We start from the raw sequence: 242,073 nt of genomic DNA on the forward strand, positions 1-242,073 counted from the left end.
GATTGTTTATTTTTGCTGTTTAGAGGTAAGCTAATTAAATGAATGAGACTAAGGGTCTGTCTCATTTGGAGAATTAAACTTAAAAGTGACAGTTTGAAAATTAGAAAATCACCCGGTCATAAGAATGGCTGGTGCTACCCAGCAATTCCAATAAGACATCGATGAAAAATGATTCGATATCTGTCAAAAGTAATCTTGCTCTGCGAGCATGGTTATTCGATAATTATTGAAATGTCACTTTTAAGTTTAATTCCAGTTTAATTCTCCAAATGAGACAGACCCTAAAGGTTCCAACTCACATATTCTTCAGCGGATAATTTGTTTAATAACAATTAAGGCTGTCATCAGTTACCAACAAAAAATGATTGAAATTGATTCATTAAACACATTTATTATTAACGGGACATTTAAACATCATCTATATTTTATGACCACAAAGCTACGATTAACTCGATTTAACCTAGTTTAGTTGATGATGATGATGATGGTCCCGCCACATACCCCTACAAAGGTTTGAGCTAGACGATTTATCTTTAAGATAATTAATTGAATGATATAATAACAATTTAATCAGATTTGCAAAAAACAAAAACGATCTGATTACCATCACAGATATGAATTACTTAACTTTTCATTACTATCCAGCAAAAAAGGTAAATTAAGAAAAACTGTTGTTTTCATCTACAGATTCTCATAAGCATCGGTAGTGATACTTCGAGTTTATACTAAAATGCAAAACTTGTGATACCTCTCGCACAGATTTCAAAAGTTCCACCAAGAATCGCGTTTCATGTTTATACAAGACCACTTAACGTTTATCACTCGTAAGCATCAATAAAATTAATAATCTAAGTCGTCAACAAAACTAAAACTTGTGTTACCGCTCCGTCGATATCAAAAGTTTCGGTATCAACCACGGGAACAAAACTCTACCAGATAGCCCATTACTAATCCGAAGAATCATTCAAACAGTTGAAAATGCGCAAGACTGTACATAAATTTTAAAAATCATCCATATCTGCTTTGCGCGCGCGAGACTCAAACTTTTGTAGACTACACAAAAAAAGGTCAAATTACAATTACGTCAATATATATAAAATCCATCATCATCATCGAGGCGAACAAAACAGTTTATCAGTGCCTCAATAAATAAAAAATACAATTGTCCAAACAAACAATCCGTAGGTCAAACTTCGTCAAGATACAAAATTTATTGAATTATAAAAGTCAACTAAGTAGCTGCTTAAAAGGCAGCTTTTACGTGTGAAACACAAAGTCTCTTAAACTGTGATAGTGTAGTTGCATCGTTTGATATGTGTAGGCATCGAATTGAAATAATTGATACCTTTAAAAACAAAGAATTTTGTGAAGCTCCATGCAAAAAGTACGGTGTTCTTATATCTTCCGCGTTTCTAGTGTTATATCTATGAATGTCACTTCCTCTTTCAATTCGATCACACAAATATCGAGGCAGCAATCCGTTAATTACTTTAAAATGAACACCATTGTCAAATACACAATTCTTTGCTTCACCGAGAGCCACTGCAAAGCATCCAACAAAAAGTTGAGGAAGTGAATCTGCTACATCTCAAAATCAAACGCATAATCTTATTCTGCAAACGCTGCAATCTCGATATTTGTGTCTGATTTGCTAAAACAAAATGGAAGGACAAAAGTCCAAGTGAGGAGAGATGATTGATTTGTACAATTGTATTTTGCTAGCAATATTTAATTCGTTTTTCAGTCGACAGAGGATTCCATACTTCTTGGCTATTTTCTTGATGACATTGTCAATGTGTTGGTCAAATTTCAATTTATCATCAATAATCATCAATAGTTCAAGCTTAACATCATTACATTTTTTCCGGTTATGTTACATGTAGGAAAGCGATTTTGATTACTTCTTTTCATTCTTATCTTATTTATGTACACAATAAAGTAAAAAAACCTTTTCGTATATTTCCTAATAAAAAATGCTTCAACAATCTTTAATTTCTACTGAATCGTTCTTATTCGTTCTACAAATCCTAAGCAACAGTGCATCGTTATCAATTTCAGTTCATGTTTGATGTCAAGCTATTATAATACTCACTTATTTCTACCTCATATCAAATAATCTCATACATTGTTTGATCTGTGTCACCTGTAGCTGGAAGCGACTCGGTATCGGCTATGGCATCAGCGATTGGGACATACCATGTCTATAGAAGGTGGAAAACATTGTCAAGCATGCAATAATGGCTACCGGTTTTACGAAAAAAGTAGATCGTACCGGCATCAATTAGGGGAGCAGATGTGTGATCTACTATAATGGGACGTGTCAAGGTTTCTCGTTTTGTAGTTCAACTATCAAGCGCTTTAAAAGGGCGTGACGGGACAATTTCTTGGACCCTGCTTGAGAAACTAAAATCCATGTTGATTTATTTCAGCTCCCAATCGATGTCATAAGATCGCTAACGCGTCCATCGGTGACATTTGGTGGCTCCAGAGAGGAAAAGAACTGTTCATCATGTGGCAAATGAACCGAACAATATAAGTATTTCCTGAATTCTCTTCTGATGTTTGGGTACCATTTCACAAAAAAAACTATCCTGCGTATCGAGGCAATCCGACGCAAATTTGTTCGTTTCGCGTTATGACATTGTAAAATTGAAATAGAATTAAGAAATATTGTTTATGTTGGAAATTGTAATTTCTGTTGATATTAAAAGAAGAGGAGGTTTCGTGTCTAAGAGCTTTTTCAGCCTAGGGCTGAAAACCTCTCAAATAAAGAAGTTTGCATGTTTTTATAAACTTATGTTTCGGAAAAAATATTACTTTTAATTGCGAGGGTGACGTTTCGAATCGTTGTTTCAACTTGCCCCGCACCAAGTATTTCTATTTGCCCCGATGAGTTGAACATGCGGAGCAATATCAAACAACCAAAATACAAAAATTAAAACGGGTCTTTCATCGATTTTTCATAATCATTTTGCTTATTCAACATTGAATGATTACCTACCGTGAAAATTTGATGAAAAAACTCTTCCAAACTTCGTTTTGAGACCTGATTCAGTGGCACGTCAAATAGTTGGTTTGGATTTTGCAGAGGGCGAAAAATAAACAATGACAGGGATTGCTTTTGAAAGCTGCAATCTTCCGGGAATAGCAGTCAGAAGGTGTGTTTAGGGGAGCAGATTGTTGGAAAAAATAATCAGAGCATTCGGTCATTTCCTAAATAAATTGAAGCTTCCGTTTCAACTTACCCCGCATTTCAACTTGCCCCGGTGTACCTTAAGTACGAATAGGTTTTTTTTTTCAATTGTTCCCGGATGACAACATTCCTTACTCTGCAACAAAGCCACTGTTTAGCCATTGCGAATTAGGATGAAAGGTCGTTCAGAAATGATGTCACAGGTTTTAAGGAGGACTGGGGTTAGTTAACATAAGTTAACGAGAGAATCTTCATCCACTCGAAGCTCAGCTACGATTCGCATTCTGATATCATCAACTCAGCGTAAACCAATCCTTCAGCACACTGGAACCACGCGGCGTAGAACTGAAACACGGCGTGGTCTGCATTCCGACAACGGCCAGGTGAACGTCCACTTATCGATTGGGAGCGCACCGGAACCTTCGTCGACAGACCGCAGATTCAGCATAATGTGACACAACCGCGTGCCTCGTTAGGGAACTTAGCGCAGGTCTGAATGATAGAAATAAAGTCAGTCTTGTGTTAACAGTAGGATCGGTTAGTTTAATATATTTTTTTAAAAACGTTTCCGCGATCCATAAATTATTAACTGGCGCAGTCGTACGGATCCGATTATGCTCACAGCAAATTAAGTGACAATGAAAAGTGTTAAAAAGTTAAATGAAAGTGCTTGAAGATTCGTAGAAATCATTCAAGGACTTTCTATAAAAAGAGGGAAAGAGAGCTTTTCAGAACTGAAAGTTGATGTGGAAATCTATTTTAAAAAAACAGTGATACTGAACAAATTGAAAATTTATTTAAAACTGGCGAAAAATAACCAGTGTAATGCAAAATATGAGCCAATCCTAGAATCGCGAAAACGTGCGATCGTTTACACCGCATCGCTTACGTTCGCAAATCGATTACAACGATGTAAAGATTACGGCTCGAATTACGAATCGATCGATGCGACTACTTTCGAGCATATGCTGGTTTTAGCAAAAGTGGTTTTAGCATATGCTGGTTTCTTTTTATTTATTACCAGACTAAGGCCGGAGTGGTCTGTGCATTACATAAAAGTCTTCTTCATTCAGCTCGGTCCAAGGTTGCACTTCACCAACCACGCAGTCTGCGGAGGGTCCGCAAACGTGTGGAGGGTGTGAACGATGGATGGTTCTCCCAACAGCTGATGCAACTCGTGGTTCATTCGCCTCCTCCACGTACCGTCCGCCATCTGCACCCCACAATAGATGGTACGCAGCACTTTCCTTTCAAAAACTCCCAGTGCGCGTTGGTCCTCCACGAGCATCGTCCAGGTCTCGTGTCCGTAGAGAACTACCGGTCTAATAAGCGTTTTGTAGATAGTCAGTTTGGTACGGCGGCGAACTCTATTCGATCGGAGCGTTTTGCGGAGTCCAAAGTAAGTACGATTTCCTGCCATGATGCGTCTCCGAATTTCTCGGCTGGTATCGTCACCAGTGGTCCCAATTAGACGAATTCTTCAACCACCTCGATTTCGTCACCACCGATAGAAACTCGTGGTGGGTGGCTTACATTTACCTCTCTTGAGCCTCTTCCTATAATGTACTTCGTCTTCGACGTGTTGATGACTAGTCCAATCCGTTTAGCTTCGCTTTTCAGTCTGATTTAGGCTTCCTAGATCCTCTCAAAGTTACGTGCCATGATATCAATGTCGTCGGCGAAACCAAATAACTTGACAGACTTCGTGAAAATCATACCACTCGTGTAAATTTTTTCGAAGGGACTCGAGAATGCCCCTGAAACTCGAACTACGCTCTCCTGGTAGTAGTTGGTCAACTCCAGGGGCTTTGTTGTTTTTCGGCCGGCCGATCTCCTTCTGGATTTCTTGAAGAGTCTGAGCCGGAAGTCGCATGTCCTGCGCGCGTGCTCCTAGGTTCATTACCATACCGCCACCGTTATCTGTCACATCGCCATTCAGGTGCTCTTCGTAGTGCTGCCGCCACCTTTGGATCACCTCACGCTCGTTTGTAAGAAGGTTCCCGTTTATGTCCTTACACATATCGGGCTGTGGCACGTGGTCCTTACGTGAACGGTTCAACTTCTCATAGAACTTTCGTGCGTTATTAGCGCGGTACAGTTCCTACGGCTGTTCGCGGTCTCGATCTTCCTGTTGGCGCTTTTTCCTACAGAAAATCAAGTTTTGTCTGTTCCGCGCCCGTTTGTATCGTGCCTCGTTTGCCCTCGTGCGGTGTTGCAGCAATCTCGCCCATGCTGCGTTCTTCTCCACAACTAACTGCTCACATTCGCCGTCATACCAGTCGTTTCTCAGATCCGGAGCCACCGTGCCTAGTGCAGCGGTTGCGGTGCCTCCAATGGCGGATCGAATATCTCTCCAGCTATCTTCAAGAGATGCTGCACCTAGTTGCTCTTCCGTTGAGAGTGCCACTTCCAGCTGCTGCGCGTAGTCTTGGGCTAGTCTACCGTCTTGTAGCCGCCCAATGTTTAGCCGCGGCGGACGAATCCAACGCGTGTTGTACACCGTCGAGAATTTTGAGCGCAGGCATACTGCAACGAGGTAGTGGTCGGATTCAATATTCGCACTTCTGTGAGTGCGTACGTTCGTGATGTCGGAGAAGAATTTACCGTCGATTAGAACGTGGTCGATTTGGTTTTGGATATTCTTGCGGGGGAAGAAAGTGCTTCGGACTACCATTCCGCGGGAGGCTGCAAAGTTTATGCATCGTTGGCCGTTGTCGTTCGATACGGTATGCAGACTATCCGGCCCGATGAGCGTTCTTGTCAGCGATGACGATATTGACGTCCCGCAGTGGGCATCCATCGTATGTCTGCTCCAGCTGTGCATAGAACGCTTCTTTCTCGTCGTCGGGTCTCCTTTCGTGTGGGCTGTGCACGTTGATGATGCTATAGTTGAAGAAACAGCCTTTTATCATCAGCTTGCACATCCTTGCGTTGATTGATTGCCACCCAATCACATGTTGGCGCATCTTGACCAGCACTATGAAGCCGGTTCCCAATTCGATGGTGGAGCAGATTTCGTAGCAGCGCTACGACGTCGAAGTTGCGGGGATGTAATTCATCGTAGATTATCCTGTCGCAACCTGCGAAGCCTAGCGACTTGCAGTTCCATGTTCCAAGCTTCCAATCGTGATCCTTTATTCGTCGCTTAGGTCGTTGCCGATTGTATCGAGTTGTATTATCTTCTATGTCGTTCGTAATGGTTGATTTTAAGGGCAGCCCATTGGGCCTGCGCAAATCTACTGTCTCGTAGGAGGGCCGTCGTGTCAGGTCTGTTTAGCGTCCCACCTGACACCAGGACTTGGCCTTGTGCGCTTTGAGCGGCACACGGTCGCTTTGGCGGAGCCTACTTGCGGATACATGCAGCTTTTTATAGAAGTTAAACAGAGCCCACTGTCAAACCCCACCACATCCTAGGCAGGCACCACAACTCGCAGATACCCTGGGGAGGGGTCGTCAAGCCCTTGGACATAGTCCCTGCTGCCCCTGCTACCCACAGATCTTACAAACCCTTAATCTACTAGAAAGGCGACAAACGAGTTATCATGAATTATCGTGGAGTCACCTCTTTGTGCGCTAGTTCAAAGCTGTTCGCAATAATTGAGCAGAGGTCACGTTTTCCCTGCTGTAAAAAATCAGTTTCAACGATTTGTGTATCTTGGACGCAAGATGGAAAATTAAGACATATGGATTTGACGACGGCACTCGTTACAGTTAAGATCGGTTCGCCGGAGTCAGAAATATTGCTATCTGCCAATTTCTGCTTGTTTCACACAGATGACATGAACATTTACAAAATAATTAAATCACCGATTTCATGGAGCTTCAACTATGATGCGTTGCTTCGCAGATTGGTGGTTACGTAATTTGTTGTGCCCATGTGTCGAAAAATGCAGCATCATTTCAAACTACCAGTCCTCAATTTCCCGAAATTCTTACGTTATCCAGAGTCTGACAAATCAGCTCAACTTTTGTGGATCAATTAGAATGCCTAGATTCTTCAACATTTACGGATGTTGTATAGAACATCAAAGTTATTAAAACCATTTTTCACGTTCAGTTCACCCTCTGGACTGCCCAAGTTCTTTTGGTTAATCGGATCTGTTACAGATTTTCTGAAAATCCTATTTCCTACAGATTCCATAGATTCTCCAACCTATACAAGTTCATCAAGGAATGCGGGACGTTTTTCGCGACACCTGGCAATGCGGGACAAGTAGGCCTAATCCGGGACTGTCCCGCATAATTTGGGACATCGGGTCAGTTTACTCTAGGACAAAAACAAATACCTTGATAGAAAACAACCAAAGACAAATACGCATTAACGACGATTTTCAGACAAAGATCAACAAGGTAATCAAACATGTAAACGACCAACAAGTAAACATCTTATTGAAAATCATTTTCGAATCAATCCAATTAGCCAGAATAGGAATTCTCCCTAAAGCAATACTCTCGACTCTCCACATCTCGATGTTCTACATCTCGATATTTTCCCCTATGTCGATGGTTCCTTTGGTCCCTTCAGTTTTCATATAGTTTTCCTTCCCATATCTCGATACCCTCCTTATCTCGATCTCTCGCTATCTCAGTGCATTCTTGTTATTTTTTGTTCGGGATTCACTCTCCTTATGTCGATGTGCTTTTGATCACAGGCTACTAGACTTTATTCTATGTATTTTAGAAATGTGACGTTTGCTGTTTATGCTACCAGCAACTCACAAAATGTTCGAACCCAAACTATCTCATAGAAATTCAAGCCTCGTTATTATCTTTATCTTCTTCTTCTATATACATAAAAATGAATTTCTGTCTGTCTGAACCTTATAGACTCCAAAACTACTGAACCGATCGGCGTGAAAAATTTGTATGCGCAGGTTTTTGGGGCCGGGGAAGGTTCTTAAGATGGTTCAAGATCCCTCCCTCCTTTTGAAAGGGGGGCTACCACACGAATGAAACAGAAATTTCTGCATAACTCGAGAACTAAGCAAAGAAGGAATTATTTTAGGCGAAACGAAGTTCGTCGGGTAGTTTTGAATATAACGGAGTGTGAAGAATTTCAAATAACTGTTGGCCCGCGGCCCACGAAAGGCACTGATCAGCACCACAACATATACTCTGAAAAATAAAATCTATACTAATCGCGCTTCTTCTGTTTGGACCCAGCTCCGTTTATGGGTAGTTTATACTCGAATAGTATAACCTCCGTATTTCTCGAATTATACAGAGATAAACGTTTTAAATAGATTACTTTTTCAAACTAGTTTAGAATAAACTTAGCTAATATGAAAATTATTACAGGTTTGATCCATTTCTGAATGTAGCTGGTGCATTTATGAATATGTCAATTGATTCAAATTGATACGACCCATTTTCTTATCATAAGCATACGAATATGACTGATTCACATATTATTAAGTTGATAGTGTGTCCATTCCTTTAGCCTTCATGCTATTTGCGCAACGACGAGATGCACAGTCTCAACATCAACATTCGGACATATGTCAGGATGTATCACAAGGCTCTTCTACTACTTTTAAGACTTTCTTAATCCACAGGAGTTCAAAAATGTTTCTCAAGTAAACATAATTGAATTCATCTTCAGTTCAAAGCACACAACCACACTAACTTGTTTTCAACCTGTTCAACCCATTTAATCTAAAATTCCCCATTAAACTAATATCGTTAGGTATTTTTCTTCTTTTGTTTTTCATACCAACGGGTGGATTCGATGAGAAGAAAGACATATCTTTAACAACTCAAATCAAGACTCAAATATTTGATTATTTGATCTGCGCGTGTACGTTAGTGCTTCATTTCTATTGAGACAAAAACATTCTGCCTTTTCACAATTTTCCATCTTTTGCCGCGAGAAGAGAATGAATAAATCTCTCACTTATCATCTCTATATACATTTACGATATGTAGTATACCGTGAGAGACTTTTTTCGCAAGCTATCATGTTAAAGAACTTATTCTGGAGGCTATACCCCATGATTAATTTCGTGTAAAAAGCTCCAAATGCAAAGAGAACTGATCCTGATTATGCATTTCAACTATGGTCCCCAACGCAAAATGATCGAGATATCATCACTTTCCGGTGGGGGCTAACTATAGGATTTTGTTTTTTTTTTGCACTTGTATAAAAGCTTGATGAAGTTGCTATCATGGCTTTTAATAATTCGAAACAGTTTTTGGCTTTCTTTTCTCGTTACTAGTTATCTAATGAAGGCGATTTCTGCAAACCCTGGCCAAAACATTTATGCAACGACTTCGGCTGCGACTCACGGCGCATGGTCGCAAAACAGCAGTATTAGGGCCGATGTCCACGTAGCGGTTTTTCAAGCTGCGTTGACGCAGCGTTATTCGGCGTTCAATCAGGCTGGGAATGCACACGAAAAGCGGTAATTTGCCGCAAAACTTCTAACGTCAAACCTATCTGTCACGCCAAATGTCATCCGCCTGCCAGCTGTTGTCAGTCTGTCATTTTTCATTCTCTTCCAATATGAATCGAGTTCTCCATTCACATAAAGACATCAAACGTGAAATATTTAGATTTTGATTTGTATGAAGCTCATCGCCCCCGAACAATATTCAATGGGTATAATGCTATTCTAAACATTTCATGAGCTTTAACATACCTATATGAAGACAGACTAGTGAAGGTAACTCAGTATTATTCCAAAATAAAAAGTTCAATTAATGCTTTTTAGTATATAGAGTAGAAAAAAATAACTCACTGTAGATTTAAAAGTCTTCCATTACTTCTAAAATGAAAAGTTTGAACTTTCGAAATTAATTGTAGATCTTTGAAATTGAAATCGTGCCGCACAATTCGATTGTTTGAATAAAAACGTTTTCAATACAGAGAGACAGAAATTTGGCCTCGCTTTGCTTAATCCCAATATGTTTTCTACAATCATAATAAATGAATATTATTACAATTTCATAATGTTGCTCATTCTTTATTTCCAACTTAAATTTATTACTTCATAGATTAATCTTGAATAATAGTGGATTCAGGCCTTCAATTGTTCTTGTCTTGAATTGAGCATCTGTTTCATTTGGGGTACGATTTTTATTAGTTCCATTTATCGGTAATCATTTGCTCACGAATAAAAAGTCATTAAACATTTTGGTCAGATACTGCAGTCACTCCTACAAATAAGGTGCTCAAAATCTTCCTCCGAAAGCATCACAAGCGATTGCTGGCGTGTTGCTACGTTTGTCGTTGTTCTTCCAAAGAAGTGCTATCTAAATGCCAAACGTCGTTATTATCATTGCAATTTTCACTTCACTGCAACACGGACCGATCGCAGTAGCGTTGCCCACAACACTAGAAGAAACGCATTAGTACTGTAGCTCGCCATCTCTTTATCTGATCTCGTTTCTTCTTGCAATTGCAATCCACATTATTTGACGATTTCCTTCCGTTGACATTCCTAAAAACATGAACATATATCAGCAATAGAAAAGCCAAGATATAGGAACCTCCGTATCAAACCTATATTTAATAATTCTTCCCATGGCGGAACTGGTATCGCCTTCCTTGGTGTATACAGTGTCCCGCGGAATGTTGGTTGAATTTTGCCTGGTCCGTTATTCATCCCAAAACTGCCACATCACCGTCTGTTCGGAAATCAATTTATTCTGATAAAGTTGGTACAATTAACGTCACATCACAACACTATCCGGCACATACTTCCGTTGACTTTGACTCTATCCACCAGCCTGGGATGGTTGCTTGTCAGTTCTTTCCAAAGGTGTTTTGACCGCGACTGGTACTAACACAGGAACGAAAGAAACACTTACCGCTCCGAACTATTACAATTGCTATTATTTAAAGAAGCTAGATTTGAAAAGTGTTGCAATTTGCAAATTAATTTGCGAAACCAAAATGAACTGATTTGCGAAGTATTTTTGTTTGTTTTGATTTCGCTCTGACACATTCTTTCACATCACAGATTTTCCCATTAGAAATCTTGTTGGAAAGAAAAAGAATAGAGAAATGTCAAAAAATACTCGCGTGCACGCAGCGTTCCTGTGGGGAATTGCGGTGACTTTGCGGTAACTCTCGCCGCAAATGAAACGCTTGTCGACGCCGCGTTAACGCAAGTGCGTGTGCATGATTCTATTTGATGTTGGGTACTTCCTACCGCAATTGCGTTGACGCTGCCTGCACGCAAGTACAAAACCGCTACGTGGACATCGGCCCTTATAAACATACTTATTTTAATTGTAAATTCAAATATAATTTCCGTTCATTCTGGGAACAAAATTATATGTGTTATATAGGTGTTGTATAGCATTTAAATATCAGATTTCGCTTCAATACCAAGACTCCAATGTATTATATAATTTTTATACCTGGAATTGCATCCGTCTCCAATTTATGAAAGAAGACATGCTTCGACTTTTCTAAGTCGATTGCTCAGTTCTGTGCTTATGTTCCATTGATTAAAGTCATTTGTTTCGAAACAACACAACCAGCACTGCAAACTTTTTGTTTAGCCGCCTTGACATTTACACACACTCGGGTATCCATGAACGGCCATTTGCTTTGCAGCAAAACAACCACCACTGACGCACGTCTGCCAAACAATATCGTTAAAGTCTCATTCGCTTTAAAGCAAAACAATCAGCTATGTTTTGTTTTTGATTTTGCAGAGAATCGCACGTCTGCAGAAAAACAACACTCGAGCATCTGCCATTTGCTTTGGAGAAAACAACCAGCACTGCGAGTTCTTGGTTAGGCCACCATGACATTTACAGCACTGCAAAACAACAACATTCGGGCATCCGTCAATGCGTCATTTGCTCGTATGCAAAACAATCAGCAGTCTTTTTATTTTTGCCGCTATGACATTCAGACAGCGATTCCAGAGAAATTGCACATCTGCAAACAACAACACTCGGGCATCCGTCAATGCGTCATTTGCTTTGGAGCAAAACAAACAGCAATGCGAGTTTCTGGTTAAACCACCATGACATTTGCAAAACTGCAAAACAACATTCAGGCATCCCCCAATAAGTCATTTGCTTCTATGCAAAACAACCAGCATTGTTTTTTTTTTTTTATTATTTTGCCGATTACATTTGCGCAGCGATTCGAGAGAATCGCACGTCTGCAGAACGACAACCTTCGGGCATCTGTCAATGCGACATTTGCTTTAAAGCAAAACAACCAGCACTGTAAATTCTTGTTTAGGCCACCATGACATTTGCATAACTGCAAAACAACATCATTTGGACATCCGTCAATGCGCCATTTGCTTTTATGCAAAACAACCAGCATTATCAAGCTTTTTGGGGTTTCCCCTGGGATATTTGCGTAGCGATTAAATAGAATCGAACGTCTGCAAAATAACGACTAACCCACTGTACTAGCAAAATGAGTTCACTGAAGCACAATACTCACCGATACACTTTTCACATAAAATGTTCCACGTAAAAAAAAACTTCCAGATAAGATAATGTTCAATCAAGGGGCGATTCTTCCACACCGAAAACAATGCCAGGAAATTTACCTTCTCCTTTTCAAAAATGGAAAATGTCTGGCAGGATCGCCATTTGTGGTGAATCTGTTTTCGACTGCGGAAGAATCGCCCCGATTTACGACCTAACCGGACGACGCACACGAAGTGAAAGGCCAGGCTGTGCCAGGCTGCTGCGATGATAACCGCGATTATGTGGCAGCGTAAGGCTAGCGTGTTGCCAGAATAGCAAACAGCAATCAAGTAACGCTTGGAGTCGCTAAATCCAAGGTACGCTCCCACAAACGCCTACAAGTTATCGAGAAGCATGAAGCCGGAAATTGCCGCGACGTTCCGGCTTCCACAGATCACCGTTTCTACGATCGTGAAAAAAAGAGCAAATGGCTGGATAGGAAAAGGAGGAACGATCCGATGACGAAAAAGCTTAAATCAGTCGCGGATTCACGGTTGGAAAAGTCGATGGAAATTTTCGTCCAGCAAGTACGTGCAAATAACCTGCCATGAGCGAGAACCATTATCCAGGAGAAAGCAAGAGAATTCGTTCAGCATTTCAATCTTCTGGGTGGCTGACCAAATTCGTAAAACGCCAAAAGCACAGATAAACAGACGTCTCACTTTGAACAAAATGCAATCACAATCATCGTCATGAAAACATTATCGCCCAATGCTAAATACCCTGTGTGTGGTCAAGCGGCAACCAGATGGCGTTAGTGAGCAAACGTCAAACACAAACAAAACCGATGGAAGCGCCATCGGTGGCCGATCGACCACCTACAAAAAAATTGAATCCACCGTTAAAAAGCTGAACGATGGAACATGTGTTGAGTGTGACGTCTGTTTCTCTGTGCCAAAAGCTTTCATTCAAGAAACTCTGTGGAGAAAGCGCCAGCGTAGACGTATCCGCGTTGTTTCAAGAACGTGAAATCATTTCCTGTATTGTATGAAAGCAATACGAAAGCCTGGATGACTTCCGTTATTTTCGAAAAGTGGTTGATTGGATGAAAAATTCGAACGAGAAGATCGTCGGGTGTTGATGTTCGTAGATAACTGTACGGCTCATCCAAAAGCTGTACAGCAGAAACTCAAATGCATCACACTAATGTTTTTTTTACGCCGAACGCTACATCAGTGCTCCAACCGTTGGATCTCGGCATCATCAAAACACTCAAGTACCATTATCGATATTCTCTTGTAAAACGACGACTGCACGAAATGGAACAAACCAAGGTAATGATCAATAATCAAAATCATTTCGTGATTATTTAAAAATAATCTAATTACCTTGGCATTCAACAATTTTAGGATTATTCAGAAATTACAGTACTGGATGCAATAAACGGACGAGCCTGGGAAATGGACCTCAAACCATCAACAATATCGAACTGCTTCCGGAAGGGTGGATTCGCTTTCAATGATGAACCAGACATATTCCCAGAATCAGGATCCCAAGATCATGCTTCTGATACAAAAATGTTTGACCTGGATTTAAAGGTATCTTTTCAAGCCTATTGCGATATTGATTCAAATGCAGTCCATGCAGTTTCATCTGCAATCTATTCATAACGCACTAGCGGCTACAGATAATGTACCTCCGGAAATTTTCCGAAAATTCTATGCGGTTGAAAGGTTCTTGAACGAACGTTGTAACGCAGAATTTATATAATAAAAACTGAAATAATAAACATGTAAATAAATAGAATATTAAAAAAAAACTTAGTATCGAATTCAATATTATCGGTTACCATCGAGAGGAATAAGCATTTGGGATCGAAGTAGGTCGCGGTATGAAGTGGACGGACATTTTTTACCGTCAATTTTTTTTTATTCGCTTCTCGCAGATAACCCAATTGAAAAATAGAAATATTTAAAGTGAAATTTCAACCTTGTAGCGGCAACAGAGAAACGGTCCAACGTCTAGTTACGCTTACACCAGCTACGATGAAGACGGAATTTCACGGGGACTCGGTGATTTCGAATGGAAGGTAACCCGGTAGCAGACGGTCTTCTTCCAAGAAAACAATTTGCAACTTTAAATAGTTTCAGTTGTGCTTTGGAGCCTAGGTAAGTAGGTTAGGAACAAAATTTTATGAAGCGCTCGGCGGTATATCAACAGGTTAGTGGAAAACCTTAAAATATAAGTACAAAGAAGCAATAACCATTTATTCCACTGTTTGTTACGGAGTGGGCCAAAGTTGTTCCATTTAGTTTTCTCGCTTAATTGTGGCTTTATTGATACATTTTCCGACCTCAACGATTGGATCTTATTTAGTGACTCGTACTTATGCTTGAGCCAAGAATGAAGCACTGAGAAGGTTCTCTTATTGTTGAGGTCGAAATATGTGTATGTTGATTTGCAATCGGGTGGAGTATTCACCGTCTGTTTAACTAAATTCTGCCCTCGAAATGATATAGTTTCTGTTGATCTTTTTGTCATTAAAAGGGTGCGTATTACCAATTATACAACAGCTGCCCTTGCGAGAAAGCTGTCCCATAACCAGCTAATAACGGTGGCATATGAGTCAATTCCCCGTATCCATCGAATCCTACTTTAGCAATATTTCACATCTTTTCTCTCTACCCAACTAAGGTACACCGGGGCAAGTTGAAACGGTTTTTTCAAAGTTGAACTTTGAAGTGCTATAAAAAAATAGCTTTTTAATAAATTTTGAATCCGTTTGCGGTGTTTGCTAGTTCGGGCCAAAGATTATATATAAAAAATAAGCAACCTCACCAAACTTTTTTATGAATATTTTGTATATTGGAATTACTTTTTTATGTGCATCGTTTCAACTTGCCCCGCGTATCGGGGCAAGTTGAAACACTGCGCTACATACAGAGATAAGCTATTTTCTCCGTAATAAAATAACAATATATGTACTCAGTGAGACTCAAGATGCACGAGGTTGTAAAGGTGACTAAATTCGCATAAGAGTCCCATGTAATTTTTTGAGGATTTTGATTTTCTTTCTAGAAACTAGCCTGAAATTGTCTCCTGTTTAAGAAAAACTGATAACATAGTAGGCTTTGTTCTAAAAATTTTAAAACCAAATCCCCAATTGTGTCGCCTCATCTTGATATTTACTTGCATAAAAGTCACATTCCAAATATTGATATTCTTTTATTCAAAAAATAAACTTAAATATGGTCCATTCAATTGTCTCATATCAATATATACCGTGGGACATCGAAATCCGTACTCTAGACTAGACTATAGACATCCAATGCAAATGAAACGTTTGTCATTGACAAGGGAACATGAAGGCTTCTACTTTTGAAGTGTTCCACATTTACACATAAAAAATACGAAAAACATGTGAATTTTTTTTTGTTCGGGATGAACCACTGCGTCCATTTCATTGAACTTTTGTAGTATACCCGTGTCATTTGTTTAGTGCATGTCTTTCTGCTCCATTTCTATTGAGAAGAAATGAAGTAGTCATTTTTTATTCATATATTTCTCAAGCTTAATGTAAGGCCTCTTTAGATTAAGGTACCGCTATTTATACCCTTCGAAAAATGGCTTATACCAACTCTCAAAGGCGCGCCCCTCAATCAGTTTCGGCTCAACAATAAGTGGGATAATACTGATTTTGACCATGCATCGGTACTGAAGTTCAAACATATTTTTGCTTCTTCTTATGAGTTCCGAATTCGTTTTTGTATAGAGATCTGATTTCATTGCGTTTGGCATTTCCGAATCTCACCTTTACACAGAGCTCTAATCAGTCAGAGGGTTCAGCAGATCCACCAAATTCGTATCCGCTTCTTTCCTAATTAATCAGCGCTCTGGAGCTTGGAGATTCATGTCGTCGGCTTCGAAAACCAGCCTAAGGTTGAGTTACGTTTTTACAATTTACTCCATTGACTCCATCCAAAAGGAGCAAAAATGGGTCATCTAAAAGCAAATTATAGTCGTTCCATACTCTTCCGACCATAACTCATAAGTATTAACAAGAATAGTAAGAACTAGAGCACAGTGTGGTAGATCTTACTCCGCGGAGCAATTTTAAACGACCGAAATACAAAAATTAAAACGGACCTCCCATCGATTTTTCATAATCATTATGTTTGTTCAACATTGAATGATTACCTACCGTGAAAATTTGAGGAAAGCACTCTCCCAAACATCATTTTGAGACCTGTTTTATTGGTACGTCAAAAATTTGGTTAAAATTTTGCAAAGGGCGAAAAATAAACATATGCAGGGATTGCGTTTTTGTAGCTGCAATCTTCCGGGAATGGCAGTCAGAAGGTGCGTTCAGGGGAGTAGTTTGTTGTAAAAAATAATCAGGGCATTGGGTAATTTCCGATCCAAATTACAGCTTCCGTTTCAACTTACCCCGCATTTCAACTTGCCCCGGTGTACCTTATGTGTATCGAAATTGAACAACAGTCGATCGCGTTTGAATCACAAACATGTGTTTCTGCCTGTCGTATTGAGGCGGGTTTGCTTCTGCTACGACAATAGAGGCTTGTTTGCAGCCGTTTGATCATTTATTCATCCACTTAGAATTCATTTGTTGGTCAAAATCATTATCATATCAGGGGGAGGGGAATTTAATTTCTTTTTGCTCTTTTTTCATTTCAGAGAGCGAGCAAAGGCGCTTAAACCTAGGCTATTAGCCAGGGCAAGGCTAATACCTTCGCCCCATCCGAGGAAAATCATCGGCAAGGATAATGGAGTGACATAAATTTCTTAGCAAAGTCACTCCCAACGTATTTCCACAAATTTTCTATCATTTGCTTATAATGATACTCCTAAACCACATACCCTACCCACCATCCAATTCCTTGACATCTATGAGGGCGTCGGTGAGTTGCTGGCCTCTCGTTAAGTAGATGTCATATCATCATTTCCTTCCCTTTCCTAGTAACGGAGAAGATGGGCGTGGCCGGCAATGATAGCTTTCATGTTTTATCATTTTGGACCCCCAATTGGATTTCCATTGAATCCCAAATGGAAATCCATAAGCAATTGGGGTAAGAAAGGTAAAGAATTTACATGACAACTATCAGTATGCAATCTACGAAATACTCCGCTACAACCCAACGCAACGCAACCATCGAGAGGAATAAGCATTTATTAATAATCGTTTGTTTCTGATTCTGATTCTTTCCTAATAATATGCATTGCCTATTGTACATGAATGAAATACACACCAAAAGTGTGGCTTTGGTAGCTTTGCCTAAACTAAACACGTCGCTTATACATTGTGATCTAATGTCGATCGATTTCGTTTATATTAAATTGAACAACGGAAAAATTGCGGGAATACTAGAAACGGCAGATCCGTGATCCGTGTGGAAAAACAATTTGTATTAGGCAAGGCAAGGCCAAGAAAAGGAAATTGTTGTCAAATCATATTTCAAAGAATTGACACTTCAAATATTTAATTAATGTTTTCAATCTAGTACTCATCATCACATCTTTATTCTATGTCTCGATCTCTCCCTATCTCGATGGTCCCTTCAATATCGAGATGTGGAGAGTCGACTGTATTATCAAATACGGAAACCAAATTCGCCATTGATAGAATAAAAGAACAGAATATTACTATTAGCCACTCAGATCAAATTTATGAATTCAATAATGTTGAAACTCATCACGAAAAATCAAAAATCATTTTAATAATACATTAAGTTTGAAACAATCCCTAAAGAAAACAAAACTATAATGACACCCTTCAATGTAGCCATTGTCAGTAAAGAACTCTCATTTGTCACAAATAAAGAATTTACCATTGTAGAACAATATCAACGAGACATCATGGACACCAAGCTCATCGATTGCCATACCCTGGTAATAAGAAATGCAATTCAACCCGCATTTCTGAGTTCAAATTACAACATAAAAACTCGAAAGGTGACAGGTACGCTTCTAGTGAAGTACCCCTATTGTTCTTTCGCCATAAACAAAACGGAGCAAAGTACGAGGACGAAAAAACCATACATAATCATGAAGTCATAGTTATCTCAACCATAGGAGTGGATTTCAAAGCAACCACAATCATAGACAAACCAGACCTGGAGAAAGTAGACTCACTGCGTATAGAAAATCAAAGGCATAAAGACCTGTTGAAACGAGATTACACATTTGGCCACATTGGGAGAAACTGTTCTAGTGAGAAAAAGTGCGGGAAATGTGGAAACAACAATCACGAAGAATGCGAAAATCGTGAAAAGTGTGTAAATTGTGGAAACGAGCATGGGGCATTCTTTAATGGATGCCCGCCTTAAAAAGAGAAAAGGAAATAATAAAACCAAAGTGGATGAAAAATCAAAAACGTTTAATTCTGGGAAGCCAGAAAAATAATAGAAGATCAAAGCTCGAACACTTACGCAGACCAAGTGAAACTACTAGACGAAGAGGAAACAAAAACCCTTGATGAAAAGCTTACACCTGACATCAAAAACCAGTTCGAGGTGAAGTTAAAGGAATATAAAGAAGGAATAAAAAGGTGACCATTGAAAACGAAAAAAAAAGATGGAATCCATGGAGGAAAACTACAAAGCACTGAAGCACAAATTCGAACATTTGGTATAACTTAACAAAGAGGGTCATTTGTTCAAGTTTTAAGTTAAGTTTTGCATTATTTGTGTAAACTCTAAAATGAGCAAGGATGAAATGATTATCTCCCACCAAAAAAAGGTTATACGTTATAAATTATTGTACGAAAACATTAATTGTGGGGAGAGAAAAAAGTAAAAGCATGTGCTGACTGTCGTCTAGTTGGCGTGGCTGCTGCTGCCGTGGTTTTGTTTTTCTGTGATTGCATGTTCGCCGAGCATGATGTGGATATTACCGGGAAGAAGCACAAGCTCCGAATAACCATGGAAGATGGAAGGGTGGAAGCGAAAGTGCACGATTTGCCGGAAAATGTGTTTCCGAATAGAAGATCGTTGAGTTCCTAAGTGCGTTCGGCAAAGTGATCTCGCTGACTGGGGATGATGCTGATCCGAAGAAACGTACTGGGACTCTGGATTCAAATCCTATCGAAGGATAGCGGTACGGTACAATACATTCTCCGAACTAAATATGAACCTAGAATCAGTACTGTTACGAACTAATGTGACCATGATCAATTAATAGAAAATAAAGTGGTTATCGACAGCCCCCTAACTCAGTGGAAACAATTCCGGATAATACAGGATTATCCAAGCGTCTTCAAAGTGAAGAATCAAGATGGGGAATATTCCCTCAGTAACCCTTATACTAGGGCTATTAAAAATAACATGAAAGGAGAAGCCTGCACTCTGATGTGTGCAAATGGCGATGACAAAGACTTCATCATCAACCCTATTCTGCTAGTGGAAGGGTGATAAAACACAGAATCGCTTAATATCACGAAATGAAAGAGGCAAACATAAGGCCGAAGTCAAATCTTCAGTCAAAATCTCTAAGCGGTCACGAGATACTTGACATTATTACAGTGGCCATTCATCTTGATAATATTCCTGATCCATTTGGCTCTATTATCAGAAATTCAAAACCGAATGGTTCAGAAGAAGCACATCAACCGGTGTTGCTCAATCAGAACCCAGAAACGTATTCTGGACCACAGCCCCATACTAGCTATTTTGGTATTAAAGAAAAAATCATTCAAGTCCCTGAATGCATATAGCAGCAACTCACAACAGCCGCAACCTAACACCTCGCAACCCAACAAGTTCTATAAACACCAACAATATTAAAACAAAAATCATAGTTTCGGCCACGGGCAGAAACTAAAAACAACGAAGTACAGGACAGGAAATTAATAAAAAACAGATTATCGACAACCATCGTGAAAACTAGAGTCAACGCTCAGTGTGTCTTAATTGTGATGTAAATTCCAAAAGGATGACGAGTATCCTAAATGGGAACCGGACTAAGTGAACCTAGTGCCAATTGAATTGTTTAAGAGTTCTAGTCGAACATATTAGTGATGCAGCAGTGTGCAAAGCCTCATAATTTTCTTCAGTGAAAATTTTCTCAGTGAAAATTGTGAAGTGCCGTAAAGGAAATAAGTTTTCCACGAAGAAAAATCGAAGTCGAGATATTGTGTAAAGGTTCTGAAAAATTTAAAGTAAAGAATCAGATTGTTTTCATATGGAGTGGCCTTAAGTGTAATGAAAAGTAAGGGAAGAATAATAAATCCTCTTTATGAGTTTCTAGATTGTTAACAAAGTGAAGATTTGATCGAATATCACAAAGTTCCCTTCCGCTACAAGTGATTGAATGCAGAAACAGATCGCAGAACACAGAATTGCGGACGTAGCAACAATCGCGAACATAGTATCGCAAATGACAGTGAAAGTAAAGTTGCTGAAAATGTTTTGGCAGCAGAGAAAATACACTCGAAGGTCACTATCGCCAGCCACCCTTGTCCGCGGCATACGTGAGCCGCACTTGGTCCGCTGTTACCATCGCCGGAGGTACTGGCCAGCCACTCTCAAGCCGCATTTGCCAGACGCCATCAACAGTTGCCATCGGTTGTTGCCTTCGTCGGCCGCAATCAACAGCCTTCATCGTCATCCACGTGTCAACGGTACCATCGGCCCCATCGGCCGCATTCACCAAGCAGTAACTGACGACCACCCTGTCAACCATCGATTTTGAATAAAAAATATAGGTAATTACAAACTATTCTCGTTCGATAAGTTTCTCAACACAGAGACAGCCCAAAATATAATAAGCAAGATTCTAACAGAATGTTTACCGTTAAGATGATTGTAGCTACAGCATTACTGTTGTGCATTCATCAAGTTGTCGTTGGTGGTGGTGAAAGAGCTTATTGATCAAGGGAAAAGCCGTAGACATGCTATTCTGAAGATTGCCCTAAACCAATATGGATTCAAAGGATCACACACCATATCAGCCATTGCAAAATTTTATCATGAATATGTGTCAAAGAATTACAATGAAAGAGTTAAGGTAATGGGAATGGCTAAACTACTAGGAGATTATGCATCGATAGTTAGTGAAGTTTACTTCCTTGAAGATGCTTTCAAATTGCATGAAGAAAAGTGTGGCTTGAGTCTAGAAGGCACGAGGAAAAAGAGAAATGTAATGCAGGCTTTAATAGGCACAGGTTCATGCATTAGGCGATTTGGAACATGGGATCCTGATGTGCAAGGTGTAAAATTTTTAGAAAAGGTATCTTTCAAAGAGACTCTGAGGAAAACTGCATTATCTAGCTTGGGATCATGTTCTGACTCACAACCTGCTTGGAATGGGGTAATTGAAAGTGGTGATTATAGGTCAGTTTTAAGCGCAAGCTTCAAGGAAGATGTTGAGGCTTGTGATAAGATGGCTATTTGCCCTGAAGGAATGGCTTTACATATTACATGGCGATCCTGCCAGGAGGAATGGAAAAGTGAATTGAACTAAGTGATTAAAACTAGTGAAATGGACGCGCGATGAAATAGTGAAATGCGCGCTTGATAAAATAGTGAAATGGACAAACCGAATTCCAAAGTAGTACAGAATTCGGGTGACCCACAAGTGAACATTTTAAATAAGTTGGAACTGCACGAAGAGTTCCACTATGAGAACAGTTATAAATTAGCTATTTTTTTAACAATAGCTTGCCTGTTGTTGGCCATAACGCTGTACAAGTTATACAAGCGTGAAAAGTGTGAAAAGAGTGAAAATGGCTAAATCCATTGCCGATTTACAACAAGTGTGAGAACTATAAGCAAGCACATAAGTGGACAAGTCAAAGTGAACAGTGATAAGCCACAATGGAATCCAAAACGACCAGAAACGTCCCATATACCTTGTGCTACAATGCATGATTTTTTGATAAATCGATCGTCAGTGTCGAGTGAAGAGGCCATGGCACATCATAAATTAATGGACCACATTTTTGCCTTGGCGGCCGGCGCTGCGATGCAGGAAAACATGGAAGAGAAAAACGTGTGTCATCTGAGGAAACTGGCGAACGACATCGAGGAGCACCTCCGGACGAAGAGAGCTGACCCTTAGGACGAGCAGGAAGGCGTTCTACGAAAGCACTATCTAAATGTGAGTAAAAAAATAGTAAAAAAATTTGTAGAATACATTAGAAAACAATTATATATACACTACCCGCCAAAAGTATGGAAGCGCAAAAATAAGTATTGCAACACCTGCTTTGAATATTGCAACACTCCGAAAAGTTTAGCATCACTCCGGAACTAACATATTCGTGAAGATTTATCGTCGGATCCTTTACATTTAGAATGGTGGAACCTTCTACAAAATTTATCACGGCGATAAGTGCATTGCGAAAGAGGACAATTTAGCTCTTTGGAGTGCCCTGGTCACCAGGTAGACCGCGGATTATCCGGATTCTGAACCACGTGTGAAGTCACCGCTTAATACATCTATTCATTCTAGCGACATGCCAAATGTTCATCATCTTTCGTAATCGCAATATGACAGAAAAATCAATGCTGATTGACGCTTGCTTGACCCTTGGCGTCCTCCCAGTGGTCCTCCGGGAATTTCGGAACATCCGGTAAAGTGGTTAAATTTTGAAATTCGTCACAGAAAGCTGCGACTTTTTCAAAGCCGATTGTGGCAGAATTATCAGAGCAAAATCAATGCAAGCATCACTCATTGACCCCAGATGGCCTCCCAGTGGTCCTCCGCAAATTCCGGAACATCCGATGAAGTGGTCAATTTTTAAAATTCGCTCCAGGAAGCTGCGACTTTTTCTAAACGGTTTGAGGGAGCATTGGCAGAGAAAAATCAATGCAGGCATCACTAATTGATCCCAAGTGGCCTCGTATTGTTCCTCCGGAAGATCCGGGACATCCGGTGAAGTGGCCAATTCTTTAATCTCGTCCTAAAAAGCTGCGACTTTTTCTAAGCCGATTGTGGTAAAATTGTAGGAAATCCTTCTAGGAATTCTTGCGGAAGACTTTCTAGGAATTCCTTCGGAAGACCTTCCAGGAATTCCTTCGGAAGTTCCTCCAGGAATTCCTTCGGAAGTTCCTCCAGGAATTCCTTCGGAAGTTCCTCCAGGAATTCCTTCGGAAGTTCCTCCAGGAATTCCTTCGGAAGTTGCTCCAGGAATTCCTTCGGAAGTTGCTCCAGGAATTCCTTCGGAAGTTCCTCCAGGAATTCCTTCGGAAGTTCCTCCAGGAATTCCTTCGGAAGTTCCTCCAGGAATTCCTTCGGAAGTTCCTCCAGGAATTCCTTCGGAAGTTGCTCCAGGAATTCCTTCGGAAGTTCCTCCAGGAATTCCTTCGGAAGTTCCTCCAGGAATTCCTTCGGAAGTTCCTCCAGGAATTCCTTCGGAAGTTCCTCCAGGAATTCCTTCGGAAGTTCCTCCAGGAATTCCTTCGGAAGTTCCTCCAGGAATTCCTTCGGAAGTTCCTCCAGGAATTCCTTCGGAAGTTCCTCCAGGAATTCCTTCGGAAGTTCCTCCAGGAATTCCTTCGGAAGTTCCTCCAGGAATTCCTTCGGAAGTTCCTCCAGAAATTCTTTCCAGGAATTTTTCCGGAAGATCCTTCACCTTCCAGGACTGCTTCCGAAAGTTTCTCCAGGAATTCCTCAAGAAGTTCCTCTAGGAATTCCTCAAGAAGTTCCTCTAGGAATTCCTCAAGAAGTTCCTCTAGGAATTCCTCCAGAAGTCCTTCCGAATTCCTTCGGAAAATTCCTCAAGAAGTTCCTGAACTACTCAAATAGTTCCTCCATGAATACCTCCGGGAGTTTTTTAGGAAGTGTACCGGAAGTTTCTCCAGGAATTCTTCCAAATGTTTCCGAAAATTCCACTAGGACCTACTCCAGAAATCCCTCAAAATAAATTACTTTGAGAACTATACAGAAATTTCCTCTGAATTCGTTTCTAAATACACATGGAATTCTTTTAAGCCCACCTATCTCCGATATTTTTCCTGAAATTTCGCATTCCGCCAGAAAACCGTTTGGAAATTTTTTAGAAGTTCTTTCAGGAATTGTTCTAGATATCCCTTTATGGATTCGTTTCGAAATTCCCCCAAAAATTTCTCAAGGTATTCTCAAGAAAAATCCAGGAATAGCTCCGGGAAATTCCCCTTCCAGAAAGATTTTACGATAGAATTTTTATGCGAATATCTGAAGGAGTTCCTAAAAGAATTCATAACGAAATTCCTGAAGGATTTTTTAACAACGTTCTTAAGAAATTCTCGAAGATATTCCTGATTTGAATCTGAAGAAATTTTTACAAAATTGTTTGAAATAATTTTGGGTGATTCCGATTTATAAACTATATCGGAAATGAGATTATATTCTGCATCATTAGAAGTGGAAAAATGTCATATGAACATGGACGAAACTGGAAAACTGAACTTGACTTTACTGTTAATGCTCTTTTGGAAAAAAGTTCGAAATTCATAATCCTACTGCCTACAATAGCCATTGGCGTTGTAAGAAATATTTGGACGTGGTAAATTTTCATACAATTCATTTTGATGGTGGCGGCGCACAGGTCTATTCCTGAGGACCACTCAGTGAAATTTTGCTTTCATATTGCTACATCTAACTTACGAGGGAGGATTACTAAGACGAATTTAAAAAAATGGACCATTTCACCGAATGTTCCAGAACTTCTAGAGGACCATCCGAGGAGAACGACTGGTTGTTATATTGAATTAGCTCTGACATTTTTACAACAAGTTGAATTACAGAAATTTACCACTTCTCCGGATATTCTAAAGCTCCCGGAGGATTACTAGGTGGCCACCAGACGTCAATGGGAGATGCTCGCATTGATTTAACTCTGGCATTACTATTACAGTCAAACCTCTATGTGTTGATGTTCTATGACTCGATATCGACTCATGGAGGCAAAATATGCCATATTGAAAAAAATATTCTGGGCTACTGTGATGGTCCCTTCAAACAGATTTTCAATGATTCTCTATTCCACGTCTCGATATTTAAACGAGTCTTCATTATCGACTCATTGAGGTTTGCCTGTACAAACGGTATAGGAAAAATCGCAGTTTTCTGTGATGCATTATAAAACCATTAAATATGACCACTTCACTGGATTATCCACTGGCCAATGAGTGGTGCTTGCATTGATTTTGCTCTTACAATGCTACCACAGACGTTTTAGAAAAACTCGCAGCTTGCTGGGACGTAATTTAAAAATTGACCACTTTACCGGATGTTCCGGATCTTCCGGAAGAACACTGGGAGACCACTTAAGGTCAATTAGTGATGCTTGCTCTGATTTTTCTCTGACAATGCTTCCACAAACCGATTAGAAAAATTCGCAGCTTTCTGGGACGAATTTAAATAATTGGCCACTTTACTGGATGTTCCGGATCTTCCGAAGGAATACTGGGAGGTCACCTGGGGTCAATTAGTGATGCTTGCATTGATTTTTTTCTCACAATGCTTCCACAAACCGTTTAGAAAAAATCGCAGCGTTTTGGGACGAATTTAAATAATTGTCCTCTTTACCGAATATTCTGGATCTTCCGGAGGAATACTGGGTGACCACCTGGGGTCAATTAGTGATGCTTGCATTGATTTTTCTCTGAAAATGCTTCCAAAAACCGTTTAGAAAAAACGCAGCTTTCTGGGACGAATTTAAATAATTGACCACTTTACCGGATGTTTCCGGATCTTCCGGAGGAATACTGGGAGACCACCTGGGGTCAATTAGTGATGCTTGCATTGATTTTTCTCTCACAACGCTTCCACAAACCGTTTAGAAAAAATCGCAGCTTTCTGGGACGAATATTAATAATTGGCCACTTTGCCGGATGTTCCGGATCCTCCGGAGGAATACTGGGAGACCACCTGGGGTCAATTAGTGATGCTTGCATTGATTTTTCTCTCACAACGCTTCCACAAACCGTTTAGAAAAAATCGCAGCTTTCTGGGACGAATATTAATAATTGGCCACTTTGCCGGATGTTCCGGATCCTCCGGAGGAATACTGGGAGACCACCTGGGGTCAATTAGTGATGCTTTCATTGATTTTTCTCTCACAATGCTTCCACAAACCGTTTAGAAAAAATCGCAGCTTTCTGGGACGAATATTAATAATTGGCCACTTTGCCGGATGTTCCGGATCCTCCGGAGGAATACTGGGAGACCACCTGGGGTCAATTAGTGATGCTTGCATTGATTTTTCTCTCACAATGCCTCCACAAACCGTTTAGAAAAATCGCAGCTTTCTGGGACGAATATTAATAATTGACCACTTTACCGGATGTTCCGGAACTCCCGGAGAATCAGTAGGAGGCTACCACTAACTGGTCAAGCAAACGTCAGTCAGCATTGATTTTCCTGTCATATTGCGATTACGAAAGATGATGAAAACCGCATCTCGCTGGAATGAATGCATTTATTAAATTGTGACTTCACACGTGTTCCAGAATCCGGAGCATCCGGATGTCCACCAGTGGCCAAGGCACCAGGGAGCTAAATTGACGTCCGGCCTAATGCACTTATCGTCGTGAACAATTTTGTTGAAGGTCCCATTATTCTAAATGGAAAAGATCCGATGGGAATATGGGAGTTCTGAAGTGATGCTAAACTTTTTTGGGGGTGTTGCAATATTCAAAGTAGGTGTTGCAATACTATTTTTTGCGCTTCCATACTTTTGGCGGGTAGTGTACGTATTTTGTGAGGAGTACCATTTTGTTGTCTTATTGTGTCGTGTGTTGTGTTATCGTGTCGTTGAAATGAGGGCCATAAAGTTAATTTTTTTTTCTGTTGATTGATTGATCCTAGCGTTCCATAAAGTGTTTTTATTAGTCAAAATATTTTTTTTTATCGCTTGAATTAATTTCCAATAATACGACTTTAGAATTTTCAATCTTTGGTAACCTGATAACTGATGGAAAGTGAGATATTATTAATTCAAGATTTAATTGCACGTTTAGTTGGAAATTATATTCGCACCAACGTACTAAAGAAACAGAAGTACTGCTATAATATTTATAATAGTGGGACACTTTTTTTACAACAACTAAAATATAAACTCCCGACGGAAGAATTCTCTTTTTACCGACGCAGACTTCAGGAAGTCTACGCGCAACTTTCTTGCCTCTTATCGGAGAAATTAGAAAAAACAGAAATGGCACCAAAAATTGATTTGAGTATTGGTCTTAAACTGATTGATAAATTCAGCGGAGATGCTGATAAACTTACACTTTTTTTTGAATCAATGGAATTGCTGAAAGATTATTCCGATGGGGTATCGGAAGCAGAAATAATTAAATTCTTGAAAACGCGATTGGTTGGTCCAGCACATGGTGCAATTAACACTGCGACGACCCTTGCTGAAGTAAAGATTAAACTTAAACAAAAATTTTCCATTAAGTTTAGCCCGCAAGCCATCGAATCCGAAATGGCTAGTGTTAAACAAAATAAAAAGTCGATTAGCGAATTTGACCAAGAAATTAGTGAGCTCAGCCGCTAAACTCGCAGCAGCACACGTATCACACGGACCTTTTGGTGACGAAGCAGCTTCTGATGCAATAGTTCAACCAATTGCAGTTAAAGCTTTTGCCAATGAGCTCAAGGATCACAGAGCTCAATTCTTCCTAAAAGCGCGAAACCCGAACGTACTTACGAGAGCAATAAGCGATGCTCTAGAAGTGAATATATCCGAAGAGGAACCTATTATGTGGATGTATGCTGGTCCATCCCAATCCAGGGCAACATTTACTCCTAGGAACCGTGGGTATTATCCACGAAATAACTCCTACTTCCGCAGCGGAAGTAGAGGACGAAATAACGGATTTAACCGTGGGCGAGGAAATTATGGTCCACGCAGAAATAACGGTTATCAACCAAATTACAGTAACAATTTCCATGCCAACAGCAGAAGAAATAACTCCAATTCCAGTAGAGGACGAGGAAATTATCGTGGGAGAAATGAAGTGAACTTAGCCAACACTTCAAATTCAAGATCAAATTTGCAAGCACAGTCTGAAAACCAACAGCTGCAAGAACAGGTAAGCAACGTTCTTGATTTATTTCGTTAATTCATATGAATCAACCATGAATAAAATTCTAAGAGCAAACTTCTTATTGACAACCTTAAAATTAAATTTTATTGTTGACACAGGTGCATCATGTAGTATATTAGAGCAACAATTTATTCCATCAAGTCTACTCAATCAAATTTGCGAAAAGGAGAAAGTAAGAATACGAGGAATTAATGGAACCTCACATTCTATAGGTTACATTAACACCTGTCTACAGTTCGGAAATACCCTTTTTCCAATTAAATTACATATTGTTCCGAGGCTTCCGCCAAATATAAAAGGCTTACTTGGTTCAGACTTTCTTAAATCATATGGCGCGAAAATTGACTTTCAAAAATATCAGTTATTGCTTCAGCATAATGATGTAATTGTGAATATACCACTATCGGATAATAATTCTATCTCTGTTAACTTACCCGCCAGAACCGAAATGATAACTTACGTAGAATGTGGAAATGAGAACGGTCAAGAAGTTATCGTACTGAATCAGGAATGTGCACCATCGGTGTACATTGCTAATTTATTAGCTAAAGTCAGAAATGGAAAAGTTCCAATCAGAATAATGAACCTTAAAAACTCGGATATAACACTAGAAAACTTGAAACCTAAAATTTTACCAGCTAAAAATTATACAATATTAAATATAAATGACATAGAACGACACAACGTAAAGCGTTGCGAGGAATTATTAGAAGAAATACCTTTGAATCATCTAAATGGAGAGGAAAAAAGTATGATAAAAAAGATTTGTGTTAAATACTCTGATGTTTTTTGCTTAAAAAATGACAAGTTATTGACGACGCACATCTATCAACCAACGATTAGCGTTAAACCAAATACACATCCTGTGTATACCAAACCATATAGACTACCTCATTGTCAGAAAAAGGAAATTGATAAACAAATTGAACAAATGAAAAAGGACGATATAATAGAAGATGCTATATCCGAATGGAATAGCCCTATTCTGGTAGTACCTAAAAAATCTAGTGGAGATAACAAAAAATGGAGGTTAGTGATCGATTTTAGGAAAATAAACCAAGTATTGCAGAATGATAAATTCCCTTTGCCAAATATTCAAGATGTAATTGACTCCTTAGCAGGAGCACAGTACTTTTCACATTTAGATCTTTCTCAAGGTTATTATCAATGTGAAATTAAGAAGGAGGATCGTCCGATAACAGCTTTTTCAACCGGCTCAGGACAATTCCAAATGAAAAGATTACCAATGGGACTAAAAATAAGTCCATCGTCTTTTTCACGTCTGATGACAGTTGCAATGTCTGGACTTGCGGACATGTGTTTAATCTATTTGGATGACATAATAGTTTTTGGGAAAACTCTTTTTGAACATAATAAAAATCTTATGGCAGTTTTTGAACGATTGAGAGCTGTCAATCTAAAGTTGAATCCAGGAAAATGTAATTTTCTACAAAAAGAATTAATTTATTTGGGTCATTTGATATCGGCAGAAGGTATCAAACCAGATCCCACAAAAATAGAAGTTATTAAAAATTGGCAGACACCAACTACGGCGGACGAAGTCAAGCGCTTCGTTGCTTTTGCAAATTATTACAGGAAACATATCAGAAATTTTTCTCAGATTTGCAGACCCCTTAATATTTTGACAAGAAAGAACGTTCCTTTCAGCTGGAACTACGATTGTCAAAGTGCTTTTGATAATTTGAAACAACATTTCATGAATCCACCTATATTGTAATACCCTGATTTCTCAAATAGTAATGTGTTTAATCTTCATACGGACGCCTCAGGATATGCAATAGGAGCAGTACTATCGAATAAAACAGGCAATCCTGTTGCATACGCCAGTAAGGCATTAAACCGAACATAATTATTCAACAATAGAGAAAGAACTTCTAGCTGTGGTATGGGCTATACAACATTTTCATTCCTATTTACATGGTAGAAAATTTGAAGTTTTTACTGACCACAAACCACTAGTTTATTTATTCAGTTTAAATAAACCTTCCAGTAGATTAATGAAATTCAGACTAACACTGGAAGAATATAATTTTGATATACTATACAAAAAGGGAAGAGATAACGCTGTTGCAGATGCGTTATCAGGATTATCGATCAAGGAATTGAAAGAATTACATGAAAGAATTGAAGAAGAAGTCCTAATAACAACAAGAGCCCAGAATACCGCATCAAAAAAAGAACCATAAAGCTTGATCCACTTAGTATTTGGCCGCACGAAATTAGACATTTCTTTGCCGAAAAAGTACATAAAAAGGTGGTTCATGTTTTATTATACAGGGAATTTAGTAAAATTTGAAGGAAAAAATATCGAAAAAATTTTTATTGGCATTTCGGATGAATTCCCGAATTTTTCTCTCAATACCACTCGTTATTTTTTGCACAGTAGAATGGTCAACTTGATCTGCCATTTTTTCACACCACTTATCCATATAAGATGATTTTCTGATTGTTTTACACCAGAGCTACCCAAACTTTTGGGTATGCGACTCACCTAGCAAAATTCTATATGTCTCGCGACCACCTAAGAAAAAATGCATTTTACCAAGTAGTATTAAGTATTAATTGAATCAGAATGTCATCTGTTTCGGCAAGTTTTACAAAAATATTCACGTTACCTTCATGTACAAATGCAAAAAATGACAAACATGATATTGTTTGTCAAAATGTTTTTATTTTACTTCATTAAGGGGAACTAGGTTTAAAATGCTTTGGGACAGCTTTTAGGCATAAATATTTTGTAAAATAGCGTGGTGATGAATATTTAAAATAAAATGCGGTTTGAACTTGAAATTATGTTCCTGAAAAAAATTATCAAAAGGTTCGGCATTCGAGCTGCAATTAATATTTGTGCGCCCTGGGGGTCGGGACCCACAGTTTGGGAAACCACCCGACTAGAAGAGCATAACAGAAACTGAACACAATTTTAACACATTGTGATCATTATAACTTATTTTGATACAATTTTGTTCTTAGTAGCCATTATCTTTCAAATGTTGTATCAGGATTTTATCATAATGTGATTTAAAAAATGCTTAACACCGAATTGCCCCACAGTAGGCATTTAAAATAGATGTAGTTAAGTCTTCCAGCTATAGATATCACAACGCTGATATTATTTGAAAAGGTTGTCTTATTTGTAATGTTGTTAGTTTCATGTTCTCAAAAACAAAAAAAAACAAAAATTTCTGATTGTTGATAACAATCTGGAGACCTATCATGAACTATAAAAATTGCAAGTGCACAGAAACAATATATTTTATATCTGATTCTGTTATATACTCAATCCAGTTGAAACTCGAAATTGGGGGCTAGCGAAGTTGGATTTTTCTCACAATCCGTACGTTAAACCTAACTTCGGAAGTGGTGCGCTGAATAGCGCTTCGCGATATGAAAACAGCGCACCACTTCCGAAGTTAGGTTTAACGTACGGATAGTGAGAAAAATCCAACTTCGCTATCCCCCAATTCCGGTTTTCAACTGGATTGAGAATAAATTTCTAACAAAATATGTTTTTTTTTTTTGATAAAATTGTAACAAAATATGATAGTTTTTTGTTTCCAGTAGTGTAATTTTTGATAGAATTTTAGATATTTTAACAACATCCTGCACCATGTTTCTAACAAATTTTGTTATAAAAATTTATTATAACATAATAACATAAGTTGATATAATTTTGTAATGACCTCCTAGTCGGGCATGTTTTCCACCATTTCTTAAGTTTCCCTCTGACAATTGTCTAACATTTTTCGTTGGGACGAAAATTTGGGCATTTTGGTGGGTTGATAGTTTTATCAATAACGTCATTATCATTCGGTTCATACCATTTCATTACATTCCTTCTGTAATTACAGCTTGTTAAGTCAGGCCAAAGCCACACCGGACATTCGTGTGATTGAATGGATGGCAAAAATCGCATCGGAAGACACTCCTCCTTGTATATTTGCCCATTTATAGTCGTTCCAGTGATGAAAACATTAATTTTCTTTCTACAACTGCAGATGCTTTGACATACCATCAATTTGTGGGCAATTTTGCCTGCACAGACATATTTGATTTTCCTTTTGCCATTACCCTTCCGTTTGGCAAGGTAAAACTTGTGTTCCGGGAATCGAAAGTCCATTTTAATATTAATGTCATCGCCTATCAAAATACATCAATTGTATTTCGTTAGAACTTGCTCGACCAGCATTCTTGCGTGATGTTTGGCAACCAGGTTCTGTGTCAGGGTCCTGTTGGGATACTTATTGACACCATACGACTTGACACCTTCGCGCCGACAGATTATTTTAGCTGTGGTGTGAGGCGCAGTGAATCTTTTCGCTAAATCACGAAGGAAATCCCAGAATTGTTCCGAACTGCTCTACAGACTTTCATTTGAAGTTTCTGGTCGTATGTTCCATTTCTACGATTGTTTTGTTCTACGCGATCCAGCAATAGTGTTTCCCGATAACGTTTGACAGTTTTTACAGTAAATTTCGGTAATTTTAGATACTTTGAAATCATTCCTGCTGACCATGTTGGATTTCCAACGTAAGTGTGCAAAATTTGTTCCCATCTCTTGCGATCCATTTTCGATAACTTTTGAACGTGAGCATCAATACTGATGAAACTTTCACCATAAATTAAACAAAACTACCGCAACGATGTGACGTATTTTACTTTTCGGTACGACCACCAGAGGCGCCACAGTAATTGAAAATAAACGGCCAAATACTAAGTGGATCAAGCTTTACACCAGTTGACACGAGCGATAAGATGCCTGGCCAGCAACTTGAAACTTGTAAAACCGTTGAAATGGTAATTGATGATGTTCATGGAATGCCGGAAGTAAAAATGAAATTATAGTTAAACCAGCGAAAACATTACTCCAGCTACGGCGGATAGTGCAGACGCTTAAGAAAATTTGTGTGGAATATAAAATCGATCGTTTTCCTACAAAATACGCAGATTTTCCGACTTGCTGCGTATTCATGAACGATTTTTGCTATGGAATTCGACAGCGCATGCAATTTTCAAAATTGGGGCCTCCTCTCTATGATATCTACTCAATAAATTTTTTGAGAGCAAACCCTTCATTACATCTATCCAATTACAAAATATTGAGAACAAATTATATTTGCTTGAATTTTTTAGACAAATTTTTATTTAGATGACTAATGAGGGATCAAGTATCCTCAAATTGAGGCAACAATTTAAAATCCAAAAATCCTGAAATTGTGGTGGTATGTTGGCATTTTTATCAATAAAGATCAATCAGCATATTAAGGGATTTGTGTTGTGAAATCATTTTGAAATGCATTTGGTCATTATTGGGAGAAGTTGTTCAAATTTTGCGTGGCCACTAAAACATTTTTAGGAGGAACAAAACACAGTAAATAATAAAGTAAATACGGTTGTCAATCAAAACAATAACTGCCACATAACGATCATTTGTCTAGAGGATTTATTATAAAAATACGGCATAACAATACAACTTTAGTTCTTGGTAAAACAGGGGAAAAGCATGTCTACCAAGAGATCAAGTTACCCCTCCTTCCCCTACTGTATAGATTGAGTTTTAAAAAATAACTTGAAATCGACAGGTCACCTCCTTGCATGACTGTATACCAATTTATAAATTGTGACGTAAAACACTTTCAATTAGCTACTGATGAAATTCCAACAAGAGCCGCGAGTTTAATGGCTGGCGAAGTTTCGCCAGCGATCATTTTTCGAAGATCCGTAATTTCATATCTGCCATGAACAAATCATTATCCGATGAATGCATAAAGCTTTATAAAAAAAATCTTGGTCAATAGTTTCAAAACAGTTGAAAATAGTGACTTTTTGCGAGAAAAAGTGACTTTAGTGACTTGAGGTCGAAAAAAGAGACTTTTTAGTGACTAGCCCGAAAAAAGTGACCAAGTCACTAAAAAGCAGTGGTGGAAATACTCGCTTCACGAGTAAGAAAAGAGTGTAATTGGGCCTACCAAAAATGCCATACTCGCGCGAACCAACTGCCTGCATTTTTCTGGCGCTTGCTTTGTTCGCGAGTACGGGCAGAGCAAAAACAAAAAACCCGGGCTGTATTTTGTTCGGGAGTAAAAATACGGTCGCGAGTTTTTGTGATTACTTCGAACACAATGGATAGATGTGACTTGACATAAACACAATAACAATAAACAATTGTGTTCTTGCTCGAACATCAGTGAGAAATAAGTTCCGAGGTTGTTTTATGACTTTTAGCAAATTAACCCGAATGACTCGCGAAGCTTCACGAACATTTTTCGGGGTTCGTTTTTTTGTTTTCTCTGCGAGTAGAAGGTAGGCAAGAAAAAGGCAAAACAAATTTTCACGAGTATTTTGCATTGCCTACTTCTTGATTTGTGAGTAAGATTAGCAAATTTCCACCACTGCTAAAAAGTGACCCGCTACCAGGCCTGCTCTGAGCGAACTGCCAAGAAGTAAAATTTTCAAAAACTGTTAAAATGGATTTTTAACATCAAATATTTGGTCTATTAAGTGTGGAAAAAAATATGTTGTAGCTCAGAAAAATGTGTTCTATCGGATGAATAAAAAAATCAACATGTTTTTCAAAATTAAAAACCGAGACGACATATATTGCTCGCATACTATAAGATAGGTGCAGTGAGATGTGTGGAGTTGAATTTAAGTGCACAGAATAACTTGCGTCTCTGCAAATTTCATTACAACTCTTTTGCGAGGCAGCGCAGATCGTACGTACACTATGTACAACGACTAACGGGTAATTGATTTGAAATTTTGAATTTGCGGGTAGGGAAGCGAAACAACACCAGTTTGGTCATAACTCCCGCGATCGTCATTGAGAACGGACGTAATTAATTACCCGCTTCTCAAACTAAGTAGTGCACCGCGAAGGCAGCGATAAATCGAATTGCACCAACGCTCAAATTACAAACCACGTATCGGCCCATACACCGCGAGTGACGAGTGAACAGTGAAAATCGCATAGCTGACAAAAGTGTGACAATGAGGACGCGCAGCGGGGGGTTGTTTCCCCCCGATCGTGCCAATCAAAATAGGTGATATTGAAGAAAATAAATGGATCAATAACCGAGCACAGCATATTTCTCGTGACAAAGTCAATCGAGACATACTGCTGTTATGAAGATATTTGACTAAACAGACGAAAAGACGGTTCGTTGACCGTAATTCTGAATGAGAAAAATGCAAGAAAATTAGTTGAAAACATGAAGGAATTGACAGATGGAACACCGATCACCGTCAGCTGGGATACCAAACGGAATACGTCTCGCGCTGTCGTTGTCTGTCGGGAGCTAGCAATCGATACTGAAGACGATAGAAAAACAAACCTAAGCACACAAGGTGTGACTGAAGTTAAACATATCAGCAGAATGAGCGACGATAAAAAACGAAATTCAACACCGGAGTCGTGATCCTCATGTTCTCCCAGCCTTCACCGCCAGAAAAATTGAAAATTGGATACCGTGTTTGCAGAACCGAAAAGTACTACCCCCGACCAACGGAATGCTACCGGTGTTACGAGTATCAGCACATTAGTAAATTTTGCGAAAAAGAAGAACACTGCCGAACCTGCGGCGAAAAGGCACACCTGGAAAGTGATGAATGCTCGAAAGAAATAAAGTGCATAAACTGCGACGATAATCATATCTCGACCAACAAGGCATAGTATTGTTAAACTTGATTTCGGCTCCGTAACGCTTCACGGCAAATGAGCCTTCCAAATAAACGTAAGATTAAAAAACCAGCAAGGCATGTCCAATTTTCAGGCAAGAGCAGCAAATAATAAAAACGGACAAAAACATTTCATACACCGCAACCCAGAAACAACTTATCAACAACAACGAAAAACCAAATTACGCAAAAGTTACAGACGATGTCCAAACCATTGTCAAAAATGCAAGAAAACAGAGGGAAAAGGAGCTGGAGGAGAAAATGAAAGTTATTTCGGAACGAATGGAAGCGCTCAACGAAAAAGAAGCAAATATTAAAAACTGGTATAACTACCTCAAAGATAAAGAAAAGAATTTAAAGATCAATGAAGATAAAATGCAAAAAGATATCGAAGAAATGAAAACGCACTGTGTCAAGCTAACAAACGAGCTGCAGAAAAAAGGATGAATTATTAGAAAAACTAACAAAAAACATTGAGCCGCAGACCCAGAAAACGATCACAACTAAAGACAAACATGGAAAAAAAATTAAATGTGACAAACCGATCGAATCATCTCCCGACAGAGAAACCAGAGAAGGCACACCAAGAAGGTAAAGCAACCGAATAAACAACAAAAACAACAACAAACAAAGAAAAACGGGTAGGGTGCTTATAAAGAAGGGAATCCCTTTCACCCCAGTACAAATACAAACAGACCTGGAAATCATCGCTATAGAGGTAAATACACCCTTCAAAATGACAATCGCATCAATATACATTCCGCCAAATATAACATTGGATACTAAAGAATTTGACAAAGTGCTATGCACTTTACCGAAGCCACTAATAATGGCCGGTGACTTAAACGCTCACCACGCGCAATGGGATTTGAAACACCAAGATTCCAGAGGTAAAGAAATTATCAAAATAATAGAAGACCATGGATTATTAACGCTAAATGATGGCCAAACAACCTTCATACACTCAGCCAAAAGAAACGATATGAACAGCACATCAGCAATCGATGTAACAATATGCAGCCCTGAACTAGCATCAAAATTAGATTGGACCATAATAAACGACCAGCATAGCAGCGATTATTTTCCCATTAAAATCGGAACTATTCAGGTCAACTGCCCTTGGAAAATGGACTCCGCAGACTGGAGAAAATTCGAAGAGATTCTCGAAGATAAAATAAACCCAAATGAAGAATACTCAATAGAAACTACCCAATAGAATAGAAACTGCTTTCATCAGCATCAATCCCAAGAACATCAGAAGTGGTACCAAAAAAATCCGTACCCTGGTGGAATGACAACACCCGGGAAGCAGTGAAACAAAGGCGAAAATCTCTTAGAAAACTAAAAAATACACCCATTGACCACCTTGATTACCAAATGATTCCAGACAATTTTCGTAAACACAGAAACGAAACAAGAAAAATTATCGATGAAGATAAACAGAAATTGGAACAAGATCAGAAGCATATCAGGAAAAAAAATCATCAGAAAATATCTGGACGATAACATCAGATAATAACAACATAACTGACCCTCAACAGATTGCGGAACACCTTGCCAAACACTTCACCAAAGAATCATCAGACAGCGCATACCCATTCACCTTCATTACTAAAAAGAATGCTGAACAACAGCAGCCAATCAATTTCCCCACAGCAAGATATTCACTGTACAACAAATCTACAAACAATCTACTTTGGAAGAGCTTATATACCATATGGACACACTGAAAGGATCCTCACCTGGTCCCGATGACATCCACAATCAAATGCTGAAAAGACTTCCACTATTTATCAAGAAGAAATTACTTGCATCATACAATAACATTTGGATCAATGGAATATTCCCCAAAACCTGGAGAGAATCTCACCTAATCCCAATCCCTAAACCAGGAAAACACACAAACGATCCAAAAAATCTTCGACCCATATACCTAACAGGCTGTGTGATGAAACTTTTCGAAAGAATGGTCAATCGCAGACTAATGAACGAACTCGAAAATAAATCAGTCCTGGGACCTAATCAATTCGTTTTCCGGAAAGGAAAGAAAACAACTGATCCCCTTACAGAGATAGAAGACATATGCACCCAAGCCATAAATGAGAAAAAAAACACGCAGAACTTCTTTTCCTGGACTTAGAAAAGGCATACGACAGAACCTGGCGCTATCTGATACTAAAAAATCTGTCAAAAGCTGGCATAGGGGGACACATGGCTACCTTTTGCCAAAAATTTCTCGAAGAAAGACGTTTCAAAGTGCTTTATCAAGGGCATTTCTCCTCTGAACAAATTCAACAAAACGGAGTACCACAAGGATCAGTAGTTGCTGTCACATTCTTGCTAGTTTCTATCAATAGCATAAACGATTGGATACCCAAAAACATCATTATCAAAATATATGCAGACGACATCACCATCGCCGAAATCACAAGATGCGCCAGATGGACCCGCTTTAGGATACAAAAAATCCTAGACCGAATTAAAGACTGGTGCACTGAAACTGGATCCACCATCTCTACTCAAAAGTCGTCAATTATGCACATTGGAAACCGGAAAAAACTTCTAAAACAGCCTCCTGCCAGACTTGATAAAGAACCAATTAAACTAACAAAAAATACAAAACTGTTAGGCAGTCCGAGTTCTGCCCCGGTCGAGTATAGACGCTTACTGGCAATTAATTAAACCAACTACCGCGATCGCGAAAGCATCATATTAACCCCGACCGAGACCGTGAAAGTGTCGAATCACCAATTACTAGTGCCGTCGACCGAAGCGTAAACAACATACATAGGGCTCTGAACTTGAATAAACCCTGCGCCGCCGGCGACACCAAGTCGCTGGATGAGTGCATCCAATTTCCCCCGACTGGGGGAAACCCCAGAGAAATGATAATGGTGATGGAAAGGATGGAAGAGGATAAAAATTTCCACGGAGTGTCCCCGATACTTGTGGAAAAAAACAATCCAAAGTTACTGTGGAAGCGGAACCAGCGCAAAGAAAACGAAGGATGGAAAAATTCTAGTGACGGTAAGGAACGAACACCAGGCAAAAAACCTGGCTAAAATTGAAAAATTGTGTGACGAAATTACCGTCAAAGTGTACGAGCACAAAACTTTAAATTCGAGCAAAGTAGTGATAGTCTGCCGAGACTTGAAGGAAGTGAGGGACGACGACTTCTGGAAAACCTATCGTCCCAAAGAGTTACGGAAGTCAAACAGTTGATGAAAATGCGCGACAATGTTAAAACTCCGATGGGAGTTTTCGTACTTACGCTTAAAGGAATAACACAGAAAGAAGTTTAAATTGGATACACTGTGCTGGAAACAAGACCATGGTATCCAAATCCGATGCGTTGCTTTAAGTGCCTAAAGTGCCACATTGGAAGAAACTGTTCAAGTGAGAAAAAGTGCGGGAAATGTGGAAATAACTATCATGAAGAATGTGAAAACCGAGAAAAGTGTATAAATTGTGGAAACGAGCACGGAGCGTTATTTAATGGATGCCCCGTCTTAAAAGAGAAAAGGAAAAAATAAAAATTAAAGTGGATAAAAACTTGTCTTTCTGGGAAGCCAGAAAAATGATAGAAGATCAAAGCTCGAATACTTACTCCGACCAAGTGAAACAACTAAACAACTAAAAGTCACTGGAACACTTCGAAGAGGAAATTGAAAAGCTTATTCCTCCAAACTCCAATCACTCGATAGAAGAACTAACGGAAGCCATCAAATCAGCAGCCTTACGATCAACACCAAAAACCTCAACCAAAGTACACTCGAAAGCGGCTCCATGGTGGAACCCAACAGTGGCAGAAGCCATCAAGCAAAGAAGGAAAGCTCTAAAAAAGCAAAAATCAAACCCAGGCGATCCCCTCTACCAAGCAATTCACGACGAATTTATAAGCGCCAGAAATAAATGCCAGAAAATCATCAAAGAAGAGAAACTAAAATCATGGGAAAAGTTTGCTTCCTCCATCAACGAAAACACTGCAATATCTAAACAGATGCAATATCTAAAACAGGACAATCAGCATCAAGAACATGGGCAATTGCCACTGAAAACAAAATCATATCAAAACCCCTGGAAATTACCAACCACTTAGCTGACCACTTCCAAAAAGAATCTTCAAATGAAGCATACTCCCACAAATTCAAAACCAAAATACAAAAAGAGGAAAGCCGGCCTCTCAATTTCAGAAGCAGCCGTAACTCAAAATTATGCCAACCATATTCAATGAGTGAGCTTCTACTCCAGCTGGACAGACTTACAGGAACCTCACCAGGCCCCGATGAAATCCACAACGCAATGCTCAAACACCTACCGTTTTACGTCAAAAAGAAGCTGCTAGAAGCCTACAATGAAATCGGAACCGGAACCTTTCCAGAACCATGGAGAAAATCAATACTAGTACCGATACCCAAACCAAGAAAATGCCCAAACACAGCTAACAACTTAAGACCAATCTGTCTATCTAGCTATGTGCTCAAACTATTTGAACGCATGGTAAATAAACGCCTGATGAACCACTTAGAAACCACCCCCAATACAGCTTTCGCAAAGAACACCAAACAATTAACGTCATCTCCCAAATCGACAGCTTTGGCAGAGACGCCATAAAAAACCAAAAACAAGCAGAAATAATATTCCTGGACCTAACGAAGGCATATGACCGCACCTGGCGCAGACTAATATTTAAAAAAACTAGCAAAAGCGAAGATCTCCGAAGATCTCCGACGAAGAGAATTTCAAGTGCGGTACGAAGATCAACTATCCGACACAAAAAATCAAGAGAATGTCGTCCCACAAGGCTCCGTTCTCGCAGTCACCTTTTTCCTACTAGCCGTCGACAGCATCAGAGACTACCTCCCAAAGGACACCTTGGTCAAAATGTACGCAGACGACATCACCATCGCTGTCATCTCTAAATCCGCTAAATGGACGCGGGCAAAAATACAAAAAACTCTAGATTGCATACAGAAATGGAGCGACGCAACTGGATTCCAAATCTCCGCACAAAAATCGGGAATCATGCACATTGAAAAAAGGAAAAAACTCCAAAACCAACCCCGCCAAAACACAAACAACCAAAAACTTTTAGGAGTGTGGCTTGATCGCAACCTCAACTACAACTACCACACAAAAACGACTAGAGACGAAGTCAAAAAACGGTTAAACATCATGAACTGCCTCAGCAAAACTAATTTCGGAGCCGACAGGAAAAACCTACTTCATATCCTACAGATGACTATTCTACCAAAATTACTATACGGAGCTCCCATAATAACTTGTGCAAACAGACAAAATATTCACCGGCTAGCACCATTGTATCACCAAGGTATACGCTTTGCCACAGGAGCCTTTCACTCCAGCCCTATAGAAAGCATACTCTCAGAAAGCGGACTCCCTCCACTACACCTCGCATCAATCAAGAAAACCATTGATTACTGCACAAGGCAACAAGCCCAGGGGAATACTTGAATCGGATTTACGAATCATAAATGATACCAAAAACCTAATGAACGAGCTTTCCATCCCGCATATGACCATTGAAAGCGAAAACCCTGAATGGGAAAAACGTGTATTCTTCAGTGCGGAAGCATTCGCCATCATCAAAGCCCTGGAACATTGCCCTGGAACGATTCCAAAAGCGTCTTAGAAACCGTCGCCAACAACAACTCTAGTCATCCCTGGATAATCAAAATCAGGAAAATGCTACAAACAAAAAAAAGCACCACAACACTACACTGTGCTGGGTCCCAGCTCACGTTAATATAACCGGCAACGAAAAAGCAGACCAACTAGCAAAAGAGGGAGCACTCTTAGGAAACCCTACCGAGATAAAAACCCCGTACGAAGATTTCAAACGATTGGTCAACTCAAAGATATTATCCAGCTGGTGCGCCAAATGGAACTGCAGCACCACCATACTAAGAAGGATAAAAAACACCCCTTTCGAGTGGGCCTCATCTTATGTCAACGATAGATATGTTAACCGTGCAATCACCAGACTAAGAATCGGGCATACCAAGCTCACACACGGCTTCCTCGCAAAAAAGGAAGATCCACCTATGTGCCCATCCTGTGGAATAAGAATCACAGTAGAACACATTCTTATTGACTGCAGAATATACGACAAAGAAAGGCAAAAGTACCTACTGGGCACATCGCTACAAGAGATACTAGGTGATGACACCAGCAGTTTGCAAAAAACTGTCAACTTTTTAAAAGAAACAAAGCTGCAAACGCTGATTTAACAACAAATCAAACCAACCACGAAACTGATGAACTCAACACCCGGCATACAAAACTTAAGTCAGCATATCCAGCATATATATACAGACATCAACCTTAATCAATCATCATCAGTGTACCTCAACCAGTCGCCAGCTCGTCAACCTTTGTCGAACTCAACATGGGAAACAACGGCTCCAAGGATACCACACAAAGCGGAGATCACGACGTAACGATCATCCAAACCCAGGAAGTACACACCAGTATACTAGCAGACCACGACACGAAGCTGACTCTCCTGATCATCATGGTCGGGATTCAACTCCTCATCACGATAGTGACGATCATCAAAAAACAACTTACAGGCCATCAAGGCAGCCAGGGCCGTTACCATCCTCCCAGTATGATCCAGGAAGGAATAGCACGTTACCACTAACCAGGACGACCTAGCCCGATGTCAACAACCACAGCTACACATTATACATTATACAAATTAAATTCAAACTCTGTAATCTTATAATGCGACCCGAATAACCAATATGGTTAAAAGGTCCTAAATAAAAATCAACAACAACAACAACCAAAGACAACTACGCCACCGATGACGGACGAAGATGACGAATGCGAAATTAATGAAGTAAATTTCGACATGTCTACCACAGACCAAGCTATGACGAGGCCAGTTTAGTCAAATTCCTTAAAGAGCAAGTAAACCCGAGTACCACGAATGGCATATTCGCACCAAAGGAGGTCGCGAAATTATGCTCAAAGATAGCTGACGAACATTTCCGAAAAAAACGTTAAATTTGAATTTTGCAATTTAAAACTACCTGACATAAAAGAAGTCATAACTACATTCATCGGAGCTGCAAAATTGTATCCGACGAAATAAGTAAATCGGTGTTCTTCCCTGGACTCTACAGACAACTAAACGAATTTACAAAGAACTGTGAGGACTGTAGACTGGCAAAATACGAACGACATCCTTTCAAAATCCCCATAACAAGACGTATAAATGACAGACCTTTAGATACAGTTTATATGGACGTCTTCGTTAAAGAAACAGAGAAATTGTTGACAATAGTAGACGCATTCTCCAAATTTGCACAACTGTACAAGAGAGACAACGAACGAACAGAAACTATTATCGAAGTCCTAACCCGATACTTTCTCACATTTGGAATCCCAAAGCAAATAATTTGCGATCCAGCAACAAGTTTCCGTAGCCCTGCCATGATTAAACTTCTCGGAATTGAAAAGTGTGTTCCTGTTAACATGTGGGAGGAGTGTCATGAGGAGACACCTCCATTTAATGTACGGATCCAACTTTCCACCATATCGATGCGGAGCGCGTTAATGCAGCAGCTGGGACCAGGTGCCTTGTTGATAGCAATAGCAGAAACTAATTCCGCAATGTTCCAGCAGAAGTGGGTGGATACTATCAAGGCTCGAATGGAATGGTTTCATTTGCCTAAATTCTCAAAGAACAAATCCGCCCTCAAAAGTACTAGGGAACTGTTCACATTATCGAGACAAAACTCGGAAACAGAGGAAGACATTTCATCCGGTTGCTCCGACGAATATTCGCACGTTCTCCTGCACACAAAAATTCCCCTTTTAAGTTCACTGTCCATCGACGATTCGAACAAACCAGAGGTAAACATGGAACAAGTTGCAGCTGAAATTGCTACCTTGGCTCAAATGATGCAAGCCTTAGCAGAAAAACAGAACCAACAGCAAGATGCGTTGAACACCTTGCTACAAGCAAACCCGAGTGGCAGTAATAGTGCCGCACATCCACAACAAAACGTGGCGAAAATTGATTTAAAATTCCAGATGCGATCAAAGCTATTTCATCGCTTTGACAGCAACCGAAAGCAGCTTTCAGCGTGGTTATCCACTGCAGGAAACACGCTTGACGTTTTTTAAACATTAGTTACGGACATTTACATGACAGCCGTCATTAATCTAAAATTGAAGGAAAAGCCAAAAACATAATCTGTCTGGCCGGTAATCCTCAGAGTTTTGAGGAAATTAAAATAATTCTGACGAACGCTCGCTTAACTTTTCAAAAGGACCTAAGTAATATTTTTATCATGAATTAATTTGAATAGCGCAATCAACAGAAAACATGAAAGCTACTGATTATTATTATTTATTCAGACTAAGGCCGAAGTGGCCTGTGCGGTATGTAAGAGTCTTCTCCATTCGGCTCGGTCCATGGCAACACGTCGCCAGCCACGCAGTCTACGGAGGGTCCGCAAGTCATCTTCCACCTGATCGATCCACCTTGCCCGCTGCGCACCTCGCCTTCTTGTGCCCGTCGGGTCGTTGTCGAGAACCATTTGCACCGGGTTATTGTCCGACATTCTGGCTACGTGCCCGGCCCACCGCAGTCGTCCTATTTTCGCGGTGTGAACGATGGATGGTTCTCCCAACAGCTGATGCAACTCGTGGTTCATTCGCCTCCTCCATGTACCGTCCGCCATCTGCACCCCACCATAGATGGTACGCAGCACTTTCCTTTCGAAAACTCCGAGTGCGCGTTGGTCCTCCACGAGCATCGTCCAGGTCTCGTGTCCGTAGAGGACTACCGGTCTAATGAGCGTTTTGTAGATGGTAAGTTTGGTACGGCGGCGAACTCTATTCGATCGAAGCGTCTTGCGGAGTCCAAAGTATGCACGATTTCCAGCCACTATACGCCTCCGAATTTCTCTGCTGGTATCATTTTCGGCAGTCACCAGTGAGCCCAAGTACACAAATTCTTCTACCACCTCGATTTCATCACCACCGATGCCAACTCGCGGTGGGTGGCTCACATTGTCTTCTCTTGAACCTCTTCCTATCATGTACTTCGTCTTCGACGTGTTGATGACTAGTCCGATCCGCTTGGCTTCCCTCTTCAGTCTGATGTAGGCTTCCTCCATCTTCTCAAAGTTACGTGCCATAATATCTATGTCGTCGGCGAAGCCAAATAGCTGGACGGACTTATTGAAAATTGTGCCACTCGTGTTAGTTCCTGCTCTTCGTATTACCCCTTCCAAAGCGATGTTGTAAAGCAGACACGAAATACCATCACCTTGCCGTAATCCTCTGCGCGTTTCGAAGGGACTCGAGAATGACCCTGAAACTCGAACTACGCACATCACCCGATCCATCGTCGCTTTGATCAACCGTGTCAGTTTATCCGGAAATCCGTTTTCGTGCATTAGCTGCCATAGCTGGTCCCGATCGATTGTATCATATGCGGCTTTGAAGTCGATGAATAGATGATGTGTGGGCACGTTGTATTCGCGGCACTTCTGCAGTACTTGGCGAATGGCGAACACCTGGTCCGTGGTGGAGCGTTCGCCCATAAAACCCGCCTGGTACTGCTCCACGAACTCCCTTGCAATTGGTGCTAGTCGACGGCATAAAATTTGGGAGAGTACCTTGTAGGCGGCGTTCAGCAATGTGATTGCGCGGTAGTTGCTACAATCCAGCTTATCGCCCTTATCGCCCTTATCGCCACTCCTGCGGCAAAACTTCCTCCTCCCAAATCTTGGTAATGACCCAGTGCAGTAATTTCGCCAGTGCCTCACCACCGTGTTTAAATAGCTCTCCTGGTAGTTGGTCAACCCCAGGGGCTTTGTTGTTCTTCAGCCGGCCAATCTCCTCCTGGATTTCCTGGAGATCCGGGGCCGGTAGAATTATGTCCTGCGCGCGCTCCCCTAGGTCCATCACCATACCGCCATCTTCGTCTGCCACATCGCCATTCAGGTGCTCTTCGTAGTGCTGCTGCCACCTTTGGATCACCTCACGCTCGTTCGTAAGAAGGTTCCCGTTTATGTCCTTGCACATATCAGGCTGTGGCACGTGGCCCTTACGTGAACGGTTCAACTTCTCATAGAACTTTCGTGTGTTATTAGTGCGGTACAGTTGCTCCGTCTCTTCACGGTCTCGATCTTCCTGCTGACGCTTTTTCCTCCGGAAAATCGAGTTTTGTCTGTTCCGCGCCTGTTTATATCGTGCCTCATTCGCCCTCGTGCGGTGTTGCAGCAATCTCGCCCATGCTGCATTCTTCTCTTCTACTAACTGCTCGCATTCGCCGTCATACCAGTCGTTTCTCTGATCCGGGGGCACCGTGCCAAGTGCAGCGGTTGCGGTGCTACCAATGGCGGATCGAATATCTATCCAGCCATCTTCAAGAGACGCTGCGCCTAGCTGCTCTTCCGTTGGGAGTGCCACTTCCAGCTGCTGCGCGTATTCTTGGGCTAGTCTACCGTCTTGTAGCCGCCCAATATTAAGCCGCGGCGTCCGACTTCGACGCGTGTTGTACACCGTCGAGAGTTTTGAGCGCAGGCAAACTGCAACGAGGTAGTGGTCGGATTCAATATTCGCACTGCGGTAAGTGCGGACGTTCGTGATGTCGGAGAAGAATTTACCGTCGATTAGAACGTGGTCGATTTGGTTTTCCGTTTCTTGGTTAGGTGAGCTCCATGTGGGCTTGTGGATATTTTTGCGGGGAAAGAAGGTGCTTCGGACTACCATTCCGCGGGAGGCTGCGAAGTTTATGCATCGTTGGCCGTTGTCATTCGATACGGTGTGCAGACTATCCGGTCCGATGACCGGTCTATACATTTCCTCCCTTCCTACCTGCGCGTTCATGTCACCGATGACGATTTTGACGTCCCGCAGTGGGCATCCATCGTATGTCTGCTCCAGCTGTGCGTAGAACGCTTCTTTCTCGTCGTCGGGTCTCCCTTCGTGTGGGCAGTGCACATTGATGATGCTATAGTTGAAGAAACGGCCTTTAATCCTCAGCTTGCACATCCTTGCGTTGATTGGCTGCCACCCAATCACGCGTTGGAAAGCTACTGATTGCGCTATTCAAATTAATTCATGAAAAAAATGTTACTTAGGTCCTTTTGAAAAGTTAAGCGAGAACCCATTAGGTGATCGTCAGGAACTCACTTACTATAAAAGCCAGTTATGGCAAAATAAAATGAAGGAATATATGACCGTGCACAAGTACTACAATCGGTGCAAGGAAATTGTTCAAAATATCAAAACGCCAGCGAAACAGAAACCAAAATATAAAGATAATTGGGACGCAATTAATGCCTTTATTGAGGAAGATGCATTGTCTACCTTTCTCGCTGGCTTGAAAAAGACTCACAGAATTCAATCTCAAAATTCAACTTGATAAATGTGAATTTCTGAGAAAGGAAACTGAGTTTCTCGGGCATGTTATAACTCCTGAAGGGGTAAAGCCAGACCCCAATAAAATTTCAAAAATTCTCGAGTGGAAACTTCCTACTACACAAAAAGAAATTAAACAGTTTTTGGGACGAAAAGATTAACGTAAATGACGCAGGCTACAAAACAGGTTTCGAGAAACTTAAACAGATTATCACCTCTGACCATTTTCTTACGTACCCAAATTTTAAACTCCCTTTTATTTTAACAAACGACGCAAGTAACTACGCATTAGGTGCAGTTTTATCACAAATACAAAATAACACAGAAGGAGCAGAACATTAAATAAGACCGAGGTGAACTACTCCACCACATATGGGCAGTAGACAAATATCGTACATATCTCCACGGCAACAAATTCACTTTGATAACTGACCATAAACCCCTTACCTTCATAAAAAATTCTACGAAAAACGTAAAAATATTGCGATGGAGACTGGAACTCGAAAATTTCGACTATGACGTTCAATACCGACAAGGAAAAACAAACGTAGTTGCTGATGCCCTCAGCAGAAAAATAGAAAAGATTCCAGAAATTGATAATAATATAAACCTCTCCATTTCAGAATTGGAAAATATCGAAAGTGTTGGCTTGAGAAATGGATTGCGAGTGATTTGACTATGCGCCCAATTTGGGAATCTCGAGCTCGTTCAGTAGCCGCTAGGTTGCGAAGGCCGACGAAGGTCCTTCGTAGGTTAGTTGGATAAAGCACCGGTCTAGCGTACTGTAGGGTCATGGGTTCGAGTCCCATCGAAGGGAAAGTGGTTACCTCCAATACATTTTCAAAATCAATATATTCCACATAATGTACATATTCACGTATGAGTTTTCACAACATTGTAAATCAAAAACCAGTTCGAGGTGAAGTTAAAGGAATATAAAGAAGAAATAAAAAGGTGACCGACCATTGAAAACGAGAAAAAGATGGAATCCATGGAGGAAAACTACAAAGCACTGAAGCACAAATTCGAACATTTGGTATCACTTAACAAAGAGGGTCATTTGTTCAAGTTTTAAGTTAAGTTTTGCATTATTTGTGTAATGTCTAAAATGAGCAAGGATGAAATGAATATTTCCCACCAAAAACGGTTGTACGTTTTAAAATTATTGTACGAAAACATTAATTGTGGGGAGAGAAAAAAGTAAAAGCATGTGCTGACTGTCGTCTAGTTGGCGTGGCTGCTGCTGCCGTGGTTTTGTTTTTCTGTGATTGCATGTTCGCCGAGCATGATGTGGATATTACCGGGAAGAAGCACAAGCTCCGAATAACCATGGAAGATGGAAGGGTGGAAGCGAAAGTGCACGATTTGCCGGAAAATGTGTTTCCGAATAGAAGATCGTTGAGTTCCTAAGTGCGTTCGGCGAAGTGATCTCGCTGACTGAGGACGATGCTGATCCGAAGAAACGTACTGGGACTCTGGATTCAAATCCTATCGAAGGATAGCGGTACGGTACAATACATTCTCCGAACTAAATATGGACCTATAATCAGTACTGTTACGAACCAATGTGACCATGATCAATTAATAGAAAATAAAGTGGTTATCGACAGCCCCCTAACTTAGTGTGGAACCAATTCCGGACAATACAGGATTATCCAAGCGTCTTCAAAGTGAAGAATCAAGATGGGGAATATTCCCTCAGTAACCCTTATACTAGGGCTATTAAAAATAAAATGAAAGGAGAAGCCTGCACTCGGGTGTGTGCAAATGGCGATGACAAAGGCTACATCACCAATCCTATTCTGCATGTGAAAGGGTGATAAAACACAGAAACGCTTAATATCACGAAATGAAAAAGGCAAAAATAAAGCCGAAGGCAAATCTTCAGTCAAAATCTCTAATCGGTCACGAGATACTTGAAGTTGTCACCGATCCAGGCCACACACTGCAGCAACAGCCGCGCCGGTGCACCAGGGCACCAACGCGCATATTTTCTGCTGACGCCAGGGGTCAGCGCACCGCCGAGTAGACTATGACCGTACTTGACGACAACGACAGCTGACGAGACATATAGCATGAAAGCATTTGTTGTAATATAGAAAATGAAATAGAATCAGTTTAAGTTTGAACTCCATCGGGAGTAGTCGCGTCTTTTTTTAAAAAGCATACTGAACGACTCCAGATGTAACTTTGACATTGCTACAGTGGCTAAATATCTTGATAATATTCCTGATCCATTTGGCTCTATCATCAGAAATTCAAAAATGAATAGTTTAAAAGAAGCACATCAATCGGTGTTGCTCAATCAGAATAAAAACGTGTTCTGGACCACAGCCCCATACTAGCTATAAACACGTTCTATAAATACCAACAATAAATATAAAAAAATCATAATATCAGCGTAAGTCGCGAGCAGAAACTAAAAACAACGAAGTAGAGGAGATAACAGATACATAAACAGTACCTCCAGATAACATAGAATATTCAGATGGTTAGGGGCCGTACACATATTACGTAAGCAATTATGGGGGGAGGGGGGGTCGGTCAATATCTTACGCTCCATATAAATAAAAAATCATTTGCATGGAAAAAGTCTTACATGGGGGGAGGGGGGGTTGAAAAACCCAGAAAAAATGCTTACATAATAAGTGTACGACCCCTTAGTAGAATTTTTAGACTGCCAAGAGGAGAATGCACAAAATCGAGATTGACTCCAAAAACAATCCTAAAGCGGCATTTCATATCGATGGAGGCGAATTTGAATTTGTTCGAAAGCTTCTCGGACTGAAAAACGCAACCTGCCACCTTCCACAGGCTTATGGATTCAGTGCTTTGCAAGCATTCGAATATTAGGTGTTACGTCTACATGGACGACATTATGATATTCTCAACATCATCTTCACGTTAGGAATTACCAGTCCATGCCACGCAGTCACTACACGGTACAATGGACGAGATATGCAGAGTCAGTAGAGTAAGTCATAAAATCAACGCAAGCATGCATGCGGCTCGATCTCTTTTCATCGGTAGCAGCTGCGGCAACCTAACGTTCAGTGCATAGGGTAGTTTGTGTTGTAATACAAAGTGTTTAAAGATTGTTTTTTTTTTATCATTTTATCAAAAGAAATCCCTCACTGGCGCAGCCGGTATGATTCGGTTGTGTGGTGTAGAAAAATCGTGCAGTGCGACGGCAGACCCAACGAGAGGAAAACAGCAACCGACACCTGTGCGAGCCGGTCCGCGGCTACTTTCACCAATGATAATCATCATCCTGTAAGTGAATACGAATTATCTTTAAAGTTTGTTTCATCAATATCCAGATCAGAAAATTCAATTACCAATAATTTCTTCCACTAACATAATATATTGTCCTAAAAAACAAAATGCCAGAAGCTCGTGCTAACGCCTCCGAAATTGAGCAGCTTCGGGCCACAGTGGCCGAATTGGACACTCCTCACGGAATCCAAGTTTTAAAGTGCTCGCGTTTTCGGGGACACACCGCTCGATACGGAGGCGGCACACAATTTTTGTTGATTTAGCTTTACTGCGAAATAATAAAAATGACAGTTGTGCGTTGTTCGATTTGTGGGGAGTGCGAATAACAAACCCAAATAATTTTTATCCTAACGATTATTAGAAAAGTGCATTAACGGAATTTTGTTTGAGGGGAGAGCGAATATTAAACTCAAATAATTTCTGTATAAATGTTCTGCAATTAAGCAATCAATTGATCATGAAGTATATTCGAATTCTATTTGAACTGCGAGTGAATATCGAGCTCAAATAATATTCAGTATCCACAAACAAAATTAGCGCAAACGCGAAAACAAAACGATCCGTGCTATTCAACGCTAATAGAAACGTAGAAATTGCCAACGAATTTACAAACGAAGAGCTTCTTGCTCATGTCCAAAGATTAACAGAAAGCCAGGAATCGCTATTCGACACCTTAGCTAGATTGCAAAATTGGGCGGAAGATCCATTTTTAGCCTACAATACACCCGATCCAATAAAAATTATAAGCCCTTTCAGCGGCAACAAAAAAGAGACACAAGCTTGGATCACAAACGTAGAAGATACGTTGAGTTTCTTCGATAAGCATAAACATACACCCACGCTAACTGACACTGCACTGAAATCCGCGATGTAGTGGGGGCGATGAACTATTCAGGCAAGAGGATGTGGTGGCTGTATAATAAAGTGGCTTCAAAAACGTTCAAAATTTATGAAATACCCGAAAGCAAAGAAAAAATCTACCGGCAATGGCTGTTTTATTCAGTCATAGGCCTTTGGGGTGAGGACACAGCAATTTTGAGGAAGGTTTTTGACGAAGAACCCGTGCTACGGTTAAATTACGGCAAGGCTTTCTCAAGACGCAGATCAGAGGGAATAACGAAAGAAATCAAATTGTACCCGGCTAAGTATGTCGGAAAGTTGGCTAGTGCTGCTCAAACTAAGTTGGGAATGGCAGATCCTTATATTTCCATGCGTCACTCATGCATGTCGCAGGAAGCCGAGTCACTCCGACGGTTGACCAAAATATTAATGTAAATATCCCGAGCAAACCGCCCGTCGCCAGGGCCCAATTGAAAACAGCAACACGGACGACGACGACGATCGCGCGGACCATCAGCGTTCCACATTCACGTTCCGCTGACACCGCGAGATATTCGACACCGGTCATCCGTCCCAGTTCCAGTTAGTGCTTTCGATTAAATTTATAACCAACCATTGGTAATGGAAATAAATCCAAAAGCATTCTTGGTCAGGCCTTCAGCTGAAACAGTCGTGTTAAAACTTTAATCCGAAGGTCCGAATTATTATTGGCGCAGTCAGTAAAATTACTGTTGGTGAAATTCTTTGAAAGCCCGTGAAGTCCTTTTATTTTAAACTACAAACTAGAAATGAACGGAGTTGAGGAACTTCAGCAACAAATTGCAGAGCTCAATCGCGACCTTCAAGAACACGATGAGAGGATTGGATAGTTGGAGCAACTCCAGGATCAAATTGATCCTAATGTGATTCCTAACCCCGCACCACAACCAGCTCCTCTAAGGAACCCGTTAGTGGTTATTAATAAGGAGTGTCAGAAGGGAAAAATTCCTGAACTTATTAAAAAAATTCCAACTTTTTCGGGCAACTTGAAACAAATTAATCACTGGATCAGTTGCGCTGACCGGGTGATAAGAATTAATCATCATTATCTATGACCTATGGCTCATCAAGTCATCTTTAATAATAACAATTTACTTGGCCCGAATCAGATAGTAGATAATTCTCAAAAATTATACGATAAAGTTAAAGTAAAAATCGAAAAAGCTAGATCAAACGAAGAAAGTCAGAGCAAAAACAAAGAGAACCCGCTTCAATTACAAAACCAGCATGAAGTATTTTTGATACCCAACATAAGAAAAAAACTAGACCCTAGGGCTAAACCGACTAACGCAAATGGTATTAATGACAAGACATTTAAGAATAACAAGGCCATCAAAAGACACAAAAACAAGATAAAAAGACAAAGATCACGCTAATAGCCAACAACAAGGTCCTGATTAACAACGCTTAAAACTCACATTTGAAATCAAATTGCGCACCACATAATCAAAAACTTCAAGGAAATTTCGCCTTAACATTTTACAATTGCAGTATTCAGGTTGACGATCACATTTTTACTTCAGAAAAGTTGATAAGCTAAACAAGAGAAATTTAAGGAGCATTTCCAAATCTTACGATAAATTGGAATATCGCACAACGACACGAGATTCCCGTTTGATTATTCAGATCCATAATCAAACCATACAGAATAGAAACCAATTGGAGCACGTCAAACGGAAGCAGTACGAGCACAAGAACTTATTGTTTCCGCTTAAAGCAGTGTGTAGTGTAGTGGTCTGACGTTAATAAAGTGTTTCGGTATATTAAAATTAGTTTTAACCCTTAAAGGCGCAAGGCGATTTTTTTAGAAATCGTCGGAAATATTTTTAACGTAAATAACTATTGAAAGCATTAACATTAAACGTATTATCGGTTTGTTGTTTTAAAACAACATTGCGCATTTAAGGGTTAAAAACGCTAAACGGTATCCAAGATCCCTAACTGGTGTCAGAAGTGGGATCCGCGAGTGAGGTGTTAAAATAGTGATTGCATCAACCGGTCCAGAAAAATCCAGCAACGGAAACAAAGGACGAACGATTGCTGTCCCGCGCACAACGCATCTTTAAATGGTCATTAATAAACTGTAAGTACAACTCAATTTCTTACACCGTTACACGCTTTTACAAACCATGCCAAACACACGCCATTCAGACGAGATTGAGCAGCTCAAGGCACTAGTGCATGAGCTTAAGAGACAGGTATTGTCTCAGCCCGATAACTCACAACAGTCAGAGATTGACACGTTGAGAGATGAGCTAGCGGGGCTTAGGGCACAGATTGTGCCGCCTACACAGGCACAGGGCGGGGACGCATTTCGGCTCCCTGACCCGTTCAAGTATTTGTCCGAATTCACGGGCAACAAGAAAGAACTTTCAGCTTGGCTGGAAGAGGTCGATGACCTGTATAATGATTATAAAGTAAAAACCTCAAACGGGGGTTATTCACTTAGCAGCCTCTACATTAGAGCCATCAAAAATAAGGTGAAAGGGGAAGCCCGCACATTACTATGCGCAAATGGCAACCCTAACACTATAGACGGGATCAAGAGGATCCTCGTCGAACATTACGGTGATGAAAAGGATTTCATCACCAACCTCTCTACCCTTTTCCACACACGGAAGGGAGACAAATCACACACCCGTTTTTATAACGATATGCGTGAAGTAAATATCAAACTTAAAGCAAATCTCCAAACAAAACCACTTTCTGGCCATGAAATTATAGAAATAATTACGGTGGCCAGATACTTGGATAATATCCAAGAGCCATTGGGTTCCATCATCAGGAACTCGAAACCCAAAAACTTAGAAGAGGCACACCAGGCGGTGCTCCTCAACCAAAATGCAGAATCGCGGGTTAGGCATAAACCGCATACACACGTTAAGCATAAACACGCATACACATCAGAGCATTAGAAGCAAGTATACCGGCTCTGATAACAATAATAACAATAGCGACTTTAGGCCGCGACCGGGTGCGACACCTAACACCAACTATAAACAAAATAATCATGACACGCCGTTTAAAAAACAACCATATGTACAGCGAGTGAGAGCTGAGGCTCATAATATTGAAGTAGAGGAAGCAGAAGAACCAGAAGTTATTAATCCAGAGGAGGAGGTCGATGACTTGGAAATTTCTGACGAAGAGATAAATTTTCAGACTGCCAAGGGCAGGCTGAACCAAACTTAAATTTCATCCCATATATTCGCGTCCCAACAACTAAAGGAATTTTGAACTTCCTTGTAGATACGGGAGCGAATAAATCTTATATAAACCCCGACCACGTCAAAAAGGCAAAATCTGTAGCAAACCCATCAGTAGTGACAAATAAAAATGGAAAATTTTATATCGATAAGATGGTTCACGCAAACCTTTTGCCCGATGCTTATCCTGAAAAACTCCCATATTTTGTTTTCAAATTTCACAAATTCTTCGATGGCCTCATTGGGTATGAGAATTTAGCCAAGATGAATGCTGTTGTTGATACAAAGCACCATAATTTGAAAATTGGAAATAAAACATTTGATTTCTCCAGATATTATCCTTCATCGGTAAACTTCAACATCCAAAAAAACTCTTTCGGACACCTTTGCACCACTAAAAACGGTACCTTCTTAGTAGAAGAGGAGATAAACTTATCCCCTCAAGTAGTTTTAAAACCAGGGTTATATGAAGCTCGTGAGAATAGAGCTCTGGTACACCTTTCATGCCGATCTAAATTAGAATCAGAGAAACTAGGCCCATTCAACAACGATGATCTTGTTGAGAGCAAGAAAAAACCTGAAAAACTTAATTTCCTCAGTGATCACCTTAACAAGGAGGAAAAATCAAGGCTAATCAGTACTTTGCAACCATTCCGAGATGTATTTTTTCATGAAAGTAACAAATTGACCTTCACACACGAAGTGAAACACAAAATATCCACCACCGATGAGAATCCTGTACACCAAAAAACATACAAATATCCTTACCATCTAAGAGAAGTCGTGTCAGAACAGATTCAGAAACTCCTAGAAACAGGAATAATTAGAGAATCTTGTTCTTCTTGGACATCTCCTATCTGGATAGTGCCCAAGAAAATGAACAATTCTGGAACACAAAAATATAGAATTGTCGTTGACTACAGGAAGCTTAATGAAAAGACTCCTGCAGACAAATATCCTTTACCCGAAGTGAGTGAAATACTCGATAGATTAGGTAAAGCTCAATATTTCACCGTTTTGGATCTCGCAAGTGGTTTCCACCAAATCGAGATCGATCCTAAGGATATCCCAAAGACCGCCTTTAATGTCGATGGAGGTAAATTCGAATTTGTTCGAATGCCGTTCGGGTTGAAAATGCGCCCGCTACCTTCCAAAGACTGATGGACTCAGTGCTGCGAAAGCACCTGAATATAAGATGTTTCGTCTATATGGACGACATCATAATTTTCTCTAGATCTCTAGAAGAACATCTTCAAGATATTCGGAAGGTTTTAGAAACACTTAGAAACTCAAACCTTCTGAGAAAGGAAGTAGAGTTCCTCGGTCACGTTGTGACCACCGAAGGTGTTAAACCTAATCCAAAAAAGGTGGAAGCAATTCATAAATGGCCTCTACCTAGAACTGCAAAACAATTAAAATCACTTCTAGGAACCGTAGGGTACTATAGAAGGTTTATTCCCCGTTTCGCACACGTTGCGAAACCCATGACTTCGAAACTCAGAGGAAAATCTAAAGAAATAGTATTAGACGATGCATATGAAAAGGCGTTTGCAGAATTAAAATCGATCATGACTTCTAATTTACTACTGGCGTATCCCGATTTCAATCAACCGTTTCTTCTGACTACGGATGCTTCCAATGTGGCCATAGGAGGAGTACTTTCTCAAATAATGGAAGGAAAGGAAAAACCTATAGCATACCTATCTAGAACCTTATCGACAGCCGAAGAAAAATACTCAGCCACATCAAAAGAGTTACTTGCCATTTATTTCTCTGCTAAAACATTTCGACCCTACTTATATGGAAGACCTTTTACTATTTATACGGACCACGAACCACTGACAAAAGAATTAAAATTGACGGATGCAACCGGACGGGTTACGAGACAAAGACTGTATCTCGAACAATTCGATTTTAAATTAGTATACAAACGTGGGAAACAGAATGTGGTAGCGGACGGTCTCTCAAGGATTCCTCGTGTTGAGTTAAATACTCATACCGTTATGAAGAACGATTGCTACGAAAACCATGCTTCATACGATCCCGAAATCAAAAATACTTTCAAGCTACAGATAATCCTTAAGGTCTCAGATGACAATAGCAAAAGTCCACATATTCACGTATGTATATTTCCAGGTTACACTCGCCATGTCTTCCACCAAGCCGAATATACGGGAGAGGACTTGCTCAGGATCCTCAAGGATTGCCTTGTCCCAGGCATTAGAAACGGAATATTCGCCCCTCTTAATGTAATCCTTTCCTGTAAACAGATCCTAAAAAACCATTTCAATCCTAACATAAAAGTCCATTTTTCAAACCTAAAACTGCCCGACCTCGTTTCCGAGAACGAACAAAACGACTTCATAAAAAGGTGCCATAATTTCAATCATAGTAGTTGGAAACTCACCTATGAAGAGGTCCAAAAGTCAGTGTTCTTTCCCGGAATGATTCAGAAAATTAAAAGATTCGTGAAAAATTGCGATGATTGCAAATTCTCTAAATATGAGCGGAAACCCTTCAAAATTGAAATTACTAGACGATTGTACGAAAAAACACTTGAAAATATCTTCATTGATGTTTATGTAAAAGAAGGTGGAAAGTTTCTAACACTTGTCGACTCTTTCTCAAAGTTCGCCCAGATTTATAAAATTTGCAATGAAACATCGTAAGAACTAATAGAAACCCTCACGGAATACTTCAAAACGTTCGGCATACCAAAATTGATCACATGTGATCAAGCAACTTCATTTAGAAGTCAAAATTACTATGCTAGTAGTAGCAACAGTAATGGCATAATCGAGAGGTTCCACAACACGCTTTTGGAAATGTATATGGCAAACAGGAGAAAGGTGGACGAACTAACACTCTATCAGGGATTATCTCTGATCACAGCCATATACAACGACAGTAAACACTCCACTACACAGCTCACTCCCCGACAGATAATTTTTGGCAACGCGACCTCTCTAAATCTTGACGACATAAATTTAACGAAACAAAGAGTAATTATGACGGCTAGAGATAATATTTCACAGGAAGTTAGGAAACACAATGCAAGACAAGTTACGGGACCCAAAGAGTACGAACATATCAGGGCTCAAGAAATCTTAGTTAAAACAAAAGCCAAGCCGTCTCCATATCACGACAGATACAGGGCGATAGACATTCAAGAACAACACAAAAAGACGATTACGGACACAACAAATATCAAAATACATAAAAAACATATCAAAAAACCATCGAAAGTGACGAGAGTTTACTCCCTCTATCTGATTTCAGACTATGTATATTGATTCAAACAACCTGGACCGACATAAGAGTACATAACCTAAACCGCAACCCAGTCGCCATCATACCCCTTGGAGAAGCCAGAATATGCAATAGTTACCTACGAACAGTTCACCCCATAAACTTAGGACCATTAGGAGATTACATTGCGGAAATCGATGACGTGACGCAGAATGCTATCAACAAAGACAAACCGCTATTATAAACTCTATTATATCAAAGGTTAGGCCAATGAACAGGAATAGACGTTGGGAAGCTCTAGGGAAAGCATGGAAGTATATTTCAGGAAGTCCTGACGCGGAAGATTTAAAAATTATAAATGTGACAACGAATTCCTTGATTGATCAAAACGACAGGCAAATTAGAATCAACATAGCAATCGAACATAGACTCAAAAACATTACTGAAAAACTCAATTCTTTGATTAAATATCAGGGAAACTTTACTGCAGGGACTTTAGATGGATTTGACTCTATAAACCTCCTTTTCAACTTAGATGAACTAATCTATCAGCTAGAAATCATAGAGGAAGCAGTCACCCTAGCCAGGAGAAATATCCCCAGCAGCCGCATCATCAGCTCTAGCGAGCTAATCACCGCCAAGAAATTTCTTTCCCACGATGGCCTTGAACAACACAGCATGGACAGCATTTTGGACATCGCCAGTGTGTACGTAATCTACAGCAAGGACATGATTATCTATACCCTCAAAATCCCAAGGATTAAAAACGTTATCTACAAAGCATGAATTTCATTGAACCAGTGGTACAGAATAATCTCAAAATTCAACTGCACGCAAACTACTATCTCGACGGACCAACACCCTATCTTTCTAAAACTCCATGTTCCAAAGCCAAGGATATGTTTATATGCTCCAGCACGCAAACAGAACCAATGACGGAGTGTATTCAACAGCTGACTACCGGAAAACCAGCATATTGCAACGTAGAACGAACGTATGGAATAAATTTCATCAAAAGAGTGGACGACGCAAACATTGTGGTTAACGCCGCAGATCTTCTCATGTCATCAAACTGCTCAGCCCAGGAACGTAAACTACAAGGATCGTTCCTTATACAATTTCAACAATGTACATTGAAGCTCGATGATGAGGAATATGCAAACCACAAATACGATGCGCAGCCCCATTCGTTTATCCCAACAACAGGGTTGAAGGTAACTCCAGTTAAATTCATAAATCGTCTTCCATTGGAACTTCTTCAGGAACAGCATTTAGAGCAGCGTCACAATATCGCGCATTTGAACCTAACAGCTGACAATATTCATTGGAAGCTGAACCTTTTTGGATGGTTATCTTTCGGAACCCTAACGACATTGACAACCATTATAATTATCATAGCGGTAATCGGTGTTCTGAGAATTCTTATATGGAAAAGAAACCACAGCATGGAAAATTCATCATCTACTCCGGATCCCATGATCATTGGACCTAGCGAAAGAGCAATACCCGAAAGATGGATGGAAATGCAGCGGCAGCCTCATCTTATTCCACAGGAGTAACCAATATTACGGAAGTCGAGGACGTGCTTCCAACTAAGAGGGGAGCCGTTATGGAATCAACGGGGTGCATCACGCCACGCGATGCACCAATCAGAAGCTAGGTGTAGGAATGTGCTAGGTAGGCAGAATTAGGCTATAAAACTCGAGTGCCAACGTGGCTCGTTCTCTTTACTTGTTCATTAAGCAGTGTGTAGTGTAGTGGTCTTACGTTAATAAAGTGTTTCGGTATATTAAAATTAGTTTTTAAAAACGCTAAACGGTATCCAAGATCCCTAACTCAGCATAATTCCATAAACATAAACATTTGATTGTTCCCATCCAAAACTAGCAATAAGATGATTTGTAAATTAGTCGTAAGTGAACCTCGAATAAAGAAGGAGCTCCGGCACAAATTTTTTTTTTGAATCTTCTGAAAAGAAAATTCTTAACTAGCGCTCGAATAGGGACCAGGAGTAGTGCAAGTAAAAAGTGAAGTTCAAGTAATCTAGAGACAAACTTAGTTGATCCACAACGTTAGAGTTGCGTGGACGCTAAGTCGAAAGAAACACCATATCACCAGGAACCAGTGATCTGTTAGAGGATATCACAACTCCTGACTTCACTCCGAATCTTATCCGGATTGCATCACGCAGCCGTACGGACCAGCGCCACCAGTAGACCAGGACGGCTAAACGCTCGCCTTGGCTGAATAGGATCACGCAACCGTACCGAGAAGGAAGAAGGCACGCTTTTGGTCCTAACCCAACGAGTCTCTGCCGTACCCGGCGGTGTTCGGTAATAGGAATTAATAGGATTCGACACCCTGAACATGCGTTCCGCAGCCATCAACATCTTCCACGATAGAGCCACGAAGAGCGGCAGGCTTTAATCCCGCAATCTTTTGGAGTCCCCAGGAGATGTCCAGACTTATATTGTAAGTAAACCAATAATAGTTTTTTTTTATCATACCGAGCCACCGTCATTAAAAATGGAACAATTTATTGACCAAATTAGACATTTAACCGCTAGAATCGATACCCTAGAGGCAACGACAGCCTCAAACCAGGAAGATTATTCAGATCCTCCACTTTACCTCGTAAGAGCCGATGGGTCTCCAATAAGCCCAGACTTGATAGACAAAGGATATCCCCGACCTAGTCAAGGGACGACCATATTTTACTGGTGATTCCAATGAACTTAGTTTCTTCATCCAAGATGCAGAAATACTAGTGCAATTATACACTTTTACCGCTAAGAATACAATTGAAGATAGAAATAAATACCATGTTATCTGTATATCCATTAGAAGGAAGATAAGAGGAGAAACAAATGATGCACTTGTTGCATCTAACGTTAACATAAAGTTGGAAAGTGATCAAAAAGACTCTAACCACCTGCTATGGTGAAAAGAGAGACTTAGAAACCTTAGACTATCAGTTAATATATAGTCATGGTATGAATCGGCTAACTCAGGTGCAACGTGGCACGCAACGTAGGCAATTGTCCATCGAACCACCGGAACGTGGCGTGCAACGTCATCAACTTCTGACCAGACCTACGGAAATGCAGATTCAGCAGTAATAATCAATAAAACCAATGCGCGAGTTAACACCCGTCTTCCGTGGGAAGACAGTAACGTGACTTTTTCATAAACATCTAACCGTGGGACCCCGTGATGCTGAGTCGACACCACGACCGTGGGACTGTCATCATTTAGCTAGGGACAAATAGGTTTCTTTATTATTAGAATCGATATAATAAATCAGTTTAGTTCTAACCATCATATAATTCGTTTCGGCTTTATTATTTTTTGAAGAGACCCTAGGTCTTCCGTTAACTGGCGCCCGAATAGGGACCCGTAGTCGCGAGTGGGAAGAGTATAAGTTCAAGTGTCGGTGAAAAATCTTCAAAAAGTGTTTGCTGCAAAAGTCTTCATAAAAAAGTAGTGATCAGTGAAAATCTTTAAGTGAGTTTATTCCAATTAGCTCCGCCAACGGTTCAAAGAGCCGTACTGTGATCTGAAAATAGTCAACGGTAGAAAGAGCCGTGCTGCAAATCAAAGTGATCAGTGAATAGTGAAAATCTTTAAGTGAGTTAATTACAAATAACTCCGCCAACGGTCCAAAGAGCCGTACTGTGAATTGATCAAATTCTGGTTCAAAGAGCCAGCATCGACACCAGCAAAGCGAAACGTGAGACACCGAGGATTCACCTCAATCGGCATTAGGGTCCTTAGTAGCTTCTGGCAAAAAGGATCACCCCGAAGTGCCTGCTCCCGTTTCCCCCACCGAAGACGAAGGTCCACGAACTGGAACCAGCAGCGATGCACCTGTTAAATTTAATGTAAGTACCCCGATTTCTTTACATTTTTAAAAAAAATTCTAAAGTGATTAAGCAATCAGTAATTTTGAAATCGAAAGTTTATAAAATAATAAAGTGACCAGTGATTTTGAATAATTTAACTTATTTTCATAAAGTTGTAAAGTTATTAAACGATCAGTAGTTTTGATTTATTTAACCTGGAGATAATTTCAAGGAAAAAATCTAGGTTCGACATTTATTTTGGCAAAATAATGGCTCTCAGTAGCACATTTCCAATGACTCCTGAAGAATTTATAAATTTCGGAAAACCCCTGATCTGGTAAGGGATATCAGACCATTTTATGGTGATGCTAAGTGTATTAGAGAGAACTATTCGAAGAAAGGTCGATGGTGAGGCGGCCAATATTCTTAATGCGAATAATGTTCTCACATCCTGGTCGGAAATAAAGGATACTTTAATCCTATATTACAAAGACCAAAGGGACATTAAGACCCTTGACTTTCAATTAACTTCTATTAGGAAGCTTAACAATGAGAGTCTAAATTCTTACTACAGTCGAGTGAATGAGTTACTTTCCTTGATAATAGCACAAATTCAAACAGATAATAAAATGAAACTAAATGCAGCTGCTCATATCACATACTTCCGGGAGAAGTCAATCGACTCCTTTATCCGTGGATTAGAAAAGCCTTTGAGTATACTACTGCACTTTACGTTAAGGAATGAAACTATAAAATTAAGACATACGTGGCGCATCACGCCACATTTATGCAGTGTAAGCACCTTTTATTAATAAATAGCATTCGCACACGAGGTACCGACCTCTTTTTTCGTCGACGTGTGCTCGTCCAAGTTGGTTAGTTAGTAATTTTTTAAAAAGAACAATCCGTATTAGAATAAGTTAAGTGGCGCAGCCGGTAGGATACGCGAAAGCGGTGTGAAAAAGTGTCAAGGACAACAGTGATTTGAAACAACATCAGCAGCGACGACGTCCAAATAATCCACGTTAGGCAGAAGTCTAGAAGATCAACTAGCAGCAGCGACGATTCCTAGGAACACCTGGTGGTGAATCAGCCGACTGTGGCCAATGATATTACGTATGCATTAACATAAGGTTCGTGCACCATTGGTAATAAACATAAACCTATGCTAATGGAAAGCTAGGCTAGGCGTAGATAAACTCATGCGGAAACACAAAACATGTATGTCAACATATTCAATAAACAAATATGTAAATTAACATAAGGCGCGTGCATCATAAAAGAGCCAACGATAACAAATGTAAATCTAGGCTAGTCGTAATATCAGACAAACCCATCAGGAAACACAAAAGATGTATTTCAACATAATTGATACCGATGCGCGTCGATGCACTTTCAAATTCCATCTTTTATTATGATACAAAGAAACGCATCACAATAAATGTGAATGCGCCGAATAGGAATTCAGGTTAATTTGTCCAAAGGGCAGCCGCTCGTTTTATAGATATCCATCTGCGTATGGAAAACACGTTTGATAGTAGAGAAAGGTATAGATCTAAGCATATATAAATAAAGCGGAGTGTTAACTCCAGAGACAGATCCAAAAAGTATCTTTTAGTCAACGGCCACGCCACAATTTGGTGGCAGCGGTTTAACCGTAAAAGTCAAAAATGTAACGACACACGCCACGCCACAATTTGGTGGCAGCTAGGTGGTTTCGATCCACAGAACCCCAGTGTTTGTTCTTTGTAAAGTTTTGTTCAAGTGCTTTGCTAATTGTGTTAGTCTTTCGGTGGCCATAAAAAAAATCCAAGCGAGTGAAAAAACCAGGGAAATCAGCAAACGAATCCCTTGTGTTCATCGTACGTGGCTGTTTAGAACACAATCAAAAGCCATAAGTAAAGTACGAGACACGGAAGACGGTCGAAATACGTAAAGTTGCAATCAAGTGGTGGAACTAAGTGAAAGGATCCACAGTAAGTTTTGCACGAGAAGATTTGTTTCAACAAAAGAAGACGATTCCGGCTTCTAAGCCGAACAGTGTTAAAATCTCCGGCAATAGCCGAACAGTGATTGTGAAGGAGCATCCAATACGGCGAAAAGAGAGCAGAGCAACTCTCTGTGAAATCGAAGCGAGTCACACAGGATAACAGCGTAGTCACCCGCAACGGAAAACAGCGCAGCCACCCGAAACGGATAACAGCGTAGTCACCCGCAACGGAAAGCAGCGCAGCCACCCGAAAACAGAAGCAAAGGCAAGCCATACTTTATCATGATTTTTATTTTTTCTTCTATATAATTATGTATATAAGAAATATTTTCTTTATTTAAAAATTTATAAAATCACAAGGATTTTTTTTTTGAATAAATTTGTTTTTGGCCTTATTTTTTTTTTAAACAAATAATAATAAAAAGAACAAACACTGACATTTTTTTTTCATGTCACTTCGAAGAATACTTGGTCTTCGAAGTAGAGACATTTTTGTTGACGAAGAAAATAATTCTTCAAATAATTCTTTGTCCAGTTCAGAATCAGATCTTCCGTCGTTACCAGATCTTGATACTGACATTGATTTGGTTGTTGAAGAAATGCCTTTTGATGCAAAGGAAGCCCGTGAAGATATACCTGAGTTGATCGGTAGAGGAAACTTCCAACAATTTATGGCAATATGTGAAGATTTTTTTGATTCACTTGGTCAAGCACCAGAAAATGATCTGGTACGCATTATAAAAAGAAAATTAAGGAATATAGAAGCCTTTACGTTGTGCAGAAATGCCACAACATTTGAAGAAATAAAAACAATTTTGTCAAATAAATTTGGTGAAAAGGCTCCTTTGAATGTCTTGATTTCAGATATGGTAAATCTTAGACAGAGAGATAACGAAGACGCCAAAACATATGGCGATAGAGCAATTTTATTACAGGAGAAACTTGAGTTTGTCTCCGATGAGCTTTTAAAACAATCAACGCTTAATAATAAAGATATATCACCCGTAAAATATATATATTCTCGAGTGATTATCACATATTTTATAAATGGTTTAAAAACTTCAGATATTAAAAATATTGTGAAATCAAATAATTTTTCGGAATTAGAAAAAGGCGGCAATATATGCAAATTCGTTAGAGACTAGCTTTAAGTCTAGTGCCATTTTAAATAAAAAGACAATTTATACCAAACTTTAATAAACCAAACAGAGATTTTAAGATTTCTGGTGGATTTTCTAACAATAGACAGCAAAATAACAATTCTTCAAAAATTAATTTCAACAATAATCCTGGACCATCAGGATATAATAGTCCGAAGAATTTTTCTACAAATAATGCTGGACAATTTGGAAACCGAAATAATCTCAATAATAAAATGCACATAAAACAAGAATTTAAAACAGAGCCCATTAATAATATTAAGGCAAGAACTTCATCAAAATGTTATTTTTGTGGTAAAATTGGGCACATCGAAGCCAATTGTCATGAGCGTCAAAGATCACAAATAAATATGCTCGAATCAAAAAACGAGAAACATTTAGTGAAAACTGGTCCAGATCCCGAAGAGCTTCAATTAATAAAGTCTCTCAGGATTTCATAATTCCTTTCCTTAAATTAAAACACACAAATAGGCTAATTATAGAAATAAAATTGGACCTCAAAATCAAGTTTTGACATTTTTATTGGACCCAGGAGCAGAGATAAGTGTTATAAAGAATAATTGTCTTCTAACACAAGAGATGCATAATGAAAAAATCGAAGTTTTAGGAATAACGCCTCAATCAGTGGAAACATTAGGAACAGCCGATATAACATTCGAATTTGAAAACCATAAAAAAGAATTTAAAATTAATGTAGTTGATGAGAACTTTCCTATTCCTTCTGATGGAATATTAGGAAGTGATTTCTTTAACAACTATCCTTGTACGATTGATTACAGAGATAAGTGTTTCATAATTTTTGATATTCTAGATCGCAATTCTGTCAATTTGTTACGAAAGAAAAATATAGTAAAAATACCTGCACGATCGGAAATTATTCAAAAGATTTTTGTTGAAACTAATGATGATTTAATTTGCTTATCTAAACAATTTGATAATAAACAAATTTATGTTGGTAATTGTCTTATCAGTCCAATTAATAACTATGCTTTTATACCCATTATTAATGCTACACATGAAGAAGTTGATGTTGATTTGAATAATCTACATTTTGAAAAATTAAATAATTTTAATATAATGACCCTCGAACGAAAACAAAATATTAGGTTACAGGATATATTGTCTAAAGTAGATCTTGATCATTTGAATGAAATTGAAAAATCAAGTATTATTGACGTTATTGAGAAGTATAGCGATATTTTTTATGTTGATGGTGATATATTATCAAGCACCGAAGCAACAACCCATACCATTAAAACCTCTAATGAAACACCAATATTTACAAGACAATACAGATTACCAATATCTCATAAGGAAATAGTAAACTCCGAGGTAAACAAAATGCTGAAAGATAATATAATTAAAGAAAGTAATTCTCCTTGGAATTCACCTTTACTAGTCGTTCCAAAGAAATCTTCAATAGATGGTCAGAAAAAATGGCGTGTTGTCGTTGATTTTAGAAAGTTGAATAATGTTACAGTGAGTGACGCATATCCACTCCCTTTAATTACAGATATTTTGGAGCAATTAGGAAAATCGAGATATTTTACAAATTTAGACTTAGCTAGTGGATTTCATCAAATTAACATGGATCCCCAAGATGCTGCTAAGACTGCATTTTCAACTCCGTATGGGCATTATGAATACGTTAAAATGCCATTTGGATTGAAAAATGCTCCTGCAACGTTTCAAAGGTTAATGAATACTGTATTGAGCGGCCTTCAAGGAATCAAATGTATTGTGTATATGGACGATGTTGTAATATATGGAGACAATTTAGAAGATCACAATAGAAAATTATGCCAAGTATTAGATTGTTTGAGAAAATTTAATCTGAAATTACAAAGAGACAAGTGTAACTTTTTAAAGAAAGAAATTTTGTATTTGGGACACAGAATTACATCAGAGGGAATATTGCCTGATGAATCAAAAATAGTAGCAATCAAAAATTTTCCTACACCGAAAAACGCAAAAGAAGTTAAAATGTTTTTAGGAATTTTGAGTTATTATAGAAAATTTATACCCAAATTGGCTAACTTGGCAGAGCCGATAAATAAGTTGTTGAGAAAAGGACAGAAATTTATTTGGAATCAAAATTGTCAACGATCTTTCGACGAGTTGAAATCGTTGTTGACAAGCTCACCGATTCTACAGTATCCTGATTTCAACAAGAAATTCGTAATTACTACTGATGCCAGCAATGTGGCAATAGGAGCTGTTTTAACCAATGAAGGTTCAACTCTGCCAATCGCTTACGCTAGTAGGATTTTGAATCCGGCAGAAAGGCATTATGCTACAGTAGAAAAAGAATTACTCGCCATAGTATGGGCAGTATAACAGTTTAAACCATATGTGTATGGCTATGAATTTATTATCTGTTCAGATCATAAGCCATTCGTTTATTAATTCAATATTAAAGAATCATCCGATAGACTGATGCGATGGCGCATTCAATTAGAAGAGTATGACTTCAAAGTCTTGTATATTCCAGGGAATGGAAATACAGTAGCAGACACTTTAAGTCGCATTGAATTAAGTAATCTAGACACTGCAGGTCAGATTACAAACAGTATAAGCGATGAAAAAAAAAAATTGCATAAAAAGAAGATATCGAATCGGATTAATATTGTAACAAGACATCAAGCACGAGTTGCAAATAATGATCTTAATGGTGAAAAGCTAAACGGAATAGCCGAGGATTATTAATGTTTTCTTTTACTTAAAGATCCTAAGGAAGCAAAAAAAATATATATATACGATAAACTTGACGAGTCAAGAAACGTGATAAACGTTTATATCGTACCGAAATATTGAAAACAGGTGTTAAATATGATTTTGATAAAAATATAATCAATTTAAAAAATATTCAGAATTATGAATATGTTTCAGATATTGATAAACATTTCATTATCAGTAAAAATAGTTATAATGATAAAATTTGTTTGTATAAGTTTTATAAAAATATGCGAAATTTTAAAGAGAATGTCAAAGCAGCAAAAAAATAAATCAATCAATTTCCATTTTACTTTATCTCCGCGAGATGAAATGGATTGGTTAAAACTGAAGGAAATTACCATTCATATATTTTCAGACACAAAATACCGACTTTGTTTTGAATTCATATAACATAACATCTAAAGAAAATATTAATATCATCCTGAAAGAGTTTCATGAGAGTCCGTTGGGTGGTCATGAAGGAGTAGAACGCACATATAAAAGAATCTTTGAAAGATATTATTGGAAAAGTATGAGGCAAGATGGATATTGAATTAGAAAAACACTCTTTTACATTCTGGAAAACATTCCTCGTACTTATATCAATTTCAATTATATCTTGGTTGATTATTAAGTTATATTAATTTCTGAAAACTAAATTTGCAAAAGGAAACAACAATATGACATCACGTCGCCAAAGGTCTCCACCACATCCATCGGCTCCTTTTCAACAATCAGAACCTTTACGGATTATCTATTCAACAAATAATGAAGAAGAAAATGAAGGTGTTTTGTTCTTAAATAATAAAAGATTACCTATAGCCAAGAAACAAATGTTAGGGCAAATTTCATTCTAAAACATAAACTATATACAAGACAAACATTTTTTTTTAATGATTTAAATATTAATTAAGAATAAAATAATAAGTTGGTAACAGTATCAAAAGGACAAGAAAAAGTTTCCATTATCCCAAAAATATAATAAAAACTTTTTTTAGGGGGATAGTAATGTGGCCAATGATATTACGTATGCATTAACATAAGGTTCGTGCACCATTGGTAATAAACATAAACCTATGCTAATGGAAAGCTAGGCTAGGCGTAGATAAACTCATGCGGAAACACAAAACATGTATGTCAACATATTCAATAAACAAATATGTAAATTAACATAAGGCGCGTGCATCATAAAAGAGCCAACGATAACAAATGTAAATCTAGGCTAGTCGTAATATCAGACAAACCCATCAGGAAACACAAAAGATGTATTTCAACATAATTGATACCGATGCGCGTCGATGCACTTTCAAATTCCATCTTTTATTATGATACAAAGAAACGCATCACAATAAATGTGAATGCGCCGAATAGGAATTCAGGTTAATTTGTCCAAAGGGCAGCCGCTCGTTTTATAGATATCCATCTGCGTATGGAAAACACGTTTGATAGTAGAGAAAGGTATAGATCTAAGCATATATAAATAAAGCGGAGTGTTAACTCCAGAGACAGATCCAAAAAGTATCTTTTAGTCAACGGCCACGCCACACGACCGATCCGAGATACGCCGCAGCGTACCTACCCTATGTTCATCATTATTTTCGGGTGAGTAAACTATCATTGCAAAAATCACAAATTTCGTGTTTGTATATCAATTTTTAGTGTTTTGAATTAAAGTGAAGTGAAATTACGTTAACTAGTTCATTCTCTCAATCAATTCAGTTTACTCCCCTCTTCATAATTATGCCCGAGACACGTCAGAGTGAGATCGAGCAGCTGAAAGCTCAGCTTGATGAGCTAAAGTTGCAATTGCAGCAACAGACACAGGGTAACCAGGTTAATCCGTTTGTGATACCTGACCCGATCAAAAACATGTCAGAATTCTCAGGCAACCGGAGAGAACTTTCCGCGTGGCTTGAAGAATTAGACGAAATTTATAATGACTACGTCATCAAAGGGCACAACGGTGCACCCGATACTTTCGATGGCCACTATATTAGGGCCACAGAGAAACAGACGTCTCACTCTACACATGTTCCATCGTTCATATTTTTAACGGTGGATTCAATTTTTTATAGGTGGCCGATCGGCCACCGATGGCGCTTCCATCGGATTTGCTTGTGTTTGACGTTTGCTCACTACCGCCACCTGGTTGCCGCTTGTCCACCTACAGTGTATATTAGCATTGGGCGATAATGTTTTCATGACGGTGATTTTGATTGCATTTTGTTCTAAGTGAGACGTCTGTTTCTCTGTGTTAGGGCTATCAAAAACAAAATAAGAGGGGAAGCCCGCACTATACTATGTGCAAACGGGAATCCTAAAGCAATCGCAGGTATCAAAGCGATACTGCTAGAAAATTATGGAGATCAGAAGGATTTCACAACCAACTTGTCTCTTTTATTTCATCTTAAAAAAGGTGACAAAACGAATATAAGATTTTTTAATGAAATTAAGGAAATAAATACAAAACTTAAATCCAACTTGCAGACGAAACCCCTTTCAGTAAATGAGCTACTAGATATAATTACTATCTCCAAGTACCTGGATAATATAGCCGAACCCTTGGCCTCAATTATCCGCCAATCAAACCCCTCAACCCTGGAAACTGCATATCAGGCAGTATGTGTTAACCAAAACGCTGAAACAAGGAACAAACCCGTTAGGTATGACAAAAGTCAGCGCTCGTTTTCAAATTTTACCAAGCCTGGCAACTCTAACAACGGTAGCAGTAGCCATCCACCGAAACCATACTACAGACCGCCCATAGAACGAACAACCGACAAGAAAACGCCAACGCATCGAAAAATGAAAGTAGAGGCAAATGTTAACGAACTTGGCGAAACCGCAAGTGAACATAGTGAAGAAGAAATTGAAGAAGTAGTGTCGAGTGATGAGTGTGACGAATTAAATTTTCAGCGAGTACGCGTGATCGGAAAGAAGACTTGAATTTCTTACCGTACCTCCGTCTTCCCACTACTAAAGGCTACCTTAATATCTTGGTGGATACGGGAGCGAACAAATCATATTTGAACCCAGAGCATGTTAATAAAGCAAAGTCCGTGAAACAACCTGCTGTTGTGAGGAACAAGAACGGTAATTTTAAAATTGATAAAATGGTACACGTTAATCTTTTCCCAGAAGCTGGCGATGAAAAATTGCCATTCCATGTATTTCGATTCCATAAGTTTTTCGATGGACTTTTAGGTTATGAAAATCTAGCTATTCTAGGAGCCAAAATTAATACCAAGAATCATGCATTGATCATCGAAAGCCACCTATTTCCATTCTCTAGATACCATGTGAACCAGATACATTTTAATGAACAAAGGGATAATTTATTTGAAATAACTACTACTGCGAACGGATCTTTCCTTATTGAAGACAAGATGAAGCTTTCTAAAAACGTTACTCTTACTCCTGGTGTGTATCTATCAAAAAACAATAAAGCAGTGGTACATCTGGAAACGAATAAAAGTAATATACGTTGCACACTTCCGCCGTTCGCGTGCGAGCATTTTTCAATGACTCAGGAGAATAAAGAGGTAAAGCTTAATTTCACCACCACTCATCTGAATGCCGAAGAGAAACGTCTACTGGGTAAAACTCTTAAAGATTACAAAGACGTATTTTTCAATGATAACGATAAGTTAACTTTCACTCATGAGGTGAAGCATAACATCAAAACTTCTGATGAAAACCCGATTCATCAGAAGACATATAAGTATCCTTATCATCTTCGTGATGAAGTTTCAACCCAAATTCAAAAAATGTTGGGGAACGGAATTATTAGGGAGTCCTCTTCTCAATGGACATCTCCAATCTGGGTAGTACCTAAAAAAATGGACAACTCAGGGAAACGCAAATCGGATCATTGTTGATTATCGTAAATTAAATGAAAAGACAGCGGCCGATCGCTACCCCATCCCCGAAATCAGTGAAATACTGGACAGACTTGGAAAAGCACAGTATTTTACCGTTTTGGACTTGGCAAGTGGTTTTCATCAAATTGAGGTGAACCCTAAGGATATACCAAAAGCAGCATTTAACGTTGACAATGGCAAATACGAGTACGTACGTATGCCATTTGGGCTGAAAAATGCCCCAGCGACATTTCAGAGGCTTATGGACTCTGTATTGAGAAAGCATATTGGTATCCGCTGTTTCGTTTACATGGATGATATTATCATCTATAGCATAGATCTTCAAACACATTTGGGCGATATCAAGAAAATCCTTCAAACATTGAGAGAAGCCAATTTGAAGATACAGTGCGATAAATCTGAGTTCCTCAGAAAAGAAGTCGAATTTTTGGGTCATCTCGTCACAACAGACGGTGTAAGACCAAATCCCCAGAAAATCGAAGCAATAAAATCCTGGCCATTACCAATGAATCGAAAAGCATTGCAATCATTTTTGGGAACCATCAGTTATTACAGGCGGTTCATACCTAATTTCTCCCACATAGCAAAACCAATGACCTCTCAGTTGAGGAATGGAAATAAAAATATAGATGTCAATGCCAAATACGAGGAAACATTTGAAAAATTAAAGGCCATTATGACAAGCGATCTTCTTCTCACTTATCCAAATTACGATAAACCTTTTATCCTCACAACAGATGCTTCAAATGTTGCCATTGGAGCAGTTCTTGCACAGCTCGATAATGGAATTGAACGGCCCATAGCTTATTTATCTAGAACTTTGTCCAGAGCAGAAGAAAATTACTCAGCAACTGCAAAAGAACTTTTGGCTATATACTTTGCAGCTAAAACATTCAGATCATATCTATACGGCAAACAATTCACGATATACACAGACCACGAACCACTTACGAAGGAACTGAAACTCACTGACGCAACTTGAAGGGTAACACGCCAGCGTTTGTACTTAGAACAGTTTGATTTTAAAATTATTTACAAAAAGGGTAAGCAGAACGTCGTCGCGGATGGCCTTTCCAGGATTCCAAAGACAGAAGTTAACAACCACGAGATGGAGAACGAGGTATACGAAAACGACAAGATATATGGAAACCACCCCAATAAACAGGTTCAAAAATCAAATTTTCTTTAGGGTTACAGATAATCAGAGGAAAAGTCCATATTTACTAATTCAAATATTTCCAGGATACACAAGGCACATTTACCACCGAGCGAGTTATGATGAGGAACGATTAATTGGATTTCTTAAGGAAAATATAAATCCAAACGCATCAAACGGCATATTTGCTCCATTGGAGGTAGCAAAGACGTGCGCAAGGATTGCCAACAAGCACTTTCGAAAGAAAATAAAAATTGAATATTGTAATCTCAAACTGCCAGACATAATAGATCCCAAAGAACAAGAAGAATTCATCAAGAAAAGTCATAACTTCAACCACAGAAATTACAAAATAGTTTATGAAGAAGCTAGTAAATCAGTATTTTTTCCCGAACTTCATAGAAAATTGCGTGATTTTTCAAAAAAAAATATGAAAGACATCCATTTAAAATTCCTATAACACGACGAATGTATAATAGGCCCTTTGATAATGTCTACATGGATGTTTTTGTTAAAGAAACGTAAAAATTCTTACAATAGTAGATGCTTTTTCTAAATTTACTCAGCTATACAAAATAGAAAACGAACAGACGGAAACCATAATAGAAACACTCACTAGATATTTTTCAACTTTCGGTGTTCCAAAACAAATAACATGTGACCAAGCGACAAGCTTTCGGAATCCCACAATGACCAAATTCCTAACGGATCTGAATATATTCTTACACTTTGCTAGTACTAGCAACAGCAATGGAATTATAGAAAGATTCCATAACACATTAATAGAAATGTACCAGGCCAATCAAGATAAAACTAGGAACCTTAATTTGTATGAAGGTCTAAAACTCATCGTAGCATTGTATAATGAAACGAAACATTCTTCAACCAAAATAGCACCCAGAGAAATTATATATGGTACGTCAAACTCATTAAACAGGTTAAAAATTGTAAACAATCAGACTAGAACCATACAGACTGCTTTGGATAACATTGAATTACATGTTAATAATAAGAACTCCAAAATTCTTTGCTTAGACGAGGAAGAGTACAGGAATTTACAAAATAAAAACATATATACAAAATGTAAAGGAAAAGCATCTCTTTCAAACCATAGATACAGAAAAGCAAACATAGTTGACCAAACCTTAAAAACCATTACAGATCAAAATCAAATCAAGACACACAAAAAATACTTAAAAAGAATTTTGTAATCTCACTTTTCAGGTTACTTCTAGCGATAGGAGGACACGCAGAAATATTCATTCATGACATCAAACAAAATCCCATTGTCATACTTCCCATGGGGAAAGCTAAAATTTGTTACAGCTACCTAAGAATCATTCATCCAATCGAAATGAATCCGATAGAAAACGTTATTAACGTCCTCTACTTAAAAGCCCAAGAAAAGATAGCTAACGATAGACTTCTTAACCCTATTATAAAAACAAAAATCGAAAAACTATCTCAATCCTTTAAAAAAATCAATATATCAGATAAAAGAGTAAAACGATGGGACAGCTTAGGCAGAGGTTGGAAGTACATCTCGGGAAGCCCGGATGCCGAAGATTTAAGGCTTATCAATGCTACCATTAACTCGATTGTTGATCAGGAAAATAACCAAATTAGAATTAACTCTGGATTAGACATCAGAATTAGAAATCTAACATACAGTATTAATTCAATCATCTCGAGCTACAACAACCTGTCATCTGAGTTCAACGAAGGATTTTCATCAATTAACTTACTATTGAACATCGACGAGCTCATCCAGCAAATAGAGACAATTGGTGATGCAATAACCCTAGCTCGACTAAATATTCCCAGTAGCCGCCTGATTAGCCTTGCAGAATTAACTGTTGCTCAACGCTTTTTGAAAGACCAAGGATTAGACGTAGCCACAGCAGAGAGTGTATTAGAAATCGCTGAAGCATATGTCATAACCACTAAAGATTCAATCAAGTACATCCTGAGAATACCTAAAGTAACAAACGAAGCCTACACTCTCTACCAAATTGAACCAGTGATATCTAACGGAACGAGAGTTCATCTAAAGGCCAGTTTCTATCTCAATGGAACCACACCGTTTTGTTCAAAATCAGTTTGCGATCAGCACGCAGAGCAATTTATCTGTCAATCTTCTGAACTTGAAACACCATCGAAATGTATGCAAAAACTCATTAGCGGTTCGTCAGCACATTGTCCAATTGAGAAAATCTATGGACGCAACATCGTTAAACGAATTAACGAGGCCACAATAATTATCCAGGATGCGAACATTACAATACAATCCAACTGCAGCATGCATAATGCAATTCACCAACATCAACGTAAATACTCCCAGCAGGACTTTTATCCCGACCACAGGATTGAAGGTAAATACCACTAACCGCATTCCTCTGGAACGATTACAGATACTCCATATGGCACATCGAGACCATATCCGTCATTTGAACCTGACTAGTGACAGTATTCATACAAAGATACATCTACTTCATTGGCTATCCTTCGGGTCTATATCGATAACATCTCTTACCCTGATCGGTATCACGCTAGGCTGCATTATCAAGATGCTGCTGACTAGAAAGGCAACAGTGATTATTCAACAAGGTCAACAGGAGACGGTAGCCGAGGCTAAGGATAACCCATCCACAGAATCGACGCAAGGAATCAGCGTAATCTACCCCACGAGGCAACCCAGGCTCATCCCACAATAGTCGAGACCAATGGAAGTCGAGGACGACTTCTTTCCTTGGAAAGGGAATCGTTAAGGAATGAAACTATAAAATTAAGACATACGTGGCGCATCACGCCACATTTATGCAGTGTAAGCACCTTTTATTAATAAATAGCATTCGCACACGAGGTACCGACCTCTTTCGTCGACGTGTGCTCGTCCAAGTTGGTTAGTTAGTAATTTTTTAAAAAGAACAATCCGTATTAGAATAAGTTAAGTCAAAAACAAGATAAGAAGACAAAGATTACGCTAATAGCCAACAATAAGGTCCTGATGAACAACGCTTAAAACTCACATTTGGAATCAAATTGCGCACCACATAATCGAAAACTTCAAGGAAATTTCGTCTTAACATTTTACAATTACAGTACATATTGAGGTTGACGATCACATTTCCACTTCAAAAGAGTTGATAAGCAAAACAAAAGAAATTCAAGGAGCATGTCCAAATCTTACGATAAATTGGAATATCGCACAACGACACGAGATTCCCGTCATCCATAATCAAACCATACAGAATAGAAACCAATTGGAGCACGTCAAACGGAAGCAGTACGAGCACAGAAACTTATTGTTTCCCCTTTTGGAGGATTGTCATTTGGATTGTTTAATTGTCATAGCAATAATCTGTATTTTTAGAAAAAAGAACGGCCATCGAAATTGGAACTCAAAAGGACATCCCGTCCCAGGAGGAATGAAAAGAAGTTCGATCTACCCCCGGAGGAACTATGCGCCGGTCATCGCATTAATGCTGAGTATTAAGGTCCAAAGTACGCCACGTGGTCACACCACCTTACACGCCGTCCAACATGCAGCCAGGTTACCAAGCCACCGTCAGTAGAAACAGAACCGTCCAAGTAGGTCGGCCAGGAAATGCAGAGTAGGCAAGTTTAGGTTTTAAATAGGAATCAATCGAATCTTCGAGGGTCAGTATTAATGAATCAGTCTTTAGGATCGATATTATTTTCGTATTAGTTATAAAAGTGAGTGCATGTAATGTAAAAGTGGTAAATAAAGCTTTTTTTTTTTTAAATCAGTGATAGACTTATAAATATATATTGAAAACTTAATAATTTTATAATAGTTAGCAACGACGTGACCCACTTCACAATTAACTGCAAGCGCGAGCCACTTATCAGCGAAATCCCACGTTCACACCAAATCATAGACGCAGCATAATTCCATAAACATAAACATTCGATTGTTCCCATCCAAAACTAGCAATAAGATGATTTGTAAATTAGTCGTAAGTGAACCTCGAATAAAGAAGGAGCTCTGGCTCAAAATATATTTTTTGAATCTTCTGAAAAGAAAATTCTTAACTAGCGCCCGAATAGGGACCAGGAGTAGTGCAAGTAAAAAGTGAAGTTCAAGTAATCTAGAGACAAACTTAGTTGATCCACAACGTTAGAGTTGCGTGGACGCTAAGTCGAAAGAAACACCATATCACCAGGAACCAGTGATCTGTTAGAGGATATCGCAACTACTGACTTCACTCCGAATCTTATCCGGATTGCATCACGCAGCCGTACGGACCAGCGCCACCAGTAGACCAGGACGGCTAAACACTCGCCTTGGCTGAAAAGGATCACGCAACCGTACCGAGAAGGAAGAAGACACGCTTTTGGTCCTAACCAAACGAGTTCGGTAATAGGAATTAACAGGATTCGACACCTGAACACGCGTTCCGCAGCCATCAACATCTTCCACGATAGAGCCACGAAGAGCGACAGGCTTTAATCCCGCAATCTTTTGGAGTCCCCAGGAGATGTCCAGACTTATATTGTAAGTAAACCAATAATAGTTTTTTTTATCATACCGAGCCACCGTCATTAAAAATGGAACAATTTATTGACCAAATTGGACATTTAACCGCTAGAATCGATACCCTACAGGCAACGACAGCCTCAAACCAGGAAGATTATACAGATCATCCACTTTACCTCGTAAGAGCCGAATGGTCTTCAATAAGCCCAGACTTGATAGATAATGGATATCCCCGACCTAGTCAAGGGACGACCATATTTTACTGGTGATCCCAATGAACTTAGTTTCTTCATCCAAGGTGCAAAAACACTAGTGCAATTATACACTTTTACCGCTAAGAATACAATTGAAGATAGAAATAAATACCATGTTATCTGTATATCCATTAGAAGGAAGATAAAAGGAGAAGCAAATGATGCACTTGTTGCATCTAACGTTAACATAAAGTTGGAAAGTGATCAAAAAGACTCTAACCACCTGCTATGGTGAAAAGAGAGACTTAGAAACCTTAGACTATCAGTTAATATATAGTCATGGTATGAACCGGCTAACTCAGGTGCAACGTGGCACGCAACGTAGGCAATTCTCCATCGAACCACCGGAACGTGGCGTGCAACGTCATCAACTTCTGACCAGACCTACGGAAATGCAGATTCAGCAGTAATAATCAATAAAACCAATGCGCGAGTTAACACCCGTCTTCCGTGGGAAGACAGTAACGTGACTTTTTCATAAACATCTAACCGTGGGACCCCGTGATGCTGAGTCGACACCACGACCGTGGGACTGTCATCATTTAGCTAGGGACGAATAGGTTTCTTTAATATTAGAATCGATATAATAAGTCAGTTTAGTTCTAACCATCATATAATTCGTTTCGGCTTTATTATTTTTTGAAGAGACCCTAGGTCTTCCGTTAACTGGCGCCCGAATAGGGACCCGTAGTCGCGAGTGGGAAGAGTATAAGTTCAAGTGTCGGTGAAAAATCTTCAAAAACTGTTTGCTGCAAAAGTCTTCATAAAAAAGTAGTGATCAGTGAAAATCTTTAAGTGAGTTTATTCCAATTAGCTCCGCCGCCAAAGAGCCGTACTGTGATCTGAAAATAGTCAACGGTAGAAAGAGCCGTGCTGCAAATCAAAGTGATCAGTGAATAGTGAAAATCTTTAAGTGAGTTAATTACAAATAACTCCGCCAACGGTCCAAAGAGCCGTACTGTGAATTGATCAAATTCTGGTTCAAAGAGCCAGCATCGACACCAGCAAAGCGAAACGTGAGACACCGAGGATTCACCTCAATCTGCAGTAGCTTCTGGCAAAAAGGATCACCCCGAAGTGCCTGCTCCCGTTTCCCCCACCGAAGACGAAGGTCCACGAACTGTAACCAGCAGCGATGCACCTGCTAAATTTAATGTAAGTACCCCGATTTCTTCAATTTAAAAAAAAAAAATCTAAAGTGATTAAGCAATCAGTAATTTTGAAATCGAAAGTTTATAAAATTATAAAGTGACCAGTGATTTTGAATAATTTAACTTATTTTCATAACGTTGTAAAGTTATTAAACGATCAGTGGTTTTGATTTATTTAACCTGGAGATAATTTCAAGGAAAAAATCTAGGTTCGACATTTATTTTGGCAAAATAATGGCTCTCAGTAGCACATCTCCAATGACTCCTGAAGAATTTATAAATTTCGGAAAAATCCCTGATCTGGTAAGGGATATCAGACCATTTTATGGTGATGCGACAAAATTAGTTGACTGGATTTCAGATGTGGAATCCATTCTTCGGGCATATAGAGATAAAGGAGCAACTGCAGCTCAGCTAAGTGTATTAGAGAGAACTATTCGAAGAAAGGTCGATGGTGAGGCGGCCAATATTCTTAATGCGAATAATGTTCTCACATCCTGGTCGGAAATAAAGGATACTTTAATCCTATATTACAAAGACCAAAGGGACATTGAGACCCTTGACTTTCAATTAACTTCTATTAGGAAGCTTAACAATGAGAGTCTAAATTCTTACTACAGTCGAGTGAATGAGTTACTTTCCTTGATAATAGCACAAATTCAAACAGATAATAAAATGAAACTAAATGCAGCTGCTCATATCACATACTTCCGGGAAAAGTCAATCGACTCCTTTATCCGTGGATTAGAAAAGCCTTTGAGTATACTACTGCACTTTACGTTAAGGAATGAAACTATAAAACTAAGACATACGTGGCGCATCACGCCACATTTATGCAGTGTAAGCACCTTTTATTAATAAACTAGCGAAAGAGACCCAGCTTTGCAAGGGTGTTGCAAATGTCACAATGAACTATTTGCAGCGCCGCACTCTAGATCAATTTCCGCGCGTTTGTTATGTTTTCCTCAACAGCTGGCCCAAAATTGTATTCAGATGATTTTTTACATTTCCCCGTTAAATTCACCAATTTTTTTTGTAGATACAAACCTTGCGTATCCCAAAACGAATCGATTAGGGAAAAAATCTTGCAAATTGGTCAGCCTGTTCGCGAGTTAAATCGTCAGGAAGGAAATCTCAACTCATTTTTATTATATAGAAGAAGATAGCATTCGCACACGAGGTACCGACCTCTTTCTTTCGTCGACGTGTGCTCGTCCAAGTTGGTTAGTTAGTAATTTTTTAAAAAGAACAATCCGTATTAGAATAAGTTAAGTGGCGCAGCCGGTAGGATACGCGAAAGCGGTGTGAAAAAGTGTCAAGGACAACAGTGATTTGAAACAACATCAGCAGCGACGACGTCCAAATAATCCACGTTAGGCAGAAGTCTAGAAGATCAACTAGCAGCAGCGACGATTCCTAGGACCACGTTACGCAGAAGCCTGGTGGTGAATCAGCCGACCGATCCGAGATACGCCGCAGCGTACCTACCCTATGTTCATCATTATTTTCGGGTGAGTAAACTATCATTGCAAAAATCACAAATTTCGTGTTTGTATATCAATTTTTAGTGTTTTGAAGTAAAGTGAAGTGAAATTACGTTAACTACTTCATTCTCTCAATCAATTCAGTTTACTCCCCTCTTCATAATCATGCCCGAGACACGTCAGAGTGAGATCGAGCAGCTGAAAGCTCAGCTTGATGAGCTAAAGTTGCTATTGCAGCGACAGACACAGGGTAACCAGGTTAATCCGTTTGTGATACCTGACCCGATCAAAAACATGTCAGAATTCTCAGGCAACCGGAGAGAACTTTCCGCGTGGCTTGAAGAATTAGACGAAATTTGTGATGACTACGTCATCAAAGGGCACAACGCTGCACCCGATACTTTCGATGGCCACTATATTAGGGCTATCAAGAACAAAATAAGAGGGAAGCCCGCACTATACTATGTGCAAACGGGAATCCTAAAACAATCGCAGGTATCAAAGCGATACTGCTAGAAAATTATGGAGATCAGAAGGATCTCACAACCAACTTGTCTCTTTTATTTCATCTTAAAAAAGGTGACAAAACGAATATAAGATTTTTCAATGAAATTAAGGAAATAAATACAAAACTTAAATCCAACTTGCAGACGAAACCCCTTTCAGTAAATGAGCTACTAGATATAATTACTATCTCCAAGTATCTGGATAATATAGCCGAACCCTTGGCCTCAATTATCCGCCAATCAAACCCCTCAACCCTGGAAACTGCATATCAGGCAGTATGTGTTAACCAAAACGCTGAAACAAGGAACAAACCCGTTAGGTATGACAAAAATCAGCGCTCGTTTTCAAATTTTACCAAGCCTGGCAACTCTAACAACGGTAGCAGTAGCCATCCACCGAAACCATATTACAGACCGCCCATAGAACGAACAACCGACAAGAAAACGCCAACGCATCGAAAAATGAAAGTAGAGGCAAACGTTAATGAACTTGGCGAAACCGCGAGTGAACATAGTGAAGAAGAAATTGAAGAAGTAGTGTCGAGTGATGAGTGTGACGAATTAAATTTTCAGCGAGTACGCGTGATCGGAAAGAAGACTTGAATTTCTTACCGTACCTCCGTCTTCCCACTACTAAAGGCTACCTTAATATCGATGGCTACCTTAATATTGGCGATGAAAAATTGCCATTCCATGTATTTCGATTCCATAAGTTTTTCGATGGACTTTTAGGTTATGAAAATCTAGCTATTCTAGGAGCCAAAATTAATACCAAGAATCATGCATTGATCATCGAAAGCCACCTATTTCCATTCTCTAGATACCATGTGAACCAGATACATTTTAATGAACAAAGGGATAATTTATTTGAAATAACTACTACTGCGAACGGATCTTTCCTTATTGAAGAAAAGATGAAGCTTTCTAAAAACGTTACTCTTACTCCTGGTGTGTATCTATCAAAAAACAATAAAGCAGTGGTACATCTGGAAACGAATAAAAGTAATATACGTTGCACACTTCCGCCGTTCGCGTGCGAGCATTTTTCAATGACTCAGGAGAATAAAGAGGTAAAGCTTAATTTCACCACCACTCATCTGAATGCCGAAGAGAAACGTCTACTGGGCAAAACTCTTAAAGATTACAAAGACGTATTTTTCAATGATAACGATAAGTTAACTTTCACTCATGAGGTGAAGCATAACATCAAAACTTCTGATGAAAACCCGATTCATCAGAAGACATATAAGTATCCTTATCATCTTCGTGATGAAGTTTCAACCCAAATTCAAAAATGTTGGGGAACGGAATTATTAGGGAGTCCTCTTCTCAATGGACATCTCCAATCTGGGTAGTACCTAAAAAAATGGACAACTCAGGGAAACGCAAATATCGGATCGTTGTTGATTATCGTAAATTAAATGAAAAGACACCGGCCGATCGCTACCCCATCCCCGAAATCAGTGAAATACTGGACAGACTTGGAAAAGCACAGTATTTTACCGTTTTGGACTTGGCAAGTGGTTTTCACCAAATTGAGGTGAACCCTAAGGATATACCAAAACAGCATTTAACGTTGACAATGGCAAATACGAGTACGTACGTATGCCATTTGGGCTGAAAAATGCCCCAGCGACATTTCAGAGGCTTATGGACTCTGTATTGAGAAAGCATATTGGTATCCGCTGTTTCGTTTACATGGATGATATTATCATCTATAGCATAGATCTTCAAACACATTTGGGCGATATCAAGAAAATCCTTCAAACATTGAGAGAAGCCAATTTGAAGATACAGTGCGATAAATCTGAGTTCCTCAGAAAAGAAGTCGAATTTTTGGGTCATCTCGTCACAACAGACGGTGTAAGACCAAATCCCCAGAAAATCGAAGCAATAAAATCCTGGCCATTACCAATGAATCGAAAAGCATTGCAATCATTTTTGGGAACCATCAGTTATTACAGGCGGTTCATACCTAATTTCTCCCACATAGCAAAACCAATGACCTCTCAGTTGAGGAATGGAAATAAAAATATAGATGTCAATGCCAAATACGAGGAAACATTTGAAAATTAAAGGTCATTATGACAAGCGATCTTCTTCTCACTTATCCAAATTACGATAAACCTTTTATCTTCACAACAGATGCTTCAAATGTTGCCATTGGAGCAGTTCTTGCACAGCTCGATAATGGAATTGAACCCATAGCTTATTTATCTAGAACTTTGTCCAGAGCAGAAGAAAATTACTCAGCAACTGCAAAAGAACTTTTGGCTATATACTTTGCAGCTAAAACATTCAGATCATATCTATACGGCAAACAATTCCCAATATATACAGACCACGAAGCGCTTACGAAGGAACTGAAACTCACTGACGCAACTGGAAGGGTGACACGCCAGCGTTTGTACTTAGAACAGTTTGACTTTAAAATTATTTACAAAAAAGGTAAGCAGAACGTCGTCGCGGATGGCCTTTCCAGGATTCCAAAGACAGAAGTTAACAACCACGAGATGGAGAACGAGGTATACGAAAACGACAAGATATATGGAAACCACCCCATAAACAGGTTCAAAAATCAAATTTTCTTTAGGGTTACAGATAATCAGAGGAAAAGTCCATATTTACTAATTCAAATATTTCCAGGATACACAAGGCACATTTACCACCGAGCGAATTATGATGAGGAACGATTAATTGGATTTCTTAAGGAACATATAAATCCAAACGCATCAAACGGCATATTTGCTCCATTGGAGGTAGCAAAGACGTGCGCAAGGATTGCCAACAAGCACTTTCGAAAGAAAAATAAAATTGAATATTGTAATCTCAAACTGCCAGACATAATAGATCCCAAAGAACAAGAAGAATTCATCAAGAAAAGTCATAACTTCAACCACAGAAATTACAAAATAGTTTATGAAGAAGCTAGTAAATCAGTATTTTTTCCCGAACTTCATAGAAAATTGCGTGATCATCCATTTAAAATTCCTATAACACGACGAATGTATAATAGGCCCTTTGATAATGTCTACATGGATGTTTTTGTTAAAGAAACGGAAAAAATTCTTACAATAGTAGATGCTTTTTCTAAATTTGCTCAGCTATACAAAATAGAAAACGAACAGACGGAAACCATAATAGAAACACTCACTAGATATTTTTCAACTTTCGGTGTTCCAAAACAAATAACATGTGACCAAGCGACAAGCTTTCGGAATCCCACAATGACCAAATTCCTAACGGATCTGAATATATTCTTACATTTTGCTAGTACTAGTAACAGCAATGAAATTATAGAAAAATTCCATAACACATTAATAGAAATGTATCAGGCCAATCAAGATAAAACTAGGAACCTTAATTTGTATGAAGGTCTAAAACTCATCGTAGCATTGTATAATGAAACGAAACATTCTTCAACCAAAATAGCACCCAGAGAAATTATATATGGTACGTCAAACTCATTAAACAGGTTAAAAATTGTAAACAATCAGACTAGAACCATACAGACTGCTTTGGATAACATTGAATTACATGTTAATAATAAGAACTCCAAAATTCTTTGCTTAGACGAGGAAGAGTACAGGAATTTACAAAATAAAAACATATATACAAAATGTAAAGGAAAAGCATCTCTTTCAAACCATAGATACAGAAAAGCAAACATAGTTGACCAAACCTTAAAAACCATTACAGATCAAAATCAAATCAAGACACACAAAAAACACTTAAAAAGAATTTTGTAATCTCACTTTTCAGGTTACTTCTAGCGATAGGAGGACACGCAGAAATATTCATTCATGACATCAAACAAAATCCCATTGTCATACTTCCCATGGGGAAAGCTAAAATTTGTTACAGCTACCTAAGAATTATTCATCCAATCGAAATGAATCCGATAGAAAACGTTATTAACGTCCTCTACTTAAAAGCCCAAGAAAAGATAGCTAACGATAGACTTCTTAACCCTATTATAAAAAAAAATCGAAAAACTATCACTAACCCTTAAAAATCAATATATCAAATAAAAGAGTAAAACGATGGGACAGCTCAGGCAGAGGTTGGAAGTACATCTCGGGTAGCCCGGATGCCGATGATATAAGGCTTATCAATGGTACCATTAACTCGATTGTTGATCAGGAAATAACCAAATTAGAATTAACTCTGGATAGGACATCAGGATTAGAGATCTCGAGCTACAACAACCTGTCATCTGAGTTCAACGAAGGATTTTCATCAATTAACTTACTATTGAACATCGACGAGCTCATCCAGCAAATAGAGACAATTGGTGATGCCATAACCCTAGCTCGACTAAATATTCCCAGTAGCCGCCTGATTAGCCTTGCAGAATTAACTGTTGCTCAACGCTTTTGAAAGACCAAGGATTAGACGTAGCCACAGCAGAGAGTGTATTAAAATCGCTAAAGCATATGTCATAACCACTAAAGATTCAATCAAGTACATCCTGAGAATACCTAAAGTAACAAACGAAGCCTACACTCTACCAAATTGAACCAGTGATATCTAACGGAACGAGAGTTCATCTAAAGGCCAGTTTCTATCTCAATGGAACCACACCGTTTTGTTCAAAATCAGTTTGCGATCAGCACGCAGAGCAATTTATCTGTCAATCTTCTGAACTTGAAACACCATCGAAATGTATGCAAAAACTCATTAGCGGTTCGTCAGCACATTGTCCAATTGAGAAAATCTATGGACGCAACATCGTTAAACGAATTAACGAGGCCACAATAATTATCCAGGATGCGAACATTACAATACAATCCAACTGCAGCATGCATAATAATAGACTGGAAGGTTCATATCTAATTCAATTTTCGAAATGCGCAATAACGTTGAACGGCGAGCAATTCACCAACATCAACGTAAATACTCTCAGCAGGACTTTTATCCCGACCACAGGATTGAAGGTAAATACCACTAACATAGTAGACCGCATTCCTCTGGAACAATTACATCGCCGGTCATCGCATTAATGCTGAGTATTAAGGTCCAAAGTACACACTTAAATCTAGAAATTTAGCTCGGTAATATTTTTTACCGATTTAACCCGGTAAACATTAGTTTTAACCGAGGAATCAGTAAATTTCCATGAATTTACTGATTTCTGCTAAAAATTATACCGATGTCTCAGCAATACAAAACCGATTACAGGATATCGGTAAAATAAATAACCGAGCTACCCTGTTCATCAAGTGACTGTTGTAATGGGCAAAAAATAAATACTGATTGCTCAGTTAAAATTATTTTCGTTGCTGAGCTTCCGGTAACAATTTTACCGAGTGCAGTTTTCGACATACATAGGTGACGCTGGACGCCATATTTGAAAATTTTCGATGGACTTCATTGTGTGGAAAAAAGTTACTCCAAGTGAAAATTCAGTTAGGAGAAGGTTCATCAACCATTGCCGGGACACAAGCATCTACCGAAGCATAGATTTTTCAAAAACATCTTCCATGGAGATCATCGGATACATGCTGACAATCAGCAGCTTTTTGAGAAAGACAATCCAGATGGATGGCAGTGTATTTTCCGATTTAGATTTCGTCTTCGCGGATGTGGACACACATGCAAACGAAAAAGCAAAAATTTGGCGTTAAATGATCAAATGGAGTAATGCTGGCAGCTGACAAAACTGTCGGAGAAGTTACTGTTCCGGTAAGTTAAAACAAACCGGCTTTCGAAAAAAATCCAATACTTGAATTTTGTTTTTTTTTTTCAGGAAATTGTCGAATTGTCATCTCCAACCTGAAATCGGGAATGGTTGTACAGGTGTTTTGATTTAGAACAAAAATGTTACAAAACTTTAATACTTTAACAATAAACCAAAAAAACAATCAAAATATCTCCACCTATTTTATTCCGATTATTTATTGCATTTTACTCGGTAATTTTCATTACTGAAGTCCGTATTCTTTTAACAAATACGTCAGTACTTTTTTACCGAGTGCTCAGTATACGTTACAGAACAGCTCAGCAAAATTTGACATTTTGTCAGCGAGAAAGCAGAACCGAGAGCTCGGTAAATACTCAAACTTTTTACTGAGCTGACTGCCGAGAGCTCAGCTGTTGAGAAATCGGTAATTTGATTACCGAGCCCGTTAAATATAATTAAGTGTGTACGCCACGCGGTTACACCAACGTACACTTCAACATGCAGCCAGGTTACCAAGCAGAATCAGAACCGTCCAACTGGGTCGGCCAGGAAATGCAGAATAGGCAAGTTTAGGTTTTAAATAGGAATCAATCGACTCTTCGAGGGTCAGTATTAATCGATCAGTCTTTAGGATCGGTATCATTTTCGTATTAGTTATAAAAGTGAGTGCATGTAATGTAAAAGTGGTAATTCAAATTCTTTGATTTTAGAATAAATCAGTGATAGACTTATAATTATATATTGAAAACTTAATAATTTTATAATAGTTAGCAACGACGTGACCCACTTCATAATTAACTGCAAGCGCGAGCCGCTTATCAGCGAAATCCCACGTTCACACCAGATTCCTGTTAATTCATGGCTTACGCCATATCATCACTTTCTCGGAACCAATATCGATTACCAGACCCGAATTATAAACAGACCACCCAAATCACAGACGCAGCATAATTCCATAAACATAAACATTTGATTGTTCCCATCCAAAACTAGCAATAAGATGATTTGTAAATTAGTCGTAAGTGAACCTCGAATAAAGAAGGAGCTCTGGCTCAAAATATATTTTTTTGAATCTTCTGAAAAGAAAATTCTTAACTAGCGCTCGAATAGAGACCAGGAGTAAGTGCAAGTAGAAAGTGAAGTTCAAGTGATCTAAAAACAAACTTAGTTGATCCACAACGTTAGAGTTGCGTGGACGCTAAGTCGAAAGAAACACCATATCACCAGGAACCAGTGATCTGTTAGAGGATATCGCAACTACTGACTTCACTCCGAATCTTATCCGGATTGCATCACGCAGCCGTACGGACCAGCGCCACCAGTAGACCAGGACGGCACACCACTCGCCCTGGCTGAAAAGGATCACGCTACCGTACCGAGAAGAAAGAAGACACGCTTTTGGTCCTAACCCAACGAGTCTCTGCCGTACCCGGCGGTGTTCGGTAATAGGAATTAATAGGATTCGGCACCTGAACACGCGTTCCGCAGCCATCAACATCTTCCACGATAGAGCCACGAAGAGCGACAGGCTTTAATCCCGCAATCTTTTGGAGTCCCCAGGAGATGTCCAGACTTATATTGTAAGTAAACCAATAATAGTTTTTTTTTATCATACCGAGCCACCGTCATTAAAAATGGAACAATTATTAAAAATGGAACAATTTATTGACCAAATTAGACATTTAACCGCTAGAATCGATACCCTCAAACCAGGAAGATTATTCAGATCCTCTTCTTTACCTCGTAGGAGCCGATGGGTCTCCAATAAGCCCAGACTTGATAGATAAAGGATATCCCCGACCTAGTCAAGGGACGACCATATTTTACTGGCGATCCTAATGAACATAATTTCTTCATCCAAGATGCAGAAATACTAGTGCAATGATACACTTTTACCGCTAAGAATACAATTGAAGATAGAAATAAATACCATGTTATCTGTATATCCATTAGAAGGAAGATAAAAGGAGAAGCAAATGATGCACTTGTTGCATCTAACGTTAACATAAAGTTGAAAAGTGATCAAAAAGATTCCAACCAGGGTAGAAATATTTCACAGTCAATGCAGTGAAAAACATGGATCTCAGTATAATCTGCAGTCGCCTTCCTCGCCGCCGTGGTGAGTGCGACTGGGTGCAGCCGAAAAATCATTTCCAACACCGACCATTCAATTTCGCATTCAGCCACTCACAAGTCGCTCTGACATGCTGCTCAGTTCGCGCCTTACCGTATGACTGTGAGTGGCCCATTTAAAAGCGTGGTGAATTTTTTCAATTTGCTGGATGAATGTGTACATTTTGCTGTGGTAAATTTGATCTTCGCGGCGCAGTGGGTGATGTGAGTTCTGTTGTTTACTTTTCTGCCTCTCCGGGAATGTGAGGTTGATTTCAAAGCAGGAAGAAAATAAAAAAATGAAATAAAAAAACATCACCTTCATCCAGTGCTGCCGAATATTTACAACCCTGATTCTAACCACCTGCTATGGTGAAAAGAGAGACTTAGAAACCTTAGACTATCAGTTAATATATAGTCATGGTATGAACCGGCTAACTCAGGTGCAACGTGGCACGCAACGTAGGCAATTCTCCATCGAACCACCGGAACGTGGCGTGCAACGTCATCAACTTCTGACCAGACCTACGGAAATGCAGATTCAGCAGTAATAATCAATAAAACCAATGCGCGAGTTAACACCCGTCTTCCGTGGGAAGACAGTAACGTGACTTTTTCATAAACATCTAACCGTGGGACCCCGTAATGCTGAGTCGACACCACGACCGTGGGACTGTCATCATTTAGCTAGGGACAAATAGGTTTCTTTATTATTAGAATCGATATAATAAATCAGTTTAGTTCTAACCATCATATAATTCGTTTGACGCAATTTCTTTGCCAACAAAGGCGCTAGCTCATCGGAAGAATCGTTAGCTTCCACCGACTCGGGCGAATATTCGCACATTGCGATCCCAGAAGACGAAATTAACGATTTAATCAGTCTTTCCAATAATCTAACGACAGAAATAACAATGGATCAGATTTCTGCACAATTGGAACACCTAACCCAGCAGCTTGCTGCACTCAATGCCAGACAAGTAGCACAAGATTCCGAAGTTCAAGAGTAAACGTCACGAGCGGTAATGACAATGGAATATTGCAACTTTTATCGCGAATTCCCGACCCTATCAAAGGAATCCCTACCTTTTTAATGGGAATAAATGGCAGTTACATGCTTGGCTGACCACCACAGAAACAACTTTAATACGGTTTCGACCACTTGTGACAGATGATGTTTTTGAAATTTATGTACAAGCTATCCTTAATAAAATTGAAGGGCGAGCTAAGGATATTCTTTGCCTTGCAGGCAACCCGTCATCATTTGACGAAATAAAAACTATTTTGATTGAAGCACTGGGTGATAGACAGGAGCTTTCAACATACAAGGCACGTTTATGGGCAAATAAACAGACGCACGATATGAGTATCAAACATTACTATAATAAAACAAAGGAAATGGTCCAAAACATCAAAACTATTTCTAAGCAAGATCCACTTTTTAACGCCCATTGGGAAGCAATTTCAAAATTCATAGAACAAGACGCAAGTTAGCAACGAAGCTACCCCAGCGGTGGTAGAAAAAGCTGACGACCTCATCGCAACGAGTTGGCGACGGGCCGCCAGAACGAGGGCATTACAGAATGCTGACGACGGCATCAGAACGGATGGTAACATCGAGCAACCTGGCAGTTTCGGCGTGCGACGACGATGACGACGGAAAGTGCAAGTGTAAGCATTTGAGGTGTAATAAGTTTCAATATTGAATAAAGCAATCAGTTCGATTTAGACTCGCGAATGATGAAGTAACCTTTTTTTAAAAAGAGAAATCCGTTCGTATAAACTTAACTGGAGGCTCCAGCGAGATCCTCATATTCGGGAATAGTATAAAGTGATAAGTGCAAAAATCTTAGTGGATTCCAGTACCGGTTTCCCTGGTTCAAAGAGCCAGGCACATATCACAAAGCGACCTGCAGGACACAGTGGACAAACTCCAAAAGGAAAACCCGATCGGCACGGCTGGACCAGAGTAGCGAAGGAGCAAAACGGAACAATCCAAAAGTGCCTGCCTGCAGATCCCCCGACTGAGGAAGGACAGCCATCATCAAGACCAACGACCCTAATGTTGGCCAAACACAGGACCAGGTTCTCTATGTAAGTAATTCTTTCGTTTATATTTTAACTAGTGATCCAAGGAGTAAGTGAACATATAATTAGACCCAAACCGTGACCCAAAAAGTTTTGAATAAGTGTTTGATTCTTTGCAACTTTGATATAAGTGTTTAGCCACATTAAAGATTAGTGTTTAGTAGGGAAAGTGTTAAATAAGATTAGTGAGTGCACTTGGAATCTGTGAAAAGTTTATATTTTGTTTTGACATGGCTCAAGCTGGCGATAACAACGGTGCGAGAGCAGAGCAAGACGCTGCTCCAATTCAGCTAACCATGCAACAATTTATCGAATTGGGGAGATTGCCCGATTTTTTGCGTGATCTTCAACCTTTCGATGGCAAACCAACTGAGCTTATCAATTGGTTAGCAGACGTTCAAAGGGTAATTGATATGTACCGGGCACATGGAGCTACAGATGCTCAAATTGAGTTAATTGGTCGTTCTGTAAGACGGAAAATCAGAGGAGAAGCTGCCGATATTCTAAATGCAAACAACATCATGCATAAGAGCACCTCCACGGGAGGCCTCATCGCTATTCTTATAATAGCGCTCCTTCCCGAGTGCTATTTTAGGATAGCGCCCCATCTTCCCACCGGTGGTTTCTGTTTTAGGTATAGCGACTTCGTAAACATATCAAGTTCTCACCGGGCGTTGCTAAAAGTAGTCATCATCTTCTTCAATGGCTCTATATTCCAACTGGAACTTGGCTAGCTGCTCAACTTAGTATTCTATTAGCATTTCCTCAGTTATTAATTGAAAGCTTTCCTGTGCCCGCCATTGTTTGAGTATGTATTTTGTGTAACAACTATGCCCAAGGAGCCCACTCGAAAACATCCTTGGCCAAATCGAGAATAGCGCTCGCCATCTCCGGAGGGCAATTCTACGCTTTTGCTCGCAAGGCTAACTGGAGACCCGTCATAGTAAATTTTATCACCATTATTCCTTCTGGATTTCCTTCATCCTGGAAATTTCCTTCGGGAATTTATACTTCCAGTCGAAGAAAGTCCTTCTGAAATTTCCACCAGTTTTCCTACAGGAATCTCTTGACAAAATCCTGCAGAAATTCTTCCAGAGTTTTTGAAGGAAAACATTTGTAGCAGCATCCGGAATAATCCGGAGAATTCTCTTGAAAAAAAACTATGTTTTCAAACGAACCACAAAAAAATTATAGGGCAATTCCAATACAAAAAAAAAACGAAAGAATCTAGAAGAAAGCCTAAAACTATTCTGGGAGAACTGCTAAAGATTCTTGAAAGAACACAAAGATTGCTGGAGAACTCCCGGAAAAATCTTCTAGGGATCCTAGCTGAATTTCCAATACAATAATTTTTAAACGAACTATCACAGCAAAAAAAACTTTCTGGAGATTTCTGGAGGAGCTACTTCTACTTGCAGGACATACAGAACAATTACAAAAGGAATTTTCGGAGGGAATCCTGGAAGACCTCCTCGAATTAACTTGCAAAATAAAAACAGGAGAATTTTCATTCGCGAAAAATCTATGAATATTTCGGGCTCTAGCTGGGGCGAAACGCTTCTCATTATAGTTGATTAATTACTGTAATTACGTCGCGAAGTTGTACTGGGGCACTAGATCCAAAAAAGATAATATTTCCCTTGCTATTTAATTTACGGCGAAATTATTCTGAAAAAGAAAAACAAATTTTCTGCAATTTTTTATCAATACCAAAGTGACGTTTCACAAAATAGCAACCCTGTATGGAAATTTAGCAACCCAGTATGGGGCGCTAAATTTGGAAACTCACGGCTAATTTTGAGTTGCGTTCTTATTTTACATTCCTGTTTAGATACCTCCGGTGTACAAGTGAGTCCCTATAAAGGGCCCGGAAATAGCGATAGGGACCCAGATGGGGACTCCCGTGGAGGTGCTCTAATTGGACCCAAATTAAGAACACCCTGCTTCTCTATTATAGAGATAAGAGAGATTTGAAAACGTTGGATTTTGAACTCACTTCAATTAAAAAAGCGAGTAACGAGAGCTTAGGCACCTATTATTCTCGCGTCAATGAACTGTTGTCGTCAATAATAGCACAGATTCAAACGGAACCTAAATTTTTTGCATGCAAATTCTCATATCGATTATTTTAGAGAAAAGCAATCGACTCTTTTATACGAGGTTTAGAAAACCTCTGTGCCACCATATAAAAACTTTCAACCCGACAACTCTGAATCATGCATATCAATTCTGCTTAGATTACTTCAATATGGATACTCGATCTGCTCCTTATAGAAATGAGCATAATGCTCAAGCTCCAAAACCTAGAGAACTCGAACCACCAAGAATCCCTCCAAGGAGACCATCACCCCATCCAACTTCTTCTAGACACCAACAACCTTTCTATCCAATGCACCAGATGCGACCGTTTTCCCATCAACCACCATTTTTCCAACAACCTCCATTTTTCCAACAACCTCCATTTGTCCGCCAACCTCAGCATCTCCAACAACCAAGATTCCAAGATAATCCCTTCCAGCAACCTAACAGACCTCTTCCCAAACCGGAACCCATGGAAGTAGATCCTAGTATCCGATCTAAGAATGTTAATTATGGCAATAGGCCTCCCATGGGAATAAAAAGACCACATCCACCCTACGATCAATAACCAAATTTTAAACGAATGGCTCATCCTTTGGAATACAGTTATCCATATGATTTCTACTACCCTGATTACTACTACCCCAGCACAGATTTTGACAACTACTATTATCAAGACGAAATTCCAGAGGAGCAATCTCAGCCAGATGTTCATCATCACGATGAGCCGAAGGCTGAGGAAAATCAAATCAATCAAGAAGAAGAAGATCTTCAACCTTCAACTTCTTCTCAGACCAATTTTTTAGAATGGAAGCCGAGTTGGTAACTCCAACTCTTCCGTACATTTATCTGAAAACCAGTATCGGAAATTTTCCATTTCTCATAGATACAGGTGCTAATATAAATATAATTGAACCAAAACTAGCTTACAAGTATAAAAGTTCCAGACCCTATGATTTCAACGCTGATAAAATTTCTAGTGCTAGTGGTAAATTTCATGCAACTTCAGCCATTGACATTGTGTTTTCTACCCCAAAATCAATCATTCTGCACAGTTTTGCTTCACAAGTTTCATCCATTTTTCAAAGGAATTATTGGAACAGGTATTTTACAAGCACTCAACGCAATAGTAGATCTTGAAAATAATGTTTTACATTTGAAAAAAGGTATTGAAAATTTAAGTATCCCACTTTCACGATATAACCCCGCAAACCCAACATCCAATAATTTATTCAGAATATCTCACTTGTCAACTAACGAAAGAGATAAGCTTCAAAAAGTTTTGAGCGCTCATTCAGCAGTTTTTCATCAACCGGATACAAAACTTACTTGCGGTACCACAGTAGAATGTTCTATCAACACTACTGATCATGTACCAATTCACCAAAAGGTGTATCCGTATCCTGCTGCTTACACCGAAGAAGTTCGGAAGCAGGTTAACAAACTTTTAGCTGACGGAATAATTAGACCTTCTCGCTCAGCTTGGAGATCACCAGTATGGATAGTGCCAAAAAGGCAGATGCATCCGGTGAAAAGAAATTTAGGATGGTCATCGATTACAGGAAACTGAACGAAAAGACCATTCCCGAGTAGCACAATTTAGACCGATTTAGTTGCAGCAACTCATATATGACTGGATTTGGTCGTACATAGGTTACAGTAATTCGTTTATGACAAGTGTGCTGCTTGGGTTTCCGACCGCTACCCTATGCCCGAAATTGGATATGTTATTGACCAATTGAAAGGCAATAAATATTTTTCCACTTTGGATTTAGCATCTGGTTTCCATCAAATACGGATGAAAGCCAGTGACATCGAAAAGACAGCGTTCTCGATCAATAATGGCAAGTATGAATTTACCAGAATGCCATTTGGGTTGAAGAACGCACCCGCAACTTTTCAAAGAGCAATCGATGACGTTCTTAGAGAACACATTGGAAAAATTTGTTACGTTTACATCGATGATGTAATCGTTTTTGGAAAGGACCTCGAGGAACATTTAAATAATTTAGACATAATATTCAGGACTTTGAATGAGGCTGGATTGAAAATTCAGTTGGATAAGTCGGAATTTTTACATCATGAGGTAGAATTTCTGGGATACATAATAAGCTCAGAGGGAATCAAACCAAATGGAAAGAAAATCGAGGCAATTAATCAATTTCCAGAACCCAAAAATCTAAAGGAACTCCGAGGGTTCCTAGGAATGATGGGATATTACCGAAGATTTGTCAAAGATTTTGCAAAAATCGCAAAACCTCTGACAAACCTTTTAAGGGGGAGAGAAGCCCCGCATCCAACAGAAAAATATCACTTAACGACAAGGAGAAACTATGTTTCCAAAAAATGAAAACTTGCTATCATCATCTGATATTCTCTTTTCCCCAGCCTTTAACAAGCCGTTTATCCTTACTACGGACGCCTCCGATTATGCAATCGGTGCCGTCCTGTCGCAGGGGAATTAGGTAAAGACAAACCTATACATTTTGCATCCAGAACCCTATCAAAATCGGAAGAAGGATGTTCAGTACCGGAAAAGAAATGCTGGCCATATATTGGGCACTTCAAACTTTCAGAAACTATCTCTACGGAGCAAAATTCAAAGTAATTACCGATCATCAATGCCTCACCTTTGCGTTATCACCTAAAAACACGAATTCTAAATTAAAAAATGGAAATCGTATCTTGAGGAACATGATTATGAGATCATGTATAAACCAGGTAAAACCAATGTAGTTGCCGACGCTCTAAGCAGAATGGTTTGTTCCATGACGGCAACTCAACACTCTGCTGAGAATAGCGATGGTTTTTACATTGAATCTACCGAGGCTCCTATTAACGGCTTTAAACATCAAGTTATTCTGAGGGAAGGCCCAACCAACACAAAGGTATCAAATCCATTTGCTAACTACACTAGAATCGAAATTACATTACCTGATATTAACGATGATTCTATTTCACAGGTACTAAACACACATTTTGATCTTTCGAAAGTAAATGGATTGTTAACAACCGAGACACTGATGGGCAAAATTCAGGAAATTTATAAGAAGCATTTTGGTTCTAAGAGGTTGTTAAAAATCCGTTTCAGCCAAAAGATCCTCCAAGATGTGCAAGAGGAAGATGAACAATGGAACATCATCCGACAGGAGCACTACAGAGCACACCGTGGTGCCGAGGAAAACAAACAACAAATTTTGAGGAAGTTTTATTTTCCAAAACTTGCTCAAAAATTGAAGGATTTCGTGATGAATTGCAAAATTTGTCACGAGAATAAATATAATCGTAACCCTATTGACTTCCCTCTTCAGGCCACACCTATTCCAAATGCCCCTTTCAAAATCGCTTCTTGAAAGTGACCACTTCCTTACCTATATCGACAAGTTTTCTAAATTTGCGCAAATTAAACACATTGAGTCAAGAGCAGCAGTCGATATAGTCTCTGCCGTAAAGGAACTCCTTTTAAAATACAATCCCCCAGAAATAGTAGTCATGGATGGTGAAAAATCTTTCATGACCGGAGATTTGGTAAACTTTTACAACACACATCATATTGAACCATATGTTACCGCTACAGGACGGAGCGAAATGAATGGTGTTGTAGAACGTTTCCACTCTACAATCTTAGAAATCTACAGAATTACAAAACATGAAAATCCCGGAAAACCTGTCAATGACCTACTCCTTTTGTCACTCAATAAGTATAACTCCTCCATCCATAGTGCAACAAAATACACCCCTCTTGAAATAATTCTTCCGTCCCCTCGAACCCCAGAAATCATAGAAAATGTTTTTAAGAACTTAACAGAAAAGCAGAAAAAGGATTTGAAATTCCATAACAAATCTAAGAAAGCTACGGAACTTGAATGTAACCAGGAAGTATACGAAAATGCAAGACAAAGAATAAAACACAAGCCACGGTTCAAGAAAAACAAAATTAAGCAAATTAACAAAAGTACTGTAACTATGGATGATGGAAGAAAAGAAAATACTAAGTCAGGATGAAATTGAAATATTGTACCAAGATTTATCCAAGCAAAATATTACACTTCACAATGTCTTGGAAGCACTAAACCTTGCAGATACAACGATCGCCACCAACAGCAAGGAGCTGACTTTACTGATAAAAACCCCATCTTGGATACGAGGATTTTCAACAAGATTCACGTCTTCCCCGTCACTGCTAGTCACCAGCAAATCCATTTGACTAGAAGAAACTATTTGTATCATGAAACTGGTAGCTACATCGTGAATTCGTTAGAGGCAACTATATACAAAGTCCACCAAATAGAAGCGGACAAATCCAAATGTGTACCAAACCTTCTCTCGGGACAGCAAGCAAGCTACAACTACACCATGAACCCACCTAAGCAGGAAGTCACATTTATAAATGACGAAAACATCATTTTGAACTCAAACAAAACATATCCTTCGCATCAAATTGTGGAATCGGTCACCGTACGTTATCTGGAACATTTTAATATCATTTCACGATTGCGAAGTAATCATCAACAACATCAGCTATTCTAATACCATACAGAATATAGCTGGAAGTCCAATACAGCTGCCATTGGACGGTCTTGCAATACAAAAGCAATTTACAATAGCAAACCTCAGTCTGGAACATCTACATAGTTTGCATCTAGAGATGAGAAAGGAAATGGAGTACATTCGATTGAACAACACCAGCATCCAGTGGCCTTCGTGGCCCATTTTTGGAGGAATCCTCTCCCTCCCCTGCATGATAATCGGTATCGCAATTCTTTTGAAAATTTTCTCCAACAGATCAGCTACCTTGAAGATACAAGCATCTAACGCCACAATCAAACAGGAACCGATAGTGGATATTCAACCCAGGATCAAACCTACGACATTGATGGATGTGATTCAGACGGAGCCTCATCTCTCAGGAAGGGACGAGTTAGCAACGAAGCTACCCCAGCGGTGGTAGAAAAAGCTGACGACCTCATCGCAACGAGTTGGCGACGGGCCGCCAGAACGAGGGCATTACAGAATGCTGACGACGGCATCAGAACGGATGGTAACATCGAGCAACCTGGCAGTTTCGGCGTGCGACGACGATGACGACGGAAAGTGCAAGTGTAAGCATTTGAGGTGTAATAAGTTTCAATATTGAATAAAGCAATCAGTTCGATTTAGACTCGCGAATGATGAAGTAACCTTTTTTAAAAAAGAGAAATCCGTTCGTATAAACTTAACTCGCGGAATAGCAGAAGTGGAAAATCAACTGAAACGAGCGTATTTCTTCCCAAAGATGCATAATAAAATTAAATCTGCCATCAACGCCTGTACGATTTGCTACACGCACAAATACGAACGCAAGCCATACATCATAAAGATTTCACCAAGACCAGCAACAAGGAAACCAATGGACAGAGTTCACGTTTTTTCAATTAACTCATATAATTTTCTATCAATGGTCGATTCTTTTTCCAAATTTGCGCAAATGATCCCTAAGGACACTAAGAACCTAATAGACGTGAGAAACGCCCTCACCGATTTTTTTGGTCACTACGGAGTACCAGCACAAATTATTACAGATCATGAAACAACAGTCCGATCCATTCAACTTAAGAATTTCTTAAGTAACCTTGGAGTTTCGCTTGCCTACGCTTCATCTTCAGAAAGCAATGGACAAGTTGAAAAAACACACTCGACCATAATAGAAATTCCCGAAATTTCCCGAAATGAACACACCAAAACTAATCTCAATTTGTATTTCTTTATATAATTCCAGCGTGCACTCGGCAACACAGTTCACACCGAACGAGGTTCTTTTTAATCAACGGAATCAGATTGACCCACAAGATATTTTTAGAGAGGCCAGAGAAATTTTTTCAAACGTAAAACAAAACATAGAAAAAGCTAGAAATATTCAAGCCAAAAGTAATTCTCATAAAGAAGACCCGCCGATAGTCGAAGAAGGCCAAAGAGTGTTCGTTAGACCCAATATTAGAAAAAAAGCTAGATCCTAACTTTTAAATGTCGCAAATTCGTCAGTGTTCGTTTGGAAGTCCGTTCAGGAATACCTTCAGATATTCGTTTGTAAATTCGTATAGAAATTCGTCCTAGAATTTTGAAAGAAATTTCTGGATGAAATCTCATAGGAACTAAAAATATTCACATTCGCTGCAAATGTATCATACACAAAACGCTGGTAAGATCCGTTGTCCTCGACGGATATGAGGATTACTGTTTATAATTATCGCCCCATTAAACCTAAGTATCGGTAATCTTTACTTTCGTAACTTAAAGGGAGGAAAAACATTATCACAGATACAAGATTATTTAATTATTTACGTAACGAAAGTAACGAAAATCAAGCTCAGTGTTCATAAATGTATTTGATATTGGCTAGTCCTGTTGATTGGACTAATTGGGAAAAGGGTGGTTCTATCACCTTCGTTAAGTAAAGCACTAGAATAGCCGATAGGTTACCCGTAAGCATCGGAATCAAATAAACGGCAGAATATCGATAACAGTCCTGTAGAGAGGTAGCTCTCTGTGTTTTGAATACAAGTGATAAATATTCACACTATATGGCGACCGTGACAGGACTCGAATTTATCACAAGAAGATGTTAATATAGTGACCAAAAAGTAAAATCGAAGAAAAAGCCCACAGTGTTTGAGAATGGGCAAAACTAACTCGAAATGGTAAATAATACCGGAAACCCGCAGGTACAAGTGCTAAATTATCAATAAGTTATCAATGAAGGGTTGCAATCCAGCAACTAACTAAAATGATATGGAAATGCTAATATCATCTTCCAAACTAGCTAAAGTTAAATATCATCCGTGAACGAAAAGTGTACGAAAAACGCCGAGTGCATATGAAAAATCAAAGCGGCAAAAGCGCTTACAGAATCACCTATTTGATTCAAATAACTAATAACTACTAATCACTACAGAAAAGTCAGAACTAGAAACAAGAGCGTTTACACAGCGAAACGTGACCTAATTAGTGCACAACAGCATGAAACAACATTACAAAACAGCATCACGGAAAAAACATCCCGGAGCAACATCACGGAGCAACAGCACGGATCATACTCAATCGCGATATCGTCGTGTTCGGACGTGTCCCCTCCGTTGTGAACAATTAGCGAAATCAATTAACCGCGCGCGGCAAAAGTGATTAATTTACAAAAATAATAAGTGCAACAAGTGATTGGTGCAGTGATTCAGGTGGGCGAGCAAGGTCCCACAAAGTGGCGGGGACCCGTTCCCCGTTCTCTCAGCCAACGGAATTAATATAAGATATGTGAGTATCAACAAGGAGCAAGGTAAACTGGAAGATCAAAACATCTTTCTAGTTACCAAATCCATTGAGCGCTATGGCAATATCGGCAAACTGAAGGAGAAGTACGCAGTAGCGCATCATCGAAAATATGACTACGCTTGCAGACGGAACCCCGATCACTGAGAAACTTGAAGCCAAATTAAACACCTCAAAGGCTGTTGTCGCGTGCCGTCAACTCGCCGGACTTGACGAAAAAGATAACATGGAAGAGCTCAAAGACCAGCATGTCACCGGAGTACAACATATTTCTATATGCTATCTGAGGAAATTGGTTAACGAAATCGAGGAGACCCTCAGGACGAAGAGAGCTGACCACTAGTGCACAGCCTCATGTGCCAACACCTTCCTAAAACAATTTTAAATATTGATGGCAGTAAGATATTTTAAAAACAAGGCGAATATATTCAATTACTCAACGCAAAGTAATTTAAGCAATCAATATAAATTTAAAATTTTGCATATAGGAATTATTGGGTTAATTTACTTTTCATCAATTAAAAAGTTATGTGAGATATCGCATACCCTTATCACGGCTTGGCGAAACCGTCGAAAACAGCTTAGTTAGATTTACTTAACTGGAGCGTGGTGGATTGACATGTTCAAACGGAATCTATGACAAAAGGTCGAAAGACAAAAGGTCGAAAGGACAAAAGGTCGAAAGACAAAAGGTCGAAAGGACAAAAGGTCGAAAAGACAAAACGTCTAAAAGGACAAAAGGTCGAAAGGACAAAAGGTCGAAAAGCACAAAAGGTCGAAAAAAACAAAAGGTCAAAAAGAACAAAAGGTCGAAAAGGACAAAGGGTCGAAAGGGACAAAAGGTCGATCAAGAACAAGTTGATAACAAACTGGGTGTATTCCGAATGAATTTATGAAATGCATTTAACTTCGAGTAGAAATAACACACTCATCACATCAATCAAAGTTGAAGAATGAGCAATTTTCAAAGAAGGAGTAATCACTATGAAACAATATTATGAATACAGTAATATCCCGATTTTATTATGAATTTTGGGGTGATAAAACAGGGTATGTGACAAAATTGGAAAAAGAATATTTTCATTTTTTTTAATTCATTCCACAAATATGAATCATTTTATGTCTTGGAAAGACCAAATACGTGACAAAATCGGGTCGAAAACGTGACAAAATCGGGACGTGATAAAATCGGGGGTAGACAAAATCGGGTCAACACTGTATCTAGATAGTTCTGTTAAAGATAAAAATAATGTTGATTTAGGAAATGAATAAAACTTGTATTGCGCAAGACAGAGTTGTCCTATACAGTTGGCAAAAGAAATTGCTCTTTTATTTTAAACTATGTTTAGCAATTAAATAAAATTCATTCAATGAGTGCAAATTTTAGATGAAAATCTAGGTTTTATGAATGTCGCTTCGATCTGTCAAAATAGTGCATTCCGCAGCCACGCAGGCGCACGCATTGAAAATGCACCGGCATGTAATATACGCCGATGTATTTGATGTGCGGCGTGCACCATTTTGACAGATCGAAGTGACATTTAGAAAACTCACATCCATCTATTAGTTGTACTCACTGAATGAATTTTATTTATTTGTTAAAAATTGTGAAAAATAAAAGAGCAGAGTTTTTGCTAACTGTGTAGGGCAACTTTTGTGCTAGATTGACTCTCTCCGTTTCAGTTCCTTGTCCATTTCGACCTTTTGATCTTATTGATCTTTAGTTTCTTCCGACCTTTTGTCCCGTTCGACGTTTTGTCCTTTCGACCTTTTGTCCCTTTCGACCTTTTGTCCTTCGACCTTTTGATCTTATTGATCTTTAGTTTCTTCCGACCTTTTGTCCCGTTCGACGTTTTGTCCTTTCGACCTTTTGTCCCTTTCGACCTTTTGTCCTTTTTGACCATTTGTCCCTTCGACCTTTTGTCTTTCGACGTTTTGTCTTTCGATCTTTTGTCCTTTCGATCTTTTGTCTTTCGACCTTTTGTCCCTAACCCGTTCAAACGTGCTTACATATTGAACAGTGCACGATATAGTGTGATCGTCATTGATGATGATGCATTGGCGCATATGTATAGGACACTAAGGAAAGAATTTGTTTGAGTGAGGAGTGGGGAATAATAATATAGCCAAAATGATAGAGACAATAAGAGTCTACATTGAATCAACATACACGTATACAGGTGTATTGATCTAAAGGGGTTTGTTGCCCAGTATGAAAAACAGAGAGAACATGATTTTGTTCTTACCAATATAAACTCGAAGGGAAATATTGATATTGGGTTCTGAGCGGTTCGGAAAAAGAATAGCCGACCCGAAGGGGTAATGATTCTTTTGGAAAAGGGGAATTTAATTCAAAGCCCAGTTGAAAGAAAGAGAAAAATATTGATTGATTGATTAATACATTAATAGCCACTTGAATGTGTGCTCGAGGTAAGAGAGTTTTAGGGAGTGGAAAAGAGAACAGATTTTTTCCAAGACAATTTCAAAGGGAGCATCCAAAAAAGAAGTTTCGTAAAGCATAGAAGCCCATTATTTAGGCTGAATTAACTAATCTATGAAAAGAACTTAAACAAATATTGTAAAAATTTGAACAAAAAAGGAAGTTGTTTCGGAATTTATGGATTTTTGAAATAAGCTGATTAAGAATTTCGTGCAAAACAATTTTAGGGAGCATCCATAAAGAATGCAAAGTCGAGTATTGAATGGAAGCTCAAAATTGAGGATATTTACGAAGCTGAAATTGAAAACACATAGTAGGAATAAATAAATGTGAGATTAGGAAAATTGTTACTTTGTTTAAGGATCCTTGGACGTTTCGTGGGGTCCGAAATCCAGTCTGATGCAATTCATGAAATCATTATGAAATTCAGAATTCAGGTTGACTCGGGGTCAGTCCCAAATATTCAGCAGCACCTTTATTGGAATTCGGCGCGATCTAGGTTTCCCTAGCCGGCCTACCGAACACTCCAATTGAATCAGGGTTGTCCCTTAGACACCTCGAAACTCGTGACTAGTGCACGAATCGAGATCTAAGTTTAAATTAATTAACTTCTTAAAAAAAAACAAGAGTGAACAGTTAAATAGTCCGTCGCGGTAAAATCGAAATCGGAGTTAGAGTCTCTAGATAAGTATCGGTAGGATCTCTGGTAAAGACATTGTCATTCGGGAAATAGTGCAAAAGTTTGTGTTAAAGAAAAATGTTTGAGTTTATATTTCAAGAGAAAAGTATAATTGTACGAAAAAGTGTTAATTGTAGTAATTGTAATAAATAATGCTAAAATTGTAGAAGAAAGCTAAAAGGTAGAAGAAATTTATAATTGTACAAACAAGTGATACATAAATAATAAAGTTTTATTCTAACCGTAATTAAGTGTTTGAGCATGAGCATGAGCATGAGCAGGATAACCGTACAATTCGTAGTTGCTACTCCGTGATTGACTAGAACTTGCGAAATTGCACAGGGAACCAATTGAATGGAGCTTGGGTTTTAGCTATCATTCTCAATGTGCAAATTTCGGAAATTCAATGCATTTTTTTACTAAGTCAATTACGGCGCCGGCCACGTCCTTACGGTCATCAAGGGAAGGAAGGATTATTAGTTCAACTCTCGTTGCTACTAGAGACCGAGTATACCTCTGCATCTCCACGATAGTCTTAGGATAGGATATTGTGTTAGTATGAAGGGATATATTATCTGGATTCACTTTGGTAAGTGATGCGATCTATGGGATAGGAATATATGAATGAGAATTAGAAGTACTAGAGTAATGAGAAAGTATTAAAGTGAATTCTAATGGGATTCATTTTTTTACAATTAGAATTTGAATGCTATTGGATTCTAATACCACGCACACGTCTACCACACCATCGCTACCCGCACATTAACCTCACACATTCTTACTTGTATGAGGCCTGCACGAGCATAGCGACCGTATATAGCATTCGTATGCGGGTACAAATGAATACCAATCTATTTTTACATTTTATTTACTGCTACTAAGTAACAGGCAGCTTTTTATAACAATTCTATATTTAGAATCATACTTGCTAGCAATGAGAATTTTATTTGCAAAGAGATTGAGTTATATGATTAACGAAATTATCTAATAGGAAATTGGAAAGGGCCAGGGATCAAACCCTTAATCTCCTGCTTATGAGGCAGAAGCAGTGACACAAGGCCACCAAGCACCCTCTAACCGTAATTAAGTGTTTGAACTAGAAAAACCGAAAAACCAGTGCCGCGCCTTCGGCATAGAACGCTTTATACATCGTGGAACTGTGATTATAAACATTTTAGGAAACATTCCTCTTCATAAAGTGTGGGGGTGGAGCGAGTTTTAAGGGATGTTCAGTTAATGCCTCTTCATATGCATTTAGTTCGTAAATGAAGAGAAAATTTTGCTTCACTAGGACGAGCAGGAAGGCGTTCCACAAAAGTATTATCAAATTGTGAGTAAGTTTGAACTCTGATCAGCGCTAGTCATTATTTTGTACCCTATGTTATCATCAAAAAAAATAGTACATTGGAAAATAATTATATATATGTATTTGTGAGGACTATCATTTTCGTTGTTTTATCGTGTCGTGTGTTGTGTTATCGTGTCGTTGAAATGATGAACATAACGTTTTTGACGTAAACTACGTCTAAGGGGAAGACTCGGATACAGGGTGTAAAATGAGAATTTCCAAATTGGAGACCGTCACAAAATCATGTAAGATTTGTAACATTAATAGGTCCTTTATCTTTCAATGGATTTTAAAGATTTATATATCAATCGATTCATAAACTCTCCGCCAATTTGCCAGTAGTATTGAAAACTATTGAAATTTTTAGTTCTTTCATGCATCATGCATCTTCTATGCAGCGCGTTCCAATCCTTGGTAATTGCCTACTTTTAGGGTATTATCAATTGTTGAACTGGGGTGTATGAATGGGGTGGCCCAGCTGCTAGACAGTGGGGTCCCTTAGAGATAGTTGTTGTTAATTTGTTTTTACATTTCGCGAGCGACGATTATATTTCTTTGGTGTGATTTTTCGCTGTCGGTAAAAATGGAACCGGAAATGGAATATCCAATACAGACAATCCAGTGACGCGGAGTCGGAAGAGGGCTTCCTTGGGTTCGATTAAAAAAATGACACAGGTGATCGTTTTCCGTTTGCGTTCCATTACCGGTCCAAGAGGTTGACCAACGGGTTCTTAGCGGCAATGGCGTAATTGGACATGCACTACATCTTCAACGTCCAAAGGAATTACGACTGTCTTATCGAGATGATGGTGACAAAGTGCTACCAGGTGAAGCAGTTTTTTCTGTGGATTTGCAAAAAGTTCTCAATTACTTATTTTCTAGGTCATACGGCTTCTACGGTTGGATTGCTTCAAGAGCATTATTTTCTCGTAAAGGCTACTGGTCTTCAATGAGAGCTTTGCGCCTGTTGACCTCTACATACGTGCATTCCCATTGTCTGCGTGCATTTGATCCGAGTCAGTTAATGGTCGCACAGGCAACGAAATCCTTAGCTGTTTTTTCAAAGTTATTATGAAGTACGCTGACCTTAAGACAAATATCTTTTGGTTCGATAATTGATGTTCGCAAAATAAGAACTGGAATTTATTCCATCACATTACCCTAGTGATAAACAGTAATGAAATTCAGGTCGAGCGCATACTGTTGGAAAACTTTGAATCGGTACATACGTTAATGGCCGCTGACTCTTTCTATGCGGCGTTTAATTCCAAAATGCGCCATGAACATGTCGTCAGTTATGAAAACTTACACTTTTTTTTAATTAATGGAACTGCTGAAAGATTATTCCGATGGAGTAAGTAATTAAATTCTTAAAAACACGATTGGTTAGCTCGGCGCATAGTGCAATTAACACTGCGACGACCCTTGATGAAGTAAAGATTAAACTTAAACAAAAATTTGCCATTAAGTTTAGCCCGCAAGCCATCGAATCCGAAATGGCTAGTGTTAAACAAAATAAAAAGTCGATTAGCGAATTTGACCAAGAAATTAGTGAGCTAGCCGCCCAACTCGAAGCAGCACACGTACCACACGGACCTTTTGGTGACGAAGCAGCTTCTGATGCAATAGTACAACCAATTGCAGTGGGATGCACACATAGCTAATTCCAAATCACCTGTCAGAATGCCAGTTGAATGAGCATTTTGACGAACGATAATCGATTGCAAATTAATGTATAATAAATCAGTTTTATTGCGAACTCCGATTGGAGTAGTTCAAGTTTTCTTAAACTGCATCAATTGTAACTGGCGCCCAAAGCTGGGACCAGAGCAGTAATTGGATGAAGCCACCTTTAACAAACCCTGGATTTGTGACTTCCTGCTGTTAGTGCGTAAATTCATAACCCCCACTAATTCAGAGGTAGAACGATGGAAGTCCCTAATAGTATCACAAAAATCGACCCAAACTAACATAAAACATTCCAAATAATAAATCAGAACACAGTGAAGTGAGTGAAAAGTGCTAAAGTGTAGTGAAAAGTGTTAGAAAATAGTGAAACTACGAATTAATTCATCTTATAGAATCCATCATTTCCATTTTCAAAAATTGAGCCTTTTTTATCAATTATTTAGTAATGGCAAATAACCAACAAAACCAAATCTTTCCTACGCGAATTGTTGCGAAAATTCAATTCTAGATCCAGTTATTTTATCTCAACGAGCTCCTGTACCGAATCGCTCGAATGCTCCTCAATCACAGTTCATTATAGACCGTACCTAATATCGGTTTCGAAGATCGCAGTAAGATTCCGAAGATTGTAAGAGCTCTTCCCGACTTTAGCGGAAATCCACGAGAATTTGAGTCAGTGGGATGTTAGATGTGGAGGATGTTTTGTAATTATTCGACAATTTGAAAAATAGTTTACAATGCCATCTATCAATCAAAACAATTAGACGGAAAATGAAGGGTGAAGCTGACAGTAGGGTTTGCGAACTTATAACCCTCATAAGTTCAGCAGTTTCCATGGATGATCAATGGAGTGGTCATGAACTTATTCTAATGCGTTTTTACAATCAAATTGCACTAGACTTTCGCGATCCTGCAAGTATTTTCGTCCACAGAGTTTAGCGCAAGCTTACAGCTACTGTGTCAACTATTTAAATCTGGACGCAAGAAACACCCCAATAAACATGCCATCTTGGCATCTGTAGCATATCATATTGCCATTATTTTAATGAACCCCGTAGGGCAAATGATCCGATAGTCGCGGGTGTTCCTATATTGTTGCGGTAGTACAGTATGTGGAAAATCTAAGAATCAATCGCAGCAACCCACTATGCCCAATAACAAATTGATATGTCAAAACACAAACCAAGTGAAAACATTTTTGATTATCTCGAGAAACTGGTAAATATCTTCAAAATACCTTACTACATTTTCGCCTTTGCGCCAATAGTTGTGGTAGTGTTTCTATTAGTTGCGAGTCCCGTAAGAAAACAATGTTACACATGAGCCAGCCTGCCGTACCGCACCATCAGCACTTTGGGTGACATCGACCCAACCATGCCACCGCCAACGTCAGCAGAACTGATCCATTGGACTTCGGCCCATAGCGATGCGCCGGATCAGCAGTTAACAATAATCAATATCACCGATCGACTAGCGATACGGTTCAATAGAAGAAGCGAGTGGTTCGTTTTAGGATAATAATCATTTAATGTATTCAGCTGACCGGAGTCGGCTGAGTGATTGTGCGTATCAACAGTGGAAAAACGAAATCGTTTCATTGAAGTGATTCCGCGTAAGCATCGACGGACTGAAAGTGTAAACTACCGAAAATACGTTAAGAATTTTCGAAGGCATAGTTGTTGCCCAAACTTTTGAAATTTACGTACAAGCAGTACTTAACAAAATAACAGGCAATGCAAAAGACGTGGTAACCCACTGAATTTCGAAGAAGCAAAAGTTATTCTTTCAATAATTCAATTCATTAATTATGATCAAAGTAGTCAGGGCAATATTTAGGTTGTCAGTCACATGTGCGGAACGGTCAAAGGCGAAAGGTTTACCTGGAGACTCCCGCTTGCTTATAACAAAATAAACTCCACAAACGTTAAGACAAACGAAAATAGTTCAAGAGTTCAAGAAAGATGCCGCTGTACAACTTCAGTACCACCGCGGTAAACAATGTGCGTGCGTTAGTGAAGTTCGAAGACAAAAAATCGTAGACGAACACGACGAACAGCATGATGTGGGTATTACGGGGAAGAAGCACAAGCTCCGTATAACCATGGAAGATGGAAGGGTGGAAGCGAAGGTGCACGATTTGTCGGAAAATGTGTTTCCGAATAGAAGATCGTTGAGTTCCTAAGTGCGTTCGGCGAAGTGATCTCGCTGACTGGGGATGATGCTGATTCAGAGAAACGTACTGGGACTCTGGATTCAAATCCTATCGAAGGATAGCGGTACGGTACAATACATTCTCCGAACTAAATATGGACCTGTTACGAACCAATGTGACCGTGATCAATTAATAGAAAGTAAAGTGGTTATCGAAACCCCTCTAACTCAGTTCTAGGCCAGTGTGCCAATTGTGAGCCAGCCAAGTAGGGGACAGAAAGGCAGTATTGTGGGCCTGTATGCCAAGTAGAAAGGCCACTATGCCAATGATGGGCCAGCCAAGTCGTGGACAGAAAGGCAGTGTGACAATTGCGGGCCTGTGTGCCATATAGAAAGGCCAGTGTGCCAATTTTGGGCCAGCCAAGTCGTGGATAGAAAGGCAGTATGCTAATTGTGGCCCTGTTTGCCAAGTAAAAAGACCAGTGTGCCAATTGTGGGCCTGTGCGCCAAGTAGAAAGGCCTATGTGTCAATTGTGGACCAGCCAAGTCGTTGACAGAAAGGCAGTGTGCCAATTGAGGGCCTGTATGCCGATTAGAAGGGCCTGTGAGCCAAGTAGGAAGGCCAAGTAAACAATGTTGAAAGGAATATAAAATAGAATGAGAATAGAGTTGGAATGAGTAATGATGATATAGAATATTTTAACGAAATAGATCGTCACGTGGATACTGTTGTATAGTGCCGAAATGAAACTGTATGCAATATAGATGGGCGTGCTGTTAGACACCATCGTATGCTACAAGAGTAGTCAGGAAGTAAAGATAACATTGAAACGGTGAAGGGAAATATAAATTATCACTTGAAGAGAACCCAAAAGGTAAGTTATCGAACCCAACGTGTAACGTGTGCATTTCACATGGCAACAAACCTCAATGCAAACACATCGTGAGAAAATATAATATTCCTAGGCCATCGAACTGCTATTGCAACAAATGCAATGCGTGCACAAAAGTAGTTCGATGACTTTCAATAGACATGATCATATTCCACATCGGCAATGGTTTACCCATTGCTGAGATAACACAACAAAGGCCATTACTCGCCTTCTCCATTTGGCTACTCTCTTATCAACTTCGTACTCTCCTAAATTCGCTCACGATATCAACCAGAGAATGACTACAAGAACCTTCCGTAGGTAAACCTGTAACTCGATAATAAATGAATAAAGACAGTTCAATTTGAACATTCAACCAGCGCATTTCGATCGCCGAAGCAAGGAAATATCACCTCCGGAGTAAGAACATAACATGGCGAACCGCAAGCAGGAGAATCAGTGAACAAAGGTAGTTAATTAAAGAAAATGATCAGACCGCATCGTGCTTTCGTGCTGTGCGGTTCTTTCTCTTTGCGGAAGGAAGTTTTAATACTACCCGAAGCTATTTTAATTTCAACGGTGCTTCTTAGCGCTATTTCTACCCACTGATCCCGTTACGATCTTTGCAAGGACCCGTGCCTTCGTTTTACGTTGGACCCGTTTGCGGAAGTAAAATTCCGACAAGCGGTGGTAATCCTGCAGGGACACCGTTCTGGGAAAAAACCTCTAAGAAGGTCACGTCTCCACGCTCAGCAATGAGTATTAATAAAAACAAGAGGAAGGGGAGTCTCTGAATTCTCCACTTCCTTCAAAGAAACAAGGTTTCAAGACCGTCCTGCCCAAGCGCGGAAAAATAGAAGGAAGCTGGAGACTTCAGATATTCCTTCTAAATCTAACGTTGACATTATTTCTTCTCCCATCGAACTGAGCAATCAGTTCGATTTGATTAATAACGAATTTGAGGAAATCGAATCTACCTCTAGCCCAGGTGATTCGATTCATGCGAAGAAACAACGGATTCCGCCAATTGTGGTATCTGTTGCCGAGTTTTCTGGCTTTCGGAATGAAATCTTGAGTAACCTTCGGGGGATCAAGGTTTCATTTCAGATTGCTAGGAAGGGTGACTGCCGCGTTTTGCCGGGATCCTTTGACGATCGCAAACGTCTTCTCCAGTATTTAACTGAGAAGCGCCATAAATTCTTCACATACGACGACAAAACTGAGCGATTGTTCAAAGTCGTCTTGAAAGGTCTGCCCAGTGATGACAAATCACTGGATGAGATTAAAATTGAAATTTCTGAATTACTTGGATTTTCACCAGTCCAAGTAATTAAGATGAAAAAGAAATCCCACTCTGGTACTTCCCAAAGGGGCATTTCTCAAGAATTTTATTTAGTTCATTTTAACAAAAGTGAACTAAATAATATGAAAAGTTTGGAAAAGGCCTGTATTATGTCCCATGTCCGTGTTACATGGGAACATTTCCGCAGGCCTGGGGGAAATTCAAAATCCCACTCAGTGCCGTAAGTGCCAAAAGTGGGGTCACGGAACCAAACATTGCCACATGGATGCTAAATGCATGATTTGTGGTGGAACCTCTCACGCCAAGGACGCTTGTCCTGTGAGAGAAGATTCCAATAAATTTAAGTGTGCAAATTGTGGGGTAATCATAAATCCAATTTCTGGGAATGCCCTTCACGCAAAAGTTTTGAATTCCCGTGCAAAATTGATGACAGGAAATTCCAATCGGATCCCAGATTTGACGGGTAGAAATTTTCAAACGCTCAAATTTCGAAACCAGTTACCGGTCGAGCAATTCATACCCACCACAATTCACAAACAAATTTTGCCGCTCGTCAACGGGTAGCAAGCACTTCAGTAAATTCCACGTATGCAAACACGTATGCAAACATCGCTGCTGGTAGACAAAATTTCTCTTCTCAAAATGAGGTTTATACCCATGTCCCAACGGGAAATAATGGTCATGTTGCCGATTCAGGTAGCATGACTGCTTCCGATTTTGATTTTTTAACTGAACAATTGCATCACATGATTGATGCAATGTTCAAAGCAAATACCATTCCTGAAGCTGTTCAGGTTGGTATAAAGTACACACAAAAAATTGTTATCGGACTCCGTTTCAATGGATCCAAATAATTGTGTGAAAGTTCTAAATTGGAATGCCCGCTCTCTAAAGGGTAAGGAAGATGAATTATTCAACTTCCTAACAGTTCATAATGTGCATATTGCCATTATAACAGAAACCTATTTAAAACCAGGACTCTCCATTAAAAGAGATCCAAATTATTTTATCTACAGAAATGATCGTCTTGACAGCGCCTGTGGTGGGGTCGCCATTGTCATCAATAGACGTATCAAACATAAATTATTTTCTTCATTCAAAACCAAAGTTTTTGAAACCTTGGGAGTTTCTGTTGAAACAAATTTTGGAAAATTTTCCTTCATTGCAGCTTACTTGCCTTTTCAATGCAATGGGCAGCAAAAGAATTTGTTGAAAGCTGATCTTCAAATTCTGACTCGCAACAAATCTAAATTCTTCGTAATTGGTGACTTCAATGCCAAACACCGTTCATGGAATAATGCTCAAAGCAATTCCAATGGTAAAATTTTATTTGAAGATTGTTCTGCGGGATATTATACTATTCAATATCCCAATGGACCAACTTGTTTTTCTTCCAGTCGAAATCCTTCTACAATTGATTTAGTTTTAACGGATTCAAGTCAGCTGTGTGGCCAATTGGTAACTCATGCTGACTTTGACTCTGATCACCTTCCTGTGACATTTGAAATCTCACAAGAAGCCATTTATAATCCAATCAGCTCTACTTTTAATTATCATAGAGCTGATTGGGATTTATAAAACGTATATCGATAGGAATTTTGATGTTGATATTCCTCTCGATACCAAAAGTGATATTGATAATGCTCTCGTATCTTTGACAAATTTAATTGTCGAAGCCAGAGGCATTGCAATTCCTAAATGTGAAATTAAATTCAACTCCATTATTATTGACGACGATCTTCAGCTACTGATCCGTCTTAAAAATGTGAGGCGAAGGCAATACCAAAGAACTCGCGATCCTACTTTAAAAGTTATTTGGCGTGATTTGCAAAATGAAATTAAATAACGTTTCGCTATTCTGAGAAATACCAACTTTGAGAATAATGTCTCGAAGTTGGATCCCAGTTCGAAACCCTTTTGGAAATTAACGAAAATTCTTAAAAAACCTCAAAAGCCAATTCCAGCGCTTAAAGAGGGAAAAAAATTTTATTAACAAATGGCGAAAAGGCTCAAAAACTTGCTCAGCAGTTCGAGAGTGCCCATAATTTTAGTCTAGGTCTCACTAGTCCAATTGAGGATCAGGTTACACGAAGCTTCGAAGACATTCTCAACCAAGATAATGTTTTTGACCCTTCGTTGGGAACTAATTTGGATGAAGTGAGATCTATTACTAGAAAATTTAAAAATATGAAAGCCCCAGGTGATGATGGTATTTTCTACATAAAAATTCCTGAGAGCTCTTTATCCTTTTTGGTTAATTTATTTAACAAATGTTTTCAATTGGCATACTTCCCAGATAAATGGAAAAACGCCCAAGTTGTTCCAATTTTGAAGCCGGACAAAAATCCAGCTGAGGCTTCTAGTTATCGCCCAATCAGTTTGCTTTCTTCAATAAGCAAACTGTTTGAAAAGATTATTTTAAATAGAATGATGGTTCATATTAATGACAATTCTATTTTTGCTGATGAGCAATTTGGTTTTCGCCATGGGCATTCAACCACTCATCAGTTATTAAGAGTTACGAACTTAATTCGGCTCAACAAATCTGAAGGATATTCGACTGGAGTTGCTCTTCTTGATATAGAGAAAGCATTTGACAGTGTTTGGCATGAAGGTTTGATTGTAAAATTGATGAATTTTAATTTTCCTCTGTACATTATTAAACTGATCCAAAATTATTTATCAGATCGCTCACTACAGGTAAACTATCAGAATTCTAAATCTGATAGATTACCTCTAAGAGCCGATGTTCCTCAAGGCAGCGTACTGGGCCCATATTGTATAACATTCTCTCTTCTGACTTACCTGATTTACCACCAGGGTGTCAAATTTTTTTGTTTGTAGATGACACAGGCCTCTCAGTCAAAGGGCGAAGCCTTCGTGTCATTTGTAGTAGATTGCAAAAAACTTGCAAAAATGGAAAATTTCCCCGAATGCTTCCAAAACTCATCTTATAATTTTTCCACATACGCCGAGAGCTTCTTATTTGAAACCTTCTAGCAGACATATTGTCACTATGAATAGGGTTCCAATCAATTGGTCTAGCGAAGCTAAATATTTAGGACTTCTGCTAGATCAAAATTAACTTTAAAAATCACATTGAAGGCCTTCAAGCCAAATGTAACAAATATATTAAGTGTCTATATCCACTTATAAACAGAAAATCAAAACTTTGTCTTAAGAACAAACTTTTGATTTACAAACAAATTTTAGACCAGCCATGTTGTATGCTGTGCCAATATGGACTAGTTGCTGCAATACCAGAAAGAAGGCACTTCAGAGGATTCAAAATAAAATTTTGAAAATGATTCTGAAGTTACCTCCGTGGTATAGTACCAATGAACTTCATAGAATTTCTAATATTGAGACATTGCAACAAATGTCCAACAAAAGAATGTTCAATTTTAGACAAAAATCGTTGCAATCTTCTATTGCAACGATAAGCTCCTTGTACCCTTAGTATAAATTAGGTTAAGTTTAGTTTAAGTAGAAAACATTGTAATTCCTACATGGTTTAATTCAACCAGAGGAAATATCGTAACTGCCAGAGGCAATTGAAATGTATTAATAATATCTAAAAGCGTAACATAGCAAATAAGGATGATAGTGTTAAGAAAACACGGAACACCTAGTCTAAGAGATAAATGCATGTATTAGATAATTAGCAAATAAAATTAGTTAAAAAAAAAAAAAAAAAAAAAAAAAAAAAAAAAAAATAAAGAAAATGAGAATTACAAAGTGTTTCATCACTGTAACCCTGGCGATAATCATAACGGAAATAATAAAAACCCTGGTGAAAAACTTCATTGAATACGTAGAAGAAATCAAAGTAATTAATGAAATCGGCACCAACATTTCAAAAGGGCGTAACTGCTTTTGTAAACAAAAACTTCTCACGTCGCTGGTGGGTTAATTTGAGTCTACCCACGCAATCCAATACCACTGATGGAAGCATCGAATCCTCTTCTTTCATTTAATGGTGCTGGATTGCGTAGGTGAACACAAATAAGCCCACCAGAGACGTGAGAAGCTCTTGTTTACAAAAGCAGTTCCGCCCTTTTGAAATGTTGGTGCCGAAATGGCGATAAATGCCATACATTAGAACATTGCTGCGTGAAAGTGTTTGAAATTTTATTTTAACAATGGGAACTACCGAAACAAAAGAAGCGAAAAACAGTGGTGATCCCCAGGTTCAGATCCTGAACCAGTTGAATTCTCATGAAGAACGTCACGCCGAACATGAAGTGAAGTTGAACATTATAATTGTAATCTTTATGCTGCAATTGTTGATAACGATATACCGGATTTACAAAAAGAACGCGCGGGTGCAGGCTCTCAAAGCAGCCAAAAGCGTAGCTGACATATCCAGAATTTGAAGTGCATCCAGTGTGAGCGGAACTAGCCATACAAGAGTGCGCGAACAGAAACACAAACGTTTATAAACACATGACTTCATGTAAAATTGTGCCGCGCAGTGTACTGGTGCAAAATATGCGAAAAGTGGCGGTGCCGGAATGACGAGAACAACATGTACATTTCATACGAACATTGGCGGTGCCAGAATGACCAGAGCAACAATGGCATACTGATGGAACCAGCTGTTTTACATCTACACATCATTAGCGATTAATATGTAAGTAATAAAAACAAAAAAAAACAAAATTTTTTTTTAGTAATATCCAGTGTAAAATTTTGTAATCTTTTAAATGTTCGAAGACTTAGAGGATAACGTACAATATTTAATTAAACTACAAACGAACTTATCAAAATCGAAAAATAATAGAATAAGGACCAATACCCTTAAGGAAAAACTGTTCTTGGCAACTCAACTATATTCAAATATAGAAGAAAGTTTACTTATTCATGAAAAGGAAATTCCAGAGAAGAAACTTCATTTCTTTATAAAAGCTTCTAGGGACGCTCTTTATGAAATTAACCAAATAATAAAACAAAAGATTAGGGAAAACGGTGAGGAAGCAGAACCCGTGAATATTGAAAAAATGGCTTAACCTAAAGTTGACTTGAAATTGGGAACTGCTTTAGTCCAAACTTATGATGGCTCGGCAGAGCACCTTACAACATTTCTTGACGCAGTGACGCTTTTCAATTCTAGTGTAGAAGAAACTTTTGCGGATGCAACTGCAGTCCAAAAGAATGCCGCGGAAACAACCGTTGTTCGGTTCGTCCGTACACGCTTGACTGGTAAAGCCCGTCAGGTAGTAACAGATAATCAGACACTCGCAGAAATTTTAGACGCAGTAAAAACCCACTGCGCATCGAGAGTTACTGCTGAAAATTTAATTGCCAAAATGTCCACAATTAAACAAAATGATGATGTATCTAATTTTTGTGACCAAATTGAAAAAATTACTACTCAATTAAAATCAGTCTATATGACTGACAAAATACCAGAAATTACGGCACACAAGATGGCAACGAAATGTGGAGTAGATGCCCTTGTCAATGGAACGAAGAGTAATGAAGTAAAAATTATTCTCAGGGCAGGAACATTTTCACATGTTAACGACGCAATTCAAAAATTGCAAGAAAATCAGAATTCAAATCAACCTACAAGAGAATTTAGCCAAAATAATGCTCAAATAATGTTGGCTTTTAGAAATGGAAATAGGGGACGCGGGAATTTTCAACAGAACCGGAATTCGCGTGGTAGATTTCAGCCTCAGCGTTATGGTAATTCCCAACAAAGCCGTGGTAATTATCAAAGTTTTCGTGGAATTTTCGTCAAAACAGGGGATATTACAAATACCCACACCAAAGGGAAATTTCTCCCAACGAGGACAATTCAATCACAATCATTGCATGTTCGTAGCGCAGGGTACCCATACAAACCAGGCAAATCAGCAACATCTACCAACTTACCAACAATTGCATCAACCACATCTTCCACAAGCACCATTAATTCCACAACAACCACACCCTTTAGGAGTTGCGTTCGGGCAGCATACTCAATAAACGTATCTGCCACGAATTTTGTATGTGTTAGAATAGATGCATCAGATTCACCATGCATGTTAATGGTTGACAGTGGATCTGATATATCAATCATTAAAGCACATAAAATCAAATCAACCCAAATTTATTTCCCCGAAAATAAATGCAGTATCACCGGAATTGGAGCTGGGACAGAATCTTCTTTAGGTGATACTAATTCCAATATCATATTAAACGAACAAATTCTTCCACAGAAATTTCATATTGTGAAAGATAATTTCCCAATCCCCACAGATGGAATTCTCGGAAGAGATTTCCTAACAAACTGGCGTTGTTCCATTGATTACGACACATGGTTGTTATCAATAAAAAATGCTACAGATATTATGACCATACCAATAACAAATCAATTTAAAGGTAATTTTGTAATTCCACCTCGTTGTGATTAAAAATATATATTAAAAATAAAAATATATTAAAAATATATGTGCATTTCACAACAAACCTCAATGCAAACACATCGTGAGAAAATATAATATTCCTAGGCCATCGAACTGCTATTGCAACAAATGCAATGCGTGCACAAAGTAGTTCGATGACTTTCAATAGACATGATCATATTCCACATCGGCAATGGTTCACCCATTGCTGAGATAGCAAAGCAAAGGCCATTACTCGCCTTCTCCATTTGGCTATTCTCTTATCAACTTCGTACTCTCCCTAAATTCGCTCACGATATCAACCAGAGAATGACTCCAAGAACCTTCCGTAGGTAAACCTGTAACTCGATAATAAATAAATAAAGACAGTTCAATTTGAACATTCAACCAGCGCATTTCGATCGCCGAAGCAAGGGAATATCACCTCCGGAGTAAGAACATAACAAGCTGACTCATATCGAAAAGCAACAACAACAAATAGCCACAGCCATCAACCTGTTCTACCCGGCAACCAAACGCACCACCAATGTCAACGGTGCAAGACAAACTCCAGAACACAAGCGGTGCAAAAGTAAAAACGTGCCGCAATATAGGACTTTAGGTAGTTATTAGGTGTAGTCAGCGAATTCCTTGCTATGTACAAACCTTTGGAAATACCCCTGAATAAAACAAAATTCTTTTCTTAATCGTGAATCCGTAAAGTTCTGTTTTCCGAACTCCTTGTAATAGCTTTCAAATTGTGTGTTTCAGCCGAAAGTGAAACAAAGTTAAATTGTGACATTTAGGACATCATCGACGGATTATCAACAGGTTGAGAATACGCCCGACGGAGGCTGCCAAGCGTATAAGGATCAACGCAGGATTCAACTTGAAGGACAGAATCAGCCGAGGGGACATCGGAAAATTAAACGTAAATCAATTTTATTTTACTTAAATGAAAGAGCATGATTCTGATGTCTAAGTTGGCCAAAAATTAAGATCAAGAAAACCAAGTAGAGGAACACCAGCATCGACAGGAGCAGCAAAGAATACAGATACAGATAGAAAAATTACTAAACATCCCGGCTTGACCTATAGTACTATTTCGCAGCAAGCAACAATCGTTGACATAACACTCAGGATTGCCTGCATGGATTTATTCCGTGCAGCGAACGTTAGATTGTGCTAAAGCGAGCGTTCCAGCAGACGACAGAGATGCCGCAGTGAAAACTTGGTCCTCAGTAATCAGGGATAAGATTACAGACAGAGCAAGTAAAATTTTGATTAATAACCAAACGAAATGTGGTTGGGATCACAGTAAAGCCCAATTTATAGATCGGTTCGGTTCAACAGAGTTATCATGTGTTGTTCCTGCTACACATCAGCTAGTCAAAACATCTATCAAAACATCTAGCCGATGCCCACATTCCTTTGATCGGTATCGCACCATTCCACACAGTTCTTATTTCAATTTAAAACATAAACAAGATTGACAATTATGAATAGAGAAAGTAATAATAAAATGCAAGCAGTTCAAGTATAGCACTCGTACCAAGTAGTCGTTTTAATTCTAGTTTTAGTTTTTAAAAACTCTTTTGCGAAAGCAAAAAGTTTTCTGATCCAACACTATATTTGGTGGATCAAAATAATCAGCCATTAGATCCAGAAGCAATAGAGGACATACCCGATCTGGTCAAAGCACTTCCAACCTTTAACGGCGAGTCAAGTGAATTACACGTTTGGCTCGACGATGCCGAAAAATTAGTCAATTTATATCGACCTAATCCAAATGGTTCCACCAACCAATTCAATAAGTTCCACATAGTGTGTAGAGTATTAAGAAGAAAATAAGAGAAGAGGCGAAAAACGCCTTGGTCTCCTCAAATGTTAATTTAAATTGGCTAATGTAAGAAAATAATTGATGAGCGTTCAACAAAGAGGCAAAGATCTTGGAAAGTATTACAATGAAGTGAGAGCGATTCTGTCCCATATAGCTAATCATGATAAAAGTGATAATCGTTATAATCACCCCGAAGGTTCAAAATCCATAATTGAAATGTATAATGAAAAAGCGATGGATGCATTTATAAGAGGTTTGGACGGAGATATCGGTAAATTCCCAAAAAATTACAGAGCGGACACAAGCTTATAATTACTGTAACGCATTTATTAATACGGAATTTAGAAAAAGTTACACAAAATTAAAAACCGACACTGCTATCTTTTCTCAACATCCACAGTATCAGAGTCAACGACGTTGCTAATCAGGGCTCGCTGTATTCCATACCGGCAGTTGACGAAGTCAGCAGAAATCATCAGCACTGTGCCGACGATGGATAGGTCGATCGATCGGACTTGGGACCCATCGCATAAGGTGCTAAGACAGCTGGATTCAACAGGCGTTCATCGGTTAGGTGTTACTTAGCTAGGGACAAATAAATAAGTCTTCCTGTGCCAGTGTAGTGAAAATCTTAAAAACTGATCAACATCAGTACTCCCGGTTCAAAGAGCCGCACCACACCAGCGAAAGCAGTTTCATCACGACGTCGAGAAGCGGATCGAAGTGGTAATCGTGGTCAGTCCTCGTCAAGCAAATTGTGAAAATGCTTAATGTGGAAAGTGAGGTGATCAAGAACAAAAAGTGCGTCAACATGGGCTGGTTTTCCGCGGATGAAATCATTGCCCCAACGACTAATGTGACCGAAATCAAAAATCATCACACGGCGCAAACGGTTGCGTTGTGCATTCTGGCGGGAGTAGCTGTAGGCTACCTGCTAGTAAAAGTGCTTGGGAAGCTGCACCGTCAACACACGGAACAAGTGGCGTCCCGCGCGGCAAGGATGGCGACGTTGCCAGCATAAAAACGTTCAGTCAAATGACACAAATTGCTGAAGAGTGTAAAAGAGGATTTGAACAGTGTAAAAGTGATGGACAGTAAATTAACGAATATAATAAGAGTAGGGTAATTCGCCAAATGTTGAACGGCTAATTTCTTCGCCTATAGTTGAACGCACGTGCATTTCTTATGGGAGTTCAACAATAGGCGACAAAATTAGCCGTTCAACATTTGGCGGTTTCCCCTAGGTGAACCACTATCGTTAAACAGCTGAAAGATGTCCGACCGGAGGAATGTACACCAAGAGACAGTCAGACAATGTTGCAGTTTTTTTAACGAGAAATGGCCCACTGGGACCGTCTGATCCAGAAAAGAGTAGCGTTTAGCATGGAAGAGTTCCTTGCGAAAAAAGCTATCATATCAGCAGTATATCAGGTGGCGGCGACGGCAGTTATGAAAACGGAAAGCAGAATGATAATGAACGATGTCAACTTTACGTTCCGGGAGTTGGAAATCACCTTGGAAAGGTACAGCGAGAGGCTGCTGGACCACTAAAACAAAAGGGAAGTACCGTTAAGCTGTTAATTATATAGAACACATACAAATGCGTGTAATTTTGTTTTAGGTAGCAAAAACAAAAACAATTGTAAGTAGAAGTTAAGCAAATATGTTTCAATTAGAAAAAGCAAAACATCAAAAATGTTGAATAAGGCAAATTGAATTGATGGACAGATTTTTCGAAATTGATGATTCCATCCAACAGATTTATTTGAATGTGAAAAAAATCCGAAATTATTACAAAGAGAATTAAAATCAACGAGTTACTCAAATTAAAAGAAGAGTTTGATTCCGGTACAAGAGATTCTTTAATTCTCAGATACAAGACACTACGTAACAAAGTTCACGATACTATAACTTTGTTACAAGGTAACTCTGTTGAATTGAATGAAACTCTTTTCGAGAATCTGTTCAAAACAGAAGAAGAATTAGTAGAAGAACAAGAAGAACAAGAAATCGAAGAACAAGAAAATTCAGAAGACAGAATAATGGCACCTAAAATAAGTTAACAACGATACAGACCATCATACACCGGAGACGACCACACGAGGCGCGGAGTCAGCAGTAGGATCGCGTTTAATCCCAGAGTCGCCAACGGGTAGGAATGACACCTTGGCAAAGTTGTTAGGGTTTGGCGCAGGGACTGACAGGCCTTTGTAATACCCCAGTAAACTAATAAAGCCCAGTTCTGTTTTGACCGTTGTAGAGTTAAGTTGTGTTTTTTTTTAAACCCTTTGATGTACCGAAATACATAATTGGCGCAGCCGAAGGCCGGTAGGATCAGTTCGTTAAGTCAAGTGTTAGCTCGTGTCGGAACCACCACTAACGGAATATTAGTGGCTCGCGTGAAGTGTTAAATCGTTTCATCGGAGAAGACATCCTGAGGGAACATCAGGAAGAGCAGCTGGACCCGAATCTGATCGCACGATAACGGTGAGTCTGTTTTTAATTATTAATTTATCTTAAAGAAAATCGTGAAACGCATTTTCTAGTAATCAGAATTTTTTAAAGTGATTGTGAGTGTTTTATGTTGTACAAAAAGTGAGAATCAAGATTTGTGTTTTTATTAGTGAAATCAATTGAAATTAATTTCCAAATTCATTATGCCAACAACCAAATCTATGTCTGTTACCGAACTGCAAGCGCAGAAAATCGTAGAGCAACAGATTGCTGCCCTTCGGGCGGCATCGGCAACACCCTCGACGTCAACAGATTTGATCAGACTGATACTTGAATTCAAGGAATCTGCCGAGATGGATTCAATCAGTAGAGGAAACATTAAATGAAAAAAAGTTCGTGTCACGAATCGAAATTTCTGCCTATCTGGTTAGGCATTGTTTGTGACAAAATAACTGAGAAGGCAAATGATGCTCTCTCAGAAAGCCCCCTAGAGTGGAACGCTATCAAAGCCACTCTGGTTGAATACTTTGGGGATAAATCAGACTTACCCATTCTAGTGCTCAAGTTAACGAACCTCAGGCAAGGTTCACAATCAATGTTCGAATGTTACTCCGCAAGTAAATCCCTCTTAGCAGAGATAAATGCAAAAATTCTCATAAATAACAATGCTCCGAATGAAGCAAAGGCAATAATGGGGACCTACGAGGGTCTAATGATTAATGCCTTTGTAGACGGATTGCACGATGTGACATCCGATCTGACTAGATCTACTCGTCCGCAAACATTAATTGCAGCGTATCACGTAGCCTCTGAGCAAGAAGCCGCGATGAAAAGAAGGCGAGAAAGAAACACCAAACAATCTTTGGATGTTTCCAAAACAAAACCATCTGTGAATACGGGCCCAAATAGGCAAATTCCATTCGTACCAACACAACAATATAGACCATTTTATCCTCCAAATCAGCAGAGACAATTTGCTCCACAATTCAATCGATTTGCTCAACCAGGATTTAACCATAATCCATCAAATCGATTGGCCTTGCCCGGTCCATCGAATCAGAGGAACCAACTTGCGATTAAACAAGAACCAAGGTCACAAACAGGTTTCAGATTTATGCAGAAGCCAAATACACACGAACAATATTATGACTGTCACCAAACCTATCAGGATAAACCGTTCGAATATGGTTATGAGGATAACCAAGAGTGCGAACAATATTACCCAGAGCCCGTCGAGTGCTCACCACAAGCTACACCAAAAGTTACCCCGCCGGAAGAAGATGAAAGCAATCATGAAGTAAATTTTTCAATGGAATCCGCGTCAAACCACCAAACGTAGATAATAACTTCTTGCCGTATTTAGAATTCGAAACGGGCAAACGAAAAATTCGCCTCCTTGTAGATACCGGTGCGAATAAAAATTATTTATCACCAGATTTGGTTGATAAAATCCATCGTAAACGTGTTTCGAATCATCGAGTAAAGAATATCACTGGCGTCTTTGACATGGAAGAGTATATCGAATGGAACGCATTCGAAATACTACTTAAGGGACAGGATCTCCCTAAACAGATCTTCTTCATTTTTAAATTCCACCAATTTTTTGACGGACTGATAGGATACGAAACACTTCGCAACCTCAATGCCGTCATAAATACCGCTAATAATTCGCTTCACATCAATAATTATGAAATGAAGATGATGAAAAGGTATCCGAGCATGACAGAATGTCATTTCCAAGAATCAATTTTATACAAACCAATCAGAACCCCTCTGAAAAGTGGAGATTTTTATATTGAAAAAGACATTGAAATCTCCCCCAATATAAAAATACCTGCAGGAATCTATCATGCAGAGGATAACCGGGCTATGAGATAACCGGCGAATCAGGTTACTGTCTCAATTGATCTGGACAGTCTACCTCTAGATATATGCAGTTTCGAAGAGATTTCACCTCCTCAAACCAAAACCAAGCTCGACCCCAATTTTATCAAACAATTGAGACTTGATCATCTTAATTATGAAGAAAGAATGGGAGTAATAAAGGTACTCGCACAACACGAAAGTACTTTTTATCAAGAGGGATCCGATCTATCATTTACTAATGTAATCAAACATCAGATAAAGACTAGCGATGAACTTCCTTGTTACACTAAAAGCTATAGGTATCCATTCTGTCATAAAGATGAAGTACAGAAACAGATGACTAAAATGCTGGAGCTTCCCCATGGGTATCACCCATTTGGATTGTCCCAAAAAAGGCAGATGCCTCAGGACAAAGAAAATGGCGTCTGGTCGTCGACTATAGAAAATTAAATTTAAAAACCATTGATGATCGGTACCCGATACCGAACATTACGGAAATATTGGACAAGCTTGGACGCTGCCAGTATTTTACAACGCTGGACCTTGCTTCTGGTTTCCACCAGATCGAAGTTCACCCTGATGACATTCAGAAAACAGCATTTTCTGTAGATCATGGACTCCAGCCACCTTTCAAAGGGTGATGGATCATGTTTTGCGCGACCTTATTGGAAAATGCTGCCTTGTATATATGGATGATATTATAATTTTTTCATCCTCACTACAGGAACATTTAGTTAACCTTTCTAAAGTTCTTCAAGCTTTAGAGAAGGTAAACCTTAAAGTCCAACTCGATAAGAGCGAGTTCTTGAAGAAAGAAGTTGCTTTTCTTGGACATATCGTAACGGACAAGGGTGTTAAACCTAATCCAGATAAAATTGCTATCATAAAAAAATGGCCAGTGCCAATGCAAAAATCTGCTTACCTGCAGTGAAGTATTGCAATATCCAGATATGAGTCGCCCATTCATTTTAACAACTTTGCCAAGGTGGCATTCCTACCCGTTGGCGGATGAAACGCGATCCTACTGCTGACTCCGCGCCTCGTGTGGTCGTCTCCGGTGTATGATGGTCTGTATCGTTGTTAGCTAATATATTTGGCGATTGCGTTGAAATTGGTAGGGTATCTGTTCCCATATTAATAACAGCCCGTATATTAATCTCAACCGTCGATAAACCAAATAAAAAATCAATTTAATTACAATTTCTCACATCGTATGTACACAATAATGGATGGAATACATTCTTGAATGTTTGGAATATTATTCAAGATTTTGTTTATGTAATGTTCTAATGCACAAGAATTAAATTATTAAAAGATAAAATTATAAAGAACTTTTATTTTCACTTTCCTACCTCTGAACTGTTGGTTTCATGCACTGCTCGATTCCTACTAGCAGATTCATCTGTTTTCACGCCGTTGTTTTCCACTCAATTTCAAGCTAACACAAGTGAATCCTTTCAAAATTCACTTTACAACACATAAAGCACATCACATTTTCACTATACATATAATTATATTTGAAAAACCAACGCGATTTCCTATAGTTTGATATAGGTTTATTTCGAACAACGTCTAAATTATCCTTGCCCGTATTCCAAACTGTTTACATGCCTTGCAGTACTCACAAGGGTTGCCGACCTAGATTTTTATTTCGAAAATGCTTGAATAAACTTTTACTGTGAAATTCAACTCTTATGTTTGTAAAATAAGGTATATCGAAAAGATAATCTACGACAAACATAAAAATAAATTGATAAGTTGAAAAACTAGAACAAAAACTGCAATTTTGTAATTATATTTCAACTCAAATACAAAACATTGAAGAATTCGGCATCACTGCAATCATATCGTTACGTATACACACAAGTAATAGTGTGCGTATTTTATGTTGGAAACAGTATTATTGATATAGGTACAAGCATAGGATTAACTGTTTTTGTAAGTTATTGATATAGGTACATGGCGGTGATGATGTTTTTTAGCTTAATACTTCTAGAATGTGATAATAAATTCGTTTTTGAAGATGCCAAATTGTTCTCAATTAATAATTACGTGAGGTGAGCATAATTATTCTCATGTTTCTTATTTATTGGGTGAGAAATGGATGCATTTCATATGCGCATTGCCTTATTGTTATTGATATAGGAACAGATACCCTAGATAAATTTAACGGCGACGCTGAGAAGCTAGCCAGTTTTTTTTGAGACACTAGATTTGCTTAAGGATTACTCTGAGGGAGTACCTGAAGCGGATGTATTAAAATTTTTAACAACAAGACTAACGGGACCCGCACATGGTGTGATAAACGCTGCGGTGTCCCTAGCAGAAGCCAAAATTCTACTAAAAACAAAATTTGCAGTAAAATTCAGTCCACAAGCTATCGAATCTGAGATGGCTTGTGCACGTCAGAATAAAAAACCAATTACAGAGTATGGACGGGAAATAAGTGAGTTAAGCCCCAAACGCAATACAACGGAACGGCGACGGAAACGGAAAATTTGACAGAAAATATATGGGCCAACTGTCAAATTTTCCGTTTCCGTCGCCGTTCCGTTGTATTGCGTTTGAGGCTTTAGCAAAGCTAGCTGCTGCTCACGTTTCCAAGGGAACGTTCGTAGATGAAGCATCTTCTGATGCTATCGTCCAGCCAATAGTGGTAAAAACTTTAAGGATCCAAAGACACATTTTTTTTAAGCAAGGAATCCGAGCACACTTACCAAAGCGATAAGTGATGCTCTTGAAGTCCATACCCAGGAAGAGGAAACAGCAATGTGGATGTTTGCTGGTCCTTCAGGATACAGACCAAGAAACTTCTTCAGGGGAAGCGGTTTCCAGCAGAGAGGTCAATATGGATCACGGAGAGGAAATAACAGGTCGAGAGGAGGCCGAGGTAGAGGATTCTACGACAATCGGCAACAACCTAATTACATCAATGACGACAACAATCATCAACAACAACGAGGAGGACATAGCAGAGGAAGGCAAGGTCACGCGAATGTGGCTATATCAGCCCCACAACAACGACAAGAACCACCAGAGGAAGATGTTGCAAATGTTATCGATCTTTTTCGTGAATAATTCAGGAGAGCGATAAATTTTCACCTTGGACATGCAAAATACCATTCATTTGCTCCTTGTTCCATTATATCGTCACATCTTGTTCCTAAAGGAACACAGATTGAACCAAATGATCAAAATTAGAGGAATAAATGGTTTAACTTCTACAACAGGTAGCATAAATGTTTGTCTATGCTATGGAGAAGCAATTTTCAAACTGAAAGCATATGTGGTGAAAGGATTACCACCTACCGTACCTGATAGAAAATAGAAATACATTTCAATTCACAAGACATGTCATTCATATGCATTCCGGCTAGAACCGAAATCACATCATTTGTAGAAGTTGATGTTCAGGAACCACATGTTCTTTTAAGCGAACAAATAAAATCTTATGTTTTCATTGCTAATTCAATTGTACACCCCCGTAACGGGAAAATTCCTGTAAAAATTATGAATGTTTCCAGGAAAACAGTGTTTTCGAACGAACTCAAACCAAAAATGGAAAAATTGGATGAATATAATATGATCTACTTAAACGATGTTGAACCAAGTTTAAGTAAACTGAAAAATTATTGAAGGAATTAAACATTAACCATTTATCCGGGAAGGAAAGAGTACACCCAACCGGCGGATGATAGATTTTTTAACAATTCTGTATAAGAATCTACCATAACCTGTATAAAAACTGGGCATATGCGAAAATGTTAGATTCTTATAGAAGTATTGTATAAGAATCTAACAATTTTGTTAGCTTTTCTAACAATATTTGTTTGATAGCTTACATTTTTCGCATAAGAATCTAACAATTTCGCATATGCCCAGTTCTTATACAGGTTTTGTTAGATTCTTATACATAATTGTTAGAAAATCTAACAACCGCCGGTTGGGTGTAACTATTAGAAAAATTTGTTTAAAATTAAATGACATTTTTTGTCTGGCAGAGGACAAATTAACTGTTACTAAAATATTAACACCATCAATTGCTATCAAAGACAATACAAAACCCATTTACACAAAACCATATAGATTGCCCCATTCGCAGAAGGAAGAGATAGCAAAACAAATTAAAAGCATGACTGAGAGTGGGATAATAGAGGAGACTCGCTCCGAATGGAATAGTCCAGTGCTCCCAGTTCCCAAAAAATCTTGCAATGATAAGAAAAAATGGAGAATGGTTATTGATTATCGTATTATCGCAATACCTTGAACGGCTGATGAAGTCAAACGTTTTGTAGCTTTTGCAAATTATTATAGAAAACACATACAAGATTTTTCGAAGATATGTATTCCTTTAAACAAATTAACAAGGAAAGGATTAATTTTTGACTGGACACCAGAATGCCAGCAAGTCCATCCACGACTGGCAAACTCTTGTTCTATAGCAAAAACGGTACTATTTTACGGTAAAAGATATATAGCAAGTGCCAAGTGCCTTTTTCAAACCAAAAATAAATCACAATTCCCGATTGTTATTGCATGATTTCCATCCATTCTTTCATGGAATCATAGGAACCGGTGTGCTAAGAGCACTTGACGCAAACATTGACGTGGAAAGTAACACGTTAGTTACCGCCAATCCAAAACACGTGAGTTATTGCAAAACCAAAACACGTCGACCCGACACACGATCAAGTCAACGATATCACCGGGCCACACGGAGACCAAATATCAACAATCGATAATTATCATTATCGAATCACAACAAGGAGCAAGAAGTAAGACGTTTTACAATCTATAGATACCAGAAACCATCAGAATGTGAACAGTTTGTGATATGCATAGGACTTAGACAAGTAAGGTGAATAACGATTATTTTTTAAAAATAGGTTTTAAGTAGTAATTCGTTCAACTGGCGCCCGAATAGGGACCAGCGCAAGTGTTTAGTTTTTGTCGCGAGTGACACAACGACGCGAGAAAACTAAAATTCGACCCAACCGCAACATTGCAGCCGTGAAGAAAAGAGCGCCTTAGTAAACCAGAGGAGATAACAGGAAAAGCAACTCCGAAGGACAAACAGGACTCCGCCACGTCACTAGGAAGATTGAAAGCTCGCACCTGGTTTCCCCTAAAGAATCCAACCGGTACAGGACATGGATCAGAAGAAAAGACAAATTATTCACCGAAACAGGATTAAGTATTTGCGCTCTCGGCGAAACAGCATAGAGAGCTATGTTTAAGATTTTTTTTGTAAGTACCTAAGTTATCGAACACCCATCGAACCACGATAATCCTTCCACCGAGCTACTACGCAATAAGCTGCAAATTATACAACAACAACAACAACAAATAGCCCTTGCACTGGGCACCGTCAATGCATTGCCGTCAGCCGCCGATACCAACAGCAACATCAACAACAACACATGTGCACCTTAACCGACGTTAACCCGACACCATCGTTTCCCATATCAGCAGTCCAGAAGTAGGATGCCCAATCAGCAGGAATCACGACGTTGACGACAGCTAGGGCAATAAATTATTAATCAGCAGAAATAGGGTACTCGTAAGTTCCAATGTACAATAAATTTCATTCTGTTCGTAATCGTTGGTCCGTGAAGTTCTGTTTTCGAACTCCTTTAATAGTTTAATTTTTTAAAAAGCCTTTTGGCTAGATAGATAATATAACTGGCGCAGTCGTACGGATAAGCGCTTCGATTTTTGCTCCGCGTGTGTTGTGTGTTCCAGCCGAAAGTGAAACAAAGTGAAATTGTGGCATCTAGGACACCATCGACGGATTATCGACGGATCGAGGATACACCCACGGAGACTACCAAGCGTTTAGGAACTACACAGGATTCAACTGGACAGAATCAGCCGAGGAACATCGGCAAATTAAACGTAAGTCAATTTTATTTTATATAAGTGAAAGTGTATGTTACTGAGGTCTAAGATGGCCAAAATCAAAACTTAGAACATCAGGTAGAGGAACTCCAGCATCGACTGGAGCAACAAAGAATTCAAATAGAAAGGTTATTAAACATTCCGGCTGGACCTAGTACCAGTCCGCAGCAAGCTACAACCTTTGACATAACACGCATCCCTGATATCATAAAGTTGATACCGGGATATGACGGTGATGCTAAAGGATTGCCTGCTTGGATTAATTCCGTGCAGCAAAAGTTAGATTGTGCTAAAGCGCGCGTCCCCGCAGACGACAGAGATGCCGCAGTAAATATTTGGTCCTCAGTAATCAGGGATAAGATTACAGGAAAAGCAAGTGAAATTTTGATAAATAATCAAACAAAATGTGATTGGGATCACATTAAATCCCAACTTATTGATCGGTTTGGTGATAAACGTGATCTTGCAACCATAATTAGGAAGATCCCGTATGTGAAACAAGGAAGCTCAAGTGTTGAACAAGTTTATGAGCAATGTTCTGAGATCCTTTCGGACCTCAATGCTAAAATTAATTTGGATCCGAACCTTCAACCATGCGCGAAAGCAATTGTGGCTTCCTACGAAGCAATGATTATGAACGCGTACATAGACGGGTTACATGAACCCATTTCCTCTTTGACTCGAACTAGCCGACCTAACAGTTTGTTGTCAGCATACAAACATGCGCTGGAGCAATCCAACGCAGCCGAAAGAAAGCGAGAAATCTTAAACATTTAGCTAAAGTCAATGAGCCTAGAATTCAAAACCCTTCACTAAAACAGTCCTATTACCCTAACAACCATCGACCATTCAATAATCCAAATCCTTACCAAAACAGACCATCCGGTCCTCCTAATAATAATTTCAAACCAGCACCTCCTATCAATAACAACTTCTCACGCCCACCTTTCCAAGATAATCGTTTTAATCCCAATAGCAACCGAAATCCCCAACAAGGCTCACCACTTGCCATCAAACAAGAAGCATCCTCTGGTTCGAATGTGAGAAGATTCCACCAAATTAATGTTCATAATGAATACGCGGAACCTTCCGATGTCGTCGAGGAAAATGTTGTAGAGGAAGGCGATAACGGAGAAGAAAACCTAAATTTTCATCAGGAGATGGAACAACAGGAAATGGATTGAGTTTTCTGCCATATTTAGAAGTAAAGTTAGGCTCATATGCTCCACTCAGATTTTTAATTGACACAGGAGCAAACCAAAACTATATTTCCCCACAAGTCGTTCCCGCAGAATTGATACAGTTTGGTGCAAAGCACTTAGTCAAGAACATTAATGGTTCTTGCAAGATTAATCAATTCACTATTTTAAACCCCTTCATGCAATACAACGTTGACGTCCCTTGTCAAAAATTTAACTTATTTAAATTCCATACATTTTTTGACGGTTTGATTGGTTATCAAACACTCCACAAACTTGGATGTATCATCGATACAAATTCCAATAGTCTCATTATAAATGGCAAAACGATTCCCCTAATGATAAAATACCCCGACACCGTGGAATTAAATTTTCATGATTCCATCCATACCATTAAGGAAATCGAGTCATTTGCTCTGGAGACTTTTACTTGGAAAATGATATGCAAATTTCTTCCAATGTGTACATCCCTTCAGGACTTTACAACGTTCGCAATAATAAAGCTAGTCTTCTTTTCGTTAGTACTCAACAGGCTCCTATCATTGAGACTATTAATTACGAACAACTTATCATGGACATTAACAATTTTGAGGAAGTAAAGTTCCCTTCGAACCCCCACAATACTGTTTATACACGAGACATTGTAAGTGAGGTTCGTTCTGATCATCTCAATACTGAAGAACGATCTAAACTTTTCCAATTACTCCGAAGCTACCCCGCAGCTTTCTACAGGGACGGAGATGATCTTTCCTTTACTAATGTTGTTAAACATCGTATTAATACCAGCGATGAATTGCCAATTTACACTAAAAGCTACAGATACCCGTTTGTTCATAAAGAGGAAGTCCAAACACAAATTTCCAAATTGCTAGCCCAAGGTATAATCAGACCCAGTACCTCCCCGTGGGCGTCGCCCATATGGATTGTACCTAAAAAATTAGATGCCTCAGGCAAGCGAAAGTGGCGCCTCGTAGTTGATTACCGAAAACTGAACAGCAAAACTGTAGACGATAAATACCCTCTACCTAATATCACCGAGATATTAGACAAGCTGGGTAAATGCCAGTATTTCAGTACGTTGGATTTGGCCTCCGGCTTCCATCAAATCGAGGTGGATTCGAGAGACGTACAGAAAACAGCTTTCCAAGTAGATCATGGCCTATACGAATATTTACGTATGCCATTCGGTCTCAAAAACGCGCCGGCTACCTTCCAACGCGTTATGGACCATGTGCTCCGAAAGTTCATAGGCAAATGTTGTCTCATCTATATGGACGATATCATTGTCTATTCTACTTCCCTACAGGAACACTTAGAAAACTTGGGAAAAATATTACGAGCATTAGAAGAAGTGAACCTAAAATTACAGTTAGACAAATGTGAATTCCTAAAAAAGGAAGTTGCCTTCTTAGGTCACATTGTTACTGCCGAGGGTGTAAAACCAAACCCCGACAAGATAATAGCCATTCGAAACTGGCCCCTTCCGAAAACTCAGAAGGAACTCAAAGGATTCCTTGGAATTCTAGGGTACTATCGTAGATTTATTCTAGACTTTGCTAAAATCACTAAGCCACTAACAGCTCAGTTACGCAAAGGCGAAGTAGTGGAACATACACCATTATTCATAAAAACATTTGAAAAATGTAAGGACTTGCTTACACAAAGTGATGTCCTGCAGTATCCTGACATGGATAAACCATTTATTTTAACCACAGACGCGAGTAATTTTGCTCTTGGTGCAGTCTTATCACAAGGCCAGGTGGGAAAAGATAAACCTGTTGCCTTTGCCTCTAGAACGCTAACCAAAACGGAGGAAAATTACTCAGCCATTGAGAAAGAGCTTTTAGCCATAGTATGGGCCACACAGTACTTCCGACTCTATCTGTTTGGAAGAAAATTCACCCTTTACACTGATCATCAGCCCCTTACCTACGCCTTAAACTTAAAAACGCCAAACACCAGATTGGTAAAATGGAGGCTGAAACTTCTAGAATACGACTTCGAGATAAAGCATCGCCCAGGGAAACAGAACGTAGTAGCTGATGCCTTATCCAGGATACCTAACGAAACGTCCCATGAAATCAATGTCAACGAAGAGGAACAATCAACGGATGATAGTTCTGTTCACTCCGCTGATACTGACGACTTGGACTTTGTTAAATGTACTGAGAAACCCATAAACGTGTTTCACAACCAAATAATTTTGAAAGTTGGCGCGGAAGACTCCGAAGTTTATGAGGTAATCTTTCCACCAATGTACAGAAGTTCTATCACAAAAATTAACTTTGGTATGGCAACATTATTCCGAATATTTCGAGATTACATGCGTCCCAGTAAACTCAATTGTATCCTCTGTCCAGAAAACGTCATACCATCGATACAAACGGTATATAAAACCACTTCAGTCGTTGTAAAACCTTCAAAGTACTAATATCCCAAAAAATATTGATCGACCTCACCACTGATCTCGATCAAAATCAAGTAATAGAGGAAACCCATGAGACTGCTCACAGAGGAATCCTTGAAAACAAAGAACAAATTTTTAGAAGGTGGTATTTTCCAAATATGAAAAGGAAAATCCATACATACGTCATCTTATGCCCTACCTGTAATAAGATGAAGTACGAAAGGAAACCTTACAAAATCAAACATGGAGAAACCCCGATCCCTCACAAACCTTTAGATATCATCCATGTTTATATATTTATCTCTCAACCTTACATGTTTCTGTCTGTTGTTGACAAATTAAGCAGATTCGGTGTCCTTTTACCGATCAAATCAAGATCTATCCCAGACATAAGGAAAGGTATTTTGAAATATTTTTCCTTATTCGGTACTCCTAAGTTGATGGTGTCAGACATTGAACCTTCATTAAAGTCTATTGAAGTGAGAGGATTACTGGACAATTTGAACGTACAACAATACTTTACCCCTGCAATCGTAGCGAAACAAATGGGATTGTCGAGCGATATCATTCGACAATTGCAGAAATATTTCGTTGCAATAAACATAAGTTCCCAAACATCTCACCAAAAGAAATGTTCCTCATTTCAAACACACTTTACAATAACACCATTCACTCGGCAACCGGAATGAAACCAGGAGAGGTATTTTATGGCATTAAAGATGGCCAAGAACGACCCCTAGACCTGCCCCTATTACTCGAAGCCCGTGATAAAATTTATGATGAAGTAATGTTGAAGATTTCAGAGACGCAGAAAAAACAAAATTTACAAAGGAACTCTTCACGTGAAAACGCACCAATATTAGAACCTGGTCAAGTAGTGTTTAACGAAAGACAAGGAGTCAAATCTAAAAGATTGGAGAAATTTAACTCTACAATAGTAGATCAGGATAACCAAATGACTTATCGCGACCGGTTAAATCGGAAACTCCATAAAACAAGGTTGAAAAGAATCAGGAAATGATGAAATGTATTAATTCTTAGCTGATCAATCCATATTACGATATTAATCTTTTCTTTCTCCACCCTAGGAATGGACAGCTTGCGAAAAGCATGAAAACCCTATGAACCCCTGGAGGATTATACATTAACATTCCAATACATGAATTCAAATACCATACTCATGATTTCAAAATTTTAGGACACTCTTGCACGAAGTACAGCGCTCACACAGAAGCCTAAAGGAATATGATACCCCTGCAACAAAGCATTCCAACTCCTGCAAGCCACGCTTGGAGAGTAAGTAAAATATTCCCTGCCTACGAATCATTCCTTCCGTTATCCTAGATCCTCACCTAAATCCTATATGTCTGTCCCGAACTAGCTCTCGATGACAGAGCAATACCTCTTTATTATTGTGAATCCCCACTGAATCGATGTTATCTAACGTAAATATTATACAGATACCATTACGAACTACGTAACTCTACCTATTACAATTGATTCTCAGATGAATCTTCCCTTGTCGTATAAAAAATACATAAAATACGTAGTATTTGCAATTAAAATGATAGGAAACGTCAGACAAAACCTAATACTTATTATAGATATGGTAGTCAAAGAATTCGGAAACTAAAACAGATAATCAACAGAATACGTAGCGAATCGATTTAGATCAGACTAGTACACTAGCAATAAACCCTAAACTATGAAATTCCTCTTTTAGGCACCCTTCCTGATACTCATCACCCTTCCTTTATTGATTGAACCATCTAAACTTTCCCTGAGAAACCTCAACGAAGAACCCATTTTATTTTTAAGATATGGAGATGGTAAAATTCAAACCGGAAACTTAAAAATTGTACACCCCATCAACCTAACAATAATACAGGAATCTATTGATTACTTGACTTCATCCTTTTATACAAGAGTAGATAGCAAAAACCCTTTAGGAGGCATAGTCAAACACAAGATAAAAGCATTGAACAACAACTTTCTTCAAATAAAACCATCAGAACATCATAGAGCAAAAGATGGGATTCGTTGGGAAGTGGTTGGAAATGGCTGGCCAGATCACCAGATGCACAAGATCTTCATATCATCAATTCTACAATGAATGAATTAATAACCCAGAATAATCAGCAAGTTTTTTTTTTTTTTTTTTTTTGTGGTGGTTACAATGGCAGCTGTCCCTTGCTATTAATCTACACTGTACCCCGCCCATATTGGCTTGTATGAGCCTCCTGTTTTTCATCATCACACAGACGTTCCTAAGCGATGTTGCTCATGTGGTCACTGTTATGGGCCGTGTTGATGAAAACAAGGATTTGTACAACAGCCCACCCCCATCATTATAAGCACTTAGTATTGTCGAACTACCATAACTAATATCAACAGCACTCTTTTCTTCTTCTTTACCTTTACAAAACTATATAAGTTTTTCTGCCACTACGAATCATTTCACTCAGTATAAGCAATGAAATCACGCATCATATATACTATCATTACGTTAATGTTAACATAGTCATCATGATCACCGAAAATTATTGCGGTCACTATCACCGTATCGTTCTTTCTTCACATTCACAACTTCTCCACTATTTTAACTCCCTTAAACAGGAAACCAGCCTCAGAAACGAGTCACCGAAAAATCACCAAACGGTCAAAACCAAATTACTAAATCGTCGGCACCATCTTTGTTCATAATTCCGTTCAACCTTTGCAAATTCATGTCACGACTTATACTATGTTCACACTAGGGCCTTGTAACATGTTATTCGGCTATCTTGATGAGCTTTCTTTTGTCGATAATTTGAATAACATGTTATTCAGGCCGTAGTGCAAACATAGTATTAATAAGTATATAAGTCACTGCTTACGATTTTGTTGAACATATATTGCAGTCGTGTGTTTAATGATGAGTCGATTCACTTAATTCACTTCACCCATGACTGCCAACACCGCTACATCAATTTTTACATCAACTATATTTTCCACTTCTCAGTAACCATCCTAAACAACATTACAGCATAATTTTCCACCTATTTCCTAAATCAGTTTTAGGTTATTATTTTGATATAATAAACACACAAACTCACAGAAACATATATACGTTTTTCACAAATGTGCATATATATAAACAAAGTACGGTTATCATTTACAAAGTAAACACATATGATATATACATTTACGCAATGGAATAAAAATATGATAAATTTATAAGTTATTTGATTTACACTTACCATGTATGTACTCTTTCTATCTACTTACCACTTATTAGCTTTAATAAGTGTTTACCATATTTCAGATTCTTCCGATTCCTGACGATATTAGTAGGATCATGCTGCATTTGGTGTTGGCTCGAAGTCTCCTTAATTTCGAAGCTCCATCATAATTTATTATAGTTGAGATCAGGTTAGATAGTGAGGAAAATAATGAAAAGAATGGATATTAGTAAATGTCATTTTATTATTTATGAGGTTCTTTTAAATGGGATTCTCAAATTAGTGTAGTGTTATATTTAATATCAGTCGGATTTAATTAAGTAGCTTGTTTTTTCTAATTTCAGTTAGAGATTTATATAATAAGTGATTAATTTGGTTACAGCATAGCTGGGCCTTTCGACGATAATATCGATTTATTGAATAATTTTTCCTCAATGTGGTCCACGTTGTCTTGTAACTGATCTAGCAGGAAATAATGAGCACTCCAATTTATAACTTATTTTTAACATAAACGTTGACTACGATAAAATTACGAGAAGTCTCTTCTAAAGTAACTCTCTAGTACAGGATGCTAGACTTGGAACAGCTAAATAGTATCTTCAAAACTATGTCGCATAGGACATTAAGCTACGGAGCCAATGTTGAATACATTCAAATGAATTATAGATTGTTGTGAAAGGAGGTGTCTGTATCGATTATCTATTTTGACATTATTCAGTTACAACACAATAGGAGGCTAAGCACAATTGACTGACTATTAAAAGGCTCTTTATTCAATAAATTCAGTCGAATTATACCACACCTCCCTTAGCTTCTATCCGCGACATGTAGCACGCACCCTGTCGGTCATTGAGGAATCCGAATAGGAGTATACGAACTTACAATTCAATTCCCATAATCTACACCACTTTCTTCATGTGTATTCAAATAGATTCCAACCCCAGTTCGTAGACTCCTACCAGCACAGATTACAATTCTCCTAGAATATATCAATATTTGTGGAGAATTATAATCCAAAGCCCAGGGAACCCAGAATAATCAGCAAGTTAATATAAATAACCGCATCAATGCAAGAATTTCGGAGCTGACCAGCAGCATTAACAAAATTATCAACAGCATGAAAGCGAACGAGCTAGCAAATGAGATCTCGGCTATCATTACAATAATAAATATTGATATCATCAACAAACTCCTAGAAGACATACAAGACGCCATCATCCTATCAAAAACAGCTACAATCGCCAACAGAGTACTTTCTATTCAAGAGATTTCGTTCATAAAATCGCTTCTACAAAATCAAGGAGTGAACATAGATGTTCCAGATGAGGCCCTACAACATGTCACCCCTAAGTTCGCCGCAACCCAACACACCCTCCTATACATCCTTCACGTGCCACAGTTAGATAACGTAACATCTTCTGTGATTCGAATTCACCCAATAGTACACAAAAACCAAATTATTTATGATTATCCGGAATATGTCATGAAATGTGAAAATTCTCTATATACCACAAGTGAACCCTTTGAATTCGTTCAAAAGGCGAAATACCTAAAGGAAATGCGCGATACTTGTATCTATCCCCTAGTATTTGGGAAACAATCGATATGCAATTCCACGTTTTATAATAGGACATCTCAATAACTTGTAACGGAGAATACACTTTTGGTCCAGAATGCAAAAAACCACACTCTTAGTAGTAACTGTGGACCAGACGATCGTACATTAGAAGGAAATTTTCTAATATCATTTGGAAACTGCTCTATCACGTTCAACAACCATTCATTTCGGAACAACGAAATCATCCAGGAGGCTACTGTAATCTATGAAGCATTACACAACATAAAAACTAGCTGGAATTACCATCAACATTTGGATATATTCACACTCAGCAACGAAACTCTCGAGACCCGAGACAAGCTACAACACGTTTATTTGGAGCAATATAGCTTGAAATTAAAATTTTGGACTTTAACCGGAGGACTTTCCAGCATCTACATAATCATCTCAATCATAATTTTCATTATAGCCAAGACCAGATGTCGAGTTCAACTCAAAGGACCGAGACGATCCTCACTTGGGGAGGAGAAGTTATCGAACACCCATCGAACCACGATAATCCTTCCACCGAGCTACTACGCAATAAGCTGCAAATTATACAACAACAACAACAACAAATAGCCCTTGCACTGGGCACCGTCAATGCATTGCCGTCAGCCGCCGATACCAACAGCAACATCAACAACAACACATGTGCAACTTAACCGACGTTAACCCGACACCATCGTTTCCCATATCAGCAGTCCAGAAGTAGGATGCCCAATCAGCAGGAATCACGACGTTGACGACAGCTAGGGCAATAAATTATTAATCAGCAGAAATAGGGTACTCGTAAGTTCCAATGTACAATAAATTTCATTCTGTTCGTAATCGTTGGTCCGTGAAGTTCTGTTTTTCGAACTCCTTTAATAGTTTAATTTTTTAAAAAGCCTTTTGGCTAGATAGATAATATAACTCCTATACTAATAAAAAAAATTAATTTCAGCGTAGGAAAGAAAAGTGAAAAAGTGTTTTATTTATATCAATTACTTTCTTTTTAATAACAAAACAGCTCAAAACAGTAAAAATGGCTGAAGAACAACTATCCGCAATCCTAGCCAGACTTTCGGTTATCGAAACTGCGTTGGCAACACCGAGTACCCCTGATTATTCGGATCCTCCACTATATTTGGTGGATCAAAATAATCAACCCGACGATCCGAAGGCGATAGAAGACATTTCCGATTTAGTAAAAGCACTGCCTGCATTGGCCGGAGAACCACGGAGAACTTCACACTTGGATCGATGATGCAGAAATTCGATAAATTCAATAAATTTCACATAGTCTGTAGAACTATTAGAAGAAAAATAAGAAGAGAGGCCTTGGTTGCCTCTAATGTAAATTTGAATTGGCTCATCATAAAGAGCACTCTTTTAACCTATTACGGAGAGAAGCGTGACTTAAATACTTTAGATTGCCAGCTGAAGAGTATTCAGCAAAAAGGCAAAAGTTTGGGAAAATATGATAAAGAAATTAGGTCAATACTTTCGCACATAGCAAATCACATTAAAAATGACAAGGCGCTATAATCACCCTGAAGCATCCAAAGCAATTATCGAGATGTATAATGAAAAAGCCCTCGATGCTTTCATTATAGGATTGGATAACGATGTAGGAAAATTTCTGAAAAACTACAGAGCGGAATCCTTAGCCAGCTTATGGATATTGCATGTGTTTTGTTAATACTGAGTATCGCAAAAACTATTACAAACAAAACACAGACAGCCCTGCTTTCACACAACAATCTCCAAAGATTACACCTCAAGTTCCACCGTGAATGCATCCACAAGTACTACATAAGATACCTCCACCACATGTCTATATGAAGCAGCTTATGAGTACCTTTCCAACAATTCCCTCAACAGGTAGCACCTTATACTATACCTAGAGTCCCGCCACCATTACACAAGACACAATCATATCCACAAACCAAACCACAGCAACCATTTAAAATAAATCCGTTTCAGCAAAAACCGGAACCTATGGACGTGGACCAGTCCATAAGAACCAACAAGGTAAACTATGTTAATCGTCCTCGCAATTTTAACATTGAAGCAGAAGATATAGATACGCAACAATATTTTGAAAATTTGCCTCACGCGACTTACGAAGGATATCCTGAAGGAGACCTTCATTTGAAAGGTATGTCGAAAATTTGGACTATCGAAACTCTGAAGAATCCGAAGAACCTATCGAAGAATCAGCGTTATGAAATCCTGCTAGGGGTGTTAGTCAGTAGGGGCGGAAGAATTGAACAAATGTGCATCCAAATATAAAACGCTAGCGGACCTGAATGATTGGATCAAGCCTCTAGCACAAACATTGCGGCTACTGAATCCAACAAACAACAACCCTGAGAGGAAAACCAGAGTGAATTTCCACGATAACGAGGCAAAATTTAAATGCTTTGTGTGTGCAGAGAAGCACAAATATTTTGAATTTGAAAAGTTTAAAAAAATTACCATCGAGGCTCGTAGACAATTAGCAAGCCAGAAACAAATGTGTTTCAGTTGCTTTGGGATAACTCACCAAGTGAAAAACTGTACTCGAGAAAAGAAATGCGGAATTGATGGATGTGCTCAAAGACACAACCGATGGCTCCATGTAAAACCAAAAAAATCTACTGAGGACAAAAACGACGAGCAAAAGGAAAAGAAATCAAAACCCTCAAAAGAAGAAGAACCCACACCGGAATGTTCTCATCAAGGGAGAACCAACTACCACCAGATATCAAAAAATAACATGTAGGTTATCACAATGAAGAATGGAGATATCGAAATAAAGACATTTGCATTTTTGGATGCAGGTTCGTCATCAACTCTAATGGAAGAGGAAATTGCCAACAAATTAGGCTTAAAAGGGAGAGAACTGTCACTAACGCTTACATGTACACATAATTTAAGTAAGGAAACTCCTAGCCGACTTTTACAAGTGTCCATTACTGGACCTTCCAACAAGAAATTTTCTTTGAAAGGCGTCAGAACAATCGAAAATTTGCAGCTTCCTATACAAAGCTTGGAAAAGAAAGAAAAAAAGGTCATTTTAAAGATTTACCGATCAATAGTTACGAGTCAGTTAGAACAACCTTAATGATCGGACTGGAACACTCGCATCCTTTACTCCCATTGGAACGGCGAAAAGGAATCCATGGCAATAAAAATAAAATTAGGATGGATCGTGTTTGGAAATCTAGTCGAAGAAGTCACCCAGGACTATGTTATGGTAATACAAGAAGACCAAGAGATGCGAAACATGATGAAAAATCATTTCGATACAGAAAACTTTGGAGTCAAAGTAGTTGATTATCTTCCCAAATCAAGGGATACGGAAAGAGCAGAACAAATTATTGAAAGGATACTCAAGTTCACTGGGAAAAAATACGAAATCGGTTTGTTGTGGAAAACCGATAAATTAAACTTTGCAGGCAGCTATGCGAATGCAAAAAGACGTCTAATAACTGGAGAAAAAAGGCTTAACAAAAACCCCAAGCCATTAACAATATCCGAAGTTACGTAGACAAAGAAAGTTGACACCAATGGAACCACATTTCATCGTAGTGAACCAAAGTAAAAATAAACCCCGGTTGGTATTTGATGCCAAGGCTGAAGTGAAAAACGTTTCGCTTAACTCAACTTTGTTACCGGGCCCGGACGCAACTACTACAACTACTGTTCGGAATTTTATTACGATTCGGAGAAGGGAATATTGCTGTGTGTGGAGACATCAAAGAGATGTTCCACCAGGTAGCCATAAGACCGGCAGACCAGAATGCCTTGCGATTCCTATGGCGAAATTGCAATGAAAACAAAGATCCTGAATCTACCTCTATGCAAGTTATGATATTTGGATCAATTTGCTCACCAGCATGCGCACAAGCAGTAAAAAATTAGATTGCGCCACATAAATCCAACAGCAGCAGTCGTTATTGTAAAACAGCACTACGTGGATGATTATCTCGATAGTTTCCATACAATAGACCAAGCAAAAGAAATTGTAAACGATGTTATAAGGATACATGACAAAGACGGATTTGTTCTAACAAATTTTATATCTAACAAAGAAGCAGTATTACAAGCTCTAGCAGAGAATCGTATTCAAGAAGTAAAGCTTAAGGATATACGCGATAAGGATTCACAGACAGAAAAAGTTTTGGGCGTATATTGGGAACACACAAACGGATAATCTAAGCTACAAGTTGCAGAATGATAACAAAATTATGAACAGCAGCCCCACAAAAAGAGAAAGATTATCATTCATTATAAGTATATATGACCCTCTTGGACTGATATGTAATAAAACAATCTCAGGGAAGATTATACTACAGGACTTACACAAAGAATCTATGGACTGGGACGATGTAATGCCTCATAAGATACCACAAAAATGGCAAAGTTGGTTGCATACTGTGAAAACTATAAACCTTTTAAAAATACCAAGAAGTCTTCAAATTAAAAACGGTTCCTCACTTGAACTTCATACCTTTGTAGATGCAAGTGAGAATGCGTTTTCAGCTATTGCATTCTGAACCACCTTTGAGTTCGGACGCGCTTTTTTAGCGCTCGTGTATATAATTTTATTATTTTGACTTTTTTCATAAATATTATTAACTGAGCGCGCGCGACCTCCGCGTTCGTTTTTTTTTCTCTCGTAAGGAAGTGCCCGCGTGTGACAATGAAGTGTGTAATGGTGAACTGTGCACAAAACGATAATCGTTTTCTTTGGCGATGTCTCGGCAGTTGCAGACGTACATTTCACGCAGCATGTGTAGGAGTACAGCGCAATCACGAGGAAATATGGCGGACTTTCATGTTCCCACTATGTCAAGACTGTCAGGAAAAGTTCCCCTTTGAACAAAACCTGCAACATTTAGCAGAATCCTTCTGTAATATTGAAGAAGACATTGCTTTCTAACTACGAAAGCTTAGCTGCCACTCACGACGAAACGCTTGAACGCGAGTTAACGACGTTGCCAACCGGGGCTCGACACATTCCAACACTCCAACCGACGGAGTCAGCAGAATTCATCCACCGATCAATGGGTCGATCGATAGGACTTGGTACCCATCGCACGAGGTGCTGAGGCAGCAGAAGCAGCGAGCGTTCATCGGTTAGGTGTTTCTTAGCTAGGTTTAATAAAGTTAGTCTTTTGATAGTGGTCAAATGGTGTAGAACCTTTTTTTAAAAACAACTCCCGGCAACTAAATCTTTAACTCGCGTAGAAAAAATGTTTGGTGCTATTAGGCAAAACATTTCAAACGTCGCCAACAGCAGCAAAAACAGTGTTACGGAAATAAAAAACAAATTATCAGCCCTACTTGACACACCTTCAGCACTCACCTGTACGACTGTGGAAAAGCCGCCAATTCGGCAGCAGCTGCAGTTGTAAAAGCAATAACTAATACAGCAACAACAACAACAACGGAAGCAGAACACTCAACAGACTTGCTGCCGGACCTTATGAATGCAGTCAAGTAACTCTATCCAAGTCAGCTGTGACTGCGACAATAACTGAAACTACATCAGCAGTAGCAAAACGAAGCAGAACTGGAGACTTCCCTCACTTAATTTCTTTGAGTGAGCAACTTTTAGAGGAGGTCAGGTCAGTTTCTGCTGCTATTTTCAATATTGACTGCAGTACTGATAAAATCTCAACGCTCGCAAAAAAGACTTTAACGGATGAACTAGCAGAGGAATCCCAAGACAAAAACTCCACCGAAATTAATTTAGTTGCTGGGGCTCACAATCCACAATCTCCACTCAACATCAACGTCAAACAGCCCCAACCAAACCCATCTCCTACCAGGCAGAAAATTTCGCGTGATGCCATTGCAGAGCTTTTCGCTGAGCGACGCGCAAAAATGGCGCAAGTCAAGGGAAGTTGTGTTAGACATCTCAATGAAGCTGGTTGGAAATGCTTTCTGCCAGGTAAAAAATGTAGCTGAAGCCCAGACTGGAAAAAACTGGAAGAATACCGGCAGCATGAAATTTCCAGAAACACCCTCACCAATAGTCCGTTGACTGAAAAGGCGACTAACAGTAAAAGACATCATAAACAAAAAGTTCCACCAATAACAAGCAAAAACAACTTCCTACAGCAGCAAAAACAACAACAATAACAACAAATCTATAGACAAACAGCTGCTCGTAATGGCAAAGCATCATCTTGATCTCCTACTAACCAATATTCAAGAAGATTTCTGTGTGACTAAATCATTGAATCCCTTATGGAAAAATGAAACATTCCACACGGCAATCGAATACTCTGTGTTCGTTCATGAATATAAAAAACCCAGCGACTGTGACTTTGAAGAAGTCCTTGAATACAATAAAGCATAGTAGCTAAGTAGATTTAACTGGAAGCAAATTTTAGAGAATGAAGGTAATATTGAATCTTCCGTTGAAGTCTTTTATAACATTATTTTTGATATTATTATTGACGAGGTTCCAAAAAGAAGAAAACGACGGAGCGGAAATTCAAAATATCCAATTTAGTACGATAGGCAAATAAAAAATTTAAAGAATCGCAAACAAAAATTACATAAAACTTACAAGCTAGACAAGACGAATGAAAATTTGGAAAAATATTTAGACATCTGAGATCAATTAAAATTAGCAATTGATGTGGCATTTGAAGAACACAACACAAAAACAGAAAACGAAATAAAGTCATGTCCAAAGAACTTCTTCAATTGCGTAAAATCAAAATTAAAATCAGACAATTTTCCGTCAATCATGTATTTAGACGAACGCGTCGGTAATTGCTCGGAAGATATCTGTAATCTTTTTGGAGATTTCTTCCAAGAAATATACACCACCTTTTCGGAACAAGATCGCGCTCTAAATTCGTTTGCGTCTATCCCAGAATTCGCTAGGGATATCGGTGTTAATCAGATCATGGTGAACGATATTCTAAACGCTTTAAAAAAACTTGGATGCATCTAAAGGCCCTGGTCCTGACGGTATTCCACCGATATTTATGAAGAGTCTGACTAAAGAGCTGACTGCACCTTTGTTTTGACTCTTCAGATTGTCATTGGAATCCGGAAATTTTCCCAGGGTATGGAAAAGCTCCTATCTTGTGCCTATCATCAAATCAGGCAAAAAATCTGACATTCATAATTACCGTGGAATAGCCATTATCTCTTGCATTCCCAAACTTTTTGAATCCATTATTAATGAAAAATTATTTTCGCAACATTAAAATAGAATTACGAATAAGCAGCATGGATTTTTCAAAGGTCGCTCTACCGCTACAAATTTAATAGATTTCATTGATTATTCCCTTAATGCGATGGATAAAAATAACTACGTGGAAGCTCTACATTGATTTTAGCAAGGCGTTTGATCGAATTGACATTCCAATTTTACTCTTCAAATTGCAAAGAATTGGAATTGAGCCAGGACGCCCTTAGATGGCTTGAATCTTATCTCACAGATCGGCAACAAATAATAAAATTTAACGGAAAGAAATCCAATCCCATTCAAGTCATTTCAGGAGTTCCACAAGGCTCTCATCTTGGCCCTCTTTTATTTATATTATATGTAAATGACATTACCTTTATTCTCAAAAATATAAAGATTTTAATTTATGCCGATGACATAAAGCTATTTATGGGAATAAAAAATGAAGACGACATGATCATATTCCAGAACGAAATACACATGTTCTATACATGGTGCAGAAAAAGCCTATTGCAACTGAATGTTAAGAAATGCAACATAATATCATTCAGCAGAAAAAGAATAACACCAAATACACAAATTGTACTAGGGAACAATACTGTAGAAAGACACGAAAGAGTTAGGGATTTGGGAGTGATTTTAGATTCGAAACTAACTCTTGTTGATCACTATAACACAATCATCCACAAAGCTAATAATATGCTAGGCTTTATCAAGCGTTTTTGCTTCAACTTCCAGGATCCCTACACAATTGCATATGTACGATCTATACTGGAATATTGTAGCATTGTATGGTCGCCTTATACAACCACACATGGAGAAATAATAGAGTCAGTACAAAAACAATTTCTATTATACACTCTTCGTAAATTAGGTTGGACGTCATTTCCTCTTCCATCTTATGAAGCACGTTGCATGCTTATAAATATTGCAACGTCTCTCCGTTCTCTCTGCCATTATTGGTCATGATCTGACCGCTAATGTTGATCTCAATTTGCTGGCAGGATTGCTCTTCTTCCTCGTGGTCCTCCTTTCCTCTTCCATCTTATGAAGAACGTTGCATGCTTATAAATATTGTAGATCCAGTTGAAAACCGAACTGAGCTCTCGCGGCAATCGCATTTTCTCCCATTTCCAAGTGTCGCAAAAGCATCGCGGGTGGTGCGCAGGATGGCGCACGGCTATGGCATAGATGCTGATCATGACCAATAATGGCAGAGAGAACGGAGAGACGTTGCAATCCTCCGTTGCATCACTCGATCAGCTAGCGCGATTCGACCGTGGATGTAAGATTGACAAGTCAGGGAGATGGTTTCGCCTCCCTGACACTCGACCAAAAATCGAAGCTGAACCCTTATTTAAGAAAGGGATTCTGAATTCGGTTGTGGACAGAAGTTTTGTATCTCCAAAGGTACAATTCCTTTCAAGCGCTTATTGGTGTAATATCTACAGTAGAAGAAACCTCAAGTTTTGGAGGAATCCCGATTACACGACCCGCTTTCTCTCAGAAGAAGAAAAAGGAACCGCGTACTGATAATGAGAAAACTAAGTCGAAGGAAAAGAAACAGAAAGAAATTTCTGAAAAACCATCGAAGCCCAAAGGAGCTCTGGACCACACGAAGAAAACTTATCCCAACAGGTGCAGTGTGGTGGATACCTCCATTGAATAGTTGCGATAAACGCAACATAATCATAATATAAATAAACGGATCAGCATAAACACGAATGAGCAAAAATGGTCACGTTTGCACCACCGAGTGTGAGCCACCATAGAATAAGCGGATAGAAATAAAATCATTATTAAGTCTTTAACTTAACTGGAGTGGTTGTGTCGCACTCCGAGTGATTATCACATCACAGCCAATAGTTCAACGCACACGGAGTGCAATCATCGCATGGTGATCCTCCCAAAGGTGCAGATGCCTGGAACGCACGGATCACTCCAACAGTGATAATTAATTACAACGAGTGCAGAGTGAAGTGATGCTACCGGAAATTCTTTTACCACCTAAGAGAAGCGGATGCAGTACATAGTTTTAAAACAATTCGTGCACAGTTAAAAACAAGAATGACAAATGAGTAGCGCAGACGACATCCTTTTTACGGTGTGCTATCTCCACCTTAAAGACTTAAAAGTGAAACTAGAAAACCGCGAATCATACAAAATCTGTAATCAGGGAGCGGATGCGTATAGGAAAATTGCTAAACAGATTTTCGGACTGGCAGCTGGTGTGGCATGTTCATAACACATGACATCATACCCTTCAATTATTTCTCATACTTTCGATTGATGCACAACGAACGCTCAAAGTCGTTCGTTGACATGAATGATGTCTCAGCAATTCTAGTCTGAGACCTCAAATTGCAATGCACACATTTAGTGTACCGATTACTAAGTTGCGATGTCATCAATGGCCTTCTCTTATTACACTGGCTTCGACTGTCTCCCGTAGGTAACCCTGTATTCAAAAATCGTTAATAAAGGCATATTAGTTTCAACCGTTCATGAGGTAACGCGTAATTATTGTTGATGACCGCACGGGGTCCTTTGGACTACCACATGGCGACACGTGAATAAGTGGCCGAATCCGGCAGTTAATAAAAACTTTAATAGTGAAAACAGTGAAAAAACATTTCAAGAAATTGATCAGAGTGTGTTGAAAATGAACTTGAGTGTGGAACTTCTATTCTTGCGCTACCCGATGGATCTGTTAAAAAACTTTTAACCATGTGCTATAAAGACCTCCGAAGTGAAAAATGTGCTTAAATGTTCGTAATATGAGCCAAAACGGTGGATTGCTACTAAGAGAAGTCACCGAAAAAAAGCCGCCCGCGTAGCGGCAGTGAGGAGAGAGATGCCGCTGGAAACAACAAGCCTAATATTGAAGGAGGCCAACGATCTGGGCAAACTCTTGAAAAAAAAAAACAACAAAGGAAGTTAAACGAAATACTTCAAAGAATGAATAAAAACACACTCAAAAAGATTTTTTTTTAGAAATGTGAAGTGACATCTGCTATGTACATACCACTATATATGTAAGAACAATAAGAAATAATAATAAGCTAAGTCCAAGTTTGTTTTTTTGATCGAGAATTCTCCAATGAACGATGATGTGATACACTCCGTAAAGGAATAGCTAAATTGGTTGTAAATTTATCAAACTTTAGAAAGTGCCCAAAAAGGGTATATTTGAAAAGTACATTGCTTAAAAAGGCAGAGTACTGTAAAATTTGTTTTACTGAAGGAGAAGACATTTTGAAAAATTCGGCACACAAATTGTCTGCTGAGGTATTGTCTCGCTATTGAGAAAAATTAAACAAAACTTAATAAGAATTATTTTTGCTTATTTCAGATAATTTTTTTTTTATTTCTTTATTAAAGAGGCTTGCAGCCCAAGGCTGGCTCACCTCTGTCTAGATAAATTGAATGAATTAGAAATGGCATCAAAGTTAGATTTGACACTAGCTTTGAGAATCGTAAAATGTTTTGATATAGATCTACAAGCAACTTGCAGCAATATATTGAAAGTGTTGAATTGCTAAAGGATAATGCTGCCGATGTGCCGGAAGCAGATATAATAAAATTTATGAAGGTGACATTGTCGGGAGTCGCACAAACTCAATCGACAATACACAAACTATGAATGACGCATTTATATGCCTTAAGAATAAATTTGCTATAAAGTTAACACCAAGAGCCGCAGAAAATGAGATGGCATCGAAAAAACAACAAGCAAAACAATTACAGACTTTGAATTTGGCCATTTTGGCTGCGAAAAAGGTACATTCGCGACGGAAGCCGACGGAAACGTTTGTTGCCGGACTTCAAAATCCGACAACGCAATGTTTGCTAAGAGCTATAAATCCGACGACTAGCAATTTTTGATGTTCTGGAATGTAGTGCAAACGAATCAAAGCCACAAAATGAGACAACTTTGTGGTGTAAATTTCAAAACTGTTCTAGAGTCAACCATAACGGATGGAGATATACTTATTACAGAGGAAATTCATCTGGTTTCCGCAGCGGCCGAGGATATTTTCGGAATAGAGGGAACTATTATCGTGCGGAAATAACAGCAGACGAAACTATCACGGAAGACATAATGAAAACGATCAAAATAATGAAAATAACAATTATCGAGAAAATCCTACTAGCGGTAATAGGAATTTCAATAACGAAGCACGTGGCTCTCGACGTCAAACCAATCGTAGAGCCAATGATGCAGATATAACCGAGGAAAATAATAACCAAAATGAAGAAGTTACCGTTGCTTAGTTTTTTCGTGAGTAAATCGTATGGGAAATTACTTCGAGCAAATTTTGAGTGCTATCATAGACACATAAATTTTGTTATAGATAGTGGCGCTAGTTGTTCGCTCATACTAACAACCTAGTTCCCAAAAACGTCTCTATAAACACTGAAAAACCAATTACAATAACGGGAATTAACGGAAAGTCTCAGTCCATAGGAACAATTAGAACACACACAAGTGCACCAAGTGTACCTGTATGGAGCAGCCCCCTGAAACGGCTGTCATCTGCATACAATGTGATTGAAGCCGAAAACTTTTTGCTAGCTGTCAAGCGGTGGCTATAAGCACGGAACACAGTGCCGCATGCGACAATATCGCTCGAGGGCAGATTTAGTTCGAATAAAAATAAATACACAGTATTTTTTTAGGCTCGATTTTAAGCTGTTGTTAAAAGAAAAAGCGCACTAAGATATGTTTCAAAACATTTTTGCAATTATCTCTATAGCTGATTCGTTCATTTCAGATACACATGTTTCGATATAACGCAAAAGTTATCAGCACTGTCTTTGTCACAATTACAAATACCAATAACAAATTTGTCAAGTCTGCCTGATAATTTGACAATATTTGGCATTGTGATAAAGAGTGGACCTTTAATTCCTAATGCATATTTCTGTTTGAAAACCAATTTTTTGCAAGAAAAAAAATAAGACTGCAAACCAATTAACTGATTGATCAGCAGTGATTCATTTTTCCTTCACATTTTAGAACACTATTCTCGTTGGAATCTGAAGCAAAATAATGTTTGAATTCTGTTTAAATAAATAAAATAATTATCTTGCTGCTCAGAAATGCCGCGTTATTGTAAAGTGCATTGATCCGAATTCCGTAGTAAAAATAACGTTTTCAATCGCCAAAACATAACAGAAATATTTGAATCTCGTGATTCAATCTGCAGAAAATAGAACAAAGCTGTGCAACAGTTTTGAGCTTTTGAATCTGAACTTAAACTAATCTAGGGCAGCTGCTGGGAGATGCATGTCTTAGATTCATATTAAAATTAAATGCCCAATTTGAATCACTTAGGTTTCCTAGGATTCTTAAAATTTACTCATAATCGGCAAAAATCCAAATGTTACACATTTGCGACATGGGCAGTATAGTTAGGTTTCTCGTCAGCCAAAAAACCTTTTCCGGTGCATGATCATTGGCAGCTCGATAGTTATTATTTTTAATCTCCTGACTTTTACGCTAAATCCATTATGCTTCCAAAAACTATTATTTTGTCAACACACAAATGGTCCAGAGTAAAGCAAAATTTTATCCAGAATGCGATATCTACTTCCAGTTGGATCAGATCAAATGTGAAAGAAAAAGGTTCCAATAATGTTCCATAAAACACCTGTCAATGACACGTACAATGGCTAAGTAGCCATTAGTTTGGATCTATGCACTTAGTTTGGATCTATGCACTTAGTTTGGATGCCCTCATTATAGTGAGCTCAACTTTGTAACCAATGAGTTTATGCGTCAAGATCCAGGGCTGACAATAGTCATCCAAGATCAAATAGATTAATTGATTTCGTCAACTGAAAAGTAGGTGGGCTGTCTCATATCTCATAGTGGCAGTTCAATAATTATCGAATAACCCTGCTTGCAGAGCAAGATTACTTTTGATAGATTTATGTTTTAATGGTTTTGGGGGGCGCATCAGCCTTTTTTAACACTGGGTATTTATTAAATCTTCGAACTGGCACTTTCAAGTTTAATTCGGTAAAAGAGACGGACCTTAATGTGTGTTTACGTGGATGCTCGAACAAAATTTCGTTGAAATAGTGTGTGAAGATTTAAATCGCGCCTCAACGCAGGTTGCCCTGACATAAAAGCTCAATCTCACTAGCGTCGGCTAGCACCCCTGTAAAAATCCCATAATGCTCGGTGAAACAATTTATAAATTCGTCGGATCCAAGATCGGTTGATGTTACCGACGAGAACCGATTTAGTCTGGGGGAAAGTCGGGAAGATTTTTTATGGGGTTCTTTTTCTTCATGCAACCTTTATTCGTCAACAATGATAAATTGAGAAGGATTAGGATTATGATGATCGCTGCGATGTCAAACGACACAAGACAATCGTCAAATAGATTGAACCTCACCAGAACATGTTAAATTGTGGCGGCTATCGAAAAATAATTTATAGGCTTTTTTTGCTGATAATTTCGGCTGATTTCGATGATTATTATATTGTGGTGGCTATTACCGCACGTAAAATGCTGGATAAATGACGAAAACAGAATAATATAATTTGAGTTATTGAAATTTAAGTTTTCACGATCGAAATTATTTTGCGATCATTAAATACTTGCGCGAAATGTAATAGGTGCAATATGAACGGAGCTTTAAACTTGAAGAACAGCACTAGCGCCACACCAACAAACGGTGGCTTCAAGAACTAGTGCTTATTTCACGGGGTTGGTATGGAGGGTATGGAGCAAGCATAAACCTTCATAATTTGACATTGAAGCTAATGCATGAACATTCAGGTGTTATTATTCCATTTAATAATAACCCTTGTAGTATGCTGACGATACCAGCACGTACAGAAGTTTTAACATACATTTGTAGAATTCTCTAATATTAAACTGCCCGCTTTAGTCTCGTTTCAGGACCAACAGGAGTTCATTAAAAAATGTCACAATTTCAACCACCGAGGATACAAGCTGACCTACGGCGAAATACAAAAATCAGTTTATTTCCCAGGCATGCTTGGAAAAGTTAAAGCCTTCATAAGCAATTGTGAAGATGGTAAATTTTCCAAGTACAAGAGGAAACCATTTAAAATTCCCATATCCCGAAGAATTTACGAGAAACCATTCGAAAATGTGTATATAGACGTTTATGTCAAGGACACCGAAAAATTTCTCACACTCGTAGATTCTTTTTCAAAATTCGCTCAGATCTATAAAATAATTCACGAAACCGCTGATAAGCTGATAGAAACTTTGGCAGAATATTTTAAAACATTTGGACTTCTTTAAATGATCACTTCCGATCAGGCAAAAAGCTTTCATAACGCAAAATTAAGAACTTTAAGAAAAATCACAATATTTCACTTCATTTTGCCAGCTGCAGTAATAGCGATGGAATCGTGGAACGTTTCCATAACACATTGTTAGAAATGTACTTGGCAAATAGAAGAAAAGTAGAACACTTAACTCTGTATGAGGGACTTGCCCTCATCACAGCAATTTACAACGAGTCAAAACACTCGACGACGAATTTAACTCCACGACAAATAATATTTAAAATTCGACATCTCTAAATTTAAACCTAGCAAAACAGCAGACTATACAAACCGCTAGAGATCACATTAAAATTTCAGAAGACAATCATAATGCAAAGTTGCCCACTATGGATTACGATAATTTCAAAAAATTGACTAGACTAATATTAGTTAAAGGCAAAGCTAAACCTTCACCTGGAGGCCATCGCTATAGACTAATTGAGATAAAAATACAGACGGACAAGACCGTAACCGACGAAAAGACATAAAACTCACAAGAAACATACAAAGACTTAAGTCCATTTATTCAAAATTATTTACAGACTTTGTCTATGGACAACAACAGTACGGACGGACCACCTGATACACGACCTAAACAAGAATCCTTTGGCAATCATATCTCTTGGACCAGCTCGTATCAGTAAAGACTACATCAGATTAGTTCAACAATTCACCCTTACTTAATAAGCAGAACCGTTCAGGATTTAAATGACCAAGCTCAGGATAGAATGGGTAATCAAAGTCTAATGAGTTCTTTAGTTAAAACCCAAATTGTAAAATTGAACTAGAAGATGGAAATCGTTAGGGTATTTTTGGAAATACATCTCTGGGAGTCCTGATGCAGAGGACTTGAGAATTATAAACAAAACTTCGAACTCACTTATAGATCAGAATGATAAACAGATAAATATTAATCATATTTTTGAAAATAGAATCAATAATATTTCAAATTACATATTAACAATGATGCATAGTATGGATTCATTAACTTCAAGGACTTTAACTGGTTTCGATATAGTAAATTTCTTGTTTAATATTGACGAACTCATTAAACAGCTAGAATACATAGAAGAAGCTATAGATTTGGCCAGGCGCAATATACCGAGCAGCCGAATCATCAGTTTGGCGGAGCACCAGGGTCTGGAAACAATTCTTGTTCTGGATATCGCTAGCGCTTATATTATCTACAACAAATACACTATCGTATACATCCTTAAAGTACCCCGAGTCAAGAATGCGGAGTATACTACCTACGTTGAATCAGTAATTTTAAACAATACCAGGATTTTCCTGTCCTCTCACTATTATTTGAACGGTCCAACATTATACAGTACCAAATCCCCATGTCCTAAATACAGGGACATTCATATATGCCCCACGTCACAATTGGAGCCCGCGACTGAGTGCATCCAACAAATCATGAAAGGTGAAACAGCACAATGCCCTATGGAGAAAGTTTACAAAGGCAACAACATCAGAAAAGTGGATGACGGTAGCATTTTCATCAATAACGCGGATATTCAATTAGCATCCAACTGCTCAAATCAACAACGGGAATTGAAAGGATCATTCCTTATACAATTTTCGAGTTGTATGCTAAAACTAAACGGGGAAGAGTATAGCAACAGTAACACAGAAATTCCAGTAAAACCGTTTATACCAACAATAGGAGTAAAGGTAAATTCAACCGTCATCATAAACCGCATTCCTTTAGAGTACTTGCAGGAACTTCATCTGGAACAGCGCAAACACATCAAACATCTCAACCTGACAACGGAAAACCTCCACTGGAACATACATTTATTCGGATGGCTATCCTTCGGCGGAATATCGACAGTTTCTGTACTTCTAATAGCCATTTTTGCAGTTTATATAATCAAATCACTCATCCCACAAAGGACAACGTTGGTTATCTCTGAAGACGCGAATCCAAAAGACGAGATGAAAAGGAGCAAGTTTCCGGACATACCATTCATACCACAGGAATGAATCAAAACCATGGATCAATACGATGAGGACAGCTTTTCTTCAAAGGGAGGAGCCGTTAAGAACCTCTGCCGGTAACTCACGCCACGTTGCGCGAGTTAACGGCGTTGCCAGCCGGACTGGGTCAAATTCCATCCCCGGCGCAACCGACGTCAGCAGCATGGGTCAACCGGCAACAGAACAGGCGATGCACCATCAGCAGTTCGATCGAGTGTAGCAACGAGTGCGTTTCTTTTTTAAAAAGAAATCCCTGTCCCGGAATTGCGAACTCGCGCTGGCAGCGGTAGCCGTGGGCTACCTAGTAATAAAAGGTGTGGTAAAAATTCAACGCCAACACACAGAGCGCGTTACCGAACGAGCCGCCCGGCGCGTGGCCGCTCAAGTTTAGTTAATTTTAGGAATAAAGTGCAGTGCATGAACATGTCGGGACTACATAATGGGGATGTCGAGATCGTCTACAAGGCTATCGAAATTTTTCAATAGAGAGTCCCTATTCTGGTCAAGGCTAGAATCGAAAGGTACTGTGTTGCCTTTAATTAAAGTGGAAGCGAAATACATTTTGCTTAACCAAACCTTCAATCTGGCCGCTGGAGCAGCCATCAGATTGGACTCAAAGGGGATCCTAGAGGATCTTAAATGGAACTACATTGAGGTACAACAACTCATCTTCGCCCATCGGACCCGCGCTGCAAGCGAGAGCGCTAGGAACAACCCGGCAGAAGCGGAACGACGGGAGGAAGTAAACGATCAACTGGAAGAGCCAGAGCAGATCGTCAACTAAGGGAAGTACCCATAAAATATACAATTATAAGATCAAATTTCTGATAGGAATTTTTACTTTTAGGTATCGCATTACGGAGGAAGAAAACTTGTTGATAGCCGAGTGTGCACGACGGACTAAATTAGACATATTTGACATATTTTATTTTATCTTTTGGTTCAGATTTTATTCACATATTTGAACAGTTTTTAATCTTTTGCTTTACCATCAAGCCACTAGACAACGAAGTCAATTTTTAATTTGAAGCTAATTGATGGATAATGTTAGACAAAGAATTGATTGGTTTCCTAGTAGTAAACCTAAGAAATTTGCAGAAAAGTCCTAATATGCAGTACCTTTACGATACGTTGATCAAGAAGAGAACGTATTGTGAAGCTACTTTCCATCAGGTCATTGAAAAATTAAACGAATTCGAGCGTAAGCTTGAATGCTCAGAAATAGAGAATTATAGAACTAAATTGTATTTGATCCATAACGAGTTATACCTATTAATCAAAACAAAAATAGAAAAATTACCCATGGCGCCAAAATTAGACCTTGCTTTGGCACTAAAATTAGTAAATCCTTTCGATGGATGTGTCACACAATTGACAAGTTACATCGAAAGTATCGAGCTACTCAGGGACTATGCAGAGGACGTTCCTGAGGCAGCCATTTTAAAATTTTTGAAGACAACATTAACTGGGGCAGCGCATGGTGCTATTGACAATGCAGCTACCCTAGCACAAGCATTTCAGGCTCTAAGGCAAAAATTTGCCATAAGAGTCACTCCGCGTGCGGTGGAGAATGAAATGACCGCCAAAAAAACAGCAGAAAAAATCTATTTCGGATTATGGAGTTGAAATAGAAATTCTTTCCGCTAAATTGGCCGCCGCCCATGTATCTACAGGTACATTCGCGAGCGAAGCTGCTGCTGCGAATATTGTTGAACCAATCGCAGTACAAGCTTTTACAAATGGACTACGCGACCCAGCTACGAAATTTTTCCTGAAAGCGCGCAATCCAACAACTCTGAATAAAGCTATATCGGATGCTTTGGAGTGCCAAGCCACCCCAGGCTCATCAAGTGTAGAAGGCACTATGGTGTTCGTTCCGCAATCCTACATACTACAACCCGAGGGGTCGTGGTAGAGGATTCAGGTCGAACCGATTCGACTACCATCGTGGAAGAAACAACCGAGGAAGAGGTTACTATCACAATCAATATCAACAACCGCCACTTCAGCAACCTCACTGGACAAGAGGTCACCGAGGAAGCTGAGGAGGGCGAGGTAACCCCAACCAGAACCAAAGGGAAAACAGACACTCAGCTAACGTGGAAGAACAGGCTCCCGCAGCATCTCGGCAGCCTAACGAACAAAATATTCAAGAGGAAGCAAACTTCATTGATCTTTTTCGCTAATTTTGATGCGGAAAGAGCTCTTAGAGCTAATTTTTTATTGTTTAACAGAAATCCGGAATAATTTTTATTTTATCGAAAATTAAACAATGTTATCGAAAACGATAAATTTCCACTACCAAATATTGAAGAAATAATTGACTCATTATCTGGAGCCAAATACTTCTCTCATTTAGATTTATCGCAAGGATACTATCAATGTGAGCTTAGAACAGAAGATAGACCCGTTACAGCCTTTTCGACTCCATCTGGACAATTTCAGATGACACGATTACCGATGGGTCTGAAGATAAGTCCATCGTCTTTTTCGAGACTAATGACCATCGCAATGGCCGGTCTCAATGGGGAAAAATGCTTAGTCTATCTAGATGACCTTATCATATTTGGTAAATCTCTAGAAGAACACAACAGAAATCTCTCAATAATCTTTGAAAGGTTAAGAGAGGTAAATTTAAAACTAAATCCTATGAAATGCAACTTTTTACAGGAACAATTAATTTATTTAGGACATTATATATCTGCAGAAGGAATACGTCCAGACCCTGCAAAAATTGAAACAATAAAAAATGGTTTAAACCTATACTGCCGTCATACGCATATTTGTCCCATGTTTGCTGGGATTTCCTATATACATGGGACAATTATGCGTAGAACGGCAGTATACCAATGTAGATGAAGTCAAAAGATTCGTAGCTTTCGCGAATTATTACAGGAAGCATATACAAAACTTTGCTTCACTCTGTAGTTCTTTGAATAATTTAACGAGAAAAAATACAACTTTCATTTGGAATGATGATTGCGAAACTTCATTTAATACACTTAGAGACAAATTTATGAATCCCCCCGTCTTGGATTTTCCAGACTTTTAAAAAAATAATACGTTCAATTTGCATACAGATGTATCTGGATATGCAATTGGAGCCGTACTTTCAAATGCAAGTGGCAAGCCTGTTGCATATTCCAGTAAAACGCTAAATCAAGCAGAGAAAAAATATTCATCAATGAATTATTGACAGTGCCTGATTTTCTACCCACCGCTGCTATAGTATATGCGCAAAATAGCCAGCATAAGTTAACCGCCAGAAATTTGTATGGCGAAAGACATCTAACGCGGGTTTTCTCAAAATTAGGAACTGTTCATGAAAAACTATTTGCTACCGGAAGGATGGTGTCCGCTACTACGCCTTACAAATATTTTTTCGATTAAGGTGCTTAATTTTGAGAAATCGAGCCTTTGATGCCTTTCGCCATACTGAATTCAGAAAGTTAACTCCTAGTGTGCCGCTGTAAGCACGCTCAAAGCAGGCGATTCATTGAGAAAGAATTACTAGCTATGATATGGGGAAACCGCCGTTTTTGAAACTATGTATACATGAACGAAAATTCATGTACACCGACCATAGGCCACTAGTACAGTGGCGCAGCCATGGGTGTGGTTTTGAACATAACGCCCCCCCAGAGACAACATTTTTAGAATTTTTTTTTTCTAACCCTCTCAATGAATTATTGGCAGTGACTGATTTTCTATCCGCCGCTTCCACATCCAGGCGCTATCGTATATGCGCCAATAGCCAGCAAGAGTTAACCGCCAGAAACATCTAACGCGGGTTTTCTCAAAATTAGGATCTTTTCATGAAAAACTATTTGGTACCGGTTATGTAGGAAGGTGTCCGCTACTACGCCTACCAAATATTTTTTCGATGAAGGTGCTTATTTTCGAGATATTAAACATTAGATGCCTTTCGCCATACTGATTTCCAAAAGTTAACTCCTAGTGTGCCGCTGTAAGCACGATCAAAGCAGGCGATTCATTAAAAAAATGTTCTTATGTAATAAAAAATGTTCAAATGTAATAAAGAGAGATTCTGCAGTCTTGCAAAATGTCGTGACCATCACCAGATGATCAGATATGAAAACAAAAACCACCACGCTTTCAAACGATGTTCTTTACTGACAATCACTGCAAGCGCATCGTGACATGTAGAAGCTGACACGTGAATACCTTCGGTAAGCGTGACACCCAGATTGACAACCACAAGCTGAGCGCCATAAAGAGCATCAGGTCGGTCAGCTGTCAAAAGTGCAGGTGAGCACCGTTATTGATTGATTTTGTTGTCGTTTGATTGGACTGACGTCGTTTTTAATTGATAAATTGGATAAAACAATAGTTAAATTAAGGGTTCATTCACAAATTACATAACGTATTTTGTATGGGAGGGTTCTGAAATTTGTATGGGCCGTATTTGAGAATGGCTCTAACTAAGTTTTTACCAATTTGATCCAGACTATCTTTTGAAAAAGGCCAAATTTTTTTTATTGTATTTTCAAATGGATACAATTAAAAACGACGCATCCTACAAAAAAATGTTGTATGGGTGACTATCGCAAAATCAGTCAAAGTTTCTAATAAATATATCGGAAACAATTCAAATTGAGCCCTACACTGAAAAAAATCAGTTTCAACAGTTTCAAAAATTAAAACTCGATTTGCGAAAAACGCTTTTTGATTTGTATGAAATTGTGTCTCAAGATAGGTGATTATGTTCCCTACCAACCGTCCATACATCGCAAGCTTGACACTTTTAAGGTAAAAAAGTTTTTCTAACAAAAACTTTTTCTTGTCGAAATTATTTTCAGTGTATTTTTATCCGTTGCGATTAGTTACGACCTAAATATTGTACTCTGCTTGACTGTACAAGAATATTTAAATATATGTATGTATATGTTAAATCCACTGGCACTCCTTGACACTGAGAAAAAAGTCAATTCCGACAAGAAAAATTTTTTTGTTAGAAAAACTTTTTTCCCTTAAAAGTGTCAAGCTTGCGATGTATGGACGGTTGGTAGGGAACATAATCACCTATCTTGAGACACAATTTCATACAAATCAAAAAAAGCGTTTTTTCGCAAATCGAGTTTTAATTTTTGAAACTGTTGAAATTGATTTTTTTTCAGTGTAGGGCTCAATTTGAATTGTTTCCAATATCTTTACTAGAAACTTTGACTGATTTTGCGATAGTCACCCATACAACATTTTTTGTAGGATGCGTCGTTTTTAATTGTATCCATTTGAAAAATCAATAAAAACTTTGGCCTTTTTCAAAAGATAGTCTGGATCAAATTTGGAAAAACTATGTATGTACTTTTCTTTTAATAGCACCTCTTAAAATATTGCACAAAAAGTCAATATAAACAATAAGAACACTTAAATGTTCCCAAAAATTCTATTTTGGCTTCATGCATTTTTATCACAGCAAAAATCCATTAATTCCGCTAAGTGGATTATTCCATTGCTGTCGAGCGTTGATTTCGAACCAAACACCGCATAGGTCAAGTGATCATCACGATAGTCAAGATGACATGGATATGACAACCACAACATCAGGAAAGTTTTCCTATCATTCATGCTGGTGATCACAGGCAGAAGAAGTGAAGACATGGTGAGTGACCAAGCGCTAGTTGCTAAAATGTCACTTTCATGGTGATCGTTACACCAAGCATGTGAGATCCACATTGAGCATCACAATTGAGTACTTGACACATGACCTGGATTTTGTTATTGTCACGCTTTGCGTGACTTGTACGGTGACACTTTGCAGCACTGAGATTCTGATTCTAGAGCTCGACCCGACTGGTTCACCCTAGTTGGCTATCGACTACTTTAGTTTCAAGTTGTTATTATTGCGATTCTAACTGGAACACTCCAGTTAGACAATCTCGAGTGCAAAGAAAGAGTCCAAGTATCAAATATGATGATTTTATTAAATAACATTTTATCAAACAGTCTATCAAAATTAAATATCATAACAAAAGAAAGATCTTGATCTAATAAAAATAGGAAAGCCATCGAACCAGAACCAAATCAAGAGGTTTATGAAAAGACTCGGCAAAGGGTAAAACATAAGCTCAGATACAAAAAAGTTAAAATTGAACAAATTAACAAAAGTATAGTATTGAGTAAAGAAGGAAGAAGAATCCACAAAGACGATCTGAAGATTAGGCAATTAAAATATCAAGACTTCTATTCCTTTGAGACTTTGGGCTACCCAAGTGACTGCAACTTAGACTGTTTACTGTTGATGTAAACATAAAAGTAAAATAATCAAAATCTCGGTTATAACTAAAAGGAGTGATTATCACCATCCCCGGGGTGTAACGAGACTCAAAAGGGACCATTTGTCTGAGGACATAACATGGCGATCCTGCCAGGAGCAGGCTTGAGTTGTGAAAACTTGAAGTGAAGCACTTAGGTAAAGGCTTAGGCACTTGAAGTAAAGTCCAAAAAGAGTGAATAATTGTATTGTGTGAGAAGAACCACAGAACAGTCATCAACAGCGATTTAGTAATTGATTTTTATGAACCGCCGCTGGTAGAATAAGCGGATACGAGACGGTTGACTGGTCAGTGCTCCGCGCGGATGGGCGAGTGAAATTGTGTTATGAACAAAATAAAAACTGAGTGAGCACAGCAACAAAACCCCGGAGTGCCAAATCAGGTGTTGCCTAGACCCAATAGTGCAGAAAAATAGTCAGTCGATAGTGCAGAGAAAAAATGTTGAAGGTGTATCAAGCACGATGATTAGCATGCCATGATTTTGTAATTCATAGAATTAATAATTAAAATAAACGTTAGTTACTCTTAGACCATCAACCAAACAGGTTGTACTTTCTGCTACCTCCAAGAGGTTATGAGCCCAGAGCTTGGGTTACCATTGCCATAGTAACTTCTTATCAACAGAGAAGTAGAAAATTTTCTGAAGCCAAAGCTGAAATGGAGAAAGTTCGAGTCCCGAAACTAAACGGAACATTTTGATAAGAAAATTATTTTGAGCTTTTTAGTGGAATGTTTTCACCTGTCATAAGACGAGTTTATACAATCCCATTGAATTCCACCACTTAATTGTATCTTGACAGATACGTATTTCGACATCAAAAGTAAGGCCGTCTTCAGTGTCTCGTACTTGACTCGACTTCGAGTCGAGTCGAGTCAAGTACGAGACACTGAAGACGGCCTTACTTTTGAGGTCGAAATACGTATCTGTCAAGATACAATTAAGTGGTGGAATTCAATGGGATTGTAAAAACTCGTCTTATGACAGGTGGGTAAACGGAACAAATCATAGCAGCTGGAAGATCAGTACTGAACTACTTCTGATCCGTGAAGACCTCTGGAAATACGTCACCAAGCCAAGACACAAGCGAATGCTGCCGCTGGGGATGCTGCCGCGGGGAATGCTGCTGCTGTCGAAGCCTAGGACGTCGGAGACCAACATGCGCGAGCGACAATCGGTCTGTTGATGGAGAGCAACCAGCATGGCCTCATCAAGCAGACGAAAACGGCTCGCGAGGCTTGGGACAAATTGCAGGACCATTTCGAGAAGCCAACGCTTACGTCGAAGGTATCATTTTTGCGGAATTTGAAAGCTAGGCGTTATAGTGAAGGTGACATCGAAATATCCCTTCGAAAGCGAAAGCAGTACGTGAAGTGAAGTCTGAGAACTGTGCATTCACCGTAAACGAAAGTAGTAAAACCGGAAGCTGGATCGTGGACTCTGGGACCACGTCGCACATGTGTGCCGACCGGATTTTCTTCCTACCGCTGGATGAAAACCTCATCGAAAAAATCACGCTTGCCGACGGAACAATGACAGCAGCAAAAGGCAAAGGAACATGCATAGTAGACTGCTGCGATCTGAAAGGTAACAAACGCACCATTACACTTTCAGGTACTTTGTTCGTACCGAATTTGGAAGCCAATCTAATCTCGGTGCGCAAGCTAGTTGCCAAAGAAGACAAAGTGATTTTCGATTCTGAATGCTGCAAAATCATGAAGGGTATACAAGTAGCAGCTGTGGCGGTTTTGTCTGGTCGTTTGTATTGCATGAAGAACGCTCACAACGCAATGAAGGTTGAAGCTCAGAATCATACGGAAAATTGTCAGCACGTGTGGCACAGGAAAATGGGTCATCGAAATAACGACGCGGTTCAAAAAGTATTTCGAAAGCAGTTGGCAACCGGTATTGAACTTGATGATTGCGGTATACGGTCCGTATGTGAATGTTGCCACGAAGGGAAATTTGCTCGACTGCCATTTCCAAAGAAAATCGAGAAGCGATCTGATAGGCCTTTGGATTTAGTCAGCGTTGACGTATGCGGTCCGATGAAAAACGTTATGGAACGTACACACGGTCAAGCAGTTTGACCAACATTGACTCCACCTCTTGTTTATTCAAACATCCATCAAGTTTTACCAACAGCGGCACGAACAATTAATTTATTCGACCAACAATATCACACACGAACGACCGAAGCGCCAACTTGAGCACCAACCATCAAAAATATATGGGGGTTTGTGCAACTTCACTACAAATGCTCAAACATGTTCGGCGAACCTTGACTCCACCCCCGAGAACTCAAACCAAAATCAAACCGTTTTAATTTTTTCCAACCGAGCCGCCAACTGTCAAATGGTTGTTCGAACAACTTCACACACGTTCAAACAAAGCAGCAACCGAAGCATTTTCTTGGGGCGGAGTCAATGTTCGTCAAACTGCTTGACTGGTGTGTACGTTGCATTAAGGGCTGCAGCATAGATTGTTCACACTGATAGGCCGCATAGAATTTCCTTACAGCACCGATCGTCGGCCCGGGTGAGACAAGTGCCATAATGCACCAGGCATACGGCACCGCAGTGGTAGGGATAGGAAGGGCACATGTAGGCACCGATGCATTAGGCATCCGGTCATAAAGTTGCTCGAGAACTTGGTTTCTAAGAAAACAACTGAATGATTGTAACGAACGACAATAGACGTGGGAACCTTAGAAAGTATCCTTTCTCTTTCATTCTTTAGAATTAAGTTACCATTGTATTCCCAAAATCCCCTATATAAGACGAATTTTGAAATACAACTTTTGAGTATTGTTTTAACCTTCATAAGGATCGGATCGCCTTTCTTTCGAGAACATTCCCTGCTGTAGGTAAGTTAACATTTCGAGGTCTCCCACTGCCAAGTACTGGACTGTACAGCTTGGCCGTCTGGAGACTTGTAAAAGTTGACCTTTAAAACTTGGCGAAATCTTCACTTGCAAATGCTTCCCACCGTCAGGTACTGGACCGTACAGCCCAAGTGTTGAGTTCTCGTAAGAGCCAAGTCATCTCGAACGTCAATTTCCCACCGCCAGGTACTGGACTGTACAGCCTGGTCATCTGGAATTTTGACTAAGTGCGTGACTTAGCTTGAAGATCTCCAACTAGTCTATGATTCCCACTATCAGGTACTGGATTGTACAGCTTGCCAGTCTGGAATCAGAAAACTAGTGTCAGATCTCGACGAAGCCAACAGTTACTACAAACGTTGGAATTCCCACTGCCAGGTACTGGACTGTACAGCCTGGCCGTCTGGAATTCCGATCAAGTGTGCAGCTTGACTCCCCTAATAATAAGCAAACAGTGTCTTGAGCCGTTAACTCGACGTAACAAGACCCTGTTAGAAGAAGCTAAGGGCGCTGCTTAGACTTTTCACTGTCAGGTACTGGACTGTACAGCCTGACCGTCTTAAAGTCAACAGCACACCACCCGAAGCTTACGATTGTTGTTTGGCCGTCCGAACCGCGATCTGAACTTCGCGTAGTAACGCGGATTTTGGACCCCAAATTAACAAATGTGTTGCGGATCAAGCAATCGTTGGTCATTAAGGGTGACTACCAGTTGTTTATCCCAACTAATAAATACGGACTATTTTTCATTCCAATTCAAACCGTTAATCCCAACACACGTTCATAATAAAGAGCTGTTCCAAGTTACAGAAGTTTGGTCTTTTCTTGCCAGCAAAGTTCAACGGACGTCAATAGGTTATGGGCGACAGCAAGAAAGAAGTGACCGTTCACGGAATCCCTCAGTTTTCTGGAATTGGCTACGATACCTGGAAGTTTCGTGTTCAAGTGTATCTCGAAGCCTCGAAGGTGTGGGACGCTGTGGTGAAGGATGTTCCAGCAGCGGCTGACGAAGCTGTGAAGTTCAGGGAAATGGACTGTAAGGCGAAATCCCTGCTGGTGAGCTTGGTGTCGGACGAGTACTTGGGATGTATCCGAGAAAAGAATACGACCAAAGAAATGTGGAAGATTCTTGAAGATACGTTTGCCAAGAAATCGGCCGGAAAGCAAACGGTAATTAGGAAGCAGATCGCTCGTCTTCAATTGAAGGAAGGGACATCATTGCGCGCCCACCTGCTAAAGTTTGAGGACCTCATTCGACAACTCCGAGTGGCCGGCTCAAATCTTGAAGAAAGCGATGTTTGTGCAGCCTTAAGTTTAACGCTTCCGGAGTCGTATGACCCCCTTATGACCGCTCTTGAAAATCTTCCGGAAGATGAATTGACATATGATGTGATGAAGACCCGGTTGCTTAGTGATGAATCGAAGCGTTTGGATCGAATGCATAGTTATGAAGAAAAACCTACTGCATTTGCTGGAGATCAACGCCGGAGACATGGAAGCGAGAAGTTTAACGGAAAATGTCATGGCTGTGGCAAGCGTGGTCACATGAAGAAGGATTGTAGGAATAAGCCCAAAGCCAATGCAGCGAACGAATCAAGGTCAGTCGTGTTCATGGCAGACAGTGCGATAAAACGGAAGAGCTGCGGTGAAAAGCTCGAGTTTCTGCTGGACTCCGGGGCCAGCGATCATATGGTTAATGCGAAGCACCATTTTTCAACTGTAGAAACCTTGAAGCAACCAGTGTACATCGACATAGCTAAGAATGGCGAATCCCTAGTGGCTAAGGAAGCAGGTGTCATCCGTGGAATGAGCAATTATGGCGTACTGATGCACGCGAAGGATGTACTATACGTTCCGACTCTCAGGGACAACCTCATGTCGGTGAAGAAGTTAACCAAGGCTGGTGTTGAAGTTGTCTTTAACAACAAGATGGTGATGCTGAAGATGAACGGTAAGACTATTGCAACGGCGCATCTACGAGGAAACCTTTACGTTCTTGATATAGCGGTACAACGAGCTAATGCTAGCTTGGCTGAAGTGGAGTGTGCCGAACTGTGGCATCGTCGGCTTGGTCACATCAGTGAAAGCGGTATGGCTACAATGGTGCGTGAAAATCTTGCCCTTGGTGTATGTTTCAAACCGGAGAAGTTGAAGTTCTGTGGCGTGTGTGTGTCTCCGGTAAACACAGCCGGGAGCCATTCAATAGTGCAAGAGATCGGGCAACTCCACCGTTGGGACGTATCCATTCTGATGTGTGTGGACCGATTGAACCTATGTCTTGGGATGGACACCGCTACTTCGTTTCGTTTATTGACGATCATTCTCATTTTGCTGCCGTATATCTGTTAAGAAAGAAATCAGAGGTATTTCAAGTATTTCAAGAGTTTGCGGCGATGGCAACAGCAGCATTTGGTAACAAGATCTCAAAACTTACGGTAGACCAGGGACGTGAATATTGTTCGAATAGCCAGAAGCAGTATTACAAAGCGATGGGAATCCAGATTGAACCTACGGTAGCCTACTCACCGCAGCAAAATGGAGTTGCGGAGAGATTCAACAGAACTTTGATAGAAAAGGTACGTACTATGCTAATCGGATCAAATTCTCCAAAATCGCTGTGGTGTGAGGCCGTATTGACGGCTGTATACCTGCTAAATAGAAGCCCAACATCTGCGTTGCCAAGAAATGTCACACCAGCCGAGCTCTGGTACGATTAGAAGCCAAGACTAAAAAAGATCCCAGTTATTGGTTGTCAAGCTTTTGCATGGATACCGAACCAACACCGAAAGAAATTGGATGCGAAGAGTCGCAAGCTGTTCATGGTCGGGTACGCACCCAATGGCTACCGGCTATGGAACGAAGAATCGAAACAAATTGTGATTGCTCGTGACGTCAAGTTCAATGAAAACTGTTTCCCCTGGGCCAATGATGGAGAAGATCGTGCTAATGAAAATCTGGTGGTTCCCATAGTCTACGAGCAAGAGGGGGAAGAGCAAACCGAGCAGTTCGATGTGCAAATTGAAACTCTACAGCCTGATGATCAAGTCTTGCTCGAAGATGGCACTGATGATGCAGAAGTTGAAGATGTAACGGAATGCGATGACACCGCGCTCCCTTCGCATTCAGATCTGGACATGTCTTCTGGCCCAAGTGGCGAGCAGTCCACGAGGCGCAGCGAACGGGAGCGCCGATTCCCCGGTAAGTTTCTCAACTATCTTACTGGGTTTAGCGCAAATGCTGTTGGTTTTCCCATCCCATCAGATGCTCCCGAAACTTATAATGAGATTGATACCCGTGAGGATCGTGCCCTTTGGTACCAAGCGGTGCAGGACGAGCTGAACTCAATGAAGGCCAACAATGTGTGGAAGCTGATGAAGAATCCTGGCGGTGTGAAGCCTCTCAAGACAAAATGGGTCTTCCGGCTCAAAGAGGACGAGGCTGGTCGGCCAATTCGATATAAAGCGCGACTGGTGGTAAGAGGGTTCCTCCAACGTCCAGGAATTGATTTTGAAGATACGTTTGCCCCAGTAGCCAAACTGTCAACGGTTCGTGTGGTGTTAGCTGTTGCCATCAATCAGGGCTTTCATATACACCAGATGGATGTCAAGACGGCTTTTCTCCATGGTGTGCTGAAGGAGGTTCTCTACATGGAAGTACCCCAAGGCGTAGAAGCAAAAGGAGGTACGATTTGCAGACTTCAGAAATCCCTATATGGCTTAAAACAAGCTCCACGATGCTGGAATGACAGGTTCAATTCAACGCTGCTCAAACTAGGGTTCCGTCGATCAAACCGAGATTACTGCCTTTACGTGTCCACCGCCGAAGGTGATGAGGTTTATCTAGTGCTTTATGTAGATGACCTCATGATAGCCGGAAGAAACATACGAACGATCGAAAAATTGAAGCACTGCCTTAAGAGTTTGAGATGACCGACTGTGGCGAAACAAATTTTTTCTTGGGTATGCGGTTTGAATTTAACTCGAACCGTACTGAACTGAAGTTAACTCAAGAGACAGCTGCTTTGAAAATCCTGGAAAAATTCGGCATGGCTGAGTGCAATCCAAGCAAATCCCCGATGGAAAAAGGACTCCAACTAAGACGCGAAGGATGTTGTACCTCCCAGCCTTACCGGGAGCTTCTCGGGAGTATGATGTATCAAATGCTGTGTGTGCGACCTGATTTGTGCTATCCGGTCAGCTATATGGGAAGATTTCAACAAAACCGATAACCATTGGCAGGCACTCAAGCGCATTGCCAGATACCTAAAGGGATCAGCTACCATGGGTCTACATTTCACAAAAAACGAAGATAGTAAACCAATCGTAGGATACGTAGACGCCGACTGGGCTTCCGATGCAGAAGACCGCAAGTCAGTTACGGGATTTCTGTTCAAAGTTTTTGGATCAACAGTATCCTGGGCAAGTCGCAAACAAGCTACAGTTTCCATGTCGTCAAGCGAAGCCGAATATGTTGCACTGAGCGCAACAGTATCTGAAGCAATATGGTTAGCTGGACTTCTGGAAGACCTCAACTGCAAGGCACTGTCGGATCCTGTTCTAATATATGAAGATAATAGAGGGTGTATAGGACTGGCCAAGAATGCTGAATCAAAGCGAATCAAACACATTGATATCAAGCATCATTTCATCAAGGATCACGTGGCTGCCGGGAACATCAAACTAGAATCAATTTCTACTACCGAGCAGCAAGCAGACCTCTTCACCAAGTCATTAGACGTTGGACGATTCCAGTTTCTTCGCAATAAAATTGGAGTCACCGATTGAGAGGGGGTGTTGCGGATCAAGCAATCGTTGGTCACTAAGGGTGACTACCAGTTGTTTATACCAACTAATAAATACGGACTATTTTTTCATTCCAATTCAAACCGTTAATCCCAACACACGTTCATAATAAAGAGCTGTTCCAAGTTACAGAAGTTTGGTCTTTTCTTGCCTGCAAAGTTCTACGGACGTCAATAAAATGTTTTTCCAAATTACTGAACGGACTTTCTGCTAAAAGCGTTTTCACGGAAACAATAAACCGCATCAAGAGGTTAACCGACAACCTCGTTATTATCAAGAATGCCACATCAGCGAATTTTTCAACAAACTGCCAGCTATCCAGCAGAACTCTCATCGGAACAAACTTAATCCACTTCAGCAACTGTTCCGTCACAATCGATAATCAAGCATTTAGCAGCCTGGAATTTCACCATGCATCATCCACATTAATCGGATTGTATGTCATACCCCAGAAACCCATTGCCCAGAAAGTGATTCCCCAAAAATTAATTCCCCTGAATGCACTACTCCCCAGAAAACCATTCCCCAGAATACCACAATCCCCCGAAAGACATTTCCCAGAATGCCTCCATCCCCCGAAAGACATTCCCCAGAATGTCCTAATCCCCAGAATACCATACCCCAGAATGCACCATTTCCTAGCTTAGACTAAATACTTCGTAATTGCTTCATCCCGGGCAAATGCGTACTTTTAAAGAAGGAGTCATTTACTCTTCTGCTTTTTTTCCTGGCAAATGCATACTTTTGAAAAAGTAGTTATCTACTCGTTTGCCTTTTTCCGGGCAAATGCATACTTTTGAAGGAATCATCTACTCGTTTGCCTTTTTCCGGGCAAACGCATTCTTTTAAAGAAGGAGTCATCTACTCTTTTGTCTTATTCCAGGTAAATACATACTTCTAAAAATGGAAATCATATATTCTTACGACCCATTGCATTTCATACTCTTTTCAACGATTATGCCAAATGGTCATTATGCCAAACGGCATTATGCCAAATGGCATTATGCCATATGGGCTTCCCCCAATATGAACAAAGAGTATAATGGATTGTATGCTCCTTCGTATTATATGTGAGCTTTAACAACGACAGCGAAAAACATAGTTTCTTACACACTTAACTTTTTTTTGCCGAAATCTTGCCGAAGCATTTTTTGTTTATTTTCCCGAGGTGGGCACCACCGAGTTGCAGCAAATATAAATTTTGTTGAGATCTCAGTAAAAGTGACGTTTCGGTTGCCGAGATACAGCAAATAATTTGCTGAGAATCAGTAATGAACGAAATTTTTGAAATTTACTGAAAAAAAGTTTTGAAATTTACTGAGCTACAGCGGTGCCCAATTTTGCCGAGCTCGAAATAGAAAAAGTTAGTGTGTAGACTGATACCTTTTTCTGGGGAACGGGTCATTCTGGGTTTATGGTTTCTGGGGAATGGGTCATTCGGGTTTTATTCTTCTGGGGAATGGGTCATTCTGGGGATTTCTTTTCGGGGAAATGGTGCATTCTGGGGAATATCATTCTGGAGAATGATTCGTTCTGGGAAATGGAATTCTGGGAAATACCATTCTGGGGAACTGATTCTGGGGATTGATATTCTAGGCATTGACATACAACCCATTAATCGTACCCCTCAATGGTTTGAAAATAGACGAAACACATTTTGAACCAGTCATCTCCCTGGAGAGACTTCACAAACTCAATCTAGAGAATAGGAAGCAACTTACAGTGCTTGGAGTTGATAACGTTTCCCAGACATATGCCCTGGCAGGAATTTTCTCTATTAGTAATATACCTCTGCAATTGCCACTAGTTCATGCGGAATTTTATAGATTTTTTTGGGTGAGGTTGGCGGGCAGAGGTTCGTCTTGGTTCACGAGTTGCCAGTGTGGTAGGAGAAAGCTATTGATGGAATTCTAATTGGATATAGGAAGCTAGCATTCCGATCATTTTCAATTCTAGCAGTTACTGCTAAAATAGTCAATTTGAAGATGTAGGATAGAAATGGAAACGGTATGGAAGTCCATTTCCTGTTCTAGCGATTGTAAACAGTGCTAGTGTGTTGTCCAAGATTGGTGAGATTTTACGCGTTTTGTATTCGTGTAAATTGCAAAAAAAAGGAAAATAATCGTGGTAAGTAGTTAAGTGTAAAATGTCCCTGCTCCCACGAACCTTACGAACGCAGCCAATACTACACTGTCCCATGAAAGGACGTTAGTGATACCGCTACTCTCCACCAGGGACGCCAAGAAAAGAAACCGAATGGGCGGCCATGGGGGTGGCGAATTGGGTGATCAGCATGTGGCGGAATTCATGGGCGACAACGGGTCAACGGTCAGAGGCTTCGGGTCAACGGTCAGAAGAACGACAAATCGTTAGCCTGGTGATTGTCGAAAGGAAAGGTTGAATTGAGAGACTGAAAAAGTTATTAAGCTAGCAGAGAAAAGTTATAGAAGTTGGAAAATTGAAGAAGTTGGTAGAAGAGAAAGTTAAAAGGAGTTAGTATAAAAGACTGGACATTAGAGTGATTCAAATTTTGACTTTTTCGCTCCCCTGTGCTTAAACAATTGTTTTTGCTATTTTAATAGTCCTTCCAAATTTTTAGCTGGTTTGGATGTAATTTGATTGTGCACGTGCCGTTTGAAGGTTATATGAAAATTACCATAAGAATTGCCACTTATGTAAAGGATTGTTCCGTGAAGCAGCTCAGAATCTATTTGAATATATTTAACGCATCGCCATCATAGAATAGATCCTAAGCTGAAAGCCAGTTGTTGTTACGAAGCAATCTGACCTTTGTGAGCAAAATTATAAAGAAAACAGAAATGCTCATTATTGATATTGATGTTATTCTTTTACGTGTTAAATTGAATTTCCCACAATTCAGTATTTCCCTAATAACTTTTGTTGCCAGCATCAAATCGTTTAGCAACAACGACGATATTTTCCCTTGTTAAATTTCCTATGTTGCTAACGTATTCATATATTTTTAGAGCTTAATGGGCAATGATGGGGAACGGTTTTTCACAAAAGTTACTGTTTTCATAGTAATTTTTATACAAGCTTCAAACTGCTTGTGCTCAGTCAAATTACATCCTAATTAGCTCAACATTTAGGACGAATATTAAAATGGCAAATGCCATCGTTTAAGCATAGGGGAGCAAAAAGTCAAAATTTGAATCACTCTACTGGACATCTAGGACCTCGCGGTTTTTGTTTTAAAAACCCCTTGTGGTTTCCATAAACGCCATTTTGGGAAACCCGTTACACAACCTGACACCTGCTTTAGTGATGTGTGTCGACCTAGTGCTCCAAAAACCCAGGATTTTCCAGCACGTCTACGGACTGCTGAAGCCTCGAGTCCGTTATCATACTCGAGGAGCGCACGACACAGACAGAGAGTCCACAAGAAGTAACATATACTTTTGGAATATAAATTGAAAGAAATTGAAAATTTGAAAGAATGTAAATTTGAAGAAATTCCCGGTAACATGTTCAAATTCCCGGGTTTTTCCCGGATTTCTCCCGGTGATTTCAAATTCTCGTGTTTTTCCCGGTTTTCCCGGATTCCCGGGTGAGTGGCCACCCTGAAGAAGGCAAAGGACCAGTGCAAAGCATAAGAGATAAGTATAAGAAGTGGACGCCCACGCTTCTGAGTTCAACTAGCCGGATGCCTACCCGGCATAAGACGACAACGACTTGCTGCATAGATAATGGTGTTAGGAGAATAGTAGTGATAACGAAGTGCTAGAGTTAATAAATACGGAACAATAAAGAGAATTCATTCATTCAGTTGTTAGCCTTGTAACTAGTAGTTTCGCGTTTTTTTAAAAACCTTTTCTTCGTAATCCCTACGAAAACTTTCGGATCTTCCATAATAATGCAACGGTGTTCAAAGCAAAGTAGGATCACTCAAAACCTCAAGATTGTTGCCAGAGAATTCGCGACGCTAACATGAACGAATTGCTGCAAATAGTAAACGACTCAACAAAATCAGCTGCCTGACATCGAGAAATCAGCAACGCCAAACACCGGAGATGCCACCAGGCTGTTACAAACTAGGCTAGATGTACCAGTTGTGGCTATAGCACCAGTTGTCGCACTAGTGTTTTATGTGCCAAATGGCCAATCAAATCACCACAAACCAAGTTCATATCGATAAAGCATATTCATATGTTACGATAACACCTTTGATTTCTTCCAAAACAAGCAAAGCATAATTGTAAAAATTGATTTTGCTTAATTTCTTGACGTCCTTTGCAACAGTTGTCGCACTAGTGGTCCCAATTTGGCCAGTCCCATAAGAAAACAATGGGATTTGCCAAATAAGGAACCAAAATTAGGAATAGTGCCACAACTGGTACATGCGTTCCTATTATGGAAACATCAATTTTGAGGATAATAACCAATTTTATTGTGGTTTTCACAGCTGTTCTAAGGAGCAGGAAGTAAAACCTTTCGCTTGATATATAAAGTTCACCCACATGCCTTTTACTTATTTTTAGTTCTTCTTATGTATGGCGACAATTGGTACACCCACCCTATCCAAATTTTGCAACGACTGGTGAATCAATCCTGACAGACTATTTGATTTTTAGCTGTTTTTTTCATCGAGCTAATTTGAGTACACATCCCATAGAATCGCACCAATTCAGATTATTGCACGGATTGGCTTTTTTTTTAACTTTTGGAATGTTTGGAAAATACACCACGAATGCTCCTCTAAATTTCGGGCAAATGTGATAGATGAAATGCAACAAAAGGCTTGACACATGTTTTCCTATCTAAGAACTGATAACACTGGATAGAAGTTATTTACAGTCGAACTTTATAGAAAAAACTAATCTCGAACAATAAGAAAACAGAAAGCTTCTTATTCATAATCTCCAAATAAATGCCTTAAGAAGTCTTTTAATAGCAAAGCACGAATAATGCTCATATAAAGTAAGCCATTTGAAGCTTATGATTAATAAATACTCTTAGCATTTGTAATAATTTCTTCTTAAAACGGTGGAAATTTTTTTTATATAATAGAATAACGTTATTCATTGTCTCAATCTAACTCTTTTGAAATTCTTTGGAAATCTCTTAAAACATACACCGACTAGTTGCCGCGTAATCGCCTCATTTCTATACAGTCACTAGGATCAGGATTCACTAAACCTACCTTATCGATGGCTACAATATCGAGCTAGATTAAATCTTAACCGGAAGCACCAGCCATACCGTGACCGCCTCCACTGCTACCACCCGGTTGAGTGTACTTCGATGAAGGTCCTCGATCGTAGAACAGCATGTAAGCTGGCGTGCTGAGCACCTCTTCGATTGTCACTTCCTTTACCACCGTATCCGAAGTGTAGTACCATCTGTGTTGAAAAAAAAATGTATTACAACTGTTACGTCTTTATTCACAACCGTCTTAAAAAAACATCTTACTTGTGAGAGTTCCTCAGCGCTCCTCTCCTATAAGTCACAAAGTGCCCACTGTTGGCTTCGCCCGAGTGCACAATCACTGCCAGCAATCGGTACAGATTTTTCGGGAACATTGCCCCAAAAGTATACGAACCAAAATTGAACGCACTGCCAACCGATCCGACCGGCGTGTTCTGCTCGGTTGGCACTGTTCCTCCGCCACCGATCGATGCTTCGTAGGCAGCAGCCCCCAGGCTGGCCGAATACAGGGACATGGTGGATCCCCACGGTGTACTCATGGCACTGTTCAAACTGGGCTGTACAAAGCTGTACGGAGCCATCGAGAGCGTCTCCGGAAAGTGAACGAAATCCTGCCGCTTGTACGCATGTCCCGTCGGCAGCCACGTCGTTCGGGCAATGTGGATACACAGACAAGCCGGCAGCTTGCTGAATGTGAGGGTTTTGGTGTGCGTTGTGGTCTCATTGCAAGACTCGCACTGCACGCCGTTCAACGTTTCTGGCTGAATAAATTCCGTGAGAAGGCTTCCCACCGAAACTCCTGGGTTCTTAATCTCCGGTAGCGACAGCGTGACACTGTCGAACTTATCATACCGGACAACAGATTTATATCCGCAACCGGAGCAGCACAACTGGCTGCTCAACCCTCCCCGGAACGGATGGGGAACTTGAATCTGCTGGCGGTCGCCCCAAACAGATATTCTGCCCGGACCACGAGTCAATCTTTCCAGAGACCTACACGATCCGGACGATCGCTTATCCAACGTCCCGTTCCGAGACATGTCCGTGGCTAAAATTGACTTTGGTCGACTGGGTCGCCCGGAGAATGTGGATATTATAGAAGGCGGCGATCCCGCACAATCCATCAGCGATCCTTCAAGGGCCGCCATCGAATCCTCCGTCTCGGTGCAAGTGGAATGCGGCGAATCTGGAGTATGCGCTTCCGAGCGGACATATCGCGTCAAATTAGTTGATTCATCATACTCAGCGTTGCAAAAGTCCGACAGCATGGCACTTGACGGTCTAGCTGGAGGCATCATGGCCCGCAGTTCTTCTTCCCCAAGGGCATCTGATAGACACCCTATCTTTTTCGGTTTCGTTACCTCTTCTTCCAGCGAATTCAACAGAACGTGCAACAGTTCGTGGGTATCGTGTTCATCCGGGGGAATCACCCACCCTAAGGAGTTCAACGCTCGGATGACGGCTCCCGGAGAATACGGATCACCACGCAACGTCGGATGTGTCCCATTGACCACTTCCAGCACATTCTGCAACGAGCTGACCAATGTTTTCTTGTCTTTGGTGTTGTGTAACTGGAGCCAGGCAATGAACTGGGGACACGCCGCGAGAGCCTGCAGTAGAGTATTCAAGAAGCAGGTTTTTCCGAAATTGTGCAATCCAGCAATTTGTCCTCGCCTTTGACGTAATCTGGAATTGCCTATCAGTAGAAATTGGATCGCATTAGAACAATTTTCTTTGTGGTTTCTTATCAGTTTCTGCTTATTGATTTTTGCTTGCTCTGCTACTCACCAGAAGGGCCCCAAAAAACAAACGCACCAACGACAACGGCAGCGGTTACACCCGCTGCCATTAAAAATCTATCGCCTTCCATTTGTTCGCGTCAAGGACACTAAAATTTTCTCCACACTTACAATAATTGCAATTTTTTCTCGTGGAAATTTGGTGAAAACTTTTCTCGTCAGAAAACTTCTGATTTTTTGTTGTTGTTTTCTTGGTTTTTGAAATCCGTTGACAGGACAGGAGAGAGAGCCGCACGAGAAAGAGCTTCTTAAGAGATGTGAGAAGTTCAAATACATGGAATATACACTGAAACTAATGCCGTTTTCGTTTTTGCGGTGTAGCTACTCTCGTGCTACACTTTTGCACCGAAAATGTTCGTTTTTGATTTTCGTGCTACACCAGTGTAGCAATTTTCTTGCACTGAAACAGGCAGTGTAGCACCAGAAAAAATCAGAGTGTGCCGTGTAGTGTTATTGTGGAGGAGGAGAACAGAGTATTAAAGAAAAAAGTAAGAGGCTATCAGAAAAATATGTCTAAACAGAAGTCACGAATCAATCTCGTTGCAGAAACAAAAAACACAGATGGTGTTGCCGTGTAGCTGACGTTTGTGCTTTTTTATTATATTTACATTCGCGATATACGATAAACAAAAACCTTCAAAAATAGTATTAATGCTTGACTGTCGTAATCTGGAAAAGTGACGTAACAGCCATTTTACAACATGCATGTTTTCCATTTTTCTGTTAAAGAGCTCGATGAGTAGTACTCGTTAACACCATTTTTTTGAAAATGGCATATACGTCACTTTTTCAGATTACGGCAGTTGAATTTTTGTGCAACAGATGGAAGCACTTTCATTGACTTTCAGTCTCCGGTGAGATGTATGAAAAGTTTTGAACTCGGTTATCTTGTTGCTTATGGCCATCTTTGTGTAAAGGCTGCTTTAGAGCATCATTATCGGTCGCGAGCATTTTATTCACCCGCATTCGTCACTCGTTTCCGTTTCGGTCACTATTTTCGGCTCTCAATTTGATTGCTGTATTCCCTACCGGTGACGTTTGACAGTTGACAGTTCATCAAATAGCAGCGCTCTTATCGCGCTACCAAATTTGGTCACCTGTCAGTCGCGCTACTGTTATAGCAGCGCGTTTAGTAGCGACCGGTAAAGTGTCAAGTAACGATACTGCGCTGCCAAACGGCTTAAACTCACCACCGGTAATCTTGCTCTTACACCTCGGGAAAATTTTCCACCGGATTTTGGTCCCCGTGCATTTTAAATGGGGCCGGAATTTTGATTTTTTTGTGTTCAAATTCCGAAAACATCGCATATGCAAAAATGCATGGGGAATAAATCCGCGGATCGAATTCCCGGAAATTTGGTCAACGGAGTTTTTCCTCATGCATTTTTGCATGTGCGATGGTGTTGGAATTCGGACACGGAAAAGCAAAATCCCGGCCCGATTTAAAATGCACGGGTTCAAAATCCGGCGAAAATTCCCGAGGTGTAAATAACCTTAAGGCTGCCTTACACCTCGGGAAAATTTTCCGCCGGATTTTTACCCCGTGCATTTTAAATGGGGCCGGGATTAGGATTTTCCGTGCCCAAATCCCTAAAACATCGCATAGGTAGAAATGCATGGGAAAAATCCACGGACCGAATTCCCGAGGTGTGAGGCTACCTTTAGGGCCGATGCCCACGTAGCGTTTTTTCAACGCTGCGTGCACGTGGCGTTGAAAAAACGCAGGTGTGCATCGGTGCGGCGACGCTGCGTTACCGCTTTTTTTCGATACACACATGCGTCCTTTTAACGCCATGGGAAATCCCATAGGAAAACTGTCAAAATGCACGCAAACGTATCAATTGTGTTTGACCCATACACTGAAAACAATCTACACGCACATGCTACTGGTTCCACACGTGAATTTTCACTACTTGAGTAGCATGCAAAAATAACGTGTAAATCCAGTCTCATATGTCAAAATAGAGAACGTTCGATATAACGGAATTACATCATTAGTGGACATGAAAAACACGTTAAATTGCATGGAAATTTTGGCGAAAATTGTCAGATTTGTTTTCTTTATAATTTTTGAAATAAAAATAATAATTTAAATATATGTAATTACCAATAAAACACATCTAACTATGCTCATTTTTATAATGCATTTATTATTATGGGAAAACAATGATGCTTGGTGAACCATCAGGATAGGAATCTACTTTTAAGTTTCCGCGTTAATCTTCTTGAATCTACCAGACGTAGTCAAGATTTCATAATTGGGAATGCGCCCAGCTTTTGTAGCTTTTAGAAGTCTGCATAAACTGTAGGAGTATTTAGAAATACACGGAGCAGTCCAATCATTCCAGATTCCGAAGTTCTTCTGAAATATTTTGGAGTAAATGTTTAATCAAATGTTGCATAAAACCCACACTTAGACTTACCTTTTTATATATAAAACATTACGAACAGCAGCTATTAAGATCAAATCGATTTTAATTAAAACAAGAATTTAGACGCCTGCAATTTCCGAGTTCACCTACATTCAGCAGATATTTTCTCTGAGCACCATACTGTTTTCGGCACTTATAATTACTGTGCATAATCATCTTCAAAACACGTTACAATGCGATGGATTTTCAGGTGGTATCAATTCAAATTAATTTCTTGCGATTTTAACGTGGATGGGTAGTGAAAATGCCTATTGATGAAACACGTTCGAATCACATTAGAAAGAATGTTATGTGAGCGTGTCTGATATTTTCAGTGTAAGGGTTCGCCGCGTGCAATTTTGAGAAAATCATGCAATACCATGCATTTTGACAAAAGATATTTTAGTTACTAGATAAAGATTGTCGCTTCGGTTCCCTTTGTTCTGCTGTCCGAAACATGTGTGGTACATACCTGTCAAATCGTATGGATTTTCCTTCTTTGACATTTAGCTCCCCTATCCTCGCCAGCAAAAGATGTTCCGGACAGCGACAATATTTATCTAGTAACTAAAATATCTTTTATTTTGACATCCCGAATAGAAACGACAATAGAATTACATTAAAATATCATAAAATATCATAAAATTACAATACATTTTATCGATGAACATTCATTTGTATTGTTTTTCTATTGTACCAATTTAATCGCCTTATTGTTGTTCCAATAGACGTACAATAAAATCTATTGACAGAAAAATGTTGACAATAGAATTATAATAAATTCTATTTTAATAGAAAAAAATTGTTCAAGAAAAAAACGATTTTTTTATTGTTACGGTAACTAACAACCCCTATTTTCTACTGTAAAACTGCCATTCACAATAGGATTTATGGTGGAAAACAATATTTTTAATGGTTATTCTAGTGTGAGCAACAATAGAGTTTATTGTAATTACAATTAAATTTATCGTATTGTTACAATAATTTATATTGTAATTCTATTGTACTTTTTTAAGGTAGCCTCACACCTCAAGAATTTGGTCCACGAAATTTTTCCCCATGCATTTTTGCATATGCGATGTTTTTGGAATTCGGACACGGAAAATCAAAATCCCGGCCCCATTTAAAATGCACGGGGTTCAAAATCCGGCGGAAAATTTTCCCGAGGTGTAAGGTAGCCTTTATTCGGGATTCCACTGCAACCTGATGGCAATATTAAATAGAGTTTTGATCTATTTCTGAGTGTATAGGGTCGAACACAATATGGTTTCACAGTGTGACGTCACACGTATGTAGCCACGGTTGCGTCCTGGTGAATTTCTTCCATATTTGACAGGTATCGGTGGTTTGTATATAAACAAAGGTTCATCCGCTTGCTGTGGGAGATAGGATGAACCTCATGAACCTACCACCGATAAATGTCAAATTGAGTTCATTCGATTAAGTTTTTGAGGTTATGTTTATTTGATGTAAAACCTTATGCTGCGTCATCGCAGACTTCAACTTCATCGCATATGGACCCGGCCATATGCGATGAAGTTGAAGTCTGCGATGACGCAGCATAGACCTGTGCAGGAGTTCATCAAATTCACTCACTCGATGGATTTTGACATTTGAGCGGATCGTCTTCTCGAACAAAAGTTCATTTTGCGTTCATTATGCGACCCGCTCAAACGTTATAATTTCTTGGGGGAGTTCATTTTGTGTTCGCCCTAGGGATCCTATATTAAGAGATGTGCGAATGCTTTTCCAGACGATTTAGCAACGCTGTTACTTTCGTAAACAAACGCTGCCAGCACTTGCCGTGGCGCAAAATGTTGGAGCTCGAAAATGACTTTACGTATAATGGCATTTTCAGATTTCGTTATCTATTGTCCAACAATGCATTATCACTAAAATAAAAGTGCAATACAAATGAACAAAGTATCAGGCATAAACTAGACTACTTCAACTTGCCAATATAAAACAAATTGTTTATTCAACAAAACTTTTCGTAAAATCTTTTTCATTACAATCGCAATACCTTTCAATCCGCAACAATAACAATGTTCATTTGGCTCAGATTCTGATAGCTCTCAATGCTCGATTGGCTCAAGATGGCCGCTTTCGCATATCTCTGAATGTAGGATCCCTAGTTCGACTCATATGCGTCGTGTAAAAATCTGTTTGCATCTCTAATTAAAGAAGACCTTTTTCTACACGCCTTGGTGTCGTCAAAACAAAAAACACCGAAAACATCGCGCTCGAGCACAAGGAAAAAAATCAAACGATCTGAAACTTTCTCTGCGTTGCGTTGAGTCATCCTTTTTTTCTGCTAGTGTAAAATACAATTTTTACGAAAAGAAACGCATTTTCCTCGCAAAATTAAGTGTTTTTAGTTTCCCGAAAGTAAGTACATTCCTCGTCACGTAAAAACATCCCAAGAAATTGACACATCATTTCCTGACTGCTTCTTTTGGCATCGTCAACGGCTGGCCACTGGACAAAGTGAAAACGTTTAGCAAACGTCGACAGAAAATGGCTTCATCGCTGAATAGAATTTTCTCCAAAAAACTGCGTAATTCCACCGAGTACGAGTGTGATGCCGAGTGCGAGGAAGAATTTGTGGGCTTCAGCAGCGGAAGCGAAACGGAATCGATTTCGGAACGAGAAAGTGGTGAGGATGATGAGATTTCTGTGGTCGGAAGGCGGCGACGTGGTGGCGTAGCGCCACCTGCAAAAGACGGTGAAAAAATGCAGCGAAATCCGACCAGGCGGCCGAACCCCAAGATATCGAATCGGAATGCATTGTTGGCACGGGAGAACCGCCGCAGGAAGAAGGAGCATGTCGAAAGTTTGGAAAAGGAAGTTGATGAACTGAAGGAATCAAATGCAAAGATTCGGAAGGCTTTAAAAAAGAAATCCAAGTTGGTGGATCAGTTGACCAGGGAAAGGAACTATTTGAAGAGTGTGATTGCCAACAAAACTGGAATAATGGCTGTTCTAAAATCAGTGCAGAGGACGGGATTGTCGATGACCTCTTCCGGATTGAGTTATGTGACGCAGCACAACGACGTAAAACCACAGAGGATGCGAGGTAGCAGTGACGAAGGAATAGGATCGTCGCCCCACTCGATGATGACAGACGAAGAGGACAAGTTCAACCCACACGGTACTGTCTACTCGGAGGAGGATCCGTTTTTGTCCAGCTTTCTGATTGAATCCGAATTTTTCCTCCCAGATCTAGGTATGGCAATGTCGTCGGACCAAGAAGTGTTACCGTTCGAGGATGAGTTCAGTCGATTGCCCGACGTGGAAGAGTTGCTGTCGACGATGGCCAGTGGGGAGCAAACCAGTTGTAGCAGCAGAGAACAAGTAATTACCACAGAGCATAACTATTTCGAACCCAGTAATCACAGCTCGTTGGAATCAGGTCCCGCAGCGGGAGTTTGCGTTCACATCGTTCCGGGCGGACGCGTCTCAGTGGAGTTTTGCGCTTCCTGTGCGCTAAGCTCCCAGCGGGCGTGGCTCGAGGAAGCAGAGGAACGATGAACAGCAGGTTAAAGTAGAATGTCGGTATCATTTAATATTTCTATGCATTAGTATTATAAGACACAATCTCGTACACGTTGTTATAAGAATGTGCTATCTAGGGTCCAGGACAGGTCTGACTAGTTTACGTTCATGTTTCCTACAGATCCGTTAGAACCTTCAATTGAATTACTTACCCTCCTGTAGATAACACATTTGCATCTCAATAGATTTGCCCAATAAGAGAATACCCACACAAAAGAGATCAAACAAGTTGGAGTAATGACGAATAGAATAAAAGCATAAGACCACCCCTATTTGAGACATGAAAAATCACGTTATTAGTTAATGTGTGTGTTGCAATTTCAGCTGGCGAGCACAGAGAGCAGTGAGAGGAGATTTACGACGTCAGCGTAACAACTGCATTTTGGCGCGCTTCAAACAAAAGGTGGGAGATGATCGCAACCCAAAGAAGAAGGCCATCGTATTTAATCATTTCTTAATCACACTTACAGCAGCCAAATCATCAGAGGATCTTCCATATTTCGGAGCCCCACAGTTCAGGCAGCTTGTCTCTTGCCCTTTCTTGTTATGGTCCCCTCTTAAAGAATGTATCGAACCAATTTTTTCGTGGTCGCCGTTGTCCGACAACGAAGAGGTCGAGCCTAAACACGACGGAGTGGTGGAATGAGAACGTCCTAACTTGAAAACTCGAAACAAAAAAAGACACTCATTCCATCCGGGGATCGTCGGGTTTGGTTCGTCCTCCGATTTGCTTCCTCATTTGAAACACGTTGCTCTCATGCCGCTTTCTCTGTGATTTGAAACCTGTTCTTTCAGACTAGTGGAGCGAGCGCTTTTTTTCGGTGGACGATGGTGGTGAAAAGGGCCCAAGACGGGGACCCGGAAGTAATTTGGCTCTCGTCGCTAAGCTCCCTTCGCATTAACCGGTAGGTATTCTATTGCCATTGACTCCAACTTGTTCCAAATTGTATTTGTTGAATAATTTGTTTCGTACCGTTTATGTTAAACAATCACCAAACACAACCGATTGAATGAAAATGTACCTAAATCTCATCATCAATAGGACGAGAGATAAAACGCAAAGTCATAATGTTATGTTTCCTTATTGTAAGAGTAAGAAGTCGCCAGTAGATGTGTCTGCACTTTAGAGGTAAGATAAGCAGTATATATATTTTTAAAGTAATATAAATTTAACAACATTTCTGGGCTTATATTACGGAAAAATAAAAATTTAAATGAGTACTACTTTAAACATTTTTCTTTATTTAAGGTAAAAAAATACTTGATTTCATCAAGCTTTATATTGTAGTCCGATATCCGACATCCTTGAAATAACATTTTAATTAAAACAAGAAATTGTGCCTTTCTACGGGTTCGTGGACATTATGAAAAGTTGCCACACGACATATTTGAGAGGCAGGAGCTCGGAACCTCTTTGGTGTCACTAGTAGCTTAACACCACGCCCCAATCTGTATCATACTGAAAAACAAAACTGCTTTCGTTGCCCTGAGAAGACCCAATGGCTTTATGAAGCGTCACCCAGGAATCAGACGGTGGACAGCTGCTGAGCACGCTTACATGTCTTTCTACGGTATTGAAAACTCGTTCCATAGCTACTCGGATACCTGATCCCGAGGAACTTTTAAAACGATCTTAGAGACTTCGATGGCGATGTGGCAGACGAAGATGGCGGTATGGTGATGGACCTGGGAGAACGCGCGCAGGACATAATCTTACCGGCTCCGAATCTCCAGGAAATCCAGGAGGAGATAGGCCGGCTGAAGAACAACAAAGCCCCTGGGGTTGACCAACTACCAGGAGAGCTATTTAAACACGGAGGTGAGGCACTGGCTAGAGCGCTGCACTGGGTCATTACCAAGATTTGGGAGGAGGAAGTTTTGCCGCAGGAGTGGATGGAAGGTGTCGTGTGTCCCATCTACAAAAAGAGCGATAAGCTGGATTGTAGCAACTACCGCGCAATCACATTGCTGAACGCCGCCTACAAGGTAGGCCGTCGACTAGCACCAACTGCAAGGGAGTTCGTGGGGCAGTACCAGGCGGGTTTTATGGGCGAACGCTCCACCACGGACCAGGTGTTCGCCATTCGCCAAGTACTGCAGAAATGCCGCGAATACAACGTGCCCACACACCATCTAGGGGAAACCGCCAAATGTTGAACGGCTAAAATTCTTGCCTATTGTTGAATGCCCATAAGAAATGCACTTGCGTTCAACAATAGGCGAAGAAATTAGCCGTTCAACATTTGGCGAATTACCCTATTCATCGACTTCAAAGCCGCATATGATACAATCGATCGGGACCAGCTATGGCAGCTAATGCACGGATTTCCGGATAAACTGACACGGTTGATCAAAGCGACGATGGATCGGGTGATGTGCGTAGTTCGAGTTTCAGGGGCATTCTCGAGTCCCTTCGAAACCCGCAGAGGGTTACGGCAAGGTGATGGTCTTTCGTGTCTGCTATTCAACATCGCTTTGGAAGGGGTAATACGAAGAGCAGGGATTAACACGAATGGTACAATTTTCAATAAGTCCGTCCAGCTATTTGGCTTCGCCGACGACATAGATATTATGGCACGAAACTTTGAGAAGATGGAGGAAGCCTACATCAGACTGAAGAGGGAAGCTAAGCGGATCGGACTTGCCATCAACACGTCGAAGACGAAGTACATGATAGGAAGAGGTTTAAGAGAAGACAATGTGAGCCACCCACCGCGAGTTTGCATCGGTGGTGACGAAATCGAGGTGGTAGAAGAATTTGTGTACTCGGGCTCACTGGTGACTGCCGAAAATGACACCAGCAGAGAAATTCGGAGACGCATAGTGGCTGCAAATCGTACGTACTTTGGACTCCGCAAGACGCTCCGATCGTATATAGTTCGCCGCCGTACCAAACTGACTATCTACAAAACGCTCATCAGACCGGTAGTCCTCTACGGACACGAGACCTGCACGATGCTCGCGGAGGACCAACGCGCACTTGGAGTCTTCGAAAGGAAAGTGCTGCGTACCATCTATGGTGGGGTGCAGATGACGGCCGGTACGTGGAGGAGCCGAATGAACCACGAGTTGCATCAGCTGTTGGGAGAACCAACCATCGTTCACACCGCGAAAGTCGGAAGACTGCGGTGGGCCGAGCACGTAGCCAGAATGTTGGACAGTAATCCGGGGAAAATGGTTCTCGATAACGATCCGACGGGAACAAGAAGGCGAGGTGCGCAGCGGGCAAGGTGGATCGATCAGGTGGAAGATGACTTGCGGACCCTCCGTAGACTGCGTGGTTGGCGACGTGTAGCCATGGACCGAGCCGAATGGAGAAGACTTATATACCGCACAGGCCACTTCGGCCTTAGTCTGAATAAATAATAATAATATCGTTGTTACTAGGGATGACGTAGTGTGCCAACTGCCTGAACTTTCGTTATGGGTCTTGAAACTGTTATCTTCAAATCCGCTGAGCCAACTCCAACAGCTAAAATCACACACTCGTCAACTCGTGCGATGTGATCGGTCATGTACGAAGCTAGTTGACAGTATTCGTCTGAAACCAAAAGAACCAAACAGTCTCAATAACAAACCAACGCAAATTCGAGTCCAAAATATGATAGCAACGTTCTGTTGATGTATGACATTCAAAGGCTGGCCCGCTGGAGACAGGAATTCATCGTGGCTGGGGATCTGAATGCCCGGCACTCGCTCTGGGGTGATTCCCGAAACAATACACAGAAAGAAAAACCAATAATAAAATTAAGAAAATCGTTGGTTAAAATAAAAAGTTGCGTTGGTTCTTTTTCGTAGAGAGTTGCTTCTGTTCAAAATAAAAGTATGAAAACTTTTGTTACACCCATGCTTAAAAATGCGCATGCTGCCCTGAAATCAAAAGTTCGGACATTCAAAATAAAACTTTACATCTGTCAAATCAAAATAGTCACATTATGGAAAACTAGAGTATAGAATATTTTTATTCAGAAATGAAACTTCGAATTCCCCGAAATAGAAACCCCCTTCCTTTACCATCTACTCATCTTTTCCTTTTCTAATTCAATCAATTGTATAGTTCAGTTTTTCTTTTAATACTTAAACATTATATTTCTTTTATTTAACATGGGTTATCGGAGATGTCACACTACAATCTTTGGTTAAATCCGGCGAGCTTCTGGTGCAGCAACGCCCACAAGGGTGCATATCGTCGTCATCTTGACATTGTAGCATGAATTATTGCTGGTCAGTCTGGTCATGCAGTTTATCTGTAAATACAAATAAAAAACTTATTTAAATTTCATGATTTGAACCAAGGTGTGTCCTAATTTAAACCAACTAAGGTGCCACCACGTAATTCAGGGAACCGTTTTGTGGAATAGTAGCACACCGGTCTACTGTTTCATTTGGTGATAGGAATTGGTACTTTTTATACGCTGTTTAAAATATATATGACCTACCTGGCGTGTCTATGTGATGGCAGTCGACGAATTTTGCGGCATAAATGACGGGAGCTAGGCTGTCCCAGGGAAGTCCTCTTGGGGAACTAGACCTAAAACTAGGCGATATCTCTTTTACCGGATGTCGTGACCGATTCAACCACCGCTCCTAATCGGAGCGATTGCCGCTACCTCCGAACGACAATCAAAGTAGAGAGCAGTTCTACTCGCTCTCTGACTTGATTGTCATCGGGAACTGCTTCCTCCGGCGGCATTTCGACCAGCAGGGGCGGTGCCACCCGCTTACCCGCTGCCTACTACTGCCACCGGGAACACGGACCTATTCCTATAGGTCCACCGCTGCTCGGACCTACTCCTGTAGGTCCTGGTCCAGGAATGGGCACTACGCTACGGTAGTCTCCGCCCAGCTGCAGGTCTCACCGTTGATGCGCCTAAACACATCGGCCAAAAATTCAAATTGTTTCTACCATTTTACTCATATCTATAGACATATGAGACATGGTCCGGTAGTGATGGGTTAACACTCCATTCGTGCCATTCATACCTTGTTGCCATATTTTACCATAAATGCCTTCACGTTCATTAGGTGCAATATAATTGCCTACTTTTTGGCGAATTGCCAGCAATATGCACTGAGCTTTCAAAGCTTGCTTACATCACATGTTAAAGAATTTGTGATATGCAAAGATTTATAATAAGTGCCTTGTACTTCTTTTTAAGCTTTTTCAGTACATTTAAATACTTGTTCGACTTTAATTTATTTTATTTATTTTTAACTTAATCGCTATCACCACACCGGAAAAAAGTATATACTGTTTCTCATTAAAACGCACTCTTTCATGAAGCATTTTTGAACCCGATGATCGGTGATCGTAGAACCTAGAAAAGAAAACGTTCGTATTTAACATATGTATATTATATCGGCAAAGACGCGAATAAATCAAGATGCAGTACATATTTATAATTACCTTGTTGTTGGCGGTGTCAGCAGACAAACTTTATTCCAGAAGTCCAATTTATTTACGGTTGACGAAAGGTCGGCTCAATCCGTCAGCAAGAAATCACGCAAGTAACTGACACTGGCAAAAAAAGAAGAATAATTCTAAATGGATGGTTCAACAGTTTTACAATGTTTGCGTTAAAAGGAAAAACTTTTATTTATGCAACATGAATGGTTTCGAAACACTTTCAATGCTAAAGCATAATTTTTGCGTTAATCAATTCTACTTTTATTTCAAACAAAATCAAACGCTTTTTAAATCAAAAAGGCAAAATAATTATTAGAACAATGTTTGTTTTTTCTGTGTAGGAATGGCTGATCCCAGTTAGGAAAATGGTATATGTATAAAAAATTGAACGAGATCATTGCAATTAGAGCAAAGAAGATAAAAAATAAGCAGTTTCAAGAAGAAATTTGAGATTTGCCCAGTTACTCGAACCCCAGGCCTAGTAGCGGGTCACTTTTTCGAGTAAGTCACTAAAAAGCCTATGCAAAAAATTTTTGAGCTAAAGTCACTAAGGTAACTTTTTCTTTCCCTTTCCTACTTTGTATTTCTATCTTAGTTATTTCTGTGTTTCACGTTATACCAAAACGATTCCTACTGTTATAACCTCCCACACAATCCCAAAACCTCCCGTGACACCTATGAGAGGTCGTAGAGTTCTCTGCATCTTTCTTAAGTAGGTGTCCAACAAACCATCCCTCCCCTTCCTCAGCATTCGCAAGGACGTGGCCAGGACAGATCTCGACTATTGGAGAGTACATTGCTTCCATCTAAGAGTTAGTGATTAGTCCCAAATCAATATCTGTGGTAACGGATGAAAGTGATGCTACTCTCATACAATAGTCTTGGCTTGTACCACCTACGAATTTGTGCGAACTGCTAAATGCTGATGCTAATGCTAATCCTAATGCTAAAGTCACTAAGGTAACTTTTTCTCATAAAAAGTCACTATTTTAGTCTATTTTGATCAAAATTAAAAGTTTGTGTCCTAAATCCAGAATTGATTCAAGTTTTCAAAGCTGGGTGGCTAGGGAAATGGGTAAATCTTATCATTGGTTCTTCGCGTACCTGAAGGATTAAAATAGACCCCACCTCGCGTTCCTTACCGTCTTACCCAGCAGTCCCTATCCCTACCTCCTCATAGCGCTGGACGGGATACGAGCAACCTTAGGGAAGATCGGGTAACCAACCCCGGTGGGAACTATTATGGTCGTTTGTTGACAGGGAAGGAGAGGTTTGCTCCTCTCCGGAGATGCAAATCTTACTGAGCGTCTGTTCTCCTTGCTAGGGGCGGCTGATCGTCGTCCGAGTACCAGCTAGAGACTCTAAGTGAAACTGTGCACCATGGTCCACCGGAAATAAGGAGAAATTGTCCTAAGGTGAGTTACGGCGGCGTCCAAAATGGCAGCCACAATGGCCGTGCTATCTCTCACCTCGCGTTTTTGCTCGCACAAATGTGAATATTTAGGCGGTTAGCACATCTGGAAACCATTTTTTCATGTATGCTGCAAGTGAGCAAAAGTGAAAAACTACTTTTTGCTTTTGTCTGTCGTTTACTTTTCAAGTTATGTGCCCTCAAAAGTGCTATGTAGATTTGAAATTGGGCTCCAACGCGATTCACCCTAAGGAAATTTGGAGAATTTGGTGTCAGGCCCTGCAAGCCAGGCTTTAAAAAATACTCACGCAACGAATAATCAACAAGAGAGTACGGACCGGAACAATTGGCGAAAACCACTGCGAAGAAAAGGGACTAGCGATTGGAAACTTGGTTCGTGGAACTGCAAATCTCTCAACTTCATCGGGAGCACACGCATACTCGCCGATGTGCTCAAGGATCGTGGATTCGGCATCGTAGCGCTGCATGAGGTGTGTTGGAAGGGATCAATGGTGCGAACGTTTAGAGATATTCATACCATCTACCTGAGCTACGGCAACACACATGAGTTGGAAACAGCTTTAATAGTGCTGGGCAATATGCAAGGGCGCATGATCGAGTGGTGGCCGATCAATGAGAGAATGTGCAGTTTGAGGATCAAAGGCCGGTTCTTCAACTTCAGCATAATCAACGTCCATAGCCCACACTCCAGAAGCACTGATGATGATACGGACGCATTCTACGCGCAGCTGGAACGTGAGTACGACAGCTGCCCAAGCCACGACGTCAAAATCATCATAGGAGATTTGAACGCTCAGGTTGGCCTAGAGAAGGATTTTAGACCGACTATTGGGAAGTTCAGCGCTCACCGGCTGACGAACGAAAACGGCCTACGACTAATTGATTTCGCCGCCTGCAAGAATATGGCCATTCGCAGCACCTACTTCCAGCACAGCCTTCCGTATCAGTACACCTGGAGATCACCACTGCAGACAGAATCAGAAATTGACCACGTTCTGATTGATCGTGGCGCTAACATCGACTCTGACTTCTATCTGGTGATGATTAAACTGCGCCCTAAACTATCCGTCATCAACAATGTTCGGTACCTACAGCCGCCGCAGTACGCCAAGAACGACTGAAGCAACCTGATGTCGCCACTGCATGCGCGCAGCATCTCGAGGCAGCGTTGCCGTTCTTAAGAAACACGCAAGTTCTATCAGAAGCTCAATGCATCCGGCAAAGGCTTCGTGCTGCGATCCGAGATGTGCATGGATAAGGATGGGAACATCTTGACGGACGAACGTGTGATAATCGAAAGCTGGAAGCAACACTACGAGGAACAATTAAATGGCGCTGAAAGTACAGGCAGTGAAAGTCAAGGTTGCGGAGGAGATGACAACGTCAGCCTTGCAGCTCCCCCGTTGAGGGAAGTTAAGGATGCCATCCAACAGCTTAAGACCAATAAAGCAACTGGTAAGGATGGTATCGGAGCTGAGCTCATCAAGATGGGCCCGGAAAAGCTAGCCACTTGCCTGCACAAACTGATAGTCAGAATCTGGGAAACTGAACAGCTACCGGAGGAGTGGAAGGAAGGGGTTATATGCCCCATCTACAAGAAAGGCGACAAACTGGAGTGTGAGAACTTTTGAGCGATCACCATCCTTGATGCCGCATACTTCCTTGGGAAGCTTACCAGACTGATCAAAGTGTATCAAATATTTTGGCAATAAATTTACTAAAGCCACCAACTAGATTAACAATGTCTTCAAATTCCAACAAAACGAAGCTTTCGCTCTATCATCAGCTTATGCGCTATTTCCCTGAATTAGTTGAGGCTACTAAAGCTTTTCGAAACAAAGCTTTAAGATTGTCTCCAGGAACTCACGAGAATCTCCACGGATCTCATTCAGCCAACCACAGAGCAATTCTTTTTAAACGAAGTTCATGGCTTTACAGAGTTTTATACCCGCACTCAAAATAGAAAAGAAACTAAGGATGAAGCGGGATGCTTAGATATAATCAGGACCGGATTTAGCCGGAAGGGGGCCCCGGGGCCGACAGTATGTGGGGGCCCCAAAATGTACAAAAAAGGTTGGTTTTGGTACATAAGATTTGTGGGGGCCCGGGGCCACGGCCCCCCCGGCCCCCCTATAAATCCGGCCCTGGATATAATTGATATAAGGCAGGAGGAGATGGGGGTGGGTTTTACTGCGAACGTATAATACAGGTAGCAGAATCAGAATCTAAAATGGAAATTCCTATTATCGGTTAATTTGATTCTCGTGCGATTCGTCAGCCTGCATAATTCGGTGTGATTAGTCCGCTATAGACAAGAATAATATTTTTAGAAACCATTTTTCGAAATCTTTAAAATTGTACAAACATAGTATATCTCTATTAGGTTCGGATTGTAAAGAGCCCCGCACATAGGATACGTTTGCGTTGCGTTTGACACATTTCCCATGGGAAAACTGTCAAACGCAACGCAAACGTATGCTATGTGCGGGGCTCTTAAGAAACGAAAGGTGGAAAACACACAGACAAATTATTGATACTTATTGAAAAATAATGACCTAAATAACAGTTTTTCCAGAGTTAAGTTTCTATAAAAATAGGTTTTTGTGCACTACCTTACTGTAGGGTAAGAATAGTATTGTGCTTAATGTGTTCCAATTTAGTATGTTTGCTTGACCAGGTGAAACCCACTGGTCATCGCGGGTGCTTGTGTGGGGTCGAGTCACCCTAGTTGAACCGAGTTACCCCAGTGCCGCATCGCCTATCACCTTAAGGGCCGATGTCCACGTAGCGGTTTTCTACGCTGCGTGCACGCCGCGTTCACGCAAGGCACCCAGCATCAAATGGAGTAATGCACACGTAGACGTGGCGTGCGGCGTGCGTCAGATCGTTAGGCCTCTGTACTGAAAGATTGGTCGATGAATAAACAGGAGTTGAAAACCAATAGGCCTACACTATAGATAGTAGAATCTATAGATGAGCGAAAGCATGGCTGAGTCGCTTATTTTGACCGTGCACACGCGCATATGACGTCACAGCCCTTAACATTTCCATTGAAATCGTGACGTCATGCTCGTTTGGAGACACGTTTGACAGTTCGTTTGGAGACAGTGGATTTATCTTCGCTCATCTATATATTCCACTATCTATAGCCTACACCTGTATGAAGGTTGACGTCTTAGTGATTTGAATTTATAAGGAATTTATACCAGATATCTCCTTGGGCCCAAAGTTGATTAATTTGCGCCTTTGCCAGACCACTGACAGCCTCAGCACACTATAGGATTTCGGGCGGTCATTAATCGAAAATGTCATGTCTTCCGAATTATTTTAAAATATTTTCTCTCCATTGTCAATACTCTAATTAAGAGAAATTCTGAATTTGAAGTCTCTAGGTGCACTAGTTCCAAAGATATAAGGTGGCAAAGTCAGAAATGGGTAAAAAGTTAGCAAATTTTCTGAAAAATATTTTATTTTCAACTATTTATTGAAATATTTTTAAATGTTTTTCTTCAATGTTAATACATCATTACAAAGGTTATTGTATAAGCTTTTAAATGGTGTGCAAAAACTAATGGTTACACTGTGAAAAAATTGAAAAAATGCGGAAGCAATATTTTTCCAAAAACGACGCTATTTTCAACTTTGATAGTGAAGAACTTTTTTCCTCAGGAATCCCCAGGTTCTTTTATGATACACATCAAGGACAAAGCTTCGACTAAAATGTCCCGAAAGAATTTCTTGCCAGTATTTGCAATTAACAGAGTTAAGTCACTCTGATTTTTTTCATTTGTTTTTTACCGTGTTTTGCCTCTCTCGTACTCCAAGGTTAATGCTCATTCCAAAAACGAATGTTTGATAGAAGGCCCGGAGACCCCTAGTGGTATATATCAACTAACTCAGCGCGAAGAATTGAGGTGATGTCTGTATGTGTGTGCATGCGCGTCTGTATGTATGTGCGCAAAAGAACGCAATCGCCATTTAGACACTTATTTGTGTCCGATTTTCTCGCAACAAGTTTCATTCGACGGGAAATCTAGTCCCATCGTTTCCTATTGAAAATGGGTCAGACTGAACTATGCGCTCAAAGGGTATGGTCAAAATACATTTATTGGTAATAACTTCGACTTTATTTATAACCATTTGAGCTCATTTAATTAACTTTTCAAAGGAGTAAATGAATAAAACCCCCAATGCAATGCAGCACAACGGTAACGGAAGGATTTAACAGTTCGCTCATATATTTCCTGTCAAATTTTACCGTTTCCGTCGCCATTCCGCTGAAATGCGTTTGGGGCTTGAGTGGTTTGAGTCATTCTCTAAACCTAATTTTCTGAGCTATTCATTAGCTACTGATGGAGAACTAAATATGAGATTTCATAATATGTAAATATTTATAAATCTCCTGGAATCAATAATTCCCGACATGTTTATTGCAAAAGTAAAGACGAACAATATCTTAGTTAGAACGGAGCGTATGAAATTCCTGCTAGTGTTCATGAATGTCTGGCTAATGGTAGGGAAATATTTATTCACTCATCTACACTTTGAGGTTCACTGGCTGAACAACCAGCGGAAAGTCAATATAAACAGTTGAAGAAATTTAGAACTCATAATGCAAGAAAATGATCAAGAGAGGCAAATGTTGACATTTTCCTTCGTGCCTTACATGAATCAGATCCATTTTAAGCTCGATTTGGATAACGAGGAGACGTTGGAAAAAATTTTTCACTTAGTTATTCTTATGCCATGCGTAATTTTGTAATATTTGAAGATTTTCAAAAGTTCTTTATCTTCTAATACTTTAGATGAATTTATCTCATCTTCCATCGTTGATGGAATTGAAGAAAATATCATTGAAGACTTAAACCTTGACACAGAAAAAGAATGATGCTGTATATAACTTGTAGAAATCATGAAAACAAATCAAAAGTAATTCAAATAGTGTTGTTATTTAAATTAAAAGAATTTTGCTTTTCGGAAGAATGGAGCATTCTTACATTCCACAATGAATGTCCACATTTTTGAGAATATATTAATCTCATTTTTGAATAACTTGTACACGTAAAAATGTCATGGGATTGCGATTTCTAATTTGCTAATACCCTTTTTCAAAAGTTATTTTCAATTCTGATTATTTGATTAACATTTAATGCTTTATGATCCTTCAGATCCTAGTACTTTGTCAAACAAATTGTTCTAAATACAAATTGTGAGGCATGAGAGTGAGAACAAAAAATATCACGGAATGTCATGAAATTAATGTCATTTAACATGATCGCCGCCATAATGTCCATAAATTGCTGAACTTAGTTTTTGTACAGCCCCTTCCTTCTCCTTAAGAAAACGCACGAAATTTCAACTTCCCAAATAGGTTTGCTTTGTCACGTTAATCGAACCTATGAAAAAATAATTACGTAATTCATAGACGATCCCCAAAGGGGGGTTGAAATTGTATATTCATGCTATTTCGACCATACACAGCTAAAACTAAGTGGAAAATCACTTTAAAAGTCCAATTTTATTTTTGACCGCTCGCTTGTATGGGGATCCCCCATAGTGCAGCAGTCTCACCGTTTGGTGGGTGGCGCATAAGCTGCTGCTGGTTACGTACCGAAGCTTTCATTTCAAAAGCAACGGTGGATGGTGTGCAAAACTGTGTGAAGATTTCGGGCGAACACTCCAGTTCGTTCGAATCGCGCCGGGGACTAAGACAAGGTGATGGACTTTCATGCCTGTTGTTCAACATTGCGCTAGAAGGTGTCATGCGGAGAGCCGGGTGTAGCAGCCGGGGTACACTCAGAAATAGATAAAATCTAAAATAGAATTGAAGTTATACATTCTAGGTATTTTTGATAGTTATACGAAGTATAGTTTAAATAATAAACTACTACTGATTATAATGTATACTATGACAGAATACCGTGAATTTATTTGCTTCTTGTATTGATTATGTTGAAAAAGATGGATGCGCTTTTTCGCAGAACCTATTTGTTAGAAGTGTGAAGAATTTTCATTATTTTATTAAAAAGGAAATAACAGATTCATTATGCCGCCGAAAAATATGTAAGTATGTTTAAAATTGAGTTAAACTCAGTCATTATGAAAATATCAAAATATTTCTCATTTTGCAGCATAATTATTCCGTAGTGATGAGCATCATGTTTCGCTCGGTCAAAATCTTGGCCTTCCTGGACAAAGTCCTTCTGTTCGTGCACACAGCCGAAATGCTGTCGCGATTGCCACTTGGAACGCACGGCTTCTTAAGTTTCACACCAATTACCGGAGAACGGATCGTACCACCCGATCTGGATGAGCGACAAATTGTAGCGTTTGAATCTAGTATTTGCGTCGGAAGTCAGAGATCGGAGATGACAAGGCAGATCGCAGATTACCTATACATTCATGCCCGGATCGTCGACATTTCAATGCCTTCGAATATTCTATCTGGTTCTGGGAAAACATTCTCGGTGGAGAAAAGCCATGGACTAAATCCAGACGCATGCATTCACTTTCAGTCGAACTAGTCAGTGAGGTTCCGGCTCCTCCATAAGTGGGTCCAACGTATCACAAGCAGCAACGACCAAAACCGCCCCGGAAAACGGCCAATGCCGAAAGTGTACGTAAGGAATGAGGCCCTGGTGGACGCATGGTGGTACAAAATCTAAATTTCACCGATCAGAAAAATCATGGCTTTCAATAAATAAAGATAATAAATTACTTTTATCGAGACTTTCATTGTGATTTTGATTTTAATTATTGTATTGAAAAAGGAAAACGATAAAAACAAACGAACATAACCTACAAATCACAGCAAATTCCAAAATAAACTAAACCAATATACATCCAACTTATACTACAGAACGATTTTCTCAAAGTTATACTATCCCGGTATTATTATATCGAATACGAGTTTGGGGTCAACCAGGCGAATAGCCATTTAGAATGACTTTTAAGCTATTTAGTATTAATTTATTTCAGAGTGTACGATTTTCAACAGATCCAGTCAATTTATTTGTTTCGTGGATGACATGGACATGGACGGCCGAACATTGGATAAGGTGACAGAATTGTACACCTGAATGAAAAGTGAGGCAACAAAAGATGGACTGGTGGTGAATGCGTCTAAGACAAAGTACATGCTTGTGGGCGGAACCGAGCGTGGCAAGGCCCGCCTAGGAAGCAGTGTTGCGATAGACGGGGATACCTTCGAGGTGGTCGAGGAATTCGTCTACCTTGGATCCTTGTTAACGGCTGATAACAATGTAAGTCGTGAAATACGAAGGCGCATCATCTGTGGAAGTTCTCCAGAAGAAACTGCGATCAAAAACGATTCACCACCACACCAAATGTGTCATGTACAAAACGCTGATAAGACCGGTTGTCCTCTACGGACATGAAACTTGGAGAATGCTCGAGGAGGACTTGCAAGCACTCGGAGTATTCGAGAGACGGGTGCTCACCGGGGCAGGAGCCATGAACAGAATAACAAAACATGATATGGACTTGATTGATATAAGAGATATTGTACGTGGATTTCTCTATTGGACCCGACCGTTCGAAATAGTCGCTCCTTGAACGGTCGTTGAAATCGCCGTTTTCACCTTCACACCCTTTTTCATAGTAAAATCTGTCAAAACTGACCAGTCTGCCACGTGCTTTCTGCTGTTTCCCTCGGACTTCTCTTTCTTTTTCCGATGTTTTGACATCTGTTTTGATAGACAAGGAGCAAAAAACAAGGTAATCTTCCAAACATTTATTGAGTTTGGCAAACCTTGCTGGAGAAGAGAACGTTTCAAACAGGCAAGTGAACCGACCTTCAAATCCATTGGTCAAGTAAATCCACAATACATCAACAATATAAAAAATTTGCACCGAAATATCATTTACATATCAAGCTATGCTATGGCTAAGAACAAACTAATGGCACATGATATTGATCACTTATTACAAATAGCATAACTTGATTTCCTCATGATATTTTAGTGCAAAATATTGATATTGTCGTCTGATCTGTTATCTCTTATATCAATCACGTCCATATCTCATTTTGCTATCTTATCAATATTTGATATTATTGAGCTATTTTCGTCTACTCGGATAGGATCGTCTTTGGCAGTAGGGACGTTCCGATACTTCCGATATATCGGAATATCGATATTTTTGTATCGATATTTTGCTTTCAATATATCGGTCATATCGATATTTTTCCTTTCGATATCGATATATTGAATCAGAACAAAGTAACACAAAAAATATCAATTGCAATGTATTTTGTGAAAGAAAACACTTCAAAATGGATCTGAAATGCCGTATTTTTGATGGTTAAGATTACTTTTCTTGGTAGCGCAGATGTGTGCGCTGCCATCACAAATAGTTTTCGCAACTCAACACTTTACATTAACGCGCCGTTGCGCAATATCTGGCATACCTTCCTTATGCGAATTCAATTATATATTAGACGTGTTCCAATAGATTAGATGAATATGAATAAACTTTGTTTAGTCATTGTTTAGTCAAAAAGATGTGTGGAAATGGGAACTTTTAAGAATTGGAAAACGTATGAAAATTTCCTTCCAAAACTCAAAAGAATATCCTGTAGGAATTAAAGAGAATTTCCTTAGGAAGTTCAAAATATTTGTATGGGTTTTTTGATGAAAATTTGATAATTTGATGTAAATTTTGAAAAATGCCCGTGAAAAGCTAAGAGAATTTCCCGCCGAAATTCAAAATTGATGTGAAACAAAATGATAATTTCTCGTGAATGCTTAAGAGAATTTCCTTTTAAATGTCAATGGTTTTCTCGTGATAATTCTGAATTTTCTTTGAAAATTAAATTAGAAAAAAAACTTCCGTAAAAATTCTGAAGAGAAAATTTCTCGAAATTTCAGTTGATTTTTTCGAGCGAACGGGAGATAGTGAGATCATGCCGAACATGCCTCCACTACCGGTGAAAACTACGACGAACGCCGCCGCCGATGATAGTTGGACTGGCACACTCTAGATTGGATTAGGTAATAGAAAAACCGAGCAATGGGTAATGTTTTAAACATAACCGCGAGTAGACGTAGGACATATATATACGTAATGTATTCACATTCAACTTTTGAATTTCTGGGCTCTTGGAAACAACACGCTGTGTAGAATTATTAACAACTGCATGCTGTGTACGTAAACACAGCGAACAAACAGGAAAAAATAATACTGGCTGTGGTAGTAGCGGATTGATTCATGCTTCCATTTCGTATCTTCGATTATTATTTTAACACAATCCGCTACTACCACACTGGCAGACCCACCGACCGGCAGGGCAGCTCTCCCGCTGTCGACTGTACGCAAACACAGCGAACGAACGAAAAAAAATGCACGAGCAAAAAGCACGTCAGTACGCGCTGCTGTCACAAACTGAAATGACTCACACACGGCAGGCACAGCTTCTCCTATACACAAAGAAAATATTGCAGTGGGATGCTGCATTCTGATGTCCGTGATAGGAATGCACGGGATTGGTTATGTATGAAATTGTTATTGGCTTTGACAAGAATTGCAAATTTCAATAGCTAATCGTTAATAATCTAAAGTTTCAATGAAATTGACAAATTGCTGGAGAGTGTCCGAGTCGATTGATATATAAATCTTCAATATCCACCGAAAGATAAAGGCGCTAGTAACGTTCGAAATCTTCCCTTCCAGCGTAACGCTCTCGATTTCCAAAAATCTAAATGACACCCAGTATAGTAAAGAAAGACGTAAGTCCTACGCCAAAAACAGTCATTTCTAATAATTATTGTAAACGTGTAATAGGGCACTGCACGGAAACATATCTTTCTCTTTTGTTCCTCATATATTTTGACGTTTACTGGCCTTGTTGTTTTCAAATTTCTTTGTAGCAAGAAAGAGGCGAAGCAGTTCGTGCAGTGCCCTATATGGCAATACTGTAGTAATTAAATTACTGGTAATACTATTAATATTAAATTGATATGGTAATACTATAGTAATTATTTACTTAATTAAACAAATATATTCTAAAAATTCTCACTTCTGAAATATCATATGATTTTCCGATATATCGATATTTTCATTCCAATATATCGGTGATATCGATACTTTGATTCGATTATCGTATCGAATCAAATATCGATATTTTGAAGTATCGGAACGTCCCTATTTGGCGGTGTGCAATAAGACGGTGTGTGGCGGCGAAGAATGAACCACGAGCTCGCCCAACTCTACGGCGAACCCAGTATCCAAAAGGTAGCTAAAGCCGGAAGGGTAAGATGGGCAGGACATGTTGCAAGAATACCGGACAGCAACCCTGCAAAGATGGTGTTCGCTTCCGATTCGGCAGGTACGAGACGACGTGGAGCGCAGCGAGCGAGATGGGCAGAGCAGGTGATGGCCACAGCCACCATCTCAACCAGAAAGGTTGGAGAGAAAACAAGCGCCCAGACAGGACGCTAGCAGCAAGATGGCGGATCCAATGTAACGGCGACGGTAATAGCAAAACGCCGGCGATAGCTTGTCACCACCATCGGCTACTGCGTGCACTCAGATCGTGTCGGAACCTTTGGTTCTGAAAAGAACCTTACTATTTTAATTAACTCTTCTATTTTGATTAACTTTTCTTATATTGGCCGGCGAGTGGCAAGGTTGATCGAAACAACGCAGCAGCAGTCTGATCGGCAGCAGCAGAAGGTCTGGATTCCAGCAGCTGCTCTTCAGGAAAGTCTCTTTCGGAAAGAAAAAACTCCGATGTTTCCACTTCGCACAATTTATTTGAACTGACAATGAGTATTCGAGGATGGAGAGATGCGGCCTCGAACAAAACAGACATTTTCTAAGCGCATGAACGCGGGGAGAGGTCTAGTGGGGCGATACCTAGATCAAAAAGAGCCCCACTAATCCTCTTTGAGAAAAGCCTGAGGTTATGAAAATCGGTCAACGCATTACTGAGAACGAGCACTTTGAACGAGGTGACTGTCGTCCCGGCATTTTAAGAGTTAACCTGCTCAGGTGTCTGTTTGCAGTTTTCGTTTACCCTTGCTAAAAGAAAACAAGTATTACAAGTTGGGCATATACTAAGGGGTCTGCTTAGGGTCTGTCTCAATTGGATAATTAAACTGAAATTAAACTTAAAAGTGACATTTCAATAATTACCAAATAACCCTGCTCGCAGAGCAAGATTAATTTTGACAGATATCGAATCATTTTCCATCGATGTCCTATTGGAATTGCTGGGTAGCACCAGCCATTCTTATAACGGGGTGATTTTTTAATTTTCGAACTGTCACTTTTAAGTTTAATTCTCCAAATGAGACAGACCCTTAAAGTCTATTTTACTATTTATTTTACAATAGTTAACAAATAATAATATAATAATAATACTCATTGGCGTAAATAGGGTTAGGAGGGGCTTAGCCCTCCCTAGAAAAACATCAGCCCCCTCTAGGATTTTGATAGTTAGCAGTGATATCAATTTTATGTAGCATGAAAAAGTTCGAAGACAAAAAAAAACCGAAAATTACGAGTAAAGTTGAGCAAATCGTGAAAAACTGAAATAAAAAATCGTGTATGGAAACTTTGCATGGGTAGTTCACAACGCGCATTTTCGCCTACTATGCAGGACGACGTCTGCCGGGTCGACTAAGGTGGTTCAAAAAATCGATTTTGCTCCACAGTGCTCATCTGATTCTTTACCATGTTCTGAGTGTCCTCTGAAAATTTGAGCTCATTTGGATTAAAACTGATTTAGCACAAGCCGTTTCAAGTTTGCATGCAAATTAGTATGGGGAAATTTATGTTTTCATTATACTGTTAATGACGTTTCCCCATTAAGCGCAGGTTAAAAGAAAACCTACATAGCTAAAAGGAATACTCAACAGCTTTCACTCAGTGAAAACCGCATCTCAATTAATCGTTCCAATAATTAGTAATTGATTTTAAGACAGGTTGTGAATTTTTAGTCATGTGGAGCAAAATCGATTTTTTGAACCACCCTAGTGGTCTCCCTCCCTCACTTATTCACCCTATCATAATGACATGAGTGGAAGACAGACAAATGGGCTTGTTTTCCATTTCTGAGAAAGATTTCTGTGTGGCAGTGAAATTGCACTTGGTGTTAACTATGAAAAGGCAATATCTAATTGATTTGAAAGCATCAAAATAAGCTTGATATAAACAACAACGGAAAGCCATCAAAATATCAATCAAAGTAATCGTGGTACTTCGCCAGCAGTCAAAGAGTCAACCATAACGGACTGGAGTGGCAGCTTATCACAAGACTTTTGCTTGCCTAGCAGAATTCTCATTGGAATCCCTAAAGAATTCTTTTCAGAATCTTCCGGAATCCAGACAAATTCACACTGGATTCTTTTGGGTATCGTTGACAGGGAATCTGTGGGGGATATTCTTCATAACCCATGGAGGATTTGCTTCAGAATCTCTCGTTGATTTTCGGAGTTGTTCGAAGATTTGTTTCGGAAACATTTGGAGATTTGCTTTGGAATTCCTTGACATTTTTTCCAGAATACTTCGACGGTTTGCTTCGGACTCCCTTGAATATTAACTCCGGATTAAGTCTCTCGACGTTGTGCCTTGAAGTCCAACAATGATCTACTTCGGAATCCCTCGGCGATCGGAACCCCTTTGACGATATGCTACAATGCTACATAATCCCTCGAAAATTGTTTCGGTTTCCACATCCGTGGAGGATTTGTCACGGAGTCCCTGGAATATAATTCGGAGTCCCTCGACAATTTACTTCGGGATCCCTCGACAGATTGCTTCGGAATCCTTCGACGATTTTTTTTTCCAAGTTCGTTTATTTGGTAGGCTCAGGAGTGTATAACGCTTTACGGAGCCATATTTCTTTGTGATATATACAATCAATGTCATTTTTTCCAGTTAGTAAGAGAGGGATAGGAGCCAGCGTACTCGTGGTAACTCGAGGTTAGTTTACAATATTTAAGGATGGACGAGGCTTAGGATTCGGAATCAAGGAATTTCGGCTGCTCATCCGGGCATTTGGCGTAAGGGACCATGTGGCGTGTCGTCGTGCTCGAGGATTGGTTCTACTGGTAGCGTCTTCCGGATGGCCTGAGTAACGGAGATCTACGGAACATAGAGACAGAGACAGTACAAAAAAAAAAACTTTGACAGAAGAAAAAAAAATTAGATTTTGATGTCAGAATCACAAATGAAATTATAAATGGCCTGCATATAGACCGCATCACGATCCCCCAAAAAAACCTCGAATTTCCCTGAAGGGTTGTTTACCTCGGGCCACTAGGGTATCCAATAGTCGCTCTCTGGAGGCGTCATTTTCCGAGCAGAACCAAACTACGTGATCGATGTCATCATAACCGGCTCCGCACCTACATAAGTTGCTACCGACAAGGTTTATTCTGTACAGATGTGCGTTTAGTGAATAGTGATTGGACATAAGTCTCGACATCACGCGAATGAAGCCTCGACTTAAGTCCTCACCTCTGAACCACGCTCGCCCAGAAACTTTTGGAACTATGGAAAATAGCCACAGTCCGAGTTCATTGCGTGTCCAATTCCTTTGCCAACTTTGAAGAGTACTCTGACGGACTAATGGGAAAAACTCGTTGCTCGAGAATTGTCTATCATAAACCTCACCTTCCTGTGCGCCCACCTTTGCCAGCGAGTCTGCCTTCTCATTGCCGTAGATTGAGCAGTGAGATGGGACCCAAACAAAGGTAATCTTGAATGATCTTTCGACCAAAACACGCATCTGCTCTCTTATGTTTGTAAGAAAGTAAGATGCGTGCTTAACAGGTTTCATCGACCGGAGTGCCTCGATAGAACTAAGACTATCCGAGAAGATGAAATAATGGTCTACGGGCTGATCGGAAATAATCCCCAAAGCGAAGTTAATTGCTGCCAGCTCAGCAACATAAACCGAACACGGTTCCTGAAGTTTTCGGAAGGTGGTTGAAGTTACATTGAAAACACCGAAGCCAGTGGATCCGTTAATGCGAGAACCATCAGTGAAATATCTGTTGTTGCAATTGACATGTTCATATTTTTCAGAAAAAGTGAGGAATAGATATTTGTCGAAGATGATCTGGCATTCCTTGAATAGCATGTTTCATGGACAGATCGTATACAATTGAGGAACTGTCGTTGGTGAACTCGAGATTATAACACGGAAGACAAAGATCTGATGATATGTAGTTGAGATAAACTCTCAGGAATCTTGAACGACAAGTTAGTTCAAGCATATTATCGAAGTTATCTAGAACAAGTGTGTTACTTGTTCCACATTTGATGAGTATTCTAAGTGAGAGCTCCCAGTAACGGTGCTTTAAAGGAGTGACTCCAGCAAGCACCTCCAGGCTCATGTTATGCGTTGAATGCATGCAGCCAAGGGCAATACGCAAACAACGATACTGAATTCGTTCCAATTTGATCAGGTGGCAATCAGCTGCTGAGAGGAAGCAGAAGGAGCCATACTCTAAAACAGAGAGAATAGTCGTTCTATAGAGTTTGATGAGGTCTTCCGGGTGAGCACCCCACCATGTTCCGGAGATAGAACGTAGAAAATGGATCCTTTTCCGGCATTTTTGTATCAAATACTCAATGTGGAGCTTCCAGGTACATTTGGAATCGAACACGACCCCAAGGTATTTAGAAGATAAAGATTGGTTGATGTCATCATTCAACAGCTTGAGTTTCAGTTGAGCAGGATACCGCTTCTTAGTAAACACAACCAATTGAGTTTTTTGCGGTGAAAACTCGATTCCTAAATGTCTGGCCCAAACAGTCAGATTATCTAAGGTACTTTGCAATGGTCCTTGCAAGACAGCTGCACATGGACCTCTTAGAGAGACCACGGCATCATCTGCAAGTTGTCTGAGCGTGCATTGTCCTTCCAAACAATTGTCAATATCTTTGACATAGAAATTATAAAGCAAGGGACTTAAACATGAACCTTGGGGAAGGCCCATGTAACTAGTTCTGGAAGTTGTCAGAGTGCCGAGTGTGAAGTTCATTTGTTTTTCTGACAACAAATTGTACAAGAAATTATTCAAAATAACGGGTAATCCATTACTGTGCAGATTGTTTGACAGTACTTCTATGGAAACTGAATCAAAAGCGCCATTAATGTCCAAGAATACTGAAGCCAACTGCTCCTTGTGCGCAAAGGCTAGTTGTATATCTGAAGAAAGCAACGCTAAACAATCGTTTGTTCCTTTCCCTTTTCGAAATCCAAACTGAGTATTTGAAAGCAATGCATTTTCTTCGATCCAATGGTCGACTCTTGAAAGGATCATTTTCTCCAATAATTTTCTCATGCATGATAGCATGGCAATCGGTCGGTATGAATTGTGATTAGACGCTGGTTTCCCAGGCTTTTGAATAGCTATTACTTTGACCTGTCGCCATTCAGGTGGCACAATGTTGTACTCCATGAAACAGTTGTACAGGTCAAGTAATCGTCTTTGCGATATCTGGGAGGTTTTAAGAAGATTGAATTTGATGTTATCGCATCCCGGAGCAGAGTTATTCGATGAAAGAAGAGACATAAAAGTTCCAGCATTGTGAATGGTCCACCCAAAGAACCGGGATCAGTGACTGATTCTCGAAATAGCGGTTCTGCTGGTACGGAATCTGGGCAGACCTTTTTGCGAAGTTGAATATCCATCGATTGGAGTATTCTTCACTCTCATTGGTGGAAATGCGGTTCCGCATGTTGCGAGCCGTTTACAAAGTGTTGTCATTGAGGTTTCTCGTGATAGTCCCTCGACAAAATGTCGCCAGTAGCTACGTTTTTTGCCTTGAGAAGATTTTTGAGTTTTCTTTCGAGCCTCAAATACTCTTCAAAGCTCTGACCTTCCGTGTTTACGGAAGGCCTTGAAAACATCAGATTTCTCAGAATACAACTTAGTACATTCATCATCCCATCCAGGAGTGGCTGGTCTTCTGATGACAGATGTACTTGGAACGCGTCGTTTCTGAGCTTCTAGTGCGCTTTTTGAATCAACTCAGTAAGAAATCGATATTCATCCAAAGGTGGAAGAGTATCAGTTGATTCAATACCAATTTTACCGCCGATGCAAATTTTGCCAGTCAATGTTCTTCGTGAGATCGAAAGGAACATTAACTGGCTCAGATTGTTGATAGCCACTCTTAATTGTGGTGACTATCGGCATATGGTCACTACCATGGGGATCTTGAATTACCTTCCACGTGCAATCTAATGATAGTGAATTTGAACAGATCAGACAGATCAATAAGGCTTTGTTGACCATTTGGTCCTATTCGAGTTACTGGAGATGATAGGAGGGAGACTGCGCTCCAAAAATGTCGACGATTAATAGAGGCATTTGGAGGAATGTACACTGAAGCTATGCAAAGATCTTTATTTTTTACATTTATTTGGCAAGCGACGATCTCTAGGCCATTAACAGTCGGAATGGGAATTCTGTAGAAGGAGTAGCACTTTTTGATCCCCAAAAGAACGCCACCATAATGATCATCCCGATCTTGGCGAATAATATTAAAATCGTGGAAGTTGATTTCATCTTCAGAAGAAAGCCATGGTTCACAGAGTGCAAATATATCGCAATCGGAATTGCGAATCAAAAACTTGAACAAGTCTAATTTATTTTTCAGACTATGACAGTTCCACTGCAGCACAGTGATTGTATCTTGTACGGCCGTATTATCCATCGAAAGATACAATTTCTGCAAGAAGGGGCCATGAAACAGTAAATTGCTTCAGATAACTTCCTACTGTTGGTATAAAGAGGTCAATGATTGGCCTCAATGAATTCGGAATATTGAACTAGTTCAAAAAACGGTCCACGAGGTCCTTAAAGGAGATCAATCCTCGCTTGGACGGAATATTTTTTCTGGATGTGCGAATTGCATTTTTTCTTTCATTGATTCTCCTAACCGGATGTTTCTTGGAAACATCGGTTTTAGGCAATGGCGGGAATGTCTTGCTGCAACTAGGATCCAAAGGAGTAGTGAAGACAGATTGCTTCGGGATTTTAAATAATCCCCCATTACCTTCAGATTTTGGCAAGCTTTTATGGATGACTTTTGTTCTCTTACGGCGCGATCCCGGGGAAGACGGTTGCTTCCTCTTTTCGGGCACGTGTACCTCCGAAGAATCATCCATATCAGCTACGTCGGAGTCCAATTCATCAGTGGCAATGGAATCGTAGTAATCACTTACTCGAACGGCAGCTGAAATAGCAGCCGTGGCGGTGGTTGTGGCGGATGTGTCTTGCGACTTAACCATTTCCGCATATGACTGCTTGGAGCGCTGTACCAACGAGCGCTTCACTTTTTGGGTGCGCTTTTTGTACACCGGGCATTCTTGCAAACCATGGGGAGGATCCATGCCACAATAAGCGCACTTTGTAGCTTGTTGTTGACAGGACTCCTCCCTATGCTTTTCAAAACATTTGCCACAACGGGGCTTGTTGTCGCAAAACTCGGCAGTGTGCCCCAACTGTTTGCAGTTGGTACAATTGAACACCCTCGGCACAAAAAGACGCACCGGAAATAACATATTTTCAATATCTACATATTTTGGGAGAATCGAACCGGCGAACGTCACCCGAAGCGAACCTGACTTAGAATACACTCTTTTACCATCTACCATGGCAGCTGAATGCAACTCCTTGCAATCCAGAATATCCACCAGGGGTCTGCGAAGCGACCATGTTTCTGATGCCAGCATCAAAATCATCGATTGATTTAATATGAAGGCGTAATCATAAACGTTGAAACCTGCCATTGAAAATGTATTTTGAACATCATGATATTTTGGCGAAGTAGAGCGCTTGGTGCCGATTCAAATATGAAAATTCATTAAAGACATCAATATTCTTGTTGAAATACACCTCGCATTCATACTTTCGCACAAGTTCTTGAAAAATGATGAAAAATAATTACGTCTATTTGGAAAAAATCACTTCAGAATAGTGGTTTGTTTACAAAATAGAATTGTCAGTGGGAAACCCAATTTCAATAGAACAATGGGAAACTCAAAGATGTTGGCTATTGTCAAACGTAGTGGGTAGGATTGGGGTTGCCAGATACCTGATATCCACAGTAGACTCCATTGCATTCTTTAAGCGGCCTTTTCCCGCAAGTACATCCTTGCAAGTCAGGCTCGCTGCGTTGATCACACCTTCGATTTCGACCTCCCGCGAGGGGACATAAACCAAATATTCAACATTGTAGGCCTTGTCTTTAGCGATTTCGTTTGCATCCTTGTATGTAGGTGCGGTTATGCGTAGTTTGTTCTGATTTACCTGATGGAAATCAGTTTTCGGAAAACGACGCGTCAAATCTCGCTTAATGCCGAGAAAATCTAGGCTTTTCACTTTCTGCCGAAAGTAACCAACCCAAGGCCCAGGAGAAGATGCATGGTAGAATCGTGTGCGACCACCATCTTTGGGAGGCCCACTGCCCTCCGCAGTCTCCGCCTCCATTATCACCTCGCAATGTGTTGGAAGTATAGTTATTGCTAATTACTGACTAATAACTATTAACTAATTAGAAAAAAAAAACTAATTCAAACTATTCTAATCAGACCCACTCTGTGGGAGAACAATACAACAATCTTTGCCACTTATCTGCGGCTGCTGCTGTAGGTAGCAGCAGTAACAATAGCCTGCTTCACTGGCGTCGCCAGAAGCAGCTACTTCCCCTCGCCGACAGTGATCGCCTTGGATCCGTAGGTAGGATACGCACCACACAATAGCACTCGCACTACCGAACACAATCCGCGATGAGACAAAGCACACACGTCTGGCTCGTTCGAACTATCGGCACGGAATGACTTCGACGATTTACTATACATTCCTGGAACATTGCCTACGAAATCCCGGGAACATTCACGTTGGAATTCCGGAGAATTTCATATGGAATCTCTGGAATATTCCCGTTGGAACGCCTGGAACGTTCCCTTGGGAATCCGTTTTACATTTCCGTTCAAATTCCTGTAATATTCCCGTCGGTATTCCTGGAGGATGGAGGATATCTGGAAGATTTTCATTGGAATCCTTGCAACATTCCCGTTGGAATCGCTGAAATATTCTCGTTGAAATTCCTGAAACATTCTCGTCAGAATCCCTGATGGATTAGCGTCGACATCCCGGGAGGATTTGAATTCCCTGGAACATTCTTGTTGGGATCTCTGGTGGATTGCTTTCAGAACCCCTGGAGGTTCTCTTCTGTATGCTTGGAGGATTCGAAATCTCAAAATCCCTGAAACATTTCCGTCGGAATCAATATAGTTTCTCATCGGAATTCTTGGAGGAATGTTGTTTTATAATTTTTTCATTTGAGATAGATAAAATATTTATGAAATATGCAAACATCCATCACATATTGTCCTTTGAGTGCGGGACAAAGCCGTTCGCTAAAGCCAAACGCTATCAATTTGAGTTGGTTTAGCAATCACCGGCAGGTAAACAAACAAACTTCGATATATCTTGGACTACAACAGAAAACACGTGCTTGAGGAAAGAGAATATGGATGAGTGTGACTGATCCACAATCGCCTAGGTGGTTGGACCGGATTTATCACATTACTACTAAGATAACTTATTGAGGCGGTAAAATGTGAAATGTAAAATAAATCTTTGAAAAGAATCTTAAAATAGAGAAAACAGATGAAGGGGCTATAGCCCCCCTAGGCATCGGGATTAGATACGCCAATAATAATACTACAGCATGGAAACTGTTTCTGGCGGATAGCTACCTTCTAAAATTTGTACGAGTTTGTTTAATTGTACATTTCCAAAAGCGCAAAGTAGAACCGCAATAGAAGTTTTAGAAGAAATCCGTATTAGATGATGTTGGTATCGTTACTCTCCTGATGCATCTTATTGACACATCTCATCCCACAAGTTGATCCTACTTGAATAAAATTTTCATCTGGTTGACTCAAATGCAATTACAGAAAAATAAAATAAAATGAACAATTTCTTTCAACCAAACAGCTACATAAATAGTCTGTAGAGCCTCCTCCTCTGAACAATTACCACTTCCACCCAGTATGTAGAGATATAATTTATGAAGTGTCCTCCAAGACAAACGCTTATCCGAATCATACCAGCGTATAATTTATGTCACATCTCTTTCTGCAGTAAATTTACGACAATGATACCAAAATGCATCTCTTAAATGCACTGTGAAGCAAACTGTATGCCGGATGCGCTTCGTTAACCTTGAAAACTGCATCGAGCCGCAGGCGAAGCAGTTGGCAAATTTTCCCTTCTTGAGCGTCAAGTTAGTCGTTGCATTACTGCCTACCAACGCGAGATGGATCGTTCCCCGTGTTCGATGATTTTGATCTTGACGGCGACGCTGTTCGTGAATTTGTGCTCCGGCGATTGGGTGGAGATTCCGTTCTTGCAACCATCGACGACCACCCAGAAGACGACCGTCATCCGGAAGAACATCAACCATCCATCGTTTGTGGTAAATTCGGGGTTTATGAGCCACGTGCTGCCCCCGTTCTCGATTGGGAATAATCGAGACCCGGAGGAGTCTGAGGACGGAGTGTCACAACCGTATCCGGCAGTCAATCATGCTACTTTGTCACCACCGGTCAGGATCAGTAATTTGATTGATTTTGAGGAGTTGAAATCTACGACAAGTACCTCTGAGCCACCAGTAATTGGATTTCCGAACAAGTATTCCAACTTCCAGAAGCGGATATATGAATATCCACGAGGCAATGTGTCCACCAAATTGGGTTGGACACCGCCGAGGGATGAGCTGCATTTCGTAACGAGTAATTTAGACAAAATCTCCTTTAGTCAAGTTGATCGTCATCCAGTGTCGTCGATAGTAAAACCTGACCATCAACCAATGAGTAATAAGTATCAGGAAGAATCGATCGAATACTTGAATCCCGGTGTGTCCATACCAACGCGTCGTCCTTCATCTTACCCAGCAGTAAACGATCGAATTGAAATTCCAACCGAGTCTTATTCGGAAGAAGACGACGGTCAGTCTGAAGAGTACAGTTCATCATCGGAAAAAGCCGTTTACTCGTCGATTGCAAATCGAACAAGCGAGAACGGAGAACTGGAGAACGATCGCTTCCACGATTTCGATGATTACGACGAAGTTCATCCAGAAGGAACGTTTAAGAATGTGACCATCGTAAAACGCCGACGAAGGCCCGGCCCACAAGGACAGGTGACCATTGTGAAGGTTTTCCCACCGAGGAGGCACCTTCGTCCGGCGGATTCCGGCAACGGTGGAGGCTTTTCCGGGTTCGTCAATTTCATCAAGCGGATGCAGGATACGTTTATGAAACGGACGGCCAAGAACATCGGCGACAAGATCAAGGTTCTGCAGGATTTGAAGGATCAGCTACTGCTGAGTATTGGTAAGTGTGAGGGTTGGGTAGATTTGATCAAATCTTGAAATCGTCTTGTAAACTTTCAGAAAAAAGAATGGCCGTGTTGTGGCGTGATCCGAACGCGCAGAAAAATAACGATGAGAAGCAATCGAATCGCCGTGTCAAACGAGGCGGTGGTTGGATGGACTACGGAGATGGCGGGCACGGTGGAATGGATTTTCCGTCGGCGGAGGCTGCACTGCTGACGATTTCTTTTCTCACGTTTGCAGTTTTCCTCATAAAGCTAGTCTTGGTGAGATATTTTTTAATGTTTTAGAATCATGGTAAAACCAATTTATGATTTTCAGCAAGTGATTAATACAATCAAGTCGAAACATTACTCCTACAATACGCTGGCTGGGGTTAATGGGCTCAATGCTGCCACATTGAAAATTGTAAATCGAAATAAGAGAGGAGTCGCAATTGATCCAAACGATCATTGGAAACACAATCTGGATATTTTAAGTGCGATCAACAACTATAAATTCTCGTAAGTATTTTTTCTTAATTCAGTTGTCATTGTTGAAAAAATTGAAACCATTAATTAGCGTTATTGCGATGACATTTCCTTAGAATTGTCTTATGAAACGGACGAACATATGAGACAAAATCATTTGTTCTATTTATTAATTTATTAAAATCGGGCCTTTTCGATTATATTTTTATCAGATTTTTATGCCTGTCATGCGTGGCAGTTAAGCTAACTGTTGTGACGGCCGAGAGAAATTAACATACAACAGTTAACTAACAAATTATCTTTATTCACTAAATATACATTCGTTCAAGCACGCGACCGCGGACATGTTTTTCTTATAGGGGAGAACGGTCCAAAATGCACCCCATAAGCTTTTTCGATGTTTTCGCCCATATAAACAAAAATACCCAACCATTTCAACGTATAGGTGCAAAATTTACAAACCCAGCTACATTTCACAATGATCTCCTATTCAAAACAATAAGGTTTTCATGACTTTCTAACGCATTTAAAAATGTTTTAAAAATAGGCCTGGGGCAAAACGCCCGAATGGTGGTCTAAAATGACTCAATTGCATGTAAAATTATGGTGAACGCATGGTTGTTTGTTTTTTCTTAATGGATTGAACCACAATATTATGGATGTGGTGGAAGAATAGCAAATCGTTAAATTTGAGTGAATATGAAGGGATTTTACTAAATTATTCCAATGGAGCTCAATGATGTATAACTAATTATGAATTGTAATGGTAATATTCGTTCATAAATGTACTACAACAGATTATATGAGTGATTTTATGACTGAGGCCATTTTGCCCCAGGGGTGCATTTTGGATCGTTCTCCCCTACGTTCGATCGGTAACGGGTTTTTACTTTCTGGCGTTTTTACACGGAGAATAGAAAAGGCACATTCTAGAGGTAATTAATAAAGAGATCGAGGTGATTATAATGACAGGGTGTAACATCTCTCCCCTTTGTAAAACGAAAGTTCTTTGAGTATTTTGCAAAAAAAAATCATAAGTCCAATCTAATTGGAGCTTTCACTGCCCTAGTAGAACGCCTCAAAGGTTGTTCAGCTTCTGTCGTAGAAGCTGGTACAGTCCTAATTCCGGAAGGAACTGTCGCTGGTTCTGGATCAGGATCTGGCTGAACTGGTAGTTGATCAATTCGTATCTTCGGAGTATGAACAACTGTACTCGTTGATGGCACCTTAGCACGTACCGGAGTCACCGCTCCCGATGTAGACGCAGCCATACCTTGTGTGTAGTGTGCCAGGTCTTCCGCTCTTACAATGTTGGTTGAAGTGTTCGGAAGTTCAGCGCCTACATTAACAATGTGGTCAATGTAACGCTCCCAACACCGCCCGTCATCCAAGCGGACAGCATACCGAAGCTTTCCAACCTTCTCAGCTATTTTCCCGAACTTCCATTTATCAGCAGATAGAAATCTCGAACACGTACACGGTTTTGAATTCTCGCACAACATGGAACTTCGTATCAACGACTTCATTCTTAGGCAGCATAAGGTCAATCCTCGATCTTATCTGCCGGCCGAACATCATCATCGCAGGAGACTGTTCAGTCGTAGGATGTATCATTTTGCGGTACGTCAACAAAATGTGTGCCTTCAATGACTCCGCTTGCATCTGCTTTTTCACCGCCCGAAATGACTTCTCGCATTGTTCGCTCCACTTAAACGGCACATCGTTCTTCAAAAGATTGTTTAGAGGATACAGTACCGTGCTTAGATCTCGAAAAAATCTACCGTAGTAGTTTATAAGCCCCACAAAGGAACGCACCTCATCTTTGTTGGCTGGCCTCCGCATATCTTGGATGGCTTCCACTTTATCTTGGATTTTATGAATCCCTTCGCTATAAATTTGATAGCCGTAGTAGTCTATCTCGTCGACGAAAAATTCGCACTTGCTTTTGTTGACTCGTATATTGTCTTCCAGACGACGCAACACAACGAGTCTCGTCGTCGGGTCCTGTAACTTTGATGTCGTCCAAAAATACACTGACACCCTAATAACCCTAATAAAGACAAAAAAAAAAACTGACACCCTCGATGCCTTGGGGCATCGCCTCCATTTGACGTTGCCAGTTAGCCGGTGCGGATGCTATCCCGTACATAAGACGATTCGGGCGATACAGACCTCGCTGGGTGCTCAGGGTGAGAACTTCGCGGTTTTCCGGAGCGACCTCCATTTGCAAGTACGCCTGTTACCAGGTCAATTTTACTAAACTTCTTCCCACCAGCAAGAGAGGCGAATAACTCATCCACCGTTGGAAGCGGACGACGAGATTCGGGTTGATAGTTTGCTTGTAATCCCCGCAGATACGCACACGATTGTGGGACTTCTTAACAGGCACTATCGGTGTCGCCCAATCACTGTGATTGACCTTTGTCAAAACTCCTTCCGCCTCGAGTTTGTCAAGCTCTGTGTAAATTACGCGTTCAGTGAGCTAACGGGCACAGCAGAAGCACCGTCACACCAACTCACCTGTCTGCGGGGGAAGACTGTACGATTTCAGGATGTTGCGCGTCGGGGGGTGGAGCCTCAGGTTTGGCCACATTCAGGATCCCGCCAACGACACCGGACACTCACAAACCTCACAGTACAATACCACAAAGCTAACAGACAGGCACTTTACTATTGGCAATTTCTCACCTTTCCGCTAATAATTACTAACTTATAAGTTTTACTATACTATTTTATTTTAGAATAAGTTAGATTAAGTACATTTAATTTGCTTCTGGATGGCTTGAAGTTCTTGATAAAAGTGTAGATTTTTCTAGATTTTCATGCATGGCATACTTCGATGGTTGTTGATTTGATTACCATGACGACACGTGGATGCGGCAGACGTCGACGCCGTGGCAACTTTTATTTCGGACGCCTATGACGTCACAGATGTTCCCGCTGCTGCAGTGTTGGCAACACTCTGCTTCGACCACACTCTGTATATTGAACGGGATTTTGCGTGCATTCAGGAAGACAGGACGGGCACCGTCCTTCAATGGCAGCGAGATGGATTTTTCCAATAGATTCATCGAAAACCTTCGGAAACATTTGCAGCAATTCATTTACCGCAGCAGTACCCGTATCGATCATACTAGCTCCATCCGATCGCGAAATATCGTTTTGTATTACATTGACCGCACTTCTGTTCCGCAGCAGCGCATTCCAATCGACATACGATTCAACCACTCGCGCCCGATTAGTGGATGCTTTTCCGATTACAACCGACGTACAACGGTAAACGAGTGTTTTGTCCATCGTATTCGACACAGGTGTCAGTTATCCTGAGCACTTCAATGTTTGTATTGCAATAGCTCACGAGATTAGTATCGCATTTCCGCAAGCTCGCGCCCGGAGCTCCACTCCGTCTACCCGCACTTTCATCAAAAACTTGTCATTGTCCGAAATGTTATTTACCGAACACACTTCACGAACATCATAGCAAGCATTATCGTTAATATCGGAATTGTCTACGAAATTTGTTTGCACCTTGTTTTGCTTGCCGCCCGACCGCGCACCACTTGGCTTTGAGCCGGATTTCTTCATGCACACTCTTTCCAGGTGCCCTTTCATCCCGCAGAACCGGCATTCCGTTTGCTTGTGCTTACAAGCATTTGTAAGGTGAGACTTCTCACCACAACGGTAGCAACTACCCAAGCAACCAGAAGTTCAGATTTCACTTAAATTTACTCTTAACCGAACTAATTGGTTCACTATGGTTCACATACAATAATCACATACAAGTACTTACATACAACCTACAGGCTAAACTTGCACCAAACAGTGTTGCAAGTTTCACAGTTACTCCGAAAACTGAAATAACGAATCTGAATTCTGAATACGAAATAAAAAATTGAAATTCGTATTTATTATTGAAAATAAAAAATGTTTATGTTGCGGCCTGAAACCACAACTGGCAACCCGGCGAGAACTGACAGGCGAGATGTAGTCTAACCGTTCCGGTCTACAACTAATGTATGCTATTGCTTTTGTTGAGACGTCAGACAGTGACAAGACAAATTATAATATTGTAATGCTTCGGTGGTTCGCCAAATTCGGCCTTTAGATTTGTTAAATAATTATAAATAGTTAAAATAGCTAAAATTAGTTTCCCAGTTTATTGATAACGTGTGGGACAAATGATAAGGTATTTAAATGAGGTTGAACCTGTAATTGATTGAACTTAAACTTAATTACTGTAACAGGCTAACACATCAATAAGATCAAAGTAGGTGGAAGACGAATAATATCTGCGGTAATCATAGGTCGCATATTACAAGTATGTTGTGGATAGCATTATGTATCTCTTCACTTACCTAATTAATTTAATTAGCCTTTAGCCTATCTTAGTCTTGTACGCGCTATAGTTGATACGTGGACAAATAGTGTAGAGAAGAGCACTGAATTGTAAGTCTAACCATGTAGTATCCAAATCGATTCTCATTTGTTTATAATTTCTAGTTTTGGAGCTACCGTGAATTGAATAAAGCTACCAGAAATCAGAATTCTCTCTAGTCCAGCATCAACAGTTTAAATTAAATGATTAATATAATTAAATTTTACAAATTTCCGTAGTTATCCAATAATAGTTTATTTTTATTTATTTATTTATTTTATGTTTATTTCATTTTTTATTTTTTTTTTGTTTTCACTAATATCAAGTATGGTAGAAATAAAACCTTTGAAGTTCCTGCAGGTGAACCTCCATCATGCAAAAGGAGCTTCGGCTGTTATGAGTAGGAGATTCAAAAAGGAGGAATTTGGCGTGGCACTAATTCAAGAGCCATGGTCTAATAAAGGGAAAATAAATGGTATAGACATACAGAACTGTAAGTTGTTTTATGATGAAAAACAAAGTTCGCCAAGAACTGCTATTTTAGTCGATAAAACATTGAATTGTTACCCCATTACAAGCTTTTTAAAACGGGACATTGTTGCGATCATGGTTGAGGTGCCAACCACCAATGGAAAAACTGAGGTTGCTGTAGCTTCGGCCTATTTTCCGGGTGATGATCCTGAGGCCCCTCCTCCTGAGGTCGAATCATTTGTCCAATACTGTAGAGAGAATAACAAGTCATTCATCATTGGCTGTGATGCTAATGCGCATCATACCGTGTGGGGTAGTACGGATATCAACAGTAGAGGTGAATGCTTACTTGAATATCTCTCATCCAATAATATTGATATTTGCAATAGGGGAAATGATACAACATTTTCTAATGCAATTAGACAAGAGGTCTTAGATCTGACACTGTGCAACGGTGCGATTTATGAAAGAATTGCAAACTGGAATGTCTCCTAGGAAACAGCATTGTCAGATCATAGACATATTGTGTTTGAATGGAGTTGGGGAAAACGATCATCAACTTCATTTAGAAACGCTAGAAAAACGAACTGGGAACAATATAAGCAACATTTAAATTCAGACCCATTTACAAAGAGTGGAAAAATTGATTTAGTTCAAGAACTGGAATGTTTTTCCCAAAAAGTAAATGATAAGATTTTTAATGCATTCTACAATAGTTGTCCTACTAAACAGTCGCCCTCTAACAGGGACGTTCCGTGGTGGAACTCAAAATTGGAAAAACTGCGGAAGACTTCTCGTAAACTTTTTAATAAAGCAAAAAGAACCTCGAATTGGACTCCGTATAGGAGTGCACTTACTGAGTACAATAACGAAATAAGAAAGTCCAAAAGAAGATCGTGGGTTCAAACGTGTGAAAATATTAGCAATACTCCAGAAGTCGCGAGACTTCAGAGGGCACTTGCAAAAGATCATACTAATGAACTAGGGAATCTGAAAAAAAGGATGGATTTTCCACACAAACTTCTGGTGAAACATTAAAGTTGATTATGGAAACCCATTTTCCTGGATCGATTATGTGTAGACCCAACAACAAGTGGTTGGGTTGAAAGTCAAAGATGTTCAGCAAGACCAACTAAAATGTCTGATGATTCAAAAATGTTACACAAGCTTTGGCCGACGATATCTTTACAAGAGCCAGGGTAGAGAATGCAGTGAGATCTATTGAGCCTTATAAATCTGCAGGACCGGACGGAATAATTCCAGCAATGCTTCAAAACGGCGAAGTAGTGCTGATTCCAATTATATTCCATCTTCTTGGAGGCAAGTAAAAGTTATCTTTATACCAAAAGTAGGAAAGCGAGATAAGACGTTGCGTTAGGCCCATTAGTCTTTCATCAGTTTTATTGAAAACTATGGAAAAGGTCAGTTCAATCAAAGTTAATTGCCTATTTCCGGGGATTAAACCACCCGACTTGGACGTTAATTTACAATGTTATGGAAACTCATATGTGAATATGTACGTTATGTGGAAGATATTGATTTGAAAAATGTATTGGAGGTAACCACTTTCCCTTCGATGGGACTCGAACCCATGACCCTACAGTACGCTAGACTGGTGCTTTAACCAACTCATGGGTTCGAGTCCCATCGAAGGGAAAGTGGTTACCTCCAATACATTTTTCAAATCAATATCTTCCACATAACGTACATATTCACATATGAGTTTCCATAACATTGTAAATTAACGTCCAAGTCGGGTGGTTTAATTCCCGGAAATAGGCAATTAACTTTGATTGAACTGAACCTGAGTTGCGTGCTCTTGCCTACGCAATGCGGTCGGGTCTGAGCTTGACGACCGACTGGCAAATGCTTACACAACCTCACTTGATCAGTACCGTTGCTGATGAAGAATGTGTATAGCCGCCAGACATTCTAAATACTCACGCTCCTCTAATGTGGACGTGTACAATACACATGTGGAAGTATTGGCTTGAGAAATGGATTGCGAGTGATTTGACTATGCGTCCAATTTGGGAATCTCGAGCTCGTTCAGTAGCCGCTAGGTTGCGAAGGCCGACGGAGGTCCTTCGTAGCTTAGTTGGTTAAAGCACCAGTCTAGCGTACTGTAGGGTCATGGGTTCGAGTCCCATCGAAGGGAAAGTGGTTACCTCCAATACATTTTTCAAATCAATATCTTCCACATAACGTACATATTCACATATGAGTTTCCATAACATTGTAAATATGGAAAAGGTGTTGAGCGATTATATCAACTCAAATTACATGCTTAAACATCCACTGTCTAAGTTCCAGTTTGCTTACCAGTCCGGTAAGTCAACAATTACGGCACTTCATACAGTGGTATCTAAAGTGGAAAAAGCGCTTTCGGTAAAAGAAATAGCACTTTGTTCTTTCTTGGACATTGAAGGAGCTTTCGATAACGCTTCTTATTCGTCAATGGATCGTGCCATGAAGAAAAGAAACTTCGACATGAACATTATCAAATGGATTCACAGCATGCTTGCAAAAGAGAAATCTCTTCAGAGCAGGGAAGTTCGTCTCTTACAGTATGGGCAACCAAACGTTGCCCTCAAGGAGGGGTCCTCTCACCACTACTAATGTGGTCCTTAGTTGTAGACGATCTTCTAGAAAGCTTGAATGAAAAAGGTTTCGAGGTTGTAGCACAGACAAACAGCGTAACACTAAAGAAATTTCTATCGACCATGACTTCAACGATCAATTTTCAATTTGATCGATTGCGCGTTTCACAACTAGAGGCGCTAGCATCGTAATCCTTCGAGTTTGGCATTCCAATGCAGCGCCTTCTGGTGACAATGTCATACGAAACATTGTTTCATGCAATATACTCGAAAGATGGTGGTTGGAGTTGGGCGATGGATTTTTCTGAAAAATGTTCAAACTGTTACGTCTGTTTGTCTGTGGTTGTAGGCTTTGCTGACGATATTGTCATCATAGTGGGGGGAAATTCGACAATATCATTTCTGAAAGAATGCAATGGGCTCTAAATTTTACCCAATCGTGGTGTATTCAGGAAGGCCTTAGCATTAATCCGTCAAAAATTGTAATTGTACCATTCACTAGGAAAAGGAAACTTGATCTAAAAGCTCTAAAGCTTGGAGGACTAGAAATTCAGCTTAGTGAACAGGTCAAATACCTGGGAGTCATTCTGGATTCTAAACTGAACTGGAATGCTCATATTGAGTGTGCAATCGGAAAGGCAACTAGTGCCTTCTGGATATGCTCTAAAACATTTGGAAGAAAATGGGGCTTAAGACCAAAAATGATAAAGTGGATCTATACTTCCATTATTTGTCCAAAACTGACATATGCTGCTCTTGTATGGTGGCCAAAAACAAAAGAGGCTACTGCACAGAAGAAGCTGACAAAACTACAAAGGTTAGTGTCCATTGCTATAACGGGAGCGATGCGCAGCACCCCTTCAAAATCTTTAGATGCAATTCTTAATCTGCTACCATTGTATGAATTCGTGCAGTTAGAAGCGGAAAAGAATATGCAAAAACTTAAACGATTGAAGTTATTCAAGTCAGGCGATTTAGTGGGCCACTTGAGTATTTCACAAAATTTTCAATATGGGCCAGTGATGAATATGAATGGAGACTGGATGAAACCTGTGGAGAACTATGACATTCCTTACAACATATATGAACCATCACGTATGGTTTGGGATGTCGGAGGTCCCACTGTTCGAGACGGTTCCATAAAATTCTACACAGATGGCTCAAAAATAGGAACAAAAACAGGTGCAGGAATCTTCAGCCCTGGGATAGCGATCTCAGTGGCAATGGGAAACTATCCAACGGTGTTCCAAGCGGAGATTTTTGCTATAATGAAATGCGCCAATATCTGTGTAGAAAGGAAATATAGATATGCAAATATTTGTATTTTCACAGATACTCAAAGCGTTGAGTAGCTTTAAATGTACGTCAAAACTTGTCTGGGACTGCATTCTTTCATTGCGAAAGGTGTGCCAAGAGAACTCCGTAAATCTGTACTGGGTTCCAGGGCACTGTGGCATTGGAGGTAATGAAAAGGCAGACGAGCTTGTGAAACGAGGTTCAAATACACAGTTTATTGGCCCAGAACCTTTCTGCGGTATATCATACTGTACCATAAAAATGGAATTAAAATCCTGGGAAGCACAAAGGTTGATGACCAATTGGTTGGTTGCCGAAAAGTGTGCTCAATCAAAGAGATTTATAATTCCCAATGTTAAAGTAACCGAAAAGCTCTTAGAGCTCAGCAAGAGAGCTCTTTGCACCTTCACTGGCCTAATAACCGGACACTGCCCGAGCAGATATCACTTGAAAAATATTGGCCAGATTCAGAATGATATCTGTCGTTTCTGTAACATGGAACGTGAAACCTCGGAACATCTGCTTTGCAGTTGTGATGCATTGTACAAGGGTAGATCTAAATTTCTAAATAGTGGCTTTATGCAACCAGGAGATATTTGGACTGCAAATCCTGGAAAGGTAGTGGGTTTTATTAACTCAATTATACCGGACTGGGAAAATACGCGTCTTAGGTTGTTTACTTGACAAATGGTGATCAACCTAGAAGATGCGAATAGTTAATAGTAATCAGGGGTATACCACAAAAGTTCAACTCAATGGACGCAGTGGTTCTACGCCCCAACAAAAAAAATGGTTCACATCAAGTTCCAAGCATCCTTAACGGAACTTTCAAGTTCACTTTTACGCTCCCACCATACAAAAAATTACTTAAAATAAGAGCTGATTAAGCCAAAATAGCCTTTTTTATCCGAACTTCTGGTTGCTTGGGTAATGCCACCCCCACTGTTTGCTTTTTGAGTGAAACGCTTTTCCCCTTCGTTTATTTGAAACTTCGAAAGGTTCCGCTTACCTGGTTGATGTGCAGTTTGTTTACCTCCTGCTTTCCTTGACTGCCTTCGATTTCAGCTCCACCCTTTTTGGACAACTCCATACTCACAGCGATATCACGAGCGTCCTGCAATGTGAGCTGACGACTGTGAGCAGCCAGCTACGGATGTCGTTCATCTTGATGCCAAACACCAGTTGGTTACGGAGTGCAGTGTCCAAGTACTGACCGAAGTTGCAAGTGATTGCAATCCGTCGAAGTGCAACCAAATATTCATCAATGGACTCATCCGGCGATGCTGCATCTATGTCGCCTTGACGACGGCACTTAAACCGGAAATTTTCACTTATTTCCAGTGGACGGGGATTGAAAAACATTTCCAGGGTGTCAACAATCTGTTGATATGTTTTCGCACGGGGAAGTTCCGGTGCGATTTTGTCACAAATAATGTCGTAACTCTCCGGACCCATATGATGAAGTAGCAAACTTTTCCGCATTTCTTCGTCGACGACTGCATAAATAGTGAACGCATTTTCCAGTCTTTCCACCCACCGCCCCCATTTGAGCTTCCGCCGATCAAAGGGGTCTATCGCAAAGCTTGGTGGCGGAACGCCAGCACCAGCAGCAGCACGTCCAGCACTATAGACACTGTAGATTCCATAGACGAGCTGAGGCGAAGGCGAGTGTAGCCAAACGAGCATGACGTCACAATTGCAATCCAAGCAACAGAGCGTGTGACGTCAAATTCGCGTGGTACACTGTGAAAAAACGGAAAAACACACTAAATCGAAATGACTCAACCGTGTCTCCGCTCGTCTATGGAACCTATAGTGTCTATAGTCCAGCACGGGTACGATTAGTAGCAGCAACGCATCCAGTCTGAGCACGACTAGCAGCACCATTTTCTTCATCTGAACCCGACATCCTCGTCACCAGAACTGTTGTGACGGCCGAGAGAAATTAACACAACAGCTAACTAACAAATTATCTTTATTCACTAAATATCCAGTTTTCCGCGAGCGGTAATGGCCGCCAGCTTGCCTGCGGGTTAGTCTCTGATTTGACGGTTCTGGAGGCCAACTGCATCCACCATTCGCGCAGTTTGATCCATTGCGCATATAAGAAGGCTCGAATTCACTGAATCAGCACCTTCTTATATGCAATATTGGTCAGAATGCTCGGAGCAATGGTGCAGTTGACCTCAGACACGTCAAATCAGAGACTGAACTGCAAGCAAGCTGGCGGCCATTACTGCTCAGGAAAACTGGATACATTCGTAACGGTTTTTTACTTTTTGGCGTTTTAACACGGAGAACAGAAAAGGCTCATTCTAGAGGTAATTATTAAAGAGATTAAGGTGGTTATAATGGCAGGGTGGCTAACGTTAGCGCTCTAACACAGGAGTCAGTGATCGAGTGCAGAGCGTACAAAATGGTTGAGGTGGGCTAGATGAAAGTCGGATGGTCGATGTGCCCGTTGAGGCTCACTCCGCGGGTCACCAAAGAGAAGGAGCGAGGCTTCAAATGCATGGCGTTCGGACATCAGCCACGAAACTGCAAAGGTGAAGAAGGTCACGTTGCAAGGGACTGCACGAAGCAGGAGGTTATAAACGACCATACGACGGGTGGCTTCGAATGCCCTGCATACAAGAAGGCGATGGCGCGCCGGGATTAATGGAGATCATCCAGTTACATCTTAATCATTGCGACACCGTACATCAACTGTTATGGCAGTCGACGTGGCAATTATTGCTGGTAATAGCCGTATCGAATCCCTTCAAATAATTACTGGGTGGTTGCTCAAGCGATCCCAAAATCAACGGATCTTCGTGTGTAGCTGCTACGCACCCCCAAGGTGGACTTTAGAGCAGTAACCGGGTTAGCAAGGGCTTGCGATACGTCGATGCCAAGGAAACTGGAGCCATTGGACAGCCGATGCCCAAATTACGTGCTGCCTGTCTCAGAGCCAGGAGAAGTTTTCAGAGGGCAAGGTCTGAAACGGTAAGAGAAGATCGTAAGATAGTTTTTCGGGAAGCAAGAGCGGCTTTCAAACGGGAGATCAAAGTCTGCAAGTTCAACTGCTTGAAGCAGTTGTGCCAAGAAGCTGACGCTGAACCTTGGGGCAATGCTTATCGTGTCCCAATAGCGAAGATCAGGGGACCAGTGACGCCAGCAAAGATGTGTCTGGACAAGCTGAAGATCATCGTGGACGGTCTTTTCCCGCAGCATGATTCTACGACGTGGCCGCCTACACCGTACGAAGATAAATACCGAGTCAGGTATGCAAGTCTCCGACGACGAGCTGTCATCAGTGGCGAAAGGTCTGAAGATAAAGAAAGCTCAGGGTCCGGATGGAATTTCAAAAATAGCTCTAAAAACTGCATTACTGGCGTTTCCAGATTTGTTCAGGATGGTGCTGCAGAAATGCCCAACAGATGGCTATTTTCCGGATAAGTGGAAGATCCAGAAACTGGTGTTGCTGCCGACCGTCGATGAATTCAGCATCGTATAAGCCCATATGCCTGCCGGATACACTGGAGAAGCTTCTGGAAAGGATTATCCTTAATAGGCTGACGCAGATCACGTAGGACGAGATCGGCTTAACGGAGAAGCAGCTCGGATTCTGAAATGGCAGATCGACGCTGGTTGCAATTAAGGCGGTATCGTTGAAAATGCAGAGAAAGCATTCAAGAACAAGAGGTGCGGCAATCGTTTCTGCTCAGTAGTAACGATTGACGTCAAAAACGCATTTAACAGTGCCAGTTGGGAGGTCATCGCCGTAACGTTGCATGGAATGCGGGTCCCTGGCTATTTGTGTAGAATCCTTAAGAGCTTCTTCCCAAACCGGAATCTGGTCTACGATACGAATTCGGGCAGAAGTCGATTAGGGTGACGGCGGGTGTTCCGCAAGGCTCCTTCCTCGGCCCAATGCTGTGAGACGTTATGTACAACGGAGTGCTAAAGCTGAAGTTACCCAAAGATCTTCGGATTCGCGGATGATGTCGTCCTAACGATAACCGGAGAGTCCCTAGAAGAGGTGGAAGTGCTGGTGGCGGAGACGACCGACGCAGTTGAAAACTGGATGAATGGAGTCAAGCTGGAGCTTGCTCATCACAAAACAGAAGTGATGCTGGTCAGCAACTCCCACTGCAACATGAAAGGTTAACCCACTGGCTCATCCCCAATGTGTCGACGTGGGTGAACAGGAAACACCTGTTCCTCACTCATTTCCTATCCGAACATGGTTGTTTCCGCCAATATCTGCACCGATGTTTTTTGTTTAGAGAGGGATGAGGGAGTGGGTTTGACGGAACGCCGCACCCACTAAACCCACCCAAACAACGGATCCTTCGAAGGTTAGTTGAGTTACCCTCTCTACTAATACCCTGGTTCCCGCAGGAACTGCCTCCCAGCATTACTTCTGGGGGATATGCAGTACTTAATGTACTCGCTCATTCACGCTCACACAGGCACTCATTCCGTATCTTATTTGAGTGCTCTCTCTAACATACCCTCTGACACACCCTGCCACTCCTCCTGACACACGCTCTTCTGCCATGCCTCGTGGTGGCGACTGAGGTTGCCACCCACTGCCACATTCTCGACATGTGCAAACCTCTCATTCACTTCCCCGCGCTCAGTCTGTTTTCGCTCTAACTAACCAATCACAAGTTAGTCATGCTTGTCGACTGCTGCTCGGCGCGCCAGATTCTCTGTAAGCTGCAGGCAATCTGAGTGGTTGCAGTCGAAACTGCGTTCCACTTCTACACTGCTTGGCACATCCTCTGGATAAAGGTATCCGGGTTGTGTCCCGGACGCAAACGTCTAGCATAGTTCTTCTTTCGACGTCGGGGCTCTCCGCGTGCCCAAACCTGTGGAGGTACTGCCGGAAGCAGCCATGGCCTGACAGGAATTGTGTCAGATGGAAGTGAACTTCCCCGTGGGGTCTCTTTACCCGGTTCGATATGTTAGGTATCAGCCAGTTGGTCCACCTACCTTTGGAAGAGTTATCCCACTCGCGCTGCCATCTGGCAAACTTGCGAAAACCGAACTGGTTGCTTGACAGGCCGTTCGTCTTCTCTGAGTACGGGATCAGCGTGTTGAGGATGATCCTTTCTAGCAACTTGCCCGTCGTGTCTATAATACAGATTGGTCTATCCGCCGATGGGTCGCCCGGCCTACGGCAACAACACCAGTTTCTGTCTTTTCCATTTTTCGGGAATCTACACTCATCTAGGCATCTTTGCATAGCCAGCCTGAACATGTTTGGGTGCGCTATGATTGCTGCCTTGAGTGCGAAACTCCATCAGGCCCTGGAGCTTTGTTCGGTACCAGGGATTTGGCCACCGCGAGTAACTCTTCGTAACGGATTCGCGTTGGCTCCTTCGCATAGGTTGTCGAAACACGCTCTCTTACTGCTCTTAATGGCCTTGTTAAAGACCAGTTTCGCAGCTCTAAACACTTCACGGCGGTCTGCTCTTTCATCCTCGGTGCGGGCACGTTGCATCCTTCGTCTAGCCTTGAGGCAGGTTGATCGAAGGGCCGCAATCTCGGGACTCCACCAGTATACCGGGCGTCTGCCATTTCTCGGCAGGGCTTTCCTCGGCATGGTGGCGTCACACGCGCGTGATAGGACAGCTACCAACGCATCCCCGCTTAGACCTTCAGTGTTGGCTTCCAGTCCCAGGGCCGCGGTGAAAACTTCGCTGTCGAAGTGATTGGTTCTCCACCCACGGACCTGACAGGGATCCCCGGACCTCGGATGTTGCACGCCATAGTTGATCTTAAAGCGAATTGCTAGATGATCACTATGGGTGTAACCCTCGTCCACCCTCCAGTCCAAGTATGGTGCCAGACCAGGACTGACAAACGTTACGTCAGGGGGCAGCAGGGACAGCATGGACCATGTCCAAGGGCTTGACGACCCCTCCCCAGCTGTCTGCGGGTCAGGGAGAACTGCCTAGGGCGTGGTGGGATTTAGCAGTGGGCTCTGCTAAAATCCCTCCCAAAAAACCACAAGTGCCCGTAAGCAGACTCTATCAAAGCGATTGTGAAGCACAAGCCCAGGGAGTGCCAATTGGCATGTGGAGTGTTCCTACTTCGGTAGGGTAGCGCGTGAGCTGCTTCGGCAGGGAGTGAGTGATCTGGTTGTGCTGAGGCAGGAGTGTCATAGCGTGTCGCCGCTATTGTCACCTCGAAGCGCAGTAGAAGTCTGAGTATGGACTGCACATGCTGAGGTAGGAGTCGAGGTATCCCATCGACACCTCGAGGCATTGCAGTGGAGTGTTAGAGTGAGCACCCGAAAAAGGGTCACATGGAGCGAATGGTCTTTGGAGAAGCTGCTTCGGCGGCAGGGTAGCAGTGGGTTGTACCCACACACCTACAGTTGTGCACATGTGGTGCATGGGGAGTGTCCCTGCTTCGGCAGGGTAGCGTGTGGTCTGCTTCGGCAGTGGTGTGATTGATCTGCTTGTGCTGAGGCAGGAGTGTCGTAGCGTAATATCTGTAGGCCCAGGCAGTTACCGCTATCGACACCTCGAAGCGCAGCAGAAGTCTGAGTATGGACTGCACATGCTGAGGTAGGAGTCGAGGTACCTTCTCGACGCCTCGAGGCATGGCAGTGGAGTGTTAGAGTGAGCACCCGAAAAAGGGTCACATGGAGCGAATGGTCTTTGGAGAAGCTGCTTCGGCGGCAGGGTAGCAGTGGGTTGTACCCACACACCTACAGTTGTGCACATGTGGTGCATGGGGAGTGTCCCTGCTTCGGCAGGGTAGCGTGTGGTCTGCTTCGGCAGTGGTGTGATTGATCTGCTTGTGCTGAGGCAGGAGTGTCGTAGCGTAATATCTGTAGGCCCAGGCAGTTACCGCTATCGACACCTCGAAGCGCAGCAGAAGTCTGAGTATGGACTGCACATGCTGAGGTAGGAGTCGAGGTACCTTCTCGACACCTCGAGGCATGGCAGTGGAGTGTTAGAGTGAGCACCCGAAAAAGGGTCACATGGAGCGAATGGTCTTTGGAGAAGCTGCTTCGGCGGCAGGGTAGCAGTGGGTTGTACCCACACACCTACAGTTGTGCACATGTGGTGCATGGGGAGTGTCCCTGCTTCGGCAGGGTAGCGTGTGGTCTGCTTCGGCAGTGGTGTGATTGATCTGCTCGTGCTGAGGCAGGAGTGTCGTAGCGTAATATCTGTAGGCCCAGGCAGTTACCGCAATTGACACCTCGAGGCATGGCAGCGGAGCGCCCGGGAGAGCATCCAAGTAAGACTCAAATGGAGCGAATGGTGTGCGAGCACCCAAGTCAGTCTCGCGTGGGACGAGTGCCTGTGTGAGCGATAATGAGCGAGTACGCTTAGTACTGCCGTCCCCCCAGAAGTAGTACTGCGAGGTAGTTCCTGGGGGAAACGATGGTGGAGCCCAAGGAAGTTTAGTCGGTATTACCGGTATGGTCGAGTCCGACACTCCAGTACACTTCCGTGTGGTAGTTTGGCAACTACAATGCACGTGTACTGGGTTAGTGTGTAAATGCATTCTCCCTTGTAAAAAAAAAAAAAAAACGTTGCGTCAACCCATGACTCGACTCCGTTCCTTCTGAACGTGCTAGCGGAACCATCATTGACTAGCACTGCGTCGAGCTTCGCTAGCACCTCTAGTAACGCTTGACCCCTTCGATTGGTACAGCGGCTACCCCACTCCACTGCCCAAGCGTTAAAATCTCCTGCTATGACGACCGGCTTACGATCCACTAGGTCAGACGATAGCCTATTGATCATCTGGTTGAACTGTTCTAATGGCCACCTTGGTGGGACATAGCAGCTACAATAGAACACACCATTGATCTTGTCTATCACGACACCTGCAGCAGAGGAGTGTACCACCTCTTGGATCGGGTACCGTCCCGTAGTGCAAATAGCCGCCATCCTAGACCCGTCTGCCACCCAATTATCGTTATCGACAGGGACGTTTTACGGGTCGGACAGAAGGGCGACATCGGTCCTTGACTCCGAGACCGACTGCCACAGCAACTGCTGGGCAGTTGCACAGTGGTTAAGATTCAGCTGCGTTATTTGCATGGCTTATTCTTATTTTTCTCTCCGATGGGACACAAAGACCCATAACGTGGTAACAGGCTTGCTTTTTGCTGGCGCAGATGAGGCACTTTGGTGCCTTATCACATTCATGCGCCTTGTGCCCTTCCTCATCACAACGACGACACAGGTTGCTACGGTCTGGGCCCTTACAGTTGTAGGACTTGTGTCCTAACTCTAAGCAGCGATAGCACCTGTCCACTGTAGACGGCTGGAGTTTGCTCACTGGGCATACTGACCAGCCGATCTTCAACTTCCCTCGCTCCATTACCTTTTTGGCTTCCGCAACCGGTAACCTAAGGTAGACTACCTGCGTTACAAAGGGACCGCCTCTTAGGCGTACAGAGGTTTTCTCGACCACTGTACCGCACTGGTCTCTAACGGCAGAGACGACGTCGTCCGCGTTCGTGACCTCGTCCAGTTGCTTGCACTGGAGGGTCACTTCTGCCCCCAACGACCTCACCTCAGTTAGTCAGTCCCACTAGCCTGCGCTCCGCGTTTCAGAACCAAGATCGTTTCACCGGTCTTGGTGCGTCTGACGCTTCGCACGTCCTGGCCCAGCGCCGAGAGCTTTTCGGTCGCCTGCATCGATTTAAGGACTTCATCGTACTTTGCCTTATCAGTTTTCACCAACAAGGCCTCGCCTCTGTCCTTAGCTTTCTTTGCGGGTCGAGATGCGTTCGACTTCCGCTTTGCCCTACTGACTACTTGTCGATACAATGATGATAAATGACTCGGATTGATGCGTGGCCTCATTTTTAGCAGGTTGGACAGGAGCGCAACTCTGTTCACCTGAGCATTGTGTGGCTTCATCGGGCGTGTGCCGCCTAGATTTTTAAATAGCCTTTAACCAAGGGGTGGGATGCTGAGCACAATGTTCCAAGCACACATTTTAAAGATTTTACCGATACCGAGGGAAGCGAGTGAGAGTAGGGCATTAATGCCCTCATGGAGTAATCGGACTGCCTAGGCAGTAGAACTTCGAGTTGTCGTGGATGGGGTTGCAGAAATTCTGCTTGACCCGCCCCTTCCACTGGCCACCCTGTCTGCCACGACAGGACGAAGAAAATGAGTGGGTGTGCCGGGGGTTGGTTTTAGTGGGTCGGGAGTGGTGATCCCATCCCCACACTTCCTGGGTACGCGTCCCCAGGTGTCTGGTTGCAGATTTCCGTTACCTTGGTCAAAAAAGATTAAATCCCGCACCAAATGTATCATGCGTACAAAACGCTCATAAGATGGTTCTCAACGGACATGAATCTTGAACTATGCTCGAGGAGGACTCGCAAGCACTCGGGATATCTGAGAGATGGATGCTTAGGGGCCCTCCTTAGCCTAGCGGTAAGATGCGCGGCTATAAAACAAGACCGCTGAGGGTGGCTGGGTTTGGTTCCCGGTGCTGGTCTAGGCAGTTTTCGATTTGGAAATTGTATCGACTTCCCTGGGCATAAAAGTATCATCGTGTTAGCCTCATGATATACGAATGCAAAAATGGTAACTTGGCTTAGAAACCTCGCGGTTAATAACTGTGAGAGGGGATGCAGAGAGATGGGGCCTTAAGCCGTATTGTAGCGTCAAATGGCTGATTAATTAAATAGATTAAATGATTTCTGTAAAACCAGCATCAAACCAGAATTTTTGTCGGCGACCCAAAAATCATAAAAGAAACAAAAGTGAGTGAAATTTCGGACTAATAAATTACGCACCTAGCCCTCGCTAGCAAACCTTTTTACAAATCACATTTTCTATTCATTACTGATTTTAGTACTTTTAAATACATTGGTTGGATGGGGTTCTCCGTCCAGGATCAAGCTGCACCGCCGGTGCGACGGTACGTCCATAATCGTCTTTTGCTTGGAAGCTTGCCGCATCTTGGTATGGAAGTGTTTTCAGTAAGGAATCAAAATGTTCTCCAAGGAAGATATGATACGCCTATTCTAATGAAACAAACTTTTGAAACTGCCACATCACTGTACTTAATAGATTTTTTTCCCTATAGTTTACTTATAGTCACCCACTTAAATACATAACTTTTAACAGTTAGACAAGTGAGAAGTGTGCAAGGTAAATATCTGAGTAGCAGCTTCCATCGAATCCTAGATCTAGAAGTAGATTTAAATTAGCAAAAGATTTTCAAACACAACGATTTACAATCGAATGAATAGGCTATTGCTCAATCAAACTAGCGCGACTCTTACGTGTATTAACGTTCGTGTTATATATTAATCGTAAATAGTAGCTGTCTAACTTATAGCTGCGCGTTTGTGTTTGGCTGTGTACGGTGGTGCGCATTGTTTTCCCTCGTCTATTGTTTATATAACTTATCACTAAATAAATTAATTTGCTCTCGCTCTCTATTCAAAAAATAAAAAAAAAACCATCAAATGGTGAAAGTTCATTAATATCCATAAATAACTCGTCACATTACGCTATGGACCGAAACTGGATGAAAAGTAGTTAAAGTGCGATTGATATAATAACTGAATAAATGTGGGCGTGTGCGTGAAATGGGGATAAAAGTATTACAATTTTTCAATAGAACAAGCCAAATGGTTGGCATGCGGTTCTAGTCTCTCGCTTCGCTTCGATTCGCTAGATTTAAATTGGTCGTCGTTTAAGCCTACATGGTAGTCGGATCGCGGAACGTGATGTTTCTTTTTTTTTGGGGGGCACTCTACAGCTCGATGCCCTTCTCCTGGCCGGTTTGCATCTTCTCTCGCAGCTCGGAGACGCTGTCCTCGATTCTGACGATCAGTCGGATTTTCTGAAAAAAAAGGATAATTAAAGTCTGACTACTAGTAGATGATATAAAAGACGATGAAAACTCACGTTAGCACGATCGCCGGGAGTGTTTCGCCAAAGCCAGATCATATAACCGGGGATGCACAACATGGAGGACAGGGCGGTGAACCAACCGAAAGCGTGCGCCCATAGAGGGTACGAGTAGCCGAGATACTTGACCGGAGTCCATTGCACCAGATTGAAGATGAACACGCCCTATTGTTTGGATTGGTGGATTATTCGAGAGAGTACAAAACAAAATAAACATTAACAAATACAATTTGGTTCAATTAAAGTGAAAGGGTGGTAAAAATATATTTCCATTATGCTGATTAGAATGTTAAGACAGAGTTAAAATAAGGTCACGTTCAGCTGGACCCTCGATCTGGATTGGTACATCTGCGAAAATAGAAGGCATATTAGTTGAAATAGTTGATATGTAGTTCCATTTATTGTTAATTTACCTTATTTTTCTTACAGGTTTTCTTGATCGAACACGGATTGAACCACCGAAAATTTCATAAAATGTAAGCCATTGGTATAAAAATATTTACATTGAGTCCAAAAAATGATAATCCATTGGTACTAATAAAGTTCAATTGTTCTTTTTCAACTCTTGCGTAGAGTCTTCTCAGAATAAAAGCACATGTCTCAGCAATACCCGTAGGAGCACTGAGTGCCACAGGATTCCGCCCTGTTCGTGATGCTGTTCCACAGGTTCCACATGGTGATGTAGCCGAGTTGAAATTCTCTACCGGTCTCGGCAATAGTCACCGCAAAGCTAACATATGGAATAGGAATAGTGAGCCGAGGAGGACCGGAACCACTGCATTGTTCCTTTCTGTATACAACGCAATGGTCCGCTATGCTTCACAACCAGTCCGATCAACTCGATCGTGGCAGAAGCTGACACTTGACCTACTGGCAGTTCAATCTATCGCACGAACGGCCATTCGGATGCTAACTAAAAGTCGATACATCACCCTTCCGCTGGTTCATCGTGCTTTCGACAGTCAACTCGAAGGAACAGCTTTACAATGCTTCCCGCTGTCGACCAGCTATTAAAGCAGAGCATTTGTGTTTGGTTTCGTGTAGTGAGTGTTTTAGAGATACTGATTTTTTGAAAATAACGACGAAAGTTAGTGCTGAAAAGATTCCCGATTCTAGCCGACACGCAGCAACACTTCATCCAGCTAGAAATCACTACGATCACGATCGGACAACGGGACGCACACTTGCGCCTTCCCTTCAGTCTTGTGAAAGGTTTCCATCCGCTCATCACAGTCGAGTAGTCGAGTTCAATTAGCCGGTGTACTCGGACGTGCAAGTTCAACGGAGAGGTATATTTAATTTTCGCCACCCAGGGCAAAAGTTCCGATAGTCGTGGGTGTTCCTATAGTTGCGGTAGTGTTATTTTTACGAAATCTACTAACTAAACGCAGCAGCCCGTTAAGTCTATCAATTTGTAGACCTGTTATTACGCGAAATAAAAGAAAACAGGAGAGAAAATACCTCAAAACTGGTAAAGTTTCATTATATTACCTTATCCTTTTTTCGGCTTTGCACCAATAGTTGCGGTAGTGTTCCAATAGTTGCGAGTTCGATATCAAAACAATGAGATTCGCAACTATAGGAACAAGAATTAAAAAATACCGCAACTATTGGAACACTGCACCAATAATTGGAGCTATCATTTTAGGTAACAATGATGAGTTCTGCAGCAATTAGATCACTTTTTGTTTAAAATATATTTGATGAGCTTTCGAATGCGTATCTAAGGTAAGCAGAATGAAGTATAGACGTGGTGTAGGCGGACAAATAGTGATGGATCGTGCTTAGTTCCTCCACTATTGGGTCTTCTACCCCAGTTTATAAGCGATCAAATTACGCATCGCACACAATCAGTTAATCGCGAACATAAAGTGCAGTGACCGACCATATAAAAAACCGCAAAAAGCTAGTGCATTGAGCAATAAATCACGAACGCACTCCCTATAGGAGAACTGTTACCACAATGCCGCCCCCCAGCGGCGGGAATGGGGCCTTCCCTTCCCTGGGTGAGAAGCCCAGTAGAGCGAATGGAGTATATATGGTGATTCAGTGCAAAACGGAGGAGATGAATCTTTTGTAGGCAGCTCCAATCCTTGTGGACAAAACTGTGAAAGCAATGTGTGGAGAAGTACAATCTATTAAGAAAACAAATGACGGAAAGATATTAGTTCTAACTAAGAATGATAAGCAAGTGAAACTGCTTAGCAAAGTGAACAAAATTGGAAATTATGAAGTGTGCGTAACGGAACACAAAATACTAAACGTGATTTCTGATCGGAACTTGCTGCATGAAGAAGACGAAGAAATTGAAAAAGAGCTGAAGTCTCAAGGAGTGGTGAAAGTTGAAAGAATCATGAGGAGAAGCGGATCTGAGATCCTAAAAACCTCATCATTCATTGTGCACGTGAAATCAAAGAACCCTCCTTCTCGCCTCAAAATCGGATATATCTCAGTGCTGACTAGGCCCTACTACCCAAGGCCCCTACGATGTTTTAATTGCTTGCAGTTCGGACACGTCGGAAGAGAATGCAAAGCAAAAAATTTTGCAGAAAATGTGGAGAAGAGTACCACGGTGATGTATGCGAAAATGAAGAAAATTGTGTAAATTGCAAAGGCAAACATAATGCGCTGAGCAATGAGTGCGAAAAATTTAAAATGCAAGTGAAAATTACAAAAATGAAAGTGGACAAGAATATCAGTTTCTGAAGCTAATTGAATCCGAACAAATGAAAAGTTACGCTGATCAAGTAAAGAATGCGACTGCCGAGTTCTACGAAAAAGCTGCCCTGCAAAGAGAAACCGAATTCAAGGAAACGATTAAAGAATAAGAAAAACTTATTAAAAACTTGGAAGCTAAGTTACAGAAAACTAACTAAGATTACCAGAAGGCCATAAAAATTATGACAGAAAAAAGGATGGCTCGGAAACGCGTCGAAAAAGAATACGACAAACTCTCGAACTGAATTAAAGAAAGGAGAGAAGCGCATGCCACAAAACAAACCCCAAGTACATCAGCAACAAAACATCCAAGATTAGGAATCGATCACCTAACCTCTCCAATAAGAAAAAAATCATGCACCAAGGTAAACAAAGATATAATGGATATAGAGTCTGAAGATTCGACAAACGGAGAATGATAGCCTCTCACACCAATCACACATGACTTCAAACAAACCCAATCAACCCGACCAAGCTAATATAACAGAAATACTACAATGGAACTGCAACGGAATAGGAAGCCAATTTGAAGAACTTTTGTTACTAATAAACAAATATAATCCAAACATTATTACACTTCAGGAAACTAGAACAAACCCATCACGGAACATAAACATCGCTGGGTATGAAATATTACTCCGACACCGACCGTCTGGTCAAGGCGGAGTAGCTATTGCAGTTAAGTCAGGAATCAATTACAAAACAGTGCAACTGAACACGACACTTGAAGCTATAGCGGTGGAGGTCAATATACCGCGAAAAATGACTGTCTGCAGCATATATCTCTCACCTAGCCAGCAAATTAATAACACCGAATTGGAAACCCTTTTAGACACACTACCTGAACCATTCATTACATCTGGCGGTTTTAATGCACACCAAAACCGATGGGGATCAGAAAAAGATGATGTCAGAGGAAAAATGGTCGAATCTATAGTAAATGATCGAATCCTAACAATCCTAAATGACGGAACCCCTACATGCATACACTCTGCTAACTATATCAATATTACGAGCCCCGCTTCGTGCATCGATCTTACCATTTGCTCCACTGATATAGCCGGCAAACTAAATTGGACAACGGTAGACCACTTCCCAATCATCATAGGCGCCGCAAATCAGAGCAGAAACCGCACAGCTAGATGGAAAATTGAAGACGCTGACTGGAGCTCCTATGAAACCGAACTTGAGAAACTTATTCTCCCAAACGTAGTTTACTCAATAGAACAAATAACAGAAGCGATACAAATAGCAGCTTCCAAATCTATACCCAAAACGTCCACAAGGGTCCACCCAAAGGCTGTACCCTGGTGGAACAAAACCGTTGCAGATGCAGTTAAGAGAAGAAGAAAAGCTTTAAGAAAAAAACAAAAATCTAAGCCAGATGATCCAGCATATCAATCAATTCACGATGAATTCTTACTTGCCAGAAACGAATGCAGAAAAATCATTAAAGAAGAAAAACGGAAAACCTGGGAAAATTTTGCCTCGTCAATCAACGAAAACACACCAACTAAAGGAATTTGGAACCGCATCAGATCCATATCCAAGAAAGGGTAATCAACAAGAACATGGGCTATTTCCACGAACGACGAAGCTATTACGAAACCTCTGGATATTGCAAACCATATAGCTGATCACTTCTACAGAGAATCGTCCGATGAAATCTACTCTCCCAAATTCATAACTAAAAAACGGAAAGAAGAAACTCTTCCAATTCACCAATTCAGAGCTCTGCATACCGTACTCGATGCACGAGCTTCTCGTCCAGCTTGATAAACTTACAGGAACTTCGCCAGGTCCAGATGAAATACACAACGCTATGCTAAAGCATCTACCATTCTACATTAAAGGGATTTTACTAGTAGCATTCAACAATGTCTGGACATGTGGAAATTTTCCAGAATCTTGGAGAAAATCGTTACTCATACCAATACCAAAGCCGAGAAAATGTCCAAATACAGCAAACAATCTCAGTCCAATATGTCTATCAAGTTGCATTCTTAAACTATTCGAGCGAATGGTAAACAAACGCCTAATGGAGCATATAGAATCAAATAACATATTTGGAAATTCGCAATATGGATTTCGAAAAGGACATCAAACAACAGACGTCATTACTTACATCGACAACTTTGGAAAAGAATCCATAAACAACAAGAAACACACTGAAATTATATTTTTGGACCTATCCAAGGCATATGATCGAACATGGCGACGTCTAATTTTGCAAAAACTTGCCAAAATAGGGATCTACGGAAACATGGCTAGATTCTGCAAACTTTTTCTAGATCGCAGAGAATTCCAAGTGAGACACGAAGACCAATTATCAGACGTCAAAACTCAAATGAACGGAGTCCCACAAGGATCAGTGCTCGCAGTTACGTTCTTTCTACTTGCCGTTGACAGCATCAGAGATTTTCTTCCGAAAGATACATTTATTAAAATGTATGCAGATGACATAACCATAGCAGTTATCTCCAAATCAGCAAAATGGACTCGTGCAAAAGTCCAGAAAATCCTAGACTCTATTCAAACATGGAGCGACGCAACTGGTTTTCAAATTTCAGCCTCAAAATCAGCTGTAATGCATACTGGGAGAAGAAGAAAAGTGCATAATCAACCAAGCCCAACATTGAACAACGAAGTAATTCCACTCACTATTCATCAAAAGCTACTAGGCGTCTGGGTGGACAAAAACTTCAACTATAATTACCACCTTAAAACAACACGGGACGAAGTTAAAAAACGTCTTAATATAATGAGATGTCTCAGCAAATCGAGCTTCGGGGCCGACAGAAAAAGCCTCCTACACATTCTACAAATGGTCATTTTACCAAAACTTTTATACGGAGCCACCGTAACAACGCGTGCCAACAAAAACAACATACTCAAAATGGAACCTCTATACCACCAGGGAATTCGTCTAGCCACCGGCGCTTTTCACTCCAGCCCTATAGACAGTATCCTTTCAGAAAGTGGTCAACCCCCATTACATCTCATAATGTCTGGGAAAATAATAAATTATACCATGAGACAACTATCAAGAGGAATTTTAACTCCAGAACTTCACATCGTAGAAGAAACAAGAAATTTAATGACGAAATACTCAATACCTCACATTGAAATTGAAAACGAACATCCTTCAAACTTATTAACTTGGAAAAAACAATCAAGCCTAGTGAATACGGGCATTCCTGACAAACACCCACCAAAAGCAAAACAAACTCAATTCAAGGAACTTTGCAACACCAAGTATCAACACCACAACCACATATACACAGATGGATCAAAAACCTTACAGGGCGCTGGATGTGGAATTTATTCTGAAAATATCAACACAGCCATCTGTCTACCACCACACCTGTCAATCTTCAGCGCGGAAGCCTTCGCCATTATAACAGCCTTAGGCCACTGTAATTCAGGCCTGAATGTTATATTCAGCGACTCAAGAAGTGTGCTGGAAGCCGTATCCAATAAAAAATGCGCATCATCCATGGATAGCTAGGATCACAACAATCTTAGAAGAAAAACAAGGAAACACCACGCTGTGCTGGATTCCAGCTCATGTTAACATAACTGGGAACGAGAAAGAAGATCTTCTGGCTAAACAAGGAGCATCTATCAAAACTCCTATTGACATAAAAACCCCATACGAAGACTTCAAACGATTAACAAATGCACGTATAACATCTGCCTGGTGCAACACATGGAACGATAACACTAGTAAAGTAAGGCATATTAAAAACACACCTTTCGAATGGGCTTCTTCCTTCAATAGCGATAGACTAGACTAAGAATTTGACACACAAAACTCACGCACGGACACTTCGCAAAGAAAGAAAATCCTGCCATCTGCCCTTCTTGTGGCACTAGAATCACAGAATCACAATGGATTGCCGAATTTACGAAAAAGAAAGACAAAAACACAAACTCGGATCCTCATTACATTTGTTACTAGGAGATGATGCCGAAGCTCTCAAAGCAACTATTGATTTCATAAAGGATGTAAAACTGCAAAAAATGCTCTAACTAAACCAGAACCAGCAGCTCTAGAAAAAAAAACCTACACCCCAATCATCAGTAGAACCAACAGCATTATGTTGAATCCAATGGAATGCTCCACATCAAAGAACTCAAAAGGAAAAACTCGAAACGAAGACCAGGACGTCCCAATCGCAAGAAGTACACCTGGTACACGAATACATGCTTAAGGTCTGTCTCAATTGGATAATTAAACTGAAATTAAACTTAAAAGTGACATTTCAATAATTATCAAATAACCCTGCTCGCAGAGCAAGATTACTTTTGACAGATATCGAATCATTTTCCATCGATGTCCTATTGGAATTGCTGGGTAGCACCAGCCATTCTTATAACGGGGTGATTTTTTAATTCTCGAACTGTCACTTTTAAGTTTAATTATCCAATTGAGACAGACCCTTAATAATATCATCGTTGAGATACAACCCTACACCACCATGATGAACAAAACCAAGAAGCAGATGAAGAAATCAGTAACAGTGATAAAATGAATTAATAACTCTGTAATCATATTCCTTTTTCTTTTGTTTTTAACGGACCCGAATAACCAATACAGTTCAAAGGTCTATAATAAAGAACCAAACCAAACCAACCAATCACAGTCGAGCCAATCCAGCCAGCGTTCAGCAGTCGTCCCGGCCCTGTGTATGAGGCAGGTGAAGGGGCTTTCCAACAGCAATCCTCAGGCAAGTACGCTCTCAATGCGAACATGTCGCCTCCTGAAATGCTACCTATTTTCAGTCGTCTCGCTGCTTCAGAATCCAGGGGCCTCATTGTGCATCTCCTTTCGACAGCTCTTCCGTATGACAGTTTGCATGGTTTGCTCGTTTCGATTCGAGCTGCGCAATGCCACCCCAGGTCTCCGGATTTAAGTAGTGCTGATGCCCGTTTGCGTGCCAGAAACCTCCAGCAACTTGTTCGCAGCTTGTATCCACTATCTCTCTAAAGTGTGGGTGTATTGTCAAAATATGAGGGGTCTTCGCACCAAAATCGACTCATTATTTTTAGCATTTTCGGATGCAAAGTACGACGTCACTGTATCGCAAAAATCCTACCCAATTTTGCACTTGAAAGCATTGTGAGTACCGCTAAAGAAGTCCCACAAGTTTTTGTGACCATAAACCGTTGATAGGCATTTTTGGTAAATAAGGCAAACACATTTGTTGTTCGTGACAGGCATTGAAAAAAATCAGATCATGAGTAAAAATCGGCTAAATTCATGCCAACTTGATGCTCTAATGCGGCCTAATCGCTGATGCTCTCTAGATCGTTGAAATTTGGCGTTCGTTGATTCAATGTTTGAAGATCTTCATCGCTCACCAATGGGAGACAACTGAGCGAGGCAAATCACTTGGTAACCTAATAATGAGTGTTGTTACCACACGCTGTTAGAAAAATCTTTCCAGACATTAGGAAAATTAAGTCCGCTGTGAGAATGGAACTCTGATACACTGCATGGGAGGCTTTGATACTTTCTCTCCTCCATCCCAGCAACTTGAAAGCAGAGTGAATGAAGAAGAACACCTGATGTGTTTTGGTTTTATTCTAGTAAAACAAGCGCAACACAAATGCTCCAGTCGTAGCTTCCCTGGATACCATGCCAAGCTTGGCTTGGCGAACTCTGTTGGTCATTGTTTACGCAGCAACGATCGCTCATAATCGTTGTTTGGTATCCATCTGAGCAAGGCAGTTCACTCACTGGCATAGGATGCTATGATTGAATTAGATCAATGCTCGTCCGCTTCACTCACGCTTTCAATGCCTGTTCGTGACTCGTCTGCAAAGATATGTAATGGAACTGAACATATATGACTTTGCCATTGTTCACAGAACGTCATCGAAAATGGGCAATGCAGATTTTTGCTCAGGGTTTACTTTGCCTGATGAAGTGCCAGTTTTGTTATAACAGGAGTTTATCAAGAGTTTGAATATTTATGACGAGTTACCTTTAGACCATGTTTTTATTGCATCTGAGATAGAACAAAATGAGTTTGTTCAAAAAAACGTTTCCTACATGAAGCATGGTTGGCCAAAAAAGTTGGACCGTAGTTTGTTGGATGTTTATGCTCAGCATCAAGATCTTGAACTGGTCGATGGTTGTTTATTGTACCAGGGACGTGTGTTTATTCCTGCTAGTATACAAAAGCAGATGTTGAAGTTGTTGCACATGAATCACTTAAGAATCACCAAGATAAAGCAAATGGCAAGAAGAACAGTTTACTGGTATGACATAAACAGTGACATTGAGAGTTTCATCAAATCATGTGTGTTGCCAGATGAATGCAGTTACGAAGCCAGTTTCTTCTAGAAGGTTTTCCTGGTTAATGTTGACAATTTTTCAAAATGGATTGAAGTTGAGTACATGAAGTTTGGAACAGATGCCAGAAAAGTCAAGACTAAGTTTTAGAGCGTTTCGCATGGTTTGGATTGCCTGAATCAGTTGTTACGGATGGCGAACCACCGTTTAGCTCGAAATTGATTTCTTCATTTCCTGATTGGTGAGTCAAAGTAATGCAAAGTCCACCGTATTATGTGGGGCGAGACAGCCCTGTTGTATACCACTCTATATTATATACTGTCTTGGTGTTGATGATGAGCAAGCAGCCAAGCATCGCTCTCCCTCAGTCAGAGTTCAACAGTGACCCGAGCAAGGCGTACCCTCCGCCGAGTGCAGTGACGCGTAACGGGTGATTTCCTGGCGCAGTAGCAAGTTACACATTTGGCGACAGTGGCAGGTTTTTCTGCTATTTTTTGTTAGTATGAAGCGCAATAATGTTTACTTATATGCTTTATAATAATACTGTGTCATGGAAATCACCCACTGCGCAATCTCAAAGAAAATTGTAAATTCTTGAGACAAGAAGGTTGTTTGCCTTTTGCAGTGTTTACAGAAGCGGTGCTGCGAGTTGGGAGAGACGCGGTGGCGTGTTGGTAAGTGGTACAGAGTAGGTTCGAAATTGTTTGCGTGTTTTGAGGACCGCAATGGCGAGTTTTGAGGACCGCCAAGTTAAGACGAAATGGTTTGCGTGCTTTGAGGACAGCAATGGCGAGTTTGGAGGACCGCCAAGTAAAAACGAAATGGTTTGCGTGTTTTGAGGACCGCAATGGCGAGTTTTGAGGACCGCCAAGTTAAGACGAAATAGTTTGCGTGTTTTGAGGACCGCAATGGCCAGTTTGGAGGACCGCAAAGTAAAGACGAAATAGTTTGCGTGTTTTGAATAATGCAATGGCGAGTTTGGGGGACCGCTAAGTAGAGACGAAATGGTTTGCGTATTTTGAGTACCGCAATGGCGTGTTAGGAGGACCGCCAAGTAAAAATGAAATGATTTGCGTGTTTTGATGACCACAATGGCGAGTTTGGAGGACCGTCAAGTAAAGACGAAATGGTTTACGTGCTTGAAGGACCACCGTACATATATGAAATTGCTTGACTGATGATGAAAAACGTAATGGTGTGTTGGAGAGAGAGCAATGGAGAGCAATAGGAAGAACAAAAGGACAGTAAAGAATCATGAAATGAAATGTATCGTACAACGAATTGGCATGGCAAGTAATTTGATATTCCGTTCAAGTGAGTTGAACGAAGGAGTTTAGACGTTCAAGTCAAGCGATTTGCTCAATCCATTGTGTAACCTGAACTGAGTAGGGGGACTCCAGTGACCTTGCGAGGAAAGGTGTAAGACCCGGAGATGGCTAGTGTGATTCTCGGTCCGGTCTTGGATGTTTTCGGATTGGATACATTCTCGACACTATGGGCACAGCGTATTTGTTGTATTTGCTACAGAAGATGCATATTCATGCAATGGCAATGCAATGGAGCATGAGAATGATAATAACCATGCATTTCGTAGTTGCTACACCATGTTTGGTCAGAACAATCGCAATTGCATAGGGAACCAATTATGACTATCGCATGGGATTTGCACTTCAAATTCAAATTGCATAATTCAAGAGCGCTAGTAGTGATTAGCTGGTAGCGCCTTTCGAGCTACCGGAGATGAGAAGAAATTGAAGATGCAGCCGCAATTCGAGAATACTTCTGCACTCGCCAAGTGCATGCAGAATTGTATTGGAATCTACGGCAAAGGTACGTCTTGGTTAACCGGTTGCCAATGTGATAGTAATGAAAGGATGGTATATTCCAATCGGATGCCGAAAGAAGCTTTTGTCGCTCTTTTCGATTTCCAACAGCTACTGCTAGAATTGGTCAGGTTGTAGGTAAAGAATAGAAGATGGAAACGGTATTAAATCTATTTCCAATATTAGTGATTGCTAAAACATGAGAAATATATGGAAAGAAATAAAGTAAGAGAATGGAACGACCCGTGATTGATCCCACGACCTCCTGCGGCAGAATCATAGTTGCATTTTTTCGACATCACATGTTGAGTGCGATTTGTTTTTCTTTTCATTTTCTTAATTCTCTCTTCATATAATTTTGCCTCTGAATCAGATGGAAGGAGACGGAAAAAGCAAGTGAACTCAACTCACTAACAGCGGGATGAATATGTAATTCGTTCATCATAAATCTCTCTTTTTTTGTATTTATGTGTGAATGACCCTAATGGGCTGTCACTGCGGGCTGCATGCGATAGACTAACGCAAAATGAACTCCCCCAAGAAATTATGAACGCGAACGTGTGGGGCAGAGTGAGAGCATTACTTTGTTTTATTGCAGTATGCATAAAACATAAGTTTTAATTTGTGTTGGAAGGGCTTGGATGAATGAAGCAATGAAGATGAGGACCGATGCTTCAGCACCAGATATACTCCCGAGGAAGGTAGCTTCATGAGAGAACAGTTTCAAAGTGCTTGGTGAAGAATGCTTCCTCGCTCCATATAGCACTGCTGTACGAAACAGCTGGAGAGTGAAATCAAACACCCGCTAGTGCAGAGAATATTTAACTCTCTTGCCTCACTTATACTGAGTTGCGCATTTCAGTTGGAATGAATGTGTGAAAGAGAGGTATATGATACATTCTCTCTCTTTCTCGCTAATACGGTTTTGTATTCACACAACACTCACTCGCATCTGAAACACTGCCGATGAACGAAGGAACCATCCTCATTTCACACTGCCCTACTGAACGATGCCTTCTCGGCACTACCCGGCTTGTGAAGATGCCACGATCAAAACTCCCCACTTTCAATGTATAAACCGAATGCTTTGTATTTGCCTCTTCCCTTGTTCGTGCAGCCAGCACCACATCTTCGAGCGCACATCAATCGGTGCACCGAAATTAAAACCTCACTGCGGGCTAAAAACGAAGCATTCGTTCGTTTTTGAACGAATATTCCAAGGCCTGATTGTGATTGAATTTATTATGCGTTTCAGATAAGCATATATAAAATGAATAAGCTACTTGATGGTTCCGAGATAGATGGTAGTAGGAAACGAATCAACTAGTGTGTAGCACACTGTGTCAAAAAGGTATGAAATATAGGTTTACCTACTATAAAAACAATTTAATCTACCTAAAACATTTCTGAACTTAATCTCCAACTGTCCTTAGGAACGAAAAGACCACTAACAGATTATCAGTATTATTTTGGTCATCGAACAAGATAAAATTATGTTCCTATGTCATTTAAAATACGAAACAAAGATCACAAATGAACATGTTATGAGCGCATGAAATGTTGAAATAAAAATCGATTTGTTTTGTGTTATGACAGCACGAATATTGATTTTCGGATAAACCAAGAATAATTAATCATTAGACTAAGAAGATTAATCAATGCGACGATGGATCAAGTATTAGGCGTCGTTCAAGTTACACGGATGCTTTCCATCTCATCCGAACTGCAGAGAGTCACGGCAAGGTAACTTCACGCCTGCTACTTAGCATCGCTTTGGCATGGATTGACACCTATAATTGACACTATAAGTATCAATTTCAGTTCTGCTTCTTGGTTTCGCCAACGACATTGATGCTTTGTCACGTTACTTTGACAAGATGGAGGAAGACTGCTGTGAATACGATGTAATATGATAAAAAGA

At 40.2% G+C, this 242,073-nt stretch overlaps 4 protein-coding genes, 2 long non-coding RNA genes and 1 pseudogene across 18 annotated transcripts; 5 read left to right on the forward strand and 2 right to left on the reverse strand.

The window, feature by feature from the left end:
* Positions 1-1,657: 1,657 nt before the first annotated feature.
* On the reverse strand, positions 1,658-175,228 carry LOC134207778 (ubiquitin carboxyl-terminal hydrolase 30 homolog). 2 transcript variants are annotated; one of them, XM_062683677.1, is made up of 4 exons: positions 174,998-175,228; positions 173,474-174,905; positions 173,205-173,403; positions 1,658-2,500 (listed from the first exon to the last, which is right to left on the reverse strand). In XM_062683677.1, exons 1-3 carry the CDS (start codon positions 175,077-175,079, stop codon positions 173,241-173,243), a joined length of 1,677 nt encoding a protein of 558 aa, XP_062539661.1. In that variant the 5' UTR covers positions 175,080-175,228; the 3' UTR covers positions 1,658-2,500; positions 173,205-173,240. The 2 variants fall into 2 exon arrangements, with proteins under 2 accessions (XP_062539661.1, XP_062539660.1); XM_062683676.1 differs by lacking the exon at positions 1,658-2,500 and having other exon boundaries at positions 172,845-173,403.
* Positions 10,249-11,524, reverse strand: LOC134216183 (uncharacterized). Its single transcript, XR_009980539.1, has 3 exons — positions 10,893-11,524; positions 10,695-10,819; positions 10,249-10,632 (listed from the first exon to the last, which is right to left on the reverse strand). It is a non-coding gene; the product is annotated as an uncharacterized LOC134216183 (long non-coding RNA).
* Positions 13,414-14,396, forward strand: LOC134216190 (uncharacterized). The gene is made up of 2 exons (XR_009980544.1): positions 13,414-13,911; positions 13,987-14,396. It is a non-coding gene; the product is annotated as an uncharacterized LOC134216190 (long non-coding RNA).
* On the forward strand, positions 74,235-75,476 carry LOC134207488 (uncharacterized; the record flags this gene model as incomplete). The annotated part of the gene is made up of 1 exon (XM_062683201.1): positions 74,235-75,476. A coding segment is annotated over one exon (1,242 nt), but the record flags the coding sequence as incomplete, so codon positions are not given.
* LOC134207489 (uncharacterized) lies at positions 80,270-86,765 on the forward strand (annotated as a pseudogene).
* A 4,434-nt stretch (positions 175,229-179,662) lies between the features above and the next one.
* Positions 179,663-182,205, forward strand: LOC134207773 (uncharacterized). Of its 11 annotated transcripts, none has more exons than XM_062683658.1 (6): positions 179,664-179,807; positions 179,908-180,570; positions 180,640-180,970; positions 181,299-181,377; positions 181,445-181,879; positions 182,017-182,205. In XM_062683658.1, coding segments are annotated over exons 1-3 (975 nt in total). In that variant the 5' UTR covers positions 179,664-179,806; the 3' UTR covers positions 180,951-180,970; positions 181,299-181,377; positions 181,445-181,879; positions 182,017-182,205. The 11 variants fall into 11 exon arrangements, with proteins under 11 accessions (XP_062539647.1, XP_062539642.1, XP_062539646.1 ...); XM_062683662.1 differs by having other exon boundaries at positions 181,448-181,879; XM_062683667.1 differs by having other exon boundaries at positions 180,640-180,773.
* A 25,545-nt stretch (positions 182,206-207,750) lies between these two features.
* Positions 207,751-230,871, forward strand: LOC134207775 (uncharacterized). Of its 2 annotated transcripts, XM_062683669.1 has the most exons (4): positions 207,751-209,201; positions 209,261-209,466; positions 209,522-209,703; positions 229,740-230,871. In XM_062683669.1, the coding sequence occupies exons 1-4, from the start codon at positions 208,124-208,126 to the stop codon at positions 229,747-229,749; spliced, it is 1,476 nt and encodes a 491-aa protein (XP_062539653.1). In that variant the 5' UTR covers positions 207,751-208,123; the 3' UTR covers positions 229,750-230,871. The 2 variants fall into 2 exon arrangements, with proteins under 2 accessions (XP_062539653.1, XP_062539654.1); XM_062683670.1 differs by lacking the exon at positions 229,740-230,871 and having other exon boundaries at positions 209,522-209,707.
* Positions 230,872-242,073: the final 11,202 nt, after the last annotated feature.

The sequence above is a fragment of the Armigeres subalbatus genome, chromosome 1 (genome assembly GCF_024139115.2).
Source record: "Armigeres subalbatus isolate Guangzhou_Male chromosome 1, GZ_Asu_2, whole genome shotgun sequence".
Lineage (NCBI taxonomy): Eukaryota > Metazoa > Arthropoda > Insecta > Diptera > Culicidae > Armigeres > Armigeres subalbatus.

Coding starts and splice junctions, on each gene's coding strand:
- LOC134207778 (XM_062683677.1), bottom strand. CDS start 175,079: ATGGAAGGCGATAGATTTTTAATGGCAGCGGGTGTAACCGCTGCCGTT. Junction 174,906..174,997: donor TGTTTTTTGGGGCCCTTCTG/GTGAGTAGCAGA, acceptor TTCTACTGATAG/GCAATTCCAGATTACGTCAA. Junction 173,404..173,473: donor GCGCTGAGGAACTCTCACAA/GTAAGATGTTTT, acceptor TTTTCAACACAG/ATGGTACTACACTTCGGATA.
- LOC134207773 (XM_062683660.1), top strand. Junction 180,571..180,639: donor GGACAAGTTCAACCCACACG/GTACTGTCTACT, acceptor TTTTCCTCCCAG/ATCTAGGTATGGCAATGTCG.
- LOC134207775 (XM_062683669.1), top strand. CDS start 208,124: ATGGATCGTTCCCCGTGTTCGATGATTTTGATCTTGACGGCGACGCTG. Junction 209,202..209,260: donor TCAGCTACTGCTGAGTATTG/GTAAGTGTGAGG, acceptor GTAAACTTTCAG/AAAAAAGAATGGCCGTGTTG. Junction 209,467..209,521: donor TCCTCATAAAGCTAGTCTTG/GTGAGATATTTT, acceptor TATGATTTTCAG/CAAGTGATTAATACAATCAA.